The following is a 286,260-nucleotide window of genomic DNA, read 5'->3' on the forward strand; positions in this document are numbered from 1 at the left end:
TCTACCAGGCTAAATCTCAACCTTCAAACCCATCTTTCCAAATGAAATAAGAAGACAATGAATTCTAGAAAATGCTATTTTTCTCTTTCATTGCACATTTAAAGATAGTTGAAACATAGAACCATGACTAACATTTAGGTGATTTGGCTAATCTTGATACTAGCTGGGGTTATTTTATGATACCTAGCAGATATTTGCATTTTTTGAGAAGTCAGCCTTTGGTACTTCAAGGTGAGATCATCAAATCAGGTCATCTCTAGCACTGGGAATAAGAATACAAGATATTGCTTCCCTTATGAAATCCTGTTCTAAGTTAGGCAAGTAACAACAGATTTCCACCTGTCATAAGTACAGTATCTGAGTCACCCAATCATTGTTAGACATGGATCTGTCTGAGGTTGTACAGCAGGGCTCTTTCAAATTGTCCCTCTACCCTTCCTGTATTTTCCTTATTTTCTTGGTTTTCAATATACATGCCCCTCCCCACCCCACCCATTCTGCCTTACTGGTACATCATAGCCGATTATTATAGGTTGGGTTCTCTGGAACAGATGCTGAGATGGAATCCGGTGTGCAAGATGTTTATTAGGGATCAGCATCTGTGAAGGAAAGAGAGGAAGTAGGATTGGGTAGAGGATGAAGTCCAACTCAATGCAGTCTTGCAAAGCCTCAGCCAACTGCATGGGGAGCTCTGAATCCAGTGTTGCCCAACACAGTGTCACTTGTCAGGCCAGAATAGGCTTAGATTTCACCCCAATCTCACCCAGTCACAGGGCAGATGTTGACTGCCCCAGGAAGGGTGTGACCTTGGGCCAGGTGATTCTCAAACTGAGGCACACCCTGACCTCACTCCCTGCAGCTGGACAGCAAGTCCTTTCTTGAAAGAAGTGGGGCGCATCTCCATGTCTACCACATCAGCCACCTGATGTGTATGGTGTAAGAATCCTGATTAGTGTCAAAGACAGGTCTGCAAGTCTAATAGTAGTGAACTTTAAATTGTAATCCTATCAGACAGTGGAGAGAAGCCTTCTTTTTCACCCAGAGTTATGGCCTTTCAGTAAATAAAAAAGCAATTGTTTTCAGAGACAGAATGAACTTATAAAGAAAAGCTCTACCAGTAGCTTCGAAATGGCTAAATCCATGGAAATAACTTAATACTGCAAAGCCCCACTTAAGAAACTTGAACCACTGTTTTTGAAAGGACAAAATAAAGCTTTACACAGTGTAGGGCACTTCAGTTTTCAAAGTACTTTCTCATGTCATTTGAGCCCTATAATAAGCTTGTGAAGTGAGCAGGGGAGATCTTATAACCATTTCACAGATGAGAAAGTGAGGCTCACGAAGTTTAAGTGACTTGCTCAAGATCACACTGTTGAAACCACACCAGCATTCATCCACACTCTCTTCATTGAAAGTGGGAACCTTCTTGACCCAAATCTAGGGCCAGTCAGGAATGCTGAAGATGATGGACAGGAAGTAGAAAAACAGGGCAGGGAAAGGATTCAAACTGATGAAATGGAAAAGGGCTTAGAGCGGCTTGGCTCCAAGACTTAAAAACAAAGGCGGGGCAAGCACTGATTGCTAGAATATGTAAACTACGCAAGAGAGAGAAAGCCAGTCCCCAGCCTAGCATTTTATGGAGGGTTCAGGGAGAGCAATGATGTCAGAACGATTTCCTGGAGACCAGGTAGGGGAACTGTCATCCCTACATCTCAGAGATGAATATGGAACCTGAACAAAAGGTGAATTTGGGGATTGAGAGACCAAAGCTTTTCCTCCTTGAGGTCAGAAGCCAGAATGACAAGCAAGATTAGATGTGCCTCACCTCTCCAAAGTCTAAGTGAAAGAGACTAAAAGGGATTCCTGCAATGCCAAGTCTGGAGAGATGGCACTCCATCTGCAGAACCAGGGGACTGGAGGACTGTCCCCAGCCAGGGAGAATGCAGGTCAGACTACAGACTCTGAACTGAGATGACTTCTTTTTTAAGAGATGTGCATAACTGTGAGATATTAGGCTATATCTCTCCTACTCTTTACTTCCTCTCTCCCTCCCCACTCCTCCCCTCCCTTCCCCTCTCCTTCACCCACCCTTCCCTCCCTTCCTTCCTTCTTTCCTTCCCTTCTTTCTTCTTTCGTTTTAAAGTCTGACCAAGTTATTAGGAATGAATTATTCTCACATGTCATTTTGCCCTGTTTCTTTTTTAAAAAATTTATGTTATTGTGGTAAGAACACTTACACAAGATCTCCTCTCTTAGCAAATTTTTAGTTGTATGATACAGTATTGTTGCATATAGGTACAATGTTGTATGGCAGATCTCTAAAACTTACTCATCTTGCTTAAATAAAACATTATGTCCTTTCATTAGTGACTTCCCATTTCCTCCTTACCTCACTCCCCAACAACTATTAATTCCAGTCTTTGATTCTATGAATTTGAATGTTTTAGATACCTCATATTAGTAAAATCACGTGGTATTTGTCTTTCTATGATGCGCTTACTTAGCATAATGTCTTCAAGGCTCATCCATGTTGTCTCATATTGCAGAATTTCTTTTTTAAGGATAAGTAATATTCCAGGTATGTATATGCCACATTTTCTTTTCCCATCTGTCAATGGATATTTAAGTTGTTTCCACATCTTGGCTATTGTGAATAGTGCTGCGATGAACGCTGGAATGCAGATATCTCTTCAAGATCCTGATTTCAATTCTTTTGCATAAATACCCAGAGTGGGATTGCTGGATCATGTGATAGTTCTATTTTTAATTTTTTGAGGAAACTCCATACTGTTTTCCATAGCAGCTGCACCATCTGACAGTTCCACCGACAGTGTCCAATTTCTCTATGACACTTGTCTTTTGTTTTGTTTTGGTAATAGCCATTCTGATAGGTGTGAGGGTAATATCTCGTTGTTTTGGTTTGCCTTTCCCTGATGATTAGTGATGTTGAGCATTTTTTTATATGCCTATTGGCCATTTGTGTGGCTTCTTTGGGGGAAATATCTACTCAAGTACTTAGCCCATTTTTAATTGGGTTATTAGGATTTTTGTTTGTTTTTGCAACTGAGTTATATGGGTTCTTTATATATTTTGGAGGCCAACCCTTTATCAGATATATGGTTTGAAAATATTTTTCCCCATTTCATATGTTGCCTTTTCAGTCTGTTTTTTTTTTTTTTGCTGTGAGGAAGCTTTTTAGTTTGATGTAGTCCCACTTGTCTATTTTTGCTTTTGCTGCCTGCTTTTGTGTCAGATCATGAAATTATTACCAAGACCACTGTCATGAAGCTTTTTCACTATTTCTTCTAGGAGTTCTACAGTTTCAGGTCTTAAATTTAAGTCTTTAATCCATTTTGAGTTGATTTTTGTGTATGGTGTAAGATAAGAATCCAGTTTCATTCCTCTGTATATTTACATCCAGTTTTCTCAACACTGTTTGTTGAAGAGATTATTCTTTTCCCATTGCATATTCTTGTCACACTTGTTAATTACATATGCATGGATTTATTTCTGTGTTCTCTATTTTGTTCCATTTGTCTATACGTCTTTCCTTATGCCAGTACTATGCTGTTTTGATTATTTGATTATTTTGATCTGGAGACAATCATGTGATTTTTATCCTTTATTCTGTTAACATGAGGTATCTCATTAATTGAATTTTATATGTTGAAACATCCTTGTATCCCAGGGATAAATTCCACCTGGCTTTGGTGTATGATCCTTTTAATGTGCTGCTGGATTCAATTTGTAAGTATTTCACTGAACATATTTGCATCTTTATTCATCAGGGATATTGCCCTACAATTTTATTTTTTCATATATGGTGTCTTTGCTTTTGGTATCAGGGTTATGCTGCCCATAAAATGAGTGTGAAAGTGTTCCTTTCTTTTCAGTCTTTTCTAAAAGTTTGAGGATTGGCATTAATTCTTTAAATGTTTTGTAGAATTCACCAGTGAAGTCATCTGGTCCTGGGCTTTTGTTTATTAGGAGGTTTTTAATTACTGATTCAACCTGAATGCTAATTATAGGTCTGTTTAGATTTTCTATATCTTTATGATTCAGTCTTGGTAGGTTGTATGTTTCTAGGAATTTATCCATTTCTTCTAGGTTATTCAATTTGTTGTTGCATGATTGTTCATAGTAGCCTGTTATGATCCTCTTTTATTTCTGTGGCATCAGAGGTAATGTCTCCTCTTTCATTACTGATTTTATTTATTTTAGCCTTCTTTTTTCCTTAGTCTATCTAAGGATTATTCAATTTCGTTTATCTTTGGTTCTTGAAAGAACCATTTCTTGGTTTCATTTTGTTGTTGTTATTGTTGTTGTTTTTGTTTTGTTGTGGGGGGGCAGAGGGATAAGGAGAGACAGAACCCCAAGCAGGCTCCACGCCAAGCACAGAGCCCAACATGGGACTGAACCCACAACTGTGAGATCATGATGTGAGTCCAAATCAAGAGTTGGAGTGTAACCAACTGAGCCAGCCAGGCACCCCAGTTTTTGTTTTTGATTTAATATAATTTAATTTTTTAACTTATTTAATTTGAGAGAGACAGATACAGTGTGAGTGAGGGAGGGATACAGAGAGAGAGAGAGAGGGAGAAGGAGAGAGAGAGAGAGAGAGAGAGAGAGAGAGAGAACAAGAGAGAGAGAATCCCAAGCAGGCTCTGCATTGTCAGCACAGAGCCTGATCCAGGGCTCAGACCCATGAAACTGAGACCACGACATGAGCCAAAACCAAAAATCAGATGCTTAACTGAATGAGACACCCAGGAGAACCTGTTTTGTTTTTGTTTTTTAAATTAATTTCTTATTCTCTGTTTCATTGATTTTTGCGCCAATCTTTTGTTATTTCCTTGCTAATTTTTGGCTGAGTTTGTTCTTTTTCTAGCTCCTTGAGGTGTAAAGTTAGGTTGTTTATTTGAGATCTTTATTCTCTCTATCCCTTCTTCTTTTTACTCTCAACAAATTTCCCTTTTAGTACTGCTTTTGCTACATATCATAAATCTTGGTGAGTCATAGGTTTTTTGTTGGTGGTGGTGGTGGTTTGACCTGATGTATTTTCTAATTTCCTTTTGATTTCTTCTTTGAACCAATTTTTGTTCAAGAATATGTTGCCTAGGGGTGTCTGAGTGGTGTTCAACTTTGAAGCACTTTGGAGGATCCAACTTAGCTCAGATCATGATCTCCTGGTTCACGGGTTTGGGCTCCACATCAGGTTCTCTTCTGACAGCTCAGATCCTGGAGGCTGCTTCAGCTCCTGTGTCTCCCTCTCTCTCTGCCCCTCCCCTGCTCACACTCTGCCCTCTCTCTCAAAAATAATAAATAAACATTAACAAAAGAGTATGTTATTTAATTTCCATGTATCTGTGAATTTCACAGATTCCTTTTGGTATTGATTTCTAGATTCATTTCATAAAAGATACTTGGTATGATTTCAGTCTTCTTAAACTTGCTAAGCCTGGTTTTGTAACCTAACATGTGATCTATCCTGGAGAAAATTCCATGTGTACTTGAGAAGAATGTATGTTCTCCTGCTGTTGGTTAGATATGCCTCTTAGGTTCATTTGGTCCACAGTGTTGTTCAAATCCTGTGTTTCCTTATTGGTCTTCTGTCTGAATGTTCTATTCATTATTAAAAGTGAAGTATTGAAGTCTCCTGCTATTATTGTATTGATATCTATTTCTCCCTACAGTTCTGTCAATGTTTGCCTTATATACTGAAGTGTTCTAATATTGGGTGCAATTATATATTTATAATTGTCATATCTTCCTAGTAAATTGACCCTTTTATCCTCATATAATGCTCTTCTTTGTTTCTTCTAATAGTTTTTGATGCAAAGTTTATTTTGTGTGGTATATCTATAGCCACCTCTGTTCTCTCTTGGTTACCATATGTATGGACTCTCTTTTCCCATCTCTTCACTTTCAGCCTATGTATGTACTTAAATTTAAGTTGAGTTTCTTATAGATAGCATATTGTTGGGTCTTTTTTTCTTATCTATCCAGCCACTTTATGTCTTTTGATTGGGGAGTTTAATTCATTCACATTTAAATTACTTGTAGGCAAGGATTTAATATTGCCATTTTGTTTTCTGTTAGTCTTGTAATTCTTTTTGTGTCTCCCTCTCTTGCTGTCTTATTTTGTATTTTGTTGATTTTTTGGTATTGATATTAAAAAAAAATTTTTTTTAACGTTTATTTACTTTTGAGAGAGAGACAGAGAGACAGAGGTATGAGCAGGGGAGGGGCAGAGAGAGGGAGACACAATCTGAAGCAGGCTCCAGGTGCTGAGCTGTCAGCACAGAGTCTGACATCGGGCTCAAACTCATACTCTGCAAGATCATGACCTGAGATGAAGTTGGATGCCTAACAGACTGAGCCACCCAGGCACCCCATAGTATTGATATTTTTAAAATTCTTTTTTCTTTTGTGTAATTTCTATAGATATTTTTGGTGTTGGTGGTTACTTTGGGCTTATGTAAAATATCTCATAATTATAAAAATCTATTTTAAGCTCATAAAAAGTCTATTTTAAGTTGTTCAATCACATATAAAAACTTTACGCTATAACTTCTCTCTTCACATTCTTTTTTTTAATTTTTATTTTTATTTTATTATTTTTTTTTACTTTATAAAACTCAATTTTTATTTGAACACCCATGTTTCCCACAGAGGTAGTAGGAAACTTAAACTCAGTCCTATTCATAATTTTCTTTCTCCTTGTGGGGCTCTGAGAGTGCCCTGGAATTCAGGAGTTGGACCTCTCCACTCTTCAAGCATCTCTTCACATTCTTTGTTGTTGTCACAATTATATCTATTCATACTGTTTCTCTTTTAATGAATTGTTAGTTATAGTTAATACTTTTGTCTTTTTTATACTAGGATTAAAACTAATTTACCTACTACCATTACAGTAACACAGTATTCTGTATTTGCATATATATTTACCTTTACTAACACATTTTATACTTTCTTATGCTATTGTGCTGATGTCTGGTGCCTTTTCATTTCAACTTGAAGAACTTCCTTTAGTATTTCTTGTAAGGAGGTCTAATGGTGATGAACTCCCTTTACCTTTTGTCTGAAAGTCTTTATCTCAGCTTCATTTTGCAGGATAGTTTTGTTGGGTACAGTATTCTTGGTTGCTAGTTTTTTTCCCTTGAGTACTTAAAATTTATCATACCACTTCTTTCTAACCTGCAAGGTTTCTGCTAAGAAATCACTGATAGCCTTATGACTATCTTATGAATATGATAGTCTTGGAATTTTGACAATTTGATTATAATGTGTCTCAGTGTGATTTTTTTTTTTTTTTGCTTCTTCTTTTTTGATCTTTTTTGGGCTTCTTGGACTTGGATATCCATTTCCTTACCCAGACCTGGGGAGAAATGTTCAGCTGTTATTTCTTTGAATAAGCTTCTTGGTCCTTTGTCTCTTTTCTCCTTCTGGAATTCCCCCAATGTGTATGTCAGCTTGTTTGGTGATGTCTCATAAGTCCCTTAAGTTTTCTACACTCTTTAATTCTTCCCCCCACCCCCCTTTTCTCCTCTGACTGAATTATTTCCTATGACTTATCTTAAGATTCACTGATCCTTTCTTCTATTTGATCTAGTCTGTTTTTGAACGAGCTCTAGTGAATTTTTAAGTTTAGCTATTGTGTTCTTCAGCTCCATAATTTCTATTTGTCCTTTTTTATATTTTCTATTTCTTTATTGAAATTATCACTTTATTCATATTCTCCTGGCCTCAGTGTGCATTTTTATGACAAGTTATTTTGAATTCTCTGTCAGGCATAGCATATAACTCTATTTCATTAGGATTGTTTTGTGAAGATTTATTGTGTTCCTTTGTGACATCTTTGCCTGATCCTTCACTTTCCTTGATGCTGGGTTGGTCTGCAGTAGACAAAACAGCCACCTCTCCCAGACTGGCTGTGTACAGGAGAAGACCCACACCAATCAGCCTTGCCAGAGATTCTAGGGACCTTCCAATCTTTTGTGCTAATCTAACCCACTTTCTATGTTCTTTGCAGCTCCTAGATGTCTAGAGTATGCTGGGTCCTATCAGTGCACTGGAACAAGTGAGATTGAAGCCATCAAAGCCAAACTTGGGACCATCTGTCCAACTTTTCCTTCCTCAGGGAGAATCTTGGAACTGTCTATCTATCTATTTATCTATCGATCTATCTATCTATCTCTGCTTGTTCTGTGCTGAACCAGGAAGGTATACTATGGTGACTGTCAACCCAAATCTCTGTAGCTGTTCTCACTAGCCCCCAGGCAGTCAGGTTATGTCAGGTCATATCAGCACTCCAAGACAGGCAAGTTAGAACCAGTCCTTTGGGAAGCTCCCAGAAAAGTTGTGGTGTTGGAAGCCTGAACCAGCTCTTTCCCTTGCCAAGGAGAAGCAGGCAGCTATGGTTTAGCTTGCTTTCTCTGTGCTGAGCAGAGGGGGAGATGCCATGGGATTTCCCAGTCCAAGTCATTGTCTCTGTTCCCCCTCTGAGTGGCTAGACTGTGTTGGGCTCATAAGAGCCCCAAGACTGGCAAGACAGAAGCCAATTCTCTGGGGAGCCCTTTTTGGAAAAGTTGGACCATGGGATGAATAAACTAACTCTTTCCCTCCCTGTGAAAACCTAGGACCTAGGGAGTCTCTTCCTGATCATAAGGTACTGTGCTGAGGGTAGGAATTCTGGCAAAAATTATGTCCTGAATTTCCCTCCCGGCTACAGTGACCCTGGCTTCATGTTTGCCTGGGGTGCAAAACCTTTCAATTAGTTTCTGAACTTCTCACAAAAGGAACTTGTCTGTGAATTGTTGCTGAATAAATGTGTTTGTGGATAAAGAAGGTCTTCCCACTCTGCCATCTTGCTCATGTCACTCTGGGATATGTTCTTGAATGGAATGTGTGTTGCTTTCTTAAAGCTGTGCATGTAAGCACATAGTCTTCAGACTTCCCCTTCTTCTGTGATCAGAAGAAGACCCCAGTATCTGGGCACCAGTAGGTATCCTGGCAAAGAGACCCAGCTGGATATCTTTGAGGGAGAGGGATTGTACAGGTTCCCTGTGCTCTACCTCCATTCCCAAGACTGGGCAATATAAGAAAACTGGGAAATGAGAGTCTTCCTCCTGGGGCCATGGTTGGGGTAAAACTACCCACCACTTGTGGGTCTGCCCCTCTTAAAGCACCCCAGTGATTGGCACTGATCCCAGAGAGCAGAAAACATTACTATGATACCTAAGGAGCTCAGCAATACTCTTAGAAAAGCGGCTTGCATACAACCAAGCCACTAGAGAACAATAACTTTAAAAATAATAATAACATTAGAATGTAAAGATTTCAGTAGAGCACCAAAACAAAACAAAACAAAACAAAACAAAACAAAACAAAACAAAAACTTTCTGAAGCCAAAAGACAAGATCTGCAAATTAAGTAGATAGAAAAGAGAGAGATAATACTTAAGTAGTAGAAAATAAATTCCCCAAGCTAAAAAAAGACCCAAGTCTGCTGATTGGAAGATTTTGGCAAGTTCTGGGCAAGACAAATGAGTCATAGCTTGGTAAATGCCTGAAGTCTAAGGATAAAAAGAAAATCTTACAATTTTCCAGAAAGAAAGTACAAGTTACTTACAGAGGAAGAAGGATCATGGGGGCATCAACTTTCTCTTTTGTAACACTTGAAGCAGAGAAGATTGAGGTGAATCATGTGAAGATTACTAAGGAAAAAAAATAGTTCATACCAAAAATCCTGTAGCAAGACATTGTTCCCCTGTCAGAGTTAAAGAAATACATTTGAGGATATGCAAAGATTCAAAGGATGTGTCACCCACATCTTCCATCAGTAAAAAAGATATTAATAAAAGATCTAACCAAATAATAAATGAATCAGTTTAAAGGCTTCAAGATGGAGGGAGGATAAAAAGGAAACAAACTGTGATGAGCAAGAATCCTTACAATATATAACTAGTTACACTCATATGGATAATAATAGACTATTTGGGGATGTGTAATAGAAGCACTCAAAATAGAAAAGACATATTTGAAGGGAAATGTTAATAATAGCCTGGAACTAAAAGTACTAAAGAAGAAAGAGGGGAAGGAAAACTTTACCACAGGTCTCGTTTTGGTGTGAGAGTGGGAAGTGAAAGCATTCTAAAGGATTCATCCTTCAGAGGAAAAAGAACAGCGTTTTGGGGGGGAAACAGTCGGACTCTTATCTTCATATAATGGAAGATATCCATTTTGTCACCCTATGTAGAGATCCCAGATTAACAAGGAAAATAAAAGAATTGAATAGCAACTCTAACTAATTAATACAAAGGGAGTGGGGGGTGAAATAAGTAATAAACAAAATAGAAGAAACAAGTCACTGAGGACTTGTTTGCTAAATACAGTGCATACTTTTCAGTGTGAAGGTCAATCTTACTTGACCTCTCTGCAACCTTTGGTGGTCTTCACCACTCCCTCCTTCTTGCCATTCCTTCCCATCCTGGCTTCCTTGACATTATTTTCTCCTATGTTCTCTCCTATTTTTTTGACTATTCCTTCTTAGGCTCCTTCAACTGTTCTTTAATCTCTATTCACCTTGATTGCTAGTGTTCTCCAGGGTTTTGCCCTACTTCCTCTGTACAGACTCTCCCTTGGTGATTTAACCTACTTCCAAAGCTTCTGACCATCACCTAACATAGATGACTTCCAAAATTTCTCGGCAGACAGGGCTTCTCTTCTGAGTGCTAGACCCACAGGGCCAACTACCAGTGGTGTGGTTCCATTTGGAGACCCACAGGGACCTCAAACTCGGCACATCCAAACTTTCCCCAAGTCTCCTGTTCTTGTATTCCCTAAAAACAAAACAAAACAAAAACCTTTATGAAGTCAGTGGAAGAAAGTACCATATCACTTAATTTTTTTAATGTATATTTACTTTGAGAGAAATAGAAGCAGAGAGAGAAGAAGAGAGAGAATCCCAAGCAGACTCTGCTGTCAGCATAGAGCCCAATGCAGGACTCGAACCCACAAACCATGAGATCATGACCTGAGCCAAAGTCAGATGCTTAACCATCTGAGTCACCTAGACACCCCATATCAATTTACTTTTTATTGCTTTATTAGTTATAGCAAGATTTTTTCATGTTTTGTCGATCAGTTGTGTGTGTGTGTGTGTGTGTGTGCAAAATCTTTGCTTGATATTCTTTATACCCCTTCCTTCCTCTCTGACTTGTGCCTTAACTTGGGTCCTGATAAACACCTCAATCAAATTACTGCAACACTTTCCTGAGTGTTCCTCCTGCTCCTGGTCTGCTAGTTTATGCAACCAGACTAAATTCTTCAGTCTGAGTGATATATTTATTAGACAACTCTGACTGTGCCACTCTCCTGCTTAAAATATTTCAATGGCTTCCTGTTGCCTTTGGAATGAAAACCAGGCACGCTAGCATGGCCCACACAGCGCCTCCATGATCCAACTCCTGCATTCTCTTTCTAGCCTAGTTCTTGCCACTCCACACTTCTACCTTATATCCTTTCTTCTAGCTTCTGGGAGGCGCCTCTCCTCTGTTTCATGCTATTACAGTACTCATCTCTGCCTTTTGTGCCCTTTCCCCCTTCTCCCTCTGGTTAATTTTCATTCATTCTTCAAAACCCACCTCTGGTGTTCCCTCTGGTGAGCCTTCCTCACTCCTGATCCCACCTCTCTGGAAGGGTTAGCTGCCCCAACTAGGAGCCCCCACTGCAATTGTGTTTAGACATCCTGGTGGTACAGCCCATTGTTTTATAATTGCCTTTTCATTTGTCTGTCTTCTTGCCAGTCTGTGAGCTCCTTGAGTATAGGTCTACATCTTCCTCATCATTATAGTCTCAGAACTTAAAGCAAACCTAGCATACAGTAAACATTCAATACATTTTTGAATGATTGAAGTTGTGATAAAATGAAGCACTCTTGCTATACTTTCTTTCGGAGACTCCTTTCCTGACCATAGAATTCATTCATTTATTTAGAAGGGGGAGTAATCAAAGTAATCAAAATGCCTCCATCCCCTCTGCTCAGTGAGAGAGGGTGCCTCCTTGAGAAACTTTCTCCACCCCGGGTAGTGTTTGAAGAAGGTTTCCTATATCTGCTTACTTTGTAAAATTTCCATCTTTGGGCCCTGGCCTTGTTGACCTTCCTGTTACACTTCTTTGGGAGCACTGTTAATACCATGTCTTCCCCTAAAAGCCCTCCCTCCCTGTTTCATAAAAGGACCCAAGCCTGAATGTCCAAGCAGACACTGGACAGGTTCCAGTCAGCTCTAAAGGGTGCCTTGTTGGAGTCCTCTCCCCTTTCTGTTTGCCATTGCTTGATTCATGCTGAGTTTCAGGTGGGGTCCTATGAGCTGCAGTTGGGGCCTCCTGATATAGTGCTTCAGACTGTTTTATGGTGGACCCTCCTGGAGTGGGGGACCAGAGGGCAGAAGGCAGTACAAGGCAAGGACATTGTTCAGGCTTGAACAGGAATGTATTAGTCAGAACTCTTCAGAGAAACAGAAGTAACCCATCCTATTGGCTGTATACACACACACACACACACACACACACACACACACACACACACACATATATATGATGTATATATAGACAGGTTTTATATGCACTTATATATGTAAATTATATATTATATATATAAATATTGTATATATTATAAAGAAATATATACTACATAATATATATGCTATTTATATTATACATAATATATGTATATATATATAGTTTATATATATACTATAAGGAATTGGGTTAAGGTGATTATGGAGGCTGACAAGATGTGCAGCATGAGTTGGCAAGGTGGAGACTTAGGAGATCTGATGATGTGGTTCCAGTGAAGTAGCTAGTAGTCTTGAGACTCAGAAAGAGCCAGTGTTTCAGTTTGAGTCCTAAGGCAGGAAAAAGTTGATGTCCCAGTCTAAGGCAATCAGGCAGGAGGAATTCTCTCTTACTCTAGGGAGAGTTAGCCTTTTTGTTCTACTCAGGCCTTCAACTAATTGGATGAGAACCACCCACATTGGAAGGGGCAATTTGCCTTACTCAGTCTATGAATTTAAATGCTAATCCCATCCCAAAACACACTCACAGAAATACTCAGAATGTTTGACCAAATATCTGGGCACCCCATGGCACACAAGCTGGCGCATAAAATTAACCATTTCAGAAGGCAATAGAGTGAGAAGGTGGTCCCTACCTCGAGCAGTTGGAAGAAACAGATAACCTACACACACACAAACACATGCGTGCACACACGCGCATGCACACACACACACCTGCCCTGTAACGAGGCTTCTCAGAAAGGGTAGTTTGACTTCCTAATAGGTAATTTTGGGAATTTATGGAGGCATTTGTCACTATCACAATTTGTCACAATGATGGGAGTGGGAGTGCCACTGGATGGGGGTGTCAGATGTTCTGCCATGGTCGGGATACTCTATACCGCAAGGTACTGTCAACATGACTTTCAAATGTCCCACTAGATGTTTATGTCCATGAAAACCCTGTTCATAATTATCTGGGTCTAGCATGCAACTCCATCTTACGTATAAACATGAAGGATTTTTTTTTTCAGTTTTAACATAAACTGAATTTCTCTAGGAATGCAAAATTGAATGAAGGTGGTACATTTTGTTCAGGACTTTACTGAGAATTGTTCCTAGCAATGCCAATCACAGTATTTGAGTCTACACATAGTTGCAGACATCTAACTACTCATTAGGTCTTCCACTGTAGCTGTGTACACATTTTTCCAGGTATTTAAATACTTAATATTTTACTATAAAATTGCTTTTCTTGCTCTTTGATTATAACACAGTGAGTACTTATTTATAATTTTTTGAAATTATGGATTTTGAAGGGGAAATTCTGTATGTAGGCAGATTACATTATTTATGGTTTTCATTTGAGAATAACAAAGGGAGAGTTATAAATTATTTGTTATAAAAAGAGGCATTTGGGTCTAATGTGGCTGAGAGCCACTATTCTAAGTGAACCATTGCCTCCGAAGAAATGCTCATCTATCTGTCATGCCCAAGCCTGGCTCCAACAGGTCTCATGCTGTGAGGAGGCTAGGTAGGTCCCCAATAATTTATCTTCCATTTTGGGAAACTTCAGAAATTCACAAGTCCCAGGGCACTTGGCTGTCTCAGTCAGTGGAGCATGTGACTCTTGATGTCAGGGTTGTGAGTTCGAACCCCACCTTGGGTGTAGAGATTACTTTAAAAAATCTTTAAAAAAATTAACAAGTCTCTAAGTAACTGGCTAATATGCCTACTCATCAGTGTCACTGAGATATTTCTTTGTTCAATCACAGGCTGGCAAGATCAAGAGGGATTTGTGTCTATTTCCTTCTAAGGACTTACAGATTCTGCCTCCTCCAATGAAAGCTGCCTGGATCAAGTGTACCTTGAGGAAGCTCTCTCTCCCCTTCTCTCCTCTGCCTACACTTGCTCCACCTTAAATTCTTTTTAATGAGATCATTTATCTCCTGAAATGGATTATAAATTCCTTGAGAAGAGAAATTGATGTCCCACCTCCCAAGGCTCTCATTAAGAACGTTGAATGAATGGGGGCACCTGGATGGCTCAGTTGAGTGTCCAACTTTGGCTCAGGTCATGATCTCACGGTCCATGAGTTTGAGCCCCGCGTAGGGCTCTGTGCTGACAGCTCAGAGCCTAGCTCAGAGCCTGGAGCCTGCTTCAGATTCTGTGTCTCCCTCTCTCTCTGCCCCTCCCACACTCATGCTCTGTCTCTGTCAAAAATAAACATTAAAAAATTTTTTTTAATGTTGAATGAACAAATAAATGAAGGATGAATGAATAAATGAATGCATAATTTGGGGGAGTATAAGAGATGGTGCTACCAATTTAATACCAATATCTTTGGAAACCAAATAGGGGGGACTATTTTGTGCTTTATACCCAGCCAGCTCACTAGCTGAACTCCTAGTGATGCCTTGGGCTTTAATCAGGAATTTAATTAGCCCTGGCACTTGATTCTGGAAGAAATGGAGAACAACAATGAGCACAAGTAGGAGAGAACTAGATTGTTACCAGCCTGACATATGGTGCCATGTATCATCCACTGGCTTTCATTTAGGTCTGGACTAAGTCCTAGGTAACTCTACTTCTAAATGTTAGAAGTGCTTATTTTCTTTCTAGATTCCAGATGATTAAGACCTTTTATTGGCTGTCTGAAACCAAAAGCATGAGGTCCTTTGAATGATTAGGGGTATATACAAAATAGTTGCCGATATAGCAGGTATAGGTAACACAGTTCAAAACACTGGGCTTGATTCCTGACATTTTCCACCAATTAGCTGTATGGCAATGCACAAGCCAGTTGATATTTCCAGGTAGAAAAGTCTCTGAATCAACACAATGCAGTAAACAACTATTTAAATGAATAACACTGTGATGTACCATGAAGCTAAAGAACCTCAAACTTTAAGGCCCTTTATTGCACTGGCCTCTTTCCAAGGCCCTGTGCCTCCTTTTATCAGATGGTATTATTACCCTAAACCTGGGTCTCCTGTTAAGGTTCCTTCCAGGTTCAAAATTCTGTTTCTGGTGAATGGCCTTGAAGAGGGGCATTTTCTACTATACAACTTACCCAGTTTTATAACTTGCTGTTTTTGAATTTTCAAGGCCAATGCTGTGTCTAGGTACATTGCTCCTAGATACTTAGTACAATTTTGGACCGTTCTGATAAAGAAAAAAAACTCTAAGTGAAAGTCTAGATCTGTGAGATTTACCAGTACAATGTTTGAACTTGAGCCACATTCTATGTTTTCTTGTAGCTGAGAATTCTACCAGAAAAATTCTTTTACTGTAAGGTCCATGTCATGTTCCAATTAGTTTTGCTCAGGTTCCATTTCTTGTTGTTCCAGAGTCCCAACATTTGACTTAAATATTGCAGAGGCACTTCCTTCATTTTCCTAGAGGAGTTTTGGCCTCTTGGAAGCCATGGCTGGGAGGTGCTGGGGAAACCATGAATTGAGCTGACAGTGTTCAGTAAAACAGGTCTTTACTGTGTAGCAACCTGATTTAGGCACCTACAGTAATCGAACTGGGAAATTTGGGGGGGTTCTTAGGAAGTCTCTTCATTATTTGCCAGGTAAGTATGAGGCACAAGCCCCAAGGTTTAGTGTCATACTGCTAGCCCAAGAGGATAGAACAGAGAAGGCTGATGGTGGAGGAGGTGAATATCTGCAGTCTGAAAGTCCTTACAATGAAACCTTTCTTCACAGTCTTCTGAGTCTTCACAACTTCTTGCCCTCCCTACAATAGGCACCACGAGGTACCTGTCCTCAACTGCTTTCCACAGCCACTATAAGGGCCTTGTCCTAGAACAACCTGGTTTGGGCATTCACCCCAATCAAACTGAGAGTTTATCTGGGCTCAGGAATTCTCTTAATAACTTCATTTTTCTTGTTACTGGCATTTTATTACTTTTTTTGTGGAAAGGGGATCAAGAACTCTTTTCTGTTTATTCTTCTTGATTTTCATAAAAAAATGGTTATAACTCCACTTCTGACTTCAATTTGTGTCAAACACAAGCTGCAGCATTCTGTTATTGTTTTGTCTCTAACCCTATTTTCCCAATATGTAATCACTTTCTCCTCAGAATTATGACCCACTAGGATCCCTACTGTTGACAGTAACAACTCCAGATCAGTGGACCACTTAAATGGATTTCCTGTTAACATTTACTCTGCATGTCTGAAATTTGCATTACTATTTATGCTTTTTTTCATTTAATTTACATCTATTTGTTAGTTGAATTTAGATTGGTGTTTGGTTTTGAACCAGCTTTGAATTTGTCTTTTTATTTTTATTTTTGGCTCATAATTATCTTTTAGTTTATATTATTTTCCTGTTTCTCAACCATCCATGAACTGGATTAGAACTGTGCTCTAGGGGTGCCTGAGTGGCTCAGTCTGCTGAGTGACCAACTCTTGATTTTGGCTTGGGTCATTATCTCATAATTGTGGGATCAAGCCCCACATCGGGCTCTGAGGTGAGTGTGGAGTCAGCTTGAGAGAGAGCGTGGGCTCTCTCTCTCTCAAATAAAAAACAAAAAGAACTGTGTTCTAACCCAGCTCTGATCAGTGTGTGACCTTGTCTTCCAGCATGCATTACTTGATTTGATCGTACTAGGTCTTAATAAACATGGTTTTTACTCACTTATTTCTATGTTAGCATTTTTGGACCAATTCCCAAACTTACTTGGGAATACTTTGTTATCATATGAGCCTAATGGTAATTAGGAATAGCCAGAATAATTCCCCAAAAGTTACGACTTTATAAATATTAATCTTTGGAAATGAGAAACGTCTACATTTAAATAAAGGAGAGTATCCACTCTGTTAGGGGCTGGTGGACTGTCCTCTGACTGAGAGGAGTATGTAAGGATAGCCCCATTCCATGTGCTGCCTGATTTTAAAATAGCACCAAGCCTATCATTGTGCTGCCCAGTCTTCAAGGGGTCTGAGAGATGCTGTGAATAGTGTCAGGAGGCACACGTTGTTGTGTAGGTTAAAAAAAAAAAAAAAGCACGGTCTTTAGGTCTCCTGATTTTGTCCACAACTTAGATCCTCCTCTTTCCCACCCTGCATGCCAGTCTTCTGTTGTCCTGTTGCAGAGCATGTCAAAAACCCTGCGGTTTCAGAGATTTGGAGTGTTTTCTTTTGGGGTGGGGGGAAATCCACACAGAAAAACATTTGAAATCCCTGCGATGATTAAGAGGTGGAGAGGAGATGCAGCATGGGGAAGGCTGGAAGGGAACATGCTAGCATCTTTCTCTCCTTCACTCTTCTCCCAGGGTTTCTGAGTAGTGGAACTAAGAAGGAGATGACTTAGAGGGGTGTTCCAGACACACCTGCGGGTGGTGGGTGGAGGCATGGGAGGGCTATGCTGTGCTGTACAGTTTGCAAGCACTTTAATGTTATTTCATGAGGATAGGTCAGTGGCTCCAGAGCCATTTTATAGTCATAGAAAATCAGATTTCAGGGTGGTTAAATAAATTTCCCAAGAGCACACATTTGTAAAAGAAAGGGTAGAGCCACACCAAAATCCAAAAATCTGGTGTTGGAAAGCTCCCATGCTACAAAATATCCTCTCTTGGTTCATCTTTGACACCTCAACTTCTACTTCTTTAGGAACTTGGATTTTTTTCTCCTATAGGACATCTGCATTTTAATTCCTTACGAAGCATTATGTCTCAGTGTGAATTAGCCAGTTGGCTCCTTCCCACCCAAAAGCAGCTTCCCAAAGAAGGACTTTTTTAGCAAGCAGGGAAGGAGAGGGCTGGAGAGGGCCAGGCATGGTGTGCACTTATAGGCCACCCAAGAGCCCAGACTCTTGTGGTGGTGATGGCACAGTGATAGGGGTGTGGAGAGAGCTCCAGAGAAGGTGGCCTAGGAGACCACTGGAAGAGAAAGCAGAAAAAGGGCAGAAGGTCAACTTCATTCTTTATACTGGGCCAGCTAAGGCCTGTCCAGAACCCTTGTGGTTCCAGCAGTCATTTGGTATAAAAGAAAATACTGAATTCCTTTGAGCCATTATTGAGGCTTGAAAGTTTGGAACCTCTGTGTTAGTAGCACTCTGGGAACAGTTCAGCCAGAAGTGGGATATGTTCCCTGCAGACCTATAATTCTAGGAACTGCATTGTTTCCTAATTGGATCACTAGTTCTGAACTCATGGTACTATAAAAGGGGCCCTTTTTAGCAGAAGAGAAACTCAGAGGTCCTACAATCAGCAACTGACACCCACAGGAGTAGGGACTTGCCCAAGGCCACACAGTACCTTCACTTCATCCAAAGTTGTTGCAATCAAGTGCACTTGAAAAACCCTAATGGGAGAGGTTGGGGAGGGAAGGTGGAAAACATTTTGTCAAGCATTAGATCATGACAAGTTCTTCTCAGAAGATTCTCTATACTTCCAGAAGTTTAAAAATGTGATGACTGAAGGGGGGGGGGCTAGTGTATATTTTTAAGCATTTTGGTAATATTACTGACATTTGAGGATTTCCACTTGGCTTTTACTGTTTGGATGGTTAACAGCAGCAGCAACAAACTCTTATACAAAACTTATTTCTAAATGCCAAAAGCAGTTTCTCTAAATACAGTATACAAAAAGAGAGAGGCATTTGCATGAAGTAGCTATTAATTTCCCTTTTTTGCTACCCGATCAGGTAAGGGCCACACAGTTAAGAGAAAGCCCCTGCTTGTTCCCTGCTCATTCAGCAGCAGATCAGGGAAGAGCACTGGGCTTGGCAATCAGGTCTCCTTCCTCTGAAGAGGTCAGAGCCCTCAAAACTCACTCATGAGTCCCCCACAGTAAGTCAGGAAGGTGCTCACAGGGCTCCACTCAGTCTACTTCACGTGCAGGAAGCAGACCCTTCACCTGCACATCCCAGCTCTGGCCTGTGGTGGCCAGAACAGAGCTACCTACTGGTCCACATTCCTGTCTCTCACACAAAAGGAGGAGTTTGCTCCCTGACAGTTGCTGCTCTCAGGAATTTTATTCATCAGGTTTTTTTTCTAAATAGCACTTCTCTCCATTTAGTTCATAGTGTATTGATGGGGTTCTCTCCCTTTGGCTCCTCCATGAGGGCCTAGGCCTCCCCCTTTCTAGGACAGAGTCCAGCCTGTCCGCATAATTCTTCATGGGCCTTGAGTCCCTGTTGTTGTCCATGTGCTCTGCCTACATCTGCTTAGTTCAGTAGACGTTCATTGAGGATTGACTCTGGAATGCGTCTGCAGCACATGGCAATGGAAACATCTGCTCTCTTGACATTGTGGAGCCTAGAGGCCAGGGAGGGAGACAGTTTTGGGGACAGGAAGGGATAGAGCTGAAAGAAACCTCAAGAGTGGGATTGAGGAAAGAGGGGAGATGATGTAGATTCCATGTTTCCCCAAACTGAGGTATTTTTAGGGTTTGTTGGGGCCACAGAGAGCTTCAAGAATTTCTAGTGTTCCCAAGTGGAGCATCTAGGAATCTCCCTCTTTCCTTATTACTCACCTGACACCTGAACACATACTGTTTTATGTTCAACTGTTGCTTACTGTGTCTCTGAGTTTCTGCCTTGGCCAGATGACACGCCTTCTCAAGACAGTGCCAGTTGAATCCCATATGCTTTCTCCGGGGCTGAGGTGGAAGCAGGTGCTCCACAGGTACTTGGCTAACACACTTGTGTTGGGGAAAGTCAAGCAGCTGGGGCTGGGAGTAGGGTTCATGGACAGTACAGGCCTCAGGGTCTTGGCTGCCTTCCCTTGGTCTTTCCCTTTTGTGTGGCTCTGGAGGACTAATTTGCTGCCATGCTTAAGGACAACACCTAAATGTGCTCTTTGTATGACATAGCCATGAGCAGGGATGGTGCCATGGAGTATGCCTTCTCCCAAAGAGGAAAGAGCATCAGACAGGGAGACCCAGGTGTGGACCTCAGGTCCACCATGCTTACTCACTTGACTCTCTACATCTGTAAAAGGGGAAAATGACATCTCCCAGTGTTGTGAAGATTAAAAGTCAATGTATGTGATAAAATGGCTAATGTATGAGTGTTGCTTCATGACCTGTAAGGGATTTCCCGTCCATGATCTCATTTGAACCTCATGGTAGAGAAAATATTGCTATCGTTTGTATTTTACAGATGAAAAGCCTGAGGTTCAGAGTGTGTAAATGACTTAGTAGAGATCACACAACTATTAAGAGGTAGAGCTGGGCCTGGAGCCCAGCTGGACTTTGGCCACCATCTGTTACTATGTTAAAGGACAGCTGGCATATGTACTATGTTATACAGGGTTTCAAGGTCCTTTCATGTCCACCAACTGCTTATGCTTCCTGGGGGGCCATATAATGTGTTGCCATATATGAAACATCTAGGGCATAATTTTAATGAGAATGTTGCAGTCAAGGAAGCAGTGAGCCTTTGGTAATCATGTGGATCCAACCACTTAACTGGCCATCACTTTTGGGTGACAATAACAGATCATAAGGATTGTATAAGAACCAATGATAAGAATGTCTACAAGGTGTAATGACAAGCTCTGGTGATAGTTTGCCCACACTACAATGCATGAGCATGTTTGTAAGAATTGTGCCACTGAATCTGACAAAATCTGCTTATATCTTCAGAAAACTTTGTTATGAACAAATTGAAATTACTCTTCCATATCTGATTTTAGATACGTTAAGTGGTGCATTTGAGAATAGGAACATTGATTATAGTATTTATAAGGAAATGGAAGAATGTTTTACTAATAACTATTAAAATCTGCTAGACTTAGGCTAAGCCTAATAAATCTAGTTAAAATAAGGGAAACACATTCTATCTTTGGCCTGATTAGGAAGAGGGTGTGGGGTGAGAGTCTTAGGCTGAGCTTGGCAAGGAAGAGTGTTTTGCCAACGGGAAGGGAGGTTATACAAGAATGGGGTGGACCGATGATGACCCAGGGCAAAACCTGGCAAAGTACTTGGCCTCCTGTAGTTGGGCAGAGAATACAGAGGGGACAAGGATCCATCTGTCGCCTTCAGCTCTGCAGGCCACATCTTAGGGTGTTTCCTGTGAAAGTTCCAGAAAAAAGCCAGTGTGGTCAGCTTAGGGGAATATGTGGTTTATGCTGGAACACTGGACATACCACATTACTGGAAAGATGCACACTGGATGACCGGCAAAATAAAACTCAACTTTCCAAATGTTGGCAATGATAGGAGATTCAGTTCTAATGACCAGTTGTCTATTGAATGGATGCCAGTACAAATCATAACAAATTCATTCTAACCATGACAGCCACAGGAAGGACACAAAGAATTCAGTGTCCCTTATTCCATGAAACAGCTCACTGGAATCTGTGAATTCTAGAACCCAGGATGGGAGGACTCTGGGATCCTTGTCACATGACCAACCAAGACAGAGAATCCTGGGAGGCCTGAGGCCACAAAGATCTTGGCATCTGTGGGTCCACCTCCCCAGGAAGTCCCTCACCCATGTGAGGGTCACATGTAGGGCATGGGTGATAAGATTCCTGGATAGGACATTGACTCCCGATTGTAGGTGGGATGTGCAGAGCTGGGATCTGGCCCTGGTCAACCTATCAAACTCGGTAAGTCCTTGCTGTTTTGAGTAATAATAGGAGACTGTTGCATGCTTTGGCAGGGATTGAGAAGAAATTAGAATGTGGGGCTAAGAACACAGTTTTGGAGTTGAACAAATGTGGCTTTGTACTTCAACAGTGCCATCAACTGAGTGACTCTGGGTAGTAGTTTCATTTCTTAGAGCTTCAGTTTCTTCATCTTTGTTGTAAAATAGGAGTGGTATTATAATTTTCTTGGTAGACTACTGAAGGCAGTAACTTAGATAAATATATATAGAATATCCAGCACTGTGCCTGACACATGGGTACTTACCACATAGCACAGCAGCACCCTGGCCACTGTAGCCTCCTCATGGGGTTGGCTAAGCAGGGATCCAAGGAAGAATCCTCTGATTTCAAGGTAGGTCTGGATCCTGGGGCACCTGTGTGGCTCAGTCGGTTAAGCATCCATCTCTTGACATGAACTCAGGTCATGATCTCATGGTTCGTGAGTTCAAGCCCCATACTGAGCTCTGCACTGACAGTGCGGAGCCTGCTTGGGATTCTCTATCTCTGCCTCTCTCTCTCTCAAAATAAATAAATAAACTTAAAAAAAAAAAGGTAGGTCTAGATCCTAAACCTCTAGCAACCCCTGAAGTTTCCTTCTAATGGTGTGGGGGTGTGAGAAGGGCAGTCTAGTTCCCTGGCTGTGTCAAAGTGTAAAACCTCCGTTCCTACCATTTTTGCCCTAGACTTGCTCAAAGACACACAGAACTATGGTATGGCACTAGGCCAAGTGTCAGTAGAATTGCGATAGGCTCTGTGGCTTACTGGCTGGGTGACCTTGAACAAGTCCTGTAATCTGCCAAGGCTTGGGTTTCTTCATCCACAAATGGAAACAAGCTTATCTGCTCTGTTTTCCCATCAGAGGGTCAAGTGCAATGTTGTCAGCCTGGCATTCAAGATCCTTCCATCATATTCTCTGGCCTCATCTCATATAAATCCTCTTCATGTTGACACAGCCCTGCCAAGTCAAACCTTTCTTAGGATCTCCTTCACACCAGAATGAGCCTTCCTGCCCAACTCTTTGTGTATCTAAATCCTATCTACCTCTACATCCCCTGCAACATCTAGCACAGGGTTTTGCATAAAATGGATGATTATTTTATCAGTTAGGGTTAGGTGACAGGTTAGGGTTACATGTGACAGGAAAACTAAAATGACAGTAGCTTAAAGAAGACAGAAATTATTTATCTCTTATGGCAAAGAGGTCCAGCAGAAAATACCGAGGGCTGGGATGGTGGTTCCAGGTGTCAGGGACCCAACTCTTTCTGTCTTGTTGTTCCACCATTCTTAGCATATCACCTCATGGTCCACTATGGCTGTCAAATTCCAGACATCTTATTCTCATTCAGCCAACAGAAAGGAGAGGAAAAAGGCAAAGTGCATATTGTCCCCCTTTGGAGAAGCTTTACATGCTACACATGACATTTCTGCTCATATCTTATCAGCTAGAACTTAGTCACATGATCATCTTAGCTGCAAGGGAAGCTGGGGAATATAGTTTTAAACTGGGCATATTGCCATGTCTGGTTTTTTTTTAGGTTTATTTATCTATTTTGAGAGAGAGTGCAAGCAGGGGAGGGGGCAGAGAGAGGGTGAGAGAATCCCAAGCAGGCTCCATGCCATCAGAGCAGAGTCCAAAGTGGGGCTCAAACCCACGAATCATGAGATCATGACTTGAGCCAAAATCAAGAGTCAGATGCTTAACAACTGAGCCACCCATGTGTCCCTGGGCATATTTCCATTTCTAATAAAATTGGTAGGGAAGTGGGGGGGGGGTGGATATTGATATACCCGTATTGTTGCCTCTGCCACAGTTATTAAAAAAATTAAAAATATGAAAACTCACTACCAAGTTTAAGCCCCTTATAACGTATAAGATTATGATCACAAAAACACTTACCTCATTTGTAATGATATGGGTATCCTGATATTTAGATTGGAAACAGCCAAATTCTTCTTCACCTCTGGTGCGAATGTGGTGACATGTTTATTAATAGAAGGATAACTCAGAGCTGTGAATGAAGATAAATTATGAGCCCTTCTCTTTACTGCATTTTACCAATGAGGAAACCGAACTCCAGAGGCTAAGTGATTTGCCTATGGGCATGGAGTTGATGAAGGAGCCAGGACGAGAATTTGAGTTTCTAGATTCCATCAAGGCTTTTCACAGCTCCTCCCTGATGAGTGGCCCATTCAACTTCTGAAGGGCCTTGAATTCTGTGGATCTCCCTGCTCATCCAGAACCCCTGGGAGCAGATCTCGGTCACTATGTTGTCAGCTGCATTCCTGCTAGCATGCAGTTCAAAAACCTTCAGTCTGGAAAAAGGGAAATACCAAGAAATAGAACATTCTATTTAAACAATGAGGGCTTTTTTTCTAAAAGCAAATGATTACCTCCTTCTCTTTGCACCTAGAATACACAGGGCCCTGAATCAGGCACTGAAGGGAGATATAAAAAAGCATATAAAATGGTTATTGCCCTTGGTGTATAGATTCATTCTCCTTTCCATTCATTTATTAAAAAATGATTTGAGCATCTAGGAGAGGTACACACTGGGCCCCACACTGGGTATGCCAAAATAAACTGCAGATACAGTTTTTGTTCTGAAATTGCTTATAGCCTACTGGGAGACAGAGATCAGTAAACAGGCAACTATAAAATAGAATTAAAAATAAGAATGGGCAGAGGGTTGGCTCAGTCAGTGGAACGTACCACTTGATGTTGGGGTTGTAAGTTTGAGCCCCACATTGGGTGTAAAGATTACTTAATAAAATCTTTAAAATAAAAAGTATGGTGATGGGGAGGAGACAAGGTACTCTGAGTAGGTCACCTAGACTTGAGTGTGTGTTTGAGGGCTCAGGGGTCAAGGCTTACTGGATGAGATAATACTGACTGGAGACTTGAAGACTGAATATGTGTAGGCAAAGCAAATGCTGTGTGAGAAGCATGATAGGTGGGCAGGAAGAGGATTCCAGATAGAATGTCCAGGAGAGTGGGTGTGTCCAGGACTGTGAGGTGCTGAGAAGGATTTATCATGACCAGAACATGGCAGGCCTCAGTGATAATGGTGGAAGGCATTGGTAGGGAGAGCAGAATAAGAAATGTGACTGAAAAGGTGAGCAGGGACCAGTCAATGAAGGCCTTTGAAAGGTCTGTTGGAAAGTTCATATTTTATTTTGAGGCCAGAGGGATAAAGGGTTTGAGGCAGGTTTGTATTTTTTTGTATTTGCAACAGTCCTCTGGCCTCAGGGTAGAGAATGAATTGGAAGGGTTGGTCCAGATGCAGGAGACTTAGGAGGCTGTTGCAAGTAATGGTGGCCTGAACCAGAGAATGACCTTGAAGGGTGAAGAGAAGTTGATGGATTTAAGATAGTTTTGAGAGGTACAACCAACAGGTTTTGGTGACTAGCTGGAAGAAAGAAATGAGAAAGATGGGGGAAACAAACATTCATGAAGGAAAAATTAAAGTAACAGATGCTAACAAAGCCAAGAATAAGAGCTATCCAAAAGGAAAATGGGGATATGACTGTGTGTTTTGAGGAAGGGATAATTGTTGTGGGCTAGAAAGATTTTGGAGGGCTTTCTGGAAGAGTTGAGATTGGCATTGGGCCTTGTATATGGGTAGGATTTTGGTGAGTGGAGAGGACATTCCAGGCTGAACTATGATGTAAGATTATTGAGACAGAACAGTGTGTGATTTTTAGCAGATGGTTTGGTCATGGTTGTTTTTTTGTTGTTGTTTTTTGTTTGTTTGTTTGTTTGGTTAGGGGGAGAGATACAGAGACCTGGTTCTCTAGGGGGATGCAACTAAAACTTGAAGGGAAGGACTGAAGAGATGAATCCCATTACTCTCCCAGAGTGGTTTAGAGCTCTTTGTGTATCCCCAAAGCCATTTGTGTTGGAACCTCAAGAGGTCTGTGGACCACTAGATAGTCCATCATGACCAAACCCCCACAGATCCCAGTTTCCACCATAAGAAAAAAAAGTCTTCCTTCCCCAAAAGGATTACTGTTATGTTTGTGAGTCTTCTGCAGTGACCTAGGTCCTCATGTTGAGAGCTACCATGCTAGGGTATTGTTTTCCTATCTCTAGGCCTCTCCAGAGCCCAGCCTGGCAGCTTGCATTGTAAGGCCTGTGAAACCACCAGGGAGACTGCTTTAACCCAAGGCTGTGGAAAATACAGCTGTGTAACTGGGTGTGTGGAGTAGCCCCTCTGGTCCTGGGGTGTGAACTCTTGCCAGGCACCATGCCCTGCCTGAGCACCCTGCACCACACCTCTGGTTACTGACCCTAGCCTACATGCTAATGGCATCTTGGTCCCACCTTCTCTGGCCCAAAACCCACTGGTGTCTTCTGCTTTGGCCCAGCCTCCAGGCTCTGACATTGGCTCTGGTCTAAGGACTGCTACAAATATTCCCAGGGAACCCTTTCTAGGGGCACTGGCCCTAGGTAAGGTGAATACTGATAACTTCTAATTGGCCAGTACTACCACTTAAGGACCCACAGTGTCCTAGTGCTGCACTGGCCTCTAGTACATCATTTCTCACAGTCACAACCCTCTTACAAAGCACATAGTATCCCAATTTTACCAAGAAAGAAATTGAAGGATATTAAGACTGTCCAAGCCCACCCAGTCTACCTGTCCTCTGTCCTAAATATCCTGTAGGTGAGTTGGGGAACTCCAGGAGATAACTGTGGCAGACATTACATGTTATCCTCACAAGGACCTTATCAAGAGAAGTACTATTCCCCTTTTATAAATGAGATGCAGAGAGGTTAAGTACTTATCCCAGGGTCACATAGCTAGGAATTGGTAGAAGCAGGATCCAAGCCTAAGTCTGCCACCAAACCCTCCTCTCTCTACCTCTCCAGGTACCTAAAACAGGTGAGGGTTCAACCTCTTTTCCTGAATCAAGGTTCCAATGTCCACATAGGAAAGCACAGTGATTCAGAAAAGTAATTTCAGTAAGGTCATGTACCTTAGTCCCAACACACTCTTCTGTGATCTTTTTATAGATGGGAAAACAGAAGCCCAGAGATGTGCAAGGGCTTCACACCATGCTATCACTGTATTTTCTCAGTCCCTTCTGCCCATTCCATGGAACATTGACACAGCTCCTGCGGATTTGAGCCCATTGCCCCAGCTTGGGTGGTACCTACCCCCCACCTCATCCTCCCCACCACCCAGTCTCCTGTTCAAAGGCCCAGACGACTCAGCTTTGATTCATTAAGGGTAAAACAAAGAAAAGAATGCCTATTTCCTTGCTAGATGAAATAAACCCACCCACCTTTTGACATCTTTTTGTTCTGAAATGATGATGGTATGCAATGACTCAGAATTAGCATACTCAAAGAGACTTTTCTTGAAAATGAAGGGACAATGTGTGAATAAATGAGCTGAAATTGGCTCATGAAGGGAGGAAGGATGACCTCCGGCACATCAATGCAGAGTGGAGGCTGAATGAATGTGCAATAATGGGAAGGAATGTGCAATTCTTCAGGAGGTAGGAGAGCAGAGGGGAAGCCCATGTGAGGGTCAAGCAGCAAGCCCTTCAAGTCCCCTTAATGGTAAAATCTGAAGAAGCAACCACCAATTCCCAAGCCTACTTGACTCAACGCCAAGCACATTCACAAGCATCTAGAAGAAGGGGAAGAAAGACATTTTCAAAAGAGCTGGTGTCTAATACCAGAGAGCCTTTCCATGCCAAGCAGCCTGGCTAGTGGCAATGAGGGACTGGGAGAGGGACAATGTGTATTGAAGCCAACTCTTAACACCGTGTTCCTCTCCAGAGGAATGAACTGAGAGGATCTAATGTACTACAGCCTGCCCTTAAAATGTGGACTAACTGGCCTCTTGCCCAGTAGTTGCAGGTCATAGCTTGGCAATGCCCAGATCCTCTGGTTCTTGGTGGTGGGAAAAGAGGACAGAATTGGAAGCCAGAAGAGTTGGCACTTTCTCAAGCTTAGTACTAGATGGACTGGGGTAAAACTCTCAACCTCTCTCAGACTGTTTCCTCTGAGGAAACAGGAGATGACTGCTACAACCTGCATCAGGAGTTGGTGGTTGGGAGGAGGAAATGTGATAATGCAGGAAAGAGAACTGCTCTGTCAACTGTAAGATGCTATTCAAGTGGTTGTTATTATTGTGTTTACAGACATAGATTTAACATATTCTGACAGACCTCACATCAAACTAGGAATCTGAGGCCATGGGTGCATTCCATTCCATTCCTTAGCCTCTGAAAAAACATGAGATTAGAAATGCATTTATTGGCAGTGAAAGTTTTCAGCAGAGCTTCCTTTCCTTTGCAATGAATTCCAGGCCTCCCATGATGCTCAAAGAACTCTGCAGGAAGCTGCTGGGGAAGGCTAAACTCCATTCTGGTTGCTATAAAACTTCATTTTGGGTTCTGTTCTGGGAGCTTCTCCATTTCAGTTACCTGCACCATTACAAAGGGTGGAAAGACTCTTGACAGGAAAGTGGTTTCTTGTTTCATAGCATTAGCTTTTCATAAATAATGTTATCAGTTTGAACAGAAAAAGGCCACAGAAGAGCTGATTATGGGGTAATTATTTTAGAACAGGAAGGAAATTAGAAACTCGTAGTAAAACCCTGAGATTTTCTAGATGAGGAACTGCAGCCCATGTAGGGTAATTGGTTTTCCCTGGGTCTCACACTTGAATCAGTGAGCTGGGATTAATCCCTAGGAGTCCAGCTCCTATTCATGTGACCCTTCCCTGACACCAAGGTGGAAAATTCAGATGTCTTCAGGGTCTAAGAAGGAGGGTATTGGTGGGTAAGGCCATAGGGAATGGTGGATGTTCAGTTCAGTTTTCTTTCAGTTTACCCTGTTTGGGGTTTGCTGAGCTGTTTGAATCTGTAAACATATCTTTCACCAAATTTGGGAAATCTTTAGCCATTATTTTTTTCAACTATTTTCTTCTATATCAATCTTTCTCTGTTCCCTTAAGAACTACAATGACATGAATGTTAGACTGATATTCCACAGATCCCACAGGCTCTATTCACTATTTTTCAAACATTTTTCTCTGTGTTCTTCAGATTAGATAACTCCTATGGATCTCTCTTTCAGTCTACTGGCTCTTCCCTCTGTCATTTGCATCCTGCTATTGAGCCCATCCAGGGAATTTTTTAATTTCAGATATTGTATATCTCAGTTATAAAATTTCCATTTCAAAAAAGTTTCTATTTCTCTACTGATAACTAATTTTTATTCATTTCAAGAGTTAAGGTAAACACCTTAACATCATAAAGAATGATTGTAACAAATTGCTTCAAAATCTTTTTTTTCTTGTAATTTCAACATTGTCTTTCATGTTTTCCCTTGAGAATTGCTCACCTTTTCCTAGTTCTTATCACATTGAGTAATTTTGGATTGTATCTTAAGATATTTTATATGGGATGTTATATAACTCTGGGTCCCGTTAAAATCAGAGCAAGTTGATTTTTTGTTTTGGTTCATCATTCAAGCAAACCAGTTAAGTGAAGACTGCAAGTTCTGTCTCACCTTCTGTATGCAGAGGTTCTGCTGTCACCTCAGGTTCCAAAGCCTCTGCTGTGTGTCTGGGTATGTTCCACACATGTGTGGCTCAGAGGGAAAGTCCAGGACTTACGTCGGTTCATACATGGAATCCCTTCCTTCCTCTCTTTCCTCTTCCGGATTTCCCTCACATCCATCAGCTTAACAGGGTCACCTATCATCTTTCTGGCTAGAAAGATAGAGCTCTTTCTCAGAGTTATAGCCACTAATGACATCACAAAGTTTTATTCTACTAGGCCTTTCCTCTGGATAAAGTGGCAAGAGAAAAGAGAAAAAAAACAAGGACTGCTCTCATACTCTTCATATAACAGAGGCCCTCTTCTACATTCTTCTGTCCTGAGATAACAAGATTTTCCTCTTGGGGATTTTAGGTGCCCAAGCTGCTGCCATGGTGATGACAGTGTGGTTTGGAAGCTGCATCTGGCCTTGAGACTGAACTGAGAGAGAAAATATATGAGGACAAGAACAAGAAGAATCTTTCCCACACACTCTGGCTTGCAAGGGCCCCTTTTCCAGGTCATTAGTCCAGAAAGATTGGCTGTTTCATATAGTTGTTGTGGTCTATGACCACTGTGCAGTTTCATGAGTCACCTCACCCTCAGATCAAAGCCAGGAGAAAAATTCTACGAAACTCACTGTCACCATATTGGTCATGTAATGAGTTATTTCTTTCACCAATCCACCTACTTTTACTTATTTTTCAGAGTCCTCAATTAATTGCTGTGTGTGTGTGTGTGTGGGTGTGTGTGCGTATTTTGTTCACAGTGTTTAGTTGTAATCAGTTTTCCTCCTCCATTTGGTCAGACCTGAAAGTCTAGCAACACACCTGGAATCCATCTCTTTTGGTTGGTACTCCCCCCCACCCCCACCCCAGGGCTTACTGGCAGAGGGCCACTGATGGAAACTGTTATATTTAAGAATCTTCTATTCCCTGGTCTGAAGGTGTCAGGTCCCAGGAGTCAATGGCTCCAAGTTTTCCACCTTGTTTGGGTTGATACTTGATATTGATGTTCACTCAACAAAGGTGTATGGAATGTCCCTATGTGCTATCTTTTGGGGCTACAAAAATGGTCCTCAACCTTAATGAGCTTGCAATTCAGTGAAATAATAGGAATTTGGATTAGAAATTTAGGATCCAAGCTCAAAATCTTTCTCAAGGTCTTTTGTATGCCCTCAGAACCACAACACATCATTAGAGAGCATTTTACAGCCTGATTCTGGGGCTTTCCCTTTCTAGAAGACATCTTTGATAGTCTTTTTCTTTTGAGGGGAAACGGCAAACCACTTTTATAGAACAGTATATAAAGTGCTATTTTAGTTTTGTGAACTCTACAAAAATGGCAAGATGACTCTGTATTATGGTCTTCTTGTCTACTAAACATAGTCTTAAGAGAATATAGTCTGGTTTGGGGCTCCAGAACTCAAAAGGGAAATGAAGACATTGGAGAGTATCCAGAGTAGCACTTGAAGTAGAAAAAGGATGAAATCTGATATTAAAAAAAAGAAAAGAGTGGGAGAAGCTGAGGCAATTTGCCAAGGAGTTAATTCTTCATAAGGAAGATTACTTCCCCAGCCCATCTCTACTGTCTCTTCTCTTTGAAAGCACTTACCTTCTCTTTCTACATCAAAGTAATGCCAGTGGGTTGAATCTGCGAAGGGAGATAAATATCAGGAGAAAGAATAGGGGTCAGCCATTTAGCTAGCATAAGTAGATGTTATGCATCAGCAAGAGTGTTCTGTGCATCAGTTATCTCACCATCCTCATGACAGTCCGGCAAGCCTTTGTGATTAGTTTTGTGATTCCTATATGGCAGACAGGGAGACAGACTCAAAGGGTGATGTGATTTTTCTCAGGGTCCTAAAAAGGGAAACATAGACTAGAACCTAGGTATCTTGAGTTCAGGTTCTGTTTTCTTCACTCCATCAGCCTCTAAGACGTTGGAGTTTGAATGGTTTCCCTTCTCACACTACTAGAGCCACAGTGGTTTTCTATGTAACATGTGGGTCATTCTGAGGAGTTTGGGGAAGAGATACTACTACCAGTGGTGGGATCTGGAGACTCCCAAGAGAGAAAGAAGTTCACTGGGAAGCCAGGCCCCAGGTCCTCCAGACCTGTATGTCCTTGGAGCATAATTCAAGCAAGTGCTTATCGTCCTCTCTCAAAAATAAAAAATTCAGAAACTCACCATGAGACAAAGGAAAGAAAGGTGAAGTAAGAGTGAGATCATTTTCCACGACCTCTTCTGACCAGGAAGGTGACTTGGGGATGGAGGAGGGAATGCTTTGTGGGGATTAGTAGCAGCAGAGTGGTGGAGTCATCCCTAATTCCCACTGGGCCTCAGTGCTGGCCTTGGCTGAGGAGAGCTGAGAGTGTTGAGCTGGTAGGGCTCTCTCCTTCCTAAGGGGTCAGTGAAGAGCAGCTTCTCTTCAATTTCTGGTAAGGTTGGTGGAACCTGCTTGTTGCATTCCAGAACACACAGGGCTTCTCCTTGTCAGTCTCCTTATGGCTCCTGTCTATCACCATCTCATCCCCTCTTTCTAATTTAATAGCAAGGAGAAAGGAAATGAACATTGATAGAGCCCTAAGTGTTCAGCATCATGCTAAACTTTACATTCATTAGTTTCTATCAGAGGATTTGGTACACTGTAGGTGCTTAATAGATGTTGGTGCCCCCATCTCTTCCATCTCACTAGTCTCCAAATATGAGGCAGTGAGTGCCTGCTCAGTTTTATGACGGTTGAAGAATGGAGGCAAAAACAATGTCAAAATGGCAAGGGTGAAAATGAGACTAGCATTTGGGCTAATCACGCTGGCTTCTCGGGGTTCTCCTCTTTTAAGGATAACTGTTTCTGTGAGGAAAGTGAGGTGATCCAGAAACTGGCAGCCTAGCAGAGGACTGAACAAAAAGATATGTAGAAGCCTAGGAAACTTAGGGCTTGAGCAGCGCCCCTTGGCACCTGAAGAGCATCTTTAAAAGTTGGCTCCCACTTGTCCCAAAGCAAGCAGACTTTTACACCATTATAATACTCTGTTCCAGGTGTGACCCATTTTTAATCTCTGAAGTTCTCAATCAGTCATGAGCTAATTCTCTAAAAATGTCACTGTAAGTCCACATACAATTATATTTCTCTGCAAAGAGAAAGGAAGGTTGCCTGAGACCACTGGTCCCCACTAAACAAGCAGGGTCTTGGCCAAAATCTTTGAAAGTTTGTGACATCAATAAATTCCTTATTAAAGGATAATTCACATCCTTTAGATTTTTCTGTATATTATATTCTGAATGCCATCTTCTCCTCTCCTTTCCCCCTGCCCTGGCTGGGTCCTTATCACTTTTGCCATAAACTCCCAATGGGCTCCCTGCCTCCAATCCAAACACAACTGACCATGGATCTTCATGAAACATTTGCTTTTGTTGGATCCAAAAAGACTTCAGTGGCTTTCGATTGCATATAGGAAAAGCCTAGATTCAGTAATATTTTCCAAACATCTCCCCTACTTCCTCTGACATGAATCCTACCTTCAGCCCAACTGAATTACTTATTGCTACACAAATATGCCTAGACTCTTCCAACTTTCCCAACTTTTTCCTGCCCTATGCCAGCACATTCCTCCACCCTCCCACCCCCGCTTCTCAGTCCTCACCACCAATGGGAGATCACTCCTCCTTTAAAGATGGGCTGGTCACCTGAACACAAGACAGCTCCTCTGCAATTATACCTTTGATTATCTGGACTCCTTGTGCCACATATAATCATCCTGTATTGTTAATTGCCTTTATATGTCTATAATTTGCTTCCACCTGTGGATATGACAGCACTGTGCCATATTCTTCTCACAGAAGAGGCATTTGATATTCTATTACACACTTTACAAGAGCTATAAAGATGATTTTGTCATTAAAATGTTTTATTATTTTCAGTGAACATCTGGGGCATTGAGATGGTAGAAGAAAAGGAGATGGAAGGATTTCTTTTCTAAAGCTATTTGTCCTTCCTATGTACATTATATAACCTCTGATTGTTTCCAGTGTTAAAGAAATAGTCCCTCTGGACCTTTTATAATGATTCAAACACTGAAATGATTCACCAATTCACAAGGAACTGGTGTGACCCATTTTTTTAAAAAAGAATAAAACGAGAGAAAAACCAAATATTGGCTCATTTGAGGGGAAAAATAAACTGGCTGCCCTTCTATTTTTTAAATATTTTTAAAGAACTGAAAATGCACCACAAAATGCAAGAGTTTGCTTTTGTACTTTTGGAATCAAGTAGCGACATGAAAGTAAACAACTAAATTTCAGGGAAGAAACTTGCCAAGTCTCATGGGACAAAAATTAAGTATTTACCTTTGAATGAAACACATTTTTGATGTCTCATCGGGGTATAAACATCATCTCTGGATTCTCTACTTTCCACCCGTCTCTTGTCGGGCAGGGGAAGTCACAGAGCTGCAGCTGACATCACTCACCTGGGCATTCCTCTTGAGAAGGAAAGACTCAGGAGTTTAGTTTCTACCACGGGGACCCTTAGGAAGCAGGTAGGGCTTTTTTTTTTTTGCCTGACTTTATACTTTAGCATCTCTCACTGACTGATGACCTGACCAGAATGTTTGCTCCCCAGATTCTCATAGGACTCTAGAGCTTACCTCCTCCTCTGTCTTCAACATTTACTCCCTCTTTACCCACTGAATGAGTTTTCTCTTGCTACATAACAAATTACCACAAACGTGGTGGCTTAAAACAACATAAATTTATTATCCCATGTAGGTCTGGCATAGGTATGGGATAGCTGCTCAAAGTCTCACCAGGATGGAATCAAGGTGTTGGCCAGGGCTGGAATGTTACTTGAGGCTTAGAGTCCTCTTCCAAGCTCACTGCTTGTTTAATTCACTTGCAGCTCCTAGAGGCCACATGTTGTTCCCTGCCATGTGGTTCTCTCTACAGCATGGCAGATTGCTTCTTCAAGGCCAATAGGAAAGCCTCTCTTCTGCTTGGAATCACTCTGACTTCTGGGAAGGCCTGCACCCTTTTAAAGACTTCACCTGCTTATTTCAGGCCCAGGATAATCTCCCTTTTTAATTAACTCAAAGTCAACTGATTAGGGACCTTGATTATACCTACAAAACCCCTTTTACTATATAAAGTAACATAGTCACAGGTGTGAAACTAGATCTTCACAAATCCTTTTCACTCTCAGGGGGAGAGAATTCTGCAGGGGGTGGAGATTATCTTAGAATTCCACCCATTACATCTACCCCCTCAGGTTCTTGGTCCATTGGGTTCAGTCTTCCACTTAACAGTTTGCCAGAATAAGTCCCAGATAAATCACTTTGTCATTCCTGAGCCCTTCTCTTGATGTGGACTCCTGGCTCTCCTCTCTGGGTCTCTATCCCCAGATCCTCTGTCATTGCCCCCTCCCCAGTGTACCTGATGAATTAGTGCAAGTGTCTCCTCCTTTGTAACTACCCCCCCCCCCCCCGCCTTATTTATTCTCTGCCCTCCTGTGTCAAGCAAAATTAGCTCTCTGGGCTCCCTAACACCCTGTATGAGCCTTTGTGTCAGCAGTCATCTGTTTTACTATCACCTTAGCACAGCTGCCTCTCCTCTAGGCTCATGTCTCTTTAGGGAAAGGATCTGTCATGTCCATTTCTGTCATCTCAGAGCAAAGATGCAGTAAAAGGCACATGCTAGGGGTTCAATAAAAGTTGGATGAATGAATGGAAAGCCCAACAGCAGTCCAGCAGAAAGTATGTGGGGACAAAGGTAATGTTGTCAACTGGCTCAGAGCATGGAGGTGTGAAGAGAGCAGTGGAGGGCAGTGAGTAATACCTGGTGCTTTATGCGTGAAGCTCATAGATAGTGTCCAGCTTTGGTTTTGAGACATCTTAACCATATGACTATGTTCTCCATTTATCCCTGCTAGCTAAGTTTTTCTTAGACATATGACATAGGACATGCCCTTATAGTTCTTTTCTCAGGAATTTTCCAAAACCACATTTTCCTGTAATGCACTGAAGAGTTGATACTCATGAGTGATGTCCTACATTGAAAGGAAGAGAAGCAGTCACTTGGGAGTAGTAAACTGTTTTCAATAACAATCCTAAAGCTCACCTTACAGAGTTTATACTCATGTATCTTTTTAAAAAATAAATTTTAAAAACCTGAATATTATGCTGAGAATCTTCTCCTAAAAGAGACTCAGAGGCATTGCCATGTCACTGAGAATGCCATGGCTTATGAGGATTCTCTTACAAGACTTTCTATGAGTGAGAATTCCAATCACCTTCAATGTACTTTTCTTTGTTCAAAAAAGACAAATTTAACTATGGAAGTAGTACTTGGAAAATGTAAATAAAATAAGGATTCCCCATAAACTCACCACCCCCTGAAAGCCACGAAAGCCACTGTTAACATGATTTAGTTTGGAAAAATGTAGGGAGAGAGTTTTACTCCTGGAAAGGACTACTGTCTCTCTTCTACACTTCGCTGCAAACATCAGCCTAAGAGATGCTGGGTGGAGAAGAAGTACAAGTCATGTAAAGGTGACTTTATTTGGCAAAATTTATTTCCTGGCTAGCACCTAAAGGGAGATGAACAGAGAGAAAGGGATGGTTTCCACAACACCCCCAAGACAAGGAATGCACTATGCAAATCCAGCACCAGGGAGAGCGCCAAATGGGCGCTTCAACTCAACATTTATAGAGCCATCAATGTCTCCCAACCCAGAAAAACAGCAAAAATGTTAATTTTTTTAAATCACTAAGTAAATACAATGTCAATACTTAACTTAAACAAAGCTGCCCTTATAGCACACTTAAGGTTTCTAATGACTTCTTCCTCCCCTATCTTATATTTTTTCTCCCTGGCCTTATATTTCTGGACTTTTCTGCTGCAATTGATGAGCTCAGAAGCACCAAAAACACTACCACCACTATCATCATCTCCTCTCTCACCCCATCTTTTTCATTTGAATACCCTCTGCATCCTGCACTCTGCCCTTTCATTTGCACTTGCTGCTTTGCAGGATCCATGCACTCCCTGTGACCCTCGGCCCTATGTATTCACAGCCTGGGATCTTCAGGCTCCTAAGGGACATTTCTCGTTATTGACTTACCAACAAGTCGAAGTTGAATTCATCATCATGTCTCTCTTCAAATTGGCCTCTCTCTCCCCCTCTCACTGCTTCCTGACATCTAACCAAATTCACTAGTTGGTTTCTTTTTAAAAATTTTTTAATGTTTATTTTCGAGAAAGAGAGAGGAGGAGCAGGAGGAGAGAGAGAGACAGAGAGAGGGCACCAACATAAGCGGGGAAGGGGCAGAGAGGGGGGAGGACAGAGGATCTAAAGTGGGCTCTGTGCTGACAGCAACAAGCCCGATGTGGGGCTTGAACCTACAAACTGTGAGGTCATGACCTGAGCAGAAGTCAGAGGCTTAACCACCTGAGCCACCCAGGTGCCCCCACTTCTCAGTCTTTTAGGGAGGGCCCTCTCTTCAGTCATTGCCCATTCCCTATGCACTCAAGACCGCTGGTTTTCACCTCCTTATCTTTGCTCAGACTGTTTCCATCACCAAGAGGCAGAGGTTTCAAAATCTGCATTGACACTTCAGAAACTCTACCAAAATCCAACTACACTTGGTACCTCCAAGCACTCCATGTGTTTAGGGTCGGCTATGTGTCTACGCCATTTATGTTCTTATTAGTAATGACATTAATGATTACTACTTATGTAAGGGCTATTCTATGCCAGGACACACATCTTTTTTTAAAAAAGGCATAGGTAGAAAGAGAACAAAAGTAGCTCAGAATACTAAGGGGCTATGATTGGAGGGGTGTCAAGAAATAGCCCCCCCCCAACCCCCCAAATTCCTTCCTTGCCCAGTCTGTCATGCCTAAATCCTCTAATAGGAGTACAATAATAGGAGTACATGTCATTGAGGAGTTAAAATCTTCACCCTTACCTCCTTCAGCACTCTCCCAACCCCTTCCCATCCCACCCCTCTGTTCAGTGCAAAGACTTATGGGAGCAGCAACATTCTAAGCTGTTAACAGCTAAAGCCTTCATAGAGGATTCTGTCCCACAGTGACAGCTGGCTGAAGACAGTGAAAGAGAGAGGTCCTTCAGGAATGGGTTGGGAGTGAGAATGGAAGGGGAAAGGAAAGAATCAGCTTTATAAGAGGTATATCCCAGATTTAGGCTCTACCCAGCCTACTGACAGAGTGTGTTTTACTGTGTTTAGAGCCTTGCCCTTCCTGAGCCATTCCTGCATGCCTTCAGGAGAGCCCACTGACTCAGCCCTGCAGAGGACCCAGAGATGAATCAGACATGGATCCTGCACTCGAGGAGCTTACTGTCTAGTGGTAGAAAGTGAAAAGTACCATAGCAAAGACAATTCAAGGGGGCATGGGGCTTCAAAAGAGAGAAAGATACAGCCTGTACATCAAGGAAGGCCTGCCAAGGGAGGTCACATTTGAGCTGGACTTAGGAAGGCGATGGGGAATTTTCCATAGGCAGAGATTGGAGGTGGTGCTAGTTATGGTGATGGACACCTTCAGTCCAACACTGTGATCTGCAGGGGCAGGGGTAGCTGGAGAAAGGTGAGAAAAAGCCAAAGGATACTCTAGGTGTGTTTTCTAGTAAGAGGACACCAAGGATGACACTTTGCCTGCTTTAACATTTTGCCCAATGTTGCCCAGATGAAAGCAGGTCATAATTTATAAGGCATGATGGCTAAAAGTTGAGAATTTAAGGCTGGAATGACAAGTGCTCTCTGAGGGTGGTGGTGAGGTGGACCCTCAACCCCATTATTCTATGAGTCTGTGTTTGGAGGGGGAGCAAATGATACACCTCTGGGCCTAGGTAAGTTCTCTCCATGAATGCCCTCAGGTGAGCAGTGAGGCTTCACAGTAGAATGGGAGATGGGACACCAAAGAGTGAATATGCTGAGGCCTGTTCACTTGAGTTTGCAAGAGTATCAGGTTGGTATTTAGTTCACGTCTGCCAGCACAAACAGTATAGGCACATGTTTTGAAGACTCTGTACACAGAAATCAAAGAAGAGGACTGCAGCTGACATGGGTGGGGAGAAGTTGGTAATAAACTGCTTGATGAGAACAACAACAGAATGGCCAAGAAGGGGCAACTGAATGATAATTTAAAGACAAAAGGGGAAACTTATTTAAGAAGTCCACACTTTACGTACTTAATCCAGTTCTTTTTCCCTTTGTTGCCATTTTAGAATTGTAGCCCTACCATTTTGTAGAGGTTACAGAGGGAATCTTGTGAAAGCGTTTCCTTGGCAGAGAAACCATTACCCAAATATTACACCTTTAAAAATGTTTGTACAACTTCCAAGAACAATTTTTAATCTTTGGTGGCATCACACCCTTGGGACTTTTGTTTTTAAGCCCAAACATAGCTAGTACTTAACCAGGATTCTATTCATTCCCAGTGAGCTGAATTTAGTCAGCAGTAACCCCAGCCCTGGAGAGACAAAGCAACCCAGTAATACTGTATGGATGAAAAGCTGGCAGATAAATCAGGTCTAGTCAATCAAAGGATGAAGAACACAAGACTCAGGCCTGAGAGTGTAGTAGCTTGCCTTGGATGGCAGCATTAAAAAAAAAAAAAAAAAAAAAGGGAAGGTAGGCATGGTGGGTTAGCCAGAGTAGGGTCAGCATGCAGACCTGTGGTCCCTGATTCTAAGAATCTTCTGGAGGAAGGAGGGGACATTCATTCTCTGCTTGACTTTTTATACACCTAGCTGGGCAGGGGAGCCTTGGCCTTGGAGGTATAGCCCCTGCATCCAGAATGAGGTGAATTCTGCCTCTGGTCAACCAGGATTTTTATAAAGCCTAAATTGACCTAATTTGGAAAGCAAGCTTTGTGCCCTTTAAGTTTTATGCTCAGTGTCTGCTATTGTTGGGCAAGAACTTCCATAAAATAGTGCAAATCATCTCAGTATCATCAGAGAGGGGGAGGCAAATAACAAGGGGCAACATGGACAAGTCAATAACTTGGGCTCAGGACTGGCAATATGGCCAGTGTGATAACTTGTGTTTGGGGATTTTCCCACATCATTTCTTTCAGCCTCCAAACTCTTTCTAACCTCTGCCTCCTATGAGTTGCCTTAAAAGTCTAGCTTTTCTATGCCTGTTCCCAGCTCAAGCAAAATGCCCCTGTAACCCTTACTCTGGTAGGTCCCTTGAGATCTGATTTCTCTCTAAGAGCTTCTCCACTCCCTGGTTTGATTGCATTATCTCACCTGGGAAGGTAGTTTCCTTTTTTAGCTTTCTGTTCATTTCTCTTCGCCTCTTTCTCCTTCCTGCTGTTTCTCTGATCGCACTTTGCTGGCCTTCTATCATATTGGTGTCAATTTGTCACCTACTATTGTTTTCTGTTTTTGGGGGTGATGATTTTCTTAAGGGTAATGTTCTTGTTGTTACACTTTTAAACAAAAAACAATAGTTTCATCAAAAGGGATCCTCAATCATTTGATACAGTAAAAAGGCACCAAAGATGGATGCAATTTGGGGAAAATGTTCTTCCTTGTAGGAGGGAAAAGCAGTAGGAGCTGGTTCCCAGTGTAGGGATAGACAAGGAGCTGATGGTGGTACTGCTTAGACTCTGCAGGAGGCACAGGAGGTCTAGAGCTCCAAAACATGGCAGCTATGGTGGAGCAGGTACTTTAGGGTTTTATTTTTAAAAGTCTCTGCCCTATTGGCAGAGTGAAACTAACCCCTTAATTGTTGTCACACGTGAATCAAACCTCTTTCTAGTGCACTTGATCATTTTCTCCAGAGATGATTTCCTATGAAAAGAGCTGAAAAGTGCCTAAGTGATTTCTAGCTCTCAAAGAAATCTAAGTGATTTCTTAGCTCTCAAAGACAAGCTAATAGACTGTAGACTTTCTTGTTAGTTGTGGTTTGGTGTACAAGCATAGAACACTCAGTAACTTATGTAGAAAAATGTTGGAAGACTCCAAAGAAGCCTAGACAAAGAGGGAATCAGGTGAATCGAGATCATGGAGTTGCTTTTTAAGGACTCTTTAGGGGTTACTTTCCTCTCAAAATGCTCTATGAATTTCTATGAAGAAATGGGTACGAAGAGTTTTACTCAAACTGGGCTCAAGACTCCTGGTGGCTCAGGATTCTCAGGCTGACAAACTGGAAGAGTGTCTGCGGTGACATGGTCTGTCTTGCATCATTGGAAACTCTTCCACCCTCCCTGCTGCTCAGTTTGGCTCTGCATTCTACTGCCTTCACACAGAAGCAGCTGCATAAATGAAGGCCCTCCCATCTCCATTTCTGTCCAGTGAAATTCTACCTCTCCTTTGGCCCAGCTTAAATGTCACCTCCTCTGTAGAACCTTCCATGAGTGTCCTGTTGGAAGTCAACATTTCCTTCTCTGGGCTCAACAACCATTTGGTTGGGCACTCCCCTAGACTCTTAAAACCTGGACAGCATATTAGTGGAGGTCTTTTCTTCCCTCACTAGGCCGTAAACTACAAATGAAGATATTGAGCCCCAATGTGATGCTAAGGCCAGAAAGGTGGCTTTATTTTTTCAGCCATTATATTCCTAAAAAGGGACTTCTCATTGCTCTCTCTCTGTGGAAAAGTGCCTAAAAGGGCTCCTCATGGCCTTGTCTTTGCAAGGGCACAGTCAAGTCTACAGAAGTATTTGAGCAGCTGTGGCAAGGCAATCCTGACCACATGGCCCATCTTTTTCATTCTCCAGCTGATTTGATCAAAGGCCACTTTGGGAACAGCTCTGTCCTAAGAGCCACTAAGAGCTGTGGGGGCAGGAGTAGGGAGGAAAGACAAATGTCAGAATTCTTGATGATCCTTTGTAGCAACTGGCCAACTGGGGGATGAGAATGGGTGACAGAGCCTTTCACCTTTAGGGTCAACAGCATGCCAGGCTACAGGGCCAGGAGGCCAGAACATCTGTCAGCTGGGCAGCAGCTCCTATGAATGAATTGCCTTTGTCTTGTTGGGGGCAGGGATGAATGTTGTTTATTTGCTCAACAGAAAGCCATGTAAACCAGGGATCAAAAGGAAGCCCTGGTGATGGTAAGCCCAGTTACCACCAGACAGAAAATGCCACCAGCAATAGAAAGGAGTACTTGGGGGGCTCAGGAGGAAGAGTCCTCTGTTTTGGCAGAAGTCCCCTTGCCTCTTTATGAAGCGTCCAGAGGCAGAGGATTGAAGGAGTCAGAAAGTACCCTTGCTGGCTCCAAGAAATCTACACAGATGGAGCTGGCCAGTGGGGGCCTGGCCCAGCCACCTTCTTTCCCAGCTTCCCACAAGCCATGCAGCAAGTTTACATTTGCAGTCAGCTCAGGACTTGTTTTCTAATTTGAAGAAAAATAGTAATCCATTATCCTAGGGGTGATTCTTTGCCCCCAACCCAGTTCCTTTTTCTCACTTTACCTAGTCCTGTTGGCTCTTCCTCAGCAACAACTAAAGTGGGACAATGATCATTAGCATTTGAGCAATTTTTTAGACAACAAACTAGCAATGCTAAGAGTTTCTGAGAAAGCAAGGGTTCAGGGTTTCAGAAGCAAAGGATGCACAATATAGGCATGGAAGGAAATGTTCTGGACCACTGTTTAATAAAAGAATCCCTTAAATTCCATCATAATAAAGCCAAATCTGGAAGAGTCCTTAGAAGCCATCTATTCCATTTTTCGCCCCTCCCTATGCAACTGTTTTCTTTCTATGGTAATAAAGTAAAGTGAACAGTAGTTAAGGATGAGATACTTAGTGCCAGGAGCTGAGCCAGGGTGAGAAGCCAAGTCTTCCTGATTCCCACATGATCTTTCTACAAAGATAGAATGTTTCTGGATTCTTTTATGTTAAATAATACACATCAACTTTTAAAAACACAAGCTCATGACACATCTCTAACTAAATATCTTATCATAGCATGCACTATGAAGTAGTTATATCATTACTATTAATCATCACCCAAGGGCATAAATGGTAGTGAGATGTCAATGTAACAATTGAAACAATTTCTTATACTTAATTTTTCATGGCATGGGCTCCATAAAAGTTTGAATTATTCTATTGGCTCTAAAAATGATAAATAAGTCAAAAATATAGAATAACTTAAATGACATTTGGGCATTAAATATCAGCTTATAGTCAGTGAACAGATAACCTTATACCATCACCTGGGGCTTCACCCAAATCAGTAAAGGAGGGCCATTTAATTTTACGCTACCCCAAGGAGTAGCTGCATCCCAGCTGGTGGGTCCTCCCTGTCTCTTACTACAATTCTCCTTTCCAGTCTTTCTTTGCTCTCTGATGTCAATTCTGTGACTAGGGGCAGAGATCTGGGTTTAGAAGATCCTTTCTCTGCCTCTAACTCATTCTTCAAATTTCTTCTCTGTGAAACTTTCCTAGGTCCTCCATCCATTCCTCAGAATGGCCCAAATCCTGCACCCTCACCCCTGTTGTCATGCTCCTGCGGCACCCTGTCCATAATGTCCCTTACAGCCCCAGCATAAGGTGACTCTACTAGGTCTCCACCAGCCCTAGAGGTGTTCTTGTTTATAATTCCTGACCTTTCAGCCTCAAAGGCAACTGTGAAAATGTAAATGCTAGTTGGTAGAACTGGGATTCCCACAAGGTCTGCTTCACTAAAAAGAAGATAACACTCCTGGGGTTGGCACTGAACAGGGAGGAGAGTGAGGGAGCTGGCAGAGAAGGAATCTGCAGGAAAGCCTTGTTGAAATTGTGGAGGTTGAGGTAGACTATGAGAGCCTGGGCCTTGGAGCTGACCCCTGGGTCATTGGAAAAGAAGCTCCTCTAGGAGGGGACTGAGGAGGGGCTGCAGCAGCAGTTCTGAGTGATACAATCAAGAAGGCATTAAACACTGAAGCAACAGCCATTATTATAGACAAGAAAATGGCTCTCTATTCCCATGTACCACCCTCTAGGCCTAGCTGCTATTTGGCTTGCAACTTGCCTGCTGGGAAAGAGGAGGTTGCCATTGATCCTGAGCCAGGGGAAGTTAGAGATGGGAGAGGGACACCTGGGGGTTTGGAGACTGGGCCTCTTGTCTTGGCTCTACTGCTAGTTGTTTTTGTGGCTTTGGGCAAATCTCCCTCTGATAGGGCCTCAGAATAATCCAGATTAGGTGACAAAAATAATTCTAAAACTCCTTCCAGGCCTAAAGGTCTGAGATCTCAAGCGCTACATGAGCTTGATTTCCACCACACACCTGTTCATTGGTGTCTCTGTTTAAGGTGGGCTTCCAAGGAAATAATTCACAATTCATCTGACACACTGGCTTGAGGGTGTGAGTCCTAACCAGGGAGACCAACCAGAAATGTCTTTCCTTGGGTGCTCAAAATAATTTAATTGTTTTCTAAAACTGTATTTTGGAGATATATAAACATTAGTTTCAGAACAATTATTCCCAATAATTTATTTCACAAACAGGAACATGAAAAATAAATGGCAGTGGTGACAGAGGGAGGACTCATGAGGAACAGCATTATTTTCTTTTGCTAAGTAAAGACATGGAGGGAAAAACCAAACTCTGATCTACTGTCATTGTTTCATGTTCAGCATAGGCCATTTTAATACCAAAAAAAGTGAAGAGGATATAATCTCAGCATAAAGGGCAGTCCTTTACATTGAATGCAGCTTAAAAAAAAAAAAAGGAACCTCATTTCAGTGAGAAGTTTCCTATGGAAAGACACTGGTCCATGGACTGGCCCTGAGGATCATCAGTCTAGAGGTGATAGTGCCATGTGATGAAGGTCAGTGGATCCACATTACTGCTTGTTCTTTTAAGTGTCTAGCCCACACTATAAAGAATTGACTGCGAAGGTCTCCATTCCTGTTACCCTCTGTGTGTGCCATCTTGATTTAGGAGAGGGGTACTCATGAAAGCATGTCAGATCTACAGCCATTCTTTTCTATTTCAAATCCTCCAATCTCAGAGGAAGAATGTATTTTACTTCTCCTCAGACTCGTTCTCTCAAGGCCCTTTCTACCATAGCCCCTCCCCAGATGTTTGCTGCTAAAATGAACTCCCAACACCTGCCCCCTCCCCCAGCCGCAGTCTGACAAAGATGCCACCCCACCCCCCACCCCCAACCTGTTATCCCCTATTGCCCTGGAAATGTGTAGTCTTTGCCCTGCTGCCTCCCACCCTCCCAAGCCCTTCTTACTTCTCTTCTACCTGGCTTCTATTCTCACCTCTCAGGAGACAATGGAAAAATTGAGAAGCAACTTCCTGAAACCTAGGGGCCTTTCCTTTGTTGTCCTCAAACTCAATCTGTCTGCAATCTTTAAAATGCTTCCACACACCTTGAAACATCCTTCTGCTTGCCTTGGTCAGCCTGGCCATATTTTCCTGAGTCACTTCTCTCTTTTCTCACTCTTCTCTGCACTCCCCAAACTCCCCTAATGCCAGAGCTTTGTGACCTGTGATAGGGCCAGCTTTCTTTCCCCAAACAGACCTGACCTGTTGGCTCCTCAGTCTTCTCAAGAAATGTGAAGAAGTTGACTGCCTCAGTCAGGTCCAGTGGGATGGAGGAAGGAAGCATCCATGAGTTTGGATTTTTTTTCCATTTTTATTCCAGTCTCTCACTTAACTCTAGCGGTCTATACCCAACATCAATGTCTTCCTGAGAGCCTCCTAGGTGTGAAGTACTCTGGTGTGCTTTTGAGGACAAGGATGTTAATATTAATACCCCATGGCCTCTGCCTTTATAGGGTTCCCCAGCTCATGGGGTGATAGTGGGGGATTGGTGTTTTGGTTTACCTGGAGGCAAGGCAATTTGGTAGGAACTCCATGAGAGAGGGGCAGTAGGTTAGGGGAGTGTAAATGCAAAGGAAGATCTCTGGTGGGAACTGAGAGGAAAACTGGCCAGGGTAAAGCTGGTCTGGACTCCTGCTTAATGCTTTGGTCAACGTTTCACTTGTCCTTCTGAATCACCCTGGCATTATCAACAAAGAATAATACATGATCCTTCTGGGAGTAAAAAGCATTTAGTAATGCTTCACAAAAAAATCTTTTGTAAATATTGTGTCCTACCTCAAAATTATTATTTTTTTTTAAGAAAAGAACATTGTTAATTCACTGCAAGCCCACTCAGCCACTGAAGAATTTAGAGTATTTGGCCAGAGAGCTCTGTAATAAACAAGTGGTTCAATTATTCTAGTTTCATTATACAATGTATCAGACATTCTTTGGCATCAAGGAATTAAAGCACATTTTCTCTGGCAAATGGCAATAATTTTTGAAGACCTATCCTACACAAGTGGTTCTTGACTAAATGTAGTTTCATTAAAAAATAAGGGTTTTCACATGATTTAACCTCTTATAGTCCAGTCTCATTGGGCTCATTCAAGGGTGGGGGCAGGAGCTCAGACTTGCTAATTTTCTGTTTAAAATAATTTGGGCAAATTCTGCAGTTGACACCATTTGGCACCAGGCATTGAACCCCTAAGGCTTGTTCCCTACAACTCAGCAGATCATCAGGGCTCCTTTCCCTGTGTTACCAGTGTTCCTCCCTCAGGTAGACCTTTCGTGGAGCACCGAACCCCAGCTCTCCTGGCAAGCCCCTCAATGCTGGGCAGAGAAGCAGAGCGCCTGGTCCTTGGGGACTGGGCCTGTGGCCACTAAAGGGCCCCTATCAGAGAAAAGGGCTTCTCCTGAGGAGACAGCTGCTCTCCACCCATGTTGAAGGACCCCAGTCCCCCTCCCAATGTAAATGTATAGGCCCAAGCTCCTTTGTGCAATTTAGAAAAAGGTGTCCCATCTGGATGGATATAACACTTGGCAAAGAAGCAGGGGCTGGATTTCACTCACACTTGACTCTTGTGCGTGTGGCCCCAAGTAAAGGGAGGTCTCCCCTTGGCTTTTTACATCATTCTCCTTGGACAGCCTCCTCTCCAAAGGCAGAAGAAATGGGAAGAGGCCAAGGAGTAGGCTACATTTGTGAAAGTTAGATATGATTTGCCAGTCTATGAAAATGCTCAAGGCTTTCTATGGTATTTTTGGGTCTACAAGACTCCTTGCCAGCCTGAGCCATTCCCACTGCTGCTTGGAGGGCTAGGCGAGATGATCTCCCAGATTCTAGCATCATACTAGACAGTATCTACCTTTATAGGCCAGTGATTGTGGCAGAATTACTACCAGTGAGGAGCTAGGGTTGAAAGGTGGGGTTACAAAACTGCTGAACGAAAGTGTGGTCTGTCCAGGGGTGATACATAATCTGGTTGCGGATGATTTTTCTCTTTAAGAATTGCATGGGTTAAGAATGGGGTGATTAAGCCTGTGCAGTTCAGTTGGCTGTCCAAAGAGCCCCTCCAGGCCTCCCACCTTTTCCAGTCCTCTCCTCTCTTACTGCCAAATTTTTTGAAAGAAGAGTCCATACTTGCTATCTCAGTGGCTCCCCTGCCCACCACCTGACTGGATCTGATTGATGGAGAGCACCACTGTGATCCTTGCTGAAGCTGCTGGCCTTTTCTTGGTTCTTTTTGTTGTTGTTATTTGTTTTATGTTTCACTCATTTGTCAGTGTCAAGTGTTCTAAGCTGATGGTTTCTCTTTCCTGTTTTTACACTGTCCTCCTTTGGACTCCAGTTAAATGGCTCTCTCCCGGTTTTCATTCTACTCTGGCGGCATCTATTCTGCTTCTTCATCAGTTCCTCAGCCGAGGGTATCCCTCAGGGCTCCAGCCTGAGCTTTTGACCCTGATCTCTACCCTCTGTGTGGGAGATTTGATGTGTCCTGGAGTTCCCAATGTAATGGCCATTCAACTCACTGACCCCCAGATTCGTATCTTCTGGTCCTGATCTATTTCCAGATCTCCATGCCCACATTTCAAACTGCAGGCTGCACTGCTGCCCGTCCCGCCAGCCCCTTGACATGTTCAAAGCCATTTCTACCTTCTATTTTGCTTCTCCTTTTGGCTTCTCTAGAGAAACATTCTGCAGTGCAAAGGGCAAGGACTTTGGGGTCACACCCCTAGATTAGAATCCTGGTTCTATACTTTTCTGTGTAGTCTTTGAAGCAAGATCCTTTTTTCTCTTTTTCCATGGATGCTACCAATGGTCATTCTGTAATAAGTACTTGTTAAATGTTGGTCCTTTTGCCCATTTCTTGTTATCATGAACTTGTCCCTCTAAAGTGGGCTTGCCTCATTCCCAGGTGATTCCTGGTAACCTGCACAGGAACCTCAAGTCAGGTAGAAACTGAGGAGTTAGAGGAATGTGGCTTAGCCAGGGGACCAGCCAGGGAAGACGGCATTCAGGAGCTGGTTTTACAATTGTTCAGTTAATGTAATTACTTTCCTTTTCCCTATACCTTCCCAAATCCATGCCAATTCTTCCAAACCATCTCTCACATTGGTCCCCTCCTTTCTACCTTCAGGGGAAATTATCTGGGTCCATGGCCAGTCTCTCTGCCTTTAGGTTCTTCCCATTCCAATCCAACTTTCCCATTGCCACTGCCTGAAACACAGCTCTGATGGTATGAATTCCATGTTAAAAACTTTCAGTGTCCTCACCCCTGATTCCATATATTCACTTTCAAGGTTTTTATAATCTGCTTCCCAACCTAGTTTTCTGCCAAATTTAGGCTGGCCCAATCACAAGGCATGCTGGGACCAAACTTACACATACTCTAGGGGCAAGGGAAGGGAAGGGAAGGGAAGGGTAACTAGTGTTCCACCCACTGGTGTTCAATCTAAAGGTTGGGCACAATGCTGTGGGGCCCTGGTGATGTTCAAAGTGAAGTGGCTGCTTCACCTGCACCTAGGTGCTGTGCTCTAGCCCTCAGGGCAAGAAGCATGGCAAGTCTTAGGCAGAGGATCCAAGCCTCTGCCCAGGCTAAGCAGTTTTAGAAGTCAAGGCACTACTAGAGGACCAGTTAGAAATCCAGACAGTCTCAGGAAATGGAGGCAAAATTCTAATGCCTAGATGCAGAGCAATGTGACAGGGCAGTGGGGAGGGAAAAAAAAAAAAAAAAACCAATGCTATGATCCTGGGCTTAAGGCACCAATATTAACTCTGTACTCTGAAGGCAGAACCTCAGCTGTTTATCTTCTGCTTCTTGGCTTTAGGTAAGAATCTTGCAAATATTGCTTGTTTAATTGGTTTTAACACACCTCACTAGCTCACCTCATTCTGTAGAAGGTGCCAGGTCCTTTGAAAGTTCTCTACAGCATCTGGCCATTGGAATTCTCACAGCCAAGACAGAAGACAGATGGGTAGTGTTTTGGTCATAAATCTCCATCTTAGCACTGAGCAAGATGTTTACCTATGGGATGAAAACTTTTTTCAAACTCTCCTGGAGATTTAGGAATAAGGAACTCCTATCATGGTCCTTTGGCTGACAGGCATTATTTTTCCACTTCGAAGAACTGAAACTTTCTCCAGTTCAGAAACATGAAATGAATAGTCTACCATGTGTTGGGAATGTAATGGCCTACAACCATCTCAGTCCCTTGACCAGGCCTAGCAAGTATCCCATGAATCCTATTCTGGACTTATTCGTTTTATTATTAACAGCTAACATTTACTGAGTGCTTACTATGTGCCAGGCACAGTGCAAAGGTAAACACATTGCCTCCTTCCCAGGTGGCTCCTGGGAAACTGAGTAGGAATGTGAAGAAAAGAGAAACTCTGAAGAGTTAGGGGAGAGCAGGCCCAGGCAGGCTGGGACCAGCCAAGGAAGACAGCTTTCAAAAGATGGTTTTGTGACTCAACTTCAATTTCACACCTGCTGTCTGCCTGCCACTCACCCACTAGTGGGCCTGAAGTTCACTGGTGGGGAAGGGGCATGGTGGAGGGATGTGGCAGCTGTTCATGCTTGACACTCACCAGCTTCTTCTGGGTCTGACAGTATGAGTGTGTGTAGGACATTGGAGCACTGGAAGAGAGCCTCCCCTAACTCTTTCAGTCCCCTGAGGTTCAATGCAAATATTCCTACAATGGGAGAAGGTCTCATTCTTTGATTCACTGGTAAAAGGCTTAAAATACAAATAGCTCTAGAAAAGGTAACAGGGTTGCCTCCCAGTTATAAGAAGAGATAAATGCCTCAGGAAAGTTTTCTGGCAATGGCTGGGGAAAGGATGACCCAAAATCTCCTGAGGCGAGTGGGGAGAAAAGAGGGCAGCTGAGAGTTTTGAGGGCAAATGTGCCCTCAAAGCATTGAAGAAGGTCCCAAAGTATCCACCCAGCTAGAGACAGGACGGTGGTTTATATCTTCTTCTTGGAAGATGGAAGAAGCCAAGATCTTGGCTTGGAAGAAGCAAAGAAAGATGACAAGCAAAGCCAAGTTCACATCCTTGTTGATGAGAGAATGACTCTTGGAAAATGAAGCTTGGATGGGAGTCAGGTACAGGGGCACCTGGGAGAGCTGCTCCATGCCCTTAACCATTCCCAAGAACTGCACAAGCAATGGTGTGGTCACCTACTCATCCAAGGGCCCTCTTTTCCCAAATTCATGATTTGAGAAGGAATTCTTTTAAAATGTTTTTGGAAATGTGTATGAAGTCTAACAAGGCACTTGAAATACAGACACATGTATATTTAATAAAGCAAAAAACAAATTACCTTCTTTGAATAAAACACCAGGAAAGTGGGACTGTCCCAGATAATTTCAGCATGTCTGGTTGTGAAAAATCTGTATCCCATATCCCCTCCTTCCATGAAAAATGTAACCAAAAACTCTAGTTCTATATTCTATAGCAGTAAACTCATTTCAGAACAACCCCTCCGGCTTAGCACACCTTCCATTTCTCTTGGCAGTACAAGAAGGAAGCTGGAATACAAGTGTGTGTGTGTGTGTGTGTGTGTGTGTGTGTGTGTGTGTGTGTGTTGGGGGGGTGGCTGTCATGCACCATATTTCAGATCCTTTTGTTGTATTAAAAGCTGGCAAAAAAGTCTGAAAGATAGCAAGACCTTCTCATCAACAGTGGGCAGATCATGCAATAACTAGAGGGACAGATGGGAGGGCAAAGGACACAGCAACCTCCTATCATGATTTAAACAAATGGTCAGCACCAGAGGTTCACAAAATGGAGGTGGGGTATGTCCCATCAGAGTTGCAAAGCAGAGACCAGGCCTAGAGCAGAGAGGAATAGTCCTGAGTTTAACAGGGAGCGAGCTGTTGGGCCAGGGGTTCATATCAGGGCCTCTGGGGCTTCTGTTTCCAGGGAGTAGAATAGAAGGTGAGGGTAGGGTGTGGAGAATAAAAGCAGAGGAGCAGGCTAAGGGGATAAATGAGCTGCAGGAGCATGTGGCAGAGTGAGGAGGTAGAGCTATAGTGCTCACTAGACAGGCTGATCCAGAGCAAGGAAACAAGGTCCAACACTCCTGGGTACCTAGTGGTAAAGCCTCAGGTGCAAGAGTCCCAAGTTTCAGCAGGGGAATCATAAGGGGTGTGGGATGGTGGAATCTGTGACTTGAATAGCAGCTGTGGAACACTAGGAGTCAGCTCCAGGGCACCAAGGCCCGAACTAGACTCCTGGGGGTGGGCAGTGAGTTGGAACCACACTGGACAGTGGGCAGAGTTCTGGCCGCTTGAATTCTTGTCTCAAGACATGATTTGTCTGGGAATGGGGCATGATTGACAGCTCAGATAACTCAGTTGTCAGGATCTGAGAAAGACCAGGGAAGGTAGGGGCTGATGACATGAGGCAAAGGGTAAACAGTTTCATTCTTTCAAAAATCACTGCCCAAATACTAAATGCTATAGGCATTTAGGCAGCCCAGAGATAGGAAGATGAGTAAGACATGGTCCTTACTCTTGAGTGGTTCATAAATTTTTAGGGGAGATAGGCTGGGGAAAGATAGACTCCAGTGCCTTAAGATGATATGTCCAATTCATGGTTCTTTTAAATTATTGTACAAAAGCAGCCATTACATTTCACTCCAATAATACTTGTTAGCTTAAGTATATCAAATCTACTCTTCCACAGACTATTTCACTGAGGCATTGAACTTCTCAACATTCCACCTTCAATTCACACCCCACCTCCCAAGATACATATAAGTTGGAACTTCCTGTTAGTTGTCAGTATAAACTCATCTGGTGACCTGGACCTGCTTTGTGTTGGACATCAAGAAGGTGGTGCTTCTGTTTCCTTTAATAGCTTTAGCCCTGAATCACTGAAGAGCATCAGGAGTCTATTTAGTATTCCTTTGGAAGTTTTAACTGAATGACTGGGGAAAGGGGCCATTTGAGAGTAGGAAGAAGACCTGGCCAGGGCAGACTCAGGGAAAAGGTGCTTGGGCCCAGGAGAGGAGAAGAGGCCTGGGGGATCTGTGGAGGAACAGAGCTACAGCTGCCTGACAACCTGACAGGAGCCTCACAACATCCTTAAGGAACCGGCACACTGGAAGAAGCCCAAGTTCAAGTGGGCTTGGTTTTTTCTGGTTGCTTCAAAACAGACCTGTCCAAATTTGCCAGAGAAACATGCCACATCAGGGTTCACCTTGCTTTAGTAGTGCCTCTTGGAAACAGTCATGCTAACCCATTGCATGCCACCTTCTCTCCTGGCCAAAGAGTCTTGATTGATTTTTCTTTTTTTTTTCTTTTTTCTGTTATTATTTATTTATTTGTTTGTTTGTTCGTTTATTTATTTTTCAATATATGAAGTTTATTGTCAAATTGGTTTCCATACAACACCCAGTGCTCATCCCAAAAGGTGCCCTCCTCAATACCCATCACCCACCCTCCCCTCCCTCCCACCCCCCATCAACCCTCAGTTTGGTTGTTTTTTCTTTAAAGAACATATTTTCCATTACTTTGGGATTAGTCTAGGGAAGGACAGGATGAGTAAGGAAAGAAAGACTGATAAATTTTCTAGCTCATCCAAAAATTGTTTTGTTTGGAGTGGGAGTCACTTGGATGAGTTATGAGTGGGAGGAATACATGGTGGAAAGCCCCACTCTTGTCCATGGCACCCAAAGATGGAAATGATAGTAGGGTGAACTGAAAGCTTTTCCTGCTGGAATCATCCTCAGTTGGAGCAGCACCTCCTGTCATCTCTAGAGGACTCCTAAAGGTGTATTCTGAATCTGCCACAGCTTACCTCTCTCAAGATATCATGGGCATGAAGTGTCCACTTCTTGCTTGTACACCAGCCATTGTATCTCCTGTGCATTATCCCTGCCTTTTATTTCCTTCTGGGTGACTTTCATCAACCTTCTACTGATTGCCTGCTCCATGCTTACAAATCAGCAAATCCCCTGCAGAACGAAAACAGTTGGGAAACCCTGAATGGGGAGGAGGTGATGATGTCTGGAGCATACACAATATGAAAATATTTGCTCTGCTTGGGAGGATTCCCTTAGGCTATCAAAAGACTTGGAGGGTATAGACAGAAAAACACACTCTTCTTGAGGCAGATTCCCTTAAGCTATCAAAGGACTGAAGCCTTTACACAGTGGGCTTTGGACATGCCTAGTATTCAGGGCACACAGCCTCAAAATGTGATGTGATGAGTGAAATAAGAATCACTTTGTACTCTGCTGGTTGAAAATTGTGGTTCAGACAGGGGGAAAAATGCAACAAAACAAGTTCCTGAAGATAGAGCAGTTAGTTTTTTTGTTTCTTGGCCTGTACCTTAGCCCACCTCATTTAAAGACGTGTGTCTGTCCTAGGCTTGAGCAATCGGGCACAGAGGGGTGGGGTGGGGGGAGGGTGCTTACCTGCAGATCAGAGGTGGCTGATGTACAGAGGACGTGACGTACAGGTAGAAAGAGGAAGGACACAAGGATAGATGAACTCACTGGGGGTCAGAAGAGACAGGAGGATGGAGAGTAGTTTGATTTATGAGAATTTTGTTCAGTTTAATTGTACTTTGCTGAAACAACATTGTTGGCTTATAACTGTGTTGCAATTGTGTTGCAATTAGTGATTCTCTCCATTTTTTTCCTCTGGAGAATTAGAATATTTCAATTAGTAGGCTTCTGTGAAATTTGTTCAGTGTGAACATCAGCATATACACCTTGTATACATCACTTCATTAAGTTCAAGAAGACCCTTAGCTTCTATTTGCTTCCACGTTTCCCTCACCACATCATATTCTTCTCTTGTCTCCCATCCCTCTCCCCAGTCTTTTCTTACTCAGTAAACTACTTAACAGATGTGTATAATTAATACCTGTAAGCTGCCAAAGGCAGTGACTAGAAGTAAATTACCAGCTGTGAAGAGGGTCATCTGGGGCCAGACAATGTATGAGAACATCATGGTTCTTTGCCCAAGAAAGGGAGTAAAATAGGAATGTGTGGTGGTGCTTGTTGGGCTGTAATCTTTTGTTATGTTAATTATCACACAAATCGTAGTCCAAGAGCTCCCTGCCTTGAATGAATGTCTGGTAACAAAATAAGTTGGACACATGTGCTTGCTCTGGAGTGAGTGGTGGTTGGTGGACTCTTCATTGTGGTCCTTAACATATCAGAGCAAGGTATCTCAAAGGCTTCCTAGAAGAAGGTTGTTGTAACTCCTGGAATGGCAAGCTGGCTTCCAGAGTGTTGGTATGACCACAGCATTGGGAATTTGGTGTGGATGGAAGCCATATTTTCTGTGGCAGGGGTGGAGAGGGAGAGGGCAGGGAGAAGAAGGGGTGTTCCAGCACAAGAGATGGGATAGAGTTATTACAGGTAAATTTTCCTGGATAGTTGGATAAGGCCTATTGCTGGTGACAGGTGTAAGAAGAACAAGTCTTTCCCAAGCACCCAAGTGATACACTATGTCTGGCCTTGCTGTTTAGGTAATTGTTGGAGAACTGGTGGGTGTGCATGTGGACGGGCATATACCCCACAAAACCAGGATGCAATCTAGATGAGGAGCAAGATGTTTACAGGAATTTTTGTTGAGTAGCGCTGTAACAATGTACCAAAAGGGGAAGATGAAACGTGATGCCTTAAGGCCTCCCATCAATGCAAGGGAGAGGTGAGGCCATAAGGGGGGGTGCAGGGGGCATGATCAGGGAAAGCAACTATAACCATGTGTGTCTTGAAGTCTGTTCACCATTGGCTCAGGCCTCTGTGTCTCAAGGTCTTAGCATGCCAGAAGTCCCTGTGGACTACGATGAAGGTTTTTGAATCCAGAGAGGCAATCAGCACAAGGGCAAGTTCGGTTGCCATACCTCTGGCCAGCATGAGCAGCTGTCCTCTGATACAGCAGACCCTCTGCCCCTTTATCTCATGCCTCCCAAAGGTGCTCTAGAGTTCAGATTGAGGCAGTTGTGCTTTGCTGCCCTTGCTCCCCAAACCCAACTTTCTAACAGTAACTACTGGGCTGGGTGGCTGGAGGTGACTTTTCCAGGGCAGGCCTTCCTCTGGTGCCCTGGATTCAAAGAGTAGCTTTCTGCCTAGCACATGGCATCTGGCAAGGTAAAATTGCTTGGAAAAAGCAAACTTTTTAGTGATGGTCAAGCTTCTACTAGGTTGCATGCAGAGGTCCTTCTTGAGAGGACTCCAAACATTTGAAGCAGCCTCCATCCTTATCTAGCAGGTCATGCTCCTCTACAGGCCTCTTCTGGGAATTTCCTGGAGAAATATGAAGAGAGTTGCAGGCCACTACCCTGGAACTTTCCAGGATAGGAGTGGGTCCTTCCTACCTTGTAGCTAAAGAGGGTCCTGTGTAAGCCTTTCTAGAAATGGTGTCTTGGATTCCCATACAGGAGAGGCAAGTCCTGGAGAAATTACTGACAGTTGGGCGGCAGGCAGTCAATGGATCCAGATCTTCAAGTGCTCAGTCAGGAGTGGAATTGGGACACTGGATTCCCCAACAAAAGGCACCAGCAGTGGCAGCCACTTTTGCAGAGAATGCCTTGGGGCTTGAGGTCTCTCAGTGTAACATCTCCCGATCTGGAGGCAGGAGCCCACTGTTAAGAGTTCCCAGCTGCTCCCCCATTCCTGAGACTGGAAGATGGAGCTTGCATGGGCTGGGCAGCATCCCAGTAGTGGTGGGGTCAAGGTGTGGGGGCTCTGTGGTTCCATGGACTTGTGAATAAGTGGCCTGCCACACTGTGGGACCCAAAATGACTCCAGACTGCATTCCTTGCTGCAAACAGTTACATGCATGCAAAAAAAAAGTTTCTTTCAAAGGTTCAAGTGGGGACATTTGTAGGCAAAGCCTTTATGGATCCAAGCCTATTTCCTTTAGCCACATAGTGTTGACAACCGGGTGGATCCTTCATAGACAATTGCATTTCCTCACCTCCACCCAGGTAGGTGAAAGCCTGGAGCCTGCCAAGGTCTGGTATCCAGAATGGTGCCTCCTGATAGGCAAAGAAGATGTGGGGCCTCATGTCTCAGAGGTAGCAGCTAAGAATCCAAAGCAAATGGCCACAAGGCACAGGGGAGAGCCAAATCAGAGCCAAAGGAGTAGAAATACCAGAATTGATGGGTAAGAAGAAGGGTGGGCCTTTATTTGTAACTGAGGTGCAAAATACAAATGCCTATAGAATATGCTCCTTTGGAGGGAACCAGGCATATGGGATACAGGGCCAAGTAATAGTTGAACCCCCTTGGGCCCATCCCTTCTGCTTGTTTTCTCCTTTGACTTAGAATTTAAGAAAAACATTTGATTCTAAATGAATGTGTTCTAAATGCAAAAGCCCTGTACAAAGTACTTGGAATAGGGGAAAGAAAAGCATAAGGTGGCTTCTGCCTCTGGGAACATAGAGTGGGGTTCACGGCTTCTTTCCCCTTTAGCGTCCTCTTCCTCTTTCTTATTCCTTCAACTGGTATTTCCTAAGTACTGAATATATGTTTGGACATTTTTATTTCTCTTGCCTTTTTCTACCTGTAATTCTTCTATCTTGGATCCCTTCCCTTTCTACTTCCATCTCTCTCTCTCTCTCTGTCAAAAAAAGGGGGGGGGAATAAAGAGAAGTTTGGGGATCAGAAGGAAGAAAAAGACTTTAAGGGAAAATGTAGGCTTAGTTGGTACACCTGGGTTTATTCTGTGATGCTCGCATGCTCTGTGTCCATGTCACTCACAGCGTAGGTTGGGGAGAGTCAGAGTTTCATTTCCTCCTGTAATGAACTCCTACTGAGCATTAACCTCATTTCATTTGCACAGGTTGCATTTTTTTTTAACTTCTATATATTCCTAAATAAATTCAAGCTGGTTGTGGGTCTTATATCTACTCTGTAAATGAGAGAGTGTAAACAATGATGCCAATCTGTCAGTGGCCAGAACTAAAGAGTGAGAAAGCCAGACCTCTCGCCATTCCACCTGGTGTGTCCATCCCAGCCTACAGCTCTCTCTCCAACATACAGTCTATCACAGTCAAGCCAAAGGCATCAAGTCTTCTAGGATGACAAGCATTTTGGAGGTTAGTAAGGGGGAAAAAGTCTCTAGGATCCTACGTATCCTTTTTACCTCTTATCTTATTTTAACTACCAAGTCTTTGATCTTTTATTTGCTTGCTTGCTTCTCACCTAAGATGAGACCAAAGAGACCTGTGAAGAATGGAAGGGGGAGAGGGAGGAGTGGAGGAGGGATTGTGTTATGAAGTCATACAGTAAAGGGTTGTGTCCAGCTTTATCTTGCCCCCAAACATCTCTTGCCCTACTTATTAAGAAATTTGGAATGCCACCATTCCTTTAGAATAGAATTTAAAGGAATTTAAGAGCCTTCCATTTAAAAAACCTAGTCCTAAAATGCCAATGTCCTTGGGAGGGGTAATTCTTAGGTGGCAGTTTGAAGGGACAGGGGCTTCGTGGGCAGAGTCACCACGAAGGGGATAAGAAAGAACCCCAAAGCCAAACATTATGTACTTCACCAGTTGTAAGTAGTCCTGTCTCCTGGTTAGTGCTGGAGAGGATAAAAGGCAGTTCTGTATCCGAGCTCCTGCCCCACCAGCACATACACACCTGAACCTGAAGCACTGACAGTTGTTCAAACCTGAATACATCTGGCTGAAGTCTAAGATCGCTTCAGATTTCCAACTTACAGTTTCCTGATTTTCCTTTGGAAAAGACTAAAGTGGTTCCACAGTGTCTAAATGTGTTTGTATTCCAAACTGCACTCAAGTTTGCCTGGGACAAGTATGTGTGTGTATGTGAATCTATATTCCCAGGATGTGTCTACGACCCCCACAGGGAGTCAAAGTTTCCAAGAGTCTCATGACGATGCAACTCCTTCACAGGGAATCCATGGCATTACTCCCTGTCCATGAGAGCGTTTACACACAGATCTTTTCTCCTCCTCATGGTCAGTTTTCTATTTGTGATTAGTAATTGGCTTCTCTTAGTACGTTATAATCTATTACAGAAGCCAAACCTTCAGAGGGCCAGCTGAAATGACAAAATTTGGTTATAATTTATGTTGGCCCCTGACATATATATTTTTTTTAATGATTTGGTCTCTAAGCAACTGATCTCTTAGCAACAAGAAGCACCTTTATAAAAGATAGCACACAAAGAGTGATTGCCAGAAAAGCCACCCGGTTCTTAAACAGCCGCGCATCATTAGCAAAACTCACCATCCTCAAGAGTCCAAAAACTAGGAAGTGACCAGCAGACCCAGGTAACCTTGATATTTGCACATTTTCCTGAAAAAGAAAAAAAAACTCATGCAACTATTGAAGAGAACAAAATTCTTTGAAATGTGTGCATTTTCTGAGGTCTTATTAGTTGGTTTTGGCTAACTTTTAATAGAATGTATTCTATTCAATAACTGCTTCTTGATTTTGTTATACAACTTGGACAGAAATTTTGTGATCAGAAAACAGTTCACTCAAAATATTTCATTGACATGAGGATGGAAGGGGGAAACAATCTATCTTTCTCAGAGTTTATTTCTGTAGGTTTTCATCTGAAGGTAAGAAAATCCACGCTGTGGCAAAATAGGAGCGTGCAGAATATCACCCTGAGTGGTGTGCACTCCTAGGGGAATACATATGTTTCCCCTCCTAGGGTATTTTTAAACTGCTAAAATATGTAAAGAATAGCAAAATGATTTTACCGCCAAACTTTAGCTTTCTAATCCAGTCAATTCCAGTAGCAAGTGATGGTCTTTTGTTGCAAATATTCAAGGACTGTTTTTTTCTTTTCTCTCTTTCATAGCACAAAAGCAAGCATTTTTCTATTTGTTTTCATTGCCGTTAAGAAAAGTTTCATTCTAAAACAAAAAAATAGGAGAAATTCCAGCTATCTGCACCTCGTTTGCTTTTTTAGGTACCTAGGAGTTAAAGGTTTAAATGTCTTTTTAGAAAATTGGAGTTGGAGATGAGGAACAATTGTTTTTCATCTGCATCCCCCTTCGATTGAGACTGTGTAATTTAATTATAAACCCACTTGGGGGTACTTGTGGGCATAAAAAGGGGACATTTTGTGAAGAGTGAAATAAAAATCTCCCTGATTGAGCCTGGAAACATTACACAGAAATATCACAGATCGAGGCAAACGGACCTTAGAAAATTGCAGTTTCAATCAACACAAGTCGGGATGGTGATACTTTGTTTTTTATAAGAATTGCATGTGTCATTTATCTTTAAATTGGGAGGCTAGCTGAAATAACAGATCTTTAGAACTCAAGGGGACAGGATATGCTGTCATCTTCTGAGAATCAGAAAATGGGATACTTTGTCTCAATACAGAGCTTGGCAATGGGTCAGAGCATCCAGAATCAGGACAATCCCAGAAAATCTGGGACTTGTTAATGTTCTGCTAAGAAAAGTCTCCTTCTCAGCACAATATGATTACAGTTGATTTAAAAGGCTGCTTATGACTTGTATTTCTATTACTGCTAACAACTTCAGGCAGAAAGAATTCCTTCTTGTGATTGTTTTGCTCGTAAGTTTAGCAACTTAGGTATTTTAAGTTGAATTGCGGAAACTCTTTTTAAAGCAATGTAATATGAAAGTACAGAGAAACATAGCTTGGGCATTTAAAACTATAAAGATTTTATGTACTTATACTGCAGTGTGATGGTTATTGTAGAAACATGTTTGTGGCTTTAAGGAACTTGGGTAAACAACTATAAGATATAGCTTTTGTTGGCTGTGTCTAGATACACTTTCAGTTTTAGGTATTCTCCTGAATATAGAGAGGAATTAAAATAAGCAAAGATAGGGTAACATATTGCAAATGACAGCTAAGTTTTTGTAGCAGTTCTTTTAAAAATTTTCAAACCCAGTCACTCTGTCCTTTGAGGTTCGTGTCATCTATGCTTTATTTGTGCATAAGGAAACAAAGAGAGCCAACGACACTGTAGAGCTTGTCATTTTGGCTGTCTTAATGAGCCATCTAAGATGGACAAACAATGGCAAGATTTGAAATATACAATGAAATACTCTGACTAGACTGGCCATGATAAACTAAGCCAACTCCTCCTGCTGTGTTACTTCTGAGACACACACACACATACACATGGATGGTCTCAATATAAATCATAAACCAGGAAATGAAAACAAATGAAATGAAAACACTTCATTAGTGAAGGCTTCCTGGGAAAAAGGGCAGTTTTAATTTCATGAATGGGAATTTCCATCATAATCCTTGTTTGGCATCTAAAAATCCTAGACAAAACTTGATGACTCTTTTCCTTCAAACTGGCTGGGATTGGGCTTGTGGGGGTGCCGGTGTGTTGAGGGGAGGGAGGTAACAGCTGGCAGACATACTCCGAAGCACTCCTGCTGCGGGGGAGTGGGGGGGGGGGGTAGTGGTCCATGCTGTGAATAAATCCATTTACTTTAGACCCCTTAATACCTGAATTGAAATGATTAGTCAGGAACTTGATCAATTACTACTTTTAACAGAAAAATGTTAGCCCTCCTAAATGAATCCTACTTGGGATAATTTGGGCTTTCTCTAGTGAGAGGGAAGCAAGGAAAAAAAACCTCTGGAGCAGTCACTGTGGGCTAGGCACTTTGCAATGTGCAGTTCTGTTTAATCCTCACAACGGCTGTGCAAAGGCATCAGCATCTCCATTTTACACAGGTGCAAACCGGGTTCAGCAGTTGGCCAATATGTTACCTAAACAGCTACTGGCCAAGCTGGGCTTTAATCCCAGGGCCAGTCTGATCCCCCAGCCAATGTGCTTTCTTTGTGCCATAATGGCATCAGCAATTATTTTAAGCTGATGTTTAAAGAATCTCTGGAGTCTTAGTGAAGCGAGAGCTCTGAGTAGTTGGGCTGGCAATGGAGATTCAGGTGTCTTTTCACCAAAGAGATTCCCTAACCCCTGGTGCTGTCAGCTGGGGCGACTCGGATCCTGCATTTTCAATGTCTGCCACAGGCTGTGAACTGGAGACGGCACTCAGCTGGGCTGTGGTGGTGGTGGCCACAGGTTGTGTTGCCATTCCTTGCCATGATGCACATCCCAAATGAAGTGGGGCATAGGACTCTTTGATGCATGCTTTCTGTGAGAGCAAAGCCTGAGAGGGGGCTCTCTGGGGGGCATCCCCACACCACAACAGTTAGGGACTACACAGGTAGAGAGGAAGCCAAACCAAGATCCTGAACGGGTCCAGTGACATGCCACCAAGTTAAGGTGACTGGGAAGAGAGGCCAGGTGTGGCTGGAGGGGGGCGAGGGGGGAGTGATGCTACAGAAAGCAGAGCTTTGCCCCAAGGAAGTTGTTTCAAAGTTGCAGGACCGAAGTGCCCTGTCCCCTCTGGTTCTAAAGCCTCTGGCTTTTGTTGTTGCCCCTCTTCAAGTTTCCCTGACAAAGGGATGGGTCTTAGAGAGAGTTAATTTTAAAAACTTCCCTAAATGAGTTTTTGGGTGGGAGAAGATTTTGTAAAAAGAGTGAGGGCCGGTTCCGCCATGATTAGCCCTGAAGCAAAGCTCCCAACACATTTCTGTTTGATCCTTACATGAATCAGCTCAGACACCTGAACAATCTTGCCCAACGCTAGCCAGTTTGTGCAGATAGGACTCGAACTCGGGTCTTTTGATTAGAAACCCTGTGGCTCTTTCCTGCAACTGGAAAATATGATGGTATATATAGGCACATATAGATTCTAAGATGTTAATATGGATCCAAAAAGTTTGGAGTTGAAGGTGACATGACTTGCCTTGAACTTTGCATGATCATCAAATGAATACCAGGGGGAGCTCTTCACCTGCTACACTTGAGTCCATCCCTGAAGAAGGGACTAATACTCTAATAGGTGTAAGACGCAACCTCCCATTTCTTTTTCCAATCCCTCTCTGTTGGGGTATACCTATGGATAATCCCTCCAACTGTAAGTCAGAGGGTTGGTGCACAGCTTAGGGAGTCTAAAAACAATGCATAGTAATAGGTTGTATTTTTATACAAAAAAAAAAAAATGATACTCTTTGTGCAAAAGTATCCCAAATAATCCACATGCCTCTACTTCCCTGGATTCTTATCCCCAATAAGACATGCATACCCTCTTTAAGTTCCTGCCTTATGTGTGCTGCTATGACATTTATGGTTGGCACATGGATGCCACATACCTACTATGGCCAGCATAGGCAAAATCCCCCTTTATATACAGGGCACAGAAAGTCTCCTCTCATCTGGTATTCTTGGATAGAAGAAGGGGGCCACTTAACTCATTTCCTTTCTTTAAAAAAAATATCATTTTTAATTTGGGGGCTGACTTTAAAAATTGCTTAATTTAGATTTATAATTTTGGAGATGCGGAAACCAAGTTGAACGATTTGCCCAAGATCTATGTAGCTAGTCATAATGAAGGACTGAGCTCAGTTCTGTTGACTCCCAGTCCAACACTCTTTCCTCTGTATCACAAGAAACATTAGTCCTAAGAGGAGGAGGAAAGTACAAACTATCACCCCTGTTTTACAGATAGAAAAACTGAGTGCATAATTCAGGTAAGGGACAATTGACACTCAAAAAGAATGAAAATTATTAAATCCATGAAACTGATTTAAGAGATCTTCAGGATTAATAATTTTCATTCCCTCTGCTAGATACAAATACACAAAGTTCAGTGTTACAGTGAACACAGTGGAGTGTTCAAAGGCCATTCAGCCTATTGATGATAAAATTTCTCCTCAATGTGAAATGTAAGGAAGGAGAAAGGAAAATAGTCTCTACCTTTATGAAGTCTAGTGTCCAAACAGATCACGCGTTTAGGAATCCCTTAAAAAGATAAACTAGCATGTATCTGTTATATCAGAACTGTTACAGCCAAGCCCCACACTAAAAATTAACAACAGTTCTATGGATTTTTTCTCCTGTTGGATCAAGATTTTATTTTCTTACAGATTATTACAACTCCCATACTTGCATTTGATACTGGATCCAAGGCCTCTTTTGAGGCTATAGCAAAAATGCCCTGACATGCACAAGCAATTGTGAGAGTTTTATAATTTTGATACTAATTCTAAAAACATTTAATGGGAATGTGTGAACTCACATGGATTAAGCTCTCTGTGCCAAGTTCTGTGCTAGGAATCTTACATAGGCTTTCTTAATTCATGTTCATATCTTACAATGTCAGTATTCTCAGCACAGTTTTCTAGATAAGGAAGCTGAACCTCTTGTACTGAAGGAACTTGCTGAAAGGGGAGACATCATAGAGTGGTATTTATTTATTCAACATATATTTACTGTACTTAAATGATGTGCCTGGTACTGGACTAGATGCTGGTGATATAAAGGTAAATAAGACATGGTCCTTGTCTTGAAGAAGCTCATAGCTTCATGACATTCATTTCCAGTTAGTTAATGTGGGAAATTCTGCTCCTCAGAGCTAGTTTAATAGCAAATGAGATATTTACAAAGTATATTATAAAAGATTTACTGTAGAACACACATCTTGAAGGTTGTAAAGGGTTAGAGAAGAAATCCTAGGATTGGAAAATATAGGCCTAGGGTTTACAACGAGGGGGAAAATTGAAGACTGACTGGCAATTTGTTAACATTCATGACATTAGAATGAAATGGATAAAAATAGGCAGGAGAGAATAATCAGGTCACATAAGAGGACCAGCAAAGCTTGGGTTTCTTTGTTCTCTTGACTGAAGGGGTTCCACACTGAGGAATAATATGAACAATGAAAGTGGTGATACAGGACACTGGTAGATAACCTGAAACATGTGCCAAAAGTGTTTGGATTTAGTGAACAGAAAATGGGGAGCCAATGCAAAATCTGCTGATGCAGGCTCCTGGCTTTGGAATAGCACTAGACTGTGGACACCTGTGACAAAAAGTGCCAGAGGAAAAGATTCTTGTCCATGTATTATTGACCCTGGCTGAAAGATACCACTGACTAGAAGATTAGTCTTCTGAAATCCTTGACTCAATCAAGAGTGAACTGATGTGGCTCTGGCCTGGGCAATAAATAGCTGCAAAAGATAGAGCCCAACCCAAAATAAGTTCAAAGAAAATGATGGGCTAGGCTTGGTGGTTTAATGGGAGAAGTGAAGGAGGAGAGAAAACAAAAGGATGGTGGAATCCTCAGAAGTAACAGAAATTAGGATTTAGCTACCTGTTTAGGTAGAATTACAATGAGTTTGTTTTTCAGTAAGGTTTACATATCATTAATGTGCCCATGCAAGTGGGGACATTTCCTTAGAAATGTTTACTATGTCCCCCAAAGTACAAATCAGAAGACAGATAAAAGGTGCTCAGAGACTTTAGAAAAGAACCAGAAGCAAACAAGATCTCACAGTCCGAAGATTTTCTGTGCTAAAGCAGCAGAGAAGTTAAAAAAAAAAAAATGCTTGGACTTGAAAACAGTCCATCAGATGGGTGAGAGAGAGGTCACAAAAAAGCAATGTGGGTGGAAGAGGAAGCTGGGAAACCAGACTGGGTGGTAGGCACCAAGGGGGTGGAATACCAGAGCGCAGTCAGGCCTCCTGACCTGCAAGTCCATGTGCTAAATGAATGCCAAGATCAGCCAGACTAAAGACTTGGCCTCACAGAGATCTAGTTTGAAATCTAGCTGTCTGCCCAGATCAGCCTCAGGTTAACCAGATTAACTTTGGAATCAGGCAGATGCATTTTAATCTTTCTTCAGACAGAAACCAACTGTGAGACCATGTGAAGGAGATTTCATCTCTTATTTCTTCACCTTTAAAAGGGAACTGCTTCTACTTATGCCACCAGGTGTTTTTGTTTTCTTTGAAAGATTAAAATGGGATAAAATACCTATAAAATATGGGGGGAGATGCTCAGTGAATACCAACTTCTCTGGAACAGTGTATTGTTTAGCTGTGTTACTAGGAGTCTTGGAGTTCTTCAGAAATTCCCCCAACTCAAATTTTCAGGTGGAAAGGAGACAGAATCTGCTAGAGGAGCTCCAGCTACCCATACCCAACGCTTACTACAGCCCTGGGGTCCCAGGAAAATTGTGTTTAAAAAGGTAAGGGGAGCAGAGACAAAACTACTGGCACTGTATTGTAGCAAGGTTTCAGGATGCAAGATTAATACACAAAATTCAACTGTATTCTTAAACACTAATAGCAATCAATTGGAATACAAAAATAAAATTTTAAAGTCCCAATACAAGTAGTCTGCAAAAACAGAAAAATACCTAGGGGTAAGTCCAGCAAAAGATGTCTAAGCCCTCTACACTGAAAAGTGCAAGACATTGCTGAGAGAAATTGAACACCTAATAAATGGTGTTCATATATATATATATATATATATATATATATATATATATACACATACATATATACATACATATATATACATACATGCACATATATACATATATATACATACAGATATATACATATATATACGTATACATATATACATACACATATATACAAATACGTATATGTATATACATACATATACATACATATACACATATATACGTATACGTATATGTATATACATACATATATACATATACACATATATATATTCATATGTGTGTGTATCTATCTCTCTCTATATATAGATATTATCTATCTATCTATCTATCTATCTATCTATCTATAAGGCCCAATACTGTTAAGGTAACAACTTTTCCCAAAGAACTGCCAATTAAAATTCTGGCAGGCTTTTTTTTTTTTTTTTTAATTTCAGAAGCTGATTTCCAAATTTTATATAGAAACCCAAATGACCTAGAATAACCAAGGTATGTCATTTAGGGACCTTTGAGAAGCAGGCAACAGGACTAGATTAGATATGCAAGAGATTTATTAGGGAAGAGACCGGGGAGGATAAAAGAGGAGGGAGCTGGAATAGGTAATGAAGCGGTCAGAACCCAGGGCAGGTCTGACACCTGTGAAAGGAGAGAGGGAAGGAAGAACTGTGGAGAGGGCTTCAGATCACACTGTAGTTCTGAGAGAGAGTTTGGACCAGAAACGGTGTGTCCCCAAGCAAAGATTTCCTGCTGGAAGAGTCCTGCCCTGAATGGAATGGGCTAGCACTAGCACCCCCACTTTACCTAGTTACTGGTTAGGAGCTACCCAGAGAAGTGGGCCTTTCTGGAACTTGGTGGTGAATCCATAGGATAGGGCTGTCAACTACACCCCCAAGAGCAGTTTCTTTTGAAGGAAATCTGAGCAGTGCATCTCCGTGTCTACCACACAACATAATTTTTACAAAGAATGAGTTGGAGAACCTTTCTTCCAACTTGCTAACCTTAGCTTAATATTTTAAGACTTAGTATAAAGCTATGGTAGTCAAAACAATTTGATATTGGCAAAAAATAAACAGATCAATGGAACAGAACAGAGAGTCCAAAAAAAGTCTCACACATTTATTGCCAATTTTTAACAAAGGTACCAAGGCAGTTCAATAGGGAAAAGAAAGTCTTTTCAACAAATGGCACTAGATCAACCAGATAGCCATAAGAGGGGAACCTCATCAACCCTCACCTCACACCGTACACAAAAAATAACTCAGAATAGATCAGGGACCTAAAAGTAAGATCCAAAATTACTAAACTTCTAGAAGAAAACACAAGAAAATATCTTTGTGACCCTGGAGTGGTAAAGTCTTCTTAGAATACCAAACAAGTAGGAACCATTCATAAAAGAGACAAACTTGATAACTGGGATTCATCTAAAAGTAAAAACTTTTGATCTTCAATAGACACTAAGAAAATAAGGCAGACCATAAACTAGGAGAAATTATTTGAAACACATATATCAGACAACTTGAATCCAGAATACAGTTTTTTTTTAATCTTTATTTTTGAGAGAGAGAGAGAGAGAGAGAAAGCACAAGTGGGTAGGGGCAGAGAGAGGATGACACAAAATCTGAAGCAGGCTCCAGGCTCTGAGCTGTCAGCACAGAGCCCAATGCGGAGCTTGAACTCATGAACCATGAGATCATGACCTGAGCTGAAGTCAGGCGCTTAACTGACTGAGCCATCCACATGCCCCCAGAATACAGTTTTTAAAAATTGTTTAAGATTCAGTAAGACCAAACAATTTTTTTATTATTTTTATCTTTCTTATTTTGAGAGAGAGAGAGCAGGGGAAGGGCAGAGGGAGAGGGAGAGAGAGAGAGAGAGAGAGAGAGAGAGAGAGAGAGAGAGAGAATCTTAAGTGGGCTTGATCCCACAACCCTGGGATCATGACCTGAGCTGAAATCAAGAGTCGGATGCTCAACCGACAGAGCCACCCAGGTGCCCCAAACCAATTTTTAAAAACAGGGAAATTATTTGACCAGACACTTCACAAAAGAAGATCTATGAATGGCCAGTAAACTGAAAAATGTTCACAATCATTAGTAATTGAGGAAATGAAAATTAGGACCACTTTCAGATCCCTCTAGAGTGGCTACAGTTAGAAGGCTGACATGACACATACCAAGTGTTGGGGAGAATGTGGAGCAACTTGAACTTTCATATACTACTGGAGGCAATGTAGGGGTACTTGGAAAATAATTTGGCAGTTTCTTAAAAAGTTAAACATATATTTACCATGAGACACTCTGGTACACTAGTGTTCATAACAGCCTTATATGAAATAGCGGAGGACTGGGAAACCACCCACATGTTCATTTTTTTTATATGAAATTTATTGTCAAATTTGTTTCCATACAACACCCAGTGCTCAACCCAACAGGTGCCCTCCTCAATACCCATCACCCATGCTTCCATCCCTCCCACCCCCCATCAACCCTGAGTTTATTCTCAGTTTTTAAGAGTCTCTTATGGTTTGGCTCCCTCCCTCTCTTTTTTTTTTCCTTCACCTCCCCCATGGTCTTCTGTTAAGTTTCTCAGGATCCACATAAGAGTGAAAACATATGGTATCTGTCTTTCTCTGTATGACTTATTTCACTTAGCATAACACTCTCCAGTTCCAACCACATTGCTACAAAAGGTGATATTTCATTCTTTCTCACTGCCAAGTACTATTCCATTGGGTATATAAACCACATGTTCATTAACAAGCGAATGGATACACTGGGGTGTAACTAAACAATAGAATACTACTCAGTAACCTTAGGGAACAGACTGTTGATGTGAGCAACAACATGAATGACTCTCAAAATCAACATACTGAGTGAAAGAAGGCAGACAGAAAAGAGTACAGACCATATGATTACAATGCTATAAAACTCGAGAAAATGCAAACTAATCAACAGTGACAGGAAGAGATCAGTAGTTGTCTGGGGATGGGGCAGAGGAAGGGATGGATTACAAAAGGGTGATGGAAATGTTATCTTGATTCTGGTGATGATTTCACAAGTGGGCATATATATGTTAAAACTCCTAAGACTGTACACTTTTAAGTATTTGAGGTTTATTGTATGTCATTTATGCCTCAGTAAAGTGGTTTTCAAGGGATGGAGGGAGATGGGGTCTGATGTAATTCATGCCACCCCACCCATACACTCAAAGGGTGTGAATGGTTGGAACCGTGTTCTAGTAGAAACTTAGGGAGCAGTAAGTCTGGTACTTTGCTTTCCTATTTGGCTATCTAGTATCGACCTTTCCCTCAAGCTGGGGGAAGGCGTAGAGGGAGGCACAATGCCTAGTGCCAACCAGCTGTGGCCTTAAAGCTTCCTCCTGCACAAGGAGGATCATTCCCTCAGACAGGGGAGCACACAGGCCAGCTGCGTGGGCAGTCAGCCAAAGCAGCCACACAGGGCTCAGTGTTCAGAAGGGGCCCCCACTAGCAGGTTTAATGTTCTGTGTCACAGTATTGAAATTCTTAATAATTTTATCTTTGATTTTGAGCTTTGTAAGAGAAGTCTGATGGGACAGTGGATGTACTGGGAAACTGGACCTTTGGCTCATGCAGGGTCACCTCTTGTGTGGCTTCCCTGGGGACAGGGATGAGTTCTCTGCTGCCCTCTGCCTGGCAATGGCCTGGGCATGAGAGGATCAGTGCTGATGCACAGCCAGGGGGCTGAGTCACAGGGTGGTGGCCCCTGGAGCAACTGTGAGGGTCTGCATTTGCCCATAGAATATCCCTGTGCCTGAGGTAGCCCAACATTAAATGGCAAATAAAAAACACCATGACAGGTGGAAAGAAAGACTGCAAAATAAAGGAAAAGTCCTTTTTCCTGCTTTTGGAACAAGAGGCTTCTGCATTTTCATTTTGTACTGGGCCCTGCAAACCTTATGGTCAGTCCTGGCTGCAGGGCAGGCTGCTTGCAGTCACAGCACTCGTCCCCCACCCGGCCTGCCCTGGGCTCCAGCTGTTGACTGCCACAGGTACATGAGGGCTGATCTTGCTGCAGCAAGCTTCCAATGCCCCAGGGGAAAGATTTGACTCCATTCACCCTGCCCAGGAGTGATAGAGACCAGAGCCTAGGAATGGAAACTCTGGAATGTAAGGCAGACTTGCTCTCCAGAATAGGAAGTCTTATCAGGGTAGAAGCAAGGCAAGTCCCACTCTCATAAGATTCTTCTGCTTACGGTCCTCCCTGTTCCTTGATTTCATCTCTGGTGTGGAATAAGGGTGAAAGTCCCAATTTGTTGTTTTGAAAAAAGTAACCATGACAACAGCCAAGTCCACAGAGAGAGTAGTAAAATCCATCAAGCTCACTTTCAATACCTTGCCTTTCCTTCCAGAACGAATACTCCTAGTCAGACAATGATCCAGCCACAACAAAAGACCAGACCTTAGAAAAATGTCATGTGCTTGGCCCATCATAGATTAGTGGCGGTACCTCGTTGATTTGTCAGTTCTTTGCCTCCAGCTTTTTCCACGCAGTCCAGGTCAGGTTTAGAAAGCTTATTCTAAAAGGGCCAAGAGCAGATATGAGCTCTTTTTAGGGAATATGCCCTACAAATCTGTTAAGCTCATGGATTTAGAAGTAAAAATAAACTTAAATGAGTCCATTAAATGAGTCCAGGTGTGAGAGAAATTTTGGAGTAATCCTCGACTCCATGTGTTAGAGAATGAACTGGCAGAAGCTTATCCACCACCTCCATCTATGTGAGGAGGGACGTGCTTTTTCCTTCTGCCTGGCAGGGGAGGGTCTCCTACCCAGCCTTTCTTGGAGGCAGATTGAAGCAGTATAATCTGCAAGGGCACTGGCTGGGAAGACAGGAAGTCTGGGTTCTTAACTCTGTCACTCATTAGCTGTGAGACCTTGGTTGGGTACATAGTTTAACCTCTTAGGATATGTCAATGTTTGCCATGTTTTATCAATATATATGCAAGTGCCTTTTAACGAGAGGAAAGTGTCGTGCACGTAATGTGACAGGTGAGAGCATTATCACATATTCCTCTTTGCTCTTCTCTGAGCCTGGCAGGGTAGGGTCGAATCTGGCAGGTTTTTGTCAGGTAAAAGCTAAGTCTTCCTCACCTGATTCTGGGCTGCATATAGGGTCAGATTTACAGAGAGAACAGAGGCTTACTGCACCTTTGCACAAAGGAAACCAGCTGTTTTTCTTAGTGTTGGGGAAAATTAGATTTGTTTTGTCTCTGAGGCTATTAACTAGGTTTATCAAGACTGGTCATATTCACTAACCTGTAGCCTGGCACTTGGCCTGTTGGGTATCAGGGTGGCTGAAGCTCAAAGAGCTACAAAGGTCAGGCAGGTAATGATCAGAGTATAATAATCAGGGGGAAGGGAAGGGGGCCTGCCACTTTGAAAGGAACAGCAGAGTGTTGCCACAAGAGAATGTGAGTCCAATGTGGCCAGATTGTCTGCGTTTTTCTCAAGAGAGGCCTGAAATCTGGACTTTTAAATGTGAAGATATTCAGAATTTTAAATAATGGCAACAAAAGCAAATTTAAAGCACAGTATAAGCCAAAATGAGACAGGTTAGCAGGGTGAGTGGGTTAAAGATGGAAACTTTGGTTAAGACAGGGACACACAACAGAAGGCTGTCCTGGGCCGCTCTTCCTGGAGAGCACCCTAAGAGGAAGCAAGACTCGAGAGCCTCTTTATCCAGACTGCCAGTCCCCTGACTCAGCTTCTCCTTTTCTGTCACTCTTCCTTCCAGTCTGTGGAGATTTCACCTCTCTGTGGAAGGACGAGGTTAGAAGCTTCTATAAGCCAAAGTCATTAATATGGCTAGTCCTTGCCCACCCCTACAGGCCTGGATTTTGAAACTCAAAAGCCAGGAAAATATTTTTTCCCTCTGTGTTCTGCTTCCCTGAGGCAATGAAAAATGCTCAGCTGACTTACTAAGGAGAGGGCATAAAGAGTGATCGGTAATGCTAGCTAGCTTGCCCCTACCTCGGGGCTAGACTGGAGGGAGGGACATCACACGCACAATCTCAAGAGGCCCAAATGGGGATGGTGTGCTTGGGAAGTTAGGACTAGTTTGGTATAGCTGGGCGGAGTATAGGGCACATGGCAGGGGAGGCACCTGGAAATGCAGATGAAATAGGACTTAAGAGAAAATAGATGTCTGATTACTTATGTTATTTTTGTAATACAGTTACTCTGCAAAGTTGGTGAGCAATCCTTCATTCAGTTTTGTATAATTTATCATCTATGCACTTTAAAGTGACATAAAGGGCCTTGGAAACCATGATCTGGAAACCATGCCTGTCATCATTTGGGGGGTCTTGACCTCTGAGGGTACTAGGTGACTCTAGAATTCATGGAGTGGTGCACCACAGCCCACAGGAAACCTCACTATTCCTGGAACTGCTAGTGTTTTCTGCCTGCCCTCCCCTCCTCCCACGCCAGCTCCCACTCCCTGTGTCCCCAGGCTCCGCCAGCTCCTCTTCTTCCCCGGTGACTTGTGATTAGTCCAGCTCTGTCTCTGCACCATACCTGGGCTAACCCCTGAGGACCCTGTGTTCCCGTCTGCCCTCTCAAGTGAAGGATGTGTTTTCAATCATCATTCCCCCAGTGTCCGTGTTGGGAGCTGGGGCTGGTGTCTCCCAGGGTGCTGCTTCTGGACCGTTACTCCCTTTCTCTCTCTAAAGAGTTGAAACCTGCTTGAGGCTCACACTGTCTACCCACCCACCCTGTCTCCCCTAGTCAGTCTCTTTCTCCATGTCTTTCCTCTCTGCCCTGTCATCCTAAGCAGCTAAATGTCCTTGTGGCTGGTAAAAGCAACAAACGCCCTGCTTGTAGAGCTGCATGATGCTTGTACACTCAGTGACTTTCTCTCTCCACCATAGCAGGCTCCCCCGGAGGCGGTTGGGACCTTGGTGTCATCCAAACCTGCACCTCCTCTGAAATCTCATTCTCTCACCACATCCTCCAGCTCATTTGTCCAGGTGCCCTCACTGCGAGATCTCCACACCAGTGCTCCCTCCACTTTCTCTGTCCTTGAACCTCCTCCAGTCTTTCCTTCCTTCATACCTGCCTTAGAGGAGATAGTGCCTCCCAAAGTTCCCTAAACAGATTACTGAATGCACCGTGCCCCTTCCAAATGTCCCCACCTGGCAAAGGCCTGAAGAACTATTCATGTCTGTATTGACCAGATGAGCGTCAGTGAAGGGTATGACACAACTGGACATTTTAGCATGGCTCTGACTTCATGTTCTCCAACCTCGTTGAGGCCCTCAACACTGTGCTTTTCGAGAAGCTCTCTTACCACGTTCACAATCAAAATTTCATTTCTTCTCAGAGCTCCATGTTTCTGACCTCTGTATTCCCAGAGAAGAAGCCTGGCAGAGAACACTGGTCAGCTGTGTTTGCACCTGTCCTCTCTTCTTTATGTATTACAGCAGAGCACAGGTCTCTCCTCCAACCAAAGCCAGTCCCTCTGCAGGTGCCCTGATCTCATCCCCTCCTGCCTAAGCAAGGGTCCTGCTCCATTAGGTAGGTCCTTCTCCAGCCCATATCTTCAACCTCTGCCTCATACTTGGATTTCACTTTAAATCGATGCTAGAATCCTCCATTACAAGCAAAGCCAAGCAAACAAAACTCCCCTTAACTGCACACATCCCTCAAGTTCTCACTTAATCCGTCCACTCTCCATCCACAGCTAAGCTTTCTAAGAGTTATGCACGCGTGCTTCTTCCACCCTATCTCCTCTTCTCCTTTCCAGGTGGGCTTCCTACTTCACCACTTTGAGGAAGAAGCTCTTGCTGGGGTCCCAATAGCTTCTGTGCTTATCAATATCAACTTTCTGTCTTCCTCTAACTTGACCTCCCAGCAGCATTTGATACAGTTAACCATATCCTCCTTCTTGAAACACTCTCTCCTCTTCTCTTTGGTGATAAAATCCTATTTCTTCTTTGTGCCTACTGGCTCTTTTTTCTTGGGATCTTTTGCTTGTTCCTCCTCCTCCCAAATTCTGAATTCTTGAGTTCTTTGGGAGCTTCTTTCACACCGTTGTGTCCCTTGGCAACTTCACCTTCTCCCAAGGCCTTAAATACCATCTCTAACCTGGTTTGCTCTTTTCTAAATCCTCACCTTTTCTATCACAGAACTGTAATTAAGTAATTAACTCGAGTGATTATCTCTATATTGATTGTTTCCCTTACTGGACCTGTAAATTCCATGAGGGTGGGCAATGTCTTCTGCATTCACCACTTCCATAATCCACTGGGCCAGCCCACAAAAAAAGTGGCTGAGCTTCAACACTGCTACTCAATGGGCCCCTGCTCTGCCTGCCAAAAGAGGAAGCAAACGTTTGCCTTCCTGGGATTGTCTAATCCTTAGAACTTGTCACCGCAGTCTGTTCTCCAGATGAAGTGTACAACTATCGTTTCTTTATTGCAGAACAGGAAGTCCAGATATATTCTTTTGCCAAACATGGGGTGGGGATCTTGTATTAATAAAAATAAAACTAGAATTGAGGAGAGGGGGCTTCAAGTTTTTAAGCAGAGGAGTGACATGGTGAGCTCTATATTTTGAAAAGCTGTCAGTAAGGAGGAAGAATTGGGGAAAGGAGAAAATAGGGGCAGGGAGGGGCATTTGTGTGATTCTGTTCCAGGGGGAGGGCTGGTGAAAGCCTTAACTCACAGTTGGCACTGAGAATAGAGAGGAGAGGGAGGGGTGAGACTTGCAGAAATAAAATAGCAATTGAATATGGGGGTGGGATGGTGGGCAGTGAGACACTGCCCAGAATCAGAGGACTCTAGTATTTTGCCTTTCTTCTTCAGTGAACCCTCACAGACAGGCTGTTCTGTCTCTGGAAGGACCTGCCGCACACTTATGTCCTTGGAAACCTATTCCTCCATCATGATCTCTCTGAAGCACTCCTTAACTACCCCAGGGAGGATGACTCTTTTCCCCTCATGACCAAAGCACATTGTTCAAGTGGTCCATATCATTGCTGGTTGGTATATAACTGAATCAGGGCATTGTGCTATCTGTGATGAAATAGCTACTTCAAACTAGAACATTGGGAAAATAAATAAATAAATAAATAAAGAGAAGCCTATTTAGTATCTTTATTTCCTTAACTTATAATTGACCAAAATTATCTCTTTTTATTATATCAAAGTTCTGGTGGGGTTTGTTAATAATGCCAATTACTCATTTCTTTGACGAGATTTATATAAAGGTCTTGGCTGATCCCAGCCTGCTCCTTCCTTTGGTTTCAGAGTCCACAATATCTTAACTCCAGAATAGCCTGAGACATCATCTCTGAGCTTCTAAATGACACTTGCATCTTGAAAACCCATGGTGATAGCTCTCCAACTCAGCTGGTTCCAATTAACCTCTTCTCAAGCTATCCGTATGTGCATGCTTTATTTAGCAATGCAGCCCTTTAAAAGGGGCCAGACATTTTTAGTCATACTGGACACACATTATAACATGGCTTAACTCCTATATGCTCTGGGCTGGCTGTTACACAGACTTCTTCATGTTTAACACTTCTCTTAAAATTTCCCAACACTCACTAAGGTTTCAGCAGCCCTTTAGGACCAATACTTTCCAGAAAATGCTCAAAATCCATCTGAATTCATGTCATACACCATCACCAAGGGAACTCTGCCATCTAGTTCCAGAAGAATCCTAATGATTCCATAAGACCTGAAAATCCGCCTCCTCAGGAGTCAGTTGCTGATTCCTGTCTCCCTCCTCTGATCAGAGTCAGTCCCTTTCCTGTTCCACCCTCATAATTTGCACACTCCTTTCCTGTGCAATTTATCACATAAAGCCTTGCTGTTTTTATTTGTACTCATGTCTTTCTCTCTAGCTGTATCAAAAGCTCCTTAACAGCACAGATAGTATTCTCTTAGTGTCCTCCCTACCTGCCCTCCACCCACCCACCCACCCATACTGGAAGCTTAATACCATCCCTTACACTTAGGTGGAGTTCAGGGTTCTAGAAAAGTCGACGAATGAATCATAAACATAATTTGGGTCATTTTTTCCCACAAAATGCATCACCTGTCTTTGCCCACATTGAAAGCCCTCAGCCTCTTCTCTGCCCACTCCTACTGGCTTCCTATAGTTTTTCCCCATCTGTCTGGCATTTCCCTCCACCTCTAGAGAGCTTTCCAATCTGCTCCCTCTTTTGACTCATTTTTAAAGCCTTGTAATAGGGCTAGTTCCAGAGTTTAGCATCCTTCCATTTGGAGAACTGCCCTACCACTCTTAGTTTCTCCAGCCCTGATAACACTGCCTCCCACCCCCCTACCCACAGCAACTCTACAGGAAAGCCTCATGAAGTCTCCCTTGGTAAAGAGCTGGTTGTCTCAGAACCAGAAGAAACTATGTGCAGTGTCCAATTCACCCCTAAAATCTCCCTTGAAACTGAGGAACACAATGTGGTCTCTCTCTGGGTAATTTCCTTATACCATCTTTTCTTGCATTTAGCCAAAATGTTTACAGCTATCTCCAATTATTCTTAAACTTAAGTATTTGCCAGAAATGGGTCCTTGTGTAATGCATTCACCATTATTTCTCATGCAAAAATTTTATTTTTAATTTTTTTCCCTTTGGTGGTTACTTGACAGATGCTCCTGGTGATGGTAATTCCTAACTCTGCCTAGCATGATTCTCGAGGTGACTTCACCACTCACTATCTCCTCTAGCGATCACATCATCCTCTGAATGGTGACAGGGCAGGGATCATTAGCCCCATTTTACAGACGTACAATGTGAGGCTAGAAGAGAGATTTTGTTATTTTCTGAAACTGCCATGGCTTGTAAATCATGGTAGGGGTTGTGGGTGGGGGCTACTTAACTCACAGCTTCCTAAGACTTTCCCACTTTCTCAAGCTTTTGTCAAATTTGTCGTGAGCAGTATTTGCTGCAGCCAGCTTTGGTTCCTTGCACATTTAGTCATCTGCTTTAGCTGGATGACTCCCCTATTTTTTGGATTTGAACTAATTGAATAAATCAGGTTTACATTTCAAAGAGAAGACTGCTCTTCTAGTCTTCTTATTTTTGTAAATTTTTGTAACAATTTCAACAGGCCCTACCTTAGAATTCCAGTCAGCTGACAGATAAATAGGTATTGAGCACCTCCTTTGTAGCCCTCCTGTTAGACACTAAAAGGATGGCATGGGGTGGGACATGGTGGGAAATGGGGTTGAGAAGGAGTGTGGGGGCAGGAGGAACTGGAATCTAGTCCAAGCTCCACTAAAGGGGAGCCTCTTCCAAAGATTATCCCCCCAGTTGTGGATTTTTTTAAATCACACAAATGTACTGCATGGGCTGATAGGGGTCCTGCTGGGTGACTAGGGACTAGGGAGAGAGGCAAGATAGTTTACAATCTAACCTGAGGGTCAAGCCACATTATTAAAAGCACCTGGGTTGCACCGGAATAAAGACATGTTAGAAATGTCACCGAAGAAGTACACCAAGTGCTCACTGTGGTCGTGGGCAATAAAGGAAAACACAGGTGAGAGAGGAGAGTGGGGAGATCTGGAAAGCTTTGTGGAGAAGGAGCAATGATTTGGAAAGCATGCAATGCTAGCTAAAAGGAGAGGAACATAGTCCCATCCCCTGGCAGAGCTCTACAGTCCTATCTAGCACCTACTCAAGGAGCCTCCAGTCCTTTGGAAGTAGGTAGGATATGTAATGTTAGCCACCCAGTACACAGCAGAGGAGAGAGAAGAAAGAGGCAGAGGAGAGGATAAAAGCCAGCTTCTGAACCACAATGCCTGGATTTGAGTCCTGTTCCACCACTCAGTAGCTGAGTGGACCTGGGCCAGCTGCTGCTAGTTTCTGGACTTTAATATTAGTGCCTATCTCCTAGAGTTGAGATAAGGATTAAGTGAGAATACTACCTACAAAGTACTTAGAACAGTGCCTGGTATGCAGTAAGTGCTCAATAAGTGTTAGCTATTGTTATTTACATTTACTGATATATACACATATGCATGCACAAACTGCCTGTTGTGATCCACAAGTAGGATTAGGAGCCTCAAACTGAGAGTTATTAGAGTCTAAAAGATACCACAAAAGGGAAAGAAGACTTGACCTTCTTGTGTTGCTGCTGTGTTTACATGGTTTAGCACTTTGGGATAGTATTTGGAAGAAAATATTGCAATAAAAATGGTGCTATTTGGGACTGACCTCGGTGCCCTGGGCTCAGGTACTGGAGTGCAGTGTCTAAGAAGCCAAGGCCTGTTTGGATTTCCTCACACCACGGCACAGAGGCAAAGCTCCTGTTGGCCACTAACCCAAGGGCCAACATTCCTTTGAGCTGCACCCTTCCCAGAGGTGTTTGTGGTTCAGGCTCTGGGGTTTGTGGGAGACCAGTCCCATTGACAAGGGAAATTTCCAGGGTAGCTCTCCTCACCCTCACAGAATCTTCACCTGCTCTGCCCAGAACACAGAAGCCTGCTATGACATCTGGCCCCAAGTTCCGTACTTTGTGAAATCTGGACTCTTGGGCAAGTTACCTCACCTCTCTAAGCTACATATGTAAAATAGATATAAGAGTAAAATCTTTATGGGACTGGTTGCAAGCCTTAAATGTAATAAGGTAAGGCTTAGCATTCAATAAAAGGTAGCCATTATAATTATTAATAGCTGCAGTCATTATAGTATTGATGCTGCAGGCGGAGAGAAGGGGGTGGCTGCTTCTGGAAGCACACTTGAGACTCACATATAATGAAGGTGATTATGAAATTGTCTAAACTTGAGCACTTTTGAGAGTAAAGGGAGTGCTATTAATAATGGCGCAGGGACACTAGGTATAATTGGGACTGTTTGGGACAAACCAGTCCATGAGTCTCTGTCCACTGCTCACCCTTCATCTCCAATGCCAGACTATCTGACTATATATATGTTTCTTCAAAACATAGTTCTTAATCGAATATTTTTCTCCTTCTTGACATCTTTGTCTTTTGAGGGTTATTTTTCATTAAGGTTGTCTATCACTTATTGGGGAATGAATATGTGTTAGCCATTATACTAGGTGCTTTAAGTAAATGAGATATAAAATGCTCACCAACCACTGTAGGAGGTAGATGCTACCTCCATTACAAAGCTATGGAATCTGAGGCTCAAGGAGGTTAAGTAACTTGCCCAAACAAGGTTACAGGTCTATGAAATGGTATATTGGGGATTTACCACATAGGCCAAAGGCCGGCCTATACCGGATCAGAATTTTTAGAGGTGAGCCCAGAATGATTTATGCAGGGCCCTCACACCCACCCCTCACCTGCTGGAGTGGGGTGGGTGCCAAGGTGAATATCTTCCTCTCCTATAAATGCCAATTTCCAAACCCTCAGGTCAGAGAACTGGGTGAATAACCAGTGGTTGCCCTCTTGATTTTCACAGAAATGGGAGCTTCATGAATATAGGTTATTAAACCCGCTCCTGGATTCTTTGTAAATGGAATCTTGTGTATTGTATAGGTAAGCTGGTGGCATATTTTATCTTTATTTTTTCCACTTTAAAATTCCTAGGGTGGGGAGAGGGGGTGGAAATCAGTATCTCTAGGCCCAATACTTTTTATTGGTAAGCTATCCAGACACACTTCTTTCAGCAATGTCTACTTCAGATTCTACCATGGTGATACAGATACACTGACATACCCAATAAGTATCTGTTGGTGGAAAACATTAACTCTGAATGTCTGGTTCCATGTGAGCAAAGTTAGGGCTCACATAAAACTGGGGAATAGTATTCAGAATTCAGCTGACCTCTTTGGGCAACTTTGTTGTTTCTGGAGTCATAATTTTCAGGAGGATGGTTCCCAAGGTGTGAGGAAATGATTGCTTCCTATAGCACTGGCAGGAGTGTGAAAAGAGCTCTTTGGCAAACACATTACTTATCCGTCATTACAGAGCCTGTCACCTCCAGAGTGCTTTTCCAGAAGTAATCTCTACCTACATCATGTCCTAGCAAGTGGGAGTTTTCCTCCTCACCCTTTGGCTGGTTTCTTAGGACCACTATTCACAGCTTCCATGTAGAACTTGGGATCAATAGCAGGCAAGTCACAACTTTTGTCTCAACTAAACTTTGACCTCAGGGACTGTTTCCATCCATGGGGCTAAAGGCTTCCAAACTTTCAGCAGTGGTGTTGAAGACAGTCCTGAGGAGTGGAAACACCAGAAACCCTCCCTCCCCAACCACTTGTATGCATAACAAAATTAAAATGAAATCTCTTCTCAAATATTCTTTTAAGTAAAGATGCCTTTAAAGTTACTTTAACTTGGTTTTTATGGGAGACAGGGATCCCTCACTGTGTCCCAGGTCATGAGTGACTTTAATGAGAAATAGTGGAAGTCAATTTAGCTGAGCCCACCTGCACATGGGGCCAGTCCCTCACTTCACTCTGTTGACAGGTCAGGAAACCATGTGAGAATTTACAGCCCAGCTGTGGCAGAGACCCTCAGCACAAATAATGTCTGCTCCCAATTACTGGAATAGTGCCCACATAATTTGGAAAGTTGTTTTCCTATTTTGGTAAGAGCATTGTGTTCTTAACTATCAGAGCCTTTGTACACATTTTCCCTGGAATAAGTCACCCCTTTGCCATTCCTTCTCCTGGAAAATACTATCCAGGATTTAAGATTCAGCTTAAGTGGTCACTTGACCTCATCTGGGGAATCTGGAAGAGGTTTTCTATTACATACCCTTATAGGACCCCACATTCTCCCTCTGATAAATCTTATCTCAATTTTATGATTACTAGTTCAAGGCCTGTATTCACTACCAGGCCATGAGCTGTAGGGACAGGGCCTGTCAACCATGTTCCTCCTGTGCACATCACCTGGCATGGCACCTAGAACAGAAGGTCCTTGGTGAAGGAGTGGACTCCTTGGAAGAATGTGTCTGGTTCACCAGCTGTGGTAGTTCAGAGTCTTTCAGGGATCCTTGGAATACTTATCTGAGTATTTGTACTATATCACAGTCTATGTAGATACTTCATCTAAGCTATCTCAAGGCAAGGAAGGCTTCATTATCTCCCATTTTACTGGGAAGGAAACTGAAGACTCATATTGGTGTAGTAAATTTCCCCAAGTCACACAGTATGGGACAGAGCTGTAAAGTAAATTATTCCCCACCATGACAAACTACATTAACAATATAATGTCATAAAAACTATGACAATGCTGGGGCGCCTGGTTGAGCGTCCGACTTCGGCTCAGGTCACGATCTCATGGTCCGTGAGTTCGAGCCCCGCATCGGGCTCTGTGCTGACTGCTCAGAGCCTGGAGCCTGTTTCACATTCTGTGTCTCCCTCTCTCTCTGACCCTCCCCCGTTCATGCTCTGTCTCTCTCTGTCTCAAAAATAAATAAACGTTAAAAAAAAAAACTATGACAATGCTGATTATGTCTTACTTCCAAGTTTCAGCCGGTCACAGATCACTCAGGGCCCTTTTCAAACTATCACTTATTAAGGATTCACCCTTTACCTTTTTCCAAGTTTACCCTGCCTTGTAGAAATTTTGATTATTAGAATTCTCATGGCTGGCCAAAATCTCCCGTGTTCTCTATTCCACCCACTCCCTGAGAAGCCCTTTTTATATATTTGCATTTCTGCTTGCTTCTTTTCCCTCCAGATGGGTCACTGACTTTCATGTATAACCTATATTTTGCTCTTCTGGGCCTCCAAGTATATCTCTCTTCATTATTTATCCCCTGCCGCCTCCTACGTTTACCTTATCTTACTGTGGACCTTCCCTAGATGAGGTCTAGAGCACCTCTGACATCAACAATGCTGCCTTATTGTCACAAGGTATGGGCTCAGAATCATGGAATTGATGAGTAACTATTACATCAGACATTACAGGATGAAACAGACAACACAACTGTGCAGCCTAACCACTCATTTCAATAACAGAAGCTAAAACATCGCCAGAGCCCCTTCTTTGGAATTGCTTTCAGAAATCCGTGGCACTTTACTTTTAATATCCTGGGGAGGGTGGATGGGTATTGAGGAGGGCACATGTTGGGATGAGCACTGGGTGTTGTATAGAAACCAATCTGACAATAAATTTCATATTTTAATTAATTAATTAATTAATTAATTAATTAAATCCTGGGTAAACTTCTGGGTTCAAAATGGTGGATGAAGCACATGCTATAGACTTTCTTTGTCACACAAAATCTCTGGAATTGATAGAAAAGATATTTTTAAAATCTAAAACTGAACTATAAAACAAGAATGGAGCCCTTCTTGGGCCAGAAATTCTGGAAGTATAAAAACTGATGGGATCAAGCTGATAAAGGAAACAAATCAAAATATAAACAAAAGTATCCTTACAAAGGCAAGACAAAACCCAATGGAGTTCCATATGTGGAGAGAGTAGATTAATAGAGCAGGAGGAAACTAGGGGCAATAAGAAGACTGAGGAACTAGCTTCAGGAATTTCTGTATATCTCCTGTCCCCTTATCAAGCAGCAGCTCAGGTGGGGGCTCTTTCCAAAGAAGCTGTTGGCACATAAGGTTGGAGCTGGAGATGCAGAGTATATCCAGGCCCAAAAGGCTAACTCTAAAATACTCTGACTAGTGACATGTTCCACCCCTTCCTCACTCTTCCTGTAAACATATTTGGAATACAAACTGCACTGAACATCCTGTCTCTTCTCTTCCTCTCCCAAAAGTGGACAAACAGAAGCAGCCAGCTGACTAACAGGGAATTTCAGCCACAAAAATGAGCACATAATTAAGACTCACCAAAATGTGATGAATGTCAACACCATGGAAGGAAGTCACAAACTGTAGAGTCTCCACCTGAGGAAATAGACTTATTGATCAATCAAAACTGAGCCTTAGAATACATTGAATTAATAATAGCCTCAGAGACATCAGCAGATATTGCATCCGTAAAAAATTTACATATAATGGACATTAACATTTTGATTTTTGAAGTAAAAATCTGAATGGATGGACTGAAAAGCCAAATAACAGTGGAAGAGCTGGGAGATTCAATCAAGCCAAGAAATTATCTCAGAATGTAGCACAAAGGAATGTAAATAAAGGAATTATCTCAGAATGTAGCACAAAGAGATAACAGAGATGGGAAATACAAAAATAACAGGTAAACATGAAGAATGGATCCATAAGACTCAATGTTTGTCTAATTGGTGTTCTAGGAGGAAAAGTAGTGAGAATGGAGGAGAGACAACATCCAAAGAAATATTGGACAAGATGTCCCCAGAACTGAAGAGGACTGCCTGAATTCCCAGCAGTATAAAAAAAAAAAAAAAAAAAAAAAAAGTCACATACAATTATCTCAATGAGCCAATTCTTCACTCGCTGATGACAGACTTGCTTTGGGAAGCAGTAAAAGGTCATTTGAAGCCAAGTGTGCTAGAACAGATGGATAATCAAACCCAGTGCTTGTTGACAATGAGATGTAAGTTAAATTAGATGTAAACTTAAAATATTTTTGCAAGGCTCACAAATTAGTTTTGAAGATGCCCACCTCTAGTATTGGCACCCACACAGGCAGTTTAGCTAGTGGAATTTTCTATTTCCTCAAATCTTCCTCTAGTTTTATAGCATAGGAGTACATGAACAAACTATAAGCCAGGGGGTCAACTAAGATAATAATGCCTCTCCTGTATCCTCCCTCATCATCCTCACCCCTGCTTAGAGCTTCATCAGTAGATGTTAATGCTTTCCAACATGGATCCAGCTTCTTCAGTCTCATTATCCCCAACCACTCACTCATTCCTGCCTCTAAGTATTTACAAAACCCTGTCCTCTTCTTACTGTTAAAACTCTAACCACATTTCAAGGCCCAGAACAAGTTTCACCATTCATAAAAAAACCTTCTTTGGCCACATCTCTGTGCTAAGATCTCTTTGTACTTGTCAACAATATCATGCTTACTAGGTTTTTTTTGGTTTTTTTTTTTTGTTTGTTTGTTTTTTGCTTTTTCTCCCACTAGACTACAGGCTCCCATAGAGCTGAGAGAGTGCCAAGCATTTCTCTTGTTCCCTCCAAAAAACTGCTCCAGGCACCTGTTAAAATGAAAAATATCCCTAGGAGGGAGAACAAGTTGAATGATTATTCCCTGGAGACTAATTATTTTGGTGATAGATGATTTCCTATGACTAGGAGGAAGAAAGTGAGTGGATAGAAAATGTGGGCAAATGACACAGAAACGGAAGTCTGGCTGAGAAAAGGCACCTAGAGGCAAACATCAACTATTCTTCAATTCTGTTCAGGCCACCTCAGCATCTCTCACATGATCCCCAATTACTCCATGACAAAAGGGTCATAGAATAACTGACCTCCAGACCAATGAAGCTTAGAGACTACCACACTCCCTAGGAGTACCCAAAGGAGGTGCAGAGAGTACCCAAGGGATCTGGCCCCAATGTACAGATTTCTTCAGTGACCTCCCCTGGGACACTACTCCAGTCCAGAGACTGCTCCTTCTAGTTTCTCCCAGGACTGGCCCTTATGACTTAATGCTCTTGTCGGAGACTGAAGATTAATAACAATAACATCTGTTGAACTCTTACAATGTGGTAGATACTCTGATAAGGCCCCCACATACTTTATCTCTTTCCTTCCTCATAGCTACCATATTAAGACATACTATTTCCCTCCCCCTTTTCTGGTGAAGAAACTGAGGCAGAGCTATAGAAATGAACACACACAGTGATGGGGATCCATCTGAACCCAGGAAAACTAATGGGATGGGAAGGGATGCAGGAGCAGCTTTGAGTTTCCCTGTCAATACTTATTCTTTTCACCTGCAAAGCCTTTCCTTCAACCTGATACCTTGAAAATAATGCTTCTCCTTCAAGGCTTACTCATTAAACCGTACCCAACCTTGCCAGGATAACCAGTTTCTCTTGTCTTCTCACGGTTGTTTATGCCCCTGGTTAAACTCTTATAATTTGACTTATATTATTAGTAATACAGGGGGGCTGTGTCTTGTCCAAATTAACTCCTTGAGGGCAAGGACCTCATTTTGTTCATTGCTATATTCCTAGAGCCTAGAACAGTGTCTAGGATGTTGCAGATACTAAATTTTTGGAGTGAACACAGCAGTCGGCATGTGCATGTATTCTCTCCCATGAGATGGGACCTTCCATGGCAGAGATACAGAAATACCATGAGCCTGGATGCCTAGAGAGGGTTAAAGTATAGCCATGGACAGTGTCAGTGTGAGGTTTAGGCCACAGATGGGATTTCAGGGTATCAGAAATTCTCCCCTTAAATTTTTCTCACTGATTCCATTGGCGGCACAATCTACCACCTTATTATCATCAAGGCTTCACCTGATTTGGGATCCAGGTAAAATGTAAAATTTCCCAGAGGATATTTTGTTCACTTACAATCTGAAAATCACACTCTGCTGGTCAGTGAAGGTGGTTTTGATCTGGAAAGAGCCTCTGAGATACTGGGAACCTGAGGTGGAAGGTGAAGGAAGGAACTGGCCCCAGGAGTTGTTAATTTGAAGTCTGTGGATGGGCCTCAGGGGGGTCCAGAACCCAGAATTATATTCAGAAGCATCGCATGTTGATTCCTAAGTGTGTTTCTCCAAAATGAAGTTCCACAAGTTCTTTCATTAGGTTCTCAGAATGGGTCTGGGGCCTTAAGGAGAATGAGAAGAGCTGGAGGAGATAGCCAAAACCAGCCATTTGCACCCCGGTTTCTCTGACATCCCAGTTTTGCTCTGGGCACCTGGGCTGGCCTAGGCAATGGTGCCCTACAGGCATCACTGGTTGGCCTAACGCAATGGTGCACAAGGAAAAAGAACAAAGGAAGATGAAAAGGGGCAAAGGCACTGGAGAGGGCCAGGAGGGGAACCTAAGATAAAGGGTAAAAATGTTGGGCATCAGACACAGAACTAAGAGGTCATATGGCCCAATCTCCATGTTTTAGAGATAAAGAAAGGCGGTCCAGAGAGATTAAGTAACCCGAACACTTGGGGTCAGCAAGCAGCTCTTTTGCCAAAGACTGACCCTGCTCTAGGCCATCTCTATGGCCTCACAGTTTGTTCATTCAACAACAGATAAGCTCACAAGGAAAGGCCAGTAATGCTCCTGTTATCTGACTGTTTGGGTGGTGACTGTGGGCCACTGCATTGCTGAAACTTGGCATGTGGAATCACAGATAAGATATGGAAGACATTCCCCTGGGGATGCTTTGCTGACCCTAGGCCCAAAAAGTTTAACCTGCTAACCATTCACTTCACTGACATTTACTGAGCACTTGCTAGGTACAAGGCACTCATGGTGGTCTCCACGGAGGCCACAGAGAGGAGAAAGACATGACTTTTAGCCCTGGAAGAACTATGCTGTGGTAATGACAAAAGACATCCCACTGCATGGGCAGCTGAGTGTTCTGCATAGGAGACTGGTTGTTACCACATCCAGGTAGGTGAGCCAAAGCAAGGCCACTGGGACCTCACTGCAGTAAATCTTGTACACCAAGGCTCAGGGAGGGCTCTGGATCTTGCCACAAGAATGGGATTCAGTGGTTTCTTCAGCTACTCTAGGCAGTCCTACTTCGGGACCTTGCATAGTTGCTCCCAGAGTCATGGAGTCCCGCAAGCCCATTGTAGCACAGAGATCTTAAGCCTGAGGATTTTAGCCAGTGGTGGTGGTTCTGGAAGTTTCACTTTAGCCCTTGTCTCCATGTCCTGAGCTAGAGAGAATTTGCTTCCTCAGCCAGGGCTCAGGGAGGCTTGGGAAGCAAATGAGCTCAAGGGGGCTAGTTAGCCACTGTGACTTGAACTCAGGCCCCAACTCCAAATCCTGCTCCTGTGATATTCTCACTTCTGATCTTTCCTTCTTCAGGTTAAAAGCCTAAGAATAGGCTGGAAAATTCCACTACCTATTTCCTCAGAGGCCAGACAACATGTTAGGTCTTGTAAAATGGAATCACAAAGTGAAGTGGGAGGAAACCTCTTATTGAAAGGACTTGTGCTGTGGGAATGGTGGGCAGTCTGCCCCTTCTGCCTCCTCCACAGGGCAGGTCTTAGTGAGAAGATATGGTTTGATGTCAGGCAGCACCTGTACAAGAGGGTCTGAGGGCCCCATGGAGGGCCTCAGGTCTCACAATACCCCTCCCTTGTCTCATGGCTAGAAAGGCTTTCAATGATCAAGATCTAAGAGGATTTGCAGGGGGTCACTGCTGACTATACTTTAAAAACAAATTCTCTTGGCAGAGGATCTCATATACAACCCATGGGGGACACAATGGGGTAGGTGTATGAGGGACAAGAGGGAACTTTGCCCTCAGAGGGGCAAAGTTGAAAGCTGAGGTAAAAGAGCAGTCAGACCAACTGGTAGTTGGACAGTAAGCTATGGTAAAGGAGCATTTCCACAAACATGCAGTTGTGGGATCTCAAATATGACAAAGAAATCCCCAGTCCTGCCTGATGCCCAAGAGCTTTGGATCCACATGCTCATGTGAAATGTGGATTTTGGAAGCCTGTGCATTTATTAGAGACGGAAACTTGCCTGTCATGCACTGTCAATAGTCTTCCCTACTTGGTTGGAATGCTAGTGGCTGAGGTCTTGTCAGTGATCCCTAAAGGGGGGTCCAGGTGAACCACACAATGTTTATCCCTTCAGATTTCCCTTGTTGGTTTCTATTATCTCTCCAGCTCCAGAACAAAATGTTGCCAGGGACTCACTTGAAAGCTTGCTGGAAAGAATGACTAGAACCCGCCTTGTCGTGACCCTGGTAAGAGGGCATGGAAATCAGATCACAGAATGTGGGTAAACGTTTCCCACTTTTAAGGGATAATTCACAAGTGACAGTAGTTCCCTGGTTCTCATGTAGTTGGTTAATTTTTCAAGGGATAACTGCGCAATTGGAAGATCTCAGTTTCTTTCCAGCTCTGACCCCCTGTGTTTCCTTGATGTAGAAGTTCAGGAGCAGCTCTGCCTGTCATCCCAGAGAGCTGTGGTCCTCACACCAGGCCCTAGCTTAACAGCACCTTCCTCAGAACTTGTCTTATGCCTCTCATGTTTGAATGTATCACCTCGCCCAGACAGGAGCCTTAATAAATGTTTATTTAATGAAACTCTCCATGACTCTGAGTTTTAGAGTGATTTGGCAGTCAAAAGCAAGAGGGTCCCAGGCTCCTGTCAAAGAAAGGAGGAGGGGTATTTATAGAAACCTTGTAAGTAAAGGCTCAGAGATGCATGGGGAGGAAGCAAACCTTTTCCTGGGAGGCCTGTGGGGCAGAACCAGCCAAGCTGGAGAGATGTGGGGGAGGCATGAGGGAGAACTCCCAGGTAAGGATGTCTGTGGGTCAATGAGGAATCAGAATGTTGGTACAGAAAACCAAGACACAAGTCTGAAAGGATGAATTTGGAAGCCTTGCAATCAACTAGAAGCAAAGAACGTTTAGCAAGGAACTGAGGTAATGAAAACTGACTTGAAAAACAGCGTGGCTGCAGCGTGTAAGACAAACTGAAAGGCAAGGTATGAGAAGGGTTGCGGGGAGTAAAATCTGAACAAAGGTAGACACTGCAAATTCAGGCCACAGGTTTGTAGTGAAGCATCTACAAACTCCAGGACACACTTCTAGGAGTGGGATACAGCCATGAAGGAGAAGACATAGTACCCTGGCCTTGGAAAACTCACCTAGAAGGAGAGGTCACAGAAGGAGGAGGAGGACTTTTAAGATCAAGTAGCCCATTTTATTAGGTAAGGGGTTTGAGGAAACTTACAAAAACACATCCAACTCATAAGGATAAATGTAAATGATTGTATCTATTATCCTTGACCTCTCTTTAGATAAAACAGTGAGTTGTGTACAACTGATCTTATAAATTCATTCAGTGTCAGCTTATGGCCTGGCACCAAAGCATGACTAGGCAAAGGCAGTCCCAGGAAGCAGCCCCCTGTGGGGACCCAAAATCAGAAGGTGCAGCAGGGAGACCCAAGGTAGCTGGGTCACGTTTCTCTGCAAGTGGAACATGAAGGAAGGATGGACCAGGTGTACTGAAGATGGAGAGAGGAAGGGCAGGCTTGGCACCTGACCTCAGGCCCAGGGAGGCTGGGTACTCTGAACAGGTCATCCCCATGCTGCAAGGTAGGGTTTGGTAGGGTCTGGCCAGGCCAGGGGGGCACTCCTGCAAGGCTAGGGCCTGTTTCCCCACCATGCAGAGGGTCAAGGCTGTACCAGGACATTGGGAGCCCTTTCTGGCACTGCAGGGCCCAGAGTGTGTCCTGAACCCAAGGCACCAGGACACTCAGGCTCTGCTGTGTTCCCAGCAGACTTTGCCCTGGCTCAGACTGGGGACTCTGGGTGTAGGACTGGTATTTCCTTATCCTGAGGTTCTGGGGCAGTAAGTGAAGGTATTAGGATACCTGTGGCTCCACACAGAAAAGGAACACAGGCCTGGTTCATCAGGATGCCAAAGCCCCTGCTTGGTGCCGGGCCCAGTGTGGGATGCCCCAATGAATGAAGTGTAAAGACCACTCAGCAAACAAATGCCTGGAGATCCAGGCATTTGAGATGGCATTTGAAGGAACATGGCACTTGAGGGCCGTGTGTGTGTGTGTGTGTGTGTGTGTGTGTGTGTGTATGTTTGGGGGTGTGAAGGTATTCCTGGCACAGAGGACATACCAGGAATCCCTATGAAGTTCTAGGATCTTCCTACCTTCCTCTACCACCACTCAAAGTCTTCTGTTCAACTAACCTGTCTGTGTGGCCCATTAGAATGTTCTACTGAGCAGGAAAACCAACATGCAAGGAGGAAAGAATTTGAAAGGACCTTTCCAGCTGTGGTATTCGGAGGTCTGAAAAGCTTACTCCTTTAAAGTAAGTCAGTCTGAATAGCTTAGAAATGAACATAGATAGTTTAGGATTGAAAAGTCCCTGATTGTAGAGACCAAATAAATCCCACAATAAGGCATCAAAACAGCATGATTAAGAATATGGGCTCTGCATTGGGTGTTGTATGTAAGTGATGAATCACTAGATTCTACACCTGAAACCAGTGTTACATTGCATGTTAACTAACTGGAATTCAAATAAACCTTGAAAAAAAATAAAGCATGGGCTCTGGAGAGAGACCACATGGGTTCTAATCCCAGCTCTGTAACAAACAACCTGGGTGCCCTATTTATTACACCTCAGTTTCCTCATCTGCAAAATGGGGATTGTCTTAATTAGCTTAGGGTTGTTGTGAACATAAAAGGCTTACTATTGGTAAAGACTTGGAACAATGTCTGACACATAGTAAATGCTTTGTAAGCACTAAAAAAAATCTAATATTCTTTGAGGCATCTTTAGGACATACTTTTGGGAAAGATGAGCAATGAGGCTTCTTAGCCGTATTAACCATTTAGACATACAGTCAGTCTTTGCTTTACACGGTCTTGCTTTGCAAGACCATAAAAATGACCATGCAAAGTGAAACTGTCAAGCAACCCTAAAAATCAAGAGGAAAAATACAAGTATTCCATGGCTTTTAAAATTTTTGTTGAAACATTAAAAACTCTCTTTCTATAGGTTTTAAGCATATATGGAAATGCAAAAAATAGTAAGACAAAAATTATAATATACCATAATTTAAACATTAGAAACACTGCAATTTTTAAAAGTGTTTTCTTTGTAAAAACAAAACAAAACAAAAAATTTGAGAGTATTTGAACATTTCTTGCTGCCTTCTCTTTGTATAACTTATGATGTGGTAGGAGCATCTTTTCTATGCCTTCATGAATTGTCATACTCCTTTATACATTTGCATCAGCTTCCAACATTGTACCCTTTTGTGATTTCAATGTTATGAAGTAGCTCTTGAGAGTTTTTTTATTAAATTTTTTTTTCCTGAGAGTTCCTTTAATGTAAAATATTCTGCCAGGATCACTTCCTCTGGGATATCTTCCTTCTTTTTGTCTCAATCACTTTCTTCACTTATGCTTTTAACATTGGCTTCAGGTTTCATCATTATAAATGGAAACTTTGAAGGTCCTGGCTGTCATAAAGTCACAGGGAGCTTACTCAAAATGATATAAAATTCCACTTAGGAAATTAAATACCTAAAAATTCAACCTCTTCAGAGCAGCAACTTATTAACAAAGGAACCAGATGATGACACATTGCTGACTTTTCAGACTCAGCTTATATATATTTTAAAACAAACAAACAAACTGCCCAACATATGTGTAAGCATTTTCAGTGCCTTGCACTTAACTGTTGATAATTATTTAAATGGTGGAATAATAGAATGAATCAACAGTATGAATCAAGCAACTGAATGAATTCAACTATATTATGAAATGTATGTAATTGCCAGAAATGAGTTTTTAACTGGATATTTAAGATATCATATAGATCAGAGGAGAAATGTAATTACATACTCTTTAAGAATCTGATGAAAGTTCTTTCCCCCTAAAAGTTCAGGTGAGCAGATACAACATGTTATGCAGCATGTCAGGAAGTTCAGAGAGCACCTGAAATCCAATTAGAAGCCCTGGTTACAAATCTAGAACTATTATTACTGGATAAGATCCTGCCAAAATCTGTTTCAGAGCCATTATAAATCCTGCAAACTAAGGTCACTTTCCAAGGAAGGGTAATCCTTGGAGCAGTCATCTGGTACCAGGAGTGCATTGAATGGTCGCTCTTGCTGGCTATACAAGTTTATTCAATCTAGGTCTCTTCAACAAACCTCCATCCCTGAAACTTTCCTCTGAGAGTACTGGTATTAGAAAACCTTACTGAAAAGACAGACTCAACATTACATTGTTGAGAAACATGACAGAACCAGCAAATCAAACTAAAAACTCTCTTGCATAGGAGGTTAGCTGCTGTGGGCAAAACATAAGAGGCCACAGCCTACTGTGGATGGGATTTTATTCTTTCTGTCCTTTCTTTCCTTCCTCCTTCCCGATTCCTTCTCTTTATTCTTCTTCTCCCATTCTTCTTTCCTACTAATGCTGACATTGCCCCCCATGGGCACTGCTTTATCCAGGCCATAGTGCAAGAGATTTTAGCCTTATTAAAGTCAATAGAAAAAGATTATCCTGAGTGAGTCACGCTGAATTCACTGAACAACCTAATAAGCTCTGAGGACGCCTCAACAATCTCCAAGAAATTCATTCTTGCTGGAGAAGCTTACTCTTTGGGGGAAGTAATTTTGATCAAGGAAGGGAGTTGGGGATTACTTTTTTAAAAAATTGATTTGGCTTCAAAAGAAACAGATTGCCTAAACAATATTTGCTGATGAAGTTACAGAATGACTCCACCTCTGGAATGAGCTTCATTTTCTTGTATTTTGGTTAGAAATTTGACTCTCAATTGGGAATTCAGCCACTCTACCCACTCAAGGGCAAGATGATAAGGTTCTATCAGACCAAGCGTCTAAACGAACCTGAGACTCTACCAAGGTCAGAAATGCTGCACTTCAAGCCAAAAGATCTCCCTTTGGCTTGCTTGTTTTGACTTGTAACCACAACTTTGTCTTGTCTAGGTGTCCAATCACATTATAAAACAAAATGCTTGATTTCTATCGTACAGCACCCTTTGAACCAACAGGAGTCCTAGATATTCTTTTTTTTTTTTTTTTTTTTTTTTTGCTGCTCTGATTTACATAGGGCTTTAAATTGTTTTTCCTGAGCTCAAGAAACAAAAGATGGTTTTGGAAATGCTGAACCCAATGCATTACAACATCACCAGCATGATGCCCGAAGTCATGCCTGTGGCCACCATGCCAATCCTGCTGCTCACTGGCTTTCTTCTTTTGGTTTGGAATTATGAGGACACATCTTCAATACCAGGTAAGTCAGTCATTTAGTTCTGTAACTAAGGAGATTATGTACTTGGTCTTTTGGTCCATGAGGGTAAAGAAAATTTTGCAAAAGGACAAAGAGCAAACCCAGGGAGATGGCTGAAGCCCATGGCAATGTTAGCAAATAAAAACTCAGGTGAAAAATTTTATTCCAATTAGCTGCACATTTCAAATGAAAGAATTTCAAAAATATCTCAGATGATCCCTTCCATTCTGCACTTTGCTTTGGTAAAGTAGACCTGGCACAAGTATCCTCTAAGTTTGAGATGAAGTGAAGCAAAAGTAAGCCAGGTATTTTTTTTATTATTCAAATTCATTCTTATTTTGCTCTGAAGGTAAAAAATGTCTCTGGAATGCCTCCTCTTTTTTTTAAAATTTTATTCTTAAGCAATCTCTACACCCAGTGGGGGGCTCAAACTCACAACCCTGAGATCAAGAATTGCACGCTTCACTGACTGAGCCGGCCAGGTGCCCCTGGAATGCTTTCTATACTCCTCTTCTTCTGCCTCCCATTTTGCCTCATCCATGTGCTCTGCCCTCTTCCTTTCTTGAACGTATTCCCTCTCTTTATCTCACTCTTCATTTTCTCTTATTCTTGGGGATGAGTGTGATGGTGGTGGCACAATAAGGGCTTGCTGGGACCTGGACAGTGGAAGAAAAATGGGGGCCACTACGATTCCCTTGGAATATCATTCCCTGACAGAATTTTCAGCAAGGTCTATGGATTAATCAAAAGTAGAGTACAATATAATTATCCAGATAATTCCAGTAGGAACTCCCACCACTCCACACTATCAGATTAATTCAGAAATATCAGAAATACCCGACTATTATTCAGTTTTCAGTGAAAATTCTTCATGGCAGACATCCATTCCCAGTCCCATGAGATATCTGATAAGGATATGAAAAGCATAGTCATTACACACTTCCAAGTGTGGTGGCCTTCATTATATCATGATTTAGGGTAGGAGTATGAAGCTGGTGCAAAGTGCCTCATGTCTGGATGCTTCAAATTTTTCCAGAGAACTGTCTATCTGACTCAGACTGATATTTTAGGTTACTTTAATGTCTAATTAAATAGAGCACTCAGTTAATGTTGTTCTCTACTGCCTGAGGGGTCTGAGGGAAGACTCTTCCATGGTCTTTAACCTGAACTCCTTTCCCCACACTGCCCCTTCTTCACTGGACTTCTTCCACAGTGGGGTCCTGGGTCAGGATCCATGAATGGAGGGTGAGGTGGAGAGTATTTTTAACAAGTTCCCCCAGATGTTTATGTTGCAAGTGTTGGAAGAAGTCCCTTGGACCTTTGAAGAAGGAGGTCAGCCTTTGGGGGGCAAGCATAAGAACTGGCATCCCTGAAGCTCTGGGCCAGGAGCCTAGGTGGCAGCTCACTCTGTCCACCACTCCTGGCCTGGTGGTGGACAGGAGTGAGCTGCCACCTAGGCTCCTGGCCTGGGGACAGACATCATACACTGAAAGTTAGATCGCATAGTACTATGGTTCTCAGCCACATCTGAGGCAGGATCCCCATGTGGATATTTAAAAAAAAAAATCTTCCCAGGCAATTTTTCACGAGCAATCGGGATTGAGAGCCATGGTTATGACTCCGAACCCTTTCATTTGACAGAAGGGGAAACTGAGCCCCAGAGAAATGAACTGCCTTGTCCAAGCAAACCATCATGACAAGTATAAGAAACCACAGAGTTCAAACTCCTCATTTTACAGGTGAGGGGTTAAAACCCAGAGAAAGGAAATGATTTGTCAGCATCTCTGCTTGAAAGAAAGTGGGAGGTGGGATGGGTGGCAGGGAGGCAACCAAGAATTCCTGAATCCCAGGTTGATGATCATTTTGCTAGCCAGGGACCTTGTGGTCCCATGCTCTCCCTTTGAAAATGTGAGCTCTGGTGGCACAGACTAAGGTCCCTGGTTCCTGGCTGGGGGAGGAAAGGGGAGACAATTGGCTTTGTCAGGGTGGTTTTTCCCAACCAGTACTTCTGAACACCTTTTGCCAGTTTCCTTGAATCACTGGTTCTCTGCGTTCTTAGTTTTACAGGTTTGGGAGAAGCTCAGGGTCAGGGAAAGCCAAAGGGAGTGAAGAAGGTATAATGATTTAAAAGCCCTCAAGTCAGGAATGCCTACGTGGCTCAGTCCATTGTGTCTGACATGATGCCAGCGTTGTGGGATTGAGCCCCACATCAGGCTCCCCACTGAGTGTGGAGCCTGCTTGATTCTTTCTCTCTCCCTCTGCCCCTTTCCCTCTGCCTCTCTGTTCCTCTTCCCCTCTTGCCCCCGCCCCACACACAAGCCCTTAAGTCAGTTACAGTTTACGAAGGAGTGTCATATTCATTTTCTCCTGTGCTCCTCACAGCAATGTGGTGAGGTAGGTGTGTTTATGCCCATTTTGCAGATGAAAAAACTGAGATTAAAGAGGGTAGATGGCACACAGCTAGTAAGTGATGAAAATGAGACTCAGAGCTAAGTTCCTTGATCCACGTTCCCTGAGAGGCCCTGCTGTGTTCAGAGCTGGGACTATGCACCCACAGGCAGGTGACTTAGTACTGCGAGAGCTATGGGAATCTGGGGAGGACAGAGTCATTCCTACCTGGGGGTTTTGTTAAGTGTCAGTTCTGGGAAACTGCCCCAAGTTCACCAATCTCTGCCCAGGACCCACAGTTACCTGGCCCCTGGCAGCTCTCCTTTCCCCGCGGGCACATAGCCATCCCCAAATTTGCACATGGTTTCTCTCGCATAGAGCCTCTCTCTGACTTAGGAACCACATCCCCGGAGGCGGCACTGCAAAAAGGACGTGGCAACACATTCCCCTAACTCCCACTAAAAAACAACTTCACAGAAAGGTAAAATAGATATGTCATCACAGTCCAGGACAAGAAACAGGATGTTAGCAGCATCCCAGAAACTTCTCTTGTGCCTTTTCACTCATACCCCCTCTCTCATCCCCAGCGGTAAACATTCTTCTATTTTGTGACAATCGCTTTCTTGCCTTTTCATGTTTTGCCACCTAATTTCACATCCCCAAACAATACAGATTAATTTTTGCCTGGTGTTAAATGTTTTAGCAGTCGAGTCCGACGTTACTTCTATATTGCTTCTTTTGCTCAATATTATGTTTGTAAGATTCATCCACATTGCAACATGCAGCTACAGTGCATATGGTATCCAGTCACACAAACATTTCATGGTTTAATTACTGATGCTACTGTTGGTGGATCTTTGGGTGTCTCCATTTTGGGGGTATCATGAACAATGCTGCTATGAACATTCACGTGCACAAGTTTCTCTAGGGCGTATACCCAGCATGGAATGCAACAGCTTCTTGATCAGGACAGTGGGTGAGAGGTCCCAGCTGTTGGCTTCCCAGAGGCTGTTTCTGCACAAAAATGCAGTGCAGTATTTATTGCTCCTCTTTGGGCATGAAAGAGGCTCCCACAATTGCTTCATGCCTAGATACGCATTCTCAAATCTAAGAAGCAGAGAGCCGCTTAATGTGGATGCAACCAGAATATTTACCTAATATCCTACCAAAGTTTCTCCCCTCCTAAAGCATCCTTTTCTCAGCTGGAGGGTATAAGATATACGTATAAATGAAAGGCTCACATTGTGTTGTAATTATTTGGTATAGTACTTCCCCTCCCCCCCCCCCAACATACTCTCCTCTCCCTATCACAGCATCTCCTGTCCATGACCTGTAGCTAGTGTCTATACCTAGTAGGGTCTCTGTAAGTGTTTGTTGGATGAATTAAGCTGACATGTGATTAGTCAGCAGGGACCCCAAACTCGGATTCTTTTCTGGTTAGAACACCCAGGTTTTCAACCTAAGCAAAGTTCATCGAATCTCCCTTTTTTAGTGGATAGAGATCTGCACTGTCATATTTTAAACTTGAATGGTGGTTCCCCAATAGCAAGACCTTCTATATGGCGCCAAACTTTTAGATAAAAAGTAAAGAGTTCAGCCTTTCATTTGCATGCCTTTGGTTTTCATGGGCCTAGCATATTATGTAAGTAAATGTTTGTCAAATAAGGCTATTCCCAAATAGCCAGATGTTTGACCTCCTATGGACTAAATGTACATGATTAAGTGATATGTTTTCATTTTTATCGAAATGTAAATACAACCTAAAATACTCTAAATGAGGATCACATTTAAAACTTCATCCTTCATATTATACACACATCTGTAAATAACTTTAAAAATTCACCCAGGAGGGTCTCCTGGATGGCTCAGTCAGTTAAGCGTCCGACTTTGGCTCAGGTCATGATCTCATGGTTGGTGGGTTTGAGCCCCACATCAGGCTCTGTGCTGACAGCTCAGAGGCTGGAGCCTGCTTCAGATTCTGTGTCTCCCTCTCTCTCTGCCCCTCCCCTGCTTGTGCTCTCTCTCTTTCTCTCAAAAATAAACATTTAAAAGAATTTTAAACAATTCACCCAGGAAACGTTTATTAAACATCTACAATGTTTCAAGCTGTAAATAGCCAGCAAAATAGTTTTTTATTATGCACAGCTTAATTGATTAGAGATCTGTATATCTGATGACATTCTAAGGAAATACATATTCACATTTGCTCATTTTAATCTTTTGAAGAATTTAATGAAATTATTTTAATATAAAGCCAATCATCTACTTATAATTCAGTGTTATTGGAACAATCATAAGATTAAGAAGAACCCTTTGAAAATGTTTTGGTTCTACATATAATGCCCAAGACCTTCACTTTAAAGAAAAAAATAAAAAGCTGACAGTCTTATTCCCATTAACTCAGGTATTGCAAAGTTATGGACTAAATCTTATTTGCTGAATTTGGGACTAAACATGCAATTTAGATGACTCAAGCAAAAGCTTAGATTATCTAGATTATTTTCACAACTCTTGCCCCTGGAGTCAGAACATGCCTCATACAGTTGTGCATGGCAGCTTCATATTTTACTGACAGAATGAAAGTAAAGGAGAAAGATTTAGAAAAGCTACTACTTCACAAAAACCATTGCAAAAAGTTTCTAACATTTTACCACCACCAGTAAAATCAAGCTAGCAAGTTTGTTCTCTGGTCTAGGCAGCAGCGAATTCCCCAGTTTTTACTGGATTTATGTTCTTTACAGTTCTGCCATTGTCTACATAAGCAAGGACATGAGAAGTCACTGCTCTTGAGTAAACCCACATCACTGGACTCAAATTCTAATCTAGACATTGATCAGATTCATTACCTATGAGATTTAGCTTAGGATTCTTTTCTTAAACTGAGTCCTTTTTGAAGGTAAACAAAAAAGAAATGGATATTCTCTGTTTGAATATTATCTTTGCAGACCATGTCTGTCAGTTAAAAAGATTACACCAGGGGTGCCTGGGTGGCTCAGCTGGCTCAGCTGGTTAAGTGTCCGACTTTGGCTCAGGTCATGATCTCACAGTTCATGAGTCCAAGCCCCACATTGTCAGAGCAGAGCCTGCCTCAGATTCCCTGTCTCGCTCTTTCTCTGCCCCTCCCATGCTCGATCTCTCTCTCAAAAATAAATAAGCATTAAAAAAAATTACACCAAAACTACAAACTCATGTTAAGCCTCCCATTCTGTCAGCTGGGGATCCAAACCAAAAGTTTTCAGACAAAACTCGGCAGCCAAATAGACCTGTCAGCTTGTCACATGTCCTGACTTCCATGCTTGTAAATAGATGGACTGACTGACTTGTATTTGAAACTCACTGATACTGCTTAACATGGCGAGAAAATAGTAGACACATACCCTGGTTCATTCAGACTGAATTAAGATCAAATGGAACTAGCATGGTATAGACACTGAACTACTGTTTTCACATGTTAAGCTTATTTGGGTTTTTAGTGATTCACAGATACACATCAGAAGATGTAAAAGAGCATTTAGATATTAAAGAACAAGAATAGCAGTAACATAAAGCAGTTGCTCTTTCTGGTGTTGCTAAAATTCTGAATGTGATCTTTTCCCTTTCCTAGGTCCTGGCTATTGCATGGGAATTGGGCCCCTCATTTCCCACTGCAGGTTCCTGTGGATGGGGATTGGCAGTGCCTGTAACTATTACAACAAGATGTATGGAGAATTCATGAGAGTCTGGATATGTGGAGAGGAAACACTCATTATTAGCAAGTAAGTCTGTTAAGAATCGGAGACATATTTTTAAAACTAAAGCTGCATTTTTTCCTATTAAGTAACAAGCAAACTTATTTTGATATCTTGATCCTTTTGTTTCTAAGGGTATGTTTTTGCTACTGAAATGGAGGTGGGCAATTCCCAGGTGAAAATCTATCACTATATACAAATGAAATAATTGGGTTTTGCCTAACGCCAGAGGTACACAGATAAAGCACTCTGGAAAGGTGGGAAACTATTCAAAATTTCTCTCCAGATGATTTGGGTTTGATAAAACATACTTTAGGGAGAGGCATTATCTTCTCTGCTTTCCTAAGATTTTGCTCTTCTCTCTATAAGTAAGCATTTAAAACAAAACAAAACACCTGAGAGAAAGAAATCAGTACCAATTTGCTAATGTGCTTCTAATAGTAGGCTACTGAGCACCTCTAGCAGGATAAAGAGTAGAAAAAAATGCTATTCAAATGCTCTGATTCTATTTACGACTGTGTGCCAGTACCTCAGCTGAGTGATCTTAAAAAAAATCAGGAATATTGCCTATTTAAAAAAAATGGTTTGTTATATTCTCTGGATAAGTTTAGCATTGAATTCATCCAGGGTTAACCAAATAGGCATCGACTATAGAGAACTAGCTTTGTGAAATACTAGTTTTCGTTTTTACTGATCATAGAACATGGAGAATTTCAAAGAAAGCATATATCACTAGACTTTCATCTATTATTACTAGATATTTAACAATGTTATATGCCAACACTATCTCATTAATGAGTTTTTAGATTCTCTGACAGGGCTTTACCCAGAACTAAGACCAACTAGGGTTTTACCGATGAATTAGAATTATTTGTCCAGATACACAGACTATTGCCCAGAGGTAAGTGAAGCATTTCTGGAAACCACATGGATTTTTTTCAAGCCAAGCTGATATACATCATTTCATAAATACCACGGTAATCTTTGAGCCCAATTCTTTGAAACAAATAACTGAAAGAAGGGAGTGGGGGACCGATAGTTATCCTTAGATTTTACTTCTCTTGGGATACTGAGCTCTGGTCAGACAAATTTAGGTGAATTTGATACATTCTCACTTAAAAAAAATTTTTTTAATGTTTATTTATTTTTGAGAGAGGGAGAGAGAGACAGAATATGAGCAGGGGAGGGGCAGATAGAGAGAGGGAGGCACAGAATCTAAGGCAGGCTCCAGGCTCCGAGCTGTCAGCATAGAGTCCAACATGAGGCTCGAACCCATGAACCGTGAGATATAACCTGAGCCAAAGTTGGACACTTAACCGACTGAGTCACCCAGGCACCCCGATACGTTCTCATTTTAAAAATCCAATACTTTAATCACTTTGGCAACTGAATACAGTCTCAACATGTCCTGAGACTGATGGGGGCTTGGGACGTTGGCCCATTTGGCCCTGCTCTTGCATCCCTCAGCATAGCCAGTTTCCTTCCAGCGCTACTTGGCAGACAGGTAAAGGGACCTGCAGGATACTTATCCAAAAGGATATCCGTCTACAGCTCAGAATCTAGAGCAGTGGTTCTCACCCTGGCTGCACAGGGAGCTTATAAAAACCCCAAGGCCCAGGCCACACCCCAGCTTTCAGAATCTCTGGGGGTGGGACCCAGGCACCAGTAGTGTTCAGAGCTCCCCAAGTCATTCCAGTGTGCTGCAGAGCCTGAGACGGGAGAGCAGGTAAGCTGCCTCCAGCACAAAGGGGTCTCTCCTTGGGGGTAAGGGAGCCAATAAGCAGGGCTGGAATGCTTTCGTCTTAACATCTTACTCTTTAGTCTAGCTCAGGTGCTGAGCTAGTGTCAGATAAGAACCTGAGTGAAGAATGTGGCAAGGGCCCAGAGGACCAAAACAGAAATGGCTCTTAGATACTACATACTTGGCTCACCAGATACAGTCCTGGAAGCCCAAAGCCATTTCTGAAGTAGGATCCTTGTTACAGTGCAGGGTGGCATCTGACCACTCTGCTGTCTTCATGAGGAAAGTGACTTTAGCAACCCTGACCAACTCAGGTGCTGATTCATGCTCAAGATGCACACACAACCCATCCCGCCCCTCCCGAGCTCTCCCACTTCTCTTCTTGTCCTGTCCTAACCTGCTTTTCACTGGTTGGAGTCTTTGTGTTCTCCTTAATTGCCTCGAGCGCTCAATTTTGTTGTTAAGGGCTGAGCTCCCTGCAGGAATAGGACATGTTTGTCCCCATCTCCTTCCCTCGCCTGCTCTTCAGGTCCCTTCCAGAACTACCCGTGCCTCTTGAAAATACCCCAATTGGACCTCAGAAAGATTTTTATTTTTATTTGAATAGTTTGCCAGGTTTTTTTCTTTTGAAAAGTTTGAGATCTCTAGTCATTACAGCTGACTAGAGATTATGGCCCAACTTTTCCTACCAGCATAGTCTTGAAGTGGTGGGGGCTGCAGAATTTCACGGCGGGGGTGGGGGGTGGGGATCAGGTGGGGGGTGGGGGAGTCAGGCCTGAGTGCTTCCAGGATGTTGCCTGAGCAACTCTGAACTCTGAGGGAAGGTTCATCTGGGCATCCATAGAAAAAGCACTCACAATTCCCCAGGCAGGTAAGCTCTAAATTAATGAGGGTCTACAGATGTTGCCCATGATACTATATGTTGTGTGTATGTATCAGTTTTTGTCATGAATACAAAAAAAAAAAAAAAAAGAATGTGGGTGGCATTAATAAAGGGGGTTAGCAATTAACATGCTAATTATGGTCATATAGTAATTAACATACTAATTAGGGTTGTATTTGTGTATCTGTTTTAATCATGTGTAAATTTATAGGCAATTCATTAATTTATTCTTTTAACATGCATTTATTGAGAATTTACTATATACTAAGCACTGGATGATCCTAACTTATAATTATTATTGCCCCCCATTCAATCATTAAATATTTATTGAGAACTTAACTATGTACACTGGGTATCATGAGCAAATCAGCCAAAAATTCCTACCATCATAGAGAAATACATTGCTGTATTGTTAATATACCAACAATAGATGAGTGTATCAGTAGGGTGACCAACTGTCTTGGTATGCCTGGAACTAGGGGGTTTTCTGGGATGGGGGACTTTGAATGTTAAAACTGGGACAGTCCCAAGCAAACCAAGATAGTTGCTCACACTATCTTCAGGTAGCTATGTGCTATATAGGAAAATAAATTAGGGGACAGCCAGTTGCAGGGATGGAAGTGCAATTATAAATAGGTGGTCTAATTCAGAAGACCTAATTCAGATAGGTCTAATGCAGGCCTAATTAGGCCTGAATTACGCCTAATTCAGAAGACAGCATTTGAATAAAGACTTAAAGGAAGTGAGGGAAGGAGTCATGCAGAGATGTAGAGGAAAACCATTCCAGACAGAAGGAACAGCAAATGCAAACCACTGCGATGGAAGCCTGTCTGAAATGTTCAAGTAACAACAAGGACACCAGTGTGGCTAGTGGAAGAATAGTGGAGATGACACTAGAGAGGTATCAGGACAGTCAATAATATTGGGCCTTGCTGGCCATTGTAACAACTCTGAATTTTACCCTGCAATGAGATGGGAAGCCTTTGAAGAGTTTGAGCAGAAAAGTGACACATCTAACTCATTCATGTTTCAGCAGACTCCTGACTTCTTTACCCACATTCTACCCACATTCTTTGAGACTAGGTGTTAAAGGAACAAGGATGAATATACAGAGGGCAGTTAGACAAGATGATGGTGTCTGGTCCGTGTGAGGGCAGTAGAGGTGGTAAGAAGTAAAATTCTAGGTATATTTTGAAGGCAAAGTCAATAAGGTGCTAAGAGATTGATGTTGGGTGTGAGAATTAAGGTGGTAGCATAGTGTTTTGTCTTGAATACCTAGAAGAATGAGGGTATCATTACCTCAGGTAGGTGGAGTAAGTTTGGGATGGGGAGAAATTGGGATTCCATTTGGGATATTTTGACTTGATATATGTAGTGTACAGCTGAGTAGGGTGTTGTGAAGGAAGGTCTGAGTCTTTTGACCCTCCACCACAGTTAGAAACTAGAAAAGGAGGCTGAGAAGGACAGCCAGAGAAGGGAACACCAGGAGAGTATGGTGGTCTGAAAGCCACGTGATGAGGGTATATCAGGGAGGATGGAATTGTCAAACATGCCAGATAGCGCTAGGTTAATGGAAGAAGATTTGAGCAACATTTAGCAACATGGGTGACCTTGGCAATTTCAATGGAGTGGTGAGGACAAAAGTCTCACTGTAGTATAGAATGAGGAGAGAGAATTAGAGGCTACAGGAGGAAGACAACTCTTCCAAGGAGTTTGTCATAAAGGCAGCAGAGAAACGGAACAAAGAAATATAAAGAGATATATAGTCCAAGGAGTTTTTGTTAAGAGAGGAGAAATCACAACATGTGTGTTATGATGACAATGATGGATTATAAAGCAAAATTGTTGATGGAAGAGAAAGGGGTGTGCTAGGTGAAATGTGAAAGGGGGTACAGGTGACAGGTGGAGTTGGCGTTGAATAGGGACATGAAAGTTCATCTACAGTAAGTTTGAGAAGTTTGAATATATGAGCACAGATCCTAGTAGTTGGAGCTTGCAGAGATTCTTCTTTTTCCTCAGTGAATAAATAAATAAATAAATAAATACATACATACCTACCTACCTACCTACCTACCTACCTACCTACCTAAGACTGGGGAAGTAGAATGTTTGAGGAGAGAGGAGGCAGGATTTAATAGTCATCTAGAACAGTAAGTGTGAATGGACTGGGGAAATGTAGTAGAATTGCCAGCTGCGCTAAGGGCCCACTTGAATTTAACTGGGATTTGTCAGTGTGTGTGTGTGTGTGTGTGTGTGTGTGTACGTGTGCATGTGTGTTTTTTTTTCCCAGCCACATTCAGCTCCCAGGAACAAGCACAGAGTAAGCTAAGAGTTGGATTTAGCCAGGGGTAAGGTTTTACCAGGGGTAAAAGATTTTACCAGGCAACTATGACAAAGTAAGGAGAGGGTCAAGGGAGTTGAGGATGCATGGAAGAGAGTGATTTTAATGATTGACAACAAAATGTTTTTTCCAACTTTCTATTAAGAAAATGTTTAAATGAATAGGGAAGTTGAAAGAACAGTCTTCCCATTCCTTGCCCCCATGACAGTGACCTCTTGAAGAGACCAGGCCAACTGTCTTATAGAATGTGTTTCACATTTCTGAATTTCTCTCTTTACATTATGATGTCACTTAACATAGTCCTCTACTCCATGTGTTTCTTATAAACTGAAAATTATGAATTTTTTTAGAGAGATAGAGTGCGAGCAGGAGAGGGAGGTGGAAAGAGAAGAGAGAGAGAGAGAGAGAGAGACCCAAGAAAGCTCCACACCCAGCGTGGAGCCTTACACAGTGCTCAATCTCACAACCCTGGGATCATAATATGAGCCAAAATCAAAAGTTGGACCCTCAACCAAGTGAGCCACCCAGACACCCTAAACTGAAAATCATTCTCAGTTTCATTCAGGTTAAACATTTTTGTAATAATACTTCCTTGGTAGGGCTAGGCACTTCATATTGCATCACATCAGGAGACAAGGAAAAGTTGTCCCACTATTAGGGATGCTAAATGTGATCACTTGGATAGGGTAGTTACAGTCAGATCTCTCTATTATAAAGATTGTTTTCCTCTTGCAGTGACTCCAGTATTTAGCTGGGTATGTGAGGATATTAGAGGGGCAAAGGACAAGGGGAAGGTAATGGGATCAACAGAGACTAAGTCTCAGGCACAAAACAGGTCTATATGGGCAAGTGTTTTTAAATGTTTGGTACCAATTATTCCATTAATTTTCTCCTCCATATTTATTTCTAGTACTCATCACTCTTGAACCTGGCCACAGATGTGTGAGTCCTTTTTTTTTTTTTTGAAGGTTGTATTTTTAAGTAATCTCTACACCCAACATGGGTCTTGAACTCACAACCCTGAGATCAAGAGTCGCCTGTTCCACCGACTGATCCATCCAGGATCCCCTATGTGAGTCCTTTAAATTCAGAACTGAAAAGTGGCTTCCTCTTCACTACCTAATAACTTATTTCCTGGCTACTTTTCATTTTGAATAGACAATAGGTTTGCCATCTTTGGTGCTGTCTTTTGACTTCAGTCATGTTTAAAGAAGAACAATGAAGGGGAATAGGAGAAACAGGCTTCCAATTATGGAACGAATAAATCACAAGGATGAAAGGTACAGTATAGGGAGTACAGTACTGGTATTGTAATAGCATTGTATGGTGACAGATGGTAGCTACACTGTGGTAAGCACAGCATAATGTATAAATGTGTTGAATCACTGTGTTGTACACCTAAAACCTAATGTAACACTGTGTGTCAACTATACTCAAATAAGGAAGGAAGGAAGGAAGGAAGGAAGGAAGGAAGGAAGGAAGGAAGGAAGGAAATAAATAATGACTCCAGGGGCGCCTTGGTGGCTCAGTCAGTTAAGCGACCGACTTTGGCTCAGGTCATGATCTTGCAATACGTGAGTTCAAGCCCTGGATTGGACTCTATGCTGACAGCTCGGAGCCTGGAGCCTGCTTCAGATTCTGTGTCTCCCTCTCTCTGCCCCTCCCCTGCTCATGCTCTGTCTCTCTGTCTCTCAAAAATAAATAAACGTTAAAAAAAATTAAAAAAGAAATAATGACCCCAGTTACCATGCAATTTACACTACCCTTCTGAGGGTAGTGTCTCTTCTGAGCTTGGGGACTCACCTGGTCTCTCTTCAGTGGTAGGAAATCTTTACTCCCCCAGTCAATATAACATCTCCTTCAACTGGTGTTATAGGCTGGCCCACAAGGCTGGAGCATGATCTCTGCTATTTGCATGACCACCCTGTGTGCTCTGGGCTGGAGTCCCTAGTTCTTCACCAAACTTTATTTCTTCACTTTCCCAATTTACTCTGGTTATATAAAGCCAACCTACTTTTGAAAAAAGTTTGTTTTAAATTGCTCACCGGCAGCCGGTCACTCTTCACTCTCACTGTGTATCACTTCTGTCTTGACAGCTTTGTCCCTTGCCAAGTCGGAGCCTCTGACTCGAAATAACTGAGATGTTGGCGCCCCCTAAAGAACACATTTATTTTTAAACTTAGCTCTTTATTAAGTAATGCACATTTAGTTGGGTTTAAGTTTGGGGTTTCTTGTTTCTTTTTTAAAAATCGATTACTAATTTCTCAAAGTAAGTGGCCATGCTAATGTGGTTAAAGCAGTATATAAAAGCTCTAGGGGTCAGAGCGGAAAGAATAGCGGTCTGCTTTACCTCTAGGCTTAAAGTTCTTAGATACAAATTTGTGAATAAAGAATATACAAATTACTTACTTTCTGCTGTACTTACAGAATAAGGTAGGGGAAGGTGAGAGAAGCTAAAGTCCTAAAACCTATTAATAATCTTTTCAGCCCTCTCAAAGCATGACTTCTCTATACAGGAAAAAATTTTAGCTGTTTGTCAGTCAAATTAATTCCCTGGAATACAAAGAGAAGCATCTGTATTTTTGTTTTTATTTTTGTTGCTAGGAAGAGAAATACTTGTCCAAAACATGGGATCACTTGATGAATAATATCTGGAATTAAATCAAGAGAATATTTGACTTAATAGAGAGTGTTTTGGTTTGAAAATAAGATGTTTTTCCTTGAAAGAAATAATCTAGTAGACAATTTATTCATAAAATAATTATGTTTTCATTTCCTGACAATGCCATCATTTCAGGGCCTTTCTTTTAAAATTTAAATAGGACTATGGAACCATCACAAATGTGAGGGTTTGGCTAATACTTAGCCCACTACTCAGCCAGAGCACAGTGCCTTTGGCCCAATGTCTTCTTGGGAATGTGTTTTCACAGGCATTAATTGAACAACCTAATTAAGGCACACTCATCCTTCTAGGAGCCAAGTATCAACTTTAAGAAGGAGAAGCAAGTGGTAAGATGGTCACTGCGGCCCAGTGCACATACTATAATCACCACTCCCCATCTTTGAGGGTTATGTGCTCAGAAACACTGCAGAGGAGGAGAATTTGCAGCTGAGAAACAAAATTTCAGTGGAGAAGTGGGGAGGAAGAACCAAAGTTGCAATGAACACATGAAAACTTGTATAAATATTAAGTTCACCAAGAATAATAATGGCGTCTAAAACACTGATGATATTTTACGTATCTTGAATTTGCACAATTGGGCACTATGCTGCTACTTTCTCTTCTCTCTTTCTCTCTCTCCCACACCAGAAAATGCCCAGGTTCTCCCCCCTTGGCACTATCAGACAGATGTTTATAAATATATTTTGCTTTCTTGCAATAATATTCTCTTCCGATTCCTCTGCTCAAATGTTTAGTCCTAATTTTATGATCTCTGCCTCTGAACTCCTCTCTGGTCTCAGAGACATGGGGTAGCTTATAATCCTTAGGTGAAAAAAACTCTGGGGGGTCTATTTCAACTTACCTAGCAGACCTGGGCAGTTTAGTTCCCAAGACCCAAAGTCAAGGATTATGTCACTTGAGCTCTGCCCGTGATCCCCAGCAGAGCATACACAGGTAGGCTACATGGATACATGGCCTGGCTCCAGTATAGTAAACATGGCCAAAAGTCAGACTAATGACAGTGTACCCTGCCTCAGCTTTCTTCATTGCCTCCCATAGTTGCACCACAGAAAACCTCTACTCCTTCTCTGCTAACCAGTTGGCCCCTCTTTTTAATTCCCAAACCCTGCTCCCCTTTTCTCCCTATCTCCAAGAAAAATGGCTATCAATTTGAGTATACTTCAGTGGAAAATTTTTGAAGTTGCTGAAAATATATATGGAGAGAAGTAAATCTGCTTATGCTGACAATTTACTAAGGGGAATTTGCATTTGGCCGTGTCATCCATATATAAATACCGTGCCCTTGTAATCTGAAGAGCCTGTTATCATGCCCCCTCAGAGGAGTCTGGGTAATGTATGTACTTGGAACATGCTTTGTTAGCGTAGGGAGGAAGAGGACAATAAATGAGACTTTGGGGCTAAGCACAGCCTCTGTGGTCCTCTGTGTACTCTGTGTTCTTATTGTCCACTCAGCAGCGCAGGGATGTCTGAGGGCCCCAGGCCTCAGAGGCGGCATGCTCCAGCCTTATGTATGGAAAGACTGGGCCTTGGACGGAGGTGGCTGACATATGACCTCTCTTTCCTCACTCACTCAACCAGAACCATGTACCCCGTCAGTGAGAATTTCGGGGTCTAGCTGCCTGCACTCCCACCTCCTGCACTGTTTTGTCTGCCTCTTATCCTCACTGTACAGACTTTCTTCCACATCCTTCAGATAATCTCATTTGATTTTTCCAAGTGAGTGGTATTTGTGTCTGGTCTATGCCTACAATGTGATATTGGCATTTATGAAAATAATAGACATACAAGCACCACATGTCCTGCTTATTATCTTCTCTATTCTCCAACAAACACTATCCTGCCTGTCTTCATGTAATGCCCTTTTGCTCAGCATATGAAGGGTAGCCACCTAGTTTATGAGCACGTGCCATGTTGGAGTTCCAGTTTCTGACCCATGTGGTCCGTGGCCTCAGCTGTCACTTAGCCTTTGTCCAGCTAGCCTGTTTCCCTCTGGGCCCTGCATGAACCTCTTTTCCAGCCAAAGCCCCTTGCCATAGGAAGTGCAGTCACCTGTAGTGTTTCTTAATTTCTCTCTTGGCAGATGAAAAATGAATTTATTCCATCCACCCCACAATTCTCAACTTCATAAATTCCCAGCAGACTTCTTTTTCTGAGCACTGAGCCAGGAGTCCTCTCCTCCCCAAATCTGCACTCTGTAGCATTCATCTCAGCTCTCTTCCCTCTCCCTCCCCATGCTGCTAGCTGCAAGTATACCCTGCAGTAAACCCACCTACCATTTATACTGAAGAGCACAATTATCCTCTTATCCTTTATCCTGTTGATTATTAAATGACTTAAATTATCCATTTATCCTTCCAATGCCACAGGATAACTTCTAAGCAGTCTTAACAAAACATCTCAACAAGGTGAGTTGGTCTCTCCCTGCAGAAGAATTCTGTACTGCTATCCTAAGAAGATAATATTCTCCTCATGTGTGCAGGCTTCTAGAACTTCTTCAGCTAGAATTTTATAACATTTCATAACTCTAAGTGCCTCATCATGCCCAAATTGACCCCTGGGATGTGGGGGGAAGGGAGCAGCTCCTAGAAGAAGAAATGGTGGGGAGGGGAGAGGAAGAAGGAACTGCTTTCTCCTTCCTAGTTCCTCCCAGGACTTAAACCTGAGCACAGGTCTGGAAAACAGTGTGGAGGTTCCTCAAAAAATTAAAAATAGATCTACCCTATGACCCAGCAATAGCACTGCTAGCAATTTACCCAAGGGATACAGGAGTACTGATGCATAGGGGCACTTGTATCCCAATGTTCATAGCAGCACTTTCAACAATAGCCAAATTATGGAAAGAGCCTAAATGTCCATCAACTGATGAATGGATAAAGAAATTGTGGTTTATATACACAATAGAATACTACTTGGCAATGAGAAAGAATGAAATACGGCCCTTTGTAGCGACACGGATGGAACTGGAGAGTGTGATGCTAAGTGAAATAAGTCATACAGAGAAAGACAGATACCATATGTTTTCACTCTTATGTGGATCCTGAGAAACTTAACAGAAGACCATGGGGGAAGTGAAGAAAAAAAAACAGTTAGAGAGGGAGGGAGCCAAACCATAAGAGACTCTTAAAAATTGAGAATAAACTGAGGGCTGATGGGGGGTGGGAGGGAGGAGAAAGTGGGTTATGGGTATTGAGGGCACCTGTTGGGATGAGCACTGGGTGTTGTATGGAAACCAATTTGACAATAAATTTCCTATTTAAAAAAAAGAAGAAAAAGAAAGATAGTTTGATTCTGAAAAAAAAAACTGAGGGGGGGGGGTGGGGCGGTGGTGCAGAATGGAGGCAAAACAGTGAGGAGGAGCTGAGAAGTTCAGGGAAGCCTGTTGGCAAGGTCCCAGTGCTGCTACCTCAAGGGCTATCTAATGGCTCACCATGTCCTATATCCTGAGAGAACTCTGTGACCCTGGAGATGTTGATGAGTCAGGATGGAATGCAGAGCCCCAGGATAGCTGCTGTCACCACCACAGACAGCTGTCAAGGCCCAGCCCAGCCAGCTAAGCCCAGAGCCTGGAGTGACCAGGAGGTGTCCTTCAAGCCCAGAATGATACCCACCGGAGGGTCCAGGCCTGATTAGAGACTCTGGGGATAGATGGTACAAGGCCAGACTACTGGTTCCAAATGAAGATGACATCAGCAATTCCAGGAACTCTGGATTCCGAGACTCACTCCTGTAGAGGGTGGTGCTGTCTGGAGTGGGGCTGGAGGCTCTCGGGACCCTCTGGTGGAGTGGAGGGCTTGGCTTCTCAAAGCCTTGCAGCTCTGATCCCAGTTGTGGGTAGTATTTTAATGACTTGGAATTAGAAAAGAGGGAAATAAAGAATGGTGTGTGTGTGTGTGTATGTGTGTGTGTGTTCTCTTTCGTGGTGCTCAAGCAGGGTGTCAGGAGGTAGAAGTATTTCGACTGGAGAGGGATGTTCTTCCACTAACAGAAGTGTTTATTCAATACGAATTCTAGAATGCACTGCATTTAGATCAACATGCATTTGCTAAGAGAGTCACCTGGTATCAAAATCATCACGATGAGTTCTCTTAACCCTTACAAATTCACACTAAGGTTTGCTGTCTCTGCAGGTCCTCAAGTATGTTCCATGTAATGAAACACAGTCACTACAGCTCCCGATTCGGCAGCAAACTTGGGTTGCAGTGCATCGGCATGCATGAAAATGGCATCATATTTAACAACAATCCAACCCTCTGGAAAGCTGTTCGACCTTTCTTTACAAAAGGTAATCAGGTGCTGGCTACATTCTGCTCTTTTGTCTAAAAATGTGCCCACTATTTTGGAATTTAAATTTTGACACTTCACTTATTTTGAAATAATAAGATATGGTAGGAACTGTTCTAAGCACTTGATATTTTAATCCCACAGCAACCCCATGTGGTACACACTCTTATCACCTACATTTTACAAATGGGAAAACTGAAGTTTACATAGGTGAAGTAACTTACCCAAAGGTCCCAATATTAGTAAAGAGTGGCCCAGGAGACAACCCCAGAGCCTGCATTTTTAACCACCACAAATTCTGTTCTTCCTGTTGATGCACAAAGCAATTTCATAGACATGAAGAAGAGATGGAGCTCTACACTTAGGATCACTTCAATTAAGAATTTAGTGTGGAATGGGGTGGCTCAGTCAGTTAGGTGTCCAACTCTTGATTTGGGCTCAGGTCATGATCTCACAGTTCGTGGGGCTGAGTCTCCCCTCAGGCTCCACCCTGACAGCAGGAAGCCTGCTTGGGATTCTCTCTCTCTCTCTCTGTCCCTCTCCACCATCCCTACACCACCCACTGAGTGCTCATGCACATCATGCACGCAAAGGCATGCACACATGCTCATTCTCAAAAATAAATAAACTTTAAGAATAAATAAATAAATAAATAAATAAATAAATAAACTTAAAAAAAAAAAGAATTTAGTGTGTAGGCACCTAGGTGGCTCAGTTGGTTAAGTGTCTGGAGCCTTGATCTCAGGGTTGTGAGTTCAAGACCCACACTGGGCTCCATGCTGGGCATAGAGCTTACGTTAAAAAAAAAATTTAGTAAGAATATAGTGTGTCAGTCCATGTTTGATTTAAACACAGCCAAACAATGTGCTTGCTAGATCACTAACATTCCAGATGTTTTAACAGAAAACAGTTTGTGAATAAAACTTAGAGAATTGTAGAACTAGGAAGGACTGTATATGTCATCTTGTTAAGCCTCTGAATTTTATAGTTGAGAAAATACAGTCCTAGAAAGGTTGCGATTTTTGCCCAGGCAACATAGTAAGTAATAAATAAGCAGAGACCCCACCCCAAGTCTCCTTATCTAGTGATTTTCCCCTTTACTATATCTTGCTGGAAATGAAGAGGTTGGGGAATATACATGACCAGTCTTTGACATCAACATCAATGAAGATAATCATGTCCTGGAACCATTTTCAGTGATAGAATATGGGGCTAGATAGATTTTATGTCTGACCTTCCACCATCAATATTCTTCCCTCTAGCCAGCCTCTGTAGTGAACCTGGATGCCTCCCATGTGCTGCTGAGATAGGGAGAATCTATGCCTATCCCAGTTGAGCACTGATTCCCTCTACAGAGTTGTCCATCACCAAGACTCGGTACAACTCTATTGTGGCCTCCACTGTATTTGTCTCCTATTGCTGCTGTAACAAATTGCCACAAACTTAATGACTTAAAACAACATATCAGTTATCTTATAGTTCTATAGATAAAAAGTTTGACATAGGTCTCAATGGACTAAAATCGAGGCGTTGGCTGGGCTGTGTTTCTGGAAGCTCCAGAGGAGAACCTGTTTCTTTGTCTTTTCCAGCTTCAGAGGCCACCTGCATCCCTTGGCCTGTGGCTCCTTCCTCTGTCTTCAAAGCTAGCAACAGCAGGTTGAGTCCTTTTTATATCACATCTCCTAGACCATCCTTCTTTCATCACATCACTTTCTGATTCTAAAGGCTGCTAGAAAAGGTTCTTTGCTTTTGAGGACCCATGTAATTAGGTTGGGCCCACCCAGATAATCCACAGTAATCTCCCCATCGATTCCTCAACTCGAATCATATGGGCCAAGTCCCTTTTTCCATGTAAGGTGACATATTAATAGGTTCCAGGGATTAGCACCTGAGAAGCTTTAGGGGGCTATTACCCTGCCTATCACTTGTGTTGGGCAGTTCAATACTCTGATACCTTACAAAACTGCAGACTGGATTAATGGAAAGAGTATAGGACTCAGGATTATAAATGGTGGGTCCAAGTCCTAGCTCTGCCACTTTACTAGCTATGTGACCTTGGACAAGTCATTCAACCTCTCTGAGCTTCCGTTTCTTTCTCCACAAAAGGTGATACCACAGAATATTAATTCTAGAGTTATTGTGATGAATAAATGAAATAATGCTGTAAGACCCTATAGAAATGTGGGGGGTTTTTGTTTGTTTTGTTGAAGTATAGTTGACATACAATATTATACTAGTTTTAGGTATATGACTTAGTGATTCAACAATTATATATGTTATGAAATGCTCCCCACGATAAGTGTAGTCACAATACAAAGATGTGACAATATTATTGACTATATTCCCTATGCTGTACATTATATCTCCATGACTTACTTATTTTATAACTGGAAGTTTGTACCTCTTCATCCCCTTCACCTATTTCACCCATCCCCACCCCCTCTCACTTCTAGCAACCACCAGTTTGTTCTCTGTATTTGGGTCTATTACTTTTTGTTTGTCTGTTCATTTGTATTGTTCTTTATATTCCATATAAAGTGAAATCATGTGGCATTTGTCTTTTTCTCTCTGACTTACCTCATTTAGCATAATGCCCTCTAGGTCCATCCATGTTGTTGCAAATGACAAGATTTGAAATGTAAGTTTTATTTTACTTTGCTGTTTGGCCCAGGTGCATTAGGAATATGTGAACTAGTGTTTAGGAGCAATTAACTCTCACATACCAACATGGTTTACCTTGCCATGCAAAAATTAATAGAATTCAAATTTTTTTAACATTTATTCATTTTTTTGACGGAGACAGAGCATGAGTGGGGGAGGGGCAAAGAGAGAGGGAGACACAGAAAGCAAAGCAGGTTCCAGGCTCTGAACTGACAGCACAGAGCCTGACGTGGTGCTCGAACTCATGGACTGTGAGATCATGACCTGAGCTGAAGTCAGACGCTTAACCAACTGAACCACCTAGGTGCCCCAAAAATTAATAGAATTAAAAAAATTTTTTTTAATTTTTTTTAATGTTTATTTATTTTTGAGACAGAGAGAGACAGAGTATGAACAGGGGAGGGTCAGAGAGAGGGATACAGAATCCGAAGCAGGCTCCAGGCTCTGAGCTGTCAGCACAGAGCCCAATGCGGGGCTCGAACTCATGAACCGTGAGATCATGACCTGAGCCAAAGTCGGATGCTTAACCAACTGAGCCACCCAGGCACCCCTAAAAATTGTTTTTAATTAACAGAATTTTCTAAACTCATCCATTTGTTTAACAAACTACTGTGTTCTCATCATTGAACTAGGTGCCCAGAATATGATGTTAGTCAATACATGGTTCATGCCCCCAAGGAATTTATAATGAGGGGGGAGGAGCAGAGTGGCAGATCAATATATCACCAAATATCATCCTAGGTGATGTGTTATGCTAGAGTTGTGTGCACAGCACCACAGAGCACAGAAAAAAATGGTCCATTAAAGTACACTGAGGGGTCATGGGTGGCTTTTTGAGGAATGGATGCTTATGATAAGTTTTGAAAGAAGGTAAAAGCTACCTAAATTAAGAAAGTTTGATGAGGACACATTCCACAGAAGGAAAGAACAGGATACTCCAAAACAGGGAAGGGTAGATCAGTACTGTATGTCCAGGGAACTGTAAGCAGGCCCTTGTACCTGGCATAGATCCATGTAGGCATGAGGCCCAGGGGAAGGCACTGAACTGAGCTTATTCTGAAAGCTACAGTAAATCATTTAAGATTTTAAGCAGAATGACATGAACATATTTGTGTTTTACAAAAATTCCTCTGGTAGCAGAATGAACGTTTAATTGACAGGAGGCATGACTGTGAACAGTGAAAGATGTTGGGAGCTACTGTAGTGATAAAGGGTGTGCAGAAGGGAAGTCATCAGTGTAAGAGATGTTAAAAGAGTAGAATCTATAGCACTTGGAAAGCAATCAAAACAATCCTTATGACATATTTTTAGATAAGCCCTGTATATAAAAGATCAGATTGTCTAATAAAACACATTACAAAATTCCCCAGATGAAATGCCAAAAATAGAGGCTGAATTGCTTATGAAAAGTTCACTGTTGTGTCTGACATTTTTAATAATCTGTTAGAGTCCCAAGCTCTAAAAGGATGAATCTCCTTTTAGAGTCACACTTCTCGTTAGTTTTCCTGATATAGCAGAAATTTGGGAGTAATTTTGGTATCTAAGTAGTAACATTAAGGAAGGCATTGACCCCCTGGACATATCTATGGAGAAGTAGTGAAGTGCAGCCCAGGCAATGGCCCATCCTGGAGAGATGAAGGTTGAGGGGCAAAAAATAGCCTGTGTTTCCTGAAACTGCCAAGAGATTTGTCCATAGTGACAGAATTATGCTGATTTCTTGCTCACTTTTGTTTAACCTGGATAAGACTCAGTACTTTTTAGCACATTTAAAAAATTAAAGTTTGGGCACCTGGGTGGCTCAGTCGGTTGAGCATCCGACTCTTGATTTCGGCTCGGGTCATGATCTCACAGTTTGTAAGATCAAGCCCTGCATTGGGCTCTGTGCTGACAGCACGGTGCCTGCTTGGGATTCTCTCCCTTCCTTTCTCTCCGCCTCTCTCCCATTTGCACTCTCTCTCCCAAAATAAATAAATAAACATTTTAAAATACTTAAAAATAATGTCTACATCATACCACTGACTATAAGCAATGATATTACATTTTGCTTATATATTTGAAATGTGGCTTTAAGCTCTTGGATGTAGAGTTAAATCAACATCTATCTGGGAGAAAACCACCAGTGATATTTGAAGTCAACTGCTCCACACAAAGGGCTGAGTCATTCAGAAATCATTTGTCTCACTTGTGAATGTGATAATCACCCAAAGAACAACATGCTGACCTTTCATATCTGCCAAGTATTTCCTACAGTCAGAAAGTATGCTACCAACCCAACCTTCTTTTGTATTTATTTATTTTTAATTTTTTTAATGTCCATTTTTGAGAGAGAGAGACATACAGACACAGTGTGACTGGGGGAGGGAAGACACATAATGCAAAGCAGACTTCAGGCTCTGAGCTGTCAGCACAGAGCCAAATGCAGGGCCTGAACTCATAAACCATAAGATTGTGACCTGAGCCGAAGTCGGATGCTTAACTGGGCCACCCAGGCACCCCCAACCTTCTTTTTCATCCATAAGTATAAATTTTATGAATCTACAATTGCTTACCAGGCTTCCTTGCTTATTTGCAAAGTCTGCCTGCAGAAGCTTCTGTTGTGCAACTGATTTTTTTTTAATATTTTTAAATTTTATTTTAGAGACAGAGAGTACATGAGTGGGGGGAGGGGCAGAGAGAGACAGAAAGAGAGAAAGAGAGGAGGGGGAAGAATTTCAAACAGGCTCCATGCCCAGCACGGTTCTCAATCCCATGACCCTGGGTTCATGACCGGAGCTGAAATCAAGAGTAGGACACTCAGCTTACTGAGCCACCCAGGAGCCCTTGATTTTTTTTTTTAAGAGAGAATTATGGATACAAATTTCCCCAGGATTTTTCATTGCATTTCAAGGGCTCTGACTTTAACAGCAAGTCTGAATAATAAAAGATATAAATAGGAGATACTACGCATAAAGAAAGCTTGAAGAAACTTAGAGCAAAAGAGACAAAGGGGGGCTTCAAGTGTTAAACTCTCTGAATAGATGACCTGCCACCAGGATCCACTAGCTGGTAGGCAGAGCCAATTCACACCACCTGTCTTCACTCAACTATTCACCCACTCTTTCATTCACTCATTCATTCATTCATTCATTCATTCCTCTATTTGACCAATATGATTTGAAGGCTACCATGTCCTGTGTGGACTTGAAGGACAGTGCTAATAGAAGGCTGTCACTGCCCTTAAAGAAATCCCAGCCAGTGAGGAAGACTGGTGCTTAGCTGTCATGATGTTCATTGAGTAAAACAAGTTTAGAAGTCATTTGAAGAGAAATCAAAATTAAGAGAAGAACACTTTTGGTAATTTATAAGACTAGCATTGTCAACATATAAACCACAATTAACAGGAAGCACTTTAGATCAAATAGTTAAGGTCCAATTGGCATAGTTCTAGAACAGTACCCTGCCACCTGTTGAAACATAAAATAAATATCACCCTGGCCAAATCCAAACCTTCCTTAGAGGGAGATATATACAATAAATATGGAAAACCACTGATTTGTGATTAATGACCACAATACCAAATTTTTCAATTGCAATATCACAAATGATTTGCAATAACATGAAGAAAAGTTTAATTTTGAATATTTTGTTTAAAATAAGGTTTTCGTGCATCCATTCATTTTAAAAAATTTTTAATGTTTATTTATTTTGAGAGAGAGAGAGAGCAAGTGGTAGAGGGGCAGAGAGACAGAGAGAGAGAGAGTCCCAAGCAGGCCACATGCCGTCAGCACAGAGCTCAACATGGGGCTAGATCTCACAAATCATGAGATTATGACCTGAGCCAAAATCAAGAGTCAGATGTGTAACCGACTGAGCCACCCAGGTTCTCCCATACATTCTTTCATTTATTTTTAACCATGAAGGTGATGCATGCTTGTAGAAAATCAGGAGAATGCAGAAAAGTATTTTAAAAAAGAACATGAAAATTTCAACCTAGTTAATGAAAAAAAAATATGTACAGTTAAACCCTGAACATAAAAGGCCAAAATATCCTGATTATGTATGCCCCCTGAGTTCATGGTGGCTCACTCTCTGATGTGTTCTCCTCAGCTCTGTCTGGCCCTGGACTCGTGCGCATGGTGACAATTTGTGTTGAATCCGTCATAACACATCTGGACAGGTTGGAGGAGGTCACCAACGAACTGGGTTACATTGACGTGTTGACCCTCATGAGGCGCATCATGCTAGACACCTCTAACATGCTCTTCCTGGGGATCCCACTGGACGGTATTTGAGAACTGACATTCTGCCTTTTATTGAACATGGAGATGAAGGGGAAAACAGACTCAAGGAAAGATATGCTGTTTTTTACATTGCTCTTATTTAAACATCTCTAAGTTTTCTTAAGATTTTTTTTTTCCTAGTGTGTGCCATGTTCATTTATAAGATAAGTTTCTGTAAGTAGGGGCCATCTCCTCTTTCGCTCGCTCTTCATTGCTCTGGGAAATATGATTCTATCCATAGTCAAAACTTAACAAGTGTGACCAGTTCATTTGGTCATTAATATACCCTACCACCAATCAAACTGGTATATTTAACCATTGCCAACCATTCTTTTGGGCGTGCACGTGTGTGCACACACACACACAAATACACACATACACATACATATATACATAAATATACATACACACTCCTCCCTCGAAGCTACTAAGTATGAAAACTTTGACTCTGTCTATAGGATGATAATGGTGCTGGAGCTGCTGCTGCTGCTGCTGGAAATGATGAAAATAGCTACCATTAATTTAATATCTACTATAAAAAGTTGCTCTACACATAGTTTGTCATTTAGCATTTATAACAACTCTGGAAAGTTGTTTCACTCAAAAAGCTACTCTCTTCACTGTACTTCAGAAACAAATATTAAAACACATACATGGAACTCTATCACCATCAAAAATAAACATTAATCAGTTGGGCTAATTCCATTATGCTGTTGTCCAGCTTAATGTAATTTTTCCTGAATTTCTAGTATATTCATTGATTCATGCATTCATTCAAAAAATATTTGTAAATTGCCTATTTTCTGCCAGGCACTGTTCTAGGTTCTGGGGATAGAGAGGTAAACAAGACAGATAAAGTCCTCGCCTTCAAGGAGCTCACATCTCAGTGTCAATATAAACAGTAAACAAGTAAATATCTAATAATGAATAAGGAAATAATAGGAGTCTTGAAGAAGAAACAGAGCAAGGGGCTAGAAAGTGAAGAAATAGGTACCATGGCGGGAGCATATGTGGCTATTACAGAGAGGGTTGTCCAGAAAGGCCTGTGCAGAGAGGACACCAGAACATAAGCCTAAATGTTAAGTGAGACCATGAGCCTCATCCAGATTTGAGAGAAGAACATTACAGGCATGAGAACAGGGCCAACTTAAAAAAAAATTTTTGTGTTTTTTTTAATTTATTTTTGAGAGAGAGAGACAGAGTGTGAGCGAGGGAGGGGCAGGGAGAGAGGGAGAGACAGAATGTGAAGCAGGCTATAGGCTCTGAGCTGTCAGCACAGAGCCCAACACAGGGCTTGAACTCATGAACTGTGAGACCATGACCTGAGCCAAAGTCAGCCGCTTAACCGACTGAGCCACCCAGGCGACCCCGGGGCCTACTTTTAACACTTGCCAAAACCAGCTGAGCTATAACACCTGCTGCCTACTTTGCCACATTTGGACCAGCAGATAAGCTATAAGCCTTCCTTTTCTCTTCTCCAGCTCTGCTTGCCCACATCCCCTGCTGTTTTTACTCCCTTCAAGAGTCATAGACACCTCATCTGACTGTCATTTGGATGGGAGCCCCATTCACTCTATTTTCAGTCACACCCCTTGCCTGATCCATCCTCTCTAATCCCAGCTGGCCTGTCCTACATGCGTCTCTCCTAAGTTTAGGCAAGTGCATATTTTATAAGTCCCTGCTTCATAGTTCCCTGTTAGCCTTGGTCCTTAGGAAGGATGAAATAAAGGGAATTGTAAACCTAGGGATAGGTTAACCTAGGGATATGGGCTGTGATGCTAGGAACCTGCATAATCCATGCAGGGTTATGTTTGTTCCTCTTCTCCACACACCACCCTTGTTAAACTCTCAATTTGCCTGAGGGAGCCAGTACAACAAAGAGGAAGGAACATTGCTCTGAGGTCATATAGAACCGGGCTCCAGAGTAAGGACCTGCCTATCACACTGGATGTATGGTTTTAGGCAAGCTTCCTAGTTTCTATGAACTGCAGTTTCTTCATCTGAAAAAGTGATGACACCCCCCGCCCCCAAACAAGATTGTAAGGATTAAATGAGGTCTCTTTTTTAAAACACTTTGCATGGTGACTGGTATTTAGCGGTTGAAAATAAATCTCTATCCCCTTCTTTTTTGTACAATTTGAAAAAGCAGAGGTTTTCTTTCCCCTAGCATTCAATGTAATTAAAGGACATTCATTAAAAGCTGACTATGGGGGCACCTGGGTGGCTCGGTTGAGCATCCCAGTTTGGCTCAGGTCATGATCTCATGGTTGGTGGGTTCGAGCCCCATGTCAGGCTCTGTGCTGACAGCTCAGAGCCTGGAGCCTACTTTGGATTCTGTGTTTCCCTCTCTCTCTCTGCCTCTCCCCCACTCATGCGCTCTCTCTCTCTCTCTCTCTCTCTCTCTCTCTCAAAAATAAATAAACATTAAAAAAAAGCTGACTATGCATGAGGCTCAGGGCAAGACATTAGAGATACCAAGATGAATTCTATACCCTGGACCAAAATGTAAACAGGAAAGTGGCATGGCTTTTTGCACTCCCAGGTGCCAGAATTGAGGCCAATGATGGCCATATCTACTCGTGCCCCCCTTATTTCCCATTGTCCAAAAACACAGGAAGGAGTTGGACACTCAGTCAAAGAAGGGCATGTGACATTCTAGGTTAGGTCTCTAACACGAACTTGAAAAGTGGCACATCTCTACTTAATTTTGTTAATTTAGATGCCAAACAGAATAAATTAATGTTTATTTGACTAGTGGCATTCACATGGCTGAAACACCAATGAAAGTGGGGACCTTGCCTAGCTTAGAACCCCAGGCTGATAAAAGACTCTATACAAGGGATCTTCTCTTCTCAAAATACCCTCCTTGGGCTCACATTTTTGCTCAACTACTCTGCTCTTTTGTTTTGTTTTTCCAGAAAGTGCCATTGTGGTTAAAATCCAGGGTTATTTTGATGCGTGGCAAGCTCTCCTTCTCAAACCAGACATCTTCTTTAAGATTTCTTGGCTATACAGAAAATATGAAAAGTCTGTGTAAGTAACACAAGTTTGGAAAACTTATCAGTGAGTTTGGATTGATTTGGGGTTGTGTCCTTGCTATTGTTGGCCTCTTCAGCTAGCTGTCTGCTCTTCAGAGCCCACAAGGGAGCTGTGGATTAAGTTGCTGATGAAACACTTCTTACAGCAATTTGGCTGTGTATGGCCAGACCAAAGAGTAACAGAAGCCTTTGGCCCAGGCAGCTTTTCAGCAAGGGGGCCAAGTGGGTGGTCTGGGAGCCCCATCTCTGGAAGTAGGACACCACAGTGTATTTTGAGTTGATGAGAAGGGTTGGCTGAACCTACCATTATTCTCTGTCAAAATTCCCTTTGCATATCTGGAAAAAGGAAACACAAGATTATTTTATAGTCGTGTTACTTCTGAACAAATTTAACAGAATTCAACTTGTAGGAATTGATCGTAGTCTCAAAAGAATTTTTTCACAATGACTATAATGAACTTCAATGAAATGTGTGATTTTCTTTTTTTAGTTATATATATTATATCTTTGGGGATCCTGAAATGGTCATTAAATGGCTTTGCTTTGGTTATAGACTAGGCTAGCTCAAAACTGGACGAGTGCCCAATGGCCTATAGGCCAATCAGTAGGTTTTTAGAGTGTAAGTAGCCAGCCACTAAACACTGCCCTCTCTCACCACCAGTGAAAAGCCCATGGGATCTAGAGGCAGACACACCTGGTTTGTATCCTGTCTCTACTACTTAGTAACTAAACGGCCTTGGGAAGTTATTTAAAGTAAAATATTACCTACCTTCCAGGGTAGGGATATAGGTTAATGAGATCCTATATGTAGGGCAATTAACACAGAGGATGGCACATAGAAGGCACTAAATATGTTCCCCTTCCTTTTGTTCAGATCTTCCCCCACATGTCTCTAACCATCCTAAATTCTCCATCTCTAAAAGTTCCCAAACTTGTTTGAAGCCCCAACTTTATCCTGTTTGTGTATTTAAATTTAATAACAATGTTAGGGAGGAAGCCAACTTGATGTTGCTTTATATAGTTTCATGTGGTTGATGAGTATTAGGTGGGTGATTTAGATGCTTGGGTCTTTATACATTTCATTTAGTTTCCACCAGAGCTTCTTGTGACTAGAATCAATGAGATAATGGATTCACCTCTTCACTATGGTCAAAGTTGCCAGTGGTCTGAAGAGTCTCTTTTCATAGTTCCTGGTCATTAGTTTAGCTTTGGTTTTGGCCAGCAAGCCATAGAAATATATTGCATGAAATTGTATAATGGTTTCTCATAGTTTTCTACAGAAATTAGCTCAGCAACATTCCCTCTCTATGTAATATTTGCCAATGGTTAGTGTATTCATCTATATATCCTATGTCCTGGAGCAGTAAAGACCTAGAGAAATCTTTTAATCTTCTCCCCCATCCATGTCCATTACAATAATGCCAGTGCTTTTTTTTAAATTGAGGTATAATTGACATATAACATTATATTACTTTCAGGTATACAACACAAAGACTCAATATTTGTATATGTTGTGAAATAATCACCATTATATCTAGTTACAAAATTTTTTTCTTGTGATAAAAACTTTTAAGATCTATTCTCTTAGCAACTTTCAAATATGCAATACAGTATTTTTAACTATAGTCACCATGTTGTACATTATATCTCCATGACTTATTTATTTTATAACTAGAACTTTGTACCTTTTCACCCCCTTCATCCATTTTGCCCACCTTTATCCCTCACCTCTGGTAGCCACCAATTTCTTCTCTGTATCTAAGAACTATGGGGTTTTTTTTGTTTTAAGATTCCACATATAGATGAATTTATTATTCTCTTATTATTTCCTTTAGCATGCTTTATGTCACTCCCCTTCTTTGCCTCTTTTTCCACAGAAATGAATTAGATTATATAATATTTGTCTTTCTCTGTCATGCCAATACTTTTTAGAAATATACTGATGGAAAGGATTCTAGGACATCTACTCCCATCCCTATTTATTCAAGTTTATATTTCTGCTTATCTTAATTACAGAAGTATTGTTTTCTACTTCTTATTTTGGCAAGTTTAAGGCTTTTTAACCGCAGAATATCTTAAGTAGGTGCTGTGGCCTGGACTGATAAACTAGCCACCCTTGTTTTGGCACAAAATATTCTCAGAGTGCCAAACCACAGACTCACAGATATATTCTTTTAATATATGCTTGTAAGTCAGAGATTACCTATTCCCTGAAAACTGTCACTGAACACAATTCTCCTAATTTTTAAGGGTATATAAATTCATATGCCTACATTTATGTAAAAGCTGGTCAGCTTTTAACCTGAATGAGAAGGATCCCAAAGGGTATTCACAGGCCCATGATTCTGGCCCCGGGTGGAGGCATATGTTCAGAAGTGGATGCAGTTCCATCAAGGAATTCTCTATGAATTCATAGTCTAAGGGCATTTCAACAACTCCCAGAATATTTGGGGGCCATTGCTCAGGTAGGAATGCTATGAGCATTTATAGCTCACCAACTAAGTGAATATCTGGCTCTAGTCTGTAAGAGTTGCTCAAAAAATATTGCTGAATAAATGGATTAGTAGATGAATGAATAAATGAATGTGAATATATCCTTGGTGTACATCTGGAGGTATGTGTGTATCTATAGGCACACTTACAGAGATACACAATAGATGGCATCCTCATTTAGAATGACACAATTACTCTACTAGCCTGAAGAATACCTCTTCAAATGTTTAAACACCTTCTTTGAGATGCCCCCAAAAAACTTTAAAAATGGGAGGGATCTTAAAGAATCTTCCTTTACTTTTGCTGCTGAGCTGGAGTAAACACACAGCTATTTATGTCAGCATCATCAACAGGGTGTACAGGTGACCATGTCAACAAGAATTTGAAAGAAAGATTTATTGTATATTTAATGTAAGGCAGAATACCATTCCCTGAGGTTGGGGAACAATACACTTACACATGGACACATACACTTCAAGACAAAGGTCAGAATAACAGTATTTAGATCTTAAGATGGACTTATTGTTCATTGAGTCTGAGCTCTTCACTTTAAAAGAGATATAAGAGGGGTGCCTGGGTGGCTCAGTTGGTTGGCTGTCTGACTTCGGCTCAGATCATGATCTCACAGTTCGTGGGTTTGAGCCCCATGTTGGGCTCTGTGCTGACAGCTCAGAGCCTGCAGCCTGCTTGGCATCCTGTGTCTCCCTCTCTCTCTGCCCCTCCCCTGCTCATACTCTGTCTCTCTCTCTCTCAAAAATAAACATTAAAAAAAATTTAGTAAAAAAAAAATAAATAAAAGAGATTTAAGAGACTTAAAAGTAGGTTCCATAAAAAAAGAAGAATCCAGACTAGAAGCTGGCCCTCTCTTTCCAAAGTGCTCTTCCCTCTACCACACTGTCAAAATGCATGTACTATACATGCTTATGCAGCTAGTCAGTCAGTAAGCATTTACTTCATGTTTACTATGTGACAGAAACTGGAAAGTTTGAGAAGAAATATCAAGAATAATACTTGATCACCTGTGTTTTCTTGCTAGAACAGAAAGTCTCAAACTCGGTAGTTCCCAGGGCTGGGCAAATAGAAGTGGGCCGGGTGGATGGATACAAGTCAACAGGAAGTGAAGGTACCTGTAGCCAAACTGGAGAGGGCATGCCCTTACTAAAGACATTCACTGTTTTTCAGTTTTGGTTTTCAATTTAAACACTGCATTGGCCAAGTCAAGGATCAGAAAACATGATTGGATTGACCATTTTGGTACCAGCTTTTAACATTTAACTAGAGGTTACAGCCTTAATTTTGCTACCAGTACCTAGACATCTTAGCTAAATTTGGTTCCTTAACATGAAGTATAATGAATATGCAATTTAAGGATATTTATGAAGAATTAAGTTTAAATTCAGTTATTAGTGCTAATGGCTTCAACTTAAGCAGATAATTTTATTTAAACAAATGGCAAATGAATCTGTTTTCCTAGATGTCTTAACCGAGTACAAATAGATTATATTTTCTTTTTTTTTTTTTCCTTAGCAAGGATTTGAAAGATGCCATGGAAATTCTAATAGAAGAGAAAAGACACAGAATTTCCACAGCAGAGAAACTGGAAGACTGTATGGATTTTGCCACTGAGTTGATTTTTGCTGAGGTACTGACCCAGACTAACCATAATTCCCACGTAACATATGTGTATGACTGTTTGTGTATAGGCTGTGTAAAGATTCCCTCTTGTAATTGTTGGATACTTATGCTTTTAAGTATTTGCTCTAATACTTCTATAATGATAACCCAAACAATCCACTCATTCAACATTCCGGTAAGACTGACCTTTAAGACTGAAACTACATGTGTGCACAATACAAAATATGAAAATGGGGGAGCCCAAAGACAGCAAACACACAGATAATTGGTTAAATTTTTAACCTTTGGCTGAAGATTTTTATGAAAAATGCCCATAGTCAATTACAGAGACATAATATTTATGACTTCATTTTGTTGATGTTTTTTGATCCTAACTGTATCTTCCCCTCCTTTTTTGAAGCTTTGATTCACTTTTCCAATTTTTTCCCCTTCTTCCGATTGTTCAGAAACGTGGTGACCTGACAAAAGAGAATGTGAACCAATGCATACTGGAAATGCTGATCGCAGCACCAGACACCATGTCTGTCTCTGTGTTTTTTATGCTTTTTCTTATTGCAAAGCACCCTAAGGTTGAAGAGGCAATAATGAAGGAAATACAGACTGTCGTTGGTAAGAACTGGTCAAATAATAAAAGAGCTTAGAAAATAATTCCTTCTAAATGTCAGCTTTTTATGTCCTGAGTGTCAGATTTCAAACAAAATATTATAATCCACCCAAAGAACAATAAAAGTAGCCATTTTGCCACACTTTGATTATGCCAGATAGGTTGAAAAGGTAGCTCTTTCTGTGTGTTTTTTTCATTATAAAAATAATGCATTCTCATTGAAAAAATTTAAACAACAGATATAGAAAAGCAGAAAGTGACATTCCCTGATCCCTCCCACTCTCCTCCCCAGCCTCATTTGCATTCCCCAGGGAAACCACTGTTAATACTTTACTGTGTGTTCTTCAAGGTCTTTCTTAACCTGCACATAAACACATTTGTATGGTTGTATTTGTCTGCTTAATGATACATGGTATCTGCTTAAAGACCAAATACAATGTTCTGCCTACCTTATCAGTGGCAAAAGGCTTTTGTGAGTTCACCCAGGGAACCGGCTGTCATCTATAGCAGTGTTTCTGGGTTTCAAGCAGTCTGTCCACAAATGAACTTACAATCAGTGGCAGAAGGGCAAGGAAAGGATGACAGCAAAGGCAGGAGACTGATCAGCTTCCCTCTCCCCCGAAATCCAGTGATGTTGGACCCTTCCTCTCCCTGCTCTCTCCTCCTCCACCAGGTCCCTGCTCAGCTCTTCCCTACACTAGTCTTCCCTGCTCTGCTTTTGCTTAAGCATCATTCTGCTCATTGATCCTGACACCACCACCCTTCCACAGAAACAGTGTCACATTTGAAAGAAGTCAGAATTGCTTTCTGGGGAAAAAACAGAATTCCTGGGGCACCTATGTGGCTCAGTTGGTTAAGCCTCCAACTCTTGATTCTGGTTCAGGTCATGATCTTGCAGTTTGTGGAATTGAACCCCACAATGCAGAGCCTGCTTGGGATTCTCTCTCTCCTTCTCTCGGCCCTCCCCCCTCAAACAAACAAACAAACAAACAGACAAACAAACAAACAACAACAGAATTCCTTGTTTGGAATGTCCTTTGCATGGATGATCTTTTAAAGAACACATTTCTGACATATGTAAAGAAGTATCAGTAATGACACTTTTCTCTCTTGACCTTAAGCGATTCCTGTGAAGCAACTTATTTGGTTGTAGAGAGGCACCATCTTTTTAAAGCCATTTGAGTGCTGCTTGAAATAGTTGACAGTAAGGGGAAATTTCATAAAGGGTTAAATTTGTGAAATAAGGGGTCTACAGATGCATTGTAGTAGGTGGGAAATTGCCTGGGAAGATAGGTAACAGGAAGCCAGAATAACATCCAAGCTCCAAATTCTGGAATGGTTTCTCACATGCCCCCTGTCAGGTTGTGGGTTCTGGGTCAGGTGAAGTGGCACAACAGTGAATAAGCTACAGCTTTCCTACACTTGTGGGGCTCACAGGCTGGCAGGAGAAAGAGAACTTAACAAGCAAGCCCAGTGGACTAAAGAGAGAGCCATAGAATGATGGAGTTCAGGCGACAAGGGGCAAATTGCTCTTGAAACCATGAGCCTTTAATTCAACTTCCTTGAGATGTGAAAAGTGCTTGTGCCTCATGATGTCCCCCTGACGCTTCAACAAACCTCAGCAAAGATGGGAAACAGCTGAACCATTTGTACATGTGTTCGTGTTCCCTCTAGACATACTCACATAGTAATTACTTCCTAGGGAATGCCTTTGGTTACCTTCTCTGTCATCTTCCTTTCTACTTCTCCACCCCAGATAAATGTACCCCATTAGACCCTACAAAGAGCCAGAGGCAAGGGGCAGGGCAGTTAGAGTTCTCTGACCAAAAGAGAACTTTCCTGAATGGTGTAGCTGTATAGGACAGAGAGCTGCCTCAGGACCCTGGGCTGATTTTGATTCTGTAAAAGTGGTAACCCATGTGAGGACACTCTGAAGCTTTGCCAGTTTGGGGAGTAATCTAAGCCTCTCTGACCAGTGTCAGGCCAATCTGAAACAGTGGGAGTATCTGTCAATCCCCAGCACAGCCAGAGCTCAGCTGAGGCACCTATTTTGCTGTGGCAGGGAGAAGTGTTCTGTACCACAATAGATTGTTCTTGATCAGATGGGAAGAGGAACTATCAGTTTTGTGTTCCAGGCAGATGACTGCACAGGTAACCCGAGGAGAAAATGTCATTGAAACTGATTAAATTCACCACCTCACTTTGACTAGAGAAGGAGTGAATGTCCCCTAGAATTTAGAGTAAGAGACAAAATTTGAGGACCTCAGAGGCCAGGCAGACAAATGTTTGAAGCAGACTGTGTAGGTCTACCTAAAACTGAAGGTAAGGGCACCTGGGTGGCTCAGTGGGTTAGGCATCCAACTCGATATCAGCTCAGGTCATGATCTCATGGTTGTGGAATGGAGCCCTGCATTGGGGCTGACAGCTCAGAGCCTCTCCTCTCTGTCCCTCCCCCAACTGTGCGCTCTGAAAATAAATAAAAATTTTAAAATACTGCAGGTATATACCCCTCTAAAGGTTTATTGGCCACTCAAGTTCAGTCTGTCATTGCCATGTGGGGATATGAGACCAGTATAACCAGGTTTCCTGATTTTTCTAGAAATCCAGGCTTTTCTATGAAATCTCCTAGGTTTTATAGTAATTGGCCTCAAATATGAATTTTTATAAAGTACTCTGTGAACCAAACATGACATATTTGGCCCAAGCCATTTTTGCTGATTTGCATTAGAATTATGGAAAGAAATGGGGCACGTGGGTGGTTCAGTCAGTTAAGCATCCAACTTCTGCTTAGGTCATGATCTCACGGTTCATGAGTTCGAGCCCCACGTTGGGCTCTGGGCTGACAGTTCGGAGCCTGGAGCCCGCTTCAGATTCTGTGTCTCCCTCACTCCCTGACCTTCCCCTGCTCATGCTGTCTCTTTATCTCTCTCAAAAATAAATAAACATTTAAAAAATTATTTGAAAAAGAATTATGGAAAGAAATTTTTTTCAACCAGGAGCAAACTATTCTGTGGAAACTATGGGAGTTTAAATGCCCAACACATATTGAAACTATCATTAACTCCTTGTCCTGTTTATCTGCTCCCACAGGTGAAAGAGAAATAAGGATTGATGATATGCAAAAATTAAAAGTGGTGGAAAACTTTATCTATGAAAGCATGCGGTACCAGCCTGTTGTGAACTTGGTCATGCGCAAAGCCTTACAGGATGATGTCATAGATGGCTATCCGGTGAAAAAGGGGACTAACATTATCCTGAATATCGGAAGAATGCATAGACTTGAGTTTTTCCCCAAGCCCAATGAATTTACTCTTGAAAACTTTGCAAAGAATGTAAGAACTCTTCCTTAAAACTGAGTGTGCCACTCCTAAAAATGTCAATCGTTAAATCCTTTCTGGTTCTGTTTGTACCCGTACATTTCACCCTATTTACTGTTCCCCTGTATTGCCTCACCAGAAGCACACGTTTCCCCTACCTTAGAACATGCCTACCATATTCATCCTTAAGCCAAAGATGCTGGGTCACCAGTTCTGAGAAGTATCCACATGTAGCCACACAATGGGTCAAAACTTGAAAAATCCAGGCCCTTAATTTGGCTACAATGAAGCAAATTTTGTTTAACCCAAACAACCTTGTCCATTTCAACCTGTCCCTTTGTAATCACGTAGATTCAGCTCTCGCACCAACTAAGGAAAGGAAAGCCACTTGTGCCTCAGTTGGAAATTGAATGAGACTAAAAGATTTAGCTTTTGCAGTCTGCCTTTGGTTCACCAAATGGCCCCATGAACAGTAGTTCCCATTCTAAATAGAACTCAGTAATTAGAAGAGCTTCACCTTTCACTGAAGGAAACTGTAGATTCTACTTCTATTATGTCCAGTTTTAGGCAATGATGTTTATTAATCTAAATTATCCAGATATTTCCCTCACTGCCCTCTTTTTCCATTTGCATATGATGTAGAAATGTGATCTTAATTAATCCAGTTTTCTAGGTCATTCTGTTTCTATGTGAACAACTCATGCTATGTTGACAATTGGTCAACAAAAACTCATGAAGCATATACTAAATGCCAGGTACTATGTAAGTACAGATGTGAACAAGACAGACAGATGTGATCTCCATTAATTTTTTGCATAACTAAAAATATTTAGGTGCTTGGCACTAATAGGCCAGGAGTCAACATCTTTGCACAAAAACAATCTTTGTCTTGGTGACATGCAGAATAGTAGTAAAGCTGTGACCATCCCTCAGAGATAGTTGAGTATGCTAACACTGGCTGTAATAAGATTGTGCATAATTGCTTTACCCCAGGACATTAACATAAAGAGCAAAAGTGGGGACTGTCCAAGGCTGGGTGTATGTCACAGAGGGTGAATCACATTGGATGGAGAAAAGAGCTTACTTGAGTTACAGTCACTCAACGTTTAGACCCTGAAATAGCATTCTGACTGATTAGTGTTTTCAGGGTGAATCAAATAGAGACTGCATAACTCTAGCCTTTAATACTCTGGCTAACTGTCTGATCATTTTCATAGGTTCCTTACAGGTATTTTCAGCCATTTGGTTTTGGGCCCCGTAGCTGTGCAGGAAAGTACATCGCCATGGTGATGCTGAAAGTCATCCTGGTTACACTTCTGAGACGATTCCACGTGCAGACTTTGCAAGGAGAGTGTATTGAAAATATGCAGAAAAAACATGGCTTGTCCTTACACCCAGATGAGACTGGCAACTTGCTGGAAATGGTTTTTACCCCAAGACATTCAGAAAAGTGCCTCAAACACTAAAGAAGGTTGATCAGTACCTACTCTGGAGCATTTCTCATCAGTAGTTCACATGGAAATCGCCCATCTTTACCAGGTAGTATCATCCTCAGAGTGGACATTTGGTGGCCTGTGCATTTTATAGGCATACCTCATATGGGCTGTCAGCAAGCCAGGAAACATTGGTTGTCTGTTCTTGTCCAAACCATAGAAACAGACTTCCAACGAAAATAGAGGCCAACAGTTTGCAGGGGAAATGGTCAATTCCACAAAACAGGCTTTGAAAAAGATAGGCCATGAGCAAAACTTATGTCCTCCTTCCCACAAAATCTCCACTGCCCTGCCCCAAGAACATTTTAATGTCTGGGGCGGAAGCACTCAAGTCCATTAGAAAGACCAGGCTGGTGTCTGGGTATTTAGGGCCAAACATACCTGCTAATGTGAATAAAAGTGTTTTGATTTAGTTTTTAGTGGTAGGGTCTACAACATTCATATTCTTTGGAGAAATGCTTACAAATTCAGCATTTGACTTTTCCTATGAATTATTCAATTAACTCTTGATTATCCACAGGTGACTTGTCTGTGGCAAAAGTTAAATAGGAGACTCTCCTTTCCCAGTCTCCCAGTTCATGCCTCAGCCAATTACCTCCACTACAATAGATATCAATTTGGGTGATACAAAGTAATTTAGTAATAGCCTAAGTAAAATATAATTAGGACCACCCATCTGTCATAGGGGGAAAAATCACACAATGCATTTCAAATTCAAATAAAAATTATTTTCTTCATGTTTGCATCCTTGCTTAGCTCCACTAGTGCTAACCAAGAGATACCTTTAAATAATGGCATCTATTAACTCTTATAACAGCCCCCAGTGATTTGAGGCAGGAAAAGTCCTCTATATCTACATCTAACTCTCCAACCCAGTGGGCTCAAACCCATTCCATCCTCTTTCTCCCTCAACAGTCTCCCCTTCTCTTTCTTTCCATGATCCCAAAGTCAATAGCAACAGATCAGTGGAGAATATGGTCAGGGTAGAACCCCTGCAATCATCTTTTATCCTACCTCGGATTTAATAGTTATCTTAGAGATTTAACAGCTATTGAGTTTATTGAATCATTACACATAGCCATGGATAAAATGCACACCTTATAATTAGCTCTTTAAAGAGAATCAAGTAGATCAGTTAATTTTCCAAATACCACTTTACTTGTGTTATATAGCCAATATGATTCTATCTGCTGAATGCCATTTAAAAATTAAAAATCATTTGCAAAAATTAAGCTCATTACCATTGAGTCAACCACCATCTCCACATTTGAATATTCTCTTCATCCTCCTGTTTGGCAATAAAATAACAACTGAGTATAAAATGAGAGTGTAAGCTCCTTGAGAGCAGCTCTTTTCTTTCTCTTATAATCCATCCCAATCCCCCATTCTGACTCCCCAGAAGGAAGGATAGCACTGAATAGACACTCTTGCTCATAGAACCCCTAACTGACACCGGAATCCAACTAAAAAGAAGGCAGGTATTCTAAGATTTCAAGGATAGGTAATAGTAAAGAGGGAAATATTTGAACTTGGAATTATTTGGATCCATATGGCCTCAACATACACATAAATATGCCTATGTACTTGAATATATCCACAGTTGGGTCTGGACAATCATCCAAATAGTTCAGTCCCCTGAAATAACAGCCAGGATTTTAGATTTTAATGTATCTAAGTTAATTCTCTTGATGACTGTTAACACATACTTTGCCTCTGGCTGGAGCTTCACAGTAGAGGAAAACACTTCAGATTAGTGTACTTCACCCATCCAGTTCCCTTGGAACATCTATTGTATTTTGTATGTATATATGTATCCAAGGCCTATGTTTACATGATCAAAGTCAAACGGAGGGTTTATATAGTTGTATAGCAATATTGTGGATACAAAAATATTCTGGGGAAAAACTAGGGGTGGGGGTGGGGGCAGGGGAAGAATAGGAAGAGGGCAAATGCTGGTTTGAATGATCCAAGCAAACTCTTTCAGAATCAAATTATCTGGGTAATCATTCAAATTTTCTCTCTGCTTAGCCTGTACCGACAAATCCCATATGTTTGTACAGGCTTGGCCTAAAGTATTTGGAATACCATTGATTTTTCATTAGGCTTATCAACATATATTTGAAAATCCTGTTTTCTCTTCAGAATTTTGCCTCATTGTCCTGTACTTGTTACTCTTGAATGTGCCATGGATTCTGTTTTTACTAGTTTTCAAAGAACTGGAGTATATAAATTGTCAGTGAAATGCATGCATTATAAGGGCTCTATTATTGTAAAATTGTGAGGACAATTGTGCCCTCCCATCCTTAGGTGTACTGGACACCCCCCTCGGCCTTTATTGACATCCCACTTTTTCCTACTCCAAGTGGAAAACAATCACATACAGAAAGCCCCACATATCAAGAAATGTCAGTCGGAAGTTGTCACTTTTATTTCTAAACATCACCTTTTGCCTGTCATGGTGCTAATATTCTAGTAAGTGTGTGGTCTTTGCCCACTAAAAAGAATACTAGCTGGAACCTCCTCAATCTCCTGTATCAGCTGGGCTTTGTGACTGAATCTCTCACCCATATTTGCAGAAGGATTTGCTAAGTTAAATTTTGTCAAAGTAATAAGTGGAATGGAATTTGTGGTACTTTCAGTTGGACTTAGCTCAAAAAAAGCAAAGTCAGGGCTGAACTCTCCAGGGCTCAACAGATGGGGCATAGCTGAGTGAACTCCCTCATTTGCTTTCTGCAGCTTTTAACAGATGTTGGCCCATGTCTGGAGAGCCAACGGCCATACCCTATTTCCATCAGGCCAATCAAACAAACAGAATGCATTTACACAAGTCAAACTGGTCAACGAGTCCAGCCCATTAGGGATACTCGGCCCCTTTCTCTTCTCCCAAGAAATTATTTTAAAGCATAAAACAAATGGGAATTATCACAAGACTATAATTATAAAAAATATTATAAGAATAACCTTGAGGGACGCCTGGGTAGCTCAGTTGGTGAAATATCCAATTATTGATTTCAGCTTAGGTCAATGATCTCCCAGTTTGTGGGATCAAGCCCCATGTTGGGCTCTGCACTGAGAGCATGGAGCCTACTTGGGATTCTCTCTCTCCCTCTCTCTGCCCTTCCCCTGCTCACAGTCTCTCTCTCTCTAAAATAAAATAAAAAAAAATACTTTAAAAAAAGAATAAGCTTGAATCTACTCTAATCATAACCAAAAGCAAATGTTTCACAAACTTCAGTATTTTTATTTACAGTAGCCCCCCTTTATCCATAGCTTCACTTCTGCAGTTTCAGTGACCCATGGTCAATGGCAGTCAGGAAGAAGATGATCCTCCTGACTTACTGTCAGAAAGTCAATAGTAGCCTAATACTAGGTCACAATGCCTGCGTCAATTCACCTCAATCCATCTCACCATGTAGGCATTTTATCATTTCACATCAACATAGTGCAGTTGTGAGTGCAGTACAGGGTGAGTTCAGGGTGAGTGCAGTACAAGAAGATATTTTGAGGGAGGCGGGAAGAGACCACATTCACAAACCTTCTATTACAGTCTATTGTTATAATTGTTATATTTTATTATTAGCTATTGTTTTAATCTCTTACTGTGTTTAATTTTTAAATTAAACTTTATCATAGGAATGTCTGTACAGGAAGAAAACCGTATGTATAGAGTTTTGGTACAATCCATGGTTTCAGGTGTCCCCTGTGGGTCTGAGAACATATTCCTCATGAAAGAGGTGGACTACTGTATTAGTAAAATATTTCCTGCAATGAAGATCTTAAGTTACAAGACATGCAAATTGAGCCTATGACCCAGGTGATTTTTCTTAGGTTCCTTTCAGCTCTGTGACTTATTTATAAGGAGTATTTACAAGGAATCTTGACTCACCCTTTTTGTAAATGTATAGTTGGAGCAAGCTGTTCAATCTCACCATACCTCAGTTTTCTCATCAATCCAATGGGGATAATAATTACTTCATAAAGTTGCCATGAGGATTACAAGGGAAGATTCATGTGAAGCTCTTGGCATAGTGTCTGGTACAGGGCAACCTCTCACTATGCATAGGCATAATAATGATGATGCTCAGTAGTTAGGCTGACTCATGACATTCTCAAACCTTTTCTCATCCAGTAGAGATGGCAGAAGATGTGCCAGATGCTTCCACATCCATTATCTCATTGTAAGCTTCATGACAACTCTCACATTATTATGATTGCCCCAGTAAGCCCCACATTGTATCCATGAAAACAGAGAGTCAGGGAGTATGGGAGACTTGCTCTCAAGTCCACCACTCCTTCCAAAGCCCCTGGCCCCTTCATCAAGCTGCTTCTTTGCAAAGGGACTCATTGCTGGAAGGCTGAAGAGGCCAGTCCTGGTTTCTCAGCTCTTCCACCTTGTGATGACAGGTAAACCCCTTTCAAGACTTGTTCAATTCTTGCCTCCTTACCCACAGAATTTGAAGCAGGAAATATCTCAGCTTCTTCATCCATAAAATCGGATGATTCTGCCTTACCCACCCCCCACACAGGTATGTTTGGAGGATCTTTCTCAAAAAAGTAATGCTATAAAAATTCACTTAGTATAAGGTGCGGGATCTAACATGTGGATGCCAACATCTGCCTTAACAGAAAATTATCAGTCCCTAGACTAGTCCCTAACCACTAGGAACACTTCTAGTGTTGCACAATTTCAATTCATTTCAGATGTGGTACTATAGGAAAAAATAAGAGAGTGGAGGACAAAATAGTAACTTACTATAAATACACCATGGGCAAACCAGACCTAATGATGGCCATAAAATCACCTCTATTTTGGCCAAATTCAAAAATGCTAAGAAACTCATTATGATGAACAGCTGTTAAGCAATTTCTTCATTTGGCAAATATTCCTGATATGAATGAAATATTCAGCCACTCTCTCATTATTTCCAAGTAGCCAGGGGTTGGCATGGAGGAGACACAATCAGACACAGGGCACAGAGGCAGCCTCTTCCAGCCTCTTCCAAGCCTTAAGCTTGAATGGATAAGTAGCTGAGCACATCGCCCTTTTGCCTCCTTCCCATTCCAGTTAATTGTGAAAGTGTGTTGATTTTTCAGAACAAGAAAACAATAATGACTGCATTTACTTTCTTATTCTATTAAGCCCTTTATCATTCCACTTAATTCTCCCAACAATATTATGAGGCAGGTATTACTCCCATTTTCAGATAAATTCCCCCACCTATCCACTTATATTCCCTTGCTACCTGCTTGCCAGAATTTCTCACTCACACCCACACATACCTCAACACACATGGTCAGTGTCTTAGATTCTCTTGTCAAAACCTGCTCTCAAAAAATTTTTTTATGTCTGCTTTTATCTAATCTGCTTTTTAAAAAGATTTTATTTTTAAGTAATCACCACACCCAATGTGAGACTTGAACTCACAACCCCAAGATCAAGAGTCACATACTCTACCACCTGAGCCAACCAGGCACCCCTCTAATCTGCTTTTTAAATCTACCTAAGTTATAAATGGTAAAGCAAAGCTAAGGCTTGAAATATTATCCTCCATTTCAACATAGGTTTTTGTCCACAGGATTTCCCAAAAGAATTACAGACATCAGCAAGATGGGCTTATGGAAGGAGAGGAGGGAAAAGAAGGTAGAACCTTTGAGAACCCCTTAAAAATGACAGCACCTACTTCACCCACACATGAAGCTGGTCTCACCTAAACAGTGGTATCTAGGTTGTAAGGGGTCCTGAATCAGAATGTCTAGAGGAGCCAGGCAGGTAACATAAATCACATGATTGGGCTAGCTTTAAGTAGAGCTTGTGTAAGAAAAGGGGAATGGGTCCCCTAAAGGTATTCAAGTTCAATGTTCTTAAAACACAGTGCCAGTCAGACCAGTCATCCTTGAGCTGGATCAGGCCCATTGTTTAAGGCCTGTAACATCAATCCTTTTCACATCCATCATTTTATTAGCACTCCCTACCCACCCAGCCATCCAATGAGGAAGACAAGAAGTCTCCACTTCATTGATCAGGAAACTGAAGCACAGGGAGGTCAAGTGGCTTGTCCAATGTCACACAGTAAGGGCCACATCTAGGATCCCCGCCAGGAATCCCAGCTTCAAGTCTAGGAGCTGTTTGAAGTCACCCAGCCCAATGCCCCTTCATAGCTGGGCATCTCCTAAAGATTATCTCAGTGTCCTCTCGCTGATCTGAACCTTGGTGGACCATCTGTAAACACAGATTACACCAGAGGAAGTCTATAGTCATTTCCAATGCTTTCCTTCCAAGTTGCTTGTTTGCTTCATAAACAACACCATTTCGCCTTTATGTCTAAGCTCTAATAAACTGAGCATATTGGTCACTGAAGGGATGATCTGGGCATCCACTGCACATCAACTGCAGAGTACAAGCCCCAAAACACTAATAAGTCTAAATGCTGCCCTAACTACTGCCGCCAGGCCATGGGATATTCATGGAACACATTTCACTCACAGTCACTTTATGCCCTACTGGAACTCACAGGCAAACCAATACATTTACTGAAACAAATAGTTTTTTCCTGAGTGGCCTTGGTTTCATACTCAAACTAATGGATCACTAAGATCAACAGTCCCTTCCCTCCTAAAATTAATGCTCTATCTGGCATCCCCCTACCACCCTCCCCAAAGGCAGATTGCTGCTTTTACTGCTTGTATAGCTCTAGGAAAAAACAAAAACATGCACGAGAAATGAACTCTCACTTTGGAAAAATCTCTGCCCGCGGTAATGCAGGAGTGCCTGACACATCTTTGTGTGTGGTCCTTCAGGCAAGTGTGAAGAGCAAAGAGATGTTATAAATCATTAAGATGCCACAACTAACAAGTGCTTCTTCCAAGTGCTGACCATGTCCAGCTTATATCATTTAAACCTCACAACAATCATACAAGAGATTATTCCCCATTTTGCAAATGATAAAGCTGATTCTCGAAGAGTAACTTGCCCACACTCTCTTACCTAGAAATTTGAACCCTCTGACTTATCCTAAAATCTATGATTGTTTCCTGTGTGCTACATCTACTAAAAGAGGGGTTTTATCCTTTGTAAAATCAAATATAGTAAGTTTTCATTGGTATAAGCATTAACATTGGGGGATGGGGTGGCAGAAAATGAGGTCTTGAGAATACTGATGAATTTTTGCCCCTATCTGAGCCCTGGCCAGCCATGTTACCATGGGGATAATTCCAAAAACAACGAGGGGGGGACTTGTCCTGTCTCTCCAACCACCAGTCAATAGTGGGTCAAACCAGTTATATTAATTTGGCTCTATTAAGGAATCAAAGTAAATTGATAGATATATTTTTTCTAGCCATCCATATTTTCTTCATCTTAGTGCCTGGCACACAGCATGAACTATGTTTTCAGATGACACACTTCCTGCTAGGCACCCTCTGCAGCCTTTATGAGCATGTTCCCTGTAAGACCACTCGGTTTAGAAGCATTTAACGAGAGAAGATCAAGAAAAAGCTCTTGGAATAACCTGCTTTTTACTCAGCTTTAGGAAGATGTACACTCAATGCTGATACCTTCCCAAAGCTCCTAGTTATTTATGACACAAACTCAGATAATTTAAAAGTGGCCATAAAGGCAATCAAAGAAGCTTCCCTCTTTTAATCATACACACACAAAAAGAAAGAAAATAAGTTACTCTACCACCTCTTTCAAAAGCTCTTGCAATGATAGATTATGGAAATAAAAGTGACTTAAGTTCATTTGGATGAAACATTTGCATCTCTTCTTGTTAGGAATTAATCATATCTCAAGGTTTCAGGAGAAATTCATTATATGATTTTCACTATTTTCATAGATTTCATGGAATGTGGAGCAGACACAATCCACCACCTATAAACCTTGAAGGCTTAGAGGTTTACAAACTTTACCTAAGTAAGGCCTCACAGCTCCTAGGCAGCAAGATGAGGAAGATGCTCAGATTCCCGATTTTCAGTCCAGTGCATGCTTACTAAACTCTCGTTTTCCTTTCCAGCAGGCTCAGGGTACTCTCTGCCTAGCATGGAGGGCTGTTCATTGCCTCTGTGGTGGTACCCAAGGATGAGGTCTAAATTTCATTCAGCCTTAGAGGCCACTCCCAGTGCAGGGGACTGCCTGACCTCTGCTCCCAGCCTGGCCCTGGCCCTGCCTTCCTAATGCATAAAGCAAGACTATGCCTCAGACTAGCTGTGCACAGCAATGGCAGAAATGGAAAAAGACCTCTTTCCCCTTAATGAATGCAGCTGACTGCTTCAATGCTTTATTCCACCAAGGTCTGGATGTGGGCCAGCCTTAGTCTACTTGGCCCATATTCAAATTGCTTTTCTTTTCACCATGAATTATGATTCTATTCATTATGGGGGAAATTGGGGAAAATGTATTGGCACATGAGGTTTTCAAGTCATCCTGCATTTCTAAGGGTCTGGCATCAAGCTTGCAGTAAAAACACAGTCATGAGATGCACAGATGGGGGAGACACGAGTTGAAAACTTTTTCTTTTCTGCTTTATAAAAAAAATTACTATCATCATAAAATACACATAACATAAAATTTACCATCTTAATCATCTTTAATTGTACAGTTCAGTAGTATTAGGTATATTCACACTGTTGTGCAACTATCACCAACATCCATCTCCAGAACTCTTTCATTTTGTAAAACTGAAACTCTATATCCACTTAATGATAACTTCCCATTATCTCTGCCCCACAGCCCCTGACGACCATCATTCTACTTTGCATCTCTATGAATTTGACTATTCTAGGTACCTCGCATAAATAGAATCCTACAGTGTCTGTCTTTTTGTGACTGGATGCTTTCACTTAGTATAATGTCTTCAATGTTCATCCACGTTGTAGGATATGTCAGACTTTCCTTCCTTTTTAAGGCTGAATAATATTCCACTGCATGGATATATCACATTTTGTTTATCTATTCATCTATTGATGGATGTTGGTATCTAGTCTATGGAGTTCAAGTTAAACAAACACAAACATCAGCTTTTTCTTCAATAGAAAAAGGTTTACCTATCTGATTTGAACATTTACCTCAGGGCAGCAGATGTGGAATGACCATGGTGGGGAAATTAGCTCAGTGAAGCTGGAGGGCAAGGAATGAAGAACTTAGAAGGCACTCTGCATACAGGAAAGCAGATGAGAGGATGGCAGTAGGTTGTGTGATGACACAAGGAGGGATTAAAAAAAAAAGTGCTGGCTAACACAGATTAGCCCCCTGGGACCCTCAGAAGCAGCATGTGCCTCAGATTTGACACGTGAGCTTGGACTTCTAGATGTCCAGGCTGTCTACGTGACACAGACAAGTATATGGAAGCTACACCCTCACTATAGTGCTTCCCAAGCATAAAACAGTAAAAATGACATTATTTGAAATCCCAGTTATCCTAAGAGGTCTTGGATAGATTTTGAAAAATTATATGTTTTTCCAATTATTTGTTCCACACAATTTTCCAGGGGTTCTCTTATCTATGCCTGAATTGACATAATCTGAGGGAGACCCTAAAATTATATTGTTAGTTGATGTTTCTAGAAGATTCCATTTGAATTATTTCCCTAAATTTCAAGTTATTAGACACTGTAATGAAAAAGTTTATTAATGTGTGCCAATACCAAGAGTATTGTCCTCTGAACACAATTCTAAAGAAAGCTTTCCAAAAATGTTCTGAGCAGTGACAGCATCATTAGATCATCATTAGTATGATCCCCAAGCTGAATATAGATGTTTCGGATGTCTACTGAAAAACAGTCTCATTCCTGTAAATTACATCTTCTTCAGGGGCTTAGTACTGTCTACTTTTTTTAATATTTTCAGGATATTTCCTAACAAGAGGATAATTTTGACACCAGATGACTAGTGTGCCAATTTTTATTCTTCAACTGAGTCAAGTGTCATTAGCTTTGTAGTTGAAAACAAGATAGAAACAGATTAAATTCAGTTACTAAGATCCAAAGCTGAAAATAACCAGAAAACCAGAAAAGATAGGCCCGGAGTTGGCCAATGTCCAGTCCTGCCCTGTCCCAGGAGAGCCAGCTCCTGCTTGTTCCCATTTCTGGACATGTTTTTCTGAATACCACACGTGGATTCTGAGTTTTACACTAAGTATGGTAGAGTTTCATTAAGATGTAGTAGTGTGCTATTTTTCCTCTACTTTTTATTATCTGGTATCATAAATATGTTCCAGTTTAAAGTAGGAAAGCAATATTTCTGGTGATACTGAGGTACTCAATACCATTCCTCAACGTACATGGCCATCAGCACACACAAATGTATCTTTAATGTGACTGTGACTGTTCTTTTGGTAAATGTGGTGTTGACAAACTAAGTGCTATGAATTTTCCTTTTTGTTCCCTGTATAAACTGTCCATTTGTTAAAAAGTACTATCTCTATTGTAATTATATAGACTGATTTCATCTTCAAGGAATCCAGAAATCAGAATTTACAAACTGGCGCTCATGATGAGATAAACATGGATAGGGAGAGTCAGCATTTAAAAATTTTATAGCACCACGTTATCCAACTACAAGATCAGAGGATTCATCTCAATGAATATTGTAGGAACTGGCTTAGGCATTTCTAATTTCATTTTCTAGTATTTTATCTTATCACATTTTTTTAGGTGTCAGTTCATGATGGGTTGAAAATTAAGAAAAATAATTTGCCCTTCACCACAAAAGCTCTGCTTTAGACCCTATGTGGGGCTGAATCAATGTGTATACTTTGTGTGCTCCAAAGGAAATAACAAAAATCCTTTGGAAGCTCTTATTACCCCAGACACTACCAGGGTTGAACATGAGGTCATGTTCATAGCAATATCCACATCCACTGGTTCTAACTCTCACCCCTGCCCCACAGGAACTCCAGCCCCCATATTTCTTTCAGGGCTCCTTAGGTATCCACTACTGGGCCACATCAACTTTTATGTGTGTCTCCAGATTTCCTTGACCCCAGCTTTCCCCAGAACCTCAGCCATTTGCTCAAATGGAAAGTGCCAGAAGCTTCCATCTCCTCATTTCCTGATACTGCTGGCTGTCTCAGCTTCCCCTGGATTGAGGGCTTGGTCCTAGCTCACTCCCCATCATTCCTGCCCACAGCCAGAGCCTCAGCAGCCCTGCACCCAGATGCTGGGTCATCCAACCTGACCCATGGGGCTCTGGCCCCTTTCACTGTTTCTGGATCCTTTGAAGCACTGTGCTTAGGTATGGGGGTCTGGCTTCCCCAGAAGCTGCTGGAGAAGATTAGTGACCCAACCTGGAAGTACAAGGGTAAAACAGGAGACAGAAGGGAGCTGGCAGGTAAATTCCTCTACCTCTCTCCCCAGCAAGTTCTAACGCTTTGTGGTTCTGCACATTATAAAAAGCTTTTCCCACACATCCTGCTTTTATTCTTCACTATTACCATCCCCACCTCAGTGGATTCAGGGAAGATAAGGTTCAGGGACGATAAGATTTGTCCAAATATGCCACACACATACACACAGGTACAGACCAGTTAGTGCAGAACAAGACAGTGCCAGCTTAGACTAGGATCTGCACCAAGAGGCTTGAGTAAGGGACATGTAGCCATATGTAAGAAATCCAGTACAGAACTATTCTAGAAGGAGAAGAGATGTTTCCATCAGAAAGAAGGTGTGAGAGGGCTTGTCTTGCCTGACACTGCCTTCTTCTGGAATTAATGACCACTGTCTGAACTCTCAGGCCTTGCACATTTCTGATGGGGTAAATCCTGAGCCTGGGGTGGACCTGACTGACCCTGGGTTCCATCCCAGCCACAGGCTGGCTAAGTGACTGTGGACCTTGTAGATCTCTGGGCTCAATTCCCTCACACGCATGTGGGTGATAGAAATGCTTTCCTCACAGAGTTGTTCTATGACTCAGAATGCTTTGCAAATTATCACATTGTGCAAAGATTGGTTATTACATCAGATGCCATCTTTAGTGCCCAAAGAAATCCCATATAAGTTGTTGGTTTCGGCTACTTCTCTCTTTCTCCATCCTGAATTTGGTCTTGCCAGTAGGAGGAAGACAAGCTGGACTGAATGCCAAGAAGTACAGCCCAGTTTACTTTCCGAACCATAAGATTCCCATTTTCAGTTACTGTGAGCCTGGAGACCTCATACAAAGGTGCCAAGGTTTGGCTCAGGGTAGGGAAGAATGCAAGTTATCTGGCCACAGAGGGATGCAGGCCAGAGAGGGGCAATAGGGTTTGTGGAGGAAGTTTAGGGTGAGGAAGTGAGGTCCAAGGAGACCCGACTGAGGGAGATCTTCAAAGGACTTGGCGCAGGTGGAGATCTACGACTAAAGGCCCACTAGAGCCAAGTAATACAATGCCTTGTTTTGCAAATGCGGGAACAGCCCCGGAGAGGACACCTGCCACTCTGGGTAAGTGGCCCTCCTGAGACTAGAACCCAGGTCTCCTGACTCTTGTTCCAACGCTTTCTAAAACTGACATTTACCTCCTCCATGCTGCCTCCACCCTAGATCAAGAGACAAGGTGGACTAGACTTGCCAACACAGCAACCAATTTTAAACAGCCTATCCTAAGACATTTCAATTTGTCAGAGCACAGGTCCCAGTGTGAGGTTTGGGTAACATACCCCCTCTCCCCCACACCAGCAGAAGAGCGCTCGCAGGGCCTCACTCTGATCAAAGACCTCCTATAGCCAGCTGCAGGGATTGCCCTGTTATCCTCATGTCTGCCAGCAGAGGGCAGACACGGAAAAGGTTTGTCAGCTTTGGAGTTTGGCAGCTTCCCCTAGAGGGGAGGGCGGCCTCCCTTGGTTTCCAGCAGGGCCTCTCACCAAATGGGGCTCCCAGACAGGATCCAGTAGTAAAAAGGCCAGTATGATTGGTTTTACTGTCTAGTAAAATGAAAATATTCATAAATGTTCATTTGCTCTATAATTTCAGATTCCTTAGTGCCTAAGCTGGCTGGCTCCAGACAAGGCACTTGATTTTAAATCATCACCAGACCACAGAAGAGCTGTGACCTGGGGGAGTTACTCTCTACACTTGACTTCCACATTTGAAAATGAAGGGACGACAAAAAAGATTTTTAAAAATAATTTAAAAAAGAAAAATAAGGGAACCACAGTGCCCACCTTTGGAGTTGTTGATGGGCACAGATTAGAATTTACCTGCCACATAGTAAGCACTCAGGTGTATTAGCCAGCAGCTAATAGTGATGTAACTTTATCAACTTAGCCCTTAAATACTTATTAAGCACTTACTATGCATGAGGCCCTAAGCCAGGTGTTTAGGAGATAGAATAATGAGTAAGACACTTCTTCAAAAATATCACAATTATTATCTCTTATCTATTTTATCTTTTTTCTATTATCTTCACAGTAACTCTATAATCTCTTTGATTTCTTTTATTATCCTTGTTGTAAGGAAGCTCAGTACCAGATCTGAAGACCAACCTGCCATTTTGTCCCCACTGGCCATCAGATGTGCATTTTTCTTTTTGGTTGGTTCTCACATTCTATTTATATTCTTATTTTACTAAGTCACCATATAAATCTTGGACCTGGCCTGTTCCGTTTAAGGGTGTGGGCTTGCTGTTTTGCTGACAGGAAGCCCTGGTCAGAGAATGGAGCACTCTGGGGAAAGGAGGGTGCCAGCCTGGAAAAAAAAATCCTTATTTACAGGTAAGGAAGTGGCTAATGAGGCCTGAGAGAAAGGGGGATGAAGCAGAAACAGTAACAGTTAAAACACCTCTGAGAAAGACAGGGTCTGGTCTCCTTATAGGAGGGAAAAAAAGTGGGTAACAATACAAAATGCACACCACCCAGGGCCACCTCCTAGTGTGGCAGAGAACAGGGGGAAGGGAAGGCCACCCGAGGTGCACACTAACAAGCACAAGTTTGGGGAAAAGTTCCTTTGTATGCATTTCAGCGGGGAGGCGAAAGGGGTAGACAAGAAGCAATAAGTTTCTCATCAAGAGATAAAGAAGAGTGGGGAGCAGAACTCACTGTCCCTGCAGAACAAAGACCTGAAGGGCTCAGCTCCTCCCACAGCTGAGTCTCCAGACTCCCCAGTGATTGCAAGATGGCCTCAGATCACTGATCCTCCAGGCTCTCCCACCCTCCCCTCCTTCCATGAACCAGGATGCACAGAAGGAGCTAGTTACCACATATGTTAGAAATACAGCAGGGCTGCCATTGGCCTTGCTCAGCACGTGTTGAACAGGCCCGCAGATGGGCCGGCACACTTGACCTGAAGGAAGAAAAGGAACAAAAGCCAAATTGCTGATTGTGGCAAAGAAGAAGCAGACTGACCCATCTGTTAAGAAAATGTCAGGACCATCCAACTCACAACGTTACTTTTATAAACTAAGCACAGCCCACAAAAAACATGTGTCTCCGTGGGCCAAAAGGTATGGGCTGAAACCATAAATCAGAAACTATCAAAATGCCTATCAAGTATAGAATGGAGAAATGAACTGCATTTTCATACAGCAACAAGAATGAATAAACTTACAAGTACTTACAACAAAATGGGTGAACCTCATAAGCAAAATGTTGAATGGAAGAAGCCAGACACAAAAGAATGCAGACTTTGTGGCTGACTTTGTGGCTGCCTTCACATAAAGAACAAAGACAGGCAAAATTGTGGTGACAGAAGTCAGGGCAGTAGCTGTCCTTGAGGGCACTGACTGGAAAGGGGCACAAGTTGGTTTCTGGGGTGCTGGCCATGTTCTTACATGTTTATATGCATATGTGTTCACTCTGAAAATTCATTGAGCTGTGCATTTTTCTATATTAGATTTCAATGAAATATCAGAACAAACAACCACACAAGCAGAACCTGGGGTCATGAGCACAGCAGGTCCCAAGGAGAGCAGTGGACCCTATGGCACCCCACCATGGTGCCAAACAGGAGTACAAGGTGAACAGGCAGTGAGGAGTGACCACCAACCCAGTAGCTGGCTTCTTAGGGTAGTCAGCCAACTCAAGCAGACATCACAACTTGGTCACACTAGAGAGGCTAAGAAGCACCTGGAACCTGCCATTTCATGAGTGCTTGAGTGTGGCAGCAGAGCCAAACTGCCCAGGTTTGAATTCCAGCTCCACCATATGACCCAGTAGTATGACCTTAGGTCAGTGCCTTAAAAACCCAGCGTCTCAGTTTCCATATCTATAAAACAGAGGGGATGATAGGATGAATACATTAAATTTGCAAAAGTGCCAAGCACTTTAATCCTCACACCTGCCATATGAAGTAGACTCGAGGATTAAGTGATTTCAGTGGAGCTCCACGCCTAGTAAATGCAAATGGAGATCTGAACCCAAGGTCTGCCTCGTTCCAAAGCCCACAGTGTAAGGCTTCCCAAGAAAAAGAGGGACGGCTCTCACCCAGAAACCACAAATAGGGAAGATGGTCCAAGGAAAATCATTCAAATGCAAGGAAAAATGTAAGACTTTGGAATAAGCAAAGGAGATTACTGGAAAACCTTCCAATGGGATGTTGGAGCCTTTGCATATCTGATTCTATGGGAGTTCTGTGCCTTTCGTTACTCTCAAGTTACTTTACAACTCTGAAAATTGCATACAAGGGATAGCAATGCAAAGAATTCTTGTCTGAAGACATGGAAATAAACTCTGCCACTTCCCCACAAAACATAATAAATCAAGTTTCAAGTTCATATATAAAGTTACTTCAACATTCCTTTATCCCTTGCAAATCTGTGGTTCTTTTGACTTCGCTTTTGAACCAGTTTCATCTAACCAATTCCCGCCATTAGTGACTTAAATAAAATGTTTGACATGTGTTCACTTTATGTTTGCATGAGAATCATGACTTTCCTTTTTTTTTTTTTTTTTTTTTAATTCTCTAACACATGGAAAACAGGTTCAGATTTGTGGCCCCAGGATTTCCTGAGGAAGATCCACTCTTTGCTCTACTGAAATCTGCCAGCAGGAGACTAGATTACCCTCAGGGAGTAGGTCTGAAGCCAGGGCCCCAGGTTTGGCCCTGTGCTCTGCTCCCTGGCCAAGGTTGGCAAGGAGAATGGAAGCCTCGCTGTACCTTGGAATAAACTCTGGCAATGAAGGCTGAGAGGGGATGGATTCTGGCAAAGCCAGGGCACCCTCCCAAGCTGCCTAGTAGCTCAGGGGCCTGCAAAAAAGAAACAAATGGGTCTGACTGGGAGGCAAAACCACTGAATTCTGAACCCTTAGGGGTTTAAGTCTTTCTCTGCCCATTTCCTAGATCTGTAACCTTGACAAATTATTTAAATTCCCCAAGTTTCATTTCTTCCTACTTAAAATGTGGATAATACCACAGTATCTGCCTCACATTCTGTCTGGATGTTGGTTGAGACCTCAGCTAGCTGTTGGCTAGAACATCTCCACATGGCCTCTCCCTGCGGTATATCTGTGTGGCATGGTTTAGGCTTCCACATCATGGTGGTGGGTTACAGTGGTGTGTGTATACATGCATGAGACCTAGACCTGCAGCAGCCACTTTGTAAGGAAGGGAGATACCCCAAAACAAGTTCTGCACACTGAAGATGGCAAAACAGAGCTGGAAAGAACCTGAACCACTGAATGGATCTAGAGCACTCTACCTCAAACGTCCCATTCAGCGAAATAAAATGGATTTTCCATATTGCTTAAACCAGTTTGAACTGAGATTTTCTGCTGTTGCTGCTAAAGGCAGCATCATTGAATCAGGTCTCCATATCTGCCACTCCTCTGGTGGGCTGCACACTCCCGGAAAGACAGCGGGAGCTGGAGTCACCACCAAGGACAACCAAAGTTCTGCTTCCAGCAAATAGCTGCTGCCTTCCAGCCCAGCTGGAGCCTGGGGCCCTGTGTCCATTTATGCCATGAGTCTCTGAGCCATGTTCAGGTGCTTGGCACTTTCATCCGTAAAGGCAAAGAATCAATTCTTGCAATTATCAAGAACTTACACTCAGGGGTGGGTGGGGGGAAGCAGGATAGTTCTGATGTGGGTAACTTTATGGGGTCAAACAAAAAACACCCTAAAAACCCTTCAGATGTGGCTCTGCCACTGACTCCAAGGGACTTGCTTGTCTTAAGCTGTATGTGTGATGACAAGAGATGCTACAAGTGCCCGAGACACATCCCTTTGCACCGTCCAGTGCACTCCAGCCAACTTCAAACTGCCAGTCTATACACCTGTGCCTGGAGCTCTTTTTCAGAACTGTGGAAAGCCCTTCAGCTCACATGCAAGCAAGTTTCATTAGTGCCCAGAATTAACACCCCAAGGAGCAGCCCTCAGCATATGGTCTGGAAGGAAGTTTATGTACAAAAGCCCTGGCTCTCTTGCCCTGGGCACAAGCATTCTGAGGTGCATGTTTGACACTGTTTTTCACAGGACTGAGCTCTGTGATGGCTAGTGTGGCAACACAACCTTTGTTGACTGCCTTCCTTCCCTGAATCACTTTCCTACCGGAGTTCTTAGTCCTTCCCAATTACCTGTGCCCAAATCTTTGTCTCAGCATCTGTTCTGGGGGAGCCCAAACTAAGGCAATGATCACAGGGGAGTGGTCAGGGAATGTGGGGAAGGAAGTGGAGGGGAAGTCCCTGAGGGATGAAGTAGCAACCTAACCACAGTCTCTCTCTATTGGGAAGCACTGGAGGCATAAAACCAAGGCTTTTGAGAATTGCCAACTGGGAGATGAGCCTCCTAAGTTTTCAAGGCCCACTGGCTGATTATGAGTGCTCAGTTGGTAAGGCTCTATCTCTATCTCTATATCTCTCTCTGTCTATCTGTGTGTGTGTGTCATGACACTGTTAATGTGGTTCTGATTAGATTCTAATCCTGGCAGCACCCTTGGGTAGCATTTTACACTGACAATCCACTCATCCATTTGGCCCTCATCTCCCTGCAGCTGAGGGAACCTCTCAGCAGTGAGCAGCATCGAGAATGGATCCTCTTTTGTTCTTATCCATTCAATGTGTTTATTTTCAAGATTGCGTTTGTGGAAAGCATTTAAACAGCACCATTTAGAAGAAAACAAAAGTCACCAGATGGAAAAATAGAATAAAAAACATGCACATACAAAAAATCCCCCAAGCAATATAGGCAGGGCAGCGGGAGTTATTGTGCTGCTGTTGTGGATAATGCAGCTGTGTTGGAAAAGCTATCTGTCTTTGACAGCATAGAATTTTCAAGAGAGAATGGGACACAGGTCAATAGATTTCCATGCTGCAGTTCACTTCTTGAGAAAGTTTAACAAACCTTCCTTCTTCCTCCCTCTAGTAAAGACAGAAGAACAGTTACTAGGATTACCGTATACATTGAATTATAAAGTATAGGCAATTCTTTCTTGAAATATGCCTTCCAGCCAGCCCATATCTTATTTGGACAAGCCTTATTTTCAAGAGCCTGAGCAACACCTTTAGCCACAGGCTGGCTGCAAAGCCAGGCTGATAGGAAAGCAAGAGATGGTGGCTGCTTCTGAAGATAAGGCTCACATTACTTTCTGCCTCTTTGAGAAATCCCCCTCACACCCCACTGCCAAACACAACACAATTTTGCCTATACTAGGGGTTGAAAAACTGTACCAATATGCCAAGGGTTGCAGAAAGGCCAACTTGTATTCACAAGTAGACCCTGGCCATTGCTTCTTCCTTGCATTTCGTTGTCCCAATGGCCAACACAGGGAGAGGAAAGATGGCGGTGTGAACAGGTCCACCAGTCAGGCCTGGTGTTCTAGATCCTGTGAGGATTCTTAACATTAATTTTCCCTGGACTGATCCTAACTGGACTCTCATCCTCCCGTGCATAGCCATGCTGAATCCCATGTGTCGGGGGCATCCCTCCATCTGCCCAGAAGAGGAATCCAATCACAGATAGCAGCAGTGGGACATTATATAGCATGGTGGCTCTGGCAGTGAGAGGGAAATATATTGGCTTTGTAGTTAGACAGTCCTGCCCCACCATTTATCAACTGTGTGACAGTAAATTTAACCACTCTGACCTTCGATTTCTCTAGCTGTAAATAGTGGGTCCTACCTGATAGTTAACTTGAAGATTAAAATAATATAAAACACTGATGCCTAACGCATCATGAGCTCTCTATAAATGGCAGCTCCTACTACTACTGTGGGAATCTGGCTGTGGTTTCTAACACTGTGAGCAAGTATGGGCTAATAAGAGCTGTTTCCACAATTGTCATTTTTAGGGGCAGTTAATGTGATTGCAACTGTGGGTCTTCAAGCAGAAGCAGTGATGCTTACTGGAGAACCCAACTGGGATTTCACATTAAGAAAGCAATCCCATTATGTAAAGAATGGCATGGTGGGCTCTGGGTGGATGGTTAGAACAGCTGGAGAGTGTGTGGAAAGTTACCAGAAGGTCCAGCTGCCATCAAGAGGGCCTCCGAGGGGTAGAGCTCATTTGGCCTGACAAGGACAGAGGAGCCAGAGGAAAAGGCAGTCTTGGACAGATAGAACTCTGTGAGCCCTGGAGCAGAACCAGCACATGCAGGTTTCATTAACCACAGAGTCACGAGACAGAGATTTTATAGAGGCCCAGGCAATCTGAGGAGAAAAGAAGTTGAAGACCACAGGCAAAGTCATCTGTTTCTCATATTTGTGCCCTGCCAGGCCAGGTCTCCCTGAGCTCAGCCATGTAGCGTACCCCCTGAAGACTGGTCAGCCCTCCTCCATCACAGCTCTTGTTTCTAAAGCATGAATCTGAAATCTTACTCAGGAATACCAAGCGCTTTCCTTTCCATCCTTTCCAGACATATAGATTGGCCATGCATGGCTTGGAAATACCAACAGTGCCTTAGTAAGAAAATTCTAGAAATGGGATGGATAGACTGTAAAATAGAGATTTTGGTGGGACTATACGTGATGTGTGAAGAGATGAATAGCAGAATACCCTGGTATGATATTGTGATTTATAGTGAGACACATATTTTAATTATCCCATTTCTGGCACAGAGCTCTTAAAACCCTTGGAATTTCCTAAGTGGTAAGAGAGATAAGTGTCTTGATATTTATAACAAACCCCTTTCAACCACACCTGAATTTATGTTAATGAGCTGACTTTTGGAAAGCATTTAGTTTGGGACTGGTTGCCAGGAAAACCAACCACAGGGATAGTAGATTGGAGCTTTCAGTCCCCCCAACCCCGACCTCAGGGGAGGGGCAAAGGGCTGGAGATTGAGTGCCGATGGCCAATGATTTAGTCAGTCGTGCCTATGTAATGAAGCCTCTATAAAAACCAAAAGGGCAAGGTTCAGAGAGCTGCTTGGTTGGTGAATACATGGAAATTTGGGGGAAATGGCACTCTTGAAGAGGGTGTGGAAGCTCCATGCCTTTTTCCTATACCATACCCTATGCGTGTCTTTCATCTGGCTGTCCCTGAATTATATCCCTTTATAGAAAACCAGTAATCCAGCAACTATAGTGTTTCTTGATAGCCAGGTGGTCAGAAGCACAGGTGACAATCTGGCCTTGCTGGGGCCGGGAGCATCCTTGTAGGAATGAGCCCTTAACCTGTGGAATCTGATTTATCTCCAGGTGGACAGTGTCAGAATTGAATTAAATTGTAGGACACCCAGCTGGTGTCAGAGAATTGCCAGGTGTCAGAATTTTACTTAGGTAACTTTTCCTAACACAATGAATGGCGGTGACCTCCAAAGAGTATCAGACTGGAAAACAAATTTTTTTTTCATTTAGGAGTATGTTTTATTCTGATCCAATAGAAAGATGAGATATATAAAATACTCTGTAAACATCCAACATTTTTTTAAACATCCACATTTGCCCCAACAAATAGCATCAATCATTTCCATGTAAATAAGACCATGGTATCAAGACCAAAAGATGTATGATTTGAGAATAAAACAAATACTAAAATCAAAAGTAGAAAATTTTAACTTATTTTTATAAAATAGGATTATCAAAAAAACCTACAGCTAATGAAACACTTTCATCAGTGATCCTAAAAACTAGAGTAAACAACATGGAATTTATTTTTTGAACATGAATTTCTCCACATATACTTTGAACTTGGGTTTTACTTTCTAAGGAAAATATTGTCTATTCTTTGTGAGGAAAACTCTGTTTGTTACATTTAATACATAAGTTAAATTATTCCTGTAATATGTAACATATACAAGAGCTATCTTTTAGCTAAGTTGCGCATTTTTTTTAACATATTAAATTTATTGTCAAATTGGTTTCCATACAACACCCAGTGCTCATCCCAAAAGATGCCCTCTTCAATGCCCATCACCTACCCTCCCCTCCCTCACACCCCCCATCAGCCCTCAGTTTGTTCTCAGTTTTTAAGAGTCTCTTATGCTTTGGCTCTCTGCCACTCTAACCTCTTTTTTTTTCCTTCCCCTCCCCCATGGGTTTCTGTTAATAGGATCCACATAAGAGTGAAAACATATGGTATCTTTCCTTCTCTGTATGGCTTATTTCACTTAGCATCACACTCTCCAGTTCCATCCATGTTGCTACAAAGGGCCATATTTCATTCTTTCTCATTGCCACATAGTACTCCATTGTGTATATAAACCACAATTTCTTTGTCCATTCATCAGTTGATGGACATTTAGGCTTTTTCCACAATTTGGCTATTGTTGAGAGTGCTGCTGTAAACATTGGGGTACAAGTGCCCCTATGCATTAGTACTCCTGTATCCCTTGGGTAAATTCCTAGCAGTGCTACTGCTGGGTCATAGGGTAGGTCTATTTTTAATTTTTTTGAGGAAACTCCACACTGTTTTCCAGAGTGGCTGTACCAGTTTGCATTCCCACCAACAGTGCAAGAGGGTTTCCGTTTGTCCACATCCTCTCCAGCATCTATAGTCTCCTGATTTGTTCATTTTGGCCACTCTGACTGCTGGGAGGTGATATCTGAGTGTGGTTTTGATTTGTATTTCCCTGATGAGGAGGGATGTTGAGCATCTTTTCATGTGCCTGTTGGCCATCTGGATGTCTTCTTTAGAGAAGTGTCTATTCAGGTTTTCTGCCCATTTCTTCACTGGATTATTTGTTTTTCGGGTGTGGAGTTTGGTGAGCTCTGTACAGATTTTTATCTTCATGAGGTCCCAATAGTTCATTTTTGCTTTTAATTCCCTTGCCTTTGGGGATGTGTCAAGTAAGAAATTGCTGCAGCTGAGGTCAGAGAGGTCTTTTCCTGCTTTCTCCTCTAGGGTTTTGATGGTTTCCTGTCTCACATTCAGGTCCTTTATCCATTTTTAGTTTATTTTTGTGAATGGTGTAAGAAAGTGGTCTAGTTTCATTCTTCTGCATGTTGTAGTCCAGTTCTCCCAGCACCATTTGTTAAAGAGACGATCTTTTTTCCATTGGATATTCTTTCCTGCTTTGTCAAAGATGAGTTGGCCATCCTTTTGTGGGTCCAATTCTGGAGTCTCTATTCTATTCTATTGGTCTATGTGTCTGTTTTTGTGCCAATACCATGCTGTCTTGATGATTACAGCTTTGTAGTAGAGGCTACAGTCTGGGATTGTGATGCCTCCTGCTTTGGCCTACTTCTTCAAAATTACTTTGGCTATTCGGGGCCTTTTGTGGTTCCATATGAATTTTAGGATTGCTTGTTCTAGCTTTGAGAAGAATGCTGGTGCGATTTTGATTGGGATTGCATTGAATGTGTAGATAGCTTTGGGTAGTACTGACATTTTGACAATATTTATTCTTCCAACCCATGAGCATGGAATGTTTTTCCATTTCTTTATATCTTCTTCAATTTCCTTCATAAACTTTCTATAGTTTTCAGCATACAGATCTTGTACATCTTTGGTTAGATTTATTCCTAGGTATTTTATGCTTCTTGGTGCAATTGTGAATGGGATCAATTTCTTTATTTGTCTTTCTGTTGCTTCATTATTAGTGTATAAGAATGCAACTGATTTCTGTACATTGATTTTGTATCCTGCGACTTGGCTGAATTCATGTATCAGTTCTAGCAGACTTTTGGTGGAGTCTATCGGATTTTCCATGTATAATATCATGTCATCTGCAAAAAGTGAAAGCTTGACTTCATCTTTGCCAATTTTGATGCCTTTGATTTCCCTTTGTTGTCTGATTGCTGATGCTAGCACTCCCAACACTATGTTAAACAACAGCGGTGAGAGTGGACATCCCTGTCGTGTTCCTGATCTCAGGGGGAAAGCTCTCAATTTTTCCCCATTGAGGATGATGTTAGCTGTGGGCTTTTCATAAATGGCTTTTATGATGTTTAAGTATGTTCCTTCTATCCCGACTTTCTCGAGGGTTTTTATTAAGAAAAGATGCTGAATTTTGTCAAATGCTTTTTCTGCATCGATTGACAGGATCATATGGTTCTTATCTTTTCTTTTATTAATGTGATGTATCATGTTGATTGATTTGCAAATGTTGAACCAGCCCTGCAGCCCAGGAATGAATCCCACTTGATCATGGTGAATAATTCTTTTTATATACTGTTGAATTCAATTTGCTAGTATCTTATTGAGAATTTTTGCATCCATATTCATCAGGGATATTGGCCTGTAGTTCTCTGTTTTTACTGGGTCTCTGTCTGGTTTAGGAATCAAAGTAATACTGGCTTCATAGAATGAGTCTGGAAGTTTTCCTTCCCTTTCTATTTTTTGGAATAGCTTGAGAAGGATTGGTATTATCTCTGCTTTAAATGTCTGGTAGAATTCCCCAGGGAAGCCATCTGGTCCTGGACTCTTATTTGTTGGGAGATTTTTGATGACTGATTCAATTCTTCACTGGTTATGGGTCTGTTCAAGCTTTCTATGTCCTCCTGCTTGAGTTTTGGAAGAGTGTGGGTGTTTAGGAATTTGTCCATTTCTTCCAGGTTGTCCAGTTTGTTGCCATATAATTTTTCATAGTATTCCCTGATAATTGCTTGTATTTCTGAGGGATTGGTTGTAATAATTCCATTTTCATTCATGATTTTATCCATTTAGGTCATCTCCCTTTTCTTTTTGAGAAGCCTGGCTAGAGGTTTATCAATTTTGTTTACTTTTTCAAAAAACCAACTCTTGGTTTCATTGATCTGCTTTACAGTTTTTTTAGATTCTATATTGTTTATTTCTGCTCTGATCTTTATTATTTCTCTTCTTCTGCTGGGTTTGGGGTGTCTTTACTGCTCAGCTTCTATTTCCTTTAGGTGTGCTGTTAGATTTTGTATTTGGGATTTTTCTTGTTTCTTGAGATAGGCCTGGATTGCAATGTATTTTCCTCTCAGGACTGCCTTCTCTGCATCCCAAAGCATTTGGATTGTTGTATTTTCATTTTCATTTGTTTCCATATATTTTTTAATCTCTTCTCTAATTGCCTGTTTGACCCATTCATTCTTTAGTAGGGTGTTCTTTAACCTCCATGCTTTTGGAGGTTTCCAGACTTTTTCCTGTGGTTGATTTCAAGCTTCATGGCATTGTGGTCCGAAAGTATGCATGGTATGATCTCAATTCTTGTATACTTATGAAGGGCTGTTTTGTGACCCAGTATGTGATCTATCTTGGAGAATGTTCCATGTGCACTCGAGAAGAAAGTATATTCTGTTGCTTTGGGATGCAGAGTTCTAAATATATCTGTCAAGTCTATCTGATCCAATGTATCATTCAGGGCCCTTGTTTCTTTATTGACCATGTGTCTAGATGATCTATCCATTGTTGTAAGTGGGGTATTAAAGTCCCCTGCAATTACCACATTCTTGTCAACAAGGTTGCTTATGTTTGTGAGTAATTGTTTTATATATTTTGGGGTTCCCGTATTTGGTGTATAGACATTTATAATTGTTAGTTCTTCTTGATGGATAGACCCTGTAATTATTATATAATTTCCTTCTTTATCTCTTGTTACAGCCTTTAATTTGAAGTCTAGTTCGTCTGATATAAGTATGGCTACTCCAGCTTTCTTTTGACTTCCAGTAGCATGATAAATAGCTCTCCATCCCCTCACTTTCAACCTGAAAGTGTCCTCAGGTCTAAAATGAGTCTCTTGTAGACAGCAAATAGATGGGTCTTGTTTTTTTATCCATGCTGATACCCTATGTCTTTTGGTTGAGCATTTAGTCCATTTATATTCAGTGTTATTATAGAAAGATATGGGTTTAGAGTCATTGTGATGTCTGTAGGTTTCATGCTTGTAGCGATGTCTCTGGTACTTTGTCTCACAGGATCCCCCTTAGGATCTCTTGTAGGGCTGGTTTCGTGGTGATGAATTCCTTCAGTTTTTGTTTGTTTGGGAAGACCTTTATCTCTCCTTCTATTCTAAATGACAGTTTTGCTGGATAAAGGATTCTTGGCTGCATATTTTTTTTTCTGTTCATCACATTGAAGATTTCCTGCCATTCCTTTCTGGCCTGCCAAGTTTCAGTAGAGAGATCTGTCACGAGTCTTATCGGTCTCCCTTTATATGTTAGAGCACGTTTATCCCTAGCTGCTTTCAGAATTTTCTCTTTATCCTTGTATTTTGCCAGTTTCACTATGATATGTCGTGCAAAAGATCGATTCAAGTTATGTCTGAAGGGAGTTCTCTGTGCCTCTTGGATTTCAATGCCTTTTTCCTTCCCCAGATCAGGGAAGTTCTCAGCTATTATTTCTTCAAGTACACCTTCAGCACCTTTCCCTCTCTCTTCCTCCTCTGGAATACCAATTATGTGTAGATTATTTCTCTTTAGTGCATCACTTAGTTCTCTAATTTTCCCCCCATACTCCTGGATTTTTTTATCTCTCTTTTTCTCAGATTCTTCTTTTTCCATAATTTTATCTTCTAGTTCACCTATTCTCTCCTATGCCTTTTCAATCCGAGCTGTGGTCATCTCCATTTTATTTTGCAGCTCATTAATAGCATTTTTAAGCTCCTCCTGGCTGTTCCTTAGTCCCTTGATCTCTGTAGCAATAGATTCTCTGCTGTCCTTTATACTGTTTTCAAACCCAGCAATTAATTTTATGACTATTATTCTAAATTCACCTTCTGTTATATTGTTTAAATCGTTTTTTGATCAGTTCGTTAGCTGTCGTTATTTCCTGGAGGGTTTTTTGAGGGGAATTCTTCCGTTTCGTCATTTTGGATAGTCCCTGGAGTGGTGCAGAACTGAAGGGCACTTCCCCTGTGCTGTCTTGAATAACTTGGGTTGGTGGGCGGGGCCACAGTCAGACCTAATGTCTGCCCCCAGCCCACCACTGGAGCCACAGTCAGACTGGTGTGTACCTTCTCTTCCCCTCTCCTAGGGACGGGATTCACTGTGGGGTGGTGTGGCCTGTTTGGGCTACTTGCACACTGCCAGGCTTGTGGTGCTGGGGATCTGGCCTATTAGCTGGGGTGGATCGGCAAGGTGCACAGGGGCAGAAGGGGCAGGCTCAGCTCACTTTTCCTTCAGTGATCCGCTTCAGGAGGGGCCCTGCAGCACCAGGAGGGAGTAAGACCCGCTGCCCGAGGGATGGATCCACAGAAGCACAGCGTTGGGTGTTTGCGCGGAGCAAGCAAGTTCCCTGGCAGGAATTGGTTCCCTTTGGGATTCTGGCTGGGGGATGGGCGAGGGAGATGGTGCTGGGGAGTGCCTTTGTTCCCCGCCAAGCTGCGCTCTGTTGTCCGGGGCTCAACAACTCCTTCCCATTGTCCTCCAGCCTTCCCATTCTCTGAGCAGATCTGTTAACTTATAACCTTCCAGATGTTAAGTCCTGCTTGCTGTCAGAACACACTCCGTCTGGCCCCTCCATTTTTGCAAGCCAGACTCAGGGGCTCTGCTTTGCTGGCAGGCTGCCCCCCGCCGCGGCTCCCTCCCGCCAGTCCATGTAACGCACACCGCCTCTCCGCCCTTCCTACCCTCGTCCGTGGGCCTCTTGTCTACGCTTGGCTCCAGAGAATCCGTTCTGCTAGTCTTCTGGCGATTTTCTGGGTTTTTTAGGCAGGTGTGGGTGGAATCTAAGTGATCTGCAGGACACGGTGAGCCCAGCATCATCCTATGCCGCCATCTTCCCAGAAACCTCTCCCTGGAAAAAATTTTTGAAAAATCCCCACCCAAGTATATTTTGATGTACACCCCCTCCAGGAGCTACGAAGTGCCCAGAGAAGTGCCTAGGCTACCAGAGAGAACTACAGGAGTGGGAAGGATGCCACCATGAATGCCTGGAGGCCAGGAGCTATTTCCAATCCACATATAGTTCACTTATCTTAGTTAAATAAAAAAATTAAAAAATAATTTTGCATTCATTCCACCCAGAGATGTAACTTCACTCCTCCCCACACTGACACCTTTTCCTCCATCCCACATGCACACAACACACACAGCAAATACCACATCTTTTTACACAACATAGTGCTGGCTCCTGCCCAGAAGCCACCGTCGGACAGGAGTAAGGCTGCATCCTGAATCTGTTAACCACATTGATCATGACCTTGTCACCATGGAGGGTTTTCTGTACATTTCATAAGCCTCTGCCTTGTTCTATGAATTTGTGGCACAATCAGTTCTGACTAGCAGATTTCCTTAAAAAAAAAAAAAAGCACAAGGGAAAATCTTTATAAATCTATTATACCCTGGGAGAATAAACTATCTGAAGTCTACTTAACACTTCCATTCCATTGCAGCCAAACAAACCATACCCTTTCCAAACTGCTTAATGATTGTGTCCTTGTTACTGCCATGTACCCCACCTGAAATGAACTTCCCAATCCACAGACATGCTGTTGTGGAATGAACACTTGTTCTGGAGCAGGAAAGGACCAGGTTCAAGCCCTGGCTCATGCTCACTGGGATGTGGGTCTCTTTCCTTATTTAAGAATAAGGATAATTATACCTACCACATAGGGATGTCATGATGTTTAAGTGACGTAACCTCTGGCCCACAGGTTCTACAGTTTAGCAGCCAAGCCATGGAAGGTTCTAAAAGGTGATCTCCTCGCCAAGTCACAATCAAACCAGAGTCAGCTAATTGAATTAGGGAGTTGAATTGGTATACTGGGCCCCAAGGGTGGGGAGGAGAGCAGCAGAAGGGGCCCATGATGTCATGGGTAGACTAAATTAGCTTTAGACATAATGTGTATACGTGGCAGGGAAGCAGTCCAAGGCATTGTGACCTGGTGAATAACGGACAATAAAGAGATTATAACAAGGATGCTTGTGCCAGTATGTAAGCAAAAAAGAGAAGAAACAAAAGACCTGGGGTTTTCAGAGAGTGATCTGATGAAAAGACTAACAAATGATATTGGGCAAGTACCGAAAATGTGACTTGATGAAGTATTAACTGGGGTTTGTTGGGAGTTTAGGATGTGTGCCCAGATCCTCCCCTCTGGGATTCTCTGCTAGGAGAAGCATCTACATAAGAGAAAATTCTAAGTGTGAAATAAAATAAAGCTTTCTCCTCCTTCTACCCCCCCCCACACACACCATTTCCTGAAAACCTAAAAGGCGGGGACTGTAGCACAGACTTAGAGCACCGTTATACCAGCTCATGGGGGCCAGAAGCCAGTGGGGAGCTCAGACACCCTGCCTCTTGAAGACACAAGCCTTGCCTGCATGCACTTTCCACATATAAGAAATGCAAGAACCCTGGAAACCAAAAATTTGGTGACAAAACTTGACCTGAACTAATGGGAAGTGAACTGAACTGAGTGGCTTAAACAACAGACATTTTCTCACAGGTCTGGAGGCTGGTAAGTCCCAGATCAAGGTGCCAGTGGATTTGGTTGTTGGTGTGGGCCTTCTTCCTGGCTTGTAGGTGACTGCCTTCTCACTATGTCCTCACATGGTGGAGAGAGGAGGCTCTGGGGTCTCTTCCTCCTCCCATAAGAGCACTGATCCTATCATGGAGCTCCACCCTTATCACCTCTTAGAAACCTAATTACCTCCCGAAGACTCTAGTTCCAAATGCTAGGAATTTTTAAGGGAGACATAAAAACTCAGTCCATAACACAATCTGATCCTAAAGGTTTTTAAATTAGGAATTGTGGTCATGTACCACACCCAGATAATACCGATGTTAACATTTTGGTATCTAATCTAATTTTTAAAATCCACCTGTTATTGGATATTTAGGAAGATGTTTTCAATTTTCCCTATTAAAAAAATCTGCAAATATTATTTCCTTAAGGAAAAATTCCTAAAAGTAGACTAAACTAAAGGGGCACACATGGTGTAAGGCTCTTGAAACACGCTGCCAAATTACTTTCCAGCATTGTTGGCCAGTATTTAAGAAAGGTTATCAGCACATGAAGTCTTACTGCTACACTACAGCATTATTTTTTATTTATAAAAAACCAGCACATATAGTGTTGTACATCAATTACAATTCAATAATAATAATAAAGAAAACCAGCATGTGTGTATGATAAAGTACTCATTGAGTACAGAAATGTATACAGCCTTGCTGCCAACTTTCAATCCCTTTCCCCAAAGGAAGGAGGGGAGGAAAGGAGGGAGAGAGTTTGAGGGAGGTCAACCATGTTGCACGTATTTTCCTTAAACCTGTCTTAGCCTTTACCAGCTGCCTCCACCAACACTCTCCAATCCTGTGCCTTGAGAGGCCAGGTGAGGATGATGACTCTCACTGTATGCCAAACCTGGCCTTCTCTCAGCTGTTTAATTCCTGGACTTTGCTAATCTTCACTAGTCTAAGGCAATTTAAAATTTCCTTTCTGCCACCTATTTTCTTATTTTAGCAGAATTTGACTTCCTCTGGGTATCAGTCCTGACTGAGAAACTAGGACAAAAAAGAACATTAAAATTTGTAAACCCCATTAGATCTCTGACTACCAATGTAATCTACTAGACCTTACCCAAACCAAATGTCTAGGGCCATATTTGAGAAGATGCCTGTTGCAAGGCTAGTCTCCTCTGGCTTTAGCAAAGACTTTATCTGTACTCTAAACTAGATCTCTTGGCCTGGGATATGGGGGAGAGACGGGCCCTATGTTGATGCCCCATGAGTACTACACGATTGGAGTGACAGCCACGGATGGGAGTAGGGGTGTTCTGACTAGACCAGGATAAGAGTTGTCCACCACAGCAGTCATTGGTTCTGCCCACCATGGTTCTCACCCTCTGGTTATTCTATCCTCCTGAACCCTCAGCACATTATCATGGAGAGAAGAGGGAAACAACCCCCAAGTGGATTCACTAGAATCCTGCTAGGTAGGTCAGATCAATTCATTTTGGATGACACATTCCCCAGTACCTACTCTGGGGTCATAGAAATGAATCTGACCCAGACAGACACTTCCCAGGAGAGGACAAACCCTCTGATAAGTTTCCTTTTAAAGCTCTTCCCCTTTAAATCATAGTTGCCATTGTACAAAGCCATGTTCTGTAAAAAAAAAAAAAAAATAGGCTCCATGTGATGGAGCAGTTTCTGTAAATTGTAGCCCTTGCAGAGAGAACTCACCAGGCTGTGCAAAATTCCCTGAGATGCTTAAATATCTGGCACCGGAGGAGCAAGTAAACAAGGAGTGGGAAGGAAGGGGCCTCAGACACCCTCTCTGCTTCTTGTATCAGTTCCTGACTCCTAGCATCCTTTTCTGGCCCCTGAACCCCAGAACCCCCATGGTGTGCTGTGATGCTGTCCCTATATCTGTCTGCCCCAGAGTGCCACCATCCACATAGCTCTATTCCTTCCCTCTCCCCAGCAAAACCCCAGGCCTGAGACTCTGCCACACCTGTCCCCCTACACTTCTCAGGTTCAAACCTCATTCCTTGGCCCTTATTTCTATCTAGTCTCTAAGATCATTACCTCCCACTGCCTGAGACTCCCTCTCTCACTTACCAAAGATGTTAGGAAGACTGTTGGCTCCATCACACTACTCAGAGTTGTAACACATAAAAGAAAGTTATCAAACCATATTTCCATTTCCTGATTTTCCACAGACTTCATGTGTCTGGCACTATGTTTTCAAGTATTGTGTTTTTCAGGGATATATCTGTCATACAATTGGGATTTGACTGTGCAAAGTAAGATTCCATTACTAACAGAATAATTTGGATCATCAAATGATACATTTTAATGGACACCCAAGTAGCCTACCTTCAGATCTAACTCTAAATGTTTTTATTTTATGAAAATCTATAATAAAAATGGCATAAGACTTAGTATTCAGGCACATCTCTTTGAAATACTTTTTAGATTTCTTCCTCACAAATTATTTTTGTATACTTGGGCTATAACTCATGTCAAAGTTTTTCCATAGTCTGAGAAACTTCTACACTTGACAAGTATATTATTAAACACATCAAAATTTAGGTTGAGACTTTTCTTTGGGTAAACATCTTGCAGATGCTACTGAAGGATGTTTCCCAAGTTGTCATGCCCCTAACCCTTAATTAAAAATCCCTCTTAATTAAGAACAAGGAATGAAAATGTTAGATAAGGGTGTTGGCACTGGAATGTGGACCCAGGCAAGGGGCCCAGAAATAGGGATAGAGGCTGCCTTGATATGACTGAAATTCTCTGACCAGAAAGCCAGGAACAGAAGGTCAAGACATTGTTGATGTCATATCCAGGAGCAGAGAGTGGGCTTAGACACTTGGACATTCCAGCCCAGACTCTGGCCATCCTTACAGATTCCCAAGACATGGGAATACAACAGGATCTCCTTCAGGCCCCGATTCTTTAACTGTATTTTGCAAGGAGGGCCAGAGAGGCCCTGTTTCCAACCAAGGCTCAGCTGAAGATATGTTCCTCTGCAGGGGAAACCAGAGGAGACATACAACCCGTCCTGAAAGTTCTGGGGTCCACCATACTCTCTCCGCCACTGAATACAGACTTCCCTGTCCGTGGCTGAATCTGGCTCCCTAGGCTGTTCCGTGGTGCTGTTTCAGGCAAACGATTAAGTTGCTTTAGGGCCAAGGAACACATTGCGCTCACTGGGAGGCCTACCATCTCCTAATGGAATCAACCTGGGCCACAACACAGGCTTATTCGCTTTACTTCCTGATCTGTTACCAACTGTGAGACCTTAGGCAAGTTGCTTAACCTCTCTGAAGCCCCCATTTCTTCACCTGTAAAATGCAGATAATACATATAGGGATGTGGTGGGCATATTGAATGCATGCACAAAGAAAAGTATTATGAAAACACCCAGTGCAATTATCAGTCTGGCAATATGTTGATGCTAGCCTTGAGCAGTTTGTATTACTTTCTAAAAATAAAAAAGGCTGCTAAGAAAATTTTATGAGAATTCATCTTTCTACTTGTGTAATTTTCATAAAAACCCTGGAAGTGTTAGCATGTAAACAATGCCAGATACTCATTTTCTTTATAAATATCTATAATTGAAATCAGCTTTACAAAACAGAACAAACCCAAGTAAATTATATGCACGTGATTAATTACAAAATTTTTGTCTCGTTAACAAAAGCTTATGTAAATCTGAATTAAGAATGTAAAGAGCATCCTTGAACTTTTTGATCCATTTCTTCAAGCTTAATTGCAAAAATCTTAAGAACCATACAACTATTTCCACTCCCCGAACTAAATCCAATTCAAGAGAGGAGCGAAGAACGAACCCAAACTCAAGCCCTGGGGATGCCCATGCTTAAAAAGTGGGGGAAGAGTGCTTAAGGTCATTGGTAATCAAAGACACAAATAATAAAAACTCCTAGAATGGCTGAAGTTAAAAAGACTAAAAAGATGTTGAGGAAGATGTGAAGCAACTGGAACCCCCATACATTGCTGGTGGCAGTGTATAATGGTGCAACTCGGGGAAGGTTAGTTTCTTATACAGTTGAACGCATGCTTCCTGCACATTTATATCCACTAGAAGACTTGTACAAGAATATTCATAGCAGTTTTATTCATATTGTTTAAAAACAGAACACAACCCACATTTCTACTCCTAGAAAATGGATAAATGAACTGTGGTATATTTATAAGATGGAATGCTACACAGCAATAAATAGGAACAAACTATTGACACATGATGGATGAATGTCATAGGCATTATGCTAAGCAAAGGAAGCCAGTAATGAAAGATACATATGGTATGAATTTCTTTATGTGAAGTTCTCCAAAAGACAGAATTATAGCAAAAAAAATAAGAAGTGGGTTGGCTCTGGGAGGATGGCCTAAGAAGGGACATGAGGGAACTTTCTGGGGGTGATGGAAGTATTCTATGTTGTCATAAAAATATGTGTGTGTGTATGTATGTGTTCGTTTGTCAAAATGTCAAATTGTACACTTATGATTTGTACATTTCACTCTAGAAATTTTACTTTAAAAATATCTAAAAACAAATGCTGAACTCTAATTAGTAAGCTTGCTTTTTTCAGTAGCACAAGTTAGCAATTTTGAAACTACTTTCTGTGTATCCCAGACTTGAGAAAATGAGTAAATATATTTAGGGGAATAGGAGCCAGATTTCTACTGTCAGAGAAGAGTTACAATCATGGAAAAGGGGAAGATTAGATATTCTCTGAGGTTATGGATTGGAATCTGAAGTATCTGTATGAACTCATATGGATTTCAGTACATAGAAAAATAGATAAATATACTTCCTAGCTCTGTCCATTGAGAGCACCTAGAAGCGATGACACCCCTATAGCAGTGAGCACATCTTAGGTTCTAAATAATTCTCTCATTCTCCACTAAAATAAACCAGGTCTCTCTGCAGAAAAGTCTTGTATGCCAGGACTGAAGCATGAAAAGCACAAGATGAATCTGGGACATCCTATTACACCAAAAACTAAGGAGATATTCAATCAGTAGTTGGAAAATCCAAAAGTACCCAGGATCAACTTGAAAGAACTTCCACTGGCCAAATCTGGAAAAACTTGAGCATCATGCATTATATTCCACTAAATAAAATAAAAACCCATGAGACCACACTGTTATAAATACATACATAAGTACATACAAGCAGGGGGAAAGATAAAGCTCTTCCTTATGGAAAAATGCTACCTAATAAATATAGAAGGAATGGTAAAATCAGAAAACCATCAATAGACTATAAGATGAGTTTGACAAGGGTGAAAGTTTGATAAGGAACAGAATATTCACATATCCTCAAAGTTATTTCCCCACAAAGGGGTAAATGGTAGCTTTATTACTTACCAAGGCAAAATGATAACTTTATGGTGGAGAAATTTGGCAGACACCACCTATTCCAGTTACTACGGCTACCGAACAAACCACCCCCAAACTCAGCACTATTAAACCATCATATGTTATGCTCATAGATTCTGGGGGTTAGGAATTTGGACATGGAACATTGGGGACAGCTTGTCTCTGTTCCATGGTTTTAGGGGCCTCAGCTGGGAAACATGAAGGCTAAAGGCTGGAATCATCCGAAGGCTCCTTCACTCACGCACCTGCAGCTGATGATCCGTCTCTGGGAGCCTCAAATCCTCTCCACGTGGCTAGTTTGGGCTTCCTCACTGGATGGTGGCTTCCCCAACTCACCACTGTGAAGTTACTACTTCTCGCTTTGTACTTAATAAGTAACTTACAGGAACACACTTTGAGACTATACAAATATCCTATCTCTCAATCATGCTTTCTTTTGTCCATTACTTTTAGCACCCACTGATGATTTTTTTTTTTTTTTGCCTGCAACAATCACTATTGTGGTATCATTGCAAACTCTTTTTTAAAATGTCAATTGACTTCACAGACATCTACATTTCTTCAAAAAAGTCCAAAGCCCAAACAGAGTAATTCTTGGAAGTGTAGAATCCACTTGTTTGGTTCACAAGCATTTTCCTTTGAAATTGCACCTTGATTTCTAAAGTAATCATCTTTGCTAATCTGATAGGTTAGGAAAAAAAGATAACTCATCATACCTTTAATTCCTATTAGTATAGACTGAAGTTGAGCATCTTTTCATGTTTGAACCATTTCTATTTCCTTTTTTGATAACTGTTCTTATTATTTGTCCATTTCATATATACTTGTAGTTTTTTTATATACTACGAAATAATTATGAGGAAAAAAATGTTACGGAAGACAGCCCTTTATAGTTATACAAGTTGTAGGCTTTTTTCCCAGTTTTGTGTTTTTAAAATTTTTTGAGTATTTTTTTTTGTGCATAACTTTTTATTCTTTATATATTATGGAATTTACCAATTGTGTGTATGTGTGTGTTTGTGTGTGTATGTGTGTTTCTTAGAAGAGTCTTCCCCATCCTGGTATTATTAGTTCAATCTCTCATATTTTTACATACTACTTTGTGATTTAATTTTTTATATTTGATCAATCTGGAATTTAATTTGGTGTAAGAAATGAGTTAGAGATCCAACTTTTTTCTCATATAATGATCTGGTTGTCTCAACACCATTAAAAGAACAATTTACCTTTTACTGACCAAAGCACCTTTTATCATATACTAAATTCCCGTATTTATTTCATCTGACTTTCCAGTTTGTATTACTGATTTAGTTATGTGTTTTTACCTTGTTGTTGTAATTATTATAAATTTATAATGTTTTAACATCTAGGAGAACTAGTACCTCATCATTACTCTTTTATTTTCCCCACAACTTTTCTCTCCAAGAATATGCTTATTTTTCATGTGAACATTACATTTGGTTTATATGCATTTCCTCATTTTTCTCAGGAAAGTAATATATTTCTCAGTTAGGGAGACCTGATATCTTATGGTACCGACTCTTCACAAGCATGGAAGCTCAAACATAGCAGAACTTGGTTAAGCCTTCTTTGTGTCCCCCTTTTTTGTGTGGCATTTTAAAATAGAATTTTAAAAGTGTTTTTCAGTTTAAAATAGAGCTACCCTACGATCCAGCAATTGTACTACTGGAATTTATCCAAAGGATACAAAAATACAGATTTGAAGGGGTACATACACCCCTATGTTTATAGCAGTGCTATCAACAATAGCCAAGTTATGGAGAGAGCTCTAATGTCCATCAACTGATGGATGGGTAAAGAAGATGTATGTACATACAATAGAATGTTATTCAGCCATCAGAAAGAATGAAATCTTGCCATTTGCAATGATATGGATGGAATTAGAGGTATTATGCTAAGTGAAATAAGTCATCAGAGAAAGACAAACACCACATGACTTCACTCATGTGAGGAATTTAAGAAACAAAACAGATAGACATATGGGAGCAAGGAGAAAAAAGAGAGGGAAACAAACCAAGAGAGACTCTTAAAGATGGAGAACAAACTAAGGGTTAATAGCTGGGGGATGGGCTAGATGGGTGATGGGTATAAGGAGGACACTTGTTATGATGAGCACTAGGTGTTGTAGGTAAGTGATGAATCATTGAATTCTCCTCCTGAAACCAATATTGTACTGTATGTTAACTAACTAGAAGCTAAATAAAAATTTGAGAAGAAAAAAAATAATAAATAAATGAAAGTGTTTTTCATATAAATCTGTTTGTATGGTTAAATTTATTTGGGGGGTATCTTATCTATTTTGTCATTATTGCAAATGGATTCTTTTCTCCCATCATGTCTTCTGATTGCTGCTAACAAATAGTTTAATGTTTACAAATAGTTAAGTAGTTCACAAGTTCTGAAAATTTATATAACGTAATAGGAGGAAGAGGATTTTATTCCTTTCTATATCAATCACCAACCCACAATGGTAGCAAATGAGACTAGGGCTACCTACCAAAGCAACTTCATGCAATTCTCTCTTTTTGTCTTGATAGAAAGATACAGAACATTCAGCATACTGGCTTTTGGACTGCCCATTTATTTTATGGAATTTATATATACTTTATATAAATTGAATGTGTGTAGATAGATAACTCATTCAATAAATAAATCCTTTAATATAAAAAAAACGCTCTTTCAAGTTACCTTAACTACAGCAGAGCTGGTTAATACATGTGAAGAGATGGTGAGAAAGGAGACTGAGGGGTGAGATACAGAAGATTTGCAGTGTTTATCAAAAATCATAACCACACATCCACTTAGAATGTGGGCTTTGCAGTCACCACACTGCCCTTGCAGGGAAAAAAAAAATTTAAGTTTATTTATTTATTTTATTTATTTTGAGAGAAAGAGAAAAAGACGAGCAGGAGAGGGGGTGGGGGGGGGGAAGAGAGAGAGAGAGAATCCCAAGCCAAGAAGCTGCACTCAGGGCTCAAACTCACGAACCATGAGATCATGACCTGAGCCTAAATCAAGAACCAGATGCTTGGGGTGCCTGGGTGGCTCAGTTGGTTAAGTGTCCGACTTCGGCTCAGGTCATGATCTCATGGTTCCTGAGTTCAGGACCCATGTTGGGCTCTATGCTGACAGTTCAGAGCCTGGAGCCTGCTTTGGATTCTGTGTCTCCTTCTCTTTCAGCTCCTCCCCCACTCATGCTCTGTCTGTTTCTCTCTCAAAAAATAAATAAACATTTGGGGCGCCTGGGTGGCTCAGGCGGTTGAGCATCCGACTTCAGCTCAGGTCATGACCTCACGCTCTGTGAGTTCGAGCCCCGCGTCAGGCTCTGGGCTGATGGCCTGGAGCCTGGAGCCTGCTTTCGATTCTGTGTTTCCCCCTCTCTCTGCCCCTCCCCTGCTCATGCTCTGTCTCTCTCTGTCTCAAAATTAAAAAAAAAACATTAAAAGAAATTAAAACAAAAAAAAGAATTGGATGCTTAATGGACTGAACCACCCAGGCGCCCCCCAAAAAAAATTTTTTTAGCATGAGTATGCATAATTCCCAGAACGTTTCATCATCTAATTCAGAGGTTGCAAACTCATGCCAAAACAGGTGACATAAATGAGTGAAGGAGACCTGAGGATAATGAAATAGGGAAAGGTGGGGACTGGGGCAAACTGCCTACCTCCTGCCCCACCAAAGAGACAGCTGCGTCTTAGCACCAAGCAGTGGCTTCCATGTAGTAAGTAAAATCCATGTTGCTGTATCTTCCAATTGTTAAGAGAAGCCAGGAGTCCATACTTAACATATGAAAGTTCCCACTTGTTAAATGCTTTCTCAAATTTTTAAGAACAAAACACAAGGATGCAGGCCAGATGTAACCCAGGTCCTCAGGCCAACCAGCACGAGTTCCTTCCTGCTCGGACCCTTACTCCTGCACCTCCATGCTCAGTGGCAGACACAGTGAAAAAGAATTCTGCCTCGGCCAGCTCTGGACTCTAGACTGAATGTTACCACCCCACTTTGATGGGATGATTAATAACCTGCTTTGCACCAGAGACAGAAGTGGAAATTTACTTCTGAACTTGAATGATCTTTAATTATGGTGATGGCCAGCTCCAGGAAACCACTGGTTTCCTAATGGCCTCCTCCCAGTGAGGCAGACATTGGTCACATTATTTGGGCTAACTGCACGTGGGGCACAGCACTGACTGCTAATGGAATGGCAGCTGAGTCCAGGTTCTAGTCCCCAGAGAGGTGGTAGAGGGTACCCTCCATGCTTCAGTCCCACAGCTGTCAACTTTACTGAAAGAATCCTCCAAATGCTTTTTAAAATTAACTACGGGGCGCCTGGGTGGTTCAGTCAGTTAAGCATCCTACTTCGGCTCAGGTCATGATCTCATGGTTTGTGGGTTCAAGCCCCATGTCGGGCTCTGTGCTGACAGTTCAGAGCCTGGAGCCTGCTTCAGATTCTGTATCTCCCTCTCTCTCTGCCCTCCCCTGCTTAATCTCTGTCTCTCTCTCTCTGTCTCTCAAAAATGAATAAACATTAAAAAAATTTTTTTAATAATAAAACAAAATTAACTAAATGGTTCCTTGTCAAGAGCAGCATATTTTAAAAAGAGATCTGTTGATCTACAACACTGATAACAATGATTTGCAATTTTCAGAGTGTCTCATGTCCTCTTTCTATCCAATATTAATGCAGCCCCAAAGAGGAGCTTTTATGATAACCCTCATTTTAGGTTAGAAAGCTGAGATCAGAGAGGTTTGATGGCTTACTCAAACTCCACAGAATAAGTGCGTCTGGTCATGCAGCTGAAAAAGCCTTGTTTGTCCATTTTTAAGTGGTTGATCAAGTAGCCTGCAGAGCAAGTCTTTGCCCCTGTTATTTGTAACAATCTATGTAGGAGGAAGGAGACAGTGCAGTTTCTTTCAAACATCAGGAAAAAGCAGAAATAAACTCCACAAAATCATAGAAGAGAAGTTGATACAGACAGAACTCTGAAAGTGTCTACTAAAACCTCTTAAGCCATGAACTTTTTTTTTTAATGTGTATTTGTTTATTTTGAGACAAAGGGAGGAGGGGTGAGAATCTCAAGCAGGCTCCATGCTATGAGAGCAGCTCCCAATGCTGGGCTTGATCACATGAACCATAAGATCATGACCTGAACTGAAACCGAGAGTTAGATGCTTAACCAACTGAGTCATTCAGTCACCCCTGAGTCATGAATTCTTAAAGGAAGTCAGACTGGATACTGCCTGGTTAGAGAAAAAAAAAAAAATTATTAGTTTGTATATTTTTTCTCAGTGGTTTTTCCAATCTTTAGATATATCTTTGGCAAAATTTCCACCGTTTCATATAATGAAGTTTTGCTTTGTTTTCTTTTACAAAGAGTAGTCCGTTTCAGAGTTGGAATGTAAGTGAGGCTAGTTTTGCATCTCAAAAAGCAGGCCCTCAGGAAGGAGGCAAGTGAGTCTCTGTCGCCACCTAGTGGACATTTCTTTTTTAAATTTATTTATTTATTGTTTAATTTACACCCATGTTAGTTACTATATAGTGCAACAATGATTTCAGGAGTAGATTCCCTAATGCGCCTTACCCATTTAGCCCATCCCCCCTCCCACAACCCCTCCAGTACCTGTTTGTTCTCCATATTTAAAAGTCTCTTATGTTTTGTCCCCCTCCCTGTTTTTGTATTATTTTTGCTTCCCTTCCCTTATGTTCATCTGTTTTTTATCTTAAATTCCTCATATGCATGAAGTCATATGATATTTGTCTTTCTCTGACTAATTTCGCTTAGCATGATACCCTCCAGTTCCATCCATGTAGTTGCAAATGGCAAGATTTCATTCTTTTTGATTGCTGAGTAATACTCCATTGTGTGTGTGTGTGTGTGTGTGTGTGTGTGTGTGTGTGTGTGTGTATAGAGAGTATATATTGTGTATATTGTGTATACATTGTGTGTGTATATATATATAAATTGTGTATATATTGTGTATAGTGTGTGTGTGTGTGTGATTTATATACACCACATTGTCTGTGTGTGTGTGTGTATGTGTGTGTATATATATATATATTTTTTTTCTTTATCCATTCATCCATCTATGGGCATTTGGGCTCTTTCCATACTTTGGCTATTGTTGACAGTGCTGCTATAACCATTGGGGTGCATGTGCCCCTTTGAAACTGCACACCTGTATCCCTTAGGTAAATCTGGTGGACATTGTTAAACGGGAAACTGCAGAGAAGACTAGAAGATGGTGCACAGAGCCCCCAACCACATTGCACCAATGATGTCATGTGACAGCCATTAAGAGGCCAGAGCAGTCTTGGCAGACTGACCCACAATTGTCATTTCCGATTAGAAACACATCATATTTAAAAGATCTTAAAATTTTGCTTGTAGTATTTGGAATGAAGCATCACAAATTCAATACATGCCTTCCCCTGATCTGTGTGTCATACTCCTCTTGTGTTTTCTAGTATTATTTTCACATTTTCTCTTAACCACAGTGCTGCTTTGTTGACTTAAATATTCGTATCCAGTATATGGGCCATTTGAGCTGACTATACTCTATGTCCAAACTTGAATTACTTGATTCTTCTGGCCTTCAAACCTTGTTTTCACCTAAATATTGTGCTCCTTCTCCAGCAATGACAGCTCGTCATTCAGGCCTATTATTTCTGCTTTCAAAATATTTTTTAAATTAATCCTTACCTCCCTATATGTTAACTGACCCAGATTTTAATTAAATTTTTTTAATTTTTTTTTAAATTAAAAAAATTTAAACATATTAATCCTTTCTTCCTACTGCTATGTCCCAATCATGGCCTTTATCCCCGAATTCTGGATTCCTTTATTTATTCAGCACATTTTGACTGGGCACCAAATGCTGGTCCATGTAGCTCTGGCCCTGGATATGGGGTAGAGAGATGTGGGCACTTCCACCTGTGGACCCAGGAGAAGACATATTTACAGAAGGTTTCAAGTAAAAACTGGGTAGTTCAGGTTGAGAAGGATGAGTAGCTTCCTTGCTTGGGTTCCTGACATCAACTGTTTCCAGTTAGACCCACCACACCTCCTCTTCAGCCTGACTTCTCACCTACATTCCTGACTCAAAAGCCTTCAGAGTTCCCCCCTTCACCCATCAGCTCATCCACAAAGTCTGTGTAGCTCTGCACTTGGAGACACAGGTAGAGAGAATTCCAGTCCTGGCCTTAAGGATCTCAGCAGGAGGAAGATAGACTAGCAGACCCACAAGCGTGCAGAGAGCTTCCCAGAGGCTGGGATAATAAGCACTCTGGGTCCAGAGAGGGTGTGAACAATTCTGCTAGGTAGTGGGGAGAGTGAGCTGGGGAGGTTTCCAAGGGAAGGTTACATTCACATTGGTCCCTGAAAGACCCAGCTTATCAACTAGAGGTGGGGGGAGGTGAGACAGACAGCATCCTGGGCTGAGGGAGCTCTAGGTGGAAAGGCACAGAGGAATGGAAGAGTATAAGGGTCAGGGGCAGCAGTCCTTCTGCATGGCCAGAGAGAAAGTACATGGCTAGCATGACAATGACCCAGATTCTAAAAGTATCACTGGATGTGATGGCCATATGTTCACCCTCACCTCATGGATTTATCATCCCTAAGGTTTCCTAAGGCAATAAAACTAATAATAAGATTTCAAATAAATGAAATCCCATGCAGCCACTTCTGACTCTCATTTCACATACCGCTGCACTTCTATGACTAGGGCTGTATGGGGAATAGCAGTCATTGTTAATCAGGCTATGAGAGCAAGGCTCATATTCACAAGTCACAGTGTGGACTAAAGTTGTAGGAATGAGGCATCAATTGCTCATTGGTGGCTACAGGAGTGCTGGCAGTTGATGGCTCAGATGAGTTTTCCTTCATGACTTGCTCCCAGTTGAAGAGAGCTGCCTCATCCAAAGTCATAACCTCTTCCCAAAGATGGAGGCAGGGAACAAAGCCTGGGCCCCTTACCCTTATACACAACAGCTTTGAAGGATGATCCCCACTCCAGAGCCCCCAACAGGATTGGCTGAGACCTTTGTCACATCTGCATCACAACTCAACTTCTTCCTCTTTCCAATCCTTCACTCCACTGTAGGGTCCATCCCAAGAGCACTCCCTAGCACACAAATCTGTCTCATAGTCTATTTTCCAGAGAACCTTATCTGCAACAGATAGCTTAGGAAAACTGGTTCCCATTAAAACAATATCTGATGGCATCAGCATAGTTTAAGAAAGACCTTGTCACTCAGAAGGAAGCTGACCAGCCATGGAAGCCTCGTAGAGGTCATCACTGGCAGTGCTCACCCACTCTGTGGAGGGAAGGAGCCTCTCAGAGCCTCACAAGCCCTTTCACCTGGCAGGACTCTACCCTCCCGGGAGATCAGTGTGTAAGGCTGTTTGAATCTGGTGCCAGTAAATGAAACTCACATTCTATAACTCCTCTTTCTCCTTGCTAATGCTCATCAAGAGACATTTTGATTCCCATTTGCCTGTGTGCCTCAGACTACAGAAAGAAAATGCCTGAATGTGCAATCTATCTGGCAATTACAATTTCTTACTTTTTTAAAATTTTTTAAATGTTTATTTTAATATTTTTTGACATATGTTTATGACTTTATTATTCTTGTATCAAGTGCCCCCAATAGATCTTGATGTATTTTAATATTTTTGAGAGAGAGAGGCAGAGCATAAGCAGAGGAGAGTCAGAGAAAGAGGGAGATACAGAATCCCAAGTAGGCTCCCGGCTCTGAGCTGTCCACACAGAGCCTGATGCAGGGTCGAACCCACCAACTGTGAGATCATGATCTGAGCCAAAATCGGTTGCTTAACTGACTGAGCACCCCAGGCACCCCTACAATTTCTTATTTTCAATCAGCACATTGACATTCAGGCTTGGAGTCGGTCTCTTGCAAACCTTGTTAGCCCAAGTGAACTGATCAGTAGTGAGACAGTGACAAGGACATATGTCCAAGCCCACAAGGCAGAGATCAAAACTTGGATGATGGTCAATTCACCATTGCAATCCCCCTTCTAGGGATCTTGTGGTAGACAGACAGTCCACTGCTTCTTTTCTTTTTTATTAAATTTTATTAAATTTTACCCCCCCCCCAGGGGTAAGCCATGGCTAAGGTCCTCTCATGAGGAGATATTGTCAATATACTTAAAAGGAAGAATTTCCATAATGAATCCCTTCAGAATAAAGGAGATGGTTTTGCTAGTAACTGTTTCTGACTTCACTTTAAAACCTCAACAGTAAAGTGATTGGTATTATAAGTAAATAGCCAATCTGCCCAGCCTGCTTGGTGCTATTGAGGAACATCCACTTAGCTTCCAGTCCCTGAGAGTAGAGGCCAGGAGGCCAGGCTGTTAGCCTCCAGGTCCCATCTTTGCAAAATGGTTTTCTAGATGCATATTTCCTGTCTTTCACAAGCTAGGTGTTTCTTTGGGAGAATGATGGGTATTCTCCAAGTCTCTGCTTTTGCGAGTTGACTTCAAAATGGAATTTAGGAACTTTCTCTCACATCTACACCATCTTTATTACCCTCCCTTCCTCAAGCTCTACATTATCTCCCTGCTCCTCCTCTGAAGTGTGGGTCCCCAGAGGTCTACAAAAGGAGAACATGTGTAGCCACTGGTTACTTGGTCAGTTGGGGGGACAACTCCTCCAGAACAGGTCTATGAGCCACCTGGACCTAGTGACATTACTTTAGAGGTGCTAGCAAGACTTGTCTCAGGGTGGCAGTGTGAGGAGAGAGATCCAATTATCTCCCCATGCCCATCTCCTACTCCTTAGAAAAAGGAGGCTCAGGAAACAAAGTAAGCAGAGCCCAGACCTAATTCTAGACCAGTGTCCCTCCTACTTGGACATTCTGCTAAGTTGCTCTCACTCAGGCACTAATCAATCACATATTTAGTCAACCACTTAGTCAAAAGACATTCAATAAGGCCCTACCATTGGCAAGCCCAGAGCTGGGTTCGCTGAAAAGATGTGGAACAAATATTGGGTGGAGCCACAGGCATACACAGGAAGACATGATGGTGAGCCACAGAGATGCACCCAGTGTCTACAGGAAACTATAGTTCCGGCACAGCAGAAGAGGACTCAGACAGGCTGAAGGGGTCAAGGGCAAATGTCCCCAACCTCACAGCTTGGCAAGGGCTGGCATTCACTCAGCCTCTAGTTCCTAAGAGCAGAGGACAGCACTGCCAACTAGGACTGGCTATATAATCTGCAGGACCTGGTGCAAATTCAAATGTGAAGGCTGTGCTTAAAAATATTAGGACTTTCAGGGCACCTGGGTGGCTCAGTTGATTGTCTGACTTCAGCTCAGGTCATGATCTCAATGTTCGTGAATTTGAGCCCTGTGTCAGGCTCTGTGCTAACAGCTCAGACCCTGGAGCCTGCTTCCGATTCTGTGTCTCCCTCCCTCTCTCTGCCCTTCCCCCACTCATGCTCTCTCTCTAAAATAAACATTAAAAAAATTTTTTTTAATATTCAGAATTTCAAGATAGAGACAGCAGCTGTGAGTCTATGCACAAGTTATTTCATCTCTCTGGGCCTCAGCTTCCTTGTTTGTTCAGGAGGGGTCTGGATTAGGTAGTGGGAGATTTGGCATTCCTTGGCTTTGTGAATGAAATGTAATGTTGAGTTAGCAGCAGGGCCAGCTTCATGGGCATGTGACTTGTGCAGTCTCACAGCTGGTCAGTGGCAACCAGGTCTCCTTAGGAAACAGCTATGCCTTGCTTTTGCCAATCAGAATTATATCCTACATATTTGTCTCTTTGCTATCCACTTGCACTTCTCACTGTAAAGCTGGCTATATACAAAATGAAGAGAAGAAAGCATGCTTTCTTCAAACATAAAATAATACCAAACTCTCCAGCCACCACTGCCACTTCCTCTTTCTAGGGAAGCAGCCCAGGTCCACCTGGGAAGCCTCTCCAGAGTCCTGCTGCTCATGCAAGGCACACGGCACTGCCATGTGTGATGGCATCTTTCTGGGGCCTCCTGACCATCCTCGATGAGGGCAAAGGAGTGCAATGTCCACAAATCAGGTGTCATAGTCCCAAGGAGGAATAGGTCAAGCTGCTTTGTCCTTGCACCCTCTGTGGATCCCAGATGTCATGTTGTCACCACTGGAAGAACCTCAGAGTTGAGCACAACAACCCTCCCACTTGACAAAGGAGAGGTCTGAGGCCCAGAGAAGGGATGTGTAAAGTTGGGACAACTGAGGTCTCCTGGTAGAGTTCCCCAAATGCCTGTCTTGCCTCAGAAACTGTACATGGCCATATTCCTCGCAATACTTTCTTCTCTACAACACACAGAGGAGGGTGGAAAAGAAAGACAAGGTGTGATGGAAGGAGTTTCTAGGCCAGATAGACCTGGCCAGTTATGCAAACTTTGCTGCCTCATAGAACTCTTTGAGCCTTAGTTTCCCCCATCTAAAAAGTGAGGAAAGTAACATCTACCTCCAGGGTGGAATGAAATGAGGTGAAATGCCTAAGATACCTAGGAGAGTCCTGCCATTATAGCAGATGTTCAACAAATGTAGCATACTGCCCACCATCCTTCCCTTCCTTCCTCTGAATCCTGAGTTCCAGATTTCAGCTCCTCTCATGTGTGGTGTCAGGTGAAGTGTCTGAGCATCTACTTTAACCCCACTATATATGGCACTGAAGAGCTTTATGAGAAAATACTTTGACCACATACACAACTGGGGTTCCAGCTCATAGGGCAAACTGGAGATCAGTGGGAGGGAAGGGAAATAGCAGAAGGATCCTCATTTTGGAGCATCAGAGGCCTGGAGTCACATCAGACAAACTCCCAGAAATCCTTGGGGGAAGAGGAAACCATGACAGAGTGGCTATGACCCTGTGGGCTAGCTGGGGACACCTAATAAGGTGGTAATATCCAGACATTCCCATTCATGGGCCTTCATGGATTTCTCAGGCTGCTGAGGCCTGCAATTGCCCACCACAATGCTGCCATGGGAAAGCCTGTAGAGGCCCCTACAAGTGGGGACCTCAGAGGAGAGGCAGTCCACCATCACTGCCACCAAAGCTGCTCCCTCTTGGCTCTGACACCAGGTAGACTCCCCCGCCCTATGCTTGTTCCCTCACCTGCTCACGGTGCCTTTCAATGACAAGGGACACCTGTCGGTAGTTCCCATGCACAGGCTCTCCCCTTCTGAGGCAGCAAGAAACCCCCAGAGAGCAGTATCCCCAGAATGCCCACCCTCCTGCCCCTCATCCAGCCATTCCCAGCCCGGCCTCAGCCTCCATCTTGTCCTGGACACATGGATAGCATTTCCTGTAATGGTGACAGTGGGCCTTGTGACCTGATGGAACATCTACTCTACACAAACCCCAAATGGTGGGCATTTATGACCTTGCCAACCCTCCAGGAGACTGGGGAATGCTCAAGTGGTAGCTGGACTCTCAGCAGGTCTGATCAGAGTAGCAGAGAGTTTTAGAGCAGGATGTGAGGTCAGACAGCACTAACTGGAATTCTGGTTCTTCCACTTACCATCTGGTTTGTCAGGCAGGTTACTGCACCTCTCCGAGCCTCAGTCTCTTCACCTACAACATGGCTAGATTAGCAGCCCCCTCTATGGAGGAGAAAGTGAGAGGGTGTGAGTAAAAGACTCAGCACCACACCTGGTACACAGGGAGTCCTCATTAAACATGAGAAGTGGTGGCTGCTGCTCTGGATAACTGCCAATGGTCTCATCCAGTCGCTCATGGCAGTCGACCTTCTTCACTCAACTCCATCCAGTCTTGATTATCCTCTTGAACTCGGCTGAATCACACAACTTCAGAAATCCTGTGTCTCCATCACCCACAGGGAACAGCCACAGGCCTTATCATGTTCTTCTTCATGCCTTGTGTGTGCAATGTGGCCTCACTCCCTGTCCCGCTCACCTTTCCCTGTGCCCTCCTCCATAGGCATTTCACCCCTCCTACCCCCACTCCTGTTGACCCCCAGAGATGTCCTGTTCACTCTCAGTGCCTCTCCTTTGCGAAGATCTTCCTGCCCCATCAGTGGGAACCTATCATGCCCTGGTGGTCCTTCAGCACTAGCCTGGATCCTTTTCCCATAGCAGACCTCTCACTGGGGCTGTGACACAGGCCTGTGAGTTCCTCAGAGCAAGAAACATGGCCCAGGTAATCTCTGCACACTCCCCTGTGCCGAATCACAGTTGGGTGGGTGTTGTTGGCTTGAGGAAATGGAATAATTAGGTATTTGTCTAATTATTCCAGACATGTGCAAGTCTCTGCCCTCTACATTTCAGACCCAGCATTTTTGAAAAACAGAAACGGAGGAAGAGAGGCCAGATGCACACATTCCTGTGCTCCAACCAGCATTTTTGGACTAACCAGAGCCAGCCGTGCCCCTCCACATCCCCCTGCACCACCCACACTGGCCAGCATAAGCACACTGCAGAGCCTCCACTGAGTTCCACGAGAAATTAATCACACACAGCATTTCACCACCTTTGCAGTTTTTCTGATGGCTATGGGGTCACAAGGAGTGGTCACACGCTGCTTCCAGCGCTTCCCTGGGAAAATCTGCGCTTGCAGACCCACCACCTGCAGCTCTTCTGCAGCCCTCACCCAACCCAGCACCAGCCCTCAGGCCCCTTTGGCTTCCTCCTCATTTCCCCAGGCACTTGGAGGTCCCCATGGCTTTCTTGTCCTGAGCAACCTCTCCTTCCCAGAAGTTCTTGCCTCTGTCCCTGTGAATCCAAACCATCACTCTCTCTGTAGTGCCAAGGATTCTGATTATAGACATCCCTCCCCCCGGAGTCCCAGCAAACAATGCAGGGAATGTTTGAAACCATGTACAACAAGGATGAGCACTGAGTTCTAGAGAATGGGCATTCCTAGGGGGAGATAGAAAGAGTAGTAGGGCTTTGACTTAGCCATACTCTTTCATTTCTCTAAAGTGAGAGTCAAGATCTTTTTTTTTTTTTTCATTCAAGTTAGTTAACATGTAGTGCAGTATTTGTTTCAGGAGTAAAGTTAAGTGATTCATCACTTACATATAATATCCAGTGCTCATCACAAGTGCCCTCCTTAATGCCCATCACCCATTTAGCCCATCCCCCACCCACCTCCCCTGTAGCAAACCTCAGTTTGTTCTCTGTATTTAAGAGTCTCTTGGGGCGCCTGGGTGGCGCAGTCCGTTAAGTGTCCGACTTCAGCCAGGTCACGATCTCGCAGTCTGTGAGTTCGAGCCCCGCGTCAGGCTCTGGGCTGATGGCTCGGAGCCTGGAGCCTGTTTCCGATTCTGTGTCTCCCTCTCTCTCTGCCCCTCCCCTGTTCATGCTCTGTCTCTCTCTGTCCCAAAAATAAGTAAAAAACATTGAAAAAAATTTTAAAAAAAGAGTCTCTTTATGATTTGTCTCCCTCTCTATTTTTATCTTATTTTATTTTTCCTTCCCTTCCCCACGTTCGTCTGTTTTCTTAACTTCCACATGAGTGAAATCATATGATATTTGTCTTTCTCTGACTCATTTCACCTACCATACTACACTCTAGTTTCATCCACATTGTTCCAAATGGCAAGATTTTATTCTTTTTGATCACCGAGTAATATTCCAGTGTGTGTGTGTGTGTGTGTGTGTGTGTGTGTGTGTGTGTGTGTAGGTACACATACCACATCTCCTTTATCCATTCATCAGTCAATTAACATTAGGGCTCTTTTCATACTTTGGCTATTGTTGATAGCACTGCTATAAAAATTGGGGTGCATATGCCCCCTTTGAATCAGCATTTTTGTATCCTTTAGATAAATACCTAGTAGAGCAATTGCCGGGTCATAGGGTAGTTCTATTTTTAATTTTTTGAGGAACCTCCATACTGTTTTCCAGGGTGGTTGCACCAGTTTGCATTCCCACCAGCAGTGCAAAAGGGTTCCCTTTCTCTGCAACCTTGCCAACATCTGTTGTTACCTGAGTTGTTAATTTTAGCCATTTTGACAGGTGTGAGGTGGTATCTCTGTGGTTTTGATTTTTATTTCCCTGATGATGAGTGATGTTGAGCATCTTTTCATGTGTCTGTTAGCCATCTGGATGTCTTCTTTGAAAAGTGTCTATTCATGTCTTCTACCCATTTCTTCACTGGATTATTTGTTTTCTGGGTGTTGAGTTTGGTCAGTTATTTATACATTTTGAATACTAACCCTTTATCAGATATGTCATTTTCAAATATCTTCTCCCATTCCCTCAGTTACCTTTTAGGTTTGTTGATTGTTTCCTTCACTGTGCAGAAGCTTTTTATCTTGATGAGGTCCCAATAGTTCATTTTTGCTTGTATTTCCCTTGGAGAGGCAGGGAGCTCTAAATCCAATGTGGCAAATAGGAAGAGTCTCTATGGATGGCTATAATATTACTTGTGTGTGTGTATTTCATAATTCAAAAAAAAATGTTTAAAGACAAAGGCACTTGGGGATATAAGTACAACACACTTTAGGAACATAAGCCAATGAGCCCTCTGCTCATTCCTAGGGGTGGGGATCATTCTGGCCTCAGCCAGTTGCCCCATATCAGCCCTTCAAAGGGCTCCCCACCCCTGCTCTTCCTCAGCCCACCCTGGGATCCCTGCTTCTGCTCCCCTCTGGGCTATGCCCCATGCACTTCTTGCCTCCTGGATCCCAAAATTCTCTCCTTCCAAAAACACACCTGGCCCAATCAGCCCCCAACTTCTTCCCCCAATCAACACACCCTTGTCTTCCCTCCTAGTGGCCCTCAGGCTGCTTATCACTGCCAAGCCACAGGAACACATAGTGAAAATAACTAACAAAAGGAACAACTATAGAAGCTGTAAACAGTTCTTCAAATCTCATATGAAGAACCACCCTAGGCTCCCTGGAACATAGTGTGGGCCAGCTGTGCCCTTCACTTGTGCACTGGTTTGGGAATGTACCTTGCCAGCCTTTTTAATTCCTGGGCTGGTATACCTGGTTCGCAGCCTCACTTGGGAAAGTGCAGCTGGAAGGATGAGGAGGAAGGTGAGGAGGAGCCATGGTGGGCACCAGCTCCACCAGCGCCAGTCAGGACCACTTCTCATAGGGACCTCCTGGAGCTCATTATCTGTGTCCTGGTGAAGGAAGCCCCTCCTCAGAGCAGGTCCCAAACCAGAGGTGTTTCTGGGACTTGCTCTTCCCGATCCCCTTGGTTCTCCTGATTCCTCTTCCTCTTCCTCTTTCTATAAAGTAGATAACAATCCTTCCCCATTTTGCTGACACCAAAAGGAGCTTTGGCTACATAATACACAAAATGGTGGGAAGGGCTTTTTTTTTTAATAGTTTAAAAATTTTTTGTAATGAAGAATAATTGGCATAGAGAAAAGTGTCTATATCACGTGTGCTCAGCCCAGTGAGTTTTTCCAAAGTGAACACACTTGTGAAACAAACACATAGGTCAAGAAGCACAAACATGCCCCAGGAGCCCTGCCCATGACCTCTTCCAGGCACTACCCTCCACCCCAGGGGGAGCCCCATGCTGACTTCTAACAGCACACGAGTTGTGCCTGTTTTGTACTTTTTGGAAGTGGAATCACACAGTATGAACTCGCTTGTGTCTGGCTTCTTTTGCTCGACATTATGCTTATGAGTTTCACCCATACTATATCTTGCAGTTGTGGTTCTTTATTCTCATTGTTGTGTAGTATTCCATTGAGAAACTCAGGTACATTTTATTTATCTACCCTGCTGACAGGCATTTAGGTAATTTCAGTTTGGGCTATCATGAATAATGCTATTTGGCAAGGAGGGACTTTTATATCATTATAAATAATTATAAATAAATAAATTAATATAATATCAATTTAACCCCTTAACAATTTTTAAGTGTACAGTACAGTATTGATAACTGTATGCATACTGTTGTAGAACAGATCCCTAGGGCTTTTCTTTTTCTTCTTAATTTTTTTTAAGTTTATTTATTTATTTGAGTGAGAGAGAGTGAGAGGGGAAGGGCAGAGAGAGAGGGAGAGAAAGAGAGTCCTTGGTAGGCTCTGCGCCCTCAGTGTAAAGCCTGATGCAGAGCTTGAATTCAGGAACCATGAGATCACGACTTGAGCAGAAATAAAGAGTTGGATGCTGAACTGGCTGCACCACCCAAGTGCCCCTGGAACTTATTCATTTTGCATGATGAAACTAGATATCTATTGAACAACAATCCTCATTTCCTCCTCCCCTCAGCCCCTGGCAACCTCCATTTTACTTTTTAAGAGTTTGACTACTTTTGACACCTCATATAAGCAGAATCTGGCAGTATTTGTCTTTTTTGTGATTGGCTGATTTCACTTAGCATAATGTCCTCCAGGTTCATACACTTTGTAGCATATGACAGGATTTCCTTCTTCAGGCTGAGTAAATACTCCAGTGAGTGAGTGAGTGAGTGAGTGAGTGAGTGAGTGTGTGTGTGTTCATACTACATCTTCTTTATCCATTCATCCACTGCTGGGTATTAAGGCTGCTTCCACATCTTCACTATTGTGAATAATGTTACAGTGAACATAGGTGTGCAAATATCTCTTCACAATTCTGTTTTCTATTCTTTTGGATATGGGCACAGAGGTAGGATTGCTGAATCACAGGAAAGTTCTATTTTTAGTTTTTTGAGAAATCTTCATTATGTTTTTAATTGCAGCATCATTTTATATTCCCACTAACAGCACACAAGCATTCCAATTTCTCTACATCCTCACCAACACTTGTTACTTTCTGGGTTTTGTTTTTATAGTGGCCATCCTAATGGGTGTAAGGAGATATCTCACTAAGGTTTTGATTTACTTTTCCCTGATGATTAGTGATGTTGAACTTCTTTTCATGTTTGTTGGCCTTTCATATATCTTTTTTGAAGAAATGTCGATTCAAGTCCTTTGCCCATGTTTTGTTTGTTATTGTTGTTGTTTTTAAGTTGGAGGAGTTCCTTATATATTTGAGACATTAACACCTTATCAGGTATATGGTTTGCAAATATTTTCTCCAATTCTGTAGGTTGCCTTTTCACTTTGTTGATTGTTTCCTTTGCCATGCAGAAGATTTTAAGTTTGATGTCATCTCATTTGTCTATTTTTGTTTTGGTTATCTGTGCTTTTGGTTTCATATCCAAGGAATAATTGCCAATTCCATTTCATGAAGCTTTCCCTGTGTTTTCTTCTACAATATTTGGTCTCAGGTCTTACATTTAGGTCTTTAATCCACTTTGCTAATTTCTGTATATGATGTAAAAGAAGAGTCCATTTTCATTATTTTGCATGTGGTTCTCCAGTTTGCCCATCACCATTTGTTGAAGACACTATCCTTGCCCCATGATGCAGTCTCAGCACCCTTGTTGAAGATCATTTGGCCATATCTGCAACAGTTTATTTCTGGGCTCTCTTTCCTTTTCCATTGGTTTCAGTGTTAGTCTTTCTGCCAATACCATATTGTTTTGATCACTATAGTTTTGTAATATATTTTGAAATCAGAAAGCATGAGGCCTTTAGCTTTGTTCTTTCTGAAGATTGTTTTGGCTATTCAGGATCATTTGAAATGCCATATGAAATTTAGGATTATTTTTCTATTGCTACCAAAAAAATGCCATTGTTATTTTGATAGGAATTTCACTGAATCTGAAGATTACTTGGGGTAAATATGAACATCAACACTATTAAGTCTCCCAATCCATTAACACAGGATGACTTTCCATTTATTTCTCTTCTTCCAATTAATTTCTTATCTTCTTTAATTTCTTTCAGCAACATTTTGTAGTTTTCAATGTATAAGTCTACTGCCTACTTGGTTAAATTTATTACTAAGTATTTTATCCTTTTTATATAAATGGAATTGTTTTATTAATTTCCTTTCCAAACTGTCCATTGTTAGTGTATAGAAATGTTGATTTTTGAGTGTTGATTTTGTATCCTGCAACTGTACTGAATTCATTTATTAGTTCTAACAGGGTTTTTTTTGTATGTGGAATCTTTAGGGTTTTTTACATATAAGATCATGTCATCTATGAACAGAGATTATTTTACTTCTTCCTTTCCAGATTGGATGCATTTTTTTTTCTGGTCTAATTGTTCTAGCTAGGAGTAGAGAGATCTTTTTAAAGGCTTTGCCTGTATCCCTATAAGGCTGTCTTCCTCCCTTCCCTAAAGTCCCAGTATGCTAAACTTGCTCTTTGGGTTAATTGACGTGCCAAAGTCACAGTTAATATTTGCTTAAGGCAGGAATTAGACCGACACCTATATGACCACAGAACTTACAGGCTCTTTTCATTTTCTCTTATGAGCTAAGAGATCTGTGATTATTAAAATGACATGATTAAATTGAACAGGTAACACCCATTAACACACCAATGTAGATTCCTTTAGAAAAGGGAGCTCCAAGAGCTGGTCAGTATTGCCATGATTGGAAGAGCAGAGAGGGAGCTAGAATTTGGGGACAGGCGGGACTGTGGTAGTAGATGCCCCTAGGCAAGGGGTGGAATGAAGGGAAATAGAGCTGATGGGGGGCTATGACCGAGGTGGCTACCTGCTTCCCCAACTCCCACTTATGGGGTATCACTGGCATGAGTTTTATTTTATGCCAGTACCATCTGTACTATTGTTGACTCTGTTTTTCTAAAAATAAATAAACTTTAAAAGGAAACTTTATATCTCTACTCTAAATCCCTACTATAATCATTTCCCACAAATAGAGTAGCTATAGAAAATAAATACAATGAAAACAATAACATGTTGTGAAATTCTAACTAAATAGTTGTCTACTAAAGGATGCCATCCTGGGGCCTATTTTTTGGTTAAGGAGTGAGATTAGCATGAGTTAGGGAGGTATGGAAAACATTACTATCATGCTAAATTTCTCCTTGATACAAGCAGAAAGATTAGGAAGCAATTAGAAAGGAAATAACTATCTCAACTTTGATTCAAAGTTATTTTATGTACCACCTAAAATTACCTCCCACACCTCCAATGGAATGTGTCCTAAAAGACATTCTTAGGTAGAGCATCAGGTTTTGTCTTGTTTTGAGGAAAGAGCCTAAAGCCCCACCCCCAGAAAAGCCATGAGAAATGGGGGTTGTGGCTGAAAAAGGAATCTGGAACATTTCTAGGAAGGTAACAGCATGGAAAACCATTAGGGGCAGCAGGGAGTGGAGCTTGAGCAACACAAGTATCTCCCATTCCCATGATTAGCTTTCCTAGAAGGGTCTGTGGGGAAAGCAAGAGCCATTTGAAGGTTAGAGACAAGAACAAGAGCTAGCAGATTCTGCTAAGAATTCTTGGCTTCAGTTCTCTCCTCCCTCTTCGCTCTTCTTCCCTCTTCCTTTTTTCCTCTCATCTTTCTTTCTCTCTCTTGCTTCATTCTCCTTCCCACTGATTATAGCCTACCTACTACTGTGCATGAAGTAGCTAAATAGGAAGCACTTCAGCAAGTACAGTCAAAGAAGATGGTTAATGGTTAATATTGGGGAAAGTAGAACCTAGAAGCCAGAAAAAAATAGCCTGAAATCTTGGCTCCTTAAAATGAAAACATTTCTTTCCGTGTAGCAAAAAATATGATTACAATTATGATAACATTTGACAACAAAAAACAACTGGAAAATATGTACAATGTAGGTAACAATCCAGAGGTTAATATCCCTATGATATAAAAAAGAGCTCCTAGAAATCAACATGAAAATAAATAAGTAGGGGTTCCTGGGTGGATCAGTCAGTTAAGCATCTGACTTGATTTTGGTTCAGGCCATGATATCACAGTTTGTTGAGACAGAGCCCCATGCCTGGCTCTGTGCTGACAGCAAGGAGCCTGCTTGGGATTCTCTCTCCCTCTCTCTCTCTCTCTCTCTCTCTCTCTCTCTCTCTCTCTTTGCCCCTCCCCCTGCTCACGAGCACTCGCTCTCACCTTCTCTCTCTCAAAACAAACATTTTTTTAAAAAAGAAAATAAATAGCTCAACAGAAAAATGAACTAAAGATATAGACAAGACACTTTCGGACTAAGAAATGCAAATGGCTAATACATGTAATGAAAAAAAAATGATCAGCCTCCCTAGTTATCAGAGCAATTGATATGAAAATAAGATGCTACGTTAAACCTATCATATTGGGAACATGTAAAGACCTGATAATATCAAGTGGGAGTAGGGTTTAAAGAATAGAACTCTTTCATACACTGTGCTTTGTTTTAACATCTTTAGAAGATAATCTTATAAGTCTATCAACATTTCAAATATATATATATACACACATATATACGCGTATATATATATATATATATACGCGTATATGTGTGTGTGTGTGTGTGTGTGTGTGTGTGTGTGTGTATATATATACCCTTTGACTCAGATTCACTTTTAGAAATCTATCCTATGGAAATACACACACATTCAAGGATATCTGTACAAAGCTACTTGCTTCAATGTTATTGACAATAGTACACAGTTATAGGCATCCTTAATATCTACCAATAGAAAAGTGGTTATATACAGTACAGAATATCCATGCTATGGAATACTATGCATTCTACCAAAAGAATGAGGTAGAACTGTATGTAGTATAGATATTGTTGAGTGAAAACAGCAAGTTTCAGAAAATTGTATATAAATTCATACATATACCCAAAATGAGATCAAAGTATTTCTCTTAAAGAATAGTGAACTAGGGGCGCCTGGGTGGCTCAGTCAGTTAAGCATCCGGCTTCAGCTCATAATCTTGCAGTTCGTGAGTTTGAGCCCCAGTCGGGCTCTGTGCTGACAACTCAGAGTCTGGAGCCTGCTTCAGATTCTGTGTCTCCCTCTCTCTCTGTCCCTCCCCCGCTCATGCTCTGTCTCTCTCCCTCCCCCTAAAATAAATGTTTTTAAAAAATAGTGAACGAAATGTATTTTATTTACTAACCAGTGCTAGGGCACCTGAGTGGCTCAGTCACCTGAGCATCTGACTCTTGATTTTGGCTCAGGTCATGATCTCACAGTTTGTTAAGACAGAGTCCTACATCTCTCTCTGCACTGAGTGCATGGAGTCTGCTTGGGATTCTCTCTCCCTCTCTTTCTCTGCACCCCCCCCAACATAAATAAATAAACTTAAAAAAATAATCAGTGTTTACATGGTTAATATTCTTCCACTTATCTACTTTTGCATATTCACGCTGTTTCAGCAGTTGTAGTGTCCGTTGAAACATTAATTGAACATCCCTTTTGAATTTGCCTTCAAATGGCCTATTATGTTAAATTTGATGATTTTGATGGTGCCAAATCATCTCCTTTCACATTTGTTCAATCTGGAGAATAACTAGCAGTCCTACAATGACAAGAGGGTCATAAACACTATTTGTTATATTTTTATCTCCAAAAATTGTGAAGTGATAAGTGATACGCTAAGCTGTATCCAGCTCAAAAGGTAAACTTCCCAAAGAACAGTAACAACCTAGGCCAAAACAAAATAGCTCACAGGGCCCTGAGGTGTCATAACCACTGAAGACTCTGGCTGCTCACAAGAGAGGGTTCTCATAATAAGCATCGCCCACAGACTCTCCATCCCATACATCTGTGTGAGCTGGTCCCATTCTCCAATCTATTCTTCCTCGCCTCAAACACATAGGAAAAGATAGAGGGGGTCATCCAGATATGCCACCAGGGCTTATACTTGAGGATTGAGAATGGAAGGAGAGTGGGTTGATAGAGACTTTAGTTCATGTATAAACTTTTATATCACTTAAATATTTTCAATAAATATCTACCAACTCCATTTAAAAAACATTTTCATGGACAGAACAACAGCACCCAGAAGAGTGATCTAACTAGCATTATGATAACCATGTTTCTGCCTAATGGGAGATCTCTTCTGCTTAAACTCAGAATGGAAGTTCCTCTTTTCACCAAACAAACCAAGTGCCAAGTCCCACCACTATCACATCGTCAGCAGAACATGGCACACATTAAAGAGGTGGAGGAGCAAAATGGCAACGTCACAAATAAAGAAAAGGAAGCTACTGGAGATTAATAGATACCAAGCAACAAGCAGTTAGCAAAAAGCATATTTAAAGATGCAATCTCTTGTAAATACCAATAATGGAGGATGCACTTAAAAAGAACTTTGAGCAAGTAAAAGCAAATCATTTCTGATAGTAATTTCTACCATTCTTCTCTACATTCACTCCTTGCTGCTTTTACATGGTATTCATCACAATTTAAAATTGTTGTAATAATTTGTCCATTTGCTTTTGGTTTGTCTCTCTCCCGCGTACGAATGAATATAGGTCCACAGGAATCGGGCCCATATCTATCAGTCACAGTCTCTGGCAAATAATAGATACTCAATTAATTTGTTGGATGAATGGATAGATGAATGAAAATAACAACAAAGATCTTTGTATATGGAAATAACAATCTCAGAACAATAAATTGTGAGACAAAAATATAGTAGAAAACTCCTTAGAGATCAAAATACCTGCAGGACATAAGAAGAGAAACTTGGCAGATTATAGAGGTTTTCCACCAATTCCTTAGTAAAGAGGAAATTACAAATTAATACCTTAGCTTTACTGCCTTAATTAATACCTAAAACTCAACAAATTGTTGTATATATACATATGTCTAAGTTAAATATAGTATAAACCACACAGATTTTTCAATTCATAATGTGAATTTGGTGTTTGGAAAGAGCATGGGTTTGGGGCTAGACCAATCTGGGTGTGAATTCCAGCCCAACACTATGAAGGAGCATGTGTGATCCTGATTTAAATAAACAGTGAGGAAATATTTATGAGAAAACTGGGGAGATTAGATCATCACTATTAGAAAGTAATGATGTTAGGGAGTTGCTCACTTGGACAGGTAGTGCTAACAGGACTGTGGTTACATTTTAAAAGGGCCTTTGTTTATGGAGCTATGCATTGTGGATGAAATGGTGTGATGGATGGGATTCACTTTAGAATAATTGTGGTAGAGCTGGCTAGGAGAATGGGTAAAACCAAATTAATGAATTGATGGCTGTTGAAGCTGGGTGTTGGCTGCACAGGACTTCATCATTCTATTCCCTCTGCTTACCTATAAATCTGAAAATTTTTCATAATCAGAAGTCAAAAAACAAACTGGTATTACCATAGGTTAGAATAATATACTAGTTAGAGACATATAGATCAACAGAATAGGATAGAGATCCCAGAAATAAACCCACATTTATATGTTCAACTAATCCTATGGCAAAGTAGGCAAGAATATATAATGGGGAGAAAGACAGTCTTTTTAATAAATGGTGCTGGGAAAAATGGACAGCTCCATGCAAAAGAATGAAGGTGAACTACTGTCTAACCACACATACAAAAATAACTCAAAATGGACTAAAGACCTAAACCTGAGACCTGAAGCCATAAAAGTGTTGGAAGAGAACACAGGCAGTAATTTATCTGACATTAGCCATAGCAACATTTTTCTAGATACGTCTCCTAAAACAACATTAAAGTAAAAAGCTTCTGCACAGCAAAGGAAACCATCAACCAAACAAAAAGGCAACCTACTGACTGGCAGAAGATATTTGCAAATGATATATCTGACAAGAGGTTAATATCCAAAATACATAAATAATTCATACAACTCAACACCAAAAAAACCAAACAATCCAATTAAAAAATGGGCTAAGGATCTGAATAGACATTTTTCCAAAGAAGATATACAGATGACCAACAGGCACATGATGATCACTAATCATCAGGGAAATGCAACTCAAAACGACAATGAGATATTACCTCATGCCTGTTAGAATAACTAAAATCAGGAAGACAAGAAATACCAATGTTAGCAAGGATGTGGAGAAAAAGGAATGCTCATCACTGTTGGTGGGAATATAAATTGGTACAGCCACTATGGAAAACATTATGGAGGTTTCTCAAAAAATTAAAAATAGAAATACCATGGGGGCGCTTGGGTGTCTCAGTCGGTTAAGTATCCAACTATTGATTTTGGTTCACATCATGATCTCACGGTTCATGAGATCAAGCCCTGCATTGGCCTCTCAGCTGACAGTATGTAGCCTGCTTGGGATATTCTCTCTCTCTCTCTCTTTCTCTCTCTCTCTCTCTGCCCCTTCCCTGCTCGCTCTCTCTCTCTCTCTCTCTCAATAAAAATAAATAAATAAACTTAAAAAATTAGAAATACCATGTGGCTCAGTCAGTTGAGCGACTGATTCTTGATTTCAGCTCAAACCATGATCTCATGGTTTGTGGGGTCAAGCCCCATGTCAGGCTCTGGAGTATTAGTGTGGAGCCTGCTTGGGATTCTCTCTCTCCTCTGTCTGCCCCTCCCCCTGTTTGCATGCTCTCTCTCTCTCAAAATAAATAAATAAACATTAAAAAAATACTATGTGATCCAATAATTCAATTACTGAGTATTAACCCAGGGAAACCAAAAACACTTGAAAAGATACATGCATCTTTACATTTATTACAGGATTATTTACAATAGCCAAGACATAAAAGACATCAATAGGCGACTGGATAAGGAAAATGTACACACACACACACACACACACACACGTGTGTGTGTGTGTGTGTGTGTGTGTGCGCGCGCGCACGCGCGCGCAATGGAATATTACACAGCCATAAAAAAGGATGAGATCATGCCATTTGAGACAAGATGGATGGACCCAAAAGGTATAATGCTAAGTGAAATAAGTCAGATTGAGAAAGACAAAGATCATGTGATTTCACTCATAAATGGAATCTAAAAATGAATACACAAACAAAAAGCAGAATCAGAACTATAAATACAGAGAACAAACCGATGGTTGCCAGAAGAGATAGTGGTACAGAGATGGGCAAAATGGGTGAAGGGCAGTGGGAGATACAGGCCTCCAGCTATGGAATGAGTAAGTCACAGGAATAAAAAGCAGAGCATAAGGAATACAGTTAACGATACTGTAATAGTGATGTAATAAGATAGACGGTCGCTACACTTATGGTGAACATAATCTAATATACAAACTTGTCAAATCACTAAATTGCACACATGAAACTAATGTAATATTGTGTGTCAACTATATTTAAAAAAATAATAACACACTCTGGGTAAATTTCAAACCTCTGTGCTTCAGTTTCCTTATCTATATAATATTAGGATAGTAGTAATAACTATGTCATAGGCCGCTATGAGGTTTAAACAATGTAATACAGATATCAAACATAACGGTGGCTGGAACATACGGCTCAAAAATATAACCAATTGTTGTGGCACCTGGGTGGCTCAGTTGGTTGAGTTGGACTCTGGATTTCAGTTCAGGTCATGATCCCAGGGTTGTGGGATCGAGCCCCATGTTGGGCTCTGTGCTGAGTGTGGAGCCTGCTTAAGATTCTCTCCCTTTCTCTCTCTCTCTCTCTCTGCCTCTGCCTCTTTCCCCCTCTCCCCTTCTACCCCTCTCCCCGACTGGTTTGTGTGTGCTCACTCTCTTCTGAGATAGAAAAAAAATTTTTTAAGATTAGCACTTATTGATACTAATACTATTAGTGAAGGAGAGAGCATAGATAAATCTGAACACATATGTACCAAATGCTAACAATCTAGGTGGAGGGATCATGGGTGATTTTAATATCCTTTCTTTTGTTTAATTATATTTTCTGATACTTTTAACAGTGAATATGGATTACTTGTATGATAAAAATTAAGCTAGAATGCTGCCTCAAATCCTTTTATGGATGAAATATAATTATCTGATGAAAGTTTAATGAACATGAAATTGAATTAGTCATTAATTGAAAGCTAGCAGGCATCAAGGGAAGAACAAGTCACAGAAAGGAGGTGGGCCAGGTCCAGGGGAGTGGACAGTCTGGAAGAGTCGGGGAGCCCCTCAGAGAGGAAAGAGGCCTCTGAAAGCTCTCGAGTACAGCCTGCCCTGCACAGCCGGCCTTTCTGCTTCCTCTTTCTTTTCCTTCATTACAGAGGTTCAGTCCTTGCCTAGCCTTTTTATTCTCAATACATTTTCTCCTTAGAAGACAGTAGCCTCTCAAAATAGCCTCAGTTGTCACTCACCCAAGGACAACCCCCACACCACATCTCCAGTCCCCACTGCTGCCCAAGCTGTCTCCCAGGGCAATTTCAACTTAGCATGCTTGTTTCCACCTTAGATCTCAATGTATGTAGAGTGGCATGAATCCTCTCCTATCCCCACGATGATGCTAATGACTGCCTTTCCAGCTCCACAAGGCCTCCAGTCTCCAGAGTGGAAACACTCCCTCTCCTTCTGCCCTCACAATTGATTCCATTTGACAATATCGACATAGTAAGATGTTATGTACCAGTCACTGGGGTTAGAAAGACAAAAAAAGATATGTGAGCTCTGCTCTCAAGAATCAAGTGCTTCTGCCAGTATTCCTGCCTGGAGTGTCATTTGATCATTTTTTCCCTCAGTAAACTCCTATTCACCCTTCAATGCCGAGTCAGATGTTACTTCTTTTATGACACTTTTTCCAACTTCTTCCTCTGAGGCCTTAGTTTGGAACCTGTTGCCTTGTATTATGATTCATTTCTGTGGAAGAGGCTGCTAATTGTCCCCCAGTATTTAGTATCTTCTTTTGTCTCAAAGCAATAGACTCTCTAAATCTTAGCATAAGAAATGACCTCCCAGAATAAAGATTACATTTCCCTGCCCCCACTCCTTGCAGTTAGTTGTGGCAAACTGACCAAATTTCAGTCAATAGGATGTGAAATAAAGTGAGGTAGACAACCTCCAGGGAGAAACTCTGAGGAGAAACTTCTTACCCACTTCTTCCATCCATCTGACTGGAGCAAAGATGTAGTGAAAGCCATACTGGTTCAGGCAGATGAGGTCAACAACTGAGGAGCAGAGCCACTGTTGGAAAACTAGAATGCCTACCTCCAGCCTATTAAATAAAAGAGAAACAAATGATTTTATTTAAGCCACTGTTATTCTATGTCTCTGCAACAGGGAGCTAAACCTATTTCTTAAATAATAGACCTGCCTGATCCACACCCCCTACCAAGGTTGTATATAATTCCTGAAAGTATTGCATACATGTAACTGGAGTCTCCAAACAAGAGGGAGAAAAGCATGAAGCAGATAAGATATTTGAGACGTAATTGTTGAGATGTTTCCAAAATGGATGAAAAACCTCAAGCTATAGATTTAAGAAGGTATATAATCTCTAAGTAAAGTAAATACAAAGAAGACCACACCTACACATATCATAATAAAACTTCTGAAAAACAAGACAAAGAGAATATCTCAAAAGCAGTCAGGAAAAAAAAAGACACGTTTATTTGCCCAATGCTTGGCACAGAGCAAGACCTTCAAAAATATTTGTTTAATAAATGAATTATGGCTTGGGTGAGTGTTTGATAGACTAAGATCATCTTGTTGCCCAACATGCTCTAGTGGAAACAGCACTGGAATGGGTATCAGGAGACCTGATTTCTAATTCCAGCTCTGCCTTAATTAGCAGGATGAAACTAGACAACCACTTCCCCTCCAGACCTCTGCTTCCTTGCTATAAAGTGAGGGAGCCAGATTTCTGTTCCTGAGAAAGGCGGAGTAACTTGTAACCAACCCTCCCACTGAGAACATCTCAAAAAGCTAGATGAGATACAAAAGGCAAGGAAGGAAGGAAGGAAGGAAGGAAGGAAGGAAGGAAGGAAGGAAGGAAGGAAGGAAAAGAAAGAAAGGAAGAAAGAAAGAAAAACAAAGAAACAAAGAAAAACAAAGAAAGAATGAGAGGAAGGAAGGAGGGAGGGAGGGAGGGAGGGAGGGAGGGAGGGAGGGAGGGAGAAAGTAAAAGATGTTGGAGAGAGACTTAGGCAGGCAGGACTTGAGGAAACAGAATCTCAGAGAGAAGAAAACCAAGTGAAGTGATTGAGTTGAATGCTCTGCCAGAACTTTGTCCCATAACGTTCTTGCTGATTCATAGTTCAAGGCGAGTAGATACAAAGCCAAGTAGAAAGAGGAACCTAAGAGTTTAGTGAGCTAACCTTGGCTCTCAGCAGCTGCACAAGGTTGAGGAGACAAAAATTGGAATGTGTCTAAAACAGTTCCCTTGCCCTGGAAGCTATAAAAGTTCTAATTTGAAGTAAAATCTAATAAGTCATAGATGTGCGTTATAACCTGAGGTAACCACTAAGAGAATGCATAATAACAAGCTAATAGAAGAGGAAATGGAACGATAAAAAAAAAAAAGGTATTTGATTTATCCATAATCTATGGAGACAGAATGCACATTTGTCTTAACTAGGGAAGAGGGGAGGGGAAAATGGGCAGTGACTGCTTAAGGGGCATGGGGTTTCCTTTGGAGGTGATGAGAATGTTTTGGAACTAGAGAGAGAGGAATGGTGGTTGCACAACATTGTGAATGTACTAAGTTAACTTTAAAGTGCTTAATTTTATGTTACATTAATTTTACTTCAATAAAAATTTTAAAATACAAAAATGTTCAAAATAGTTGATTTATCTAACAGAAGGCAGGAAAAAAAAGAAAAAGGACTACAGAACAGATGGGACAAAAGAAATAAGAAAAGTAAGATGGTAAAATTAAACCCACTGAATCAATAATTATATGAAATGTAAATGGCCTAGTAGGTCAATCAAAAGACAGAAATTATCATAAAACCCAACAATATACTGCTTTTAAAAGACACACCTTAAATATCAGGGTACAAGTAGGTCAAATGAAGGAAGGAAAAAAAGATATGCCATATAAGTCTAAACCTAAGGAAAACAGGGGAGCTGAACTAATACCAGACAAAGTAAACTTTGAGGCAAGAAGCATAACTAGAGATAAAGAGGAACAACTAATATGATAAAAATTCAGTCCACCAGGAGGCCACAGCAATTCTAAATTCAATTGCATTTCATAGCACGACTTCAAAAATATGAAGCAAAAGTTGGCAGAATTTAAAAATATGTATGCACTCTAGAGTCATGATGGAAGGTTTAATATGCCTCTCAGTAACTGATAGAACAAACAGGAAAAATCACAAAAATATCCCAGATTTGAACACTATAATATGTAACTTGATCTAATTAACTTACAATGAATGTTGCACCCAACAACAGTAAGACACACATTTCTCTAAGTTTACCAAAGTTTTACATGTACCAAAATTGATCGTCCATGGGGCCATAAAGCAAGTCTTGACACAATCCAAAGAAGTGAAACCATACAGAGTATGTTCTCTGACCACAGTAGAATTAAGCTAAAATCAATAACAAAAAGATAACAAGAAAATCCCCGGCTGTTTGAAAATTAAGTGACATACTTCTAAAATGAGGAGGCTAGAACATATGCTCTCAGGGGTCCCTTCAAGGTCTAAGGGTCTCTAAGTCTGGGCATCTCATTTGCCAAGTTTCCGCTTCACGCTGAGCAGGGCAGGCCATATGGCAATTTTCCTCATGTCTTTAGGGGCTAACGGGATTGTCAGCCTTTGTTCATTCTTTCGAAGAGACAGGGAGAGAAATTTCCTGGACAGAGTGGGACAAGCTCCTACTTGCTCTTCTTCCTCCCTCTGTCTCCCAGGGTTCTGTAGGAAACATTCCAGCAACCAATAACCATTTTTCCCAATGTGGGCACTATGTCACATCACCAGAGAAACTTCCACAGACCTTCCAGATTCCTGTGAGGAGCCCAGTGACAGCAGCTGCCCCATTTCTGAGGCTGTTCACAGGAGGGACAGTGTATTTCGACTATGTATAGACTCCTAGGACAGAACCCAAAGGGACCAAGAGACCAACAGCTTAGGGACATCTTTATTTTCTGAACTCTCAGAGCCAGGCCACTTGTGCCCACCTTGTATGGGCTCCTGAAGGTGGCTGGAAGCAAGTCATATAAAATTGGCATGCCCTGATTGGAGGAGTCAGTAGGGCTGGTGTAGAACAGCTCCCAAACTGACAAGAGCTCTATTCAGTCACCTGTCCGGCCTTGCCATGTGCTTATTTACTGGGAAAGATTGAACACTCCTTTATACTAGGGTAAACATGACTGATAAGATCTAACAGGAATCCATACTTCATTCATTCAACATACATCTATTAAGCTCCTACTACCTGCCAGGTACTCTGCTAGACACTAGAGCTACAAAAAGAAAAAGAAAAGAAAAAAAGAAACACAAGAAAAATCATATGAATTTGTAATTAAGAGAATTAAGCTTTAAAGTGTTAGAGAAAGTCTTTTCAAGGGTATACACTAGGACTATTCCAATAGTCTAGCATCTTTCTGAAATCAGAATCTGGGCTACAACCAATCCTGGAGTTTAGGGGAAGATCAGGTCTTACAGCTCCACAGTAAAAATCAAAGAGTGGCCTTCCCCCAGCACTGCTCCTAGCACTAGGGCCCCAGCATCCTAAATTACAAGACACAGACATTTCTGGAGGCCCCTCAAAGAAGACATATGGATATGGGGCATGTGCACTTAGTAACAATAGGCCAAGTCACTAAGACCCACGGATTCATGTTATTGGCACTGTAACAGAGTCTCCTGGTGCCACGGGCTGTGCTGAGGCCTGATGATGGCTCACATGTCATTCTTAGGCAGCACTGTACTTACATTTTCACAGATGGACAAAATGAGCAGATGTGTTCCTGTGGGAGAATGAGGAGGAGACTGGTGCTTGGAGTGATGGCTATAGGGACTGGCATGGGGAGAGGGCACAATGGAGTCCAGATGGCTGGGTAGGCAGCAAGGGACCTCAGCCTTCCATGATGGGTTACTGGGCCAGCCTGGGGCTTCCCTGCAGGTAGCTGCGATGTTTGGTGCCTTTTGCCCAGCTGCCCCTCAGTAGCATTCTACCCATACCTCTGCCCCCCAGCTCCTGATCCACCTGTGGCTCTGCACTCAGAGACTGGGGTCTGCACAGATTATCATCAGGCTGACCTCCTTAGCTCTGGAGCCAGGCCACCCTCGGGACCATAAAGCTGACCTGCAGCCTGGATGCCCAGATGAGGTGACTGGCAGCCAAATGGGAGCCAGTTCCATGGTTCATTACAGAATCAAAGTAGAAGAGGTCATTTGGCCAATCCCCCGTGGCTGGGTGAGGAGACAGGGGCAGAGGTCTCCTGACTCCCCAGACCTCGAAAACATCCTTCCTCTACTCCTTTCCTGTCTGCCATCTAGCAGGTTCCTATGGAGCTGTGAGAAATACATGCACGGACACACACATGCAAACTGAAGCAGGTAGGCCCATGCACATGTACCTACACACAAGCAAATGCAGAGTTGAGCCCTGACCCATGGCTGGTGGTCTGGGCGCTGCCCACATGATAGTGCTCATTTCCTGTTTGGCTTCCCTGAGGCCTGGATGGAGAGCACATGGATGGCCTCGAGGATCCAGGGTAGGACCACAAAAATCCCATCCTGCAGGGTGGGGCAGAGAGTCCCCCAGAGACCAGCAGCCAATCCACACAGGCAGGAAGAGATGACCAGCTCCTTCTCAGTTCCCTCCAGTCCCTCAATATTATTTCCCACCCTGACAAGATGCGCCAAACCTGGCTTCTTGGTGCCAAACCCCACTCCCTACATAAAGGGGAAATGACAACATTCTGAAATGGAAAAAAGATGGATGCCTCCTCTAAGAAAAGAAATCCTTTTGGGACAGCCAAGGGGGAGGGAAATTAACATTTACTACATGCTCGCCATGCATTTCAACTATGGTTTTGTCCATCGTTTCAGTACTACAGAAAGGGAAACTGAGGCCTCAAATGCTAATTATGCAACTTGCCCAAAGTCATAGCACTACTGAGGGGTGGGGGTCTCTTTATGAGCAGAACACAAAGGCCTAGAGGCCAAGGTGGTGATGCAGCAAAGAAAGAGTATGTGGAAAGGGCAGAGCTGGGTAGAAAAGCAAGTCACTAGGCATTTGAGTTTATTTTTTAAATCTTGAATTCCTAAAAGAAAGGAATGTGCATATGGGATATGTGACATTTCTGGTAAGTTATCAAAAAATAATAGATTTCCCTCCTTCCCCCAGGGAAACCATCCCCAATCTAAGTCTAAATACTGGAGCCCATGATGGAACTGGCATACAACCTTGGACAAGCCATTTAATCCTTTGGAAAGAGGCATACTGGAGACAACCCAGAAATGAGCCAGCAGAAGAGGGAAATTGGAGGCTGCTGCACGAATGACTAATTCTGGGAATGTGGATGCGTGGATGCAGAAGAGCAGAGGGAAACCAGCAGATGCCTGGAAAGGGGGGTGAGGGCTGATGGCCACACCTGTCTCCCTGGGAGGCCTGGGATCAGGGAGGGTGCTCATTATAATCTCTATGTTGCTAAAACCTCATCTGATCCCATTACTGCCCCTGGCAGGGCCTGGGGCCTAGGAGGTATTCAGTGATGAGTTAGGAAAAGAGCAAAAAGGAGATGGAATCCTGTGCTCAATTGGAGAAGGTAGGGTTCTAAGAGGTTCCTAAAAGGCTAATGTCTTTGGCACAAAGTACATGTTCAATATCTATTTACAGCATGAATTAATAAATCAGGATATCTAGTTTCTGACCCAACTCTGCTTCTCCATGAATCTAAACTAATCAATTTAGCTTCTCTGGGTCTCTACAGTAGAGACTGGACCAGACAACCTCCAGCTCAAGTGCTCTACGGCCCCACGGTGTACCTTCTCATGAAGGAGAGTGGGGTTGACACAATAGGACATGGAGTCTGGACACCAGCCCAGGGGCCAAGAATCTTCTCTAAAGGATTACAGGAAACAATGCAAAAAAATTATCTAATATTTCTCATCCCCCCCCCACACACACACACGCACCCCACTCCTTCTCATCTCCGAGATCACCCTTACCAGCCTGGTAAAGGTTTCAGCATGGCGTGCCAACTCAGGAATGCCTAATCCCAAGCCCCCAACAATCCCTCAAAGACTCCCATCTATGTGGCCCTGTGTTACATCGAATATGAGATCCATTTCCCAGCTTTTCCTCAGGCATCCTATCCTTCATCTGTGCCCACCACTCATCAAGCCTTCCACAGTGCCAGAGGGGCATGGGCGCAGGCTCCAGCCTCATACTCCCTCCCCAACACTTATGGCTGATTGACTTTGGGCAGCCATTTACCCATTCTGACTCAGTTCCTCATCTGTGAAATTGGGTAATAATGCCTACCCACAGGCTTTTTGCAAAAATTAAATGAGAGAGTGAACATAAAGTGCCCTGCATGCTGCAATGGGGGTATTGCAGTAGGAGAGATTGGGCTCAACTCCCAAAACAACAAGGACAAATCAGGATTTACAGCCACTGACCAGAGTAAGGAGTCAGTGGATGGAAAACTACTAAGAGGAGACATCACAGGTAGGAGATTTGTGCTAAACCGACTTAACAGGATTCTTGCTGAAGACACGTCAGGGTGATCAGACACCAAGGGTGTGTGGAATGAAGAATTTGATCATACATCAAGGGTGATCACATATCACAGATGGGGGATTTCTTCAAACTGACTTAGCAGGATTTAGGATTCAAAAACTGGGCTTAGCAAGTACAGACACAGAAGCCCACAGTCAAGGCTTAACCAAAAACAGGGGTCAAAGAAGCCTAACTGCCGTTTGGTCAAGGGGAGGATCTTGGTCACCTGCCGTGATGGTCCAGCTAACAGTTATCAAGTGAGACACTAAGACTTAGTGTTCTGAATCTTCAAAATAATCTTGGAAGGCAGGGACGAGAATCATCATCCCTGTTTCACTGATAAGGAAATGAAGGCACCAACAGGTTAAGTATCTTGCCCAAAGTCAGACTGCTAGTCAATGACAGAACTGGGATTGGAACCCAGAAAATCTGGCTCCAAAGCCCATAGCCAGCTGACACGACTTCTCATCTCATCCATTCTTTGATAGATTTCATGCTTAATTATTCTCTCTACCACCAGTCTGGGGCACAGAGACCCAAAGAGATAGGGCTCTCATACCATCCTGTTTTTTAATGGGCCATCCCTTCACATCCTTAATAGGTACTTTGGGGCCTAGAAAGATAAGCCATTGTAATGATTGCTCCATAATGTGATTTGACCAACAAAAACATTGGTACACAAAAGAAGAAACCAGAGCAGATTTCTGCATTAGTTTCTATTTTTGTTGGGTTCTGCTTTTGTCTGATAATAAGGGGGATGAGACTGAGCCTGAGCACTCATCTGCAGCAAGAATTTTTTATTACCAGAGCCTGGAAAACAAAATGAGTTTTAATTTCTTCCAATTTTATTTCAACTTTGCCAGTGGACATCTGTGCTCATGGACTTGGAAGCCATAATACAAGGCTAACACTTTCCAATAATTTTCTTTTGATAATTTCTCTGACAGTGTTGAAAAAAAAAAGGCCCAAACATGGATTAAACATCACATGACAATACTTTCCCAATTCTATGTAGCAAACTGATACTTTCCTTTTTCTACCAAGATAAGGGGGAGGGGGGGGAATTATTTAATAGGAAAAACAGCAGGCTAGGCATGAGGGAACTTGGGTTCTCATTCTGGCTACCTGCTTTCTAGCTGTGTGACCTGGGGTAGGTGACTCACCTCTCTGAGTGTCTGTTTCCAAAATGGGAAATGAGATGTTTAGACTACCCTGACCCCAAAGACTCTCCCAGCTCTGTAATGTCCTGAGTGATACAATATGGTGCCAAGAGACCTTCACAGTGTCAGCATTGTGGTTTTGGGCCTAGTTTGAGTTTACCTGGCTGACTGGCTAACCTAGAGGGGGTAATCCACAATTAGCTGTGCACATTTATGAGCATAAAAAAGGCAACATTCATGTCAGGGATCTCACATGACAGACAACATAAGTGAGGGCATCTGGCTGCGCAAGTAGATAATAGGGAGTGGTGTGGACAGTGGTGAACAGTGTCTCTGAAGGTAGCAGCTATGAAAATGCAGGCCTAGGGTGACCACAGTTTGATTTTTCAATAGAAGATGGAAGTCTAGATTTTTATGAGATTTCTCAATTTTTAAAACACTACTAGGACCCAGTTAGCAAATCCCAGGTTACATGTGCTAGATCTCCATGCCCTTCTCTTTGCTCCCAGAGTGCTCTGGACTTCCCCTTTCGAGCAGACCATCCATCCTATGTATTCATCTGCTCCTTGCTGAGCTCAGACCATTTTGAGAGTCATGAGTTCTATGTCAGTCTTGAGTAATAGTAAATATTTACAGTCAATAGTAAATGGAATAAAGTGTTCTTATTATATACAACTGAAGCCTCACAAATTACCACAGATTGTATGGCTTAAACATTACAATCTTTTTTTTTCCTCTCAATTCTGGAGGCTGGAAGGTCCAAGATCAAGGTTCTACCAGGGTTTAGTTTTGGGGGAGGCCTCTCTTCATGGCTTTCAGACAGCCACCTTCTTGCTATGTCCTCACATGGCCCTTCCTCAGTGCATGAGCTAAGAGAGAAAGCGATCTCTTCAGAGCCCCTTCTTATAGGGACATTAACCCTACTGGATCAGGGCCCTACCCTTATGACCACATTGAATCTTACTTCCTTAGAGTCCCCATCTCCAAATATACACTGAAGGTTAGGGCTTCCATGCATGAACTGGGGTGAAGGATACAAACATTCAGTCTGTAACACTCACCTAATTCCAATCCACAAAAATTTATTGAAGGGCTGGGGAGGGAAAAGAGAAGAAACTGAGTCCAGAGGGCAATGGTGCCAGGAGATGCAGAGGCCCTCTGCCAAGCTTGTTTGTGCCTCTGCCCCTTCCTAGTGGCCAGCACTTCCTTGCACCAAGGCTGCCACTGAAAACAGCCCTCACTCGTCACCTTGCTGATGCTCCTCACTCTTCTGCTCTTACTTACTTAGCTGAACGATGGGCTCTCCCAGGACCACGACCCTCGGCTTTCTGACAGGCCAATGCACATGGAGAACTGGCTGGGCCACCGCCAGCATACACATGCATCATCTGCCTCCTTACCACAAACCTGCCAGGGAGACAGCATTATCTTTACTTTTCTAATGAGAAAACTTGGGTCCAGGCAGGTGGAGTAACAGGCCAAGGTCTCATGGCTTGTAAATGGCAGGGCCCAGATCTAAACCCAGTCTGCTTGGCAACAATGCCCCTGCTCCACCCCTTGAGCCTGACTGCTTTCTTGCCACTCACCCTATCCACCAGGTGTCCTGTCCCCAACCTAGAACTTTCAGATGGTAAGAGTCAGCACCTGAACTCCAAACTTGGCTCCTCACCTTCTCCAGATTCTGCCCCTTCCAAAGGAAGACACTTCATGCCCCAGCTGATCACCATTTACCTCAGAGCCAGCTGCAGGTAGGTAGTGATCCATGGTGACTAGCTTCTGGGGTCCCAGCAAGACCGCCTCCCACAGAAGTGGTTTCTTAACACCCTGCTTTCTGATGCTGCAACTTCCATTGTTTTAGCTTCCTAAGTCAATCCCTGATAATGAAGCTTGGCTAATCATCAGAATCATTCAGGAAGTCTTTTTTTTTTTTTAATTTGTTGAAAAAGCTCATTGGTTTCTCTCCTGTTTATAAAAGTAACAAATATTTATTATCAAATTTTGAATAATATATAAAGATATAAGGAAGAGACTAAAACTCACCTGAAATGCCACTCTGCAATAACCATCACAGATACATCTATTACCATAAATTCATGCATTTTGTTAGGAATGCATGTTATAGATACATGTAACTTTTATGTGGTCTTATCACCCATGCTGTTTTTTTTATTGCTACCTCTTTAAATGTAGTACCCGAGGCAGGGGGTGGCAGGGGGATTACCGTTTTATTCTACCTCTGACCCCTTTGGCCCATAGTCCTTGGTCCAGGTCACCAATGTTAACAACCTTTCTCTATGTTCATCAATCATAAGTAGATATGCAGACAGGCATAGGATGATGATGATGATGATGATGGTGGTGACAATAATGAGAAGTTTAAAAGGGAGATGTGGATTATCCTTGATTTAGCCTTTTATTTTTAATATATTTTTAAATGATATTTGTTTTTGAGAGAGAAAGAGAGAGCACGCGAGTACGCATAAATTAGGGGAGGGGCGGAGAGAGAGGGGGAGAGAAAGAGAATCCTAAGCAGGTTCCTTGCTGACAGCAGTGAGCCTAATGCAGAGCTCAAACTCATGAACCATGAGATCATGACCTGATCTGAAGTGGGACACTTAACCAACTGAGCCACCCAGGTGCCCCTGATTTATCCTTTTATAAAAAGGAATCATATACATTTCTCTGAGTCTTGATTATCATTTAATAATACCTCATAGGAATACCTCTTAGTCATCTTTTCTAAAACTACAAAACACTCCATTATGTTGATAATTATAATCCATTAAACCAGTCCCCCATTGATGGGAACTTTATGTCTTATTTTTGTCACTATGAATAACAATGCAGTAAACATCTCAAGACATATCTATCCATACTCTCTTCTATTCTATGAAAGAGAGACTCTGGAATGGCACTGTTAGGTTGAAATGATGTGTGTTTTTTATTTTCTTCACTCATTCCAAAATGTTGTAGCAATCTGCATTTCTACCAAGAGTGTGGAACTATATTCTCTACTGCTTCCCACTGGTAGTGTTATCAGGCTTTAACTTCTCATAATCCAGTAGGTAGAAACTGATATCCCATTGTTATCTGCTTGTGCATTTCCCTGCCTACCAGAGAGCTTGAACATCTTTTACTGTTCATTGGTCATTTGGGTTTGCACTTCTATGAACAGTCTGTCCTTATCCTCTGCCTATTTTTCATTGGATTGTTTGCCTTTTTGTTATCAATTTATAAGATATGAATCCACTGGGATAGAGAGAAGCTCACAGTTTGTTTAATCTCCTTCTCCATCCTCCCAGGAGCAGCCAGACTACATGCACCAGCCTCCCTCCTGCTTAGACATATCCACAGACTGAAGTGTAGCTGGTCAAGTGTGGGGAGAAGCACTGTGTTCTACTCCCACAAAACTGCCCCCTGGTGAGCCTCCCTGTCTTTTCCCCAACAGCTTTTGAAGCCATGTGTTAAAGACAGAGACACACAAAATGGAGGGAGCCTGGGTTCCTGAATCTCTGCCTAGAAAAGAGCTGCTGGCCAAACAAGACTACCCATTGGGGACCACTTATGAGTGACAACCTCATAGCTACTGTGTTAAGCCATAAAGAATGGCGGGTTTATATGTACAGCAGTTAGTGGTGCCCTAACTAATACACCCACCACCTGCCATGTGTGTTATAACTCTTTTCCCCAAACTATCATTTGTGTATCCACTTTGTAGTAAAATGTAAATTTTAAGATGTCTATATTTTCTTGTACTCTTGCATTTTATAGCTTCTATATTTTCTGTCTAAAATGGTCTCTTGGAAGCTTTTCAGAAGTACTGATTCTAAAATCCATCCTAGAAATTTCTGCTATAAGCAAAGTGGAGTGGAGCCAGGAAATCTAGATATTTTTAAAGCTCCCTGGAGGATTCTGCTCCTTTCCCAGGATTGAGAGTGTTGCTTAGGCCAGTAAGGTGGCAGCCCCTTCCACAGTGGAAGTAACTCTGGGGGTAACGACCAGCCCTATCACCCACTGATGCCTCTGAGAATCAGCTTACCTGTCATCTAAAAGTAGATTCCTAGAAGCATTTGGAGAGAGCCTAACCTGAAGCTAGGTGTTAGCCCATCATTGTGGGGAGGCCCTAAGTTCAAATCCTGACTCTTCCATTTGTTAGTATGTGCCCTTGGGCAAGAAACTTAACTTCTCTGGGCCTCATTTCTCCTTCCCTACAAAATTAGGGTTCCTACGTTGTGACTTTAACTTTAAGGGTCAAGGCAAAGATAAAGATACATATAAAATACTTAATCCTAAAATTGGTATATGGGAGAAGCCCCCCAAAATTGTTACTGTTAACTCTATATTAGAGAGACACTAAATACCTTGCCTATATGTACACATTAAAATACACACACACACACACACACACACACACACACACACAGAGAACGGTTTAGCTTTACAAGCATAGAACGATTCCAGAAATTCTCTGAATCTCTCAAAGTTTGCTTAATTCTATGTGTGTTGTATTGGAATATTTGTTCATGTGTGTGAGTTTGTGAGGTGTGGTATGTTTATGTATTTGTGTGTGTGTGTTAACGCATGTGTGTGAAAAGCATTACGTTTAACTGTAAGGACTACAAACTCTTCAAAAAAATGTAGATGCTGTGACAACAATGCATGAATAACTGTTTAGGGTGGTTTCTGACTAAATCAACAGAAACTGATGATACATAGATATATACAACTCAAATCTATTGGGGGGTGACCCTGTGCCAGACCATGTGGTAATAAGGGTGTTATTTGCTCTCTATTCACCCATGAATAAGCCCATGAAATTGCATGTTACTATTCCCACTTACAAGATGAGGAAACTGGAGCTTAGAGAGGCTTAAGTAGTCACAGAGCTATGAAAGGGTAGAGTCAGAGTGTGCCCCCAAATGCAAGGTTTCTTTTGGGGATGATGAAATTTTCCTAAAATTAGATCGTGGTGATGCGTGCACAACTCTGAATATATTGCTGTTATACACTTCAAAATGGTGAATTTTATGATATGTAAATTATATCTCAATAGAGCTATTAAAAAAAAAAGTGCACCCAGGTCTGCCTGACTCCAAAACTAGATTTGTGTAAAATGTTTTCTGGTTTAAAAAAACCTGTCTTTAATGTGCATCACTTTGTTGATGTCCAAACTGCCCCTTCTTCTCCCAACACCACAAAGTACCTGTTGAACCCCACAGGCCTGCGGGAGGGAAAGGATAAATAAACAAAGCCAAAACTCTTGTGTGGCCTCTCAGGCCAGATGATCAGCAAAACCACAGAGAGGCCAGGGGTGGGTGTCGAAGTCAGGAATCAGAGTGGGGTGTGTGGGAGAGCGGGCAGCCAGGGCAGATGGTGCCCTTCCACACTCACCAAAACTGCCACAAATCCTCTATAGTCCATTCACAATGTGGGCTGGCTAGGCTTAGCTTAAAACTCAAATCTGGGGAGGTGGGGCCTGGGTGGCTCAGTCAGTTAAGTGTCCAACTTCAGCTCAGGTCATGATCTCACAGTTTGTGGGTTTGAGCCGCACATTGGGCTCTGTGCCGATGGCTCAGAGCGTGGAGCCTGCTTCAGATTCTGTGTCTCCCTCTGTCTCCCTGACCCTCCCCCACTTGTGTTCTCTCTTTCAAAAATAAATAAACATTAAAAAAATTTTTTTAATTAAAAAAACAACCTCAAATTGGATCTTGTGGATCCCACCAAAAACCCTCCACAGTTCCACAGCTTTGCATTTAGAGTTAAACATGAAGCCTTTATCACAAAACCCAAATCCCTTAAGACCCAAGGCCACATGACCCCCTGTTCTCTAGCCACTCCAAGACTGCACAGTCAGTCCCCCAACTGCAAGTGGGTACTCAAGTCCTCATGCTTCTGCCCCCTTACACTGTTCCTCATCTTGCTCCTGTGAAGGATCCTACTCAGCTTCAGATTCCATTTTAACATTTTCTGTGTTGTCCTCCTCTGCCCTCTCTCTCGCCCAGGGCCCCCACCTCCTAGCTCTCCACTTACACTTCCTTCAGGTCCTTATTTTTGCATTTTTCACATGACATTGTCACCATTTGTTTCTTGCCATCTTCCTCCTCTCTCTGCAGCCCTATCACTACAGATCCACAAAGCCAGCTGCCCACTTCACCTCTCCACTTAGAAGAGGCACAGGCACTGTTTTGGGCTGAATTTTGTCCTCCAAAAAGACATGTTGAAGTGCTGACCAACCCCAGGTCCCTGTGAGTATGATCTTACCTAGAATAGGGCCTCTACAGGTGTAATTAGTTAAGATGAGGTCATACTTGGAAAGGGAGAAGATATTTGCAAATGACATATCAGATAAAGGGTTAGTATCCAAAATCTATAAAGAACTTATCAAACTCAACACCCAAAAAACAAATAATCCAGTGAAGAAATGGGCAAAAGACATGAATAGACACTTCTCCAAAGAAGCCATCCAGATGGCCAACCAACACATGAAAAAATGGTGAACATCACTCATCTTCAGGGAAATACAAATCAAAACCACAATGAGATACCACCTCACACCTGTCAGAATGGCTAACATTAACAACTCAGGCAACAACAGATGTTGGTGAGGATGTGGAGAAAAAGGATCTCTTTTGCATTGTCGGTGGGAATGCAAGCTGGTGCAGCTACTCTGGAAAACAGCATGGAGGTTCCTCTAAAAATTAAAAATAGAATTACCCTATGACCCAGCAATTGCACTACTAGGCATTTACCCAAGGGATACAGATGTGCTGTTTCAAAGGGACACATGCACCCCCATGTTTATAGCAGCACTATCAACAATAGCCAAAGTATGGAAAGATCCCAAATGTTCATCGATGAATGAATGGATAAAGAAGATGTGGTATATATATACAATGGAGTATTACTCAGCAATCAAAAAGAATGAAATCTTGCCATTTGCAACTACATGGGTGGAACTGGAGGGTATTATGCTAAGTGAAATTAGTCAGTCAGAGAAAGACAAACATCATATGACTTCACTCACATGAGGACTTTAAGAGACAGAACAGATGAACATAAGGTAAAGGAAGTAAAAATAATACAGAAACAGGGAGGGGGACAAAACATAAGAAACTTTTAAATAGGGAGAACAAACAGAAAGTTACTGGAGGAATTGTGGGAGGGATGAAGGGCTAAATGGGTAAGGGGCTTTAAGGAATCTACTCCTGAAATCATTGTTGCACTGTATGCTAACTAACTTGGATGTAAATTAAAAAATAAATAAATTATTTTTTAAAAAGATGAGATCATACTGACTCAAGTGGACCTGCCTTCAATTTGACTGGTGCTCTTGCAAAAAGAGAAGACACAGGGACGAGAGATACACAACGAAAATAGCATGTGATGATGGAGGCAGAGACTGGAATGATGCAGCTATAGCCAGGGAACCCCAGAGACTACCAGCAACCACCAGAAGCTGGAAGCCGCAGAGAAGGATCCTTCTCTAGAGCTTTCACAGAGAGCGTGGCCCTGCTGATATCTTTATTTCAAACTTCTATCCTCCAGAATCATGAAAGAATAAATTCCCATTGCTTTAAGCCCCTCCAGTTTGTGGTAGTTTGTTACAGCAGCCCTAGTAAACTCATAGAAACACCATATACCTACATCAAGGTGAAGGCTAGCAGAATATGCCACCTCAAAATAATGCCACGTTGACATAAGGATTATTTTGAGCTGAAAGGAATTAAGAAGCAGATACAAGCTCTCCTCTACTTGTCTAAATTCGGGACATAAATTTGTAAAGGTGTTCCCGCTCCCCTCTCCACCAGGATGGACAGAAGTTCATCACTAGAGACAACTCCAGGCCCTCATCCACTCAGAGATGGCACCAAGGAGCCTACATTACAAACTATTAACTGTCCCTTCTCTTCTACTAGTTACACCATATATTTGCCCTCCTACAGCTTGTTGCCCTAGAAACTCAAAGTCCTTTTCCATTGTCATGTCACTTCCCTAAAAATATATTGGTTTTTCGTTTCTTTGTTTGTTTTTAAGATGTTGTATAAGCCCAAGTTCTAGCCACTCCTTTGAGTTACTCATCTCTGGGTACTCCCATGTGTATGTGTAATGCAATGTCAATAAACTTCTGTTTATTTTTCTCTTGTTAATCTGTCTTTTGTCAGTGCAATTTACAGAGTCCTAGCCAGTGAGCCTAAGATGGGTAGAGGGAGAAAGATTCTCTCCTCTACAAGGGCCAAATCTGATTTCATAACTGTGTTTCCAAACTGGCCTCTTTGATCACTTTTAGCACACCTAAACCTGTTACATTAGCCAGAAATCCACAAGCAGTGCAGCCAACTTCCTCGCCCTCATATCCCCATTTCCAATTCATCAGAGTCTTGTTGATTTTATATGCTAAATATCTCTGGAAACTGCTCCCTTCTCTCCAGCTCCACTGTACCAACCTTGTTAATCACCTCTCACTGGACTACTGGCCTCCCCACACCCATTCTTGTGCACCCCATATTTCTCCACACCACAGCCACAAGGTCATTGAAAAAGAATTCTGATCATGGGTCCCCATGCCTGCTTAAAACACTTCCTGATTTCCCACTGCTCCCTAGGAGGAAGACAAAACTTTCTCCTCCAGCACAGTGGGTGCCACCTTCTGTCTCCCTCTGAGATCAGCTGCTTTTTGATCTTTGGGGGGGTTCTTTTAATATCCACACTCCCCCACCCACAAACCTTTTACTTCTACCTCTCTAGTTTCTAACTCCCAGCAACATTTCTTACATCCCTTTTTAATCCCCTCTCTTCCTCCAAACATTCTCCAGAACCTCTTATTTGCCATATGCCCATTTGCCCCCACATGTCTTTCTTTTCCTCCTCTCTCCCTGCACTTGATTAAAAAAAAAATCAACTTCAGTTTTCTGGCTAAGCTCTTCCCATTCCCCTCCAGCCTCTTTGCTACAGCATGAAAGTCCTGGAACCCTTCTGACAAATGGAAACGTTCTAATCATGGGAAGTCGGGAGAAAAGGGGTAGGAAGGGGCATAGGGATCAAAAGTTACTGCATAACGACAGCATCCACCTAGTCAATAGGAGAGGAGGGAGTATTCAAGTCTAAGTATCTTTTGGGAGATAGGGTAAATAGGAAAAAGTGGAGTTGTAGGAAAATGTCTACAGTTATTGATCTTACTCTAAAATGCTGACTATTCCAAAAGGTCCTAGCTATTATGATCCACACAGAGAAAACATGACATAGATACACACAAAACCATCATCAGATAGGTAGGATACCACACAGTGTTTTGATGTTTGGCAACAAGTGGCTAGATGGACAAATTCAAGCATAGGGGATAGTGGTGAGCTGTTTGATTATGTGTCATCAAAGCCAGGCACGAAAGATGGTGAGTGATAAACAACACTGACAAAGAAAGCTAAATTTTTGTGATTTTTCTGAAGGTTAATGAATTATGAGTCAACCATTTCCAAGTAAACAGTTCAAGCTGCATATCTAGGTCTTTGGGCAATAGTTAAAAATAAAGGAATACATTTGTATTTTCATTCACTTTTACTTTATTTTAGACAGAACTCCAGACTTGCAGAAAATTTACAAGAACAGCTAGTTATTTTATAAAATGTCCTCAATATGGGTTTGTCTGATACTTTGTCATCATTGGGTTCAGATTATGCCCCTTTGGTAGGAATGCCACATAAGTGGTGCTGAGCCCTTCTCATGCCCCATATCGGGAAGCAGTGGATTTTCATTTGAAAATAAAATATAACATAATATGGAGAGATTGTTCTGAAAATGATTGTGCAGTGATTATGTTTACTATAACAATGAGAACAAACAGCTTCTAGCAGAACCACAGTAGGAACAATCACAAACAATGGAGTTGTTTTCCAAGATGACACCAAGGCCTGGAGTTGTTTTCTTTATGACTACAGAAATTTTTCTGTCTGTCTAGTCCTGAGTCAATGTAAGCCCATTTGGCCTTTAAAGCTTTTTTAATCATTAAATTTAAAAAACAACTCTTTATTTGAGATGAGCAATGGGTGATATACGTAGGGGATGAATTACTGGATTCTACTCTTAAAATCATTTATTGCATTACATGCTAACTAACCTGGATGTAAAATAAAAAAATTTTTAAAATTTAAAAATAAAAAAATAAAATAATTAAAATATAAACACATCTTTAGGATATATCCATAAAATAGAATGCTCTACAGTCATTAAAATGGCGAGAAGGTGGGAATTGTATGAACAGACATGAAAATATGTCCAGAGTAGTTTTTTTTTAAGTAGGCTCTATGCCCAACATGGGGCTCAAACTCACAACCCTGAGATCAAGAGTTGCATGCTTCACCAACGGAGCCAGCCAGGCACCCCCAGAATAGGTTTTTTAAAAAGGGTACAAAGAAGGGGTGAAGGAAACCATCAACAAAACCAAAAGATAGCTACTGAATGAGAGAAGATATTTGCAAATGACATATCCAATAAAGGGTTTGTATCCAAAATATATAAAGAACTTACAAAACTCAACACCCCCTCCCCCCAAAAAAATCCAAACTCTTTATTGGATATGTCATTTGCAAATATCTTCTCTCACTCAGTAGGCTATCTATGGGCAAATGGGCTAATATTGGCCTAATGGGCAAAAGACATGAATAGACATATTTCCAAAGAAGATATACAGATGGCAAACAAACTCATGAAAAGATACTCAACATCACTCATCATCAGGGAAATACATATCAAAACTACAATGAGATATCTCTTTACACCTGGCTGAATGGCTAAAATCAACAACCCAAGAAACAGCAGGTGTTGGTGAGGATGTAGAGAAAGAGGAACCCTTTTGCACTGTTGTTGGGAATGTGAACTGATGCAGCCAGTGTGGAAAATAGTATGGAGTTTCCTCAAAAAGTAAAAAAAAAAAAAAAAAAATAGAACTACCCTACAATCCAGCAATCACACTATTGGATATTTACCCAAAGAATACAAAAATACTAATGCAAGGGATACATGCATCCTGATGTTTATAGCAACATTATCTACAATAGCCAAATGACTGATGGATGAAGATGTGATATATACACATACATACATATATATATACATACATATATATGTATATATATACATGTATATACATATATATACATAAATACATATATATGTATGTATATATATGTGTGTATATATATGTGTGTATATATATATGGAATATTACTCAGTCATAAAAAAGAATAAAATCGTGCCATTTACAACAACATGGATGGAGCTAGAAAGTATAATGTTAAGCGAAAGAAGTCAGAGAAAGATAAATCCCATATGATTTCACTCATATATGGAATTTAAGAAACAAAACAAACAAGCAAAGGAAAAAAAGAGAAACATTAGGTTAAACAAAGTTCAACAGTTTTCTTAATACAGAACTCATCAAAGTCCTTCATATTCAAATGGACACTTTGAATCTCCAAGAAAGAAGTTATAAGTACATTACTTTTGGCCCCAAAATTCTTTTTTTTTTTTTATTCAAAGAACATCTATGCTCAGGAATGATCCATGTGAAGGAGCCATAAGATAGAAGAAATGTAGGTTCCTGAGTCACTGCGTGGAGCTTCCCAAGAGAGCAGCCCTACCAGAACAAGTGATGGGCTATTGGGTGGGTGGGAAAGACACTTTTATTACGTTCAGCCACTTAACCCCAGGATTGTTTGTAATAGCAGTTAGATTATGCTGCCTAATGCCAAATGCATGCAGGTTTTTAAGTTATCTGCCAAAGAACAGATTATCTTTTTCAGTCTGGAGAGCTTTTGTCACAAACAGTCACAAACAATAAGCCACAAGGATTGCAGCCTTATTAAGTACAGGGCATTGTGATAAGCACTTTGCAAACATTATCTCATTTGATCCTCTTGACCACCTACTAAGGTAAATACTATCACTGCATCATTTCACAGATGAAGAAACTAAAGTTCATAGAGGTTAATAACTTGGAAATAGAAGTCCAGAATATGAATTCAGGGCAACTGGCTTCTGTATCCTTGCTCTTAATCACACTGAGGTCCTGCCAGGTAAGCCCTGGCAGGGTTATGAGGTCAGAAAACCTGGGTTTCAGGTGCCATGTGTTAATTACCTAGACCAACAGAACATAAAAATGACTGACAGACTTTCAGTCTTTTTATTTAGGTGAGTGCTTCTCAACCAGAGGTGATTTTGACTATATCTGGATACATTTTTGATTGTCACAGCTGGGGAAGTGCTACTGGAATAGTACCTCTGTAGCCAAGGATCTGCTAAAACATTGTACGGTGCAAAGGACAGCCCCCATACACAACAAAGAAGTATCTGGTCCAAAATATCATAGTGCCAAGATTAAGAACTCTGACCTACACATCTTGTATATTTTCCTGACAGCCCAATGTGTCCAGAATAAATATACACTCTTGGTTGGAATAAAAAGCATGCTTGAAAAGTCTGCTTTCTGTCTTAATACCTAAAAAAGTAGTGAAAGCAGTAACCAACAAGTGGCTTTTGGTGCTCAGAGATGTTGAGCCTTGGCCATCGTGGGAGGGAGTCCAGCCCAAAGAAGACTGGCCACGGATAAAGAATGTGGTTTGGCAAAATCTCAGGAACAATATATGGTGGCAGAATAGAAATTCTCTTGAAAGAATGCCAAACCTTTTTGGTTTCCTAGTAACATGATTTTCCTGAGATTTCTCTTATATTTGAATTTGCAATATCCCTATACCTATTTTAAATCAAGGCAACAAAAGAAATTAAAAAAAAAAGATGACATAACAGAATCAGAACTTCCTGGAGGAGGGAACCCTAAAAGACACCTGGTCCATTCCCTGCCCACCCCTCTGATGTATGGTGCTGCTGTTTTAACACCATATGATTGCAGGGTGGGGATGTCACCATCACAAGGATCTTGTTCCATTTCCAGAATATTCTGTAGAAAGCTCTCCTTCCCAAGGGCAGAAACTATCTTCTCTGAACTCTAATTCAGTCCAATGTCAGAAGTTGGTGAGGGAGGTAAAATAGGCACAAAGAAAAAGGGATGGAAAGTGTCCTTTGGTGAAAGCTTACTGGTCCCAGGCAGTGTACTTGGCACTGTATGTGTATTATTTTTATTCCTCCAACAATCCTTCTAATCCTTCCACTCCTCAGTTCTCAGCAGACTCAGGTTAGTGATCATGCACAGCCTCCTGCCAATGCCTATTGTCTCTTCTCTCAATGAAACATCTATTTTCACATAGAAACATCCCTTTGACATCCTGTTAATTAATTAATTAATTAATTAATTAATTCAGCACATATTTACTGAGCGCCTATGATATTCCAGGCTTGTGTCAGATATTGGCGATACAACTGTTGGTAGGTTGGCATCTAAGGACAGCAGGACCACCCATACTGTTGGCAAGAGAAGCCCTCAGTTTGGGGGCCATTATTGTCTGCACCAAAAAATCTGCAGGCTAAAACCCTACTCGCTGGCCTACCACATCAAGGATTCATCTCAGAGAAAGTGATGTCTAACTGGAAGGTAAAGGTCAGATACAAAGGGCTTCACCAGGTGCTGGAGACAGGGAATCATTCCAGGCAGAGGGAGTGGCCTGTGTGAATACCAGGAATGCACTCAAGGCACTGAAAACAGGTCCATGTGGCTAGAATGAAGAGTAAGGATCTGGGAGAAGCAAGAGTGATGCAGAGCATGGGCCCAGACTGTGGTGAGCCCTTCAGGTCATGTGAAGGATCTGGGTCTTTAGCCAAAGGACACCGGGACCACCGAAGCTGGGAGCAACAGAATTGATTCAACTTTAAGAAAGCCAGTCTTGAAAGCTGTGTGGAAAATGGGTCAAAAGTTGCAGAGGGGCCAGGAACTCTAGCTGGGAGGCCCTGTAGTTGTCCTGTGTCCTGTGGTGGGGTAGGGAAGGGTTGTTGATAGTGGGGATTGAGAAGTATAACTATGGTGGTGGAGAGGTTGGAAGAGCTTAGCCATTGCCCATAATCTCCATCAATTCATCTACAAAGTCACCCTAGCTAAACAGATCCTCAAATTTAAAGCAGGATGTTGGCTATGCACCTGTAGCTAAAAAAGGCCCCGCATTCTGCCTCTCTTCTACCAGAAGCCTCCCTATAGTGAATTTTACCCTTGTCTACCCTAAGGGTAGACAAGAATTGGTATTTGGACATGGGACACAGAGAGGGAGAGGAAGTAAGGATGCCCCCAATCCCTGGCTTAAGCAGCAAGAAGATGATGGAGTCTTTCAGAAGCCTGGAAAAAGAGCATGTTTAGTGGGGAGGAGCCATATAGAACAGAGCAGGGGGCACCTGTGGGTAGTCCAAGTGCAAGGAGAAGGATTGGGAGCCCCAGGAGAATCAGGGTGCAAAAGAAGACAGAGGACAAAAGGATGAGCCTGACAGCAGAGTGAACAGCCCTTTGACCTCCATGAAATATTCAGGAATGTCTGTAAAACTCTCAAAATGCTTGCCACGATGGTTGTTCCATGGAAACAAGTGTGACTGAGCTCTGAATCTGGGTGGATGTGAGAGAAAACAGGATGCAGGAAACAGAAGCTAAGGGGACCCCAAGATTGCCATACCCAGGGCTTCATCAGGCCATGGAAACATGTAGGATAGCAAGGAGGAGGGATGTCTAGGGAATTCCATCTAAAATTCAAGGAAAGTGGGAATCCCTAACCCACATCTGAATTATATACATCTGGGCCTTTGGTACAGGAGTTAATTTGCAGAAAGAGCTCCATTGCAGTACCAGTACCCCTCAGAAAAAGTTTGAAAACAACAGCATCAAAAGGGAATATTACTGGGGCGCCTGGGTGGCGCAGTCAGTTGGGCGTCCGACTTCAGCCAGGTCATGATCTCACGGTCCATGAGTTCGAGCCCCGCGTCAGGCTCTGGGCTGATGGCTCGGAGCCTGGAGCCTGTTTCCGATTCTGTGTCTCCCTCTCTCTCTGCCCCTCCCCCGTTCATGCTCTGTCTCTCTCTGTCCCAAAAATAAATAAAAAAACGTTGAAAAAAAAAATTAAAAAAAAAAAAGGGAATATTACTCAGCCATAAAAAATAAAGAAATCTTGACATTTGCAATGACACGGACTAAGCCAGAGAGTATTATACTAAGTGAAATAAGTCAGTGAGAGAAAGAAAAATATCATATGATATCACTCATACGTGGAAGGTAAGAAACAAAACAAATGAACAAAGAGAAAAAAGAGAGAGAGGCAAACTAAGAAACAGACTCGTAACTATAGAGAACAAACTGATGGTTACCAGAAGGGAGGTCGGTGGGGGGATGGGTGAACTTAGTGATGGGGATTAAGGAGTGCACTTGTGATGAGCACTAGGTGTCATATGGAATTGTTGAATCACCATACTGTACATCTGAAACTAATATAGCACTGTATGTTAACTAACTGGCATTTAAATAAAAACTAAAAAAAGCAGGGGGGGCGGAGATAAACCTCCAATGATGGAATGGTATGTTACTGTGTTATTAGAGCCACACTTGGTAGCAGAGGGGGAGTTTTGGCACCTTCCAAATCACACTCCCTGAGAGCAGCTGACTCCTTTGTGCCCCAGGGTACCCCCTGAAGAAGTGATCTGGGGAAGCCTGGGGAGGGCTGACCCTCTCTCTGCTGGTCAGGGGTCTTACCAGCAATCCCTGAAGAAGTGGTGAGACCCAAATGAAATAGCAACAGAAAACAACTTATACCGAGATGCCTCTCAATGAACCTAGGAAAATTGTGTACAATTCTGTGTTTTTGCCATTATTCCTAGAAATGAGGGGCCAACTTTCCCTATGAGTTTTACATCTGGGGGCTGAATGAAAACAGACTTAAACAGTTGCACAGAAGCTTCATAATCTCCTGGAAATCTCTTGGAACACTGAGGTAAATGTGGAAATTAAAGAAAAAAAAAGACTTTTCTGAAAAATAATTTGCAGTTTGAATGTTATCTGAAAACATTTTTTACATCATGTACATTTTCATTTCAGGCTCATCTTGTTGAAATAGGACTGTCTTTGTTCAATTTTTGTTTTGTTTTGTTTTGAAGCACGTAGTTATGCAAGAAGAGGCCTATGTTCCGCCTGCTAATAGAGTTTTTTGGGTACTTGTGCTGCATGTACCCACCTCCCCACCCCCCAATATAGTTAATTGACTCCTTAAGACTAAAAGGGTCCTGTTTCTCACTGTATCTTCAGCATGCCCAAGATCACACCTCACAAATAATAGGTGCTCAGTAAGAACCTGAAAATCTGAAGGAAATTGTGTGGGAAGCAGCAGCATGGCCTTTTCCTCAGGAGGGAAAAAAAAGTCATAGGGCAGCCATCTCAAAGGGCACTTGGTCTTCTGTTCTGAGTGTTCCAAGATAGCAGCGGCCAGGCCATAATTAGTTTTGTATCCCCACTCCTCCATACCCAGAAAGTACTTAGCAAATGTTTGATGGAAAAGAGCAGGCATGAGGGCCAGGAAAAAGAACATCTATATATCAAGGGAAGTACTACAAATCCAGGCCTTTCTCCCTCCTGCCATCAGGGAACTGTGGGCTGGAGGAGCTGCTGGCATAACAGAGCCATCACTGGTGAAGAATGGCAGGAAAGTTTCCAGGATCTTCATTCCTGGTGGGTAAACAATGTAGGCAAGATGCACAAATCAGTTCCTAATGCCTGGAGCTACACAGCACAGAGCCTCATAATCTCCATTCAGAACTTCCTTCTGAATACATTCAACTGTTAACATTTTTCCAGGAGGAGCTCTGGGGAAAGACAGATTTGGGTTTCAGCCCAAACCTCACCAATGACCACAGTTATGTGACCACAGGCAAATGACTTAGCCTTTCAGAGCCTCCATTTTCCCATCTGTAAAATAGAGATAAAATTTAGTAAGGCTGATTCATTGGGAAATATCAACACATGTAAAGCACAGTGCTTAGCACATATCAAGCACTCAGTGAATTTCCAGAGGGTAAGAGAGACTTACCCAGGGTGGGCCCTGACCAAAAGTGTGAGGTGGCACATGTCCGTCCAATAAGCCCTCTCATAGCTCCTCTCCCCTGCAGTGATTGCATGCAAACAGGCTCAACCTCAGGAATGGGGTGGGAGGACTAGCTGGGAGCATAAGGGGTGGCACTGATACAGGACCGGGCAGGGCTGGGGTTAAGGGGAACCAACCTGCAAGGTGGCCTGCTCCAACCCTGGTGTCAGGGGTGGAGGGCCGGGGGTGGCCAGGTAAAGGTTATAGAGGCCCAGGGAGGCCCCCATAGGAGGTTGCAGAGGGATGCAGGGGGAGGGATGGGGGTTATTTCCTCAAGGAAACTGGCAGGCAGTTTCCAGGGCCTCATCCAGGCAATCTGGGGCTCCAGACTGAACTCCTGGGCCCTCTGGGAGGGGGGCTATCATCCATAGTTTACTCCAAGCTTTCCAGGCATGTAGACTATGAATCAGGAGTACCTGCTCCTACCCACCACCCTCTCTGACTTCCTCATGGACCACCTTCACCATGCTTCCCCTGAGCTCCCAGAACCCCTCGCTGGTCCTCCAATACACTACCGGTTCTCCCGCTCAGATCTTTGCCCCCACTGCTCCCTCTGCTTGGGGTGCCTTCCCTATGTTGCTCACTGGCTTGCTCACCGCATACAGCTTCTGCCTGGCTGTCACCTCACCCAACAGAACTTCCCTGCCTGCCCATGTGAAATATCACACACACCTTCCCCCATCCCCAGCACTCTCCAGCCCCCTTACTTTCTTCACAGCACTTATCACCATCTAACCCATGATACACCTATTGGTGAATTTACTGTCTATCTCCTACATAATGTATGCTCCATGAGGGCAGGAATGTGTTCACTCCAGTATTTCCAGAGTCTAGCCAAATGCCTGGCACCTGAGCATGTAGCTCAATCAATATTTGATGAATGAATCAGTGAACGAGTGAGTGAGTGAGTGAACTGCCAAACCCTACCTACTGGTAGGTGAAGGATACCAGCATTCTGGGCTGGCTCCAGAGCAGGCCAGGACTGAGCCAGGACCTCATGAAGCTCACATGTACCAGTTGCCAGTGGTTGGGAATGGGGAGGAGGGGCTGAGTGCAGAGAAGGCAGAAGCTCACCCTGGGGCTCCCAGATACCTACTTTTACTATCCATCTGAGGATATTTTTTATTACGGGACTCTTGTACTCTGAAAACTTGCTTTTGATTCAGTAGCATGAACCACTTGATGGTGAAACTTCAGGCACTCTGGCCAGCAGGGGAGAGGTGTTGAGCTGTTTGCCTCACCCAAATCGGACCCCTTGAGTCACTTCATGCCTACTTGTAAGGCTAACTCCAATAGCAACCAAAAGGTCATCTATGCAGACAAGTAATTACAGAAGTTTGAGAATTTAAGTCTTAGTTTCAGTGGCATTAGCTAGATGAATGATGGCTTGTGGCTAGAGCTTGGATAGCATTCTTGCCCACAGGTCAGGGCTTTTTCTCTGTGGTGCTTAAAATCAATGTCTGGCAGAGGACACAGCGAGCAGGGTATCATTACTGTGAACAATTCATGACCCAAAGTGCAAGAATGTTCAAGTCCCACTCAGAAGCCCATGGTCATTATGCTTGCCCAATCTGCTCATGGCTGAAGAATTATTTCAATACCAAAAACACATTTCTCTAGTTCCTGTCCATATGTGGGAAGAAGTGGCAAATGTCTCTCTGTGACAGTGCCCAGAAATAAGCAGACTGAGACTGTCACATTGGTGAGTGTGACAGAAAACTCACCCACAGCCATGGCCGACGTCTGAGAGGTTTTCCCAAGAGCCTTCTTGAAGAAGCAATGATATTTTCCAGGGGAGGGTGGGGCATGGTGATGATAATATGGAACAGGCAAAAGAAAACAAAACACCCCATTCTGAAAGTGTGAGTTCAGAAAGTGATGATTGTGTAAGAGGCTCGTCCCTTGTAGATGGGTCACTGCTCTCACTCCTGCAGCTCACTTTCCATGCCTGCTGCATCCCAGGGCACCAAATCCCTCCTCAGCCAGGACCAGTTACAACAAAATCCCACTCCCAGGAAAGAGATGTACCTGCACAGTGTTCACTTGGATGGGTTTTGATCTATGCCTGGAGAAGTATTCTAACTTATGTGGGCCTCAAAGTTGTTATCAGTACCCACCATAACTGGAAAGTGAATGGAGTTTGAATCTCAGGTCTCCCAGTTAGCTGAGTGACCCTGGACAACTTATTAACCTCTCTGAGCCTCAGCTTCTTCATTTGTAAAATAAGACAACTTTATGCCCACGTGGTTGTTTCATCAGGATTAAATATGATTAAGTAAAATTGGGTACATAAAGGATCTATAACATGCCTGGGAGTGCTCAATAAACATTACCTTCCCTAAGCCCCTCATTATTTTGCTTACTAAATAATATAACTTTGCAGTGAATAATTATTCCTTCTAAATTCTGGTCTAGGGATGTCTGGGTGGCTCAGTTGGTTAAGCATCTGACTCTTGATTTTGGCTCAGGTCATGATCTCATGGGTTTGTGAGATTGAGCCCCATGTCAGGCTCTGCACTGACAGTGCAGAGTCTGCTTGGGATTCTCTCTCCCTCTCTTTCTGCCCCTCACCTGCTTGTACTCTCTCTCCCTTTCTCAAAATAAATTCTGGTCTAGACTGCCCCTTTTAGTTTCTTGTATTTTATTTTAGAGAATGTAGAATATTTTGGTTTTTAGCTATAGTAAAGCAATGTTGGAACCAACTCAGTCTAAGAACACTCTCAAATACTAGAGCGATTTGAGGGACATTTGTTCTCCCATTAATTTATTTATACCCCACCTTGCTCCAAAAGTATTTTGAGGAGGCTTACAAATATAAATATAGGAGGATACAAAGAGGGAAGAGTAGTTGTTATAAGTTGGTCACAAGATTGACCTGAGCTTCCTAGAAGCCAAAGCAAAGAGGGAATGCTGAGCAATGATAAGATTCACAGTGTTTGTTAGATACAACCTGCTCCCAGGTGGTATAATTATTCCTGCACTAAGCTCTAAGTGAACTCTGTCCCATCCTCAACACTATCTCCACAGAATAGCTGTCTCTGATCCTGTCTGTTGGTACAAAACATGGCACCACACCTGAGGGCTGCTCAAAAGATCCAGGGGTAGGATTTTATTCACAGTAATCAATAAAATGTACATCTGTCCCAGTTACTAGGTATGCATAACATACTGCCCCAAAACTTAGAAGCTCACAACTACCATTTTATCTTGTTTATAATTTTGTGGGCCAGGAAGTTGGGCAGGGAACAACAACAACAAACAGGGCAGGGAACAACTTCTTAATAGGAGGCCTATCAAGGTTATGCTGTAGAAAAGCATATGTATGGGAAACACCGTTGCTGCCATCTTTGGAAAATACAATCTGCTATATCACCACCCATAAGCACTATATCCTGCAACCAAGCTTTTGGTAAGAATTGAGTAGATGTAAAGTAGATATAAAAGGCTTAAAGGTATCTTTCTGGTGCCAAACACCAGGTGAGGAGGTCTTGGCTTAGTCTAAGGGGTATATTGCAGGTTTGACAGTCACAGTGACAATATGCTAAATGTTATCAACAGATCTGGGTCTCCATGTGCATCATTCTACTCAGGCTGCCTTAACAAAGTACCATAGACTGGTGCTTCTCACAGTTCTAAAGGCTGGAAGTCTGAGATCAGGATACCAGAACAGTCAGATTCTGGTGAGAGCTTTCCCCTCACTGGTTGCAGATGGCTACCTTCTCACTGTGTGCTCACATGACCTTTTCATTGTGTGAGCATGAATATGGGGGACAGGGAGATTGGGAGGACCTCTCTTATATCTCTTCTTATAAGGGCACTAATTCTGTCATAAGGGCTCCACCCTCATGACCTCATATAATCCTAATTAACTCCCAAAGGCTCCATCTCCAAATACCATCACATTGGGGTTAGGGCTTCAATGTATGAATTGAACACATTCAGTCCATAACACCACAATTACAGACATGCCAGCATTCAGTAGAAAATGACATCAATTCCTGAATATTTCCCAATATCTGGAGTCTTTAATCAAGTAGACACATCACCCCCACACATGAATTTTTCACTTTCTTTCCAACTTAGTCTTACAGCTAAAACTCAAGCCAGAGACTATGACATAGATATAAATAGACCCAGAGCATCATTATATATAATTTGGAAAGGATTTCACGGGTGTACATCTGTAAGCAGTTCAGGCACACTTTCAAGCTGTGTTTACATGATATCAAACATCTGGATGAAAACTGAAAAAAATAATCAATTTGGACTGGAAACAAAACAGAAGTACAAATCTCAGTGCATTGGTCCTTGGAATACCAAATGCAGAACTGATCCCTTTACCCCAAGAAGGAGATAATCATGCACAAGAAGAGCCATTGAAATGGCCAAGGGGCAAAAGGGGCTTCCATGGGAAGGCAGACTTTGAAAAAAGAACTCCATTATGCAAACAGGGGATATGGGAAGGGATGAAATCAAGGACCATGAAAAACATAAAGAATAAAAATCTTAAAGAATCAAACTTTTGGAACCAGGAGCTTTGAAGCTTGAAGGCCATGATTTTAGCCCAACTGAAAACCCAATAAATCCTGGCTATCGGGGAAAGGGGTGTCTAAGACACTCAAACTGCAGAAACCTTTCTAAAATGCACTTCTTCCCGAGCCTCCTCTAGAGAACACACTATCCTTAGATCACCACTATGTGTATAGTCATTATGCCACATAACCTCAAGTCCCAGTGATCCCTGCTGAATGACCCCGGGCCCCAAAATACCTTAGTTCCTGGGCCTGCTTTCTCAGAGGTCTTCTGCTTTCTCTTTCCATCATTTCTCAGCTTTCTGTTCTTGTGGCATGATGAAGACAGGTTCCCTTAGATGCAGACCCTGAGATAAGGATTGGAGGGCAAGTTGTTTGTTTGGGAGGTGATCCCAGGAAGCACCAGTAGGGGGCTGGGAGTGACAAAGGAAAGGGGAGACAGGTAGGTGCATTACTTACAGGTGCAATTTACTTACCTCCAGGAGCAGCTGGGGCTCAAGGCACTGAGACTTCCACAACACAGCGCAAAGCTGTCCCACATAGGGGGAAGGAACCTAGATTTTATCCCCAAATCCTGTCTGTCATTCTTTAAAGGCTGCTCCCCTTAGCTCCCTGGCACTTCCAGAAGCCTGAGGGTGTTGGCAGTAGGAAGCTGCCAGGACGTAGGGGAGGTGAATGTGCAGGACAGAAACTCCTCCTCTGTGGCTCTGGAGCTGCACAGAGGGGGCCTCCACCCTTCCCTCTCATCCTCACCCCTGACAGAAATTCAGGGTAAAGAAGGAAAACTAGACTATGACTGAGAGCCTCAGGGACCCTCCTTCGAGTAATAGATAACTTCTGTGATAGCCCAGGAGCCTTTACTGTCTAACTTCCCCTGGTTCTTGGTTATATTCTTAAAATGCACTGTAAGACAACTGGTTGTTTAAAAGAAATTTTTTAAACCACTCAAAAATATCCAATCAAACTAATTTTTGAAGTAAAGTAAGAGTCCACAAATTGCAGTGTGTATTAGGCAAACTCTCTGGAGAGGAAAACTGACTTGTTTGTATTACCTCAAGTGATAGGATACAGCCAGACCTCCAAAAGAGTCAGTGTCCAGGGTGGGGCTACAGTCTGAAGAAGGACACATAAGTGCAAGTGGGGAAACTGAGGTAGAAACCAAGCACATGGGTTCAAGTATACATGAACTGTGGGGCAAAGCCAAGGAGAAACTGTGGGTCACTGGACATGCAGGGTCCAGGGTACGCTGGACGCCAGGTTACAAACAAGACTCATGCCCTCCCTCATCTTGGCAGTGGAAGGGAGTTGGTCAGGACAGGCACAGGCATGACAGGAAAGTGAGGGGCATGTTCAAGACACGTGAGATGGCAAGCTGAAGGTCCTCAGAACTGGCCTGTGAAGAGGGCTGGGATAAACATCCCTTATTTAAAGTCACATATCAAGGTCATGAACAGCCAGGACAAAAATCCAGGTGTCTTCACTCCACCACGGGAGAAATTACCCAACAGTTAGTGGTCCAGGGGAAAAGCCAAGAAGAAGAAGTGGGTTCCAAGAAAACCAGGGCATGCTGGCCTCAAGTTCCTGTGAGGATAATTCCAGGGAGAAGGAACCCAGGCCAAGCCAGAGAGTCAAAACTTCCAGCCATCACAGCAAAGCACCCTGCCTGTCAGGAAGGAGACAGGCTTTATGCTGGGGAGAAGAGGAGCAAGGAACCCACATGACAGGGATAGGGCTGCAGCAAACAGAGCCAGAGAAATTAAGTGTGGGGCAAGAAAGAAGCAGAGAGAGGCTGAAATGGGGTGGGCATGGAACAAACCCATCACTGCGTAGTCTCTGGCTAGTTCTTTGTTTTGACATGTATTCAAGGCTCTTCTGTGCATGGGGAGCAGAGTAAGATAGTAAAGACACAGCTCTCAGATGAAAAAGACAGAGCTTGAGCTCTGGCTTGGGTGTAGTGGGATTTGGGCAAGGCCGGGGAAAATGTTGTTGCAGCAACCAAAGACACAGGTGAAGAGCTGGGAGGAGGTAAACTGCAGATTTGGAAAGGAAAAGATAAAATCAAGAGACCTGTGGAGAGGGGCGCCTGGGTGGCTCAGATGGTTAAGCACGGGACTCTTGATTTCAGCTCAGGTCATGATCTCACAGTTCGTGGGTTTGAGCCCTGTGTCGGGCTCTGTGCTGATGGCTCAGAGCCTGGAGCCTGCTTCGGAATATGTGTCTCCCTCTCTCTGCCCCTCCCCCGCTCATGCTCTGTCTCTCTCTCTCTCAAAAATAAATAAATATTGAAATTTTTTTAAAAAACTTACAGCACAGAGCCTGCTTATAATTCTCTTTCCCTCTCTCTCTCTCTCTGTCCCTCTCGCTCATGCGTGCGCGCTCTCTCTCAAAATAAATAAATAAACTTTTAAAAAAGGAGAGAGAGACCTATGGAGAAATAGCATTAGAATTTGATAGGACTATGGGTGCCAAAGTGAAAGAAAAACAAAAATCAGAGAACTAATTTGAAGACTCTGAGCCTGAGGAACTGGGAGCTGTTGGCACCTTGGGTGTTGATGGAGACTTTGGAAAGATGTGATTATTTGGAACTGAGAGTCCACGTTGCACTGACCCCACCCTCCACTCTGTATCTGGGAAGGGAGAGAATGATGGGGCTAGGATCCAGCGTCCAGAGTTGACCTCGCCCCTGTGTGCCACTCCCCATTCCTATTAACTCTTGCAGCAATGTCCTGCACTACGGAAGGTGATAGGTATCCCCTTCACTTGTTTCCCGGGACAGAAACCTAATACTTGATCCTTAGACTCATCAACTTCATCAAAAGAAATGAAAATATGAATTATATGAATGTGAAGGGTGAACTGAGTTCCTGGATTCTTGACAATGATCTGACTTGACAATCCACACTGGAAAAAAGTAACACAGAATTTGGAATACCATTAAGTCAACTGGAAATATGGTATCAATGTGTCTGTTTGGGGGGAGGATTAGTGCTTTTGAACAAGGTCACTGTGACTCAAATATTGTAATGATGTTATCCTGAAAGAGCTTCAATAAAGCTAACCACTTGTTAATGTCTAGATAATACAAATTTGGAAAGATCTAAAATACAGCTAAAACTGACAGCCAAAAAAGAAAGTTGTTGAAACACTGAAAACTACCATGGGATGATATGTGGTAATGGTTTGAACTAAAATAAATTTGATATTTTTGGCTATGGGAGGATTTTCCACCTATGCCATACTGTCTGAGATGTTAAGATGATCACATCCACAGACAAGAGGCCAGGGAAGTAATAGAGGTAGGCCCAGGGGTCCTTCCAAGGGATGACATTAATTTATGGCTTTCCTCAGAGAATGATCAAAGGTTTATGGCAACCAGGAATCAGATCCAGTGCTTGAAAGATTTCTCCCTTAAAAGTGTTGATGGCTTCAACCAGGCAGATGGGCTTTGAACACAGAAGGGAGGAGTCAATTAAAGAACAATGCTAAGAGAAGACTTGGTGGGAAAGAAAATGTTGGCTAGAGAGGAAAGAGAACTGGAAAATTTAAAAATCCAGAAGAGGAGAGGGGAGGGGAGGGAGGAAGGGAACAGAGGGGAGGGAGGAGGAAGGGGAAGAGATGGATGGGAGGGGGAAGAAGGAGGGAAGAAGGGGAGGAGAGGGGCGAGAAGAAGCAGAGTAGGAGGGGAAGAAGGGGAGGGGACAAAGTAGAGAGGAAGAGGGGAGGGAAGGGAAGTGGGAGGGAAGGGAAGGGAGGGAAAGAAAGGGAAGGGAAAGGGGAAAAAGTCATTGATGAGATGAAGCAATTAAAGAGGGGTTGGTCAAGTCCTGCTTTTAATAATTCCATTCCAGGTGGATATGGGCTACTAGAACACTAGTGTGCAAGAGATGATAAAAGGGGAAATATCAGTATTGAGGAGAGAGATTTGCAGAAGTTAGAAGCAGATTGAAAACCAGATGCAGTAAGGAATAGTAAACAGCCCATAAAGGAGCATAGTACTATGATGAATGCCCTGAACTAGGGCCGGAGACCTGGGTTCTAGTCCCACTTCTGCCGCTAACTTTGGGCAAGTCACTCCATCTCCCTGGACATGTCTCTTTATATCTAAAGTAATGGGATTTATGACCTTTAACATCCCCTTCCTCTTCTATAGCCCTCAAAATCACAAACTTGCATAAATGGAACCTCTTATATTGGAACATGTATTTAGCTTTTCTAAGTAAAAGTGCTTCGAATAGAGGGGGGAAAAGGGTTCCACTCAACACCTGGCAAGCAGTATTTGTTCTGTAAAATAATTAGCGAGTAAGCATTATTGAACTGGGTTGTCCCATAATTACAAGAGAATTAAAAGGAAAAAAAAAGACTTTAGGAGACTCAATTTTCCCTCCCATAGATCAGAAGAGTGATTAACAGAAACTATGGGTGGATGGTTAATAAAGATATTTGCAGAGGAGGCGAGAGCTAACATCAAAAAAAGAGTGCTAGTCTAGGGGTAAGGAGCCTCGAGTTCCAGTCCCAACTCTGACCCTTCTGGGATCTGAGCATGTCATTTCTCCTCTGTGCTCCAACTTCTAAAGGAACCCTAAAGATCATGGACTCCAGGTTCCCACAATGTGGTCATCCACCTGTAATCATTAGAATAGTCTTTCTGCTTTCTGTGTGTCTATACTCATAAGGCCCAACTAGGAAAGTGGAAACTATTTTATGTTTCCAGGAGTAATGCTGGGAATTGGCCACAGAGGTGACTGAAGAGCTCAGAAGCCAAACAGAGGACAGTGAAGCAAGCTAGATATTAGCAACAGCAGGAAGCCACTGCCATGGGCTAGAGGGACAAGGGGGAGGAGGTGCCGTTTGGAGCCCAGAGGCTGTGGTCACCTGATGGAAGCTGGAACCACAGTGAGTCCGTCTGGTAGGAGCTGGAAGAGCCACGGAGGAGATGCAGCCATGGAGGAGGTGCCAATATCTGATGGATAGACAATTGGAGAGAATATCCCTGGCACACACAGACTGCAGGGATCAGCACTTCTTCCATACAGAGCAGGGAAATGGCAAGGAATGGATCTGAGAACAGGCAGGCCAGGACTGGCACAAAATCCAAATTCTACTTTCTTATAACATCCATCTATTGATCCTGCATCAGCCTAGAGTCCAGGTCTCTTCCACATTTGAGGACACCCATCCCTGTTTTCTTTCTTCCCTGGAATGATATTCAAACTTCCTCACAAAGAATGGTTTGGAAACCATTCTATCATTGTCCTAATTCTCCTTCTCTGGGAGCTCCCTGGTATGTCTCCTGAAAATGTGGTACCAAATGCTCATAAGACCCCAGGTATCCATAACATCAGCTCAAACACAGGATTATGCCCACCCTTGTTTTAGCAACATAGCTGTTATCCCACTGTTGACTCACATTGAGTTCATGGACCACCAAGACCCACTTATCTTTTCCATGTGATTCCATGTCTTCCCTGACTTGTCCTAGAAGGGTACATATTTGATAAGCAGAACCTAATTCATCTTCTAAATCACTGATTTAAAAAAAGAAAAAAGTAGGGATACCTGGGTGGCTCAGTCAGTTAAGCATCTCTTGATTTCAGCTCAGGTCCTGATCTCATGGTTTGTGAGTTCAAGCCCTGTGTCGGGCTCTGCACTGACAGTGCAGAACCTGCTTGGGATTCTCTCTCTCCCTGTCTCTCTCTGCTCCTCCCCTGCTCATAATCTCTCTCTCTCTCTCTCTCTGTCTCTCTCTCTCTCTCTCTCTCTCTCTCTCTCTGTCTCTCAAAATAAACATTTAAAAAATAAAAAAATAAAAAATAAAATAAAATAACAAAGTAGAATAGACCAGAGCCAAGGACAGAGCACTGTGTCATTTACACTGGAGACTTCTGTCCAAATTAACTCAGGATCATGAATCAAGACTCACTGGGTAGGATCATTCAACCAGCTCTAGATCCACCTAACAACAAGGGAATTATGCAAGATTTCATCAAAGTCTTTACTTAAATAACAATATATGGTATGTGTGGCAGCCAGTTCCCTTCACTTTGCACCTGAAGCACAAAAAGGGTACTCAACTAATATTTGCTACTTTGAAGTTGAATAAAATTATCTTGATGTCACTAGACATCTAGTGACCCTGTTTAAAGAAAGTTAACAAGGTTATTTTGATGAGACGGATAATGTACCCATGTTGGCTACTGGTGATCATCATTTTCTTAAGTGTGTATAACCCTGTTTGTTCCAGACTTTTGCTAGAGGGCACCAAAAATGTCACCAATCTGTTATTCCTGGAACCTATTCCTTTTTCCTTTTGAAAACTGGGCAATACTGCCCCTTTGCAGTCTCTGAGTACTCTTCTATCTTCCTGAAAACTGTAAGGACTCTGTCACTGCTTAAGTCGTGTGGGTCTTAACTGTCTTCCCCTCAGTGGGAACAATTTTGACCCTTTCCATGCCACATGATGATGGGAAGGCACTGGGCACAAGTGAAGTGGTCACTTAGGGTGCCCACATAGGAGCCCTGTGGATCCTTGTAAGAACAGCTCCAGTACAGCACAGTCACATCCTGCAGCCCCCACTGTGAATGCCACAAGTGGGACCAGACACCATATGTGATCAGGGAGAGTCCCAGAAGGGCTCACCCCTATGATCCTGGTCTTGCTGTTTACAAGACTTGCAAATAAGCCCATAGAAAGCTGGGCCAGAGCACAACAGAGATTGGGCCCATAGAGCTTTCTTCTTTCTTTTTCTTCCTCTTCCCCTCTTTCTCAATTACCTTCTTCCTCTGAAACAGTGCTTTAGAGTCACTATAACTACATTAGCTGCTCCAGAAGCTATCCTGTAGGCAGCTCATGAGGGCAAAAGCTAAGAATGTAGAACGGCCTGATGCCCAACAGTCTGCCTCCCACGAGGTGTCCAGACTTGGATAGAGCTGTGCAGAGGACACATTGCCCACAAAGACAACGTGAAAGGGAAATCTCCACTCCTGTCCTCAACCGATAGGGATCCCCTCTGGGCTCAATCAATGCTTGGTAAATACAAGAATGAACTCAAATAACTCACCCAGGGTGCTGGGAGGGGATCATGCCCACAAAAATTCTTGATAATCATAAAGTCTTGAGATACATACAGCAATTATTTTGTTAGCTACAATTTTCTGTCTTGTTTCTCTCTCCCAAGAAGAACAAATGAGGCTGCTGAAGGTTTAGACATTGATTAAAGATGTATGCAAAGATTTAGACATGAAGATGTTTACTGAGCTGTCAATTATAGCAGAAATTTGGAAACAACTTAAATGCCCAATCCTAGAGCACTATTTCACTACATTATGATACACCCATACAACAGAATACTGTGCAAATCATGTTTTCAAAAAGTAGATGGAATGATGTTCACAACATATTATTTAAAAAAGGAAAAAGCAAATTAAAAAGGAGAATGCCATACACAAGGAGAGAAATTACTCAAAAGATGTGTAAACAGTTATGCAACTGGTGGAAATATTATTTTTTTAATTTTTAATTTTTCCACAGTGATACTTTTGAAATAAGGAATGCAGAACAATAAAACTTTATTTTTGCTAGCCAAAAAAAAAAAAAAAAAAGGAAAAGCCCCTTCTTTCAAGGCTGTCTTCTGGCACCTCATTCTACCAGATGGATATAAAGCCAGTTCAGACCTCACTGTACAGCTTTCCGAGAGAGCCATGAAGGCCCCCCTTGCTCTGGGCAGAAGCTTCCTTGGTGCCAGCATCCACTTTGAGACAAGTTATTTAAACTGGGGCTGTCCTGGCCAACCTCTCATCCCGAAATACCAAGGGCTGCTTCAGCCTAGGAAAAAAGGCAGTTCCAGAGCTCTGTAGGGTTTTGAAGCAGAACAGCAGCCCTAGCATGTGAGAGGAACCTCCTCCCCTCTCCAGGCTGCTTGCCCGAAGGTTTACAGACAGCTCCCTTTCCATCCCACAAAAGGAGACAGGCAGATGAGTCACAGCACTGGCTTAGATTAAAGAGTATTATTGTGTTAGCAGAAATGGATCTATTTTATTATCTGTTTCTTGACACCTTACAAGTAGATAGGCTTTTCCCACCAGACAGGCAAGTTCCTTAAAAAGCCAAAAGACTTCGTTAGCTGAAGCTAAGGAATGACCACTAAGAGTTAGAAACTTGTGTGTCTGAAAAGCAGCCAGACTGCAAAGATGTAGTGGAAACACTGAGGAAAGTGGTTTATAACCCTCAGACTCTAGATTCAAGTCTGCAAAGTGATGCCATTCGTCTAAAAATACACAGAGGAACTACGGAAATCCTTTCCTCTTTTCTAAGAGCTTTTTCTTTCCTTCTTTTTTTTTTTTTTAAAGAAATGTACTAGGATTGGTTTGTAAAGGAGATTCAGCACCTCAGATTTCACTGTTTTTGTGGGGGTGATGGCCATGAGATGCTATTTTAAGGACTTCCTTCTCTTATACAGATTTTTCCACACTGGGAGGACAGATAAGGTATGTTCCACTAATGTTCCTCATTAAACACATATGCATGCCAGCAGTCATTTCCCTTTGTCTTGCTATCCCATGACAACAGCCTGTATATCATAGGAAATTGGAATGGAGACCTTATTTAGTTTGGATCTCTCTTCTCCATTGTTTAATTCCACTTTCAATTTTTCATTCTATGTCTGCCGTGTTTTTTTTGTTTTTGTGGTTTTTTTTTTTTTTTGGCAGAAATATACTATGACTGAACATAGGAACAGATAAATGAATAGGTGTTGTTTTTCTGAAGACTCACATCATAGACTTTCCAAAAGCACTTTGACCAGCATCCCCCACCCCCAGCAATTTACCTCTGAGTAGAAATGGACTTATTATTCAGCAAAGATCCAATGGCTGATGGGCCTCTATGTGTCATAAATGTGTGCTCCCCATACTTGGTTTACTGTTAATCAAGTTCCAGTAGTGAGCTTCCCTATTTCCTTTATTACCTGAGTGGGATTCTGTCTATCTCACCCTTCAACCCAGACCACCTGTCCACTAAAACAAACAAACAAAAACCAAAAAATCCTCTACCAAATGCCAGGAAAGAAGGTCTAAGGGAAGAAAGTTTCACATTTCCTATTGTTGGATCAAGGTTTGGCTTTCAGAGGAAGCTGGAGGTCTTTCCAATCCAATATGCTCTGTTCTCTGATGCTACCATCATTGTTTTTCCTTAAGAATGCAAAGCTATGATAGCAAACTTTTTAAATGATCCCAGCTATTTATTTTTGAATATCAACTTTTATCCAAATGTTGCTGGTACTTTTTTCTTTTCACTTAAAAATGTGATTTTAAAATATTGTTTTTTCTAAATGGGATCCATTAGATTTAAGAAGTAATGTACTTTCCATTTACCAAACATTAGCTGTGTGCCAGGCATTGAGTAATAGCCTCCACACACATTATTTCATTTACTCCCTTACAACCACCCTATGAAGGAGATGCCAGCACATGAGAAAACTGAAGGTTAAGCCATTTGCCCAAGATCACACATCTAGTATGAGACTCTTTTGACTGTTCTATGGAAACCCATCCAACTTTTGTCAACTAAAGTCCTGAGTTTGGCCGTCTAGAAAATGTTTTCTGAGGACACAAAGTAGAAGAACTGTTATTTGTACTCTGTGAAGCCCATACCTTCACTAAAGGAGGAAGCCCTCAGGTAGCCAACAGGCCAAACTCACCTGTGACCCTATACCTTACCAGTTAGGAGCCCATCTGGACATCAGATAAGCCTGATTTCAAGTCCCAGCCCACCCGCTTACTGGACCTGAGACCACAAGAAAGTTATCTACTCTCCCTGAAATTCAGTTTCCACATCTATAAAATGAGGATAATAATATAGGTCGAATTCTACAAAATAGCCAACTTTCGACTATATTTGAATCTCCGAAAAAGCATTTGCAGATAGTTCAACTCTCCACTGGGTCACTGTGCAGATTAAACAAATGCACATAGGAAACAGTTAAATGGCTTTAGTAGACTTTCTCTTCCTCATCTCATTTTGCTCAGGTCAATAAAGTTAGTTTTCATTCTCTGTGGAACTTAATATACAGGGAAGCTAGCCTGAGGTTACATAAGTGTTGGAGCCGATAATTCAGGGAGACAGTAAGACTGCACGGATGGTTGAGAATTAACAACCAAGGATCTCCTGAGGCCTTACTGCTCCTGCTCTGGGCGTTTTCCCTAGTATGGTAGTTTCCTCTCTTAATGACGAAGTAAATGCGCAAATACCTCTTTAGAAAGTGAAAGGGCAGGGGATATTGAGGATGTGGAGCACTCCGTGTTAAGGAGAAAGACAAGGTTTCAAACCCGGTCTTGGCACGAGTCGGCGGCGCGAAGCGGCGGACCGGAGCCGGCAGGGCGTGTCCACGCGCGCGGCTCCCAGCGCCGGCCTCGCGCCGCGACCGCCCCGCCCGCCCCGCCCACGCGGGGGAGACGCGCAGGAGCCAGCGTACCTGCCCGGTGCAGTTCGCTTCCTCGCCAAGCGCCAGGCCCCGTTCTCGGCTCCTCACGTGCATGATCTTATTTACGCCCCCACAACATTCCCGACAAAAAGCAACTGTCATTTCCCCATCTGCCAAGTGAGGAAACAGCTCAGAGAGGTTGAGTTTCTCTTCTAAGGTCTCCGAGCTGGTGGGCTCGAACCCGGGCAACCCCAGGACTCCCACACGGAACCTCTCCTTCTCCTTACTCGGTAGAGGCGCTTTCTCGCCTCAAAATCGTCCCAAGTTGGCCCCCAGCAAGAGACCGCTCGGCCTCGCCGACCTGCACGACCTCGCCGCGCTCCTGAGGTCCAGGGCGCGGGGCGCGGGTAGGAGGAGCGGCGCCGCCCCCGGGGTATTTAAGCCCGGTCTGGAACCCGCGGGGCCGGACGCTCCCGTTCCTCCCTGCTCGCGCCTCCCCTCCCCCTCCCGCTCTCTTCCCCGCGCGCTCCCACCCTCCGCCCCGCGCTTGCTTCGCGCGCAGGCACCGGCCGGCGGCCGCGGGGAAAGGGACGCGGGCGGCGCTCGCCTCTGGGGAGTCGACCCCCGGCCGTGGCCGCCGCGCATTGCCCAGCCAGCGCCGCCAGGGCTGCCGCCGCCCGGCTGCCCGCACCGAGTGCGCCGTGGCAGCCGGAGCCCGGACGCCGACCCCGAGCGTCCCGCAGACGGGAGGGCGGGCGGCTGCGGACGCCCGGCCGGCAGCTCGCAGCATGGATTCGGATTCCGGCGAGCAGAGCGAGGGCGAGCCCGTGACCGCCGCAGGTACCGAGGGGACGCGGCAGCCCAACCCGGAGGGCTGGGACCGGGAGGAGGGGAGGCCGGGGCAGGAAATCGTGAGTATGTCACCGAGCTGCCGGACGGGAGGCCGATCTCTTCCAGGCCAGGACTGGGGATTGCTCCGCGCTGTGAGTTTGCTGTGAGGCTTTCTCCCTCACTGCACTTGGGCGCGCGGGAGGAAGAAGAGGTGCTTCTGCGGGTGGCTCTCCGCGCAGCTGCGTCCCGCTGCGGGCTCGGGTCGCCCGGGCTGCGTGGGGGTGAGGAAAGGTTCGGGAAATCTGCGTCCCGTAGTTTGCTGCAGCGAGGGTCGCAACACATCTGCCCTTTGAAAGAACTTTCCGAGCGCCCACCCCGTCCTCGAACCCGGGGCGCCAGGGACGCTGCGGAACAGGTGACACGGTCCGAGGGCGCGACAGGGGACTCCGGAAAGGAAAGGACCCGCGGGTGGACTGGCAGGAGTCAGACCACAGCTAGTGGCTGCAGTTCCCGAGCCTGCACTAGCGGTGCAGAAGGGTTTGCCCATCGCTGTCCCGCATCGGCAGAGGGGGTTCCGGCGGAGGGGGTCCGGGAACACAGCCGCGGGGGCGCGCGGGAGCAGGGCTTCGCCATTAAGAGGCGCCGCCGGCTTTTCACAATCGATAGTTATCGAAGCAATGGGTGGATGCTTACTTTGGAAAAAATGAATGTCCTCCCCCGCCTCTCCCTGATACTGAGCAACAGGAGGAAGCCACCCACAGCCTTGGGTCGACTTACCGCTGGGCTCTGCCCACCTCCATCGCCGGCTCCGCCCCGCCGCCCACGGGTCCGCGCACCGGAGACCTGATCACCCTCCCCACCTGTCCGTGGCTCGCGGCACCCGTGGAGCCCTGAAAGCCACCCTGACCGGCCGACCTGTGAGCTGAGACTCTCCTGTTACACACCCGAAGTCCTAGACTAGTCCCCACTCTTCCCTGTATCAGACCAGCATCCTGAGAGTGGGGACCAACTGCCAGGAGGCACTATGAGCCCAGGCGTGGGTGTAGGAAAGGCAGGCTCAGGAACCAGGCAGCACAGGGCCAGGCGCTGTGCCAAAGGCCCTACATATATTATTCCCCTTCATCCTCATAGCATCTAGCCAGGTGGTTATTATCTCCATTTTACAGAAGTCCTGAGAGGCTAAGTGCCTTGCCCACGCCTCACAGCAGGGAGTAGCCAAGGGCAGAGTGATTCCCTTCCCACTGCGTGGTACCCCTCAGCCTTTCACAGGGCAGCTGTGGTCAACACCTTTGGGTGGGGAAGAGATGAGGCAGGCAAAGAGGAAAGGCCGCGTTACCAAGATGCCTGTGTATGAGGATTCCTGTGTGTGTGTGTGTGTGTGTGTGCGCGCGCGTGCGTGTGTGCGTGCAAGGGCCACCTCCTTTGTGTAGGCATATGTGGATATAACCAATAAACATGAGCCTTCTGCTGCCTCTATGCTTCTGTGGCAATGAAGCACCAAGATTTTGTTTCACATGGGGGGCTTGTGGATCTCCTTACATCATTTTAAAGTTTCAGTGTGTTTGTATGTATCTAAGTATATCTGCAAAGCTGAGGGGTAGGGGGTGCTGACCTTGACACTTTACTGTCTCAAAATCCCAGGAATTAACATGCTCTCCCCACCCCACCCTCAGATCTATTCTGCACGTTGATGTTGAAGGGAAGAAGGAAGCTTAGAGAAAGAAGAGGGACAAGAGGAGGGAGGAGACACTCCAGAAGAGTTGGTGCTTGAGTGTAAGGGGAGGAAAGAAATTCTTAAGGGTCCTGTTGCTTCTACCCAGCACAGAGTATCCCAGATGTATGCATTGTGTCAGGTCTCTGCACTGCTAACAGCAAACCCTACCATGGAGGTCAGATGGGTCCCATGAATAAGAGGACAGCCAACTCTGAGCTGTCACCATTCATTTGCACCTTGCTGTTTTCTACAGTCACTTTTTCTTTTTGTGTGTGTGCTTGAATCTCCCAAGTTGAACATTTATTTGAATATCACAAGCCATTCTGCTAAATGGCATTCCATCTCATTATTCTCAGTCTTAAAGTATTCTTCGTGAACAAGCTTCAAAACTAGATGCTAATTCATTGCCTTGCTGTCGCTGCATCCTGTCAAGTGGAAACCCTTGCTGCAGCTTCAGATACAGGTTAAATGACAGGTATGTTATCCACAGGGGTTGACCTTTGTCTCTACAAGGAATGAGGCGTTCATCTGTGGACCTGTATCTCTGCAAGCTGGATGAGTTTGTAACAGAGGACAGTAGAGGAAGTGGGACTTCTTGGAGTATTCATGTGTGTGTCTCCTTGTGTTGAGATGATAAGGGCTGCTTCCTCCTCAGTGGCCTTCCCTTCTCGAACTTGTGAAAAATCCCTGTGAGAGGTACCTTATTAAAGTCAAGAGCCTGGACTCTGGGATGAGAAAGACCTAGATTCCCTTCTCTACCTTTGGGCAAGCTATTTAACCTCTCCAAGCCTATTTCCCCCTCTGCAAAATGGGGATGACATTTAGTACCACAAGGAGGATTAAATAAAATATCACATGAAGGGGCACCTGGGAGGCTCAGTCACTTAAGCGTCCGACTATTGATTTTGGCTCAGGTCATGATCTCATGGTTTGGTGTGTGAGATAGATCCTCATGTAGGGCTCTGCGCACACACACTCTCTCAAAATAAATAAATAAATTTTTAAAAATACCACATGAAAAGTGTTCCTGGTAATCATTCAGTAAATGGTAGCCACTATTTTGATTATCATTTGATTGTATACTGCTAAATAATGTACCTTGGTGCTTTGTAAAATGTAAATCAGTAGGCATGTGTAAAACAATTGTTGGCATTATTATTACATTAATATAATTGAGCAGATTTGTTTTGAATTTTCTCCTTTTCACTCTCTCATTCTCTCTGGTGTGTGTGTGTGTGTGTGTGTGTGTGTGTGTGTGTGTGCGCGCGTGCTTATTGGTTTCGGGGGGAGGTTATCTTTGATTTACCTCTTCTTATCCTCTTCATCTTCCAGCTCAAGGAATGAAGATGGGGACATTCAAAATACTACTTTCACACCCCTTTTCCTCCAGCTCTACGTAAAGTTGTACGAAGCAGAGAATGCTTTACCCAATCCACTGGCTAATGTGGAGATTAGCCACTTTCATGCCACTTCAAATAGAAGAAGAGATAACCCTTCCAACCAGTGAACCTTTTTCCTTCAGGGTAGCAAGAGGCACAGGAGGTCCTTGCCATTCTCCTTTCCATTTTTGGAAAGTCACCTTCCAAGATACAAATTGGCAGAAGAGTGAGAAAATCTCTGAGGACCACCTACTCTTTACTGCACCCCTTTCCAGAGACTTGTCTAAAGCTCTCCCCAGGGCCTGCTCTGCAGATTTCTCATCGAGCAGTGCAGTGCCCTACATAAGAGGATGAAGGGGGGAGATGAGATTTGTCTCCAACTGCATTTTCTGTTTTTCAGGAAGCACAGGATGATACTTCTATGCCTGAAACTCTACCCCACTTTTCTTTGATTTTGGGTTCTTTCTATGATTGGGAAAGAGGCAGGGTTTATGGAACACTGGATTCATTCCAGAGACCCAACTTGGCAGTCTGTGGTTTGGCAAACCCACCATCCATCTCTCAGAAATTCTAGCACTTGGTATATTAACTCAGCAGTGATTAAGAGTCTTTCCTAAGAAGCAACAAGTGAGTAAACATTAGTGGTGTCAGCTTTTTCCCTTTCTGGCTTGTAAGACCAAGATAGTCTACCCAGCTGAGGACAGACCAGCTCCTTCTACCTGCAGCTAGATGGTCCAGGGCAATCAAGCTTATGGGGATTCTTCGCAGCTGGGTAGGTGCTACAAAAAACATGTCCATGCAGTGGAGTCAGGATGTGGTAGGAGAGCATCAAGACAGTAAAAGAAATGGGAAAACAGGCCCCCAACTTTGTATTTGCCATCCTTCTCATTGCCTAGGTCCTAAGCTTGGTCTTTGTGAATAAAGTGGCAAGGAGTGGGTAGGCTTCAATAGGTGGCCAAAAGGAGAAAAGGCATTCCAGAAGTCACACACCACTTGAGCAAAGGCACAAACAGGGAGGTAACTGGAGTGAAGGGCATATACTAGGGAGTACTGGGAAATAAAGTTATATGAGTGAGGGGAGGGCCTCATGGAAGAGGGTCTTAATAACTTGGTCCTGATGGTGCCAGAGGAGCCCCCATTGAGCTGATTGTTGTGCAGAGATATGACTGACTGAAAGTTGGGTTTTCGGGAGCCACATTTGATAGACCTGAAGTATAAGGACTGCCTAGGCTTGAAGCCTCAGCTGGCAGGGGTGGCCACAGTATTGGAGGAGGTTGTGGCTCTAAGGTAAGGCAGAAGAGGAAGGAGGCCAGTGCCACATCAGAGAAACAAACAACAGACACTGCTGACAGATTGTACAAAAGCAGTGAAAGGAGAGGGAGAGTGAAAGGAGACTAACGTGTCAACTTGGGTGAGGCAGGGAAATCCAGGAGATGGACTCCCCAGCCCAGGCTTCCAAGCCCCTGTCCTTCCATCAGGCACATAGCAGTGGTGCTTTCCTTAAAGGCACTTTTCCCCTGCAGACAGTAAATCATGCTTTGTTTCAGGGGATCTTGAGGTTCTGGAGTTTGTTGATTCTCAGTGTTAGGTTCCTCAAGGAGACTGTTGAGTAACCTTTGTTGACTGACAGATTGACCATTGATGGGCTGGCCGACCTGGCACAGGGACCACCTGAGGATGAGGTATCACTTGCCTGTTAGTCATAGTCCCACATCTTGTTCCTGTTTGTGGACCTTTTCAGGAGCCTCTGCCTCATCTACACTCTGGACTGTAACTGCTTTAAGGGTCGGGACCCTGTCTTGTGCCTTCATGTTCCTGAGATTTTATGGACAAAATAAGTGGAAGAGCCTCTAGAGGAGCCTCCTGGGAAGTCTGCACTGAAAGGCCAGACAGCCAGAAACCTTTCCTGTAAGGTGGAACTGCCAAAGCTTTCCTCCAATGCTTTGTTTTCCTTCTGTGTTTTAAGATTTCTTGCACTGTCTGGGACCCTGTGTTGGAAAGTATGGGAGATGCAGAGAAATAATGGCAGGGTCCATCCTGTCTTCCAGGGTTTGAGATCTGGTGGGGAGATAGGACATCTATAGTGATGGCCACAGCCTACACCAGTACATGAAGACTCTTGACCCCTTGCCCTAGGATAATACGCCAGCCAAATTTTTGTTTATACATTCTGTCTTGGTAACAGCCACTTTCCATTGTCTGCTTTATGGTTATTCTTGTACATCTCTCATCTCTTGTACTGGATTGTTAACTCCCTAATGGCAAGGATTGGGTCTTTTTCACCTGTATCACTTCCTACCAGCACCACCCAGGGACCCTAAACAGACTGGTAGGTTGCTGGCTGGCTGAATTCATGCATACATCAATAGATGGATAGAGGCATAACTCAGAGATAGTGCAGGTTTGGTTCTAGATCCTGGCAGTAAAGCAAATGCTGCAATAGTCAAATGAATTTTTAGGTTTCCCAATGCATATAAAAGTCATGTTTACACTATATTGTAGTCTCTGAAGTGTGCAATTGCATATCTTTAAAAAAAATGTACATACCTTAACTTAAAAATCAATTTAGGGTAGCAAAAATACTTTGGTAGGGGCGCCTGGGTGGTTCAGTCGGTTAAGTATTCGGCTCTTGGCTTCGGCTCAGGTCATGATCTCACGGTTCATGAGTTTGAGCCCCACATGGGATTGTTTCTCTCTGGCCCTCCCCCACTCATCGTGCAGGTGTGTGCATGTGCTCTCTCAAAATAAACTTTAACAAAAATAAAAATACTTTATTGATAAAAAAAAAATGCTAACCATCATCTGAGCTTTCAGTGAGCTGTAATCACTGATCACAGATCACCATAACAAATGTAATAAAAAATGAAAAGTTTGAAATACTTCAAAAATTACCAAAATGTAATACAGAGACATGAAGTGAGTAAATGCTGTTGGGAAAGTGGTACTGATAGACTTGCTCCACCAGGGTTGGCACAGACCTTCAGTTTGTAAAAAAAATAAAAAAAAAAATAAAAAAATAAAAAAAAATTGCAAAGGGGATGCCTGAGTGGCTCAGTCAGTTGAGCATCCGACTTCAGCTCAGGTAATGATCTCCCAGTTTGTGGGTTCAAGCCCCATGTCAGACTCTGTGCTAATAACTCAGAGCCTGGAGCCTGCTTTGAATTCTGTGTCTCCCTCTCTCTCTGCCCCTCCCCCACTTGCTCTCTGTCTCTGTCTCTCAAAAATAAATAAATATTTTTAAAAATCTGCAAGGTGAATTAAGCAAAGTGCAACAAAATGAGGTGTGCCTGTATATGGATAGACAGATGGATGGATGATGTTGTAGGTTGGTTCCCCAGGAAGCATGCAGTGAGTTTATTTGGGGGAGAAGAGGGCAAGGGAGGAACACTGGACTAGGCAGAGTGAGAAACTGAGCTGCAATGCATCCCAACAATAGCCTCCAGCTCTGGAGCTGCAGTAGCCCTTCAGAACCATTCTGAGTTGGGGTGAGGGGCCAGGACTTCATATCCCCTTATACAGTGATGAGTCATTAGATGCAGGCCATCCCAAGGAACAGGGTGTGACCTGGGGTGAAGCTGTTCCCATCAACTGAGGGCTGTCTGCAGGCCATGCCCCCAGCAGCTTGTGAAGTTCTTGGTTCTCCATTCTTGAGGAGGAACCTGGGCAGTATGTTGCAGCATCCACCACGGGTGGTCCCCCAAATTCTTCAAGAATGTTTCATTAGGGATGGCAGCCCTGTCTACCAGCAAAGCTCAGGGGATAGTCATTGAGCTGTAAATTTTTTTTTAATTTTTTTTTAATGTTTATTTATTTTTGAGACAGAGACAGAGCATGAATGGGGGAGGGGCAGAGAGAGAGGGAGACACAGAATGGGAAGCAGGCTCCAGGCTCTGAGCCATCAGCCCAGAGCCCGACGCGGGGCTCGAACTCACGGACCGCAAGATCGTGATCTGAAGTCGGACGCTTAACCGACTGAGCCACCCAGGCGCCCCGAGCTGTAAATTTTATCTAGACCTCATTAGGACAATTTAGATTGCCAGACAAAATTAGCCATTCTAGACCTCATAGCTCTGCACCCAGTTATTCAATCCACTCAATCCAATAGATATTGACTGATCATCTGTGTTATGTTGAGTGGTGCAGGGTGCTATGGTAGCATACATAAATGGAATTAGAAGTAACCCTGCCCTCTAGAAATTTGCAGCCATCCATAACTGAATCTGCATGACTGGGTGGCATCAACAATAAATGGTATAGAGTTTGGAGCACAGAGCATTGTGGTTTGGAGTTCCAATGGGGAGGCTTCATGGAGGAGATGGGCATTGAGGGTAGCCTTGAAAGAGTGAAGGATTTAGATGGGGGGAGGAGAGAGGGAAGGGAAGAAAGGAACCTGTGAGGAGCCTGGCCTGACTCAATGGGGATCCCCTTGGAGGACTCGTGGGAAGAGGGTTGTCATACTTAGAAAGTAAAATTGGGTGTCATGATGGTGGTTGTATCCAACATGTATGTTTCTAGAGATGGGACAAGAATGTGTGTGAGTGTGCAAATAGAAAGCCTTATTTCCTACATTATTTTTCTTTTTAAGAATATGGTACCTGCTTTTTTATTTGTCAACAAAACCAAATTATAGTCACACTTTCCATTAGCACCATCCTCTAACTGGTTGCTTTTCTTCCAGAGTTATCATTGGCTCTCACTTGAATTCACATGCATAAGTGTCTATAAAGACACTGTATACATAATTTGATTTTGTTTTTTTCGGTCACTTGGCTTCCAACTCTTTATGTAAAATGTCTGTGTAGGTGGGTGTTTGGGCTGTATTCTGTGCAAGTATAGAAATAAAGGATAGAGAAGCATTTAAAAAACCAGTTTCCTGTACCAACCTAATCCAAGAAAACATATAAGGAGGATGAGTTTCTGTGTCCTTCACATATATTAAGGCATGCCAAAAAATATATTACCTTTTTATACATCAGAAATTTTTTTTTAGGCAGTTGCATGGTCCAAATTCTGATGCTGCTTTAGAACAGTCTTCATGTTCATATTGGGTTTTCTAAACATCATTGCCTGCGAATAAACTTGAGTCTGTTCATGGAAAATCTACTAGTGTGCAGACTATAAAAATGGAAGGCTTGGCGGCACAGAAAGTGCTAGACACACCCTAATAGAAACCAGTATTTTATAACTCAGTTCTCCAGAAATAAAAAAAGAGAGAGACATTTTGGTGGGGTCCAAATATTGGTTTAAACTATTGAAAAACCACAGGAGCAGCCACTAGCTTCTAGGTTCTCCTCTCAAAAGTAAAATATGCTTTCTGTGAAACCGTTCTAACCCTGAAAAGAAACATTTTGGTGACATGTAGCTTTATGGAGGTTCCCAGTTGATATTTTTATGGTACAGGCATCCAATTTCATGCCTGGGAGGGAATTTCTGTCAAGGGCTGTTCTGGTGAGCACATCCAGCATGCCTGATTTGGGGCCTGTGGGTTATGCTGGGAAGGTACACAGATTTCGGCGTAGAATATGGGAGGGAGGTAATGGGGCCGTCTGCAGGGCAAGCCTCTGGAGCAGCTCTGTCCTACCTCATTCAAGTCTGGTTCCTTGGTTTCCTCAGGATAACGCTGAGACAGGGAGAGAAGACTGGGGTTGGGGTTATAGGAGAGGAAGTAGGGTTTAAGAAGGTGTGGCAAATATCAAACAACATGAGAAGCTGTGAGGATGTGCCAGCCAGAGTCCAGCCCCAGAGGGCTAGTACTGAATGCAAAATAATAGTGATGTTTTGAATTTTACTTATTTATTCCATGTTAATTAAGCACATACAAGGCACTTGAGACTGAACTGATTGTTTATATGATTTTTAACCCTTAGACCAGCCTTCTGGGATAGATACTGTAAATAGCCCCATTTTATAGACCAGAAAACTGAGGCACAGAGGGAGGTTAAGTAACTTGCTCAGGGATATGCAGCTTGTCAGGGTATATGAAGACAGGCTAACAACAATAATAGTACTCTTGTACCAGGTAGATTAGGTAAGTTAAGTTGGCAGATGGCACCAGGTTCCTTTGTATCCCCCACCACCTCCCACGGGGCCTAGAACACTGACCATTAGGTTCCTTCATGAGGCTCCTTCTGTTAGGACATTGTATCTTCAGAAGGCCCTGTTTTAAGCAGCAGACATTACCTGCATTATTAGCCCAATGACACATGGGCAAGGATTGGCTGGCACAGGCTCCAGAACGAGAACTGGTGAAGGGTGGCTCAGGAGGGAAGACGGGAAGAGGGGCACAAAGCTCCTGCCAGGGAGAGAAGGTCGTGGAAGGACCCTGCAGCCGTGCACATCTCCAAAGTCACGGGACCTGGTGGGTGGTGAATGCAGCAAACATGAGAGGAGGAAGGATTAGAAAGCAGAGCCAAGGGAGGTGCTGAAGACAGACAGACATCCCCTTCATCGGAGTGCTTAAGCTGAGTCCTAAGAAATTTTTTTTCACTCCAGCATTGAGTCATTTCAGATCAAGAATGGTAACCAGTTGGATTTGAGGATGAGAGAAAACTCAAGGATGAGCCTGCCCCACAGTGAAGAGAAGTTGAGATTCAGAGCTAGATGACTGGGGTATGGGTGTCCAGCACTGTCTCTTACCGCCTTTTAGTAACATTGGTTTCTGATCAAAGGCAAGCCATAGCTCATGGCAGAATATGTGAAAACGGTAGAAAGAAGAAAATTAGATTGAGCCCTAAGAATAGATGTGCTTTTCCAGAGCCAGAAAGCAATCCTGAAGAGATGCAAGGGAGCTTTATTTGGAGAAAGAGGGGGCTTTATAAGAGAATAAAAGTCCCCCTTCTGCAGTGTTTACTCAGGAATACTAAAAACATCTGGCTAAAAACTGTCAGAACCAGAACTGGAAGCCAGATCCTCTGGCTTCTTTGTCCTTCCCCAAAAACATACGTAAGTTTAAAATAGGACCAGAGTTACTCTGGATGGTGGGATATCAAAGGACCCCTGCTCTATTTCCTTCTGACACCTTCCACCGTGTTCTTGCCACCCTCTCCCCTCCTTTCCCTCTTTGGAGACTTCTCCCCAAGAAGCACATCTGCCCATCGGCCACCACGGGCCCATACCAGGCCCTGCCCTTCTTTCTGGCCCACCCCTGCCCCGCATCCAGAGAGCCCTCCACAGAGCCCTCAGAAGATTTTTATATTCCTTAATACCCAAAAGATATTTAGCAGGTTTTATAGATGCCCAGTGATAATTGCAAAGGTTAATTTACCCTGAGTTTAACAGCTGTCAGCTTCAGGGATAGATTTATTGACCTCTAGTTCTCCAATTGTTTTTCATCTTTGTTTACAGTGATTGTTTTTTTTTAAGGAAACAGAAATTAGTTCATCTGTGTTAGCTTCTCTACCGTTAGGATTTAACTTCATAATTTAGTCTCAGCGAAACAAGGTGGGCAGAGCTCAGTCAACACAGAGTCAACTTTTAGAGAGCCCAGAGGAGTGTCCAATGGGAATTCAACAACAATTTCTTGACTTTCTCTTTCCTTTTGACTTCTCTGACTGTCTATAAACCTGTTTCCTGCACCCTTCCTCCACTGGTCCTCCTGCTTCCCTCATTAATGCTCTTTTCCTACCTGTGTCCCCTCAGGCTGAGGCCTTGGCCTGGTCTCTCCTGACAATACACTTTCATATGAGAGAGAACACCCACTCTTTCAGCACAAAGCCAAATATTCCCAAAGCTGCATTCTAACCCAGTCCTCTCTCCCAAGCAAGAATCCCACCTTTCAGGGCCTCTGGAGAGGCCAGCAGACCTTTTGGCTCAGCACCTCCACACCCAGACCAGTACTTTACCCCCCTCAGCTTTTCCCAGCTCTTCTGTGGCCTCCTCAGCCACCAAGTCGATCAGAGTAAAACAACTGTAAAGTCATAAGAACAATTAAATATCCCGTACACATGATCCCATGGCAAAACCAGGACATGGATAAAGCAGGTATTGTTCTCAGATTACACTGAGTGGTGAATTTTCACTATTGCAAACTACCAACCCCCAAAAAAGGGGCAGCAACAAACCTACATATTCAACCTAAACAAACTATTCAAATAGCTATTGAACGATTAAATACATGATCACATTTCCACACAGTGGGATATTATTCAGCTGTTAAAAATTAATTTGGAGAGCATATAATAAATAGTTTGCATTATAATGTATAAAGAAAGCTTGGTAATCTATTATCTCAATCTATTATCTCAATTGTGCTACATACATGTATACATACACATATACACACACACTCCTATACATACATATGCATACACACACACACCCTTTTTATAGAGAGAAGGGGAGGGGACTCCCTTACATTCAGTCATACACATAAACTTTATTTTAACATTTTAAGGCTGGAACAGAATTAACCATTCTATATAATGAGTTTCTAGGTAATTATAATTTCCTTCCTTGTACTCTTCTTCCAGATATTTCTGCCATGAATATGCATAACTTTCAGAGGGAAGTTTGAGCTCACTTGATTGTTGCTTTTAAGTGAGATCCAGTGGCCAGTCCACTGCTCATCCTTTGGGCTTTCTTGCAGTTTTGTCTCAGGTCATTCCATCTTCTTCCTTCTCTTCCTTCCTGCGATCCTCTTTCTTCCTCAGACCAGTCCTCCATGAGTCCTTCTCATGGCTCCTCCTGGTGGGGGTACGTTCTAGGCTTCTTTCCTCAGCCCTCTTCCTGCTCACCTATTGCCCCGTCTTTGGCTTTCCCCTCTCCCTGGTGCCTGTCCCACATCACACTGTCCCCTCTGAGCCCACCCAGCCTGGGCCTTGTGAGCCCTCATGTCATGAAGAGGAAATGTAGACCACCAGAGTGGGTAATGAGCTCATAGATTTGAGGCCTGCAGTCTGCCCCAGGGCACCAGAGCCTCTCAGACCAAATGGACATGCTGGATGAGCTTGCTCACTCAGCCATTTTGGCTCCTAAACACGGCCTCACCATTGCTTGCTGACCAGCAGTGTGTGCAACCATACCTCCTTCTTATCATTTGCAAGTGAATGAATATGACTACCATGATTTTTGAAAGAGAGATCAGAGAATATGAAAGGCAGAATAACAGGGCGCCTGGGTGGCTCAGTCAGTTGATCGTCAGACTTCAGCTCAGGTCGTGATCTCATGGCTCATGAGTTCAAGCCCTGCATGGGGCTGGCTGCTGTCAGCCTGTCAGCGGAGCTCTCTTGGGATCCTCTGTCCTCTGTCTCTCTGCCCCTACCCCTCGTGTGTATGTGTGTGTGTGCACGTGTGCACATGCTCAATTTCTCTCTCAAAAATAAATTTAAAAAATCTTGAAAAAAGGCAGAATAATCAAGATAGGAAGTGAATTCTTAGAAAAAAACAGGCATTTATGAGAAAACAGGCATTTTAGACAAAACAGCCTCACACTGGGCTTTCCATTCACCCCCAGAGAGAGGTCAGTGATGGGCTGAAGGTCATGGTGGGATGAAGATGTCTAGTTCCAGCCATCCTTGCTTTTGTGTGTTTCATTTTTGTTAAAAAAAAAAGTTTTTTTTCACATAAAAATAGCTCTGCCAAGTTGTCATAACCCAACGAGAGTGACTGGAGTCTGGGCAAAGTCTGAAGGGGATAAAGGTTGGTGATAATTAGGGCCAAGACTGTCTTAAGGCAGGATGGAGGCTGGCAAGGACTAAGAGCAGCTGGTCAGGTCATCAGGAAGTCAGGACATGTGGCAGAGGCCACAAAAAGGGCCTTTCTCTTGAGTCACTTGGCCTGCAACAAGTCTGCCAGTCATGGCCGCCCCAGCCTGCTTGGGCCTCTTCACCTGGAGGGGAGCCCCACTTAAAGAGTCCAAAACTTTGAGAAAAGCTGGCTCCCTAGCAGGGGCATCCTGACCTCTTACCTCCTGCCCAGAAGCAAGTCCTCCTTCTGACCTCTCCCCGGCCCCAGATTTCTGCCTCATCCTTGATGCTTCCCTTCCCTGAAGCCTCTCCCACCCAGATGCTTCTCTCCCACTCACCTCACAAGTCGTCCTGGGCATTGGAGGGACTAAGGCAGTGGAAACTCTGAGACCTGTGGCCATGACTGGTCATAAAGCAGCTTCCAGATCTTAACAGCTTCCAGAGAGAAAAGCCAGGCTTTTGCCAATGGACTAGTTTCCTGAGTAGTAACACTAAGAGCTGAACAACAGTAGTACAGTGACTTTGAATTCTCAAGGCAAATGATTTTCTGAACTGCAACCATCAGTCAAGTGTGTTGGGTGGAATAAAGTCACCATAAGACATGTTTCCAGACAATTACCTTACTGTGTTCCCTTCTTTAGGTTGCTGCTGGATCAGGAGTCAGCCCACTGAGGCCCCCAGGCCAAGTCCACCTGCCATCTGATTTTGAGTGGCCCATGAGCATTTTTATCTTTTTTAATGGTTGCATTTAAATGGTTATATAAGTGTCCAGATCTGCTTTGCCTTTTGGCCCTTTATTCTCTGGCCCTTTCAGGTAGTTTGCTAGTGCCTGTATTAGACAAAGTATTCCACTGAAATGGGAGTAAGAAAGAAGAAGCCATGAGATCCAAAAACAGGAGATGGACACAGGAGAGAAGGAATGAAGGATTGGAGGGAGTACCGGGTGACAGCCTGGAGCAGGCTTAGAGGGAAATATGCCCAGAGTTGAGCCAGGGCACAGAAAGCTCCCAGAAGAGTCTCCAAGAAGGAAAATTAAAGTGAAAGATTGGTTGAGGTGTCAGAACCTACTGAGAACTCTGTATTCTGTTAGGAACTTTGGGAGTGAATTAGGGCTAGGCAGATAGAAAACTAACCAAAGAAGAACAAGGCAGTTTTTAACTTCTGAGAAAACAAGATGAATAAGAAAGGAAATACAGTCATGGAAGTGATAGAACATACATGACTCAGCTATGAATGGTATCCAAATCATGGTAATGTAAATCATTGAAGTTAGAGTTAGCCAAATATTATAATAGAACTAAATGGGAAAGTGGAAGGAGAAATGAATGGAGAAGACAGTTAATTTATCACTTTCCAAAATAGGAAGTTAAAAGCAAATAAAGTTAAGGGCTAACAGGATACGCATGTAATTTAAATATAAAGAGGTAATTATTAGTTGGAACAGCTAAAATAGTTTGAAGTATTTGGGGTCTAAAGAGCCAGCATCAGAGGTGGGCCAGAGGATGCTGCATTTTGTAGAAGCCGTAGGATGACCTGACTTTTAAAATAGTGTACCCAGGGGTGCCTGGGTGGCTCAGTCAGTTAAGTGTCCAACTTCGGCTCAGGTCATGATCTCGCGGTTCATGAGTTTGAGCCCTGCATTGGGCTCTGTGCTGACAGCTTAGAGCCTGGAGCCTGCTACGAATTCTGTCTCCTCTCTCTCTGCTCCTCCCCCGCTCATGCTCTGTCTGTCTCTCTCTCTCTCTCCTTAAAAAATAAATAAAGCATTAAAAATTAAAAAAAAAAAATAAAGTAGTGTACCCAAGGGGTGCCTGGGTGACTCAGTCGGTTGAGCATCTGGCTCTTGATTTTGGCTCAGGTCATGATCTCACAGTTCATGAGATGGAGCCCCATGTCAGGCTTTGCACTGATAGTGCAGAGCCTGCTTGGGATTCTCTCTCCCTCCCTCTGTCCTTCTTTCCCTCTCTCCCCCTCCCTCTTTCTCTGCCCTTCCCCTGTTTGAGTGTACTCTGTCTCTCAAATAAATAAACTTAAAAAAGTAAAATAATGTACCCATAATCACTTTGAAAATAGATTTTTAAAATAATAAAAAGAAAAAGTGACTTGGTCAGCCCAAGGAGTGATGTCCTGGCAGCCATGCCCAGGTGGGAAAAAGGCACAGTGGGGGTAACCTCAAGCCCCTGGCTGGAGGAAGTAGGCTTCAGTGTCCTGGGGCCATGCTAGTTCTGATTATCATTATTGTTCCTGACATTAGGGTGAGTACATTTCAATAAAATGTCAAGACTGATAGCCATTGATTCATGCAATGAACACTCTCTGCATTTCAATCCCTGGCTGGAGCTGTTGGGATGAATACATCATGATTCCTGCCCTCAGCAGTTCACACACTGGTGATAAATAGTCATTCATCCAGCTGGTGTATGATGGCTCTACACAGCGATAATATACTAGAAGGATACATGATTGCAGGGACAGGTGCTCAGAGGTCAGAAGTCCTTCGGGGAACGTAAGAGACTCTTAAATATGGAGAACAAACAGAGGGTTACTGGAGGGGTTGTGGGAGGGGGGATGGCCTAAATGGCTAAGGGGCATTAAGGAATCTACTCCTGAAATCATTATTGCACCATATGCTAAATAACTTGAATATAAATTTAAAAAAATAAATTAAATTAAAAAAAGAAGTCCTTCGGGGAGCCCGGGAGGTTGACTAGGAATCAGGGGAGATGGGGTGAGGCAGGAGCAGATGTCCAAGCACCAGGGAACGAAACGTGTAGAGGCACAGAGAGGACCCAGGAATGATAGAGCTTGTTACAGCTGAGACGTGTGTGGCCTGGAGTCAGGAACTCAGAGTTTTTAGAGGAAGAAGCTGGAGAGGTGAATAGAAGATAGACCCTCCGCTAAGCAAGCGGGCATGCCATGGTAAAGAGTCTGTCCTTTGCCTTCCCCCGTGACATCCCTTCCTGGACTGACTGGTCTCTATGGGTTTTTTGAGGTTTAAATTTATCATTGAGCTCCTACTATGTGCCAGGGACACCACCGCGTACACAGGAGTCCAGGTCCCCTGTCCTGGGATTTGCAGTGAACAGACAAGTGAAGCAGGTGGGAGGCCCTTGAATAGGCCCTGTTTGCGGGGCAGGGGGGCGGGGTTGTTCTGGATAGAAGGGATGTTCTGTGTGTGTGGGGGGGGTAATAGGGAGAGCAGCAGGCTGTGTTTGCATCTGAGTAGAAGAAGCAGAGAGCATGTGTGGGACTGGGGCAAGGATGAGCCACTTTCTCTTTGGGACAGAGAGGTGGATGACAGGGATGTGAGGCCTCACGGGAAAAACTGGCCCTGGGGTTTTGGGCACAGCTCCCACATACAGCTGTGTCAGCACAGGGCGGCCTGCTGGGGCTGGCAGTCTGCAGCTCGGTTTGTGGGCGCTGAGGCCAGCATGGGGAGAGGCCCTGGGGCGAGTCTGCTGACCGCCTGCTCTGTGGTGAGCTCAGGCTGAGGTTCTGACAGAGGAGGCAAGGGCCCCAGGAAACTGGTGGAGGGGGCATTTTGGAGGGAAGCCACCAAAAAGGAAACTGGAGGCTCTGTAAGTCAGTGCCCCAGGTTTTTTCAAGGAGGGAAGAGCAGGAGGTGTTCCACTGCTGAAGCAGACAGTTACAGAGCTGGGAGAGAGCTCTGTGGGTGGAGGGGAATCAGTGTGAGAGAAGGAAAGCTGATAATCCATCCTATGGGTATCTCATATACGCCCAGTGCTGTTCTTTTATGGATTTAAAAACTCAGTTTCTGATACTGAAGAAGATACTATTAAATTGAGAATATAAAACAAATTAGCAGAATCATCTAGTCCAGCTCCCCCACTTAACACACCAAGAAACCAGGAGGGTAGACACCTGAGCCCATGGACACAGAGAGTACATTAGGGACAGCAGGCAGCCTGGGAGCCTGGCTGTCTCCTCCACACCCTGCTGCCCCCACAGTGGCTGGGGACAGGAAGTTTTCCCTGTATTTGGGGAGGGACCCCATGGCCACAGCTCTGGCAACCTGACTCCACGGGTCAGCCATTGTCAGCATCTTGGAGTGCCTGCACCAGGTGACTTGATTTGAAAAGGTTTACACCTTTTGGTGGTGCTGTCTTCTGTTGTCATGAAATTTGGAGACATTTACTGCCTTTGAGACAAGTACAGGGAAAGTGTAATTTAGAAAGGAAGTCTCAGCCTGGGTACCCAATTAGTTAAGCGTCCAGCTTTTGATTTTGGCTCAGGTTATGATCTCACGGTTTGTGAGATGGAGCCCCTACATCAGGCTCTGCCCTGACTGGCACACAGCCTGCTTGGGATTCTCTCTCTCCCCCTCTCTCTGCTCCTCCCCTACTCTCTCTCCCTTTCTCTCTCAAAATAAATAAAAAACATTTTTAAAAATCTTTAAAAATAAAAACAGGAAGTCTCAGAGAAAGACATATTTATGTGTAACTTCCAGGAACACAGTCTCCACAGCTAGTTCTATTCTTGAGTGATGTGAGTGGGACTCTCTCAGCTCACAGTGATTCCATCTGAGTAGGGGTCCCAGCGGAGCTCGGGAGTCCAACTTCAGGGTCCTTGCGGGTGAGTGAGACATCTGCCATCTCCCCTCCCATCTCCCAACCACATTCCCCAACACTGTCATTCCCCTGGGCCAGAGATGGCCATGGCACCAGTGGATATCCAAAATGTGGCCTGACTCAGGTGTCAGATCTCAAATCCATGAACAACAACAAAATAAAAACCACAGTTACTACAGAGTATGTGTAAGGGGTACTATAAGTGCTATATGTGCCCCTTTCCTATTGTTCCACTTCCAAATTGACTGAAATCCAAAAATGTCATTGTACAAAATTTATATTTCACTAAAAAAAAAATTAAGTAGAACACTGAGCAAGGCATAGTGCTATCTACCAAATCATCTCCCATCCAGAAGTACCTTCTGGTTTCTTCTCTCTCATACGTTCCAACCTCTCTAATACAGCTAACCATCTATTTATTTATTTATTTATTTACTTACTGTAAACTCACTAAGCTGAGGGTTCATGTGTTGCTGTATTAATCTAATTATAGCACCTTCGAAGAGTCTCTTCCCTTTAGGCTTACATGCCCACTGTCTCAGGACATATTTTGTTTATTTTTTTCCAGTATTGGCTCGAGTTTGTTCCATTTTATTGCCTGATATTTTTTTTTTGACGTTTTAGGTTTTGTATCTGCACTCCAAAAATTGAAGAATTCCAAAGGCAGACATTTTTATTGCATCAGTCTGTTTACTAATTTCACATATTACCAAGTTGGCATCCTCCCAGGGCTCTGAATGCGGCACCCTGCCGGTGTCCTTGTTGGCAGTGTGCTGGCCTGAGCCTGGGTTTTAAGCGCCTGCTGAGGTGAACAGTTTGGGAGCTGCCAGCAGAGAGAGAGAGAGGACCACCCAGAGAGACAGACGTGGCCTATGCTATTCTGATCCCCAACAGCTCCCAAAGCATTAAAATCGCTGGTGAGCGTGAAGGGACATGAATGGGGAGGCTCCAGGGGTGGTGGCAGGGATGGGTGCTGCTGCTGTGGAGAGAGGGTTCCTGCTGGAATTGAACACTAAGGGAGTGGGGGTGGTGGTGGTGGCACATCTGGGACTCCAGGAGATACTGCTGCATGGAGGGGTGCAGACAGGCAGAACCCAGGGGGCCAGGCAGCAACTCCATGTGAAATGCAAGGCATTGACCTCGTGCTGAGTTCGGGAGGTGCTTGAGTGCATTCAGTTCAGCATGTACTTCCTGAATCTGCACTTTGTATGTATCCTGAACAGATAGAATCTGGGCCTCAAAGGATGAGAAAGAGCACGCTGAATCATGCATTCAGCTATTCATCTACAGACTTATTGAGCAATTTCTACATGGCAGATGCTGCCCTGGTTGTAAGGATATCCAGGTCCTCTGAGCATCAGTTGTGGAATCACACGGTGCCAATCCTAATGCACCCTGGGAAAAGGTGACACTGGAATTGGGTACGAGGACCCCCCTTCCTGGAAGGATGTGAGTGTTGGCCTGGGACTCTGGGTGAGAGGAGACCTTCAGCAGGAACAAACTGTCGCTGTGCCTCTTCCACCTGGGCACATATCCACTGGCCTTGGCTGTGGGCACAGAGGACCAGGGCAGCTGGGGTCAGGGCACCACCCCAGGGAGAGCCAACTTAATTTCTGGTACTGTTTGGCTCTCACCTGCCTGTCTTCAGCCAGTTGGGCTAAGGCAGAGCCATACATGTGAAGGAGTGAGCCACCCCTTCACAACAGGGACAAAGAAAGTGTTTGATTAAATTAGATGCGTGTTTCTACCTTCAGACAAAGCCTTAGCAAAACAGGAACAGAAGGAAGGTTCCTTAATTCGGTAAGTGGTATCCATCAAAAACCCACAGCAGAGATATTATGTGGTGGGAAAATTTTAGAGTCAGTTGTGTTAGTCAGGAACAAGTGAGGGATGCCACATAGCATTGCCCTGGAGGCTCCCACCAGTGCAACAAGGCAAGAAAAAGAAATGGGAAGTAGAAGAAAATGATCATTTTGTGCAGGCAATGTAGTTGTTCATAGAAAAAAAGCTGATCTGCTACAAAATCTATTAGAACTAATTATAGAACTCAGCAAAATTTCTCAATTTGGAGATAAATATACAGGAATCAGTTGGGTTCCTATATATCACTAATAACCGTTTAGAAACTATAATAGAAAAAAATTATACTTACAGTAGCAACCAAAACTATATGCAAGAGCCTTATGGAAATGACTCTAAACCATTATTGAAGGACACAGAAGATCTGACTGAATGGTGAGATATATCATGTTATATATCATGTTAATGGATGGGAGGTTTGATACCATAAAGATACCAATTTGCCCTAGATTAATACAGGGTGTTCATGGCATTTGGTCAAATGATCCCAAGAACAGTCAAGACAATTTCCAAGAAGAATAAAATGAGATCTCACGATTTGTGAGATCAAGCCCTTGTGTGGGCTCTGTGCTGACAGTGCAGAGCCTGCTTGGGGATTCTCTCTCTCTCTCCTCCCCTCCCCACCACTCTCAAAATAAATAAACATTTTTAAAAGGCTTATTATGAGTTTCAATAATTAATATGGTGTGGTGCCAGTACTGAAATAGATCAGTAGAACAGAGTAAAAGACACAGACCCATGCAAAGTTGATAAGGAAGAGGTGGCCTAACAGATCAGTAGGACAAGGATAAACTATTCAATAAATTAAATAAATTGTGAGGAGAAAAAGTACCTCATGCAGTATGCACAATAAATTCTAAATGGATGAAAGATCTAAATGTGGAAAGCAAAACCTTAAAACTCCTGGAAAATATTTGAGACTCACTTCCCACCTCATGGCAGGAAAGGATTTCTTAAAATGAGATTTGAAAACCACTAACAATAAAGGAAGACATTCGTAGATTTGACTATGTTAAAAATTTTAACTTCTGTATGACTAAAGACACCACAAATAAAGTTAAAACATAATACTACAGACTGGAAGGAGATAGCTGCAACTCATGCGATCAGCAGAGGATTAGAATGTGTAGCACAGTAAAAGCTCCTACAGATTAGCTAGAAAAAAACCATACAATCCAACTGGGGGAGGGGGCAAAGTTAGCAAATTCTATGAATAAGCAATTACAGAGGAAAGATCTGAATGCTCAGTACACACACACAAAAATACATTGAATTTCACTGGCACTCAGAGAAATATATGTTAAAACCAGATACTATTTTGAACCTATCAGGTTGGCAGAAAATTAAAAGGTGGGCTATTTGAAGTGTTGATGAAGAAATGGAACCACAGGAAATCAGACGCTGCTGCTGAGAGTGAAAATTAGTGCAGTCTTGCTGGGTAGCGCCCGCGGCCTCTGGCACAGGAGCTGGCAGCCATGTTCTAGATGTAGGACCCAGGAGACTATTGTCTGTGTGCAGAGACAGGTCTGTGGACCTTTCTTGCTTTGCAGAAAGTGGAAAGAACTTAAATGTTCATGATCAGGAAATGTGGATGCATAGTATATTTACATAATAAGAAACTAAATAAATTCGAATGATTTTGAAAGCATGTTGTTAAAGGAAGAATTGCAGAAAAATGTGTGTGGTATGACACCTTTATCTGAAGTTTAAAAACATTCTAAACAGGGGCACTGGATGGCTCAGTCAGTTAAGCAGTTCAGCGTCTGACTCTTGATTTGGGCTCCAGTCGTGATCTCACAGTTGGTGAGTTCGAGCCCCACATCAGGCTGTGTGCTGACAACAAGGAGCCTGGTTGGGATTCTCTCTCCCTCCCTCTTTCTCTCTCTTTCCCTCTGCTCGCCCCATGCACACTCTTTCTTAAAATAAACATTAAAAAAATAAATAAATAACACTCTAAACAATATCCCAGTGATAGGTGCATACTCGTGAGGCAAAACTATAAAAACGTGGTTGAGACAAAGACACATCAGCTTCTCAAGTGCAATTAGGTCTGTGGAGATAGAAGTGGGAAAGAGGGAGCTGAAAACAAAGAGGGCTTTTTACCTTGCTCTGTCTCCTAGGACAAAATACTGAGATTTGTTCTATCTGGGTAGTGGCCACATGAGTAGAGTTTGTTATATTCTATTTTGTCTATATACTTGAAATGTGTCATGGCTTTTTTAAAAATTCTGAGGGGAAAAAACCCTTAATTTCCATTTTCAAGTGGGTAATAATTCAAAAAACATTTAAACTGATTGATATTTGTCACTCGTGACTGGCAGTTTAGTGTGGTGGGTTGAAGCACAGGACTCTGGGGCAGCCTTCCAGGTCCGAATCCTGCTTTGCTTCTTCCTAAATGGTATTTAGGAAGCTGTTTAATTTCTCTCTGCTGTGGATTCCTTGGATGTAAAATGCTGCCACCGATGATGATGATGATGATGATGATGATGACGACGACGACGGTGATGATGATGATTAGTGCGTGCTCATAGAGTTGTCACGAGGATATGATGAGTTAGTGTGCATAAAGCACTACAGAAGTGGACTCTATTATTGTGCCCGAATACGATCTACCATTCGGAGAGACACTAGTTACTTATTAGATGCAGGGGAGAGTGGGGGAGGGGATGAATAAGCTTTGTTGAAAGAAACCGTGTAAGTAGATGTTTTTAGTGTTGGTTGCTCTTCTAACTGCAGTAAGACAAAAATATCTCTCAGATCTCCAAAATTAACCTGTGGAGTTGGAGATGATTCAGCCCCCAGTGACTTCACACGTATCTGCTTCAGTTAGCTCTGGTAAGTAAAATCATCACTCATTCACTTTCAGAGCTGGCTGAAAAATCAATATGAAAAACAAAATCAATATGTAACTGTTGAAATATATAGAATCCCCTCTAAAAATGAAAGCTACATCTATCTTCAAGTTTTGATGGATATGTGGTGTTGTATCATGGAATAAGAATGGCTTTTTTGTATTTAAAAACAATGATGAAATGTAAATCTCCTCGCTAGATGGGGATTTAAATTGAAGCCTATTTAATGTCTCAACTAAGTGAGAAGAAATCACAGATGTTAGGGAGTCAAGGATGATTTTCTGAAAGCAGATACCAGAAGGGAAAGATTGCAGGCTTTGTCTGGAGTTGACTTGAACTTGGGTCCAGCTGCAATTCTGCTACTTACTAGCCCCATAGCCTTGAGTGAATTACTTAAACCTGCTGTGGCTCAGATTCTCATCTACAAGATGGGACTCACAGTCCTTCTCTTGCAGAACTCTTGTGAGGACCTAGTACGTGCTCGGTGCTGATGAATGGGAGATCGTAAGGGTCTAAGACAAAATGAGATCATGAGCCGTTGAGCCTCACAGCTGACCCTGCCAATCGCTCTTCACCTTACTTGGAACAGTAACTTATTTCAAAGCCCAGGAATTTTTCAAAATGAAGAAAACCTGGTCTTCTTAAAGATGATCAAATGCTGCTTTTAAAGAGTAATGATTCAATGCAAGGTATTGCAGCAATCAGGATCGGCTTTCCTATAAGGAGTGTCCTGTTCTGACTGCCACTGCTTTTGTATGTCCTTGCACAGCATCCTGGAATATCCAGTCCAGTTGGGAAGATTCATCATGCCTGGTCCCCCCAAAACACTCAAGTCATTTCTAACCACTGGAGGAATGAATTTCTAGGAATGAGCAGCCACTAAGGGCAAAGCCAAAATTCTGTGCCCGCTCCCAGGCCTGAGCCAAAGGGAAGATTTCCGAGGCCACCAAGCCTGAGCCGGAGGCAGAACACCTGGCTAAAGCAATACCCCCTCCTCTGCATGCCCTTCTCTGGCAACTCCATCCTTCTCCCTTCCACCCTCCATCCCAGTCCTGCAATGCCCAAACCTGCCCCTCACTTCCTACCCTCATTTTTCATTTAAGAGGAGGGGCAGTGTGGTAGTGGGCCCAAAGAGGAGAGAGAGAATCCCTAGGAGGGAGGCAGTGTGGCTCTGACTAAAGTGATTCCCAGCAAGCTGTGAATAGAGACTATGCTTTAACCAGCTAATTCGAGGTACCTGCATTTTCGAGGAAGAACCTGTTTATCTCTGAGGATCTCTAATTGGCAAATTCTTTAGGGAAGATGGGTCTTATCACCATCTCTTGCTCTATGGAAAGGGGTAAAGTTTGGGTGGGAAGATGGGAAGTTCAGGGTAGGACAGGTTGGTGTGAGGTGCCCACTGGGTAGGCTCCTGTGACCATCTCCACCCAGACAGAGGCCCCTTGGGCACCTGGAACAGCATGCTGAATTCATCCTCCCCACCAGCTCCTAGACGCCTGTTGCAGTTGGTGGTGCCTGAATGCCACCTCCCCCACCTGGTTTCCCAAGCTAGAAGAAGCACTCAGCGTCATCCTTGACTCATCCCTGCCCCCTGGCAGTCATCCATGCTGTTCCTTATTGCCCCCCCTGCCATCACAAAGGACAAGCTAAAATCAAAATTACAGTGCATTTAACTGTCTTGCTAATTGCCATGGCTTCCTACTACCTTGGGGAATATCTCAACACAAGTAAAAGTGTTTGAAATCCATATTTCAAATCATCTTATTAAAATTTGTGAAATTTTTATGGCTCATTTCTTTTCAGATCTGATTAGATCATTACTTTTACCTTAATTTGGCTACTGAAAAGCTCTTACGATGAGGATAATCGTCAGCCCCGCCATTTCCTTGCCATTCACTTATGCTGGCAATGATTAGCGTATTGTCTTCAGTCCTCAGTTTTGTTTCTCATAGGAATCTTTTGAAATCACAGGTCCATTTTGTGAGGGTTTAGTTAGAACTAAATAATATAATCACTGAGTCTGTTTAAAGCACACATAAACAAATGCTGAAATAAATCAAAACTTTTGAAAGGGAATAAACAAGTGAGAGATGCACTAAATACCCCCAAACCCTGGATGGGGGGCTTTCCCCACTTCCCTTAGAATGCCACACACCGGTGGGTCACACGGTCAGCCTATATGTTAAGTTTTAGTAAAGCTTAGCTTCTAAGGAAACAGGAGACAGGGATGCCTGGGTGGCTCAGTCAGCTCAGCATCCAACTTCAGCTCAGGTCACGATCTCGCAGTTGAAGGGTTTGAGCCCTGCATCAGGCCCTGGGCTGGCAGTGCAGAACCTGGTTAGGATTCTCTTTCTCTCCTGTCTCTCTCTCTGCCCCTCCCACATTTGCACTGTCTCTCTCTCTCTCTCTCAAAATAAATAAATAAGCTTTTAAAAAAAGGAGACAGAAATAGAGCTTCTAATGGCTTCATTTTGCACACCCTGGAGTATTGCCTGGCAGACCCTGCTGCCGTCTGTGTCATGGTGACCCCCCTGTAGGACCCACGAGCTGCTTGCTTCTTACTGCAGGTGGTGGAAATTGGGGGACCTCAGGTCTCAGCCACAGAGGTGAGCCCAGGAGACATGTGCTCAAGGCGTGGTGGCTTTCTTGGGGGGTTGGGGAGACCCAGTCCTGAAGAAGGCTCAAGAGTGTGCTAGACTGAACTGCAGTCAGAATAACTGCATTCCTGACCCTCCCAGGCCATCCAGGTTTTACTGTGATGCCTTTTAAAATATCCCAAAATATCTTCTTTAAGCCTCAAGAATGCTACCTCACTGAAGTATGAAAGGGATCAGACCAACAAAGGCATTTTTTCACGAGCTTCTAAGCTTTGATCATTTCTCTGTGGAGAGATGGGAGGATCGAGGTTTTTGCTTCTCTCTAACTCAAAGGCCCCACCATCACTCAATAATCGCATTTCATTGTACCTTCTCCAGTGTCATGTTTTTAATATTCCAGCAGTATACAAGCCACAGTTTTATACAAGGGAAGGAAAATGTTTTCTAGGTTGACTCCACTGGAGATGCAGCAACTCAATTAATCTTCCTGGAAACCGTAACTCTGTTAGGTTCACATTTCAAAACTCTACTTAAGGTTGCTTAATAGTTTTGTCCCCATAGCAACATAGGGACAAGCAAGAACTAAAGCAGAGGCAGCGTCTTCCCTAGTAGGTGTTTTGTCATCATCATGGATATCCCATCCTTCAGACCACCTCACCCCCACAGCCAGCCCCCTCCTCATCATTCACACAGAGAACAGACAAAGAAGCAAGCAGGGAGAGGCGAGGGTGTCACTTCCCCCCCCCCCCACCACCGGCTCCTGGCCCTTTATCAATAGTGAAGGACACGACCAGTCCAATCAGCCTTTCTGGGCGTGTATGCAGGTGAGCAGAAAGACAGGTGCTCATCACAAAAGTTCAAGTAGTTTGCGAGGCAGCTCCATCTCAAGGAGGCTTGCTTGAACTTCTTTCCCAACAGTTAAGTATAAGTGATTGCCAGGAATTTGGATTACCACTCTTCACCCTCTGCTTACCCTTCCACATACCCTGAAGACCCCTCCCACTTTCCTTGTACTCTGGGTCTCCTGCCTTGACAGATGGTACTTATTAAGCACCACAGATTGTTTTGCTCTGGGCACCATCTCCACTCTTCTACTCTAGCTACCTGTCCTACTGGCCATCATCTTAGGCTGTTTACAGAAGTGAAGTGATACTGTGAGCACTGGCTATGGCAGAGAATTTCTAATCTTACAAAGTTGATACAACTATCCATACTCGAATCCAAGTTTTCCACACACTCCTTAAGTGGAAGTAGAGGAGTCAGAGTCCCGAGAGAAAGGAGAGAAGAGATGAGTCTGCTCCCATCCCCTCTGTACCTCACCACGTGCTGGGTTGAGGATGCTCAGAGCACTTCATCCCTCATAACCATCATTTTTTGGGAAAAATAAAATAAATGATGCTCTTCCTATGCTGAAGTTCATCTGCCTCCTTTCTGCCCACTCACCCAACTTGGTAAGATCTTCCTGCTGTTTATCACCACCAGTTCGGCATTTCACCATCTGGGAGAGCTTAGCATTGTCTAGAAATGTGGAAACATCACTTGTACTATGGCAGAACATCATTTATAGAAGCATCAATGGACACCAGCCCCAGCACTTTTCCATTTAGTGAAGGACCCACTTAAATTATCTTTTGCTTACTCTCTCCAAACTGTTCGCTAACTACCATTGTCACACCACTCTCCCCACATAGTTCTGATACTTTTCCTTTCCTTGTAAATATTCTAAGGGTGCTTACTCTCAGAGCACTGACTTCACATTGCTTTTACCTGAGCTTCCCCATCAGGGGAAGGAAGCCCCTGTCTATTCTACAGGGATCAATTTTGCAGCTTCCTCAGTCTTGTCTCATTGTGCCAGTCAAGTAAGCTATATAGTAGCTGCATAATCACATTTTTGTCTCCATTCTCAGAGATCCTGAGGTGTTGCAAACAAGTCATTACCTTTCATGAGTGGGGAATGGGAATGTTTTTACAAACATTGTTAAGAGAATTACCCCTGGCCAAAAGAGCCTTCCAAAGGCTTGTACACAGCAATAAGAGGACGGTTTTCGCCAAGACCTAATCTAGATCTCTTAGTGTTTCCCCAAAGTAAATATGTGTCCACTGATCAGGACTGTTTCCCCAGATATCCAAGTGCCTTCCTGACCTTGACTTCCAAAACTCACACGCTTCCTGTCAGCCTACAGCGTTCCTCCCTGATACATCGCCAACACAGTCCGCCTGCTGAAGGCTGAGACAGAAGGATGGATGGAAGGAAGCAAGCCCAACATTTCTATGTGCAGAAGTCTTCTGAATAAGACCGCCTCCCCCAGGTTTCCCTAGTGCACACACCCTCCCTTTAATCAGGCACACATGATGGAAACAGTGGGGTCTCCTCACCCCTGCCAGGCAGATCCCCTGGGAGATGTAAAAGTTGACCAGAGTGTCTTATTTTTTTTTCTCTCAATACTACCCCAGCATTTCTCATAATATATGCCACAAGATTGTGTGTGTGTGTGTGTGTGTGTGTGTGTGTACACAAATTTCGTAAGGTTCAGTAAGTTTGAGAAGTGGTGGACTAAATAAAACTACACAGGTGTCTTTACTGTGGGACTTCTCGAAGCCTTTAATAAGCTACTTGGTATGGCAAATCTTTAAGAGCCAGCCATAATATATGGTCATCCACGAACTCATTATAACTGGCCACAGACCCTTCTTTACCAGAGCACCTCTCAGGACTAGTGTTCTGTAGGATACATGCTGGGGCATGTTGTGTTCCGTGGGTCGTAGGGGCAGCATGTCAGAGTCACTTAAGGAGCTTGTGATTACCAGCCGTCTCCTAAAGATCTTCATACTGACAGTCTGGGCTAGAGTGTGAGAATCTACTTATTGTTGTTTTTTCTTAAAGCTTTCCTGGTTATATTGATGATCCATAGCCCTTGGGTTCCCCTGCTGTAGACTCTTGATATTTAAGGCTTCAGAGATGCTATACCTCTGACCCTCCTGGAAGCTTCTACAATAAATCCCCTTGTAGGTAAATAACACATTCTTATACAATAGAGATGGCTGAAAACTTACCAGGAAAAACACCCAAAGCCTTTATGATTTGGGGGAAATTGCTGGCCTGTATCTATGACTTTAGAAACCACTTTGTAACATTGTAGCCATCCCCATCCAGCCACATTCAAGTCCACCTTTAGCTTTCTCCAGCTGTTCTCACTCATGCCATTTTGGGCTATTTCACATGTTTTCATATTTTGTTTCAGTTGTCTACATCTCACATCCCTGCAGGACCATATTTTGGGGGGATTTCATATACAGACGAACTAAGAGTAAGCAATCAATAACTGCAGAGAAACCAGAGGACAAAAGGGACTTTGCCCAGAATGAACAAAAAAGGGTTAAGGTTGACTACAGAATTAAAAATCAAGTAGAGAGGCACGGTAAATCGGTCAATGTGGCAACATGAATGTGTACAATTTACCTGTACACAAAATTTATAGCATTTTAAATGGTAGGTAGGTCTCATATTCTGCCACCCTCTGCAGTTTTTCTTTGTTACTTCTGTGTTCAATTTTTGACTCCATGATATATGCATCACTAGTGATTTAGGACTAGGGTGACTAAGGCGCCTGGGTGGCTCAGTTGGTTGAGTGTCCAACTCCAGCTCAGATCATGATCTCGCAGTCTGTGAGTTTGAGCCCCGTGTCAAGCTCTGTGCTGACAGTTCAGAGTCTGGAGCCTGCTTCAGATTCTGTGTCTCCCTCTCTCTCTCTCTGCCCCTTCCCTGCTCGTGCTCTCTCTCTCTCTCAAAAATAAATAAACATTTAAAAATTAAAAAACAAAAACAAAAAACGGAATAGGGTGACCAACTTGTCCCAATGTGCCTGGCACTTTTCTCGTTCTAGCACTGAAAATCAGCTGTAAGGGAAACCCCTCAATCCTGACAAGTCAGAGCAGTTGGTCCCTGTACTCAAAAGACAGAAAGAATTCTGACCAAATAAACTCTGACCAAATAAAACTGGGAATTGCTACATCACTTTTATCCACCTGAGTCACTGCCGCAGTAACAAAACAAACTACCACAAACAGTGGCTTAAAGCAACACAAATTTATCATCTTCCACATCTAGAGATCAGAAATCTCTAAATAGGTTTTACAGGACTAAAAATCAGTGTATCAGCAGAGCTGAATTTTTTTTTTCCTAGAGGCTCGAGGGGAGATTCTGTTCCCTTTCCTTTTCCAGCCTCTAGAAGCCAGCCACATTCCTCGGCTGGTGGCTCCCTCCTTCATCTTAAAAGCAAGCGATCACATCACTCTGACCCTCTACTTCCATCATCAAATCCCATTCTCTGGCCCACTCTGTCCTGCCTCCCTCTTTCACTTTGAAAGACCCTTGTGATTATGGGCGCCTGGGTGGCTCAATCAGTTAATCGTCCGACTTCAGCTCAGGTCATGATCTAATGGTTTGTGGGTTCAAGCCCCACATTGGGCTCTGTGCTGACAGCTCAGAGCCTGGAGCCTGCTTCAGATTCTGTGTCTCCCTCTCTTTCTCTGCCCCTCCCCCACTTGTGCTCTGTCTGTCTCTCTCTCTCTCTCAAAAATAAACAAACACTTTTTAAAAAGAAAAGACCCTTGTGATTATATCAGGCTCACTGGATGATCCAGTGTAATTTCTCCATCCCCAAATCCTTAACTTCATCACATCTGCACAGTCTCTCTTGCTGGGTAAGGTAACATATTCTCAGGTTCCAGGGACTGAGATGTGGACACCTTTGGCAGCTGGAGGGTCGTTGTTCTGCCTACCACACCCAGCGTTCTCAGAGAGTTGAAAACACCTTCATGTGTTAAAGGAATATTGTTAAGTCTCACAGGAAAAGAATCTTTTAGCATTGCCTGACCCAGTCCTGTCCACACTTACTTGATCAAGAAAGAAGCTCTTTACCCCCAAAGAGCACTTATCATCTCATGGAATGCAGCTGCTGTCACAGAAGGGGAGAATTCAATCTGGTTGTGCGTACCGCCGAGAGTCCAGAGACTTTCCATGTGATATGCAGATGAGGACAGTTTTGAGGAAATTCATTTATAGATCCAATTCCTCTTCCTCATTTCAGTACATACTCTTTTCTACACTTACCTGCCTGACAAACAACATGAGGTCAAGGCAGGGTGGACCTGTCTTCTTTCCGCTATTTTCATCAGAGGCCACAGCCATTAAGAATCATATCAGGACAGTATATTACCCTGGGTGCAAAACCTCCCTGGTCAGACACAGGGATGATGTGAAACTCTGGGGTTGGCGATGCCTCTTTGAAGCAAGACGCTATAACCTGCCCCCTACCCATCTCATTTGAAGCTGCATTTCCAATAAAAATTTTCCTTTTACATTTAGTATTTGTCAACATTTTAATATTTCATATTGTGTGCTAAAATGAAATAACTCACTCCAGAGGAAATGCTTTGAGGCTTGGAGATTTATGGTTACCAGAATCATCTTTTAATTTAAAATTTCAATTTGTATGCATCCTTTGACTGTAGAGAATTATGATGAATTGATCAAATAAAACACTTTCAAGCATAAAAACATATTAAGTTAAAGTTCTCTGGGTGTCATGGAAAAGAGATAGTTTCAAAGGGAAAAAAAGAACAATGTAACATTTCTAAAGAAGAGCTTGCTCCTGTCACTCTAAAATGGACAATAATGTCCTATCACTGCCGGTGTTTATGTTATGTTGGACATATTTAAAAGAATGATATAGCAGGCTAATTTTAAATATCACTCTTATATAGAAATCATGTCTATTAACAAATTATAACTATTTAAACTTAAGGTGAAAAATATGGCTGCCAAGTTAAATATGCAAGGAGGTACGTAGTTTTTCAAAACCCTTAAGGGAATATATGAGCAAAAACGGTGGCAGCTACTGGTCTAGAGAAAAATGTTGGGAATGCTGGCAGGGGAAAGAGCAGTGTTTGGAATCAGGCTCGCAGAGGAGCCTTGGTTAAAATGCCAGCTTCACCCAACAGAGTTAAAACCATGAAGCGTCTGGCACAGAGCCAGCCAGTGCTCCCTTCCTGCCACCAGGACCTGCCAGGTGCCATCAGTGTGTGAGGCACTAGGCATACAGTAGGGCTTCGACACCCGTCCCTGCTCGCACAGAGCTCACATTCTGGTGGACATGCATGTATTTGATCTGCCGCTTCTGTGTGGGTACATGCTTGCTGCCATTTCTTTTCTTTTCTTATTTTTAATGTTTATTTATTATGAGAGGGGAGGAGGGGCAGAAAGAGAGAAAGAGAGAGAGAGAGAGAAAGAATCCCAAGCAGGCTCCAAGCTGCAAGCGCAGAGCCCGACTCAGGGCTCAGTCCCACACCCATGAGATCATGACCTGAGCCGAAATCAAGAGTCGGACACTGAACCAAGTGAGCCACCCAAGCGCCCAAGCTTGCTGCATTTCTAAAGAGTCTCTTACTACTCTTATTCTCAGGCAGCTTTTAGGAGCTGTATCTATAAAGAAATGACTCATTTTTTTTATATTCTAGAAGAGGTCCTTCTAAATTCCATTGTTCCCTTCAGAATAATCACCTGAGGAGGCATACGCTTATTTTAGTGACAGGGCCACTACTCAAAAGTCTTTAAGCCTCTGCTGTGGGATTGACTTCAAAGCATACAGCACAATCTTCTGAACATTCTTAATACTTGTAAATGTTTGTCTTTGTGGGGGGCGCCTGGGTGGCTTAGTCAGTTGAGTGCCTTGACTCTTGGTTTCAGCCCGGGTCATGATCACATGGTCATGGGATTGAGCCCCGAGTCAGGCTCCATGCTGAATGTAGAGCCTGCTTGGGATTCTCTCTCTCTCCCTCTGCCCTTCCCACCCTCACAAAGTAAATAAATTTTAAAAACATATATTTGTCCTTGGAATACAAATTGGTGTTTTGGGGAACAGGTTATTCACACAAAGGTCTGGTGACCCTAGTAGGTGGTCAGACTGGGTAGGAATATTTTTTATGACAAACTCTAGGAGGGCATAAATCAGGCACTCCGGGCTTTCTCATGGTAAAGAATAGTCAAGAGATGCTGTTTGTTCCCTTTGTACCTAGACTGAAGGAAAAAGCCCACCCACGTCAGGGTCACTTGACTGTGAAGTTGCTTGAAGACTCTACGGTTTCAAACTTTAGGGAGAGAGCTTCCTGAGCTGTAGGAAGCCCATGGTACCTACTACCTTACTGCTGATGATCCTGCCACAGCAACCCCACTCCAGGCCATGCCCCTCGGGGCCCGCATCTAGAAGCCTGAGAGCAGACGTAGCTGTCTCGGAAGGACCCAGGACCGAGGGAGCAAGGCTGGGCCAGTCGTGAGGGGGCCATGTGGGTGCAGGAAGTGCACACAAGCCTTGTCTGAATTGTGTCGGAGTGTTTATTGAGTGTCTGTGAGACCTGAGCATTAATCACAGGTATTAATCACTGTCCACTGAGAAAACGAGTCCAGGATGGGCAGAGGGTGTGGAATATGAGATGGGGCAGACAGGCAAAGATTTCAGAACATGGCACGTGTGGCCATCTGTCTGTCCGCTCTGCCTATCGTATCTGTCACTTACATGTGGCCACAGAATGCTGGATAAAATCTCTCTGGATCCTATAAAGGTCCTCAATTCTCAAAGGAAAACTGTTTTTTTAAGTATAAATTTGCACTGTATTTTACTGCTTCCTTATTCTTCTGCAGTGTTTCTCTGTATTTTACTTAGCAGACACCATTTCATCCCTGTGCCCAGAACTGAACTAGGTGCTGTGGGAGACACTGTCTCAGTCCTTAGGCAACTTGAATCTCCTTGGAAGACAGGCATACATACTGCAGAGTAATGGCCAGCGGGTTTCAAACGTCAGCTCTAGCTAATAGGTGACTTCATGGAGTATTTTATCAAATCTAAGACACTGTGAATTGTAAGATGTTGTTTTATGTGCTCTTAAGAAAGAAAAATATGCTGCCAATTAAATTGTGAATGACTGCTTTCTTTTTATTCATAAATTTTATACTTCTTGAAAGATTCTTTTTGGACTTGCTTAGACAAGTGTTATTTTTAACATATTTTACTCTTGTTCACTCATGAAGTAGAACATAAGAGAGAAATAAATTGGCTTTGGTTTTTCTAAGCTGCTTCACATTCAGGGTACTGCTCATCTGAAGTATCTTTGACCTGCTGTGGTCAGTGCATGTGTTTCTCATGCAGCGCCCTTCTGTTCCCTATGCCAACGGAGAGCGTTGGAGAGGCAATATTCCTTCGAGTACTCTTGACTTCTCCCAAATCTCTGGCTCCTACTGTGCAAATTGATGCGCATATAATGACAACCACAGCACAAGTGCCACCTGGCAACAGTGACTGTAAGACACATACCAATTTCCAAGATACCGAACATGAAAAAAATACACCACAGACTCAAAAAATAGATTCTGAGACTCCGTCAAAAAGACTGCCATGATCAACTGCCCATGTCTTCCCTGGGAATGGTGTTGGCATCAGTGCTACATTCTTGTCATTAAACAGTAATTTGCACAACCGGTTAGTTCTCTGTGAGCTAATAGGGTCAGGAAGGCGTTATGCATGAAGTAGGTCTAAAAAGGTGCGATTTCGGGTGCCTGGGTGGCTCAGGCAGTTAAGAGTCCAACTTCAGCTCAGGTCCTGATCTCATGGTCCATGAGTTCAAGCCCCATGTCGGGCTCTGTGCTGACAACTCAGAGCCTGGAGCCTGCTTCAGATTCTGTGTCTCCCTCGCTCTCTGCCCCTCCCCCACTCACACTCTGTCTCTCTCACTCTCAAAAATGAATATTTAAAAAAAATTTTTTTTAATGTGCTATTTGGCCTGGACAAAATGAAACCACTTCCAGAGAGGGAAGAGTGCAAGATAGAAGGCTCAAGAGGGTAAAGAAGCATGTCATGTGGAGAGGACGGTGGAGGGATCCCAGGCTTTGGTGGGGTTTGATTAGGGAGTTGTGGGGTATAAAAGGCATGAGTCTTTGCCCTAAGAACATATTCGTGTGTTTCACTTGTAGAAGACACTAATGGTTCTCATATTTCTATAACTTTTCTTTCTTTCCTTACTATAGGTCCTGATGTTTTTAGTTCAAAGAGCCTTGCCCTTCAAGCTCAGAAGAAGATCCTGAGCAAAATAGCCAGCAAAACTATGGCAAACATGTTGATTGATGACACCAGCAGTGAGATCTTTGATGAGCTCTACAAAGTCACTAAAGAGCACACCCACAGCAAGAAGGAAGCCCACAAGATCATGAAAGACTTGATCAAGGTGGCAATCAAAGTTGGAATCCTCTACCGGCACAACCAGTTCAGCCAGGAGGAGGTTGTTATCGTGGAGAAGCTCAGGAAGAAGCTGAACCAGACGGCCATGACAATCGTCAGCTTCTATGAGGTGGAGTACACCTTTGATAGGAACGTGCTCTCCAAGCTTCTGCATGAGTGCAAGGACCTGGTGCATGAACTGGTGCAGCGACACCTGACACCCAGGACCCATGGGCGCATCAACCACGTCTTCAACCACTTTGCCGACGTGGAGTTCCTCTCTACCCTTTATAGTCTGGATGGAGACTGTAGGCCCAACCTCAAGAGAATTTGTGAAGGAATCAATAAATTGCTAGATGAGAAAGTCCTCTGAATGCCTTCTCTCCTCCTGGACTTTGCTGAGTTCCAGTTCTAGTACCCAATGTGGTCCAGGTTAGAAAAAAGAAACCCGGAAACCCTTGTCGAAGACGCCCATGTTCTGTCCTATTCGCCCATCTGATATTGATGCCAGATTGCACTCAGGTGTGTTTATCCCCTGAGCTCACTGACGAGGTCTGTTCTTCAAATCACCTTGGCTCGCCAACCCAAAGGACATTTCATTTGTTCTAGGCAGAAGGCTGCTATGCTCCTCAAGGTGAGCTCAGGGCATCTTGGTGGAGTGGAAGGAGCCCTGGACCAGGAGTTGGAGGACGTGGATTTGGTTCCCAGCTTCACCAGTACAACCATCCTCGGGATCCTGGAACCACAATGCCCTCCTGCCTACCTCCCAGGACTGCTGTGAGGTTCAAATGAGACAATGTATGTTCCCGCTTTTAAAAACTCTAACGTAAGCTCTTATTATTTTCTCTCTGGAGTGTGAGAGGGATCAACCTGGATCTAGACTACTAAGCAGAAGAGAAGAAAAGAATAATGGTATCTAGTAGGCCGGGTTTACAGTCTGTCTCTAGATGTGCTGTTTCAAACACAGATGAATACACAGGTGTGAAGAAGTGTAGCTGCAAATTGGAAAAATGTTTTCCAAGAGTTGTGTTTTTTAGGTCTTAGATGTAGGTTTATGATCCTGCAGAGGGAATCTTTCCAGCAGGGTGGGGGTATGGAGAGTTTCTCACTCATAATGCAGGAGCAGGGAAGTGTGTTCCCTGTGGGAGAGGCCTCTCCCTCCCAGGGGCCACCGTGAGGTGTGGGAGGGTTTATCCCAGCAGCACAGGAGAGCTGGGCAGCATGAACCCCTATCCATCTCTCTTGGCCTTTCACAGACACATTGTGCTATTTTCTTTGGTTCGTTAATAAATTGAAACCCTTCAAACAAGAGGTTTTGGAGTTGTGATTCAAAAATAAAATACCTTGGAATTAGATGCAGTGTTAAGAATAATGGAATTGAGGGGCACCTGGGTGGCTCAGTCAGTTAAGTGTCGGACTCTTGATTTTGGCTCAGGTCATGATCCCAGGGTGCTGGGATCGTGCTCCATGTTGGGCTCCATGCTGGGCGTGCAGCCTGCTTAAGATTCTGTCTCTGCCCCTCCCCTGTGTGCACTCACTCGCATACTTGCACACATTCCCTCTCTCTCTCTCTCTCTCTCTCTCTCTCTCTCTCTTTAAAAAGAAGAAGAATGGGATTTAAAGGCAAACAACGAAGAGCAAGAACTCTGCACTCAGACCCTAAGGGGCAGTGTGGGAGGCAGGAAGGGTGAGGGTGCAGGCAGCTGCTCATGGACATGTGACCAACCACCTTCTCTGAGCGTCTCCCAGCCTCACTTTCACACTGTGGCTTCTGACATTTTCATCAATTCTTAACAAATCTCAGGACAGTGTATTTACTGCCTTCTCATGTTGTCTGCAGGACACCACTTTAGGAGACTTGGTCTTCCTGCATCACCTCCCATGCTGCTCTGCTTCTTATACCTGATGATATTATAAAAAGACATTAGCTCAGCCCATGGCTCATCCCATCCAGAGATGGTTTGAGGATGTGAAATGGCATCCTGTGAACCTACAGTGGCCACTCAGCCTCAACTGGCTCCTGTGTCAACATCAGTGCAAACCACCAGTTAAGTTCTTCAGTTACCTGCACTCAAAATTAGCTCATAGGAAGGGTGTTTAGTAGGGAAAAGGGAACAGTTAAGTCAGCCCCCAGCCCCTCCTCACAGACCTGAGGACTGAACGATGATGCCCTGTGCACATGCGGGCTGGGGAGGTCATTGGCCATTCTGGCAATGGAAGCCACCAGTGGCAGGCTCCTTCCTTCCCACCTACCCACTAGGCAGCAAGCAGCCCAGAGATAGCTGAATTTTCACATACAGAGTCTTCAATGCCTGCCTTGGTGCACTCGTCTGATTAAGGACTGCTTTCTAGTTTGAGGGATGGCTCCAGAAGCAAGTTCTTTTTTCACTAAGTAGGTGGACCCACCCAGAGAATTCAGACCCACAAGGAATGCATGGAACTATCTTCTGTTCATCTGAGACACAGCAGGGAAGAAGGCAGGATCAGGTTCTCCTCACTTGGCCGGTCATTAGCACACATTAGTTTCTGACAGTCCACGAGTCCCTAAGGAAACCGAGTCCTCCTTGTTCTCATCAGAGAAGGATCAGCACTTCCACCAGCATGTCTCAGCAAGTGCAAAAGCAGAGTGTAGACCAAAACATGTTCTACTGGCCTAAACCTCCCCACTGAGGGAGCCAAGGGGCTCTCTACTGCAGGACCAGCTGGGTGTATCTCAAAGTTATCAACAGTAGCACAGCAGGGGGGCGGGGGGCTGGGCTACCCAGGCAAAAGTAACCCACAGGCCTCTAAAAATAGCCAAAACCAATCCCATGTGTACATTTTAAATATACCACTGGCATATAAACTCAAGTGATTCTCGAGTTTCATCAACCAGCTGAAGGCTTACAAATTTCAGATACTTTACATAACAATCTAGTGACCAAAAAAAGAATCACATTATTAGTTTATCCTGAGGGCTCTACTCACATCACTCTGTGGCCCTGAAAGGCTATTTTGGTTGAAAAGAAAATACAAAGGAGACCAGTAGATGCTAGATGCTTTCAAAAACAGGACCCTGTACATGTGCATTTGTGCTCAGAACTCTATAAAATTTGCAATAATGAGAACCCACAAAGGCAAAGTGAGGATATCTACATTTAGGTGGCACCGAAAAGAAAAAGGATTTCAAGAGAAGCAATAATATAAAATCACTCAATTGATCAAGCCCCACACGAAGTTCAGAGAGCAAAGCCTGGCTCAGCAAATGAAGGGCAGAGACAGCACTCATTCTTTAAGAGGGGAGGGGCGCAGGAGCAGCCTGTCTCAGTTATCTGGAAACATCGCTAGGTCTTCAGCCATCTGTGAGCACTCAGCTCTGTCCCCTGGGAGGACGGCAGACTTACGCTGAAATCCCCAGCCCGTGCCTGGTTACGTGTCCCTCCTCATGCATCTGAGCCCTGCAGAAACACATTTCCTGCCGGCTGCGCCTGCCGTGTGTCTGTGTTGCCCTTCCTCCCTGTGTTTGCATCTGTGAGTCTTGACACCCTCAGCAACTCCAGGTCTCTGCTCAGTGACAAATCAAAATGAAAAGACTTCTCCATCTGTGCTTCTCCTCCAAACTCCCATCTCCCCCATCTGTACATTTTTCAGAAGCAGATCAGTACATTTGCTGGCTGCTCAATGAACTTCTTACATCCATTTACATTTTAAAAAGAGAGAGCACAAATCAGGCCTGCATGCCCTCTGCCCATTATCTTTGGTTTGTTTGGTTTTTTTTTTTGTTTTTTTTTTTTTGTTTTTTTTTTTTTTTTTAATTCAACATGGTCTCAGGTGTCAAGAGCAAAACTGATCGGTGAAAATTCTAGATCAGCCAGCTTTGGCTGTGAAGACATTGCATTAGCAGGAGCTGTCCGGCAATGGACTGGGAGGTTGACAGCAGAGTCATAAATCAGATGGCCTTGAAGGAGAGGGTCCCCAACGCCCTCCCAACTCAGAATTGTGTGGCCACTTTCCCTTGTTTAGTCTAACTGTACTGTGGGGGCCACCAACCAGGCCCACCCCCTGCTCATTCTTAGAGGGAGGTCTTTTTTGTTAGGGGGAAGACTCTTCTACAACCCTGTTCCCCAAAATGGCATCTAGGAATCACTGAGAGTTCTGGTTTTGGAGGGGGTGGGGGCGGGAAGGAGGATTGGTAGCCAGGGAGAGAGACGAACTCTCCCATGAGTTCTAAAGGGAGTTTGGGATTTGTTTCATTCTGACAACTTTATTTTTGAGACAGACAGAGACAGAATGTGAGCAGGGGAAGGCAGAGAGAAAGGGAGACAGAATCCAGAGCAGGTTCCAGGCTCTGAGCTGTCAGCACAGAGCCCCAGGCGGAGCTCGAACTCACAAACTGCGATATCATGACCTGAGCCAAAGTCAGATGCTTAACCGACTGAGCCACTCAGGTGCCCCTTCATTCTGACGACTTTAAAAAAAAAAAAAAAAATCAAAATCGATCTAAGTACTTCTGAATCTTGTGGGTGACGCCACCTAGCCTCAGGGTCTGAGATTTCCTGTATTTACACTTTCATGCTGAATGATCAACTCAAGTGAAATAATCTAACTGAATGTATTTCTTTTTTATTATTTTTTTTAAATATTTATTTATTTTTGAGAGAGAGAGCGCGAGTGGGGAAGCAACAGAGAGAGGGGGGCAGAGGATCTAAAGCAGGCTCTGTGTTGACAGCAGAGAGCCCGACATGGGGCTCAAACTCACAAACTGCGAGATCATGATCTGAGCCAAAATCGGATGCTTAACTGACTGAGCCACCCTGGTGCCCCTAACTGAATATATTTCTGCAACTAGGTGGATCTGTAAGTCTTCAGGGTCCATGGGTTCTCAATTTTGAGAATCATTAGACAACATGTAAGAGTGTAGGCTTGCAGAGAACGAATGTCACATTGCCCTTGATGGTGACTCACAACAGGTGCGGGATGAGCCAAGTGTCTGGGGGACACACAGGCCTGCTGCAGAAAGAGGCGGACTCCCACATGCCCTGCCTGCCCTTTGGAACTGGCCAGCACAGTCTACCACACATAAACCAAAGAACTGACCAGCCCATCCTGGCAATCCTAATAATGAAACTCAGAGGTACAAGAGAGGCCATCACTAGACACACCAGGCACTGCTCCTTCCAAGGAAGGGAACAGAGGGAAAGCCTTGCAGAGAAGAGAAGTCACTTGTGCCCACTCACACGCTATCTCAGTTCCAGATTTACTAGAGTGCAGACTCCCAGGCATCAAGAGTATTTGTGGTTCTGGGTTCCCAGGAGCTAATTCCTTGGCTGAGCTTAAGAACAAGGCACATGGCACTCAGGTACTGGTGGCATCGAATTCCTCCCCACCCAGAAGAAGGAAGAACCAGCCAGAGTAAGCATTCTCTCACACTCCACCCCAGCAAGCCCCTCGGTGCTATCATTTGCCTTCCTTGTCCTTCCTTTGCAGAGCTGGGGCAGGTCTCTACAGAGCAGGGTCCCGGCCACCCACCCAGGCAGCCAGAGTTTGGGCAGCCGGGCCCCCCAGGCCGTGGTATAAAGCTCCTCCTTGCCGACTGCCAAAGCCCTTCTGGACCAGTTCCTAGGACAAGAGAGTCTGGGGTTTGGCTCCCAAGAAGAGGCTGGATGGACGCCAGAGGTTGGCACAGAGCAAATGCTGGACGCTAGCCGGGGAGCGGCAATTCGTTATGTTGTGGAGGGAGAAAAGCACTCTTCCAGGCTCTTTTGGGAGGACCCTGTGGGCTGGTCCCCTCTGTGTGACTGGGATCCTTCCACCTCCTGGAGCTGCGTTTCCCTGAGGAGAGGGTCTTACTGAAGGAAGTGGTGGGATGGGGCTGCCCCCACTTTGTGGTTCAGAAACAACTACAACTCGATTTTAGAACTAGATGGTGGGTTTGGTTTTGGGGAGACAGGTATTTTGGGGGTTTTCTGTGGCTTTCATAGTGCAAAGCGCAGAATATGGGATAAGCCATGAGTCAGAAGGTTTAGTCTCAGTTCACAAGCTTACTTGGTAACTTCCTTGCACTTCACCTCTCTCGGGCCGTAAATGCAGACAGAGTTGCACAAGATCTCCAAGAATCAAGGGGCACCCGGGTGGCTCAGTTGGTTAAGCGTCCGACTTCAGCTCGGGTCATGATCTCACGGTTCGTGGGTTCGAGCCCCGCGTTGGGCTCTGTGCTGACAGCTCAGAGCCTGGAGCCTGTTTTGGATTCTGTGTCTCCCTCTCTCTGACCGTCCCCCGTTCATGCTCTGTCTCTCTCTGTCTCAAAAATAAACGTTAAAAAAAATAAAATCTCCAAGAATCCTTCTAGTGCCATAGTTCTGTGTTCTGAGCATCACAGGAGAGAAACTGGGCATTTCATCCTTGTAGGGTTCTTAGAAGGGAGACTATTCACTAGTTAAATGACTGAGAAATAACTTCTTGATGATCCCCTTCAGGACTTTTCATCATACATCTAAGTTCATGATTTCAGAGGGAAAAGCTTTAGGCTAGAAAATGCAGGGTAAAAGGAAGATTCTGTAAGGAACAGAGAACAGAACCATGTGGGCCTGGGTAGAAAGCCAGTCATTCACCAGCTTAGCTAAAGCCCACTGGGATGCAATGTCAGGACCAACCCTCTTCTGAGACACACATTGCAAACTGAGATGTGTCAGACTCAGCAATGTATCTCTGTAGAGATAACAGGGTAATAAGCAAAGTTGTGAATAAGGCATTACTGATTTGAGTCAAATATCCTAGGAAATTATCAGTATATTAAATTAAGATTAAAATCAGTATTTTAATTTTAAAGTATATCAGTAAAGCCATTCCCCAACAAATGAGACTCTGGAGTTCTCAGACCTTTTTTCCCTCCATTTATATGGAAAACACATTGTGTCACTGAAATAACACTATCTTTATTTGTATATACAAATAGCATTCTTTGAAACATCTTTAACATGTGGCTTCAGAGAATATATTTCATGCATCACAGTGTAACAAACTTCTTCTTTAGACAGCTTTATTGAGATATAATTCATAAAACATACTATTCACCCATTCAGAGTGCACAATTTGTGGATTGGGGCATATTCACAGATATGTACAACCATACCCACACTCAGTCTTAGAACATTTTCATCCCCTCAGAAAGAAACCTGGTGCTCTTTAGCTATTACCTCCCTTTCCTACTCAGGCCTTACTAGCAATATAAAAGTTGCACTTCCCCTGCCTACATATCACAATAACGATTTCTCAATTGCACTATAGTCACAGAGTCAGAGCAAGCACATCCCAATGGCATCATGACTAAGACTCACGCTGAACCAGGTTGTTCCTCAATCATCATGGGTGTTGCTCCCATTAGAACAAGCCTCAGCAGCCTTTTGACGGGTGGCCTCTGTGGGGAGGTGGGTCTGGCTAAGCGTGAGGATGGCAGGCAGACTGTGAGAGACACCTGAAGTTGGCAGCTCCCTCATCATTTTGCTGCCCCATCACTGGACACAGAGGCAGTGGCCATGTGCTGGGGTGCCACAGAAGGAGCTCAGGTATCATGTGGGACAGAGGGCCTTGAAGTGTAGACCATGAACTATCTGCATCAGAATTCCCAAGGACAGGAAATGGTTCCTTTAAAAATGCACAGTCCTGGGATCCACCCCCCCCCCAACCCCCCCCCCCCCCCCCCCCCGCAAACTACCGGAGCCAAATCTCTAGAGATGGGACTTGGGAATCTGCATGATGAACAAACTCCCTGGTGATTTTTAGACACATAAAGTTTGCTGACTCCAGTGTAAAGAGCTCAACTTGAAATCCATTCCATCTCTATGCTTCTCAGAGGATGTAACTGTTTTTATCTCCCGCCTCTTCTGGCTTTGAAACTGAGTCCATCACATTCTCCCTTTGTGTCCGTGAGTCCCCCCTGATACTTGCTGTTCTTCTCACATATTCCATCACCCTGGGGCTATCACAAGGCCTGTCCTCACCAGCTGCCCGAAGGACAGCTGTCTTCACTGCAGTGGACACCGTCCGTTATCTCCAGTGCCGAAAGCCATTGGAACCATGGGGAAGGTGGCATGAGATGGCCATGCTGTCCTGGCCATGCCGTGAGTTTCACATTTGCCATGTTTTTTCTACTCCTCATCTCTCAATTAATGAAGTACTTTCTAAGGTGGCTGTCTGAAAATTTCCTCCTAAGGAAAATGACCTGGGACGCTAGTCTGGAAATAGAATTTTCAGAATTATATTTGGTCCAGTTGCTTCAGGAAGAATAAGAGTCCCTCGGGGGCATGTTAAAGATGCATCCTCTGCTAGGCCCCTCTTCAGCCCCTTTTCTTTCTGAGGACCCCTCTCCAGCAATGTAGGATGGCCTGGAAACACCATTGAGGGGCAGGGCTACTCCTGGAACCAGGACCTAAAGGGAACAGAAAGACCTGCCTTTCTCTCAGCTAGTGGAGAAATAAATGATCTTAAAGTCAAACATGGGCTCAGACCAGCTATGCATGAGACTCCCAGAGGAAGGAATAAAGGAGCCAGGGCACACAGAGACACAGGGAAGAGGCTCCCAGGCACATGGGGGTTTGGTCCCACGTGATTGCAAGCTGATCAGGGCTACCCAACCCCTTCAGTGTTCTCTATCCAGGTTCTCTTGCACCAAAGGGGAGCTGGCTTTTTGCCAGAGGAAGAAAGATGGAGCCTATAGCCAATGAAACAAAAAAGGAATGAAGGGTCTCCAGCTGTGTTGTGGGGGTGGCACTGACAGGCCTCCCCAAAGATCCATGTACCCCACACTCTGGGGCCACTAGCACAGGGCAGGACTAAGGTGCTGGTGTACCAGGCACTTCCTAGCTGGGGTTGAGTAAGGCCCTACAAAAGCGAGGGCTCACCCCAGACTTCTTGCCTCTGATCTGACAATGGCAACTCATTTTTGGAGAGACCAAACCAGGTGTTGGTTAAGATTATGAGGCCATACCCTGATTATTCCCCAAATTCAATTAATGAAACTGATTTCATTGAAATCAATGGGCTGCTTCCCTCCATCTTACATAGATGGAGGCCACTTCCCTCATCATTATCTGTCAGGGGCAGAGAATTCAAAGTATGTTTCCCTCTTGCTTCTCCACACCACAGCAGCCAAATTCACTTTTTTCCCTCAATGTTTTTACTGTTATAAAATACACATAACATAAAATTTACCATCTTTATCATTTTTAAGTGTACAGCTCAGTGATATTAAGTATATTCACATTGTTGTACAACCATCACCCCAATCCATCTACAGAACACTTTTCACCTTGTAAAGCTGAAACTTTATACCCATTAAACAATAGCTCCCCATTCCCCCTCCCCCGGTCCTTGGCAAGCACCATTCTACTTTCTGTCTCTTTGATGTTGACTAAGTATCTCAAATAAATGGAATCACATAGTATTTGGTTTTTTGTGACTTCTTTCAGTTAGCATAGTGTCCTCAAGATGTATCTATGTTGTAGCATGTATTAGAATTTTCTTCCCTTTGAAGGCTGAGTAATATTCCATCGTGTATCTATATACCACATTTTGCTTATCTGTTCATTCATCCATGGACACTTGGTTGCTTCCACATTTTAGCTATTGTGAATAATATTGTGAACATGGGTACAAATACCTCTTTGAGACCTGCTTTCAATTATTTTGGATTTACACCCAAAAGTGGAATTGCTGGATCTTATGGTAATTCTATTTTTTATTTTTTGAAGAACTACTATTCTGTTTTCCACAGCCGCTGTACCATTTTACATGCCCACCAACAGTGCACAAGGGTTACAGTTTCTCCATATCCTCACTAACATTTGTTATTTTTGGGGGGGGGGGGCGCAGGTATTGACAGTAGCCATTTTAATAGGTGTGAGATGGTTTTGACTTGCATTTTCTTTCTTTTAATTTTTTTAAATGTTTATTTATTTTTGAAAGAGAGACAGAGCACGGGCAGGGGAGGAACAGAGAGAGAGGGAGACACAGAATCTGAAGCAGGCTCCAGGCTCTGAGCTGTCAGCACAGACCCTGATGCAGGGCTCGAACTCATGAACTGTGAGATCATGACCTGAAGTTGGACACTCAACCAACTGAGCCACCCAGGTGCCCCTTGGCCTGCATTTTCTTAGTGATTAGTGATGAGCATCTTTCATGTGCTTATTGACCATTTGTTTATCTTTGAAGAAATGTCTATTCAAGCCCTTTGCACATTTTTGAACTGGGTTGACCTTGCTATTGTTGTTTTTAGGAATTCTTTCCATATTCTGGGTATTAATCTCTTATCAAATGATTTGTGATTATTTTCTCCCAGTCTGTGGGTTGCCTTTTTACCCTGTTGACAGTGTTTCTGATGCACAATTTTTTTGTAATTTTCATGAAATCTAGTTGTCTATTTCTTCTTTTGTTGCCTATGCCTTTGATGTCATATACCATGCATCATTGCCAAATCCAATGTCTTGAAGTTTTTGCCCTATGTATCTTTCAAGAATTTTATAGTTTTAGGTCTTACATTTAGGTCTCTTAACCATTTTGAGTTCATTTTATTAGCACTTTATTGTAGTCTTTGTTCAGTCTTTCACCTCGTTAATTCCTATTCTTTTTTGATGCTACTGTAAACAGAGTTGTTTCCATAACTTCCTTTTCAGATTGTTCATTGTTAGAGTACAGAAATGCAACTATGATTTCACCCACATGTAGAATTTAAGAAACAAACAGACGAACATAGGGGAAGGAAAAAAAAAAGAGTGAGACAAACCATTAAGATACTTTTTTTTTCTTTTATGTTTGTTTGTTTGTTTATTGAGAGAGAGAGAGAGCACGAGCAGGAGAAGGGCAAAGACAGAGGGGGAGAAAGAGAGAGAATCCCAAGCAGGTTCCACCCTGTCAGCACAGAGCCGAATGTGGGGCTCAAATTCACGAACCATGAGATCATGACCTAAGCAGAAACGAAGGGATGCTTAACTGACTGAGCCACTCAGGTTCCCCAAGATACTCTTAAGTATAGAGAGCAAACTGAGTTTGATGAGGTTGCTGGAGGGGAGGTGGGAGGGGATGGGTTAAATAGGTGATGGGTATTAAAGAGGGCACTTGTTATGACGAGCACTGGGTGTTATATGTAAGTGATGAATCTACCTGATTCTACCTGAAACCAATTTTGGCCATATATATTAACTAACTAGAATTTAAACTAAAAACTTGAAACAAAAGGAAAAGAGAAGAGAAGAGAAGAGAAGAGAAGAGAAGAGAAGAGAAGAGAAGAGAAGAGAAGAGAAGAGAAAGAAGAAAAGAAAAGAAAAGAAAAGAAAAGAAAAGAAAAGAAAAGAAAAAGAAAGAAAGAAGAAAAGGCAACTGACTTTTGTGTGTTGACTTTGTATCCAGCTACTTTGCTGAATTCATCTATAAGTTCTAACAGGTGTTTTGTTTTGTTTTGTTTTTTGTTTGTATGTGTTTTGTAGAATCTTTAGAGTAGCTGCTATTCTACTAAGAGCTGAAATTAACAAATTAACCATCCAAACCTTCCCCTGGAATTGCAAGCAGGGCGACTCCAGGATTCTAAAATAGATCAGACAGATTCTTCCAGCACAATTGTTGTCTAGCTGGGGAGATGGTTTGCTGGTGCTTCCTGGTCCACCACCTTCCCAGCATCCTCAATGGCACATTCACTCTTGGGTCTCCTGCTTATTCACCCCGTGCCCTATCATGCCTATATATGTATGACCTCCAGCTCTCAGGCTTCACCACCTGCATAGATGTTAAGACCACTGATGAGGCTGTGAATTCTGCTGAGCAATGAATCTCCTGGATAAATCAGTCCAGGACAACCAAAGACCCTGCTCTTCCAAACTAACTTCTCTTCCTCCTCACCTTTTTGCAATCAGGAATATTTTCACTCTTTTTTTTTTTTTTTTTTTTTTTTAAGAGAGAAAGAGAGAGTGCGGAGGAGGGGCAGAGGGAGAGAGAATCTTAAGCAGGCTCCATGCTCAGTACAGAGCCCAACACAGGGCTCTGTCTCACCACCGTGAGATCATGACCTGACCTGAAATCAAGAGTCAGTCACTCAACCAACTCAGCCACCCAGGTGCCCCACGTTTTCACATTTTTGCACAACTTTCTATCAATGTGATCAAAATCCCAAGAAAAGGAGAGGGATCTTTATGCTGTACGCATATGTATACCCATGTGGGGTACACAAGCACCTTCTTTTCAAATTCCCAAAACCACAGAAAAAAGCATTTTTTTTTCAAAGTCCAATCCAGTTGACAAATGTCCCAAAACTCTCTAAGCCACAAACAACAAGAACACTTGAAAGATTCTTGGTAGATGCTGAGCTTTCCAAGAGCCTGAACAAGGAAAACCGGCCCGTGAACACACGTGCTTGGTGCTTCTGAGGCTGGAGCAGGTCTTCTGCCCATTACCAGTTGGGAGAAGAATGGTGACATTTCACTTCCCACCCTTCATCCCGTTGCCTCTTGCCCTGAACGATACAGGTCTCATTGGTGGACTAATTATTGCCAGATTGATGTGAGGGGAGACTGCAGTTTGACTGGGCTGCTGAAACTGGGCCTTTGTAGGGAATGGCTTCCTCCTAACCCCCCTCCCCCACATCATAAATGCCAGGAAGAAAAGACCCACAGGGGAGTGGGTGACCCTCACGGTTGTGGCTGGCCAATTCCTCACTTGCCTGCAAGTTCCCAGAGGAAATGCAAACAAATCAGACCACACTTGGCTGCTGGCCAACGAATCTTTGAACTTCTTCAATAAAGTCTTTAAAACTTTGGTTCTGACCCAAATCTTTTGCTGCAACATAAAAACTGCTAGGCCTCAAGTCTCTCTGTTTAGGGAAACAGTGTGTCTGTGGCATTTGAATAAGGGTGTTTATCTCAGAGATGGTTCCTTGAGTTCCACCAGGTTCTATAGAAAGCTCACTGTGCCTCACTTTTCTTCAAACCTTCCTGAATATTTGGTGTGTTTCCCTCTACCCCTTACCTGTTGGGTGTGTTTACTTGTGACTATTCCTAATTCCATCCTCTTTCTGTGTAACCTCCAGTTGTGCTTTGTAAAAGGGCCCAGACATTGCTGAATTTCCACTGAAACCCAGACAAGAGAAAAACTCTCCAGCAGGAGGCATTTAAACGGTAGCTGGAGGCATTTAAACAGTACTGATTGAAAAAAATAAATAAAAAATAAAAAAATAAACAAACGGTATTGATTGGCCACCTGGTATTCACTATCCAAAGTGGTCCTGGAACTACACTGTTAAAAAAAAAAAAGAAAGAAATTTAAAGAATTGGTGACATATGCAATGCACTGTGTTTCTTTTATGCCAAAGTGTATATTAGATTGTTTTTTCAACCCCCCTAGTTGCTGCTTACTTCTGCAGCAGATAATATGGCAGATACCCGCCCTCCAAAGCCAAATCTCCTGCCCTTATAAACAGAAGTCACAGGAGGAGGGAGAACCAAGTTTTCCAGACCTAGGCATTCCTCTTAGCCCGTGTGTTCTCCAAATCAATACCCTTACTATGTCCACTTCCATACCTTCCTGGAAATAAAATGGAGTCCACTTGGAGCCTTTGACAGGAAGTCTGGAAGAAAGGAGCTGCCAGCAAACCACTAAGCAGTGATGTTTTAACTTCTATCCCCAATCTACCTACACAACATGGACATTCAAACAGCAGCCAAACGCTCCCTAGTGTGTCCTGAACTAGGCTTGAACCTCCTCAGCCTGAAATCTGCCTGCACCAAACCTGTAGAATATCCAGGAATCATCGGTATCAAGTTCCCCCAGAGCATCTCAAGTAGCTGGGAAAGGAGAGCAGGAGAGAATTCCAGACTCAAGGAAGGAAAAATACACAGATCATATGTTTTCAGAAAATTGGAGTGATCAGTAATTGTTAACCCATTTCCATAATCCATATAATTAAGGTGCTCTTAATTAACACCTTCACTGAGTCAGGCCCAAACTGTTAATTTTCACCTGAGTAACTTTTAGTGACAATTGATGGAAATCAACTCCATTTTGGAATTAATTTTCTCTTAAGGCACACTTCCAGATGTGTCACAGGGCATTAAGTGTTGTAAAATAGTGTTTTCTGTTATTTTATGAACTATTTTTTCTGTTTATTTATTTAAGAGAGGGAGGGGCAGAGAGACAGGGAGAGAGAGAACCCCAAGCAGAGTCCACACTGCCAGCGCATAACCTGACGCAGGGCTCAAACCCATGAACCGTGAGATCATGACCTGAGCCAAAATCAAGAGTCAGACGCTTAATCAACTGAGCCACCCAGGTGCCCCTTTGTTATTCTTAAAGTGTCAGTATAAGTTTATACATACATAAGTGTGCTGTGTCTAGTATTTCAGGACAGCACCAAATCATTTATGATGAGGTACAGCATTAACCAGAGAAAAAGAGGCTCTAAAGAAAGAAGCTTGCTTCCCTAGTAGGCATCTTTCCTTTTTGGACTGGTGGCAACATACATCATCTCCTCCCCACCAAACAGGCTTACTTTAGCCACCCATAAAACAATTTCATATTCTTTCATAATATTTGTAGATTAAATGTGATACTTGGCCTCGTTTTGTTCAATTTTCATGTTCTTCTTACCGTTATATTTATATATTTACATGGAAACTTCTAAAATTGGCCAGAGCTCTGTTGGAGCAAATTCTGAGAGCAGATGAAATAACATATTCATAGATTATTTATGATGGTGTAACTTTCTAAAGTGCTATGAAATCAACTCATATGAAGATAATATTGCTAGTGCTGGTATTTATGGCAGTCATAAAAGAACGTGTCGGATGCCTATTTTGGGTAATGGCAGCTTTTAGGGCTTTAGAAGAGTCCCTCACTGTAGTCATTTTGTTTAACATTATTCTTCCCTCTGGGGAATTTCTGGATGGCTGTTTAAGAGGAGGCTGACCCTGGAGGGAGGCCGCCAGGGCTACATATATAAGGGGGTGCAGTCACTGTCACTTGCCCAGGTAAACAGTGGTTTCTTAGGTTGTCACATGTCCCATCCTGGGCTGCCTTGACTCTCACACATTGCTGGTGGGAATGTAAAATGGTGCGACCACTGTGGGAAACAGTGTGGTAGTTCCTCAAAAAGTTCAATATGGAGTCACCACATAACCCAGCAATTCCGAACGCTGCATCTGGCTCTGTGCTGACAGCATGGAACCTGCTTGGGATTCTCTCTCTCCATTCTCTCTGCCTCTCCTCTGTTCGTGTTCTCTCTCTCTCTCTCTCAAAAATAAACTAAAACAATAATAATCCAGATTAACAGGCAATAGCTCCTTGGTACCCTGAGGACCAAGACACTACACACTCTAACTGGGAGAAGGTCCCTTCTGAACATCTTGCAGGCTCCTGAAGATACCCGTGTCCACACCCTCACTGCACTCTGCCTTCCAGATCGTTCCCCAAATCGAGAACTCCCCAAGGGCAAGGACCCGATCTCATTTTCCAGGACCTAGCACCATGACTGACCTATAAAAGAAAGGAAGGAAAAAAAGCGAAGGAGGAAAGAGCACCACTTTTGGTCAACACTGTTCTCTGTTCTGCAGCCCCGGTCCTTCAGGGATAGTGTTGCTAGAGAATGTGGGGTGTGGGGAGAACCATGGGAAGCCTGGCATGATGATCGGGCTTGCCCCCTCTCCTCTCTGTGCTTCAGGACTGGCAGCTGCGCCCTCCTGGACCAGCTAGTAAAGCCTCACATTAGGCTTCAGTCAGCTGGTCCATCCCCTGTGTCCCTAGACTCGCACCGCCTGAACTCTGGGCCTGCAACCCTAGGCTTGCTCCCAGCACTGCAGACAGGAGCTGGCGGTGTGATGATTCTACACCATGCCGTGCTGGGAGTAACCAGGGCACATCGGCTGAGAAACTATACTCAGGGGGTCCTCCTCAAAAATTAGTGTGGCTGAAATAATTTTTAAAAAGATCTTTCATATATAAATAAAATTGTTAATTTCAAACATGTTTATTTAATTAAATAATGATATATGTACCTCTGTATCTGTATGTGTATGCTAGATTAATCTGCTTATCATTTATCTTCTGTGATGAGTGTTTTCCAATACAAAACTATAAAAACAGTACCAGTCATCAATGGTTGACTTGTTGAAAACAGTTTTCCTTCGGCTTTATAGTTACCTGCTTCAATTAAAGAAAATAATCACAACATTATTTAATTTACCGACCTAATAGCCAAATTACAAAAAAATTACTGTAATTTCTCCATTTTCTTTCAACTAGGTGGACTTCCAACATTCAGAATGGCTTCAAATCTTTAAGTAATCAAGAAAAGAAAAAGCAAAATATGTCTCTCTCCAGTAAGATAAAATCCCTCCCTGTGAAGGCTTGTCAATCTGCTCACAGAAGTTCTGGCATCCTCTAATTGGCAGAACTCCCAAGGGGCCAGCTGCTCCTCACCAAAGCCACAAGGTGTGGAAGAAAAAAGGAAAAAGGAAATAAAATAGGCCGATGACATTCAAGGGCAATCATAAAATCCCTCAAGTCCTAGATCTACTGCCAGGTATCTTTGGGACCTCAGGCAAGTCACTTCAGCTCTCTGAGCCTCAGTTTCGTCATCAGAAAATAGGAAAATACAAACAGGGGTTTGGGAGACTATAATATTGTTTGGAATCTGACCCAGTGGTGCTCAATAAAGGTTGCCTTGCTGTTGTGATGGCAAATTACTTTTCCTTGGAGGCCTTTTGGATTTAAATTGGGAGTAGACAGTCACTATGGATAGGAGATAAATCATATGATGAGGTAAAGCTGAGAGGTACTTGTAGTCTACAAGCTAGGAATCCCCTAATGTAAAGGAGGTTACTGTAAACTACATACTACTTAAGATAGAGAGGACAAATAGACTTAATTTTGAGTAGCAACTCAGATTAACTAGTAGTAGATGCCTGAAGTGCTATGTAGGAAGGATTCTGAAGCTAAGTCTTGAGTCCAGAGGCAGGAGTGATGTGACAGATTGCAACATCTGTCCTGATCTTAGAAAAGGGATGGCAAGTACCATTCCTGATCTTCTGTGCACAAAGGACCCACTTTCAACGACTCTGTAGCTAACTTCAACAAAAGACACTCAGACAAGTAATAGTACTTCTTAAACCAAGAAATAATTTAGTTGAGAATCACTTCGTTAAAAAAAAAAAATGTATGTCTAACGAAGAAAAATGCCAGTACTGATAAGATACATGGCATTACAGGGGCAACTCTTGAGGGATGTCCTACTTCACTGACTGAGGCCCCTGAAATTCAAGGAAGAGATTGGGAAAGGCGACTGTTGGAGAGCCCATGAACTGACATTTTCATTTATAAGTTCAATGTCCACAGAAACAACCATCTCCTCTACCCACCCTCCCCAAAAAAAACCCTACTATTATGCACAAACTAGCAGTTCCAAGTCTACAGTATTCTCCCACAAAGAACATTCCCAAATACCACTCCCAGGGATGGGGCGAGTTCAGCTCAGGCTGGCCTACCACCGAGCTCTCTGCCTGGGGCTGCTCCAGGCAGAGGTCAAGGCTGGTGCCCTCCTGACCTGTCTGGCTAGGTCTGTTGACAAGTCTTCAGAGGCTTCACAATGATGGCAAGATTTAAGATCCTCTTCTACTCCACTCTACCTTCCTGACCAGCACTTAGTGGCCACAATAAGGGGCTCTTCCTCTTAATGCTAATCACATCCCCTAATTGTAGGTACACTATCTTTAATAACCTGGCCAAACCTAAAACATACAGAGGAGTGTTCTGGTTCCGTGTCTACACAGAATGAAACATGCTTCTTCCTTCCAAATTCTATACTAAATTTGATCAAATGCCTCAGGAATTCTTAGAATAGGGTAGGAACATGTCCTTCATGAAATTAAAACCTAATTAAGGTACTACCTCTTCTGACCAAAAGCAACAAGGACGAGATTTAGCCTCCTGCCTTAAATAATTAGGAAACTGGGGAGATTATATGAAATCATGATTTTTAGAAATAGAAAAACAACCAGCACAAGACTGATTTCCCCGAGAGAAGGGAAAAGAATAAGGCAAGCCCTGGGATTGTCCCAGCTTACTGCCTGAAGGCAGTTTCCAGGGCACAGGATAAGGAAGAAGAAGCCCTAAGAGATCAAGAAGGCCAACGTGTCTAGAATTAGAGATGGAAATAGTTTGTTTTTACCAAAGTGCCCTCATGAGATAGAGGTAGTATCCTCGGAAGGGTGTTGCCTTAATCGGGATAAATTAACCCTAAAGAGACAGCTCTGTACTCAGCCTAATATAACTTAAAGGCAAGTGAAGGGGTGGCTGGATGACTCAGTCGATTGAGTGATTGATTCTTTATTTCAGCTCACGTCATGATTCCAGGGTCCTGGGATAAGGCCCCACATGGGGCTCCATGCTGAGCATGGACCCTGCTTAAGATTCTCTTTCCCTCTGCCCTTCTCTCCCCTTCTAAAGTAAAAATTGAAAAAGAAATCTTAAACACAGTGTTGAAAGGATCAATCTGATACCAAGCAACTTTACTATGCACCAGAAGAAACTCCAACACTATTTAGAAAATAAAGTAAAATCTGGCACCCAATAAGGTAAAACTCTAGTAAAACATTACCAAGCACACAAAAAGGCAGCAAAATATGACCAATAACCAGAGAAAATACAATCAGTAGAAACAAACAAAGAGGGGAGCCTGGGTAGCTCAGTCAGCTGAGCATCTGACTCTTATTTCAGCTCAGGTCATGATCCCAGAATTGTGGGATTGAGCCCTATGTCAGACTCCACGCCAAGCATGGAGGCTGCTTAAGATTCTGGCTCTAGCCTCCTCTGCTCCTCTACCTCGTGTCGCAGACTCTGAATCTGGAGTTCTCTCTTGTCCAGCAAGACAGTAGACACAGAATTGAATACAAGAGAGGCTGATATCCGGGAGAAGACAAGAGCCCCAAACAGGCTCTTTGTCTCTGTATTTATTGAGCTCACGAGATATTACCCACCTGGTGAACGTGAAGAAAACAAGATCTTACACACATGCTGAACATGAAGAAAACAATCAGATATTAATCATTAACTTGTGTGTGTAAGAAGCAAAAGGTCTGGGAGGGGGCGGCAAGTGGACTTTGTGATACTGGCGTCAGATGGGAAGTAATTTCCTACAGGTGATATAACAAGTTACTCCTGATCTCATTACATCTCGATAGCTAACCTCAGGCACTTTTGCCCCATGGTGGCAGCTTTCTGCCCTAAGCTTTTTTCTAACCCATTTATGTAAGTAGAACCTATTTCCCCACACCTCCGTTCACACTCTATCTTTTTTATTTTAGAGAAAGAGAGAAATAACAAAGATGCCAGAATAAGCCACCAAGGACATGACAACAGCTATTAAAATATATACTCCATGTTGGAAAAAAAAAAAACAAAAACATGACCATGGTGAAGAAAGAAATTAAAGATATAAAAAAAGATCCAATGGAACTTCTGGAGATTAAAAAATATTATGTATGAATTGAACACATTAATAGCAGTTTAGACAAAGATGAATTAGACATAGGAAGGAGACAAAGACAAGAATAATCAAATTCTTCCAGAAGTGGAGGAAAATTCTCCATTTTAAGAAGATATAATTCTCTCTGAATTGCCATTAAAGTTTAAGAATAATGGATTTAATATCAGAATTAGCAGCAAGCAAGGGATAGAATAATCACTGATTGTTTTTTCTAGATTTGGCCTTTATAGGACTATAAATTGAGATCTTAGTTGAAAGTTAGATCTATGACAGCACTATCCAATAGAAACATAATGTAATCACATATGAAGTTTAAATTTTCTAGTAGCCATATTAAAAAGAAACAAGTAAAATTAATTTTGATAATCCACTTTATTTGGTTTAATATATCTAAAATACAATTTCAATATTCTTAATATATAGTGGTATTTTACTTTTGCATGAAGTCTTTTAAATCCAATATTTATACTTAAAACACATTTCAATTTTATACTGAAAACACATCTCAATTCTGACTGGCCACACTTCAAGAACATCCAGATGAAGAGGTACATCAGGCAAAGTCTGAAAGGGTCCTGAGCACAGGAACTTCTGTCCCCATGGAAATGGGATGCCTCACCCACATGGAAGTTCACGAATCCTACTCAAGAGTTTTTCTAGAACTTAATCTCCAGCCACCCTACCCCTCCCTTTTCCCTTCCCAGAGGTAGGTGAGTGGGGCTGAAAGTTCCAACTTGGGTCTTTCTGGTGACCAACCCCGTCCTGAGGCTCTGTAGCAATGCCACTGTAAGTCACTTGATGAGCATGAACTCGGATGTGCT

General features: G+C 42.8%; 3 protein-coding genes and 2 long non-coding RNA genes across 13 annotated transcripts; 3 read left to right on the forward strand and 2 right to left on the reverse strand.

The window, feature by feature from the left end:
- The first annotated feature begins 1,483 nt into the window (after window positions 1-1,483).
- On the forward strand, window positions 1,484-134,429 carry LOC106967273 (aromatase). Of its 3 annotated transcripts, none has more exons than XM_015063504.3 (10): window positions 1,485-1,946; window positions 91,890-92,072; window positions 98,062-98,212; window positions 109,961-110,115; window positions 116,862-117,038; window positions 119,953-120,067; window positions 124,093-124,207; window positions 124,647-124,809; window positions 127,895-128,136; window positions 129,339-134,429. In XM_015063504.3, exons 2-10 carry the CDS (start codon window positions 91,928-91,930, stop codon window positions 129,585-129,587), a joined length of 1,512 nt encoding a protein of 503 aa, XP_014918990.1. In that variant the 5' UTR covers window positions 1,485-1,946; window positions 91,890-91,927; the 3' UTR covers window positions 129,588-134,429. The 3 variants fall into 3 exon arrangements, with proteins under 3 accessions (XP_053079997.1, XP_014918990.1, XP_053079996.1); XM_053224021.1 differs by lacking the exon at window positions 1,485-1,946 and adding an exon at window positions 19,013-22,123; XM_053224022.1 differs by lacking the exon at window positions 129,339-134,429 and having other exon boundaries at window positions 1,484-1,946; window positions 127,895-128,917.
- LOC106967238 (uncharacterized) lies at window positions 15,431-37,757 on the reverse strand. 7 transcript variants are annotated; one of them, XR_008299177.1, is made up of 7 exons: window positions 37,683-37,757; window positions 34,527-35,761; window positions 34,069-34,202; window positions 31,479-31,580; window positions 31,333-31,371; window positions 24,060-24,475; window positions 15,432-21,582 (listed from the first exon to the last, which is right to left on the reverse strand). It is a non-coding gene; the product is annotated as an uncharacterized LOC106967238 (long non-coding RNA). The 7 variants fall into 7 exon arrangements; XR_003423083.2 differs by lacking the exon at window positions 37,683-37,757 and adding an exon at window positions 36,836-36,968; XR_008299180.1 differs by lacking the exon at window positions 34,527-35,761 and having other exon boundaries at window positions 15,431-21,582; window positions 37,683-37,728.
- Window positions 57,938-233,128, reverse strand: LOC113601811 (translation initiation factor IF-2-like). The gene is made up of 5 exons (XM_053224023.1): window positions 231,219-233,128; window positions 220,988-221,096; window positions 191,421-191,542; window positions 105,196-105,304; window positions 57,938-58,271 (listed from the first exon to the last, which is right to left on the reverse strand). The coding sequence occupies exon 1, from the start codon at window positions 232,338-232,340 to the stop codon at window positions 231,477-231,479; it is 864 nt and encodes a 287-aa protein (XP_053079998.1). The 5' UTR covers window positions 232,341-233,128; the 3' UTR covers window positions 57,938-58,271; window positions 105,196-105,304; window positions 191,421-191,542; window positions 220,988-221,096; window positions 231,219-231,476.
- LOC128315944 (uncharacterized) lies at window positions 232,016-234,690 on the forward strand. Its single transcript, XR_008299181.1, has 2 exons — window positions 232,016-233,771; window positions 234,203-234,690. It is a non-coding gene; the product is annotated as an uncharacterized LOC128315944 (long non-coding RNA).
- A 17,041-nt stretch (window positions 234,691-251,731) lies between these two features.
- On the forward strand, window positions 251,732-267,252 carry TNFAIP8L3 (TNF alpha induced protein 8 like 3). The gene is made up of 2 exons (XM_053224025.1): window positions 251,732-254,058; window positions 265,752-267,252. Exons 1-2 carry the CDS (start codon window positions 254,010-254,012, stop codon window positions 266,312-266,314), a joined length of 612 nt encoding a protein of 203 aa, XP_053080000.1. The 5' UTR covers window positions 251,732-254,009; the 3' UTR covers window positions 266,315-267,252.
- Window positions 267,253-286,260: the final 19,008 nt, after the last annotated feature.

The sequence above is a fragment of the Acinonyx jubatus genome, chromosome B3 (genome assembly GCF_027475565.1).
Source record: "Acinonyx jubatus isolate Ajub_Pintada_27869175 chromosome B3, VMU_Ajub_asm_v1.0, whole genome shotgun sequence".
Classification (NCBI taxonomy): Eukaryota; Metazoa; Chordata; class Mammalia; order Carnivora; family Felidae; genus Acinonyx; species Acinonyx jubatus.

Bases quoted from the DNA above. Each gene is read 5' to 3' on its own strand.
- LOC106967273 (XM_015063504.3), top strand. From the start codon at position 91,928: ATGGTTTTGGAAATGCTGAACCCAATGCATTACAACATCACCAGCATG. The intron at 117,039-119,952 runs GTATTTGAGAAC...TTGTTTTTCCAG, and splicing joins CCTGGGGATCCCACTGGACG to AAAGTGCCATTGTGGTTAAA. The intron at 124,208-124,646 runs GTACTGACCCAG...CCGATTGTTCAG, and splicing joins CTGAGTTGATTTTTGCTGAG to AAACGTGGTGACCTGACAAA.
- LOC113601811 (XM_053224023.1), bottom strand. From the start codon at position 232,340: ATGTGTTGCGACCCTCGCTGCAGCAAACTACGGGACGCAGATTTCCCG.
- TNFAIP8L3 (XM_053224025.1), top strand. From the start codon at position 254,010: ATGATTCAGCCCCCAGTGACTTCACACGTATCTGCTTCAGTTAGCTCT. The intron at 254,059-265,751 runs GTAAGTAAAATC...TCCTTACTATAG, and splicing joins ATCTGCTTCAGTTAGCTCTG to GTCCTGATGTTTTTAGTTCA.